We start from the raw sequence: 286932 nt of genomic DNA, 5'->3' as shown, positions 1-286932 counted from the left end.
CACAAAGTGCAGCATCCACATCCTCCAGTCCAGTGTTCCGTCCCTGGAAACAGCTAGTCAGCTGTCACTGGGAAGCTCTAGAGCAGATGGGAAGATATAGGCCTTCCCCTGCTCTTTAGCCCCCCTTCCCATGTATATTGCCTCTGAATATGGAGGTTCCATATAGTTTTCACACATAATAAGCATTCTTGTCTTCCAAGAACCCATCAAATCCTTTTTATGAAGTTCTCTAAGAACTCACCTTAACATTACAATTGTCATAAGCTTGGTAACACATGAGTGTCCCAGCGTCCATACTGTCTAGAGGAACCAGAGCAGACAGCTTGCACATTTGATCTGTTAAGTTTCCACTCGTTTCATCTTTAAAAACAACAGAGTTTATTTCTTCCTTACTCCTCTCCTCAGAACTAAAGTGATCTGTGGAGTATAAAAAGCAATTGGACCACAATACTGTAGAAGTAGAAGAAGAGTTCATTTTTATATCCCGCTTTTCACTACCCAAAGGAGTCTCAAAGTGCCTCTCCTTCCTCTCCCCACAGCAGACACCCTATGAGGTAGGTGGGGCTGAGAGAGCTCTGTGAAAACAGCACTAGTAGGACTGTGACTTGCCCAAGGTTACCCAGCTGGCTGCATGTGGAGGAATCAAACCAAGCTTGCCAGATAAGACGCCACTGCTATTAACCACTACACTAAGCTAAACCAACATAAGAATTTTAGGTCTGTGTTTTAGGTGTGGGTGTTTTCTAGATTGGTATACAATCAAGGGAGAAATCATACCTGCAAGTCAGGAGCTGACAATATTGGCAGAGTTTGAGGAAACAGTCCTAATTTGGTACACGAAGGGGAGCAACTCTCTGTTTCCCTCCATTTTGTTATTTGTAATAATTTAAGCTTGTCAACCTCTAGTTGGGGCATGAGACCTCTGAGAATCACAACAGGTCTGCAGAATATTGAGGGCATTTCCGCACATAAAAAAATAGCATTACACCAGTGTAATAGCTAAATATTATTGTGCCTCTGGCCATTCCTCATCTTCTTGCTGTCTCGCTTTCGTCTTCTGCCTTTTCACACTTCTTGCACTCCACATTGCTTGGTGGAAATGGTGGAAGAGAGCAATGAACTTTACACGCAACTCTCCTCTGTCCGTCAATCAATCCTGGCAACCAATCCCCTTTATCAATGTTTTAAAGGGCCTGTGATGCCCAGTAATTTTTTAAATTCAATACTTCTCAATTGAAACGCCTATGCATCTATGCCTAATCATAGGTGCATAGTGCTTTTTGAATGCCACCCCTTATGGAATCATGAGTCTTGATATTTTTTAAAAAATGAACTCGTTCATGGTTTTTTTTTTGGGGGGGGGAGAGAACTTTAGAGAGGCATGCTTTGTGTGACAACTTTGGGGAAAATTTTTTGTTTTGTTTTACCTGCACCTATTAGTTGCTCCAGGCAGTTTATTTTTAAAAAAGAATCCCATCCCCTGGAGAAGGGAGAGGGAGGCAGGTGTGAGGGCAGGACATTGGAGGTGGAGATAGCGCTTCTTCACCTCCATACATTTCTTTTGCTGATGGCCTGCTGGTTGCTCTCATGTAGCTTGCACTTTTTAGGTTGGGGAATCCACAGAATGCGATACCCCAAGTAGCATAAAATGGAGGATGTAGCGAGCAGTTTGCTGCCTGGACGCTGAATGTTGGTGACATCATGTGGAGCAGCCAGAATATAAAGGTAAACACTTCACTACATTTAATGGGTGTGGAATTGCCCCCATATTTGTCCTTTTGGAGAAAATGGTTGCATGATATCTCCCTGAGTTCCCTCCCCTCTCCATGCCCCACCCTCCCCAATTCCACTCCCAAATCTCCAGGAATTTTCCCAACCAGGAGTTGGCAACTCTAGTTAATATAAATTGTTTTTGGTTCAGCTGTGTTCGATAGTGGTGTGATTTCCTCATAGAAAAATCTCTATACAATGATTTTCTCTCTATATATATTTCTCTCTCTCTCTGTGTGTACATACATACAGTAGAAATTCCTACACAACACCACCTGCTTCTGAATGTGTAACTCAAGGCCTTGATCAGTAACTATAAGGTAAATGCCACTAACAAAGACCTTCATCTCGAAAGCTCAAGATGCAATTACATTTGAAGTGTCTGTCTGCACAATCATGTAACAAAAGACTCCATTCACTACAGTGGGTGAGATGTGATGTTAAAGGGAGTGTTGGAGGATATTGTCATGCAATTCCACAAGAACATGTATGAGATTGTTGCTAAGGAAACTGTGCAACAGCTTCAGCATAAAGTCTGTTTCATAATACAATATATAAAACACACCAAATATTAAGGCTCCCTGCTCCTACAAAAGAGATTATACAATAACACTACAAAGTGTAGATTTATGACTTGGGCAAGTGATCCGGCTGGCATGCCCTCCTTAAAAAGGGCGGTGACCTTGAACAGATACATCTTTATCCTGCACAGACTGCAGATTGGCAAGCATATCAGCAGTTGTCTCAGGTTTCCATCTCTTGCGGTAGGTCTGGTTTCAAGAGGCAGGACAGCTCCACAACTGCCAGAAAAGCAGCACCATACACAAGTGTACTTTGAGCATCCGTCCCTTGTGAGATTTAAATTTTTTATTATATATCAGTTTTGTTTTTCGTTTTTGGTCTAGCCAAGTTGCAATTAGGAGTCAACACCTTCAGTTCCCTCCTGCTGCCCTCAGCCTCTTTAGGTCTCTGCCAAGGAGTGGTGTGCCAACATGAGCTGATTATGTCCTGGGCCAAAGCCAAATTAGAGAGCTGCATTGTTAAGGCATGTCGTTTTTCTGTTTACATACCTGCAACAATTTTATTTAATATAGAATCATGATGATGTATCCTCTCTTTGGAGGAAGGAGTACATGCATTCCAAAAATTCAAAAGGATTGGATGAAACATGGTTCAGGTATAGAGGAGGAAGAGTGCTGTATATTCAAGTCCATGGTATCAAAGACAGCTAGTGCATAGCATATGCAGGAGAAATTCTGCCTATGCTGGAGTTAGGGATTAAACTCATAGGTTTTTCCAAATAGGAGATTAATCCTATAAAGGATGCAGAGTGATTGCTATGGAATTTTCTGCTGTATTGTCATTCAAAAACTTCTTTTGAAGAGAATGTGCATTTCCTTAGGAAAAACTACTGGTATCCATGTCGACTATGGCTACCATCTCTGGGAGATTGCTCTGAGGTTTGAAAATGAGTTTAAATTGAGATTGTGGAAACTAGCTGAGAGACTCCCCCCCCCCCACTTTCCAGTTTGATTCTGGAAATCCGTCAATCTGGCGAGACTGGCCCACTTTCAGCAGTAGTGCTAACACAGCATGGCGGGGGTTTGGCTGTGAGGCATCTTCAAGCTGATTTGTGGTTAAGGTCTCACGGAACGGCCACAACCTCCCTCCATTAATACAGTAAAAGAACTTGAGGTCCCTTGGACTCCTTCAGAAGGGGTCACTTCAGGCCCCTTACCCAGACCAAGGTGGACAGGTTGCTAATTTCAATGAGGCCCACCACCTGTCTAGACCATTGCCCCTGGTGGCTCCTTAAAAAGAGTGATGAAAAGTTAGGAGGACCACTTTGGGAAATTATAAATCTGTCCCTGATGACAGGGGTGTTCCTGGAGGGTCTGAAGAAGGTGGTGGTTCAACCTCTATTGAAGAAACCATTGCTAGACCTCTGTGGCCATGCCAGCTACTGCCATGTGTTGCATCTAGCATTCCTGGGGAAAGTGTTTGAGTGAGCGGCTCTGGACCAGCTGCTAGCATACTTGGAAGAAACCTTGGTCCTTGACTCAGTCCGGTTGGACTTCTACCCAGGCCACATAGGGGAGATGGCACTGGCTGCCTTGACAGATGATCTCCAGAGACAGCTGGATCAAGGCGGGTCAGTGCTGCTTGTATTATTAGATTTTATGGCGGAATTCAATGTAGTAGGGAATTGTAGTCCATGAACATCTGGAGGGCCGCAGTTTGACTACCTCTGTAGTAAACTATGAACTTCTTGATTGATACCTCGTCACTGCAGGGGTATGGGAGAAAGCCCATCAGTGGGTTACCTCCTTTCTCTGGAGTTGAGGGCAAAGTCAGGGAAAACCAATCATGTCTCTGCCAACTCTAGTGTGGAGTCCCACAGGGGGCAGTTCTCTCCCCAACATTATTTAACAATTTAATGCTCTCGCTCACCAGACTGATCCAATTTGTGGATGAAACCCAGCAGTATCTCCTGATGGATGGTTGACCAGGTGCCCCTCCAAATTCGTTGGTCGGGTGTTTTGAGGTACTGGTGGTATGCTGCCCTATCTGGTCACGCTCAGTGGCAGCTTTGCAGGAGGTGCCTGGGCTGCACAGCCTAGCCAAAGTCCACACCAGAGCAAGGTCAAAGTCCAGTTCGAGTCGTTAGGTATCAAAGCAAGCAGAGTTAAGGGTGAGGCAAAGAGTAGTCCAGGGAAAGCCAAGGTCAGATTCCAGATAAGCATATAGTCAACAAAGCCAGTCCAATTACAAGGGGCGTAGTCAAAAGCCATTTGCCAGAGGTCAGGGAAGCTGATAGGAGTCAGGAGTTCACAGTGCCAAGGAATCTGAGCTGGACAGGAGGGTTTCTTCATAGATTGCACCCATGCCGAAGAGCTGCTGCTGTCTTGCCTAAAAGCAGCCCAGCTAATTGGCTGCACTTGGGGGAGGACTCACTCATCCTCTCCAGCAGCTATCCCAGCTGGGCCTCATCTACTCTGACAGCGTGCCTGCAGTCTTTGGCTCCTTTGGCATTCAGCAAATACCACTCCTGTGCCCTCTGCATCTTTCAGGCGAGCTGTCAGGGCTGGAGTGCATTTGCGGCTGCTCTAAAGATGCCTCTTGGGAAAAGCCTGGCTGACTTGTGCTGTTTTCCCCTGCTGCACATTTAGAGGCCCCTCTCTCTTCTGCCAGAGCTGGCTCAGCAGCAGGCCCTAGTTGCTGTGGCAACTCCTCGGAGACGGGAGGTGGCAGCGGGGGCATGACAGATGGAGTGGCTCAAGGGTAGACACTTGAAGATTAACCCATTGAAAATGGAGGTCCTGGGACTAGGCAGGGAGCAGTCAGATCCAGAAGCATGCTTGCCTTGCTTGGACGGAGTACAACTGTCAACTGCACATACAGCCACGAATTTGGCCATGATTTTTGATGCCTCCTTGTCAATGGAGATTCAAGTCACAAAAGTAGCAAAGCAGGCTTTTCCCCATCTTCACCAGGCCAAGCTCCTAGTGCTTTATCTGGCCCCTGAACACCTGGCCACAGTGATGCATGCGATGGTCAATATTAGATTCCTGTAATCTACCCTTTTTCCTAACCCAGAAATTACAGATGGTCCAAAATGCCACCACATCTGTCCTCACTAGGACATTAGATCGGTATTGCAACAGCTGCATTGGCTCCCAGTAGAGTTCTAGGTTCACTTCTAGGTTCACGCGGGTGCCACGGACTAAATAAAAGAGTAAGGGCTGTGTGGGAGGAGTTAGGGCGGGCTCAGTCCGGGATAAAAACTCGGAGGAGCGAATCAGGAGCCGCGAAGCGGCTCCTGATTTGCTCCTCCGAGTGCCACTCCAGGGCCAAGTTTCCAATTGAACACTTGGCAGGTCTCCTGGATGCCGCGCCTCCAACTCGCAGTCCTCCTGAACAGCCATCCTCGCCGGATGGCTGCCAAGGAGGACGCTCGCCACACGCCGCTCCGGTCTGGGGAACCTGCTTCCCCGCCGAGCGACTACCCTTTGCCTATGACCTACGTGCGAATGCCTCCGACGCTGACTACCGCGGCCATCCCCCCTTCCCACCCCCACCCCAGACGTCCGTCGCCCGCCAGCGCCACCCGTTGCGACCTCCCCCCCCATTCCCACTCCCCGCTTCGCTGCGCACCCCGGACACCCCTCCCTGCCCTCCACCCCCCATTCCCGATGTCCTCGGACGCCTGCCGCGGCCCGCACACTTCCCCCACCCAAACCCAACCCCAGCCCACTTGCGCCTCGCCACTTCCCCCAACATCCTGGAACATCCCCGCCGCAGCCACCATGAGCCCCGAACTCCTCGCCCCCCTTACCCGCTTGCCCCGCTGGGGCCCGCGCAGACGGCGCGCCTGGAAACGGGCCGCCGCCCACGCTCCAAGATGGCGGCCGAGGCCTGGACGGCGACGATGAGCCCATGCTCACGAAGACGCAGGGCACAGGCCGCAGGGCACAGGCCGCAGGGCACAGGCCACCTCCCACGCAGCCAGATCACTGAGCCGCAACAGCAAGCCACGGCCGAGCCGCAGCCCGCGCCGCTACAGACCTGCTCACTCAGGTACGAGTCGCCCTGCCCTGTACTCTCTCCTTCCTTCCTACACCTCACCTCCCCTCTTCCTCCCTCTGCCCCCGGGACCCCTCGCTTCCTCTGGCCTGCTCCTCCACGGACACTTCCATAGACCCCTGCCAGCACAGACCCCTGCCTGGGGAGCTTCTTGCCAGAACGGGGGGGGGGAGGAAAAAAGCTCCCCAGGCCCCAGGGAACGCGATCCGCGGCTTGTTCCCCCGGGACTGGGGAGATCTTTGCTCCTGGGGAGCTTTTTGCAAGAACAGGGGGGGAGGAAAAAAGCTCCCCAGGCCCCAGGGAAGGCGAGCCGCGCCTCGCAGAGCCGTGGATCGCCTTCACCGGGGCCTGGGGAGCTTTTTGCAAGAACGGGGGGAAGGAAAAAAGCTCCCCAGGCCCCAGGGAAGGCGAGCCGCAGATCGCCTTCCTCGGGGCCTGGGGAGCTTTTTTCCAGATTGGGGGGGGGAAGCTCCCCAGCCCCCTAGCGCCCGCTGAATTTTGGTTTCAGCAGGCTCTACTACTAGTACAGTATAAAACAGATAAAACAAAACAGATGGCTATCACATAATCCCATATTAGGCCCCTAGTCTCCACTCATCTGTTCCCTGATGTGGCAACTAGATGTAAAGTGGGGGTGATGGTAAGCCCCCTTCCAGATCATACTGGGACCATGGGATAGGCTTTCTTGAGGAAGGCCTACTAGCACCTGATGGACCGCACTTATCGAAGTTGGGGAAGAATGTGTTTGGCAGGAACCTGGAGAGATTTATCAGGAGAGCTTTAAACTGAAGCCATAAGGGGAAGGAGACGTTCAGCATAGGGAGGGTAAGGAAGGAGACCGATTGGGGGCAGCCCAACCAGGAAGGCCAGCTCATAGGGAACCAAAAGTAAAAGGATTCAGATGCCTTTATACTAATGCCCGAAGCTGGGCAATAAGAAGGAAAAGCTGGAACTTCTCATGCTGATGGAAAGGCATGATCTAGTGGGCATCACAGAAACTTGGTGGAATGATTCTCATGACTGGAATGTAATAGTGGATGGATAAGAATTATTCAGAAAAAACAGAATAGATCGAAGAGGTGGAGGAGTGGCACTGTATGTGAGGAAATGGCTTAGCTGTCAGGAAATTGTAGTGAAGGAGAGTATATCTACAGTGGAAAGCATCTGGGTGAAAATAAGCAAGGGGAAAACAAACAGTGTGGTGGTTGGTGTCTGCTACCGACCGCCTGACCAACGAGAGGATGTGGATGCTGCACTTTGTGAGCAGCTTGAGAAAATATCCAAGCGGCAGGACTTTGTCATCATGGGATACTTCAATTTACAAACTCATGCAAGTTTCTGACCTGCCTGGCTGACAATTTCATTTATCAAATGGTAGATGAACCCACAAGAGGTTCAGCCATACTGGACTTAATACTGACCAACAGGCAAGAGTTGGTGGATGAGGTGAAGGAGGTGGGGACCCTAGGGGGAAGTGACCATGTCCTCATAAAATTCCGTTTTCAATGGTTGTCAATGGTGTTTCATCAGACTGGAGGGAGGTGAGTAGTGGGGTACCTCAGGGCTCGGTGCTCGGTCTGGTACTTTTTAACATATTTATTAATGATCTAGATGAGGGGGTGGAAGGACTACTCATCAAGTTTGCAGACGACACCAAATTGGGAGGACTGGCAAATACTCCAGAAGATAGAGACAGAGTTCAATGAGATCTGAACACAATGGAAAAATGGGCAAATGAGAACAAGATGCAATTTAATAAAGATAAGTGTAAAGTTCTGCATCTGGGTCAGAAAAATGAAAAGCATGCCTACTGGATGGGGGATACGCTTCTAGGTAACACTGTGTGTGAGCGAGACCTTGGGGTACTTGTGGATTGTAAACTAAACATGAGCAGGCCGTGTGATGCAGCGGTAAAAAAGGCAAATGCCATTTTGGGCTGTATCAACAGGGGCATCACATCAAAATCACAAGATGTCATAGTCCCATTGTATACGGCACTGGTCAGACCACACCTGGAGTACTGTGTGCAGTTCTGGAGGCCTCACTTCAAGAAGGACGTAGATAAAATTGAAAGGGTACAGAGGAGAGCGACGAGGATGATCTGGGGCCAAGGGACCAAGCCCTATGAAGATAGGTTGAGGGACTTGGGAATGTTCAGCCTGGAGAAAAGGAGGTTGAGAGGGGACATGATAGCCCTCTTTAAGTATTTGAAAGGTTGTCATTTGGAGGAGGGCAGGATGCTGTTTCTGTTGGCTGCAGAGGAAAGGATGCGCAGTAATGGTTTTAAACTACAAGTACAACGATATAGGCTAGATATCAGGAAAAAAAATTTCAGTCAGAGTAGTTCAGCAGTGAAACAGGCTGCCTAAGGAGGTGGTGAGCTCCCCCTCACTGGCAGTCTTCAAGCAAAGGTTGGATACACACTTTTCTTGGATGCTTTAGGATGCTTTGGGCTGATCCTGCGCTGAGCAGGGGGTTGGACTAGATGGCCTGTATGAATTCTAATTGCCGCTGTGGAGTGGTAGGTGAATTTCCTCCAGGCCAGGCTGGATTCTGGAGATTTTTGGTGGAGGGATCTCTTGGGCATGAAATTGGGGTCACTGTGGGTGGGCAGGTAGTTGTGAGTTCCTGCATTGTGCAGGGAGTTGGACTAGATGACCCTGGTGATCCCTTCCACCTCTATGATTCTAATAAAGGGCCTCCCCCATTGCAGTTCAGTGGCTCTTATTGCCTGCCCCAGCTAGAAGAATTAATAGGGATATCACCAACCGTTGGGTAGATTTAACTGCTTAATTTATTTTAATTGTTATTGTATTTTAACATTGTTGTAAATCACTCTGAGATGGCAGTGCCAGTAAGGGGAGTCTAGAAATTTCATAGGAGCCTCTTGTGGCGCAGAGTGGTAAGGCAGCAGACATGCAGTCTGAAAGCTCTGCCCATGAGGCTGGGAGTTCGATCCCAGCAGCCAGCTGAAGGTTGACTCAGCCTTCCATCCTTCCGAGGTCGGTAAAATGAGTACCCAGCTTGCGGGGGGGGGGGGGTAAACGGTAATGACTGGGGAAGGCACTGGCAAACCACCCCGTATTGAGTCTGCCATGAAAACGCTGGAGGGCGTCACCCCAAGGGTCAGACATGACTCGGTGCTTGTACAGGGGATACCTTTACCTTTACCTTAGAAATTTCATAATAAATACATAAATAAAATGACTGGTGGACTGCTGAGCACTACTGCCACTATGCCTCTGCATCCTACCATTCTACACAGTTCCTTATTGCCATGAGCATTCTCTGGTCATTCCCTGGTCATTCTACCCATTCGGTTCTCCTTCCCTTTCCCCTTCTCCCCAGTTCAGTGATGCAGCTCCACCAGATTCTTTCACAACCATGTAATATGGGCATGTATGTAGCAACAGGATTCGTGGCCAGGGTCCATTGGTGCAGCATTGTTTTCAGTGCGTGGGCTCCATGCCATTAATATCAAGATGCTTGCGGCTGAGAGGCCAAAGAGTGTAAGCAAGCTTAATATGTGAGGCTGTACATTGTTCTTAGTGTGCAAGGCAAGGAGAGGATTTTTGGCTTACAGTTGCCACATGTTTGAAAGGGCGAGTAAGTGAATTAAGAGAAGAATTAAGGTTCTCTTGAATAGAAAAGGTTTGAAAATATCTTATGTCACATTATCTCACTTAACTACTTTGTCCTTAAAGAACAAGCACTCTGGCCTTTTTCTTGATCTCTTCTCTACACACATATATTTATGCCATCACCTCTACATCAATACGGTTGGGGTCTGTTATTACCTTCGCTGAATATTGAATTAGAAATAGAGTTGCCAGGTCCCCCCGGCCACCAGTGTAGGGTGGGGGTGTGGGTGGTTGCCAGATCCAGGTTGGGAAACTCTTGGAGATTTGGGGGGTAGAGCCTGGGGAGGACAGGGACCTGAGTGGGGTACAAAACATCCATTCACTCCAGGGGAATTGTAGTCTGGAGATGAGCAGTAATTCCAGGGGATCCCCAGGTCCCACCTGGAGGATGGCATCCCTAATTAGGAATACCAGGAATACCCAGGACCTGGCTTTTGTTGTGTCTCAGATCCATGCCTCCCCCCATCCTGTTAAGCTACTTAGTGCAAAACATTCCAGTGTTCTATGAACTCATTTTTTTTTGGGGGGGGGGTGCAAGGTAATATGCATATTATTTAAAACAGGCAGATTCTGTGAAAGTATATTATGCAAAGAGCTATCTAAATTAATCTGTCCTCATTTCTGAGTTTTAGGTTGCACAGAAGTGCTTTCATTTCAGGCTGCCTAAGGACAGGGCCTGCCCTTCTTTCTCAGCCTTACAGGATCTGGGCTATATCTATGTAGGTGACAGAATGTAGTTTTGTGGCAGGCTGCAAAATTCACAAAGGCTGCTCCAGCTTGCAGCTGTTTCCATGGAAACATAGGAAGAGAGAAACTCCAGCCCCACCTTCCTTTTAGTGAAGAGATTCCGTATAAAGAAGACAAAAATGCAGATAGATATATTAGTTATGGTATAGCTTTCTTGGGGCCAAAAAATTACATTGAAGTAGAATTAGCTTTTGAGTTTTATAGCTCTCTTTCTAAGGCTTCCTGTTTTAAAAAAGAGAGAGAGAAAGATGGGGAAGAAAAAATGCGGAAGAGATAACAGTTTAAACCTGTAGTCATTAAAGATGCAAGACTCACCTTTAACTCTGAAGCAGAAGCTTGAAACCCATTATCCCCCAAATGTGCCGTCACAGTTATATGGCCGAAAGATGGGGAACCCGAGCTATGACATCACCAGTGTCACAGCCCCAATAGTGAAGAGCCGACCAAGGATCAGGAAACACAGGTTAAGCATCATTGCGTTAAGCATCAGGAGGTTAAGCATCAGGAGGTTAAGCATCAGGAGGAACAATCCTAGTTTAAGGACCACGAAGAACATAACCAGTGAATGTTCTACAACAGTGGTCCCCAACCTTTTTATCACCAGGGACCGGTCAACGCTTCACAATTTTACTGAGGCCTGGGGAGGGTAGTCTTTTGCCGAGGGATGTCGCTGCCGCTACCTGAGCCCCTGCTCCACTTGCTTTCCTGCCGGTGCCCCTGACTCCCCCCCTGCACACTGTGGGGCACTGCCAGCAGCAGCTGTGCAGTGCCATGCCGAGGGGGAGCCCCAGCTATGGCAGCGGCTGGAGAGAACCAAAGCAGAATGGCAGGGCAGCCCCTGAGGCAGCAGCTGGGGAGGAGGAAGAGGAGGCGCCGCAGCCCAATACTGATTGATCATGGACCGGTACCGGTCTCCAGACCATGGGTTAGGGACCAACCACTGTTCTACAAGATGAATACAGTGTGATCTTATGCTCCCATAGGGCTCTTTGCTCTGTGGGTAGGAATCTGCTGATTGTCCCAGGCCACCACGATGTCTGCCTGGCCTCTACTCAGGCCAGGGCCAGGGCCTTTTCGGTCTTGGCCCCGGCCTGGCAGAATGAGCTTCTGGAAGAGCTAAGGGCCCTGACAGAACTATCTAGGTTCCGCAGGGCCTGCAAGACATTGCTCTTCCACCAGGCATTTGGTTGAGGCCAGGGGAAGATTGACCGGAGTTACGACCTGGGGGTTCCAGCCTATTCTGAGCATGCCATATTGAACATGGAAGATCAGGACCTGTAGCTATTCTATTAAGATCTTGACTTTGGTCCTTGGTTTGGGACCAGCTGAGTTGGATTGGGGGAAACTGTTTGCACCGCCATCTCTATGACTGTTTTTATGATTAATGTATTATGTTTTAATGGGATTTTATGGATTATGCTGTTTTATTGTTTTATTTTGTTAGTTGCCTCGAGGCAACATTGTTAAAAAAGCAAATGGGAGTTTGGGCTGTATTAAAGAAGTATAGTGTCCAGATCACATGAGATGATGTTATTGCCTTTCTCCATTCTGGTTAGACCTCACTGGGAGTACTGTATTCAGTTTTGGGCACCACAGCTGAAGAAAGATGTAGAGACACTGGAGCATGTCCAGAGGAGGCCTACAAAGATGGTGAGGGATTTGGAGACCAAGTCATATGAGGAAAGGTTGAGGGAGTTTGGTCTGTTTAACCTGGAGAGTAGACAACTAAGAGGTGATATGATAACCATCTTCAAATACTTGAAGAACTGCCATAGAGAATATGGAGTAGTTTGCTGTTGCCCCAGAGGGTCAGATCAGAACCAATGGGTTGAAATTAATTCAAAAGAATTTTTGGCTAAACATCCAGAAGAAGTTCCTGACATTTAGAGCAGTTCCTCAGTGGAACAGGCTTCCTCGGGAGGTGGTAAATTCTCCTTTGAAGTTTTAAATCAGAGGCTAGCTAGTCATCTGACAGAAATGCTGATTTTATGAACCTAGGCTGATTATGAGCGGGTGGAAAGGGATGTGTCAGTGTTTGTCTCTTGTGGCCCTTCCTTGCATACCCAGGGAATTGCTGATCACCACTGTGGGATGGTAGGTGAATTCCTTCCAGGTCAGACTGAATTCTGGAGATTTTTGGTGGGGGAGGAGGATCACTTGGGCATGAAATTGAGGTCACTGTGGGTGGGCAAGTAGTTGTGAGTTCCTGCATTGTGCAGGGGGTTGGCCTCAATGACCCTGGAGGTACGTTCCAACTCTAAGGTTCTATGATTCTACTTTTGCTCTTAGTTTGCACACAAAGAAAGGCAGGGAGCATGGTGTCTTTACTCTCACTATAATGAGTCCTTGTACAAAGCATCAGAATGAAAACTAACTCCATAGGGCAGTTGTTCTCAACCTTCCTAATGCCATGACCCTTGAATACAGTTCCTCATATTGTGGTGATCCCAAATCATAAAATTATGCAAGTGTTCTTTCACAGAAATGGAACTGAAACTGACCAATGGCGTGAAGACCCATTATTCATGATTGTATATAAACTGGTCCCCCCCCGGGGAAACAGTGCAAGGGCAGAGGGCAAGAGGTGATATAGTTCCTGCATGGCGGTACCACCATAGTCCAAAGCCTCCTTGCCATTGGCAGAGCTCCTGTTGGCCATCTGCCCTATTCAGTGCCCTCCCTCCCTGCTCTTTGAGAACAGGGCCACAAGGCCAAATGATGTTGGGGCTCCTGTGTGATCCAGTTTGGTGCAGTGGTTAGGAATGCAGACTTCTAATCTGGCATGCCGGGTTCAATTCTGCACTCCTCCACATGCAGCCAGCTGAGTGACCTTGGGCTCGCCACGGCACTGATAAAGCTGTTCTGACTGAGCAGTGATATCAGGGCTGTCTCAGCCTCACCCACCTCACAGGATGTCTGTTGTGGGGAGAGGAAAGGGAAGGTGACTGTAAGCCGCTTTGAGACTCTTTTGGGTAGAGAAAAACAGTATATAAGAACCAACTCCTCCTCCCTCCTCCCTCCTCCTCCTCCTTCTTCTCAATTCAGTTCTGCCTCTTGTCCCACCATGCTGCTTGCTCTTTTCCACTGCTCCAAACAGATAAATGCTCTCGATCTACCCCCAAGGCTGTTGTGTGGATGAAATGGAAGAAAAGCTATGTCGGCCACTTTTGGACCCCCTTGGAGAGAAGGACTGCTTGCCTTGCCATGATCCCTGTGAAAGGGTCATTTGACTCCCAAAGGGGTCCCGACCCCCAGGCTGAGAACCACTGCCACAGGGGCTCATAAGCCAGCAGGCTGGACTACACAACTCACTTGAGGGCCTCATCCCTGGGCTGAAGACCATTGGTTCTAGCGTCTTTAAAATTCCATACATCACCAGATATTGAGCTTTAGTTGCAATTATCTGTAACTGCATTTTCCTAGTTGGACAAGACAATCAGTGATCACTCATGAAAGTCTGCTATAATAGTAAGGCAAGACAATATCCAAACATTGTGTGACTGCAGCCTAAGAATCAAATTAGGCTTCCCAGCCTTGCCCACTCTTGCCTGCTCTCACCTGCTAAGTGGTGGGAGAAAATGGAGGGAGGTGACAGTGTGAATGCAGCGACATCACTTCTGATTGCCACATGTGCAACACTTTAAGGGTTTCTCCAATCTCTTTGGCCTTTGCCATACACATCTGGGGGAATTCCTAGTGCATCAGCAATACTACCCCTCTCCAAGCTCCATCTCCCCCAAAGTTCATGGGGGTTACCTGCATAGGGCTAGTAATCATAGATGTGATGCTGAACAATTTGTTACTGAGGGTTTGGTCCATGCTCAGTGGATCAGTTTGTTCTACAGTACAAAAGTAAGGGTAATAAGTCTTAACAAATGTGGGTATCCCTTCAATTAGCCTTGGATATAAGGGAATGGTTTTTCAATTCCTACAAGGATTTGGAAGAGGCAATATTTGCTTGGGTTTGGGGAAGGAACAGATGGGTGTGACAAGGAGTCAGTGGGAGGAATTTGGGACGAGGAGGGATCTCAGTGGCATATAACACTCAGTTATTAGTGACCACTGCCACCTAGGGCCCCTCTTTGAAACTTTAATGCCTCATGCTCTCACCCAACAGGATTTAGTTACAATTGATTTTGTATTTTAATTCTCTATGATGATGTTGTTGCGTTATTTATGCATTGTTTTAATATTATTGATTTTATGGTATTTTAAAAATTATGTGAGCTGCCACAAGCTGGTGATCCCAGGAACAGCAGCATAGAAGTCTAAAGTAATAAAATAAGTAAGTAGTCCAGTCTCCAAAGCAGCCATATTCTTCAGGAGAACTGATCTCTTTAGCCTAGAGATATAACTCCAGGGGATCCCCAGGAGAGCAAAGTCCACACTCTGTGGCAGAACCCTAACAGGTGTCTCACCTTTGGAAAGTCCTTGTGAGTTGAACTAACAAGGATCAAGATTAAGAATAGGTATGACAACAAAGCTGTACAATAAAGTCTGTTTAATTTTTTAAAATTCAAATCTCTATTTTGTATGAATCTTAGAGCTAACCAGAAAGAGGTTTGGAGTTCAAGCTTGTTTTCATAAGACTAAACTTTCATAAGTGACTTGCTCTTACATACATAAATTATTAATATTACAATATATTCATTATACCAAGATATTAGTCAACGTCTTTCTAAATAATAAAAATTCCACTCTTAGAAAAATTCATATAACATAAAAATATCCATTATGTACAAGCCATACATTAATGTATTCATAACATTATAAATCCATTGCAAATATAAATGCCTCAAAATGACCTTTTATGCACTGGAGATTTTATGCTGGGCTGCAGGCTGGAGTTTTAGTCATGGTAGGTTGGCCCACCTCTTCCTGCACGCACATGGGGGAGCATTTGGCCCGGTGCACCTCATCTGCCCCCAATTTATGTTCCTGCATGGGAGCTGGGTTAGTGAAGTTCCAATCTGGCCACTGGCTCAAAAGTAAGTGGAGAATCCCATCCATAGAGCAGGATATCAAAGGAAATAGCAAAATGTGCCAATATAAAAAGTCCCGCTCTGAATAACAGGTGCATCCCACATGCAAGCAATAAAACAGCGCTTAAAGGGACACCTTTCCTACTACAAGAAACATGACAAGTCCCATGTAGCGTAGTGTCTCTCTGTTATCATAATCAAAATGAGACAAAATGTGACAACCAGCCACAAATTAAACAACAAATCCAAAAGCACAGGCTGCAGTACTTTGGCCATGTCTGCAGAATGGACGCCAGCAGACTGCCTCATAAACTCCTCTGGTGAGAATGACCAACTGAATGGAAGATCCAACGACTGGTGCCAAAGAAAACATGGCTTAAAGAGATCGAGGAAGACCTTAGAGACCAGAAATTGACTATCCACAGGGCCAAAACTACTGCCACCAATCACCAAGAGTGGAAACAAATTATAAACAAGGCAAACAATCCAGCAGCACCTACAACAGTGTACTGGTTGAGAGGACAACCTGCTCCACCAATCGCCAGCTAAAGGATAAAAGAAGAAGCAAGATGTAGTGTTCAATCCCTTCCGTACAATACAGTCCAAGGGAAAAAATGTAGGAGTCTCTGGGTTATATCAGTCCTTCAATGTGGTCAAGATGTAATTTGTTCAATGTTAGGTGGTGGCAGAAGCCACAGTTGCACAGCACCACATGGCCCCTAATATGCCAGGAAAGTTTCTCAGAAGATCTTGGGGGAGGGGGGGAGAATGTGCTGTCATTTGCACCACCAAGCACAGCGGGGTTGAGGTCATGTGGGGAGGAGGGAGTTAGAAAGAAGAGGGTGTTTCAGGCAGTTTTTTAGGAGGACCTTTCTCTGTGCTCTCCTCAAGTCCTTTACATGTCTCATCTCTGCCAATTAGGCTGGGGGAGAATCTGGCTCATTTAAAAATCCTTCCATTAGGGGTCTGACCAAGAAGGAGCTGCTTTCTCCCACCCCCAACTTCTCTCTTGGGCAAATTTCCTGCAGGGAGCAAAAAGGGCTGAACCACCAAGCTGAGCTCCTCACTTTCTCACAAAATCCACCTTGGCGGTTTATTTATCATTAGTGGTCAAACACCATTGCAACTGTATATTTAGATATATGCTACAGTCTTTGTTTTCATTCTTCAGCATAATTGTCAGTAAACTTGCAAGGAAATGTATTTAAAAGAAAAGCTGACATTCTCTAATAAGAGACAATAAATATAGAAAAAAACTTTGGTGGTTAACTGTGACTCACAAGATACTTTAAATCATAATGCACAGGACTGTAGTGGGTAGTTTAAACTGATTGCTTCTAGCATTTTGGTAGTCCTGGGCTAAAAGAAACCCTGCCCTTACATTCTGATCAATTGCCACAAATATTTAGATCACTGAGAAAAGCACAGAAAAATACTAGTTATGAAATTTTGGTTTCTTTGAACATTTTCAAAGCAATTCCAAAGTTCAGGAACCAGACTGGAACAGCTCAGGATAGGTGTATCAAAGTTCCTAGGAAATGCATCTTTGCCTCGTGTGTCTGCGTCTGCATCTGGACAGCCTGGCTATTCATCCTGGCCCTTAATGGAGCCTTTGAGACTCATCCTCTCCTCTCTCTGACAGCAACGTTAATTCTTTGCAGCAAATCACATACGCTCATCGACTGAGAACAGGAACTAATTCTATGGGGTTGGTTATATGAATAGGCAGCCCTTGAAATTAAGTTTAGGAGCCTCCCAAAGGTCTGGATTTTTGGCAGGTGCAGAGAACTGATTAGCTCCAAAAATAATACCCAAATATTGGAGTTATTTTATATTTCATGGAGCTGAGAAGAAAGAGAGCAAGAGCGAGAGAGAAGCAGGCTTGTCCTAAGGGGGAACAAATGCTCAGGTGCTTCCCCGCGCCACTGCTCGTATGGAGATCATTTTTGGAGCTTGGAAGGGAGCTCCTCCAGGGATTTAATGCAGGGCGGAGGAGGAGGAGATGTGAGTGAGGGTGCGTGGTAGGAGGAGGGCGCGAGCGAGTGGCGGCGGCGGCGGCTGCTTGCCTACCACCCGGAGCCGGGCAGACAAAGGGGCGAGCGAGGGAGGCTGAGGGAGCGCGGCCGCCTCAAGGTCACCGCCGCCCCGCCAGAGAGGAGCGCGGCGAGGAGAAGGCCGGCCTCCCCCCGGGCTTTCCCGCCTAGCACCTGCGAGCGGCTCCTCCGCTTCCCGCCCCCTCTCTCGCCTTGCCCGTGTGCGCGCCCGGTGGGTTGCGCGAGGTTGGCTCCGTCTCGGTGAGGAGTGCCTCAGGCGCGAAGCCACCAGCTGTGCAGCGGCAATCAAGGGAAGCGCCCGACGGGGAGAGTCGCCTGCCTTGGGCTTTCCCGCTCGTGGCCGCCCGCCCGCCCGCTCGGGCTTTGGGGGAAGCTATGCCGGAGGCGCCGGAGGCCGCCGAGCTCTGGCCGCCCGGCCACGGACCGTGGCATTGGCTCGCCGTGGCGGGATAATGGGCCGCCGCTGCCGCTGCCGCTGCCGCCGCGTCTGCTGGTCGCCCATCCGAGAGGCCCCGAGCCGCCGCCATGTCCCCCCCGGCCTCGGCGGCCGCGGCCAGCAGCAGCGAGAGAGGCAGCAGCACTTCGGTGCCTCAGGAGGAGGCGGAGGCGGCCCGAGAGGAGGTGAGGACCGAGCGGAGCTACCTGCCAGTGGCTGTGGCTGTGGCTGCCCTCTCCGGGCGGCCCTTAGCAAAACACGTTGTACCCATCTGCATGTGACCGGCTTTGCATGGCACGCTCATTGCATCGCGATGAGGCTCCGCTCCGGCTCGGCTCGGGGCTTGGCTTGCCCCCCGGCTCTAACCGGGCTGGGGCGCTTTGCATTCACAGGTACGCAATCTTCCGCTCGCACCCCCACCCCCACCCCGCCGCAGTCGGGCAGTCGCCGGCCCCGAGTCCAGATCCTTCTCGGCAGACTGGCATTGCAGCTCTCCTTCTTAATCGCCCGGGAAAGAGGGGGGGGGGGGAGGTTGATGATGGTCTTGTCTTTCCACTCTGAACTAATTGAACACTGAGGCCTTTTATGGCCACAACTGCATGCATATTTGACCCAAATAAACTTAGCGGGGGGGGGGGAGGGATCCAGCATCCCTGAGAATCACTTGACACAGTGTTGTTACCTCTTGACCCCTAAAAGAACGGTTCTTCCCCCTCCCCCTTCAGGGCATGAATATGCAGGAGTCTGGGATTTTCATCCATGATTGTGAGGCCTGAAGGAAGGGGTAACAGTTATGGTTTGGGTAAATAGGTCCTTCAAGGCAAATTCCAGAGGGGTATCCTTGTTAGTCTGTTGCAGTCCATATGACAGAAATGTCTTATGGCATTTTTAAAAGACTGATACATTTTTGTGTGCGTGGCAAAAGCTTTTGCGAGCCAGAGCCCAGCGTCATTAAATTGCCATTTGTCATTTCTTAAGGGCAATTACTGTGTTTCCTTTTTATGACAAGCGGAGAACCAGAAAGAGCCAAGGCTCTGTAGCAGTACAAGAGTCAGAGAACCAGCTGCCCCAGAGCTGAGCTTGCTTGTGCAAAGGCTTCAGTTAGTGATGACACACTGCTGGGTATGTTATGTGTGGTCTCACTTTCTTATTTCATGTCACAAAAATCAGTGATTTTCATTGCCCATGGCAATGACTAACCCTCAGAAACCTCTAAGCTTGCCAAAACAATCTTTAAAAAAATTGCAACAAGTTAAGGTGAATGCTAAACAGGAACCGTGAAGGTTTTTCTCAGGGTAAACAAACCTTTCCCCATGTAAACAAACCTTAAGAGTGAGAGGCCAACAGTCAGAGTGAACATGAAGAACACACACTGCTGAGGAAGATAGGATGTCAGAAGGGGCACTGAAAGGTTTTCCTGGCAGGTAGCAGGCAAAGGAAACATTGATATTCTTATGGTTTAGCATGAACTGTGTCCTGAATTGCTATTCACATATGTGGAGGTTTCTTATGGCAAGGCAGTAGTAGATACCAGTCAGTTGTCTACCACCACAGCAAGTGTCAGTGGGTGTTTTCCTGCCACTGACCGTATGCATGAGAACTGGTATCAGTGATATCAGTATGCCTGTTGGCATTCCCAGTTTCATTGGAGTGAGGGAGGGAAGCCATGTCCCTCTCTTTTGGCCTTCAATATCTTCTCCTTTCTATGCAGCATGTATACTTTTGGTAGCACTTGCATGTATAGCTAGTTAGCATGATGACACTACTGTTTTATGCCAGAATTTGTGTAAATGGGTTTGGAAGATAACTGTATAGCAGCTCACTGCCATCCAGAATTTCAGAAGCATTTTAATAAGCAGTTCACGGGTGTAATTGTCAAGCTCTAGCTGTTTTTCCCCACACATTCAGTAATAATAATAACAACCATAATTAACATTCTTATAAACTCTGAAGTGTTCAAAGTTCTTCACTTGTATTAAAATCCTTTCAACACCCCTGTAAGGTAGGTCAATACTATTATCCCAGAAAGAGACAGAGAGAGAGAGAGAGAGAGGAAGAAATGTAAGTTTGAGACAGTTGTTTTAATCTGACTTGAAAATGTCTGGTTAATTAGTCTAGAATAATATTAGTAACAAAGAAGACCGAGGGAACTTTTCCCTGGGAAGCATCTCTCCAAGGGTGAGGGAGTGGCAGAAACTGAAGATCTACTACAGTCTTAAGCAGACCATTGTGGCTGGAATGGCAATGCAAGTGATGTGAGACCACATCATAAGAATTCTGTAGTCCGGGGGAGAGCGGTGTTGCTCATGGCTCCACTACTGTATCTATTGTTGATTCTAAAGTTAGGCAAGGCTTTGAGAATATGGGCATCAGTTCCCCTCTACTTGCACCATTACTTGACCATTCAATCTAATACTCTCATCTCCATTGAAATACTGAGTGTTAATACAAATCCATTTCTCCCTCTCCTTGTCCTTTCTGCCCTGTCAGTTTACTTATTATTTACACTACTATTTTGCTTTCACAGTTTATTTCATAAGAATTTTATTCCAGCAGACACACCCATGCTTGTTCTTTTATAGCTAGGACTATGAATTCTCCTTCTTTCCTAACTCCTCTAGCCCTCCATTGCAAAGATTCAAAGCTGGCCAGCATCTCTCCTGTGGTATTTTGTAACTACAGAGATCCTGTGCTCTTAATTACGATTCAGGGCAACCCTGGTCAAGGTCACCCTTCCTATTATTGTTATGATTACCAGAGCTGCTTTTGCTAACTTTATGCACTTTGTACAGTTACACGTGCAGAAGTTATAGGTCTCTGACCCATGGAGTTTACAATTTAAATGTTGACGATAAGGAGTGGGAACAAAGGAAAGAAGGGGAACAAGGAATGAATGTTGGACATGTCCTTGAATGTTATACATTTCAGTTGTCTAAAGCAGTGGTCCCCAGCCTTTTTATCGGTCAACGGTCAATCGGGACCGGTCAACGCTTGATAATTTTAATGAGGCCCGGGGGGGGGGGGAGGTAATCTTTTGCCGAGGGACGTTTCTGCCGCCTGAGTCCCTGCTCCACTTGCTTTCCCGTAGGCGTCCCTGACTTCCCTCACAGCTGTGCAGTGCCACACCGAGGGGGATCCCCAGCCACGGCGGCCGCTGGAGAGCACCAAAGATGAGCTGGCAGCAGAGTGGCAGGGCAGCCCCAGAGGCAGCAGCCAGGGAGGAGGATGAGGAGGAGCTGTGGCTCTTTACTGACTGATCCACCGGTACCGTGGTTGGGGACCACTGGTCTAAAGGCACATTCAGATGCATTCACAAGGGAAGATTTGTATGGGTGATTTTTTTTGTGGGCAGAGAGAACCCAACTTCATTCCTCAAATGACAAGCATCCTTGCTCCAAATCCAGTTGTACTTTCCTCCCCATATTTCAGGTTTGAGGTTTCTCCCCCCCCACACACTACCTTGTGGGTTTATCCAATTTTTAAAAAACATTTTAAAAACCCTCATTTTTTTGAAGTTGAGAAACCATTTGAAGAGAGATGAGAGACAGTGGCTTTGTGATTGCCAGGCCATGAGCACTATGCACAGTTCTTTTGTTTGCAGACACAATGAACAGAGCTTGATTTGGGGGACATTTGTACATTTGATAAGAAAATGGCAAGTGTGTTTCCATAGTGGGGCCACTCAAAGTATGTTTGTGGAGATGTACCCCAAAGGGTTAAAACTAAAGTGTTTTATACAAAGTGTAGGTTTTGAGGAGGAGGTTAATTTAAGAGAGAGAGAAAATAGTATCTTGTAGGTGTACTGGAAGGGGAGTTCAAGGCATCAGAGACAGGGAGAGAGAATGGAAGGAATTTGGGAGATTATTGTATGTCTGAGGGTGAAAGAGCTGCAGGTGTCAAAGTCACTGACAAAGATTTGATGGGGATTAAGGGCATATAGACATGAGTGGTGTAATCCATGGTGAGCTCTAAATGTAAGTAAAATGTTGATAAAGTATGGTAGGGATTGAGAAGGAACATTACACGGATTTGGCTATGAGGTAGGTACATTACTTTGGCTATGGCATTTGAATAGAGGAGAGGGGCCGAGACAGACAAGACAATTGTGATAGGCAGTGTGGGAGAGGTCTCATAGGGCTTTGTGTGCATTACTTATATTAGCTGTAACAGCTCTGACCTCTGGAGTTATTTCTGCAGCTGAAGCCTATAGTTTCTACTGGGCTTTGGTGCACTTAGCTTTCGTGGCCTGTAAGTTTGTTGAAAAGAACCACAGTCCCCACCCCACCCTTAGAGCTGGACCTGCTGGACAGTATTAGGGCTCCTTCCAGCATTTACTTCTTAAAGATATATGATGCCCTCAAATGACTCTGCCACATCACATTTCACAAAAAGTGTTTGTAAGTCTAAACAGCATTATTTCTATATGAAAATTTAAGTCAGGGAGAGGACTTGCCTTAAGCCTCACAACTGCAAATAACTTTCATTAGTTTCTGGACTATCACTTTTTGGAAGTTGCATAACAGTGAGAAGTTGCACCACATAATAGAGGCAAGATACTGATGCATTAACATACCTTGTCAGACAGGACATTGAAAGGACTGCTGGTTATGAAGGAAAATAAACTGGATAACAAGCAGGTACAAAATGTACACAATCATGTGGTCAAGATACAAAATACTTGAGCTTTGCTTCTCTCCATCAGCAGAAATTTTAGCTTTCAGTCATTTTGCAGAGAATGGATCTGTTGTATCAGGTTCTGTCTAAGTAAACTGAGGCAATTTATGCACAGAGGGGTAAAACACGAGTGGCTTCCTGCTTGCAAATGCAGGATGGTAAACCTCATGTTTGCAGCCCTCCTCAAGCTATCCCTCTGCCCCATTGTGGCTTTTTGCCTCCTGACAAGGCTGCAAGGGAAAGCAACACGAACTTCTCCCACTGCACCTTGGCTTGTCAATCACAGCAAGCCACCAATCACAACACGGGAGTTCTCCCACGGACTGAAACTTTCTCCCTAGCTCTGAATTTTTTTTTTAAGGCACTTCTGTGTTGCTATGCAGATGTATTTTTAATAGAAATGAACACTGCCCTGTTGCTTTGGAATCCCCCCCCCCTTTGGAATTAATGTTCTTTTCCACTTTATTTTTGTCTAGGTGGATTTCTGAGATCCTGAACATGATAACTGGAGCCCAAGAAAATATTTTGTGCTAATGGTTGGCTTTAAAACAAGGTGCTCAGACCCCTGTATGATCAGGAGAAGACAACCAGTTCACCTGCCACCCCACCCCCTTTCCCAGCTCATTTCCCACTCCAGAAAATGCAAATGGGGCTGTTTTTGCCTCCCCCAGTTGTTAAAAGGTTGGCTTTAAAACAAGGTGCTCAGACCCCTATATGATCAGAAGGCAGCCCAATCACTGCCCCCCTTTCCCAGCTCATTCCCCACCTCCAGAAAACAGAAAAAGGGCTATGTTTTGCCTGCCTGATCCCAAAAAGACCATGGATACTTTAAAGAAGATTTTATTTCACCTTTGACAATGTAGGTTTGCAGTCGTGCTGCAATACAGACTGTGCCATTAAAAAAAATTACTCAGAGCAGGAAATGGAGAGAGGAGCGTGGATGCAAGGGCAGGACAAAGCTGTCTAGAGTGGTCCCCAACCTCCGGTCCGGGGACCGGTACTGGTCTGTGGATCGGTCAGTACCGAGCCATGGCTCCTTCTTATCCTCCTCCCTAGCTGCTGTCTCGGGGGCTGCCCTGCCACTCTGCCACCAGCTCACCTCTGGTGCTCTCCAGTGGCCGCCATGGCTGGTGCTCCCCCTCAACGTGGCACTGTGCAGCTGCTTCTGGCAGCGCCTCCCAGTGGGAGGCAGGAAGTGAGGGGCGCCGGCAGGAAAGCAAGTGGAGCAGGGGCTCAGGTGGCGATGTTCCTCGGCAAAAGACTACCCCCCCCCGCTCCCCCCCTGGGCCTCAGTAAAATTTTCAAGCATTGACCGGTCCTCAGTGATAAAAAGGTTGGGGACCTCTAGACTATTGCACGTTTACCCTTCCATTTGGTCTTATCCCTGGTTGCTCACTGGTGGTTCGCATGATTTAGGGTGGTAAATCCAGTTTTGGCGATTTCCAAAATTGTAAGTTAAAATAGGCGAAATCACAACCCGGGTACTGGACAGCCTTGGGATGTTGGCGACATCATGTGGAGGGGACTGTATATGCTGCCAACATGCACAGGCTGTCCAGGAATATTTTCCTCGTGTGGAAATGGCCTGAATTACATAATCCTAGGTCTTTACAGGATTCCTTGAAGGTAGCATCTACTTCTTTGCAAACTGAGCAGTGCTTCTAACTCAGAAGGAAAGAAATAACAGGGAGACAGGAAAATGGTCTGTTGGGAATGGTGAGGGTCTGCCACTGACTCAAGAGTTCAGAGACTGTCTATTTCACCTATGTCCCACGTGAAAAGCTAGACTCTGTAAATCCAAGTTCTAATTTAATGTATATGGTCTCAGCTGTCATTAGCAAAGACAAGCAAAGCATTCTGAACAATAGCATTATAAATTTACTTTAAATTATATAAAGATTTTAATACCTATAGTTAATCTCCTAGTTTCTAGTCCTGATTGTTACCATGAAAAGGCTGAATGAGTTTCAGAAATTGTTAATCTGAACTTCACCCAATTAATGGGAGGAATCATAGAGCTGGAAGGGAGCATCCAAGACATCTAGTCCAACCCCCTACTCAATGCAGGATCAGCCTAAATCATCCATGATAAGTATCTGTCCAGCTGCTACTTAAAGGCTGCCAGTGAGGGGGATCTGACCACCTGTTTAGGCAGTCAATCCCACTGCTGTACTCCTCTGCCTTTGAATTCCCCCAATCTCTTGTTGATACCAGTCTACACATAGTTTAAATCCATTTCCCAGCTTCCTGTTTTTACTTTTCAGTTCCTCCCTGCAGGTTTTGACCACAAGGGGTCCAACTCCTGGCTACTATTTACAACTAGCCTGAAAGCCCATTGCATCCAGGAATGCAATGGCTGCTACCAGTGGGCACCCCAATGGGGCTGCCGCCGCCTGACTGACTGTTGTGGCTTGTAGCGAGGCAGGCAGGTGGCAGGGTGAGTGGCGGTTGATTGGGGCATTGCACTGCCAGCTCAGGCGACAGCCCCGCAGCCGATCGGGCTGGTGCACGGTGGCTGAGCTGGTAGTTCCGCTGCCGGCTGGGGTAACAGCTGCACTGTCGGTGGGCCCTCTGTGGCCAGGTTGATTGGTGGCAAAGGCACGGCTCTGCAGGAGCACCCTCCTTGTTGGCCAGGCAGCGTTTGGCTATGAGGCTGGCGGAGTGCCTTACTGGAGGCAGGCATTCCAGGGGCTTCTGGAGGAAGATGTTCCAGGGGCCAGGCCAATCTCGGCATGTCCAGCAGGCAGAAGTGCAGGACATGTCCCGGACAGCGCTCTGCTCATAGTGGCTTTTCAGAAATATTAGAGCCCCCAATGGTAAGGAGGAGTGAAGAAGCTCTTCCTGTACTGACCATTGGGGATGAAAATAATGAGTAACAATTGTCTGTGGCACTAGCAATACAACCTCACAGCTCAGAGAATTTCTTTAAATCCTGCGCCAAATTACTCATGCATATTCGACTAAAGTCAATGGGATTAAGATGTTGCATAACTAATTTTAAAACTTCATATTTATTGAACTCCATCGAAGTGGTCTCTGTCTGCACGATTCTCAGGTTGTGAGGAACATCTCATGAAGTGGAATCAAACAATTGTTCTGAAAACTGTAGCGTTCACTCTCTTAATTTTTCTCTCTCTTTGACCCATTATGCACAGGGGGAATAACGCACATTCGGGGTGGAATGGCGGCGACTAAAATCACCGATAACGCACGGAGCCGGCTGCAACCGGCCACAGCTTCGGTGCATGCCGCCGAAAACGGCGCGTTAGCGAAACGCAGAAGAAAGTGCAGCTTCCGGGTGACCGGGGCGCAAGCAGAAGTGGTGGCGGGATTGCCGCGTGCATAATCGGTTACTCTGGGTTTTGCCACCATTGTGCCCCGTCCCGTGCATAACCGGTGTGCTTCGCGTCTCCCCCCTCCGCGTTTTCGATGTGACCCAAAATTGCCGTTTCGGCAGCCGTGCATAATGGGCCCGTGCATAATGGGCATTTCATATTCATTTCCATCTCCCTTCACCTGATTTCCCTTCTTTATCTTCACTTCTTCACTTTATCTTCACTTCTTGGTCTCAAGACCTTCTCATCCCTATCCTGCTTGATGCCAGAACATATTTAAGAGTATAAACATATACAAATGTACAAGTCATAGCTGACATATACAGGTTTCTGCCGAATTATGGTGACCCCGTAGGTTTTTCAAGGCAAGAGACATTTGGAGGTGGTTGGCCATTGCCTGCGTCCACCTCATCCCCACGTAGTTTCTGAGATCTGATGAAATGAGACTATCCTGGGTTTCTCAGGTCCCAGTCTGACACTATACCATGCAGGCTTTTGTGATGGAATAACAAGTTGGAATCTGAATCTTTTTAAAATTCACATAATTATATATACAAAGTTAAATAAAAATAATTTTTCACTGTCTGGATTTCTTGGGGTCCAGTGGCAGCTTTAAGACCAAACTTTGTTCTGCTGTTTCTGACCAACACTGCTACCCACCTGAATCTATTTTCTGATCATCATCATTTGTTTTATTATTTAATTATTATTCCTGAAAATATTTTGTTGTATAGAGGAGGAACCCTGGCCTAGATAGCCCCACTTTAGCCAGGCCTCTTTAGATCTCAGAAGCTAGGCAGGGCTGACATGGAGGCAGGCAATGGTCAACCACCTCCTAATGTCTCTTGCCTTGAAAACCCTAAACGTGTCCACTAGGTGAGGAGAAGGGAAAGGGGTGCCCCAGGCCCACCTCTGGAGGGGGAGCGGGAAGCTATTTGATGACCCCCTCAGGAAAGGAGGGGATGCTCATGGGTCCCCTTCCTCCATGAAGGGGCAGGGTCAGCCACTCCTGTGTGGAAATGGTGAGTGGAGAATTTTCTCTCCAGGAAAGATTGGGGGAGGGGTTTCTGAAGGGAGGAGGAGACTTGTGGGGTCAGGATGAGGAATGAGTGGCCTTTTTTTGGGCGGGGGTGCTCTGAGAAGAGTCTGCTATTCTTAGGTGAGGCAACTGGGATGGGTGTGATGATGGGGTAATCCCCATTCTCCTCTCCCCACCCCAAAAAAAGTGGTCATGAAAGCCTATTCCTAACGAAGAAGCTGTGGCAAAAAATAGGGCAGTGGACAAATGGTATCACTAACCACTTCTAGCAGGGGAGGAGGAGTCTCCTTAGAAAGGGAATTGGGAGGTGGGGTTCTAAGAGGCGGTGCTGTCAGTCAATGTAAAGGGATGGGAGAGAAGATTAAAAGGGTGTGTGTGTGAAAAGATGAAGTCCTCTCTCAGAAGAGGTGAGGGACACTAACATGGATCTCATAAGGACAGGGGATTCTCCAGAGGTAGCATTAATAACTATAAGTAGGAGAGGAGGAATGTGTGTGTGTGTGGGGGGGGGGCAGGAAGATTGGGATGGATTTGCTGCATACACTCAGCTATACACTGAGAAATAAAGGCTGAACCCCAAATTCCTTAAAACATCCTATTGGCACTTGACTCCTCCCCCTCACTCCAAGGAAAGTTTAAGCTCCAAGTAAATAGAAATTGCACCAGAAACAGACTTTTAAAACTGTAATAATAATTGTAATAACTGGAACAAGCTGCTTTTATGATTGTGATTGTGATTTTATTTATGTACTAGGGGCCAAGTCCATTGCATTCAGGAATACAATGGGTGCTAGATTAGGGGGGTGGAGTAGAAAAACTCTGTGGATGTCCTCCCCCTCCCGCCAGGACCTGGAAAGGCTGCAGGCAGCTGTTATGGAACTCACTGGCAAGGGCAGATCTCTCATGGGAGGGATCTGCAGCCTCTGAGCCTCAGAGGGAAATGGAAGGAGGAGGGGGTGCTCAGGGGTGGGAGACGGAAGGCGATTGGCTGGCTGCTGGGTAGACAGGCAAGCCGGTTGGAGGAGGAGGCACTCAGGGGTGGGACAGCTGCCCTGAGTGGGTGTTAAGCGCCGAGTGGCACTTAAGCCATGAGACATGTTCCTCCTTCAAGCCCTTACCAGAAATATTAAGTGGAACAGATGTTGTAAATCGCCCTGAGCCCACGAAGGAAGGGCACTATAAAAATGTAACAAATAAATGTCAGCTGTGATTTGATGGCCTAAATAAATAAATAAAAGATATGGGCGTTAAAAAAATTATCTACTCAAGTCACTAAATAGGCTAAGTACACTCCTGAGCTGCTTCATAGCAGAGGGAAGGAGAACAGCAGGATGTGTTAACTTAAATGGTGACACGTTTTTCATCATTTCTCAACATTCTGTAAGCGATCGCAGAGGACAGAGAAAAGGTATATTAAAGCAGAAAAAGATTATCACTTCATTTCATATCATTGGACAGCAAGGCAGACTGAAATTTCTTATTCTGTTAAATCTCTGCCACTTATCCAGTGAGGCAGTTCTCAGAACACAATTCCCTCTTGATTGGGTATCAGCACTTTTCCAGCTTAGCTTTGCATGTTGCACAATCCGTACTGCCTTTTGTTTCTTCCATAGCATATCTTGTTGTAGGAAGCCTCCCTTGTTGTTACCTTCCTGAGGCAGCTGAATTAGAAATCCCTCTTGACTTGCAACGATAGCTGTCATGTTGTTTTCTTTGGCAGGGAGTAATTTGCACCTCTGGGAAAGAAGGCAAAACACTACGGTCGCTAGTGGGATTAAAATTTGCCCTTTACCAGCATTTTTTTCAGTGATGATGAAAAATTGTGCATCAGTAAATGTCAGTAACAGTAAATTCAAGTCCAATAGTACCTTAGAGTCTAAGAAGATTTTAAGGGTAGGAGCATTTGAGAATTATCTGAACCACTGGGTAGGGCAGTATATAAATTTAATAAATAAATACATGACGAAGAGAATTTTGATTCTTGAAAGCTCATACCCTGAAAATATTGTCAGTCTCTAAGGTGCTACTGGACTCCAATCTATCTACACTGAAGTTCTGAAAACATGCTGGCAGGGTTCGTAAGACCCTATAAATGTGCAGTGTATAAATGCACAACAGTGGGAGATGATTGACCTAATGATTGATTAATCAGTTTAAACAGCCATTAGTGATCTTACTTGTGTCACGCTTCTGACTAGAGTAATTTGTTGCATTGTTCTGTAACTGCTGTTTGCATATTTGTAAAATACAGGATTGTTTAGAATTTTGGATACTTAACTTAGCAGAAGACTGGACTGGCTGGAAGACTGAAGACAAAGGGAATAAACTGGAAAAGATGGAGCTGGAGAATAATAGGGAATTTAAGATTAGAGCTAAAGACCAAGGCACTGTGAATTGCAAGATGCCCCATGGGGAATATTCTGTGCATGTGAGCAGACCTCAAGGCTGCAGTGAAAAGATTAACAATTCATGAATAAATGCTGTTGAATGCTCAGAAACCAAAGACAGGCTTAATAAAGACTTTCGTGTTTGGGAGCTTGAAATGTTGTGCCTTCCACATTTTCTTGTAATTCAGAACAGTCAAAAGTCCCGGTTTTGCAACAGGGATATTCTTGTATGGACAACTAATAGCAGTATATGATAGAAGGCTGGCCTGTACCTTGGAGTTGCTGTGCTAGGATAAAAGATGTGAAGTAAACAAAAAAAACTCCTGCAGTTTGCTGGGCTGAGAGTTGCCAGACAAAGATACTTGGGAGCTAGTACTGGTGAGCAGACAGGGTTAGCTCTGCAGATGCCCAGAACATGCAGCATCCTATAATATGCAGGCAGCTGCACTGTCCCTGTTATGTTTCTTTGCTACTCATGAAATCCAAGTTAGATATTAGACTGGTATGTTGTTCCACAGGAATCACAGGAAAGCTAAAAGAAGACCTTTCATCATGATAGATCAAACATAGCTATGTTTATCTTTCAAAGAGACTAGAACTGGTACTAAGGATGGCCTAAGCCATCTTATTGTTGTCAGCAAAGAACTCCCAGAACTTGCACTCTTCAGGAACAAATATATCACTGTGTACATTTAGAGAACGATCTTAAGCAGGATTCTACCAAGACATATCCAGTGGGGCTTACTCCCAGGACAGTGTTCTAAGAACTGCACTGTTAGGGAAGGATTTGCCTTGGTCTTCATACCTTGAAAGATATTAAAGACTATGGAGTTTGGCCGGTTTTCTGTGTCTGGATTGGGAAAAGAACTTGGCACCAAGTTCTTGATTTCCTTATTCAGTTTATAGCCCTATCCTTCATTAAGGTACAGAACCTCATACACAAATATTTAGAAATATCCATTTAAGTCCCCTGTTAATTTTTCTCAAATTGTCCATAATGCCCCCATAATAAGTAGTGCCCTATGATAGTGAATCTTGCAAGCACAAGTGCAGTCTTGGGAGTCACAGGTATCTCTTTGACCTGTGGATGTTTCAAGCATTGTTCTTTACAGCACTTGCTCCATGTCCGAGGAAAGCATGGAATCTATTTAGAAATCTGGATAATTTTACTGCTACTGTGGGCCCGATGCACAGTTTGACTATGGTGATTGTAGCAAGGTAGGGAGCCATAGGGGTTTTGTGTATGAAACTGGGTCAACATTGTGGAATGGGCACTATCACTGTTGAATACTAACCCATAATACAAAACTCCTTGCAAATAGAAAACAGCGCAGAGAGAGGTTTTAACTAGCCCTACTCCTGCAGAACTAGAGTAAACCTTGAAGGGAACTAACATTGTCATTGTCATCAATCATTAATATATATAATTCTTAAAGTGGCCAAATCTATGGATACTTATATGAGACATGAGCAGCCAAGACAGTTTTTCTTCAAATTTGAAAAATGCCCTAACTTTGTAGAAAAATCTGAAATTTCAAAACATACAAAAATATATTTGTGGGGGTCACATACATAAATGCTGTAAAATTTCAGCCAACATGGCAACCCCATTAAGGGGTTGTCCAGGCAAGCAGTTTGCCCATTGCCTTCCTCTGCTGGGTCTTCCTTGGTAGTCTCCCATCCAAGAACCAACCGTACATAGTATCTCAGATCTGATGAGATAAGGCTGTACCATCTCACCTTCCCTCTTATTGGGAAGGGGATTAACCCCCCTCCAATATAATAATATCGCATATAGATTTAAAAATGTATGTGCTCAGTGGCTGTTATAAGGCAACCAAACCAATATTGTCACCTCAATAACTTGTTTATTTCAATTAAAGAGAATGGGAGGGGCAGGACCCTTTCCAGGGCTGTTTTGGCTTCTGAGGGAGGATTAATCAGGTCCAGACCTGGCAGCAACCACCTGGTGACTTGTTATAGCCTGACTTCTGACTAATAAAGGCCCAGTTGCTTGGTGCTTTTCACACTTAACAAAGGCTGCTGTGGTTTGGCGGGTAGAGTTCCAGACCAGAATTTGGGAAACCTAAGGTTGAGGGGTTGTCTTGCTGGACCAAAATGATCCACTGGGTGCAAGCACTGGGCACCTTTGGATTTTTGAGGCAAGGGTCTGCACAATATGGCACTCATAGGAGGCGTAGCTAAGCACACAACATACAAACAGAAGGGGTAAATGAGAAATATAAACATATATACATACTGAAGTCTAAGAGGGGATAAAATACACAGAAAATGACTAGTGAGGACAACAAGAGGAAACTAAGCATTTCTCCTCAAATATCTCTCACATAAACACCGGGAAGACTATAGAGGGGAGGATAAAACCCACAGAGAAGATCACCCATGAAGATAACACAAATGCACACACATGCACACACCCACAAGAATACTAGGTTAGGGGAGGTAAAACACACACTGAAAACTAAGAGGGAGGGAGGATAATGCAGAACAAACACACATACAAAGAAGACTACCAAAGAAGCAATAAATTGCACAAACAAGCAGCTCCAGGGGTGGGGTGAGTATTAAATCACAGTGTTTTACTATCACCAGTGTCTCTCTCTCTCTCTCTCTCATCCTCAGCAGGTGGATAAGCATAGGAGGAGGAATTCTAGATCTTCTCCACAAAAGTGGAGCAAAGAGTAAAATAGAAAAGTTCTTGACTTGCTTTTGCTGTGCCCAGTTGGCTGCTGGTGACAAGAAGAAGGACAGAAGTACCAAGGCAGGGAGTAAAACATTTTTGCACAATGCTCTATATTGGCATCCCTCTCTCTCCCTTGGTAGCCGCTTGGGAGTTAGAAATTTGAGGAGAGATATTTGGTTTCCTCCTGCACTAAAGGTGCTGCCACTGCTGTCCCTTTGCTCCCTCCTCTCCCCTGCCAGGCAACTGACTGGGCTACTACTGCTCCCTGCTCCCCTCCCGTGAGAGAGCTCCCTCCTCCTCTCCACAGGATAGTTGATTGGGCCATCACCAAAGGGCCTGTGCCGCCACATAATTGAGGCACACTGTTCTAGTCTTTGTATATTATCCTAATTCCTTAGCTTTATATTTAGAAGGTTCATAAAAAAATAAATAGACCAGTTTGATAATAAGGTGGATGCTCTCACCATATTGTTCTTTCTCAAACTGTTTTCAGAAGTTCAGGACTTCAAGCTAAGCAAAACCATCATCATATTATGCAGATGTTCTCCTTTAGAGCAGGGTTAGTCAACCTGTGGTCCTCCAGATGTTCATGAACTACAATTCCCACGAGCTCACTAACCCTGCTTTAGAGGACACCTGCTCAGGTTTCTTTGTAAGAAGACTTTTGATGCGGCTGCAAGGCTGAGCAGCTGCAGTTTCTTGTAATGTGTCTTTATCCTTCACTCTCTTTCAATAGGCTTTGAACATCATGAAAATAATGACGCCTTACAGTAGAGCAGCCTTTGTCAACTTTTTTACTGTTGGGAAACCCCTGAAACATTCTTCAGGCTTTGAGAAACCTGGATAGTGTTTGGCCATGGGGGTGAGGGGGGGGGGGAGGAGCAGCTCAACATGACCATATATGGTCATATTACCCAATACATTTTTTAAAATTAACTCCTACCCATTCAGGAAACCCTTCCAGGGCCATTAAGAAACCTCAGGGTTTCACAAAACCCTGGTTGAGAAAGCCTGGAGTAAAGACTTAGCCACACAGTCTTTACAATCTGCCCAGTGACATGAACTAGAACTATGCAATTTAAAAGGCTGCAGTGAGAGAAATCTGCAGAACTGTCTTTCAACATTTCTCCTCCATACAAATAGGATACCAGACATAAATTACATTTTATGAAAAAATCATTCAAGAATCTGGGGAGAAGACTTCGAGGACAACAACTGTGCCAGTAGAAAGGATGCCTCTTGCATCCTAGTAGTGTGGAGGATTTTAAAAAGCAAGGCTGGTTAGTCTGGAGTCTCTCTGAAAATATGTGAGGTGTACAAAAATAGAACTAGCAGCATTCAGGCAGAAGAGAAACTGTGATTTGTAATGTATTTCTGTTTTAGCCACCTGCAGTTCTGTAAGCAATATATCGGTAGTGATTAACGCCAATTAGTTATATTTCTTTTTAGCTACATCTTACTGTTTTACATTCCTATCAAGCTTTGAGGACCAGATAAGCAAGTGCAAGAATGTCACCTCTAGCAACAGGGATCACTTCTAGATCATCAGTTTAAAGATCACCTTTTAGTTTGTAGACTATGCAGAACCTCTGGTTCCCTTGTTGAGTATGCAGTAGGTAACCTCAGCAGGAGGAAGCAGGAGGTTTTACTGGACAAAGTAAGGAGTAAAAAGTATCCTTAATCATCACATACTTGCCAGCATCAGGCATCTGCCATGTAAATCCTATTCCCTGCATATCCGTAGCGTTTACAGTTCACTCTGGCATCTCCACAAAATTTATTACAAGAAAAGAAAATGCCTTCTTCCCTCTTTAATATGATGGGAGTAGAAATATCAAGTGCTGAAGAATGGTGGAGGCTTCCCAACTGCTTCCATTCCCTACAGTTAAACTCTGTACATCCCTTGCTATTTTTCATAACTAAAATATGTGGTTGAAGAATGAAATGACTTTGAATGGATTTACTGGTGTATGTATGAGCCCAGCGGACTTGGTTGATTCCGCTTGTTATTTTACTTTTTTTGTTATTGCTTTCCACTGATAGGAGGGAGCTATATCTAAATAGCTTGGATTCCATAAATACGAATAATTTGTCTTGAGAGGAAAGTTTCAAATTAAGTGCAGAAATCTTTAGGAAGGGAAGATAAGTCTTAGTAGCAAATGGTGACTGAAGATATAGGCACAGTTGCCATTTCCTGGGAGTTACATACATCAGATGGGCTTCAAGTGACAGAGGAAGTTTGTGTGGGTAGGAAGAGGAGGCAATCTTGCTTTATGACATGAGCTGATCAATGAAGCAGCAAAGTATGATAATATATTCATAAGTTCTAGGCCAAGTCAGCATGCCATGGGTCTCATGAGTATATGAGAGAGGAATATGGTAGCTCCTAATGGCAGGAACTCACCTTCAAAGAGTTCAGTTGCTCAGTTCATCTCAGGAGCACTGTAAACCAGGAGGGGAGGCTTTGAACTTCTCTCTGGAGCCCCCCCCCCCAGGCCCTTCTGGCAATCATGGTCCCTCTTCCTCCCCTGCTGTGCTCCTCCAGAGCCGGCCAGAAAAACAGAATGAAGTTGAGCTCCCTTGATTGAACACGCGACTACAAGTGGAATTGGGTGCTTGTGATCTGACTCATGTCTCATGGATTACGCATTTTGATCCTAACTGAAGGATATATAATATGGATCCTGGAAAGTGATCATGTGAAACACATGAGGCATGAATGAATTTGGGCACATTTCTTCTCTTGCCTGCCGGCTGAGAGGAGGCTACTGAGTAGCCTCAGAATGAGATTTGTTGCCACAGGGGATGTTTGTATGCGATTTACTCTCTAGCCAGTTAGTTGCTAGTGTTTAACCCAAGCAACAGCATAATTATGTGTCTTTCCCCTTCCATCTACTGTCTAGTAATTCTTCCTTTTGTTCTCTTTCCCCCATCTCCTTGGCTTTCTTGTGGAATGTGGAACAGCAACGGCCAGTGAAGCAATCCTTCAGCAAGTCACTCTGTAGGGAATCACATTGGAAATGCCTGGTGCTGTCGCTTCTTATGTATGGCTGCATGGGAGCCATGACCTGGTGCCATGTTACGAAGGTGACCCGGCTGACATTTGATAGCGCCTATAAGGGAAAGTCAATGATGTACCATGACAGTCCCTGTTCCAATGGTTATGTCTACATTCCTCTGGCCTTCCTGGTGATGCTCTATGTAGTCTATCTGGTGGAATGCTGGCACTGCTACACCCGCAATGAACTCCAATACAAAGTGGATGTGGAGAGTGTACATGAACGCGTCCAAAGGATGCAGCAAGCCACGCCATGTATCTGGTGGAAAGCTATCAGCTACCACTATGTTAGGAGGACTCGCCAAGTCACTCGTTATCGCAACGGGGATGCTTATACTACCACCCAAGTGTACCACGAGAGGGTCAATACCCATGTGGCTGAAGCAGAGTTTGACTACTCCAACTGTGGGGTAAAAGATATCTCTAAGGACCTGATTGACCTGGAGAACTTCCCAGCCACTCGACTTCGCTTCACCAAGTGCTTCAGCTTTGCCAATGTGGAGTCTGAGAACTCCTATCTGACCCAGAGGGCTCGTTTCTTCACAGAGAATGAGGGACTGGATGATTATATGGAGGCAAGAGAAGGCATGCATCTGAAGAATGTTGACTTCAAAGAGTATATGGTGGCCTTCTCAGACCCGGACAACTTACCGTGGTACGTCTCCCACTATGTCTTCTGGGTGGCTGCTCTCTTGACTTTGTCTTGGCCGTTGCGGGTCTTGAATGAGTACCGTACTTCCTATGTTCATTACCATGTGGAAAAACTCTTTGGGTTTGATTATGTGGCAGTAACACCTGCTGAGGAGCGCCCTTTCTGCCAAAGAATGCCCCGAGTCAATACAGTGGACAGTACAGAGCTGGAGTGGCACATCCGGTCCAACCAGCAGCTGGTTCCCAGTTACTCAGAGGCTGTCCTCATGGACTTAGTGGGGCTCTCTGGCTGCACTACCTACTCCTCGTGCCGCTATGGGAGCTACAGACAGAACTGTGAGCAGTGTCACAGGACTATAAGCAGCTCTTCCATCTTCTCCCGCAGTGCCCTCAGTATCTGCAATGGCAGCCCCAGGATCCCCTTTAGCAGCAGCCGCTTTTCACTAGGCCGTCTCTATGGCTCAAGACGCAGCTGCCTTTGGCAGAGCCGGAGTGGGAGCCTGAATGAGCAAAGCTGCCCAACAGAGCAAACCCGCCTGTCCAGCCAAGTCACTGTGGAGGAGGAAGATCCCCCTCCTTACCAGGATGCCCTATACTTCCCCATCCTCATTGTGCATCGAAATGAGGGCTGCCTCAACCATGATCACCGCCACCTCCATCGGAATGGGTCCTGTGTGGAGACCTCACTATGAGGGTGTGAATAATATCCTTCAGAAAACACTCTATATTCAGACATGGTGCTTGGGAGCAGATAGGCAAACACATGAGTAGAGGTTCCTACAAATGTATGTGAGTCAGAGGGGATTACTCCCTTTCATCGTCTTGCAGGGGACTCAAAAGCTACCAAGGCCTCTTCTAGTTTTGGAGAGCTGTGATGGCTTTGATTTGAGGCAGGCAGTTAACACCACCATTGGAACTACAACACACAACTGCAGACCGACAGCCACATGTGGAAGGAAGGGAGGGAGGGAGGAAGGAAGGAACAGTGACAGCACCAAGAATCTGGGCTGTTTCTCCTCAGCTCTGTCTCCAACAATTAGGCCACCTTGACAATATCTAACAAGAACTGTCTGTGTCTGATACCATGCATCCTGTGGAGGACTATTATCCCAGCCTTGTAAAGTCATACTCTAGCAGATGAATCCATGGCAGTGTAGCCTGTTCCCTTCAGCAGCAAGGCAAATAACTGCACAGATTACAAGGAGCTGAAAACAGCTACAAGTCAGGCCTTCTTCCTTTTTCTAGACCACTCTCCGACTGTTATCCTGTTCTCAGATGCTGGGAACAAAAGATCTTTGGATGTCTCCTTGGAAAGAATTGGTGTTTCATATCTGGGAATCAGCATCCCATAGGTAAAGCTTGAATTGTATTCTAAGTACTTTTTGTGAAGGTAAATTACAGAGTGGTGACTATGATAGTCTGCTTAAGTCAAAATGTGGCATCTTAAATATTTTTAAAAGTGTTGTTGCTACAGTAAATGTATTAGTCCTTAAGGTGACAAAAGACTCTAGATTATTTATTTTTTTGTAGCAGTGGAAAGCAAGAATGATTAGGACACCTATAAAGGACATCTATAAAGGAAACCCGAGATTCTGGTACAATGCAGTACAATCTGGTACAATCTCAGAAGGTTTAATCACAAAATAAGATTTAGAATTTGGCTTGTATCTGTTGGCATAGAGAAGATGGATGAAATGGCGAGGAGGGGAGATTTAGGAAGGTGAGCGGTCTGTATTGAGCAGATCATGTCCTAATGAATTCAATCAAACCTGGGATTTGGTATTTAGGGAAGTTCCATTGCAGTTTATCTACAGTAATAATTATACAGGAACAGGTGGGTGCAAACCAAGGATGTGTATGAATTTTACTTCTGATAAGGTCTGGAATATTAAAAGAGGCAAGAGTTAATTGATGGAAGTTGAGAAAGAGAAATTTTGTTGGGCATAAAGACGTGTGTGTGTGTGTGATGAGCTTGTTTGTGTGACAGAGATTTCTTAAGCCTTTTGGTTATGTCCTGTTGGAAAAATGGGACATAGCAATATGAAATAACACTCCATCATTCATGTCACTTTTGACAGGGAACTCTAAGCTTTGTGCTCCTGTCTGATGCAAACACACTGAGTCACCATCACCTCTATAATACCTCCTGCATTCATTCCTCGCTCATTTCATATTTTAATTTCTTGCATACCTTGGAGAACAGATCAGCCTTGTCAAGATGGAGGTAGCTTTTTAGGGAGGGAAGGGGAGAGGAAAAGCATTTAGAGACATATAGTGTTACAATTGCATCTTGTTCTCATTTTTTTCACCTTTTCCAAACTGTTCTGATCTCACTTAACTCAATCTTCTGGGGTGTTTGCTCCTCCTCCTCATGGAACATGTGTGTATACATTTTGGTTTCTAGAAATGAATTGTTGGATAGCAGAAAGAATCTTCATACTATCAATGTCAATAGGTGCCAGGTATTAATTTCCAAGAGGGTGAGGGAGAGAGAGGTTGAGTTTTTTCAGACAAAGGATGAAAATAAAAGATTCTGCACAGCTAGACCTAGAAGCCAAGCAGAGGCACAGGGTCAGTTGGTGTCTGTAGTCAATGAAATAGAAATAATGAGATTAAGACATGGTTGAGAAAATTCAGGTTAGATATAGAGGAATAGACTGCCACTGTAGGAGCAGATCAGGCTATTGAGCCTGTTGTTAATGAACCACCGTCTTTGGTGAATAATGTGGCAATCAGAAAATACTCTGTAAGGGATGAAAGAGAGGCCACTCACAGATGCTTTACTGAAGGCCTAGGTGTATCCATCACAGACTGTTAATCAGACGTCAGTTGTCAGTTCCCTCTTGGTAACTGTTCTCATGTATGCAGGGCCAAAATTTGAATTGAGAACATGGTACGTGAAGAGATGGTCCTCCTGTTGGGCATATGTGGTTAAACCCTGAGAGGACCCTAGCTTCACACACACATCTGAGGGAAGCAAAAAGTCCAGTAGCAAAGATTACCTTGATAAGTATCTTTATTTTTTTAGCAGTCAGTATATTTGGAATGCTTCTGCACTAATATTTTATCACTCTTTCAGTGGTGTAATTACCACTTGAATGATTACTCAGAAAAGTAGCATTCACATATAACTCCATGTAAATACATTTCTGTGTGGTTAATGTACAAGTATTGTTTGATCATACAGTAGGTTGGATCCAACTATCCTGCACAGAGCCTTTTCCCGATGTTAGGAGATCTTCCTCTAGAGGAAAAGACACTAAACTAAGGTTTCTTAGGCTGGAGGGAGGATGCACATTCTGCTCAGTGGAGGGGTAAGATGGGGGTAGGATCTACTCCAGTGCTTTTTACTTGCCTGATACTGTGGACATGCCCTCAAATTTTGTTTTTTTATCATGGGCCCAAATCATTGTGTAATTTCTGTGTAAAACACAAAGTTAAACAGAAAACTGCAGTTGCTAACCATTGTATTGTTTCATGTATTGTTTATAAGTTTAATGTAAACCGCCCTGAGCCTCCGGGGAGGGCGGTATATAAATATATAATAAATAAATAAATAAATAAATAAATTGTGACACAGTAGTTAGAACAACAGTTTTGAACCTTTAATCTACTACCAAATAAGAACCAAATATGCAACATTATCATTGAATACCCCTCAAGTCACAGGCAAAATTAGGACAAGAAGAGTACAAGGTAATATTGGATATGCAAATTGCTGATCAATGCATACAGTAAGATGTGAGCCTGTTGCTGGAAGTAGATATAGGTTCACAGGTTAAAGGATCACAGGTAGAAAGACCTTTCTGTCTTTGAGGCTCAAGAAAGCTATTGCCTCTCAGCATAGACAACATTGATGTAGAGTCAGCATGAAACAATTTCACATGTTATCAGTTTAAGATTAATTATAGGCATACTTTTTTTTTGGTGATCTCTCTGCCAATATGATCAATTGAAACTTGATCCATTTGATCCAGTAAAGCCCTCACCCCCACAACTGAATTATGTGTTTATAAAAACACAGATTGTAATTAAGGTAATTAACCCAGAGGAAAGAGCCAGGCAGCATAATCATATTTCTCATACTGGAAGTTTTAGTGCCCTATACTCAAATTTCATGAAATACATGTCTGAGGAAAAATATTATATTTGAATTTTACAATAGTGAATTTAGGGGGGGGAAATACCAGATTTTAGTTTGGGGGTTATTCTGAAGGTGCTTTTGAGATTCCACATTAGGAATGAGAAAAGTTAAGCTGATCAGCATTGTGTATGGTTTCTTGAGTACAGTCAAATTAGATGGGATCCTAAGGTAAAATACAGCCTGACTATATCACTGGGAGAACTAATGACATAAGATCTCTTCTGAGTATAATGCTCATGTTGTCTCCAATTTCCTTTGTAGTTTAACTGAAATAGCAGCAATTATCTTCATTCTTTCATATGATTCCAAGAGTCATATTTCCAAAACAATATCTTTAAGAGCAATGATACAGAAAACCTTTTAGGCTTTCGGAAGTTAGAAGAGCTCATTCCTACTTAGATTATTTTTTCATGATCGTGTCATTTCAGACATAACCACAAGATATTTGCTTTAGAGGAAGCTGAAATGAGCACTAACATCAGGATATTACCATTGCTCATTAGTAAGTGCCACTCAATATAATGGGACTTCCTAGTAAATGAATCTAGGATTGTAGACTTAATAACATAGTTAAACCAGGTTATAGGGCAGATTTAAGCATTGTGCCCCCCCCCCATACTGAAGAATCCTTTTAGAGCTAAAGGAGAGACTGTTGCTAAAAAAAGCATCAGACAACTGAATAAAAAGTTTGAGAGTGGAACAAAATTGGGGCAGCACCATTGTTTGGTTTCTTTGGTAGCTTTCCAGTATCCTTCAGCGGGGAATGGAGAAGGTACCTTAGACTATTCCGTGGTGCAGCATTTTAAGTGTTGTCAAGGTTAAGATTCAGGTAGATTTACACTCAGTTTTTGGCCAGGTGCCACTACCCAGGCCACCTCTAACCTACTAAGTGATGGTATGGATGGTGACAGATTTGTTGGCTGCCAGTTTACCATAACTAGTCAAACTGAGCATTTTTCCATTCATTTTGTGGCTGATTATACATGAAAGTAGTCATTGTATTTAGTTCTGTTGCCCATATCTAGATACATTTGTCCTCTAAGACTTAAGGCAAATCTATGTATTATTATGGATTCAGGTAGGTAGCCATGTTGGTCTGAAGCAACAGAACACACATTTGTTTTCACATGAAAACTCATACATTGAATAAAACTTTGTTCATCTTAAAGGTGCCACTGGACTCAAAACTTTATTATATCATATTATTATATATATATATTTTTTAAAGTCCACATGAGGGTGGGGAAAACTGACTTTTTGATTTGCATCAGTAAGCCACATAGCACACATACACAAAAAGACACAGGTGGAGCAAAGTCCCCACAGAGTCTGTTCCTGCTGGGGGATAGGAGGCTGGCAAAACTTGCTCCCCTTCTGCTGAGTTTCCATTGTTGGAAAACTGTGATTAGACATTTTGCCTATCTTGTTCCTTTGATGTATAGCACTGTTATAGAAACCTTGAAGCCCAGGAGAAGGATTACTAAATCTTTCCTAACATTGTACAGCCTTTGGGAGGGTATTGCTTTGCTCTACTCTGATTTGGCACTTTAGTGTGAAGAAGGGACTTATGCCTGTGCACTGTGAATATTCTGTGAGGGCAAAGGCTCTCATGCTGCTACAGTATGGCACAGATTGACTTGTGATACAGCTTAACACTAAAGTGCCAGAAGAATTAGTCACATGGAGCTTCCTATATTGCAATCCTCCTTTTTATAGATCCTATCCACTAACCTACCATGCTTGACATTGTCGATGCATAAACGCATTGTTAGTTTTGTTTTTCTTTTGGAGAATTGTGTGTATGAGAGAATAGGATGAACCTTTTATTACTGGGCTTTAAGGAACTGATGTTAGAATCCTGAATTATTATACAACTTGTCAGATAATGACAATATTATATGAAAAACTTACAAGAGTAAACAAAACCCATGTTACTGAAACCGCAGAGCTCTAATTGCGGCAACTGTTAATGTTAACACACTCCAAATATTCACATTTTGTATGCACCACTGCAATAAAGTATAGAAAACTGCCTTTTATTACAGGCATTTTAAGGATTTTCTGTGGAATTATCATGGATCTATTTTTGCAGCAAGTCTTTTTTCAAAGAAAAATCAATTTGATGGAAATTAAATTTGATGAATATTTATTAATCAGAATATTCTGCTGAAGCTACCAGAAGCTCACAGAAATTATGAATATTTTGATGTCTAACTCCAAGTTAACCAGTATTTGTGATATGAGTTTAGCAATACTAGAACACTGCCATACAGCGAGAAAAGCAAATTACCAGAATACTGAATAACGATACCGATAATGGTGACAATTTAGTGAAGAAAAAGTTGTCCGCATCTTCTGAGAAGTAGTAACACCAGGCTTCCAGTGCATTCAGAGGCTACAGTTTCAGATTCCATTAGTTAAACCAGGCTTTCTCAACCAGGGGTTTTGTGACACCCTGGGGTTTCTTGATGGTCCTGGAAGGGTTTCCCAAATGGGTGGGAGCTAATACATTTTTATATAGTTTTAAAATTATATAGTTTGAAACATTAAAATTATGTAGTTTGAAACATTAAAATTTTGTAGTTTGAAACATTAAAATTATGTAGTTTTAAACATTTTTCAGGTGAGAGGACCTTACATGGTCATGAAAACCCCACCTCCCAAAATGGCCAATTATGGGTCTGGAGGGGATTGGAAGGGGAGGGGCCCCAGGTACACTGCTATGCTTCCTAGCCATATTCTGCATGGTCATGGTATAACTGTTCAGGATTGCACAGTAAGTAGCTACCTTTTGTTTCATAATGGTTTATTTCCACCATAAGTAGCATTTTGTCATTCTTGGTGTACAATCATTCAATTGACCAACCTCTTCTGTTTCTCTTCCTTCATAATGGGTTCTTTTGTCATACTATGAAGAAGAGGTGTGCCCAGAAGCTTAATCTTGCCAGTATCACCAGAAAGAAAACCATTTTGATATCTGCAGCAGGTTCAAAACATCTTTTAATATCAAATCTTCCTAGCCGTTATGTGGTTTCTCCAAGATCAGAAACATAGAAGAATTACTGTTTCTCTTAACTTGCTGTTCTCACCTTTTCTCTCTTGTTTTAAGCTGCATCATTATAGGATCCCATGGAGAAAATCTTTCTGCAATCAGTAACAGTTTCTTCTGGCAAAACAACATTTTACCCACCTGTACAACATTTCCCGGAACTGCTGAGGATCCATGACTACAGATTGCTCTTCAGTGGGTGCCATTTTAACAAGCACACTTCAGTTATAAGCACATCCTCTTGCATTTTAGTTTTACTTATTTGTTAATGTTCAAGTTTGAAAACAGCCTTTCCTAAATCATCATGCATTCTTGAAACTTCAGGAGCTCTGTAGATCACCTTCTATAGTTTTATTGTTGTAAACAAAGGTGAGGAAAAATACATATGTCCACTTAGAAAATAACTTTTTCCCCCACTGTGAGCTGCTTTGACTTCAGTCTTAGCTACTCAGTTATTTGGAGGGAAATATAGCTAGAATGAGTCCAGATGATTTAGGCTGTATATCAATCACATGGTCCAAGTGTTCCCTAGCAGTACCGTCAGCTGATACCTAATGAATAGTGATGTTGGATAGCATCCTATTAATCAATCAAGATGAAAAATGCTTATTTAAATCACATACACCAGGGCCTAGAAGAAGCCTCCAGAGTAAGAGAAGCAGATGCTGAGAACCAGGTGATAAAAGTAATGAGAAATGATTTTTGTGGTTTGTTCCCCCCTCCCACAAGCAACTCTCATATTGTAGCAAAATGCATAAGGAAGTGGGTGTGACTTGGCATAAAACCTTTCTCTGCATCTATTTTTATGTTTCTAGAAAGCTGTGGTCACAAAATTTGGATGGAAAACCAGAGTAAAATTGTTCAGAATCTTAAAATATATCTAACATATACAATTAAACTTGCTGTAGAAGCTGGCAGAAATTCTTCACAAAAGATTAATTCTTCATTTAAAATAAGATGAATAGGAAATGGCATGTGGAATGTTCAGGCCAGCTCTGTTAAATTTCAAGGTCTCAACAAGAAAAGAATAGAACACAGTAATTTAAGGTTGTTGACTTCAAGGCATTTCATTTGGGTATTACAAGGCAGAGTAGACATGTATGGCTGACATTTATCCTGAGAATTTGGAGAAAATGAAATAACCAGACACATTAAATTAAAAAAGAGTCTCAGTATGAGGTTTTGAAGCACTGACTTGAGATATTTGCAAGTTAGGGACCTCTTGGTATTTTCTCCCTGATGGAAATCATACCGTTCAAAATACTATAACACTGAGGAGAGGGGTAGTCTCCTTTCCCTCATCAGTTTGCCTTCTTCTACTCCTTTAACTGAGGCTGCATTTCCCTCAGTGTTCCATGGCTTCTAGGATAGTCTTCATCAAGGTATTTTAAGGTTTTACCCTTAATGCTAGATACTTGTTTGTGAAATCTGGTACGAGAAGGAACAAGTTGGGCCTGTGAGGAATTGCAGGGGGATAAATATTGGAGCCCAAATCTCTTATGAGCTTTTATACTCTCTCAAGATCTCAAACCAGCCAATTTCCCTCTTGACTCAGCAACACTCAACATCCCATACCTCTTGGAGGATGCTCATTCCTCAACTGGCCATTTTAGAGTGCAGTTTATTTCTTCTTTTAGCTATTTTATGAAGTCCTTTCCCCCCTGTATGTATAGAAGCTCCTAGCTTGCTTTGGTCTTGCCTGGTTTTCATATTTGTTGATTGGCATGAGCCACCCACTTTACTACTGGATATAGTGAATAAATAATGAAGATACTAGCTAGCTATTTTTTTTCATTTCTCATATTCATGCCAATGAATGAAGATGCTTCTCATTTTTTTGATATGTAGTGAACATCAAAGTTTCAACCAAAAAGGTACAGTTCTGCATTTTAATTTATTGACAACAGGGTTGTTGCTGTAAGAGTAAAGTTAAAAGTTGTCATATGTGTTCGATAATTGATATATCTGCATTTACAGTTTTAAAATAATAGTTTAACTTTGACAGCTTCCAATATCAAAATTTTCTAAGCCATTAAGAGAATATTTCAGATTTAAAAGTTCAGTTTCAGAATCATAGTCCTAGTGATTAATGCACCAATAATGCATAATAATGTTCTGTCTAGCGGATGTTTCATTGCACAGGTGTGGCGTTGCAGTAATCTGATTCTTCAACTTTGACAAAACAAGGCTCTGTCCATCATAGCTATTGCAATGAAAAGCTTGTCAACACATGCATAGAATCTGATGAATGCTCAGATACAAGAAAGATTTAGTTTGGAATTATGTTGACTAGAATGTGGAATTTCTGTGCCATGCACTGCTCTCCTGTTCTAGATCCCAAGACATTTTTAAAAATGTAGTCAAAGATGCTCAAACATAATCAATATTTTGTGTCTGGAGAGAAATAGGTGCCAAACTAAGTTAATCAGTGATTTTAAGAAAATGATTTAGCAGCAGCAAGTTTGAGTCTTTTTAAGTAATAACTCTTATGCGTTAGGGAGGACAGAGAAGCTGATTGATAACAACATGGCATGTTTTTATCTCTCCTCCTTGATATACATAAGGCTTTTGTTTTTTGAAAACACTGTCTGGAAGCATTTTTATAAAGTATTATATGCAACTAGGAATAGCTATCAAGTTGTTTGGCAGTGGCTTTCTTATGGCAGAAGCTCTTTCTTTCATTGTGGCCAAAGTAGAGCTCATGCCATGTAATACACCTAGAGATAGTACATGCGAGAAGCCAAAGGAGCAATGAATAAGATCAAGAAGTTATCCATTTGAAAATACTATCTTGGTATACCAAGAGATGAGGAGATATCAAAGCACATGTTGTAGAAAGAGCTGTTTTCTAGGCTGTCTTAGAATGAATCACTAAACCACATTAACTAATATGTCCAGGACAGGACACAGCTGTGTAACCTATGCATACCAGTGAATCCTGCCCCCTGCATGTGGATGTACTGGGAGCCCAACAAGTTGGAGGGGAAAATAGTCAATATGCAATGGTAGCTGGTGAAACTGCTGGGAAGTTGGAATTGCTGGCTACCAACATGGGGCAATCAAGAGGAGGGGAATTTCTGCCTCAGTCTTCAAGTACTTGAAGGCAGAATGTGTCTTATTTATCACCAAGCAAGTGTCCAAATAGCTGCCAGAGGTGTGGGCTGTTGACAGCAGTGGCAGTTAGCCAGTCAGCAACCACATGCTTGTTCAGTGCTGTGTAACGTGCCCCTGCTTTTAAAGCTATCCCCAGATATATTAATGTTATGCATCCCTTCACTCTACTGATTGCTCTGCAGTTGCAGCCAGTGCTTCCCACTAATGAACCACTTTACCAACTGCTGAAGAAAACAGTAAGGAGGGCTGAATTATATATCCCCACCAAAATACCCCCACCCGAATCAGGAGTCATGGGTGGTGCATGCATGCATTGCATACTTTTTTCTGCCAACAGGGAATATCTGCAGCACGATGGGTACTAGTTCTGTGTAGGAATTGTGCTGATTGAAGTAAATGAGCAACATCTGCAAATTCATCACTTCAGTTGTTTCCCTTAAGAGTGAATAGAAGCTAAGCATATCTTCTCTGAAGCAGCAGTAGAAGGATTGGACTTAGAGATTGGGTATCTTTTGAGTTACTGTCCCTGAACTTTGCCCAAATGTCACCTTCAGGCCAAAGGGAGAATAAAGCTATCCATCTATTGCATTTTTGCTCTGTCATTTCTGTAAGATGTTCAGGGCAGTGTAAATAGTCCTCCCTGCCTCCAGTTCACCCACACAGCAACCCTGCAGTTAGGCTGAGAAGTGACTGATCCAAGGTAATCTAAGGACTTTCATGGCCAAATGGGAATCTGAATACGTTTCTCCCAGATCCAAATGCAACAGTCAAACCACTGTGTGACTTGCTCTACAGCAGATGGAGGAGGAGAGTGAAACCGGTCTCAAAGACCAGGTGAAGGCATTTCCCCTCACAGTTCACACACATACACACATATCACATACACGCATATCTCATGAGATCCCGAGCCACTAACGATTATATTGCCCAAACACTTGTAAAGAAGGTAATCTATCAAGAACTGGAAAGATGGCATTGGCAGACCTCTGACAGCTGGGAGTGCTCAGTTGCCAAGCAAGTAGTCTGATTTAAGCATTTACAGAATGGTGCTTTCCATGGAACTTTGGCTTGGGACCCTTATCATAGAATCATAGAGTTGGAAGGGACCTCCAGGGTCACCTAGTCCAACCCCCTGCACTATGCAGGAAGTCATACCTACCTGCCCATCCATGGTGACCCCAAATTCATATCAAGTAGCATAATACAGTTATCCCTTAATTTAATACCCATTGAATTGTGATGGTGGTGTCCAAAGAGCTGTTTCTACAAAGTTGATAACTAGCTGTGGATTATAAAACACACTGAGAAGTTAAAGAGCTGTTGAAGTTATTGATAATACGGTATATCACACAGCAAATTGGAGAGCTATATCCCTGTGCCAGGATCACAGGGCCCTCTCACCCTAAGTAAATGTCAGATTTGACCTGAAGTACATTGGCTTAGCAAACTTGCAGAGAGGCCTCATTCACATATATAGAAGAATGAGATGGCAAAGTCCTGAGCTGGTAAGATGCACTGCAAGTTGGATTGTTCTTAATAGCAGGACCTCCTTGCAAGCAGAAAATTAGCACAGAAGGGGGAAAGGTTTTAGCCTTCTATTTAATTGCTCATTGGTTTTTCTATTTGCAGGAACTAGTTTTCTTAAAGAGGAACATTCCAAAATGTCCTCCATTGCAGGCTGACATGGTGAAAGCCATTCTACTACCCTGGGACACTGTCTCTTCATTTCCATCACATTCCCATTATGCACAGGGGGGATAGCGCACATTCGGGGTGGAATGGCGGTGACTAAAATAACTGATAACACATGGAGCCGGCTGCGACCAGCCGCAGATTCGGTGCATGCCGCCGAAAAAGCCGCGTTAGCGAAACACGGAAGAAAGCGCAGCTTCCGGGTGACCGGGGCACAACCAGAGGCGGCACGGGGGTCGCCATGTGCATAATCAGTTACTCTGGGTTTTGCCACTGTTGCGTCCCGTCCCGTGCATAAGCGGTTTACTTCGCTTCTTCCCCTTCTGCGTTTTCCATGTGACCCGAAATTGCTGTTTTGGCGGCCTTGCATAATGGGCTGTGAACCACGGCTAAAAAAGACAACAGGTAGTACTGATAGAAAGGAAAAGGAGATTAAGTATATATTTTAAAAGGGAGCAGGAGGAATACTGGATCTGAGTGGTGGCAGGAGCCAGTTTCATAGCAAGAATAATCAGTTTTGTCTCTACAACAATAACTATATCAATCCTTCATTTTATGAGTATTACATTTATTCATCAACTCATTTAAATGCAGGTACAGCTTTTAACCAGTCTTTCCATTTTGTTTTTGTTGTTACCATGGAAATGGCTGGCAGGTCTTTGCTACCTGTAGGTGAGCAGACAAACATAACAGGACACTTGTCTTCCTCACCTTCCTGTGAATGCTACTCAATCTCCTTCTCTACCAGCCTGTGCGCACAGAAAGGTGGGTCCGTGCACTTGTCTTGCAGCAGCAAAACATCTTAGAATCGTAGAATGCAGGCCATCTTGTCCTCTGTCCAATGTAGGATCAGCTATAGCATCCAGGATAAGTACCTGTCCAGCCACTGCTTAAAGACTGCCAGTGAGGGGGAGCTCACAACCTCCTTAGGCAGCCTATTCCACTGCTGAACTACCCTGTGAAGTTTTTTTTAATGATATCTAGCTGATCTCATTCTCCGTGTAGTTTAAACCAACAGGAACTTTCCCCTGACCTCCTCTAAGTGACAACTCTTCAAATATTTAAAGAAGGCAATCATGCCTCCTCTCAACCTCCTCTTCTCCAGGCTGAACATTCCCAGGTCCCTCAGCCTTTCTTTATAGGGCTTGGTCCCCAGGCCCCGGGTCATTCTTGCCACTCTCCTCTGCACCCTCTCAATTTTGTCCACATCCTTTTTGAAGCGAGCCTTCTAGAACTGCACACAGTACTCCAGGTGGGGTCTGACCAATGCAGTATATAGTGGGACTATGACATCTTGTGATATTGATGTGATGCCTCGGTTAATACAGGCCAATACTGCATTTGTCTTCTTTACCACATCACATTGCTCATATTTAGCTTATAGATCATGTTCACACACATTGCTACCCGGAAGTGTATCTCCCATCCAGTCTGCATGCTTCTCATTTTTGTGGCCCAAATGTAGAACTCTGCACTTATCTTTATTGAATTGCATCTTGTTCTCATTTGCCAACTTTTCCAGTGTGTTCAGATCTTCTTCAACTTTCTATCTTCTGGGGTGCTTGCTACTCCTCATCTTCATACTCTTTGTTAAAGTTGAATCATGATTGAGGCAGAGCTGGACTGGCCTGTCCACACTAGGCTGAAGAGCTAGGGTGTTGGCAGCACATCCCGGGGGAAGCCTACTCTTTCACAACCTAATAGCACTGTCTTAAAACTTTATCAAGCTTTGTGCTTATATCCTGATGTCTCCCTTGGTAGCTATATTTTCAGTCAACTGTGGTTTAGGTTAGATTCAAGTGGGTAGCCCTGTTGGTCTGAAGTAGCAGAGCAAAATTTAAGTCCAGTAGCACCTTTAAGGCCAGATCAGTTTTATTCAAGGTATAAGCTTCTGTGTGCTCTGTATCCGAAGAAGTGTGCATGCACACGAAAGCTTATACCTTGAATAAAACTTGAGTTGGTCTTAAAGGTGATAGTGGACTTAATAGCATATATATCAGAGGCTATCTCCAGCATCATAAGAGGACTTTAATCCAAATGTACCATTAGGAGAAAATAGGAAGTGCCATAAAAACTATGCATACAGACACCCTCAGTTTCTTCCTGCTGCCTACTTGAGCTCTTAGGATAAAGCCGAGCTATAAATATAAATAACTACTTATAGGAACCGTAATAATATTCCCACACAATCCGGATGGATGGTGATTTTTTCAATGTTTTCAATTTGAAACTAATCTCAAAGCCACATGCCAGTCAGGAAAAAAGTTTGATAGATAACAAGGGAAAGGTTAGCTATGTAAACAATACTCTATAGTTCTGTGACCTGCAACAAAGTTGTATTTTCAAAGCAAGCGTTCCCATAACTACTGCCTGCCTGCAATCTTTGCATGTAGGTTCTTTGTGCTGAGTAAATATACATGACATAACACCAGCCCCAGGAGATCTTGGTGTTGGGCACTCTAGGGGATGATTTGGGCCTTTTCTTCCAGTAAACACTGTCTGAAGTACATGTTCTAAAAGGGACAGTCACACAAAGCCTTTGTGTTCTATAACTTTAGTCATCTCAAACTTCCACTGCATTTTCTTATAGTGATTTGTTCCACATTCTCAAGTCCCAGTGTCACAAATATATATTATATATATATTTGTCTGCACTCTCCACTCTGAGGAAGCTCTGAGGGTATCAGATTCATTTTCAGATTAAATCCAATCCTAAAGCAACAGGTCTCATCTACATTGGGAGGAGATGCACTCACCTGGTTTGATTGTAGGATGTGGGTCTTTTCCTGAGAACTATAAGATCTTTAATTCAGGTGTATAATTTAAGTAATAAATTATTTTGTTATTACAATAAGACAGTCTGCCTCAGCTTCAAGAACTATGTGGTTGATGGTGAATACCTGATGTTCTAGATATGTCTCAGGGGGATATTTTGTAGCTGCTGCCGTTGGCATATTTTTCATGATGGTGCATCTCCCGTTAGTTAAAACCACCGGAGCACCTGAGCATGAGAGCAAACATGCAGATCTGTAAGGACTATGAGGTGGTGCTGCCAAGACCTCTTATTCAGATGCTGCTGCTGCTGTCTGAGATAACCTCACACAAGTATCCTTTCTGATCTATTACGGCCAAGACATCAAGCAGCTGAAAGCCCCATTGGCCAAGGGGCATGCAGACAGTGGTGCCATGGATGGACAATGGTATCCATCACACACAGTGAAATTGTTGTGAGGATGTATTTGGTTCTGATAGACCTTTTCCGTAGGCAATGAGAACAGTTTTTACTTTTCGGTATGTCAGTATGATCTAGCTCTGTCTGTCTTCTCTATGTGTATAAAAGGTATATCACAATGTTGCCTTTTTTGTTGGAAATATCAAAGTACAAAGATTGTAAACCCAATCAGTGTAATAAAAGTTCCAGATGATTCACGATGTCTGTATTTGTCAGAATTTTTGCATAGATTGTCTACAGATATAGTAAACATTAGCAGCACATTCATTGCATCTCTTGTAACTGATCCCTTGAAAGGTCATGTGTGGGTAAAACCGGTTTTGCTAGTTTGCAGAAGCAGTCTGCTGTATACAGCACTGATGGATGGTCCTTCTGACATCATAATATCTCAACTACAGTAGTTTTGAAATGTTTAAAAACTGATTCACTTGCTTTAAAAATAAGCCTGTTTTGAATTTTGAGTTGTGTAATTATACAAATAGACTTTTGGAAAAGAAGATACATGGGAATTTAGCAGTGAAACTCTTGCTAGGGAAAGAGTATATTGCTGCAGTTACCTCCCAAGTTATAGATTTGTTGTATCCTTAAAGTAGATATTTCTTTCAGATGATGTTCCAGAAAATTAGATGTAACTTCAAGGTGCAAAACTCCAGAATTATAGAGATGACATTCTTCCTTATTTTCTTGGTGTTTTTGGAGATCATAAACAAGTGCAGAAGGAACATACCAAGTCATGTGGATGTGAACTTCCACAATTTCAAGAACTGGGCATCTTGGGGAAAGTGCATCCCTGTTTTATGACATTAACATAACAAAAGCTCCTTCAAAACTATTTTTTGTTTGCCAAAAGATTTAAAATGTAGAATATTTGGCATGCAATGGGTAAATTTTCAAGGGATTATCAATGTGCCTATGTAATTAATTACCGTAGATCAAACACTAGGTCTTCTTCTAAGCTAGTCCTTTATATGCTGAAAAACTATTCTTTAAAAATAATCTTGCTGAGATGCCTGAAGCTCATGATTGTGGCACTATAAAAATGTGTACCTCCAGTATTTGGTATCTGTTGTGGACACCAAGGAGAACTACTAAAAAGTGCAAATCTCTCTTGGTCCGTTTATTAGATTTAAGTTTGAGGAGCAGTCTGATGGAAGAAGACCACATTTTGATTGCAAAGTTTGCTCTATTAGGGTTTTTCAATTGTTCACCTATTAAGGATATCTATCCAGTGAGGGAAGTAAATCTGCAAATCTCTGGCTTGAGCTATAAAAACAAAAAAGGCGTGCTTATAAAATGACCTGACCATACTAATATCCTCTTTGTTTTCTAATGATGATAGCCACTAGGTAGTGGGTTTGTTTCAGATATGAGAGACAAATTATGTATTGTGTAGAGGCAGTCTTAGGGTTTATTGGCATTTCACCATCCCCATAGAATGAACCTGATAATTTCCCCAGACCAGCGGTCCGCAAGCTTTCGCTTGCTGCGGACCGCTGTGGCGTAGTGGGTGGAGAGGGCGGCCCGGGGGCCCGCACACGCGCGGCAGCCCCAGTGCAAACACGCATGCGCGGACTGTCCTCGCATGCGCGTTTGCGCCGCCGCCAAGCCGGCGGCCACGGCTCCCCCTCCCGGCCCCTCCGGTCCACGAGCAAATCGGCCGCTAAAGCAGCTGATTAGCTTGCGGCTCGGCAAGCTTCTCTTCCCTCCCCTCCTGAAGTGAGAAGCTTGCCGGGCCGCGAGCTAATTGGCCGCTTTGGCGGCCGATTTGCTTGCGGACCGGCGAGCTTCTCGCTTCGGGGGGGAGGGAAGAAGGAGCCACGGCCCGGCGCCGAGGCCTTCGCAGCCCGGGAACCGGGCCGCGGCCCACGGATTGGGGACCACTGCCCCAGACTAATATAAGATGGGAAAATGAAGATAAAGAAGAGGTAATTGAATCATTAATATATACAGCTTCTTAAAATATACATTTTTATCTCTTCTGTAAAATACTTATAATGTACACAATTGAAAGGGAACACATTTACATAACGTAATGCTTTGTCTGATCATAATGAGACATGCTTATAGTAATAAGCTTTTGTGTCTCCCTAGTAGGGGTTCCATTGAAACAGGCCTGAAATATAAGAAAATACTTCAGCATTTTCTCATGCATACTAAACTAAGATACTGCTCACAGTATAATACATCACTGAAAGCAGTGATAAATGATGACAACTGTTCCCTGCACAGAGAATGCCATGATTTAAAACAGTGATACCCAAATAACCATTAGTAAACATCTAAGTTAATTGCTATATCAGGAAAGTTTTTTAAAGAATGCCTTTCAATATCAGGTTATAATTATCCAAACTACAGCATTTTAAAATCTGCTACAGGACACACTTTATTATGATAATTCTACATGAAGACCCAAGCTTCTATTCAAAGACTTTATCACATCTGATGAAGTAAGCCTTGATTCTCAAAGCTTCCACTCTGAAAGTCTAATTGGTTTCTAAGGTGCTCCTGGACTTGAATCTAGCCGTAAAGACTGAGTAAGTTTTAAATTAATGAGGTAAAACAAGGGTGATCAGCCGTCATATTAAAAACCTCGGATTATATATATAATTAAATGCCTGCTAGAATTTTAAAAGATCACACTATGCTGACTAAACTGGAGTAGGATCCAGATAAGGCAGTGAACCTTCATAATGCCACAACGCTATAATACCCTCATGTTGTGGTGACCTCCAACCATAAAATTATGTGTTCTTTTGCATAAGCCGAAACTGACCAGTGGCATGAAGATCCATTGTTCATGACTGTATATAAATTCGTTTTTCCCCGGAGTTTCTCAGTTCAGTTCTGCCTCTTGTCCCGCCGAGCTATGCCGCCACCTGGAGTGGCTGGCGGGAGGCTGTGCTGTGCTGGAGGCACTGCTGGAGCGGCTGGCGGCCAAGCACGAGAAGCGGCAACAATGGCAGTGCCTCCCCCTAGCCAAGCTGCTCACCATGCTGCGACCTGTATGAAATGGTCCCGACCCCCAGGTTGAGAACCTCTGAAATAAGGGGTTTCTCATCCTCTCCTTTCCTCTATTTAATTTAACATGCTTCTTCCTGTTGTCACCATTTCAAAACAGCTGTAAAAGCAGGATCCTTTGGAGGTCAGGTCTGAGAGATATTCTTTGATGCTATAAAAGAAAGTCTTTCCAGAGCAGATGAGAACTCTCACTTTCAAGCATACTGAATGCACACCCTCTAATGATCTCTGCATGCCCATGTTAAGAAAGCTTTCCTCAGGGGTGGGGTGTGTGTGAGATAACACAGTAGAAGACATAAGTAGGTCTTAGAATGCTTTGATGTTTAAATTCAAAAGCAAATTGCATTTGGGAAATTATTTAAATCATAGCAGATCCATTCACTGCCCTCAGAGTAACTCACATTTCAGAAACACTGCCTGATAGCAAAAGCAAGGGCATCTTTCCAGTCACGAGGCAGGCATCTTTCCAGTCACAAGCTTTAGAGAAGTTGCTTATTTGCTTAGGATGAAGTGTTAACCAAGGCCTTGTCAAAATTGCTTATACTCCTACAGCATTCTGCAGATGGAGGGGAAAAAATTCTGCTCCTTCCTTCCATAGATATGGAATGTGACCCCAGACAAACAATTATATGCAAGCATCAACAATTTTGTGACATGTTTGTAATACTTCCCCCCCAAAAAAAAACAAACAAAAAAAAAACAACCCTCTGGAAGCTGAGATGTCTAACTGACTATCATGTATATAAGACAGGGTTAAAGAAATTAATACTGCGGGCCAGAATAGGTGGCCTGCTAGAGAAAATAATGGAGAAGAGAATCCTGTATTAGAGAGCAAGCCAGATGTCTCGTTCTGTGAGGAGTGCCTGCTTTAATTACCTCAGGACTGCTAGCATGATTCAGCACCATCAATTGCAGGGTCAAATGGACAGCTCCTTGAGGATGACAAATGAAGAAGGGGAGAACTCCCATTCATGTTTTCTCTCCCAAATTACTTTGAAAAACCATTTTCTCTCAACAGGGGTTATTTATAATCTCAGAGATGCATCAGGAGAAGGGACAGCACAGATGGGGAAAAGTTCAGCTTCCCTTTTTGTCTCCCATACAGTTCTGTTTGTGAATATGCTGAAGCAGTTGTCCACTGTCATTGTGAAAACACACCTAATCCCCTGTGCTTCCTGCTTAATTACTAATTAGCAAGACCCTTATTTATCTCTTCACTGGCCCCGTATATCACTACAGACAAAGATATCTCCTTAGTTATATGACTCGTTTGACGTGTGCACACAATACTTTCCCCTTTCCCCTGGATTGAGCCAGCCCCTGGTTGGATACACACTTTTCTTGGATGCTTTAGGATGCTTAGGGTTAATCCTGCGTTGAGCAGGGGGTTGGACTAGATGGCCTGTATGGTCCCTTCCAACTCTATGATTCTATGATTCTTTATATAGTGATTTGCTGTATTTGGTCAGCAACAACTGAATTTTATGATGAGAAATAGCCTCAAATGTGACTTTCATTTGGCTTTTGCTCATCTCTCTGTTCCATCTATGTACTCTGAATCAAGATAATTAATTGTGTCTATCATGTCTCTTCCCAGGCTGAAGCTGATGCTACTAAATTACCTCACCCCCATATTATGAGGTTGCCAATTATGACATTGCTAAACTAGAAGAAAAGATTTTTGTATCTGATAGAGTACATCACAGTCCTTTCTTAAAATCTAGCATGTGCCTTACTACTACTATAGTATCCTTGTATTAATCTCACAGTGGCAAACTGACTACTGGCCTATCCAAAATGAAGCCTATGGAAACAGTCCTATGAGGAGAATGAATAAAAATTTCTGACCAGGATGCTCAGTCAAAAATAAATTTTTAATCTAAAACTGCAGCAGGGAAGGCAGAAACAATGAACATTTTAGTCTAGCTCTGAATATTTTTCTTCAAGATTGGTTGGGCCAGGTGTGGGTGTTTGGCGCTGAAGGCTTTTCAGACGTGCTAGTTCCTGGTTGGTCTTTATGGCTTGGTTAATGAGGTACTCACTCTCTTGACCCACCTCTGCCAACCTCAGATCGAATTCCACCACAGTCTTGTTATCAGTCATGCCTTCCAGTAGCTGTTTTCCTCCATCCTGTAATCAATAAGAGATGAGGCTGAAGGCTATCAATAGGGGAATGGAAATAACTTTTTAAAAAATATATATTTGTCTCCAGTTCTGTAGTTGCTTTCAACTGATACTGATGGAAGACTGAGGAAAGGTGTTTCCTGCCATTTCTTAGACAAAAAGAAAAAAAATGTAATTGGCACATTACAAGTACAGGGGTAATCCCATGGTCCTGATTTTATGGACCATTTCTGGAGATGATATGAAGTGGATAAATAATAGGTAGCAGGATAATGGGCACAACCCTTACTCAAGACTGCTCCCTTAATTTCAAATGCATGTTGAAATTATATTAATTTCCTGTGGTAGTTCCCCACAGGCACTCTTCACAGATGGATTTTCCCATTTCATGGGGCATCATACTGGAAAAATATAAATCTAGTGTTTTTTGTTTATTGGGTCTTTATCACCCCCCCCTAAAACAAACAAACAAACAAACAAGATATGAATCCCTAAATAAAAATATTACTTCAAAGGAGAATGGGAATTGTAACTGTAGGAAGAGGAAAGGTGAGGTGAGCTCTCATCCCTGTTGCTCTGAGCTTCATATACATGGCAGAAAAGAGAACAGTGCTTACTTTGGTAAGCAAAGTCATGGACCCTTACTTTCACTTCTTCACCAACCTGTCACTGCCTAGTGAAAATGCTCATACAATACATGATGCTTCATATGCTCAGCTATGAAGATGTCATTATGATATTGCCACCTTTGTATCTCATTACAATGTTACAAGATGATGAAGTATTTACTTAGAAAATACTCAACAGATGTGGCATGCAATTCTGCAAGATTTTGGTATCCAGAGGAGAGAAATGAAAAAGCTCTTAGAAAGCTTTCATTACATCCCTCAACCTCTGTGCCGCAATAGAGATGTGTGAAAGGCCTAGTGGCAACAATATGGGCAGGGCAAGAACTGAAAGCAGGTGACATCATGGCCAGGCAGTTTTAGAATTATGCTACAAAAAGGAGTTGTAATTCGTAAAGACAGGACTGAGGCAAAAGCAGACTGTTAATTCTTTGAAACTGATATGGGGTAAGAGGTTCTTCATAAACCTCCTGTCTTGGATGTTACCATTTCTTCCCAGAGTTTGGGAATTTTAAAATAATTAATCACACAGGTAGGCTAATAATGCTGTATGTCGTAGGCATACAGAACATCTCCCCAGACAGTCTTTGGTAAAACCAACAAGCACAGCTTTGAAGCAAGTTACGTTGCCTCCTGAAAGTCCTCTTTGCATTCCATCCTGCTGAATCTTCTAATCAATGTTTACCCGATATAATCAACAGATGTTTCTATCATCCCCCCTTTCTGTCCTTCTCAATCTGTCCCCCATTACTAAGATTCTGTCTCCATATTGTCTAATGAAGCAAGGTTGGTCCAAGCAAAACATCAACCACCACCATATATGAGCATGTAAAATATATACTAAGGAAACCTCCAGTGGTCTCTTCCACATTCCTTGAAGGAACATTTGTGTTCCTCCTTGAAGCATGGCTTGTTCCAGACACTGAAAAAGATCGTGAATATGGTGACATCCAGTGATGAATGTACAAAAACAGTGGGGCTTTTACAGAGTTTTTCTTCAGGCAGATAACGGTTCTGTGGATGTTAAAGACTTTCAGGATTGTGCCCTCATTCTGGTCCAGCATAAAATATGGTTAGATCACACAATTGTTTGTGATGGAGAATCTTCCCCACCAGCCTTTTTTTGCTGCAGCCCATCCGCAAGACCAAAAAGTCATCGATTTGGTCAGAGAACACCCGGCTCCGGGGCAAAAAGTCATCAGGCACAGGGAATCAGATTAAATAGCCTCCACTCTGTTTATGTTTAAAGAGTGGCACCCCCCAGAATTATACTATGTCATTCTTCTGCAAGCACAACCTGGTCCGGGTATCACTCTGCCCAAAAGCCACTGTGTCTCAGATTCAATCTCCCCTCATGCCATCTGACCTACCTTTTAAACGTTGTTGTAAGAACTACTGGAACAATGTATACAAAGATAAAACTGAAGCACTATGTAAACTTTATCTATAGATATATAAGTACTGCACATTATTATTCCTCTCCCGTTTTAAGAAAGAATGTTGCTCACTAAGCCAATGTGGTTACAGGAGAGGTTGATGTGAGCGAGAGCTGTGTTCTGAGCCAGGACTTGAGAGAAAAGGGTGGCTGTGGGCTCCGACAGCTCGTTGCTGCCCAAGTGAAGAGTTGTCAAGGTGTCGTTAACCAGCAAGGCATGGCAAATGGCTTGGCCTCCCTCATCCTCTATGCAGTTCAGGCGCAAGTTCAGGGAGGTCAAAACAGCATTCTTAGACAGGGCATGTGCAATAGCCTGGCCTCCTTGAGCCCGGATCCTGTTATCACACAAGTTAAGGGATACCAGCTTGCTGCAGCTGATCAGCTTGCCAACGGCTCGGGCAGCCCGGTCTGCAAGCAGGTTGTGGGATAAGTTCAGTTCTATCAGTGAAGGGTGATCTAACAAATGTTTTATCAATATCCGGGCTTTTTCATCATCCAGTTTGCTTCGAGTTAGCTTGAAGACCTGTAGGAGAAGCAGAAAAAATGTATTTCAAACAAGATGCCTTTTTTAACCTCAACCTCCTAGAGAGGCATTCAGTTCTCATTTAAAGTCAGATGAATCAGGTAATTCATTTTCCTCAGTTGTTACGCATGGCAGGATCCCTGCCTTATGCCTTGGCACACTGTCTTCTATAACCAATGGCACCCCACAATAGTCTAGGCTTAAGCTAAAGCCATGACACTGCTAGGGTCAGCCAAGCCAGGCCAGACTCCATCTTAGAAATCTTGCTCTCTGCCTTAGGTTTGGAATGACAGCCTTTGCCTGACCCAGAGGTGCCTCTGGACTCAAGCTTGCATCAGCTCACCCCCCCCCCATTGTATTTCTAAGTGAGTGGACTGGCTTCTTCTTGTTTGCCTAAGGGCTCCTAGGAAAATCCTTTGTCTTGCAACATTTTTCACACTTGGCCCCTCTGCCAGGGGAAATCTCCTCCCCACATCCTGCCAGCTAGACCTGATGGCTCTCTTCCTCAGAGCCATTAATACTTTTATCCAAATCCATTTACGGCCATCACCCCCCACTTGGCCAGGTATTGTCCTAATCTCCGGGGACCCTGGAAACTTCCAGCACATGCTTACCTGAGCCTTGTCACGTAGCCCCCTTCCCAAAATCCTATAAAAACTGTGGCTTCACACAGCAACTGAGTGTCTTCCAACCCGGGACCTCCCACGCTGGTTCATGCTCCTTCCTCTGACCCACCACTCCTCGGACAGGTAACTATCAAGCCTTCCACTCTTCCTCCCCCTTCTCTATATGACTGCTTGTATGTGTGTTAGCTATTTGTGTGTCTTTTTGTTATTTTCCTTTCAATAAAAGCTTATATTAATATTTTACCTTTAAATCTGTGTTTGCCTTGAGTTCCCACGGGCGTAATAAACCCTCGTATACAAAGGTAACGATCCGATAACGCTAAGTTACCCCCCTCTCGCAGCATTTGAGCTAATATTCCCCACAAGCTCAAAGATACGTGTTTTTAGGACACGTGTCCAAGCAATTTGGGTAACACAGTGTTTTTTTTAATTTACATATTAAGAAGAGTTGGTTTTTATACCCCACTTTTCACTACTCAAAAGAAGTCTCAATGTTGCTTATAATCACTCTCCCTTACTCTCCCTTGTGAAGTAGGTGGGGCTAAGAGAGCTCTGAGAGAGCTGATGAGAGAATAGCTTTAACAGGACTTTAACAGGACTGTGACTAGCCTATGATCATCAAGCTGGCTGCATGTGAACAAGTGGAGAATCAAATCCAGCTTTCCAGATCAGAGGTCACTTCTCTTAACCGCTACACCAAGCTTGCTTTCTGTGCATACCCTTCAAACAGTCTGTACCTTCAAACTGTCATTTGTAACCCCTTGCACGTAGACAAGAAATTCCATAGTTACTATTATGTGGGTTTCTCACAGTTCTTAGAATTTAAAATAAAATATCTTTCTTGCCTCTAGAGAAGCCGAGGATTAAGAATTACTTTGCAATATACTGAGTTAAATATATAATATTTGGACAGGGAGCTGAGGGCAATCAGGAGAGTGGTGACCAATACATCTCGCCAAGACCACTGTGCAATCAGAGCAGATGAACAAACAAGAGTGGAATATAACATACTTCTCCTATAATCCATGGGCCCATTGATTGGTCTTGGGCATTTTTAAAGTGGTTTTTCATTTACAAAACATAATCTTACTTTATATTGAGCATGCTTCACAGTACAACTGACCTTTCTCTGCTATGCTTCTTACTTTGTTAGCACCTCAGGTTACTATGTTAAAGTATGCCATATGGTGTAATACTACTAAATCCTATTGCAGGCCCATGGCTGTTGAGGAGAGAGCATGTGGAAGAAAACACTACACACACAGCTCTGAAATGGAACCAAGCTCAAATTGGTTGTGTTTTAATTCCTTCTTATTAAAGTGATCATCCTGAGGCACATGCTTCAGGGGATGGGTGCACTGCTGGCTTAAATTCTATATAATGTCTAGAGGCATGGCTGTTGGGAAAATCTTTGATTAGATGAGAGGGTTCTGGAACCTTGTCCAGCATTGCTTGTTGGATATATTTGTGAATATTTTCCTTTGGATTATTTTCATTAAACATCAAGATTTAAATGGGAAATAATAAAGACTCCATTTATGCTTCATTGTATACATAGATATTGGCCACTCACAAATTGTTGGTTCTTATTCTGTCACATATTCTGTGCTGCCCTTATTGTTCTTGGGCAGGTCAGGCATGAACCGCAAATGAGGTCCAACAGTTATAAGCCAGATTTTATCACTAAGGAGGCCCCATTTGGAGGCCCATGTGAAAGGCCTCATCATAGTTAATTGCTCTGGAGTCTCCAGCTAAGGTCTGAGACCTTTGTACATTAGAATATGTGGTTTGTTAAATGCCAGCCCTGCTGTGGGTGGGCTGATAATTCCACTTCCATAAAAACCACATAGCTGGACATCCAATTCCAAAAAGTGCGGTCAGCTGAGCCCCTGGAGCATCCCTTCTTATCAGGGTGAGGCCCCAATTAATGAAGATTCGCCAGCTGCTACAGTACTGCTTGCATGTTATAAAATGTTACTTTGTTTAACTTTCTTCTTAATTAATATTATTACTTTTTAGTATTTATTTATTTTGTAATCAATATTTATTTTGTACTTCAAATAAAATCTGTGTTTAGCTATAAACTACACATCATAAAAATACAAATGGTGAAAAATCACCATTAAACCTACTTCTGCTCCATTGAGAAAAAAGGGGAAACTAGTTCGCTGTAATAGATAAGAGACCATTCAGGGAAGGCTAAGTAAAATTAAATTGCCAGTAATGCTGCCAACCATATGGTCACGAGTAACACAGAGTGCTGCAAAATGTCAAAAACAGGAATGAGTGACAAACAAGATTGCAACTTTCCCCAGCTGTATGACCCTTGTAGCAGTGAGGTAGCTAAGTAATCATATCCAGCATTAAAAGATAGGTGCCCCAAGGCAGTCCTTAAAGCTGATACACGAGCACTAAATAAAGCCCCAAGAAGAATAGAGAGAGGAAGGCTGCCAGCAACCGAGGAATCTGGTAGCTTTGTGTGGGGAGCTGCTCACAGCTGCACAAGCCTGGACCCAACACTGCCTGGAATCAAGTCCCCACCTCCCGCCAGCCACAATAACCAGTTCAAAAATAGCTCAAGTAAAAAGAGGCTCTTTGATGCTGATCCGCCAGCCCCTTGCCACCGCAGTCTCCTCTGACAGAAGAAAAAAGGCAAAGAACAGAAAGTGCTGAGCAGTCCACATGTTAAGCGCCAATGCCTCTCATCCCCCACAGTTTTTTGATTTGCTTTCAGAGCTGGAAAAGCCTCAAAACAGGGCACAGCAGCTTGTCATGGTGGTTTAAGTAACTGTAGGGAGTGGCTGATGCAGCGCCCATGTCATGGCTGCTTTCAGAGTTGCCCCTACCTCAGAGGCCATATCAGATGATGCAGCTGACTGTCCGGAATCACTGTCAGGGACCAACCACACCATCCCAGCTGGACTGACCATGTGGCAGCCGGCAGCTGGCTCATCTCCTTGTCTCATCTCTCATCTCCTTGTCTCATCACAAAACCTGGCACTCGGTAAGTCATGTTCAATGCTTATCAAAGTGGAGTTACTAAATTATAAACAAGGATGCTCAATCAAATGTTGGTTCATTTTCCTTTCTACTAACGGGGTACAATCAGGGAGCTAGTCTCAGCTTTTCTAGATGTGTCCTACATGAATTTCAATGAGTCTGCATTGCTTTTAACAGCTGCCATCTCTCTCACCACCTGTTTGCTGCCACTGCCTTCAATTTTTAAAAGAGACATAATTAAAAGGTTAAAAAAGGCCAATTCTATTACAGATTTTTAATTTGAGACTTACTACTTATAAATATCTGTGTGCCTTTGGTGTCTGCTTGTTGACTCACCGAATTTTGTGATCATTTGTTGTGACTGATCAATCACTTCACAAACAGATGTTGACTATTGTAAAGTTGCATAAAGAAGGCAATGTCAGTCATTTAAAGGATGGGCTCAACTCACAGGCACAAAGAAGGGGGTGAAATACAAGTGATTCCATGGTTGACAAGTAGGTCAGTTTAATTATCTAACCATGACTTAAGGAAAGATGTGCCTCTTCTTCAGTAAATGAAAAGATTTAGTTTGCAGAATATGCAACTCTGGCCTCTAGCTACAACTTTCTTGTAATTTATTACCAAGGCCATACCTGGCCTTGTATGGGCATGATGCTCAAGATGAATTTCAATTAAAGACATCAAGGGCTTGCCTTGCATGTAAATGAGGATGTTCAATCAAGGTAAGTTCTTTGGCAATCATGTTCAAATCAAAGACGATTTCAGCAAAACTGATAATTTTGCTTTGAAAATGTAGAACTGGTGGGCTATAACCAAAGGGATAGGACCTAATTTTGGGACAGGTACCAGCCACCTTATATAAAGAGTTTCCCCCTAATAATTTTCTTTCAAAGCTAATTGCCAGTCTACTCAAGAATTTCATTATAAAACTTGTTCCCATCTGATTTTTATATATCCACTACTGTGTGACACCAAAGATACTCTAAATATTTCCTAATAATTTAGAAATATTAATGCAGTGAAAGTATGATTAAATTGGTCTCTAACCCCCCTTGCTGGGGGGTAAATGGTAATGACTGGGGAAGGCACTGGCAAACCACCCCTTATTGAGTCTGCCAAGAAAACGCTAGAGGGCATCACCCCAAGGGACAGACATGACCCGGTGCTTGCACAGGGGATACCTTTACCTTTAACCTTCATAAATTATCATTCCACTATGCTTCATATCACAACACAAAATTTCACCTGGTGAATTACCTTTAGAGTTGGACACTTCTTGAGAGCCCTGGCCAATGACCAGCAATCCCGAAAGGTGAACTCAAATAAATTCCACTCAAAATTCATGCCACAGTCTTTAACACCATAAGACAGATGCAACTCCTCTAGGTGGCAGAGTGCTGGGACAAGCATGCTTAGATCAAAATGATCCATGGAAGGCTCATCCATTCCAGCCTCACTTTCAGTATCAGAGACTTCTTCTTCTTCTTCCTTCTTCTGATCTAGTTTCACTGGTGGGAGGAACTGGTCAATCTCTAGCTTCCTTACATACTCGTTGCAGAGTGGGATAATATCCAGGACTTGGCTGGGGCTGGTTGTGTCGGGAATATAAAACTTCAGGATGTTCTCCAGGTGCCGTTCAAAGAACATCCGCTTCCAGCTCCCTCCATAACGGGACACATCACAGACAGTCCATCTCTCCGTGCAGCACCGTTTCCAGTAGCCTTCGTCACTAACCAAGTTGGCTGTCACTGTGAGGGGCAGACCTGTGGAAAGCTTCTCCAGCACCTTCTTTTGATGCTCAGGAATGAGGCTGTTTAAAAGAGGATTTTCTGATGGGAAAGAAAATACATCACCACTCTAGGGAATAGTGGAGCCTGTTGCAATTCCAGTATGTTTGGCAGGATTCAGTGACGCATTCACCCCCCCCCCCCCCGCCCTACCTTCCAACTGGTCATATGGAATGACAGTTATAACCTACTGAATTTTCTTAAAGGGATTGAACATGCTGCTTTTCCTAACTGTATGTTGAACAGTTCACTATGTCTACACAACTGACTTCTGTTGGTTTTATATCAGGTTAAATGTAATGCTCCCCATCCCCCTTCCCAAAGTCATGGGAATTTTAGTTTGGTGAGGAACTGAAAGCTATGTAAGCTACTGTTAAATAAAGATTTGATCACTCACAATACTAGATAGAGAACAAAGCTGGAGTCTAGTGGCACCTTTAAGACCAACAAGGTTTTATTCAAAGTGTAAGCTTTCGCGTGTAAGCACACTTCTTCAGACATCTCTTCACAATTATAGAACCTTCAGATACCTGAAGAAGAGTGTATGCCCATGAAAGCTTATACCTTGAATAAAACTCCATTGGTCTTAAAGGTGCCTGACTGGACGCAAACTTTGTTCTGCTGTTTCAGGCAAACATGGCCACCCACTTGAATTTTAGGTATAGATTCAGGTGTGGTCTGAAGCAGCAGTGTCAGCAGAAGAGTTGGTTTTTATACCCCGCTTTTTACTATCCAAAGGAGTTTCAATTGCCTTCTCTTCCTCTCCCCACAACAGACACCCTGTGAGGTAGGTGGAGCTGAGAGAGCTCTAAGAGAACTGTGGATGACCCAAAGTCACCCAACTGGCTTCATGTGGAGTAGAGGAGAATCAATCTCCAGATTAGAGTCTGCTGCTCTTAACCACTATACTACGTTCAGACAAAGTTTGAGTGTGGGGCACCTTTAAGACCAACAAAATTTTATTCTGGCTATTTGCATAGAAAGCCTATACCCCAAATAAAATCCAGCTGGTCTTAAATGTGACACTGCACTCAATACTAGATATAACTCCAGTTTATAATCTACCAATATTTCCTCAGCAGGTTTCTCAGAGGGAAAGAGATCTGACTTACTTTCAAAGTTGTTGATTATATGCTGGATGCAGAGTTCTGTGAGCTGTGGGACTATGGCCAGACTCCACTCAGGATCTTCTGCAATAATCCGTCGCATTCGCCTGCTGTTGGCTGCAGGGTTTATGATGACAGTGTGGCTTGGGGGAGGGAGTGCACTTGGTTCTGCAGCAACTGGGTCCTGCATGCTGGAATGCCAGAGTTTCTTTCTCCCTTAAGTGGAATGGAAGGAAAGTTCTGTGTCCGATGGATGACCAACACTCCTATAGTTACTGTTCCTAGGAGAAGAGTTTACAAATAAATGAAAAGTCAGAATCTTTTACTGATATTAAAAAAGCTTTAGGTTAAGGGATTCTTTGGCTGAAAGGTGTGGAAGTGTGCATTGTTTGAACCATGATTTGGGATTGCCAATAAATAGTTCCACCAAGGCATATAATGCAAAATAGTTTTTCCCTTGAGCATAACATTCTTTTCAGACTAGAAATAGTTTACATCCAAATTTGTGGGGGAAGGGGGAGATTACATTTTCCATTTAATTTCTCAGCTCCTAAATGTTCACTAACTGTACTTCACCCCCTTAATAAAATGAAGCCAAAGATATGAGAGGACTTCTACCCAAGTCATGCCAGTAAGCCCAATGAAGGTTCTGCCTCAAAGACCAGTGTGTTGGTGGAAAGAGTTCACACAATGCATTATATGAAAGGCAAACCCCTGAAACAAACAACACCAAGAACAGAACTCAAGAATACCTTTCTCCCTTCACCCTTCCTCTCCTGCCTCTCAGCAACCATAACTCTTAGGATTCACCGTGGAGACCAGTTAACATATCTCCCAAATGGCATTTCATGCTTTGCACAGTGTTCCTCCTCTCTCCAAATGCCAACACAAAGGTACTGTGTACATAGGCTACAGCGGAGGATAAACTTGATGCAGAGGAATAAAATCAGAGTCCAGTAGCACCTTTAAGACCAAGAAAGATTTATTCAAGGCGTGAGCTTTCGAGTGCAAGCATTCTTCTTCAGATGCAGAGGGTTAATCATACTGCTGCTTGCCCATTTAGGGGGGGGCAGCCAAACCAGCTCAATGTGCACAGTAGCACAGGATACTGAACAGGGAAAGAGCTCAGAGTGCTACATTAACATGCTAAGTAGGCCTTTGAGTAGGAGAAACCCAATTTCAAATCCCTGCTCTGTGATGAAGCTTTCCTGAGGACATTATGCCTCTCTCTCAACTTCCCTCCTAGGCTTGTTGTGTGGATAAAACAGAATTATCTATCCTCCTTTTAGCGCCTTGTAGAAAGGATGGCATGAAAATGTAATAGATTAATTATATGTTAAAAAGGAAGCAGTGACCATTGCAATATGAGAATTGAACAGCCTTGTGGTTCCTTATCAAGATGTTTTAAATCTATATAAACCCTTTTGCAGTACAGTGATGTAAGAGCAGAATACCCAGGGGATTTCCGCACATCAGTAAAAAGCTGAATGGCAAAACGCTAAATGTTATCTCGCTTCCCAGTCATTCCTCACCTTTTCTGCTGTCTCACCTTGACCGTTTATGCACTGGGAACTTCACTGCCTTGTGCCCCCATGCAGGAGCACAAATAGGGGGCAGATGAGGTGCACCAGGCCAAATGCTCACCCGTGTGGGTGCAGGAAAAGGTGGGGCAACCTGCCACGACTAAAACTCCACCTGCAGCCCAGCATGAAACCTCCAGTGCATAAACGGTCCTTGTTACGCTTCTTACACTCCAGATGTTCTGCTGGAAATGGCGGAAGAGAGCAACGTGCCTTATACACAACTCTCTTCTGCCTGTCAAACAATCCAGGCAGCCAATCCCCTTCCTCCATATTCTATAATGGGAATTTTGGCATTCCTGTTTTTCCTGGGGCCAGGTGTGTGTGTGTGTTGGGGTTTGAGGTAGAGCCTTCAAACTTTCATGGTAGCTCTGGGAGGCTCTTCCCTGACTCACCTCCAAATTTCAGAATGAATTATTGGTCCTATGGAATGGACTCTCCATAGATTATAATGGAGGGATGGGGGTACCCTCTTCAGGAGTCCCTAGAAGTGGACCCCTTGGACCAATCATTATCTATCATGGGGAACAACACAGTTGTTGCTATTTTAAAGGTCCCCTGCTCCTTCTTAGTCACCAACTAAGAAAATGGTTGGCAGTCGTCAAACTGGATACACTGATTCATAAGAATGTTATTCAATAATTACAAAGCATACTAAATGTGTCATCATGTACTTCGTCAGTGATGGAACCTTCTTCTTCTTCTTCTTTGCATAAAAAAGGCAACACACCAGGAACTACAGGGGAAGAGAAGAGAGGGGCAAGTGAAGAAACAATACAAGCACACATCAAAATCTACCCACCACACAAAAAATGAAAGGAACTTCATAGACAGGTAATCACACAGAGAACACTACATAAATTCTTACTGCCTCTTTTGTCGCAATGTTATAATGTTGCTATACTATAGTGAAACTAGGACTAAAGCCCATTTTAAATTAAAATAAAATGGGCGCTAGGCCCCCGGCCCCGGGGAAGCCTTCGCAGGGCAAAGGCTTCCCGAGGGGGGACGGGCGGAGATCGGCCTTCCGAGGGCGGAGAGTCGCCGGGGCTTCTCCCAGCTGCGGGAGCGGCCTCGCCGCGTCCTGGATGCGGCGAGGCTGCTCCTGTGGCGGGGAGAAGGCTGACAGCCACGCATCCGAGACTGGACGGTGAATGAGGCTTCTCCCAGTCGCAGGAGCAGCCTCGGTGCGTCCAAGACGCGGCTGCGGATGGGAGAAGCCAGGAAGGCCCCCACCCGAGGCCAGACCATGTGCGGCGGTTCTCCCGGCCGCAGGAGCAGCCTCGCCGCATCTACAATGTGGCGAGGCTGATCCTGCAGGCAGGAGAAGGCGGAGTGGGCCCCAACTCACGGGGGTCAATGGCTGTGGCATCTCCCGGACGCTTCAGCGGCCGGGAGAAGCAGGAGGAGGAGCAGGCTGGCTGGAGGACTGTCGGTGCAGTCTGCCAGACTGCACTGAGTCGCCGGCCAGGCAAAGCAGCAAATGGGGAGGCGCGCAAAGCGCGCCTCCCCATTGGCTGCTGGCCCTAGAAGGACACTCAGAGGGGCCAATTAGGAGCCACTTCGCGGCTCCAGATTGCCCTCCCCCGAGTTTTTATCCCGGACAGGGCCCGCCCTAACTCCTCCCTGACAGCCCTTACTGCTTTATTTAATCCGCTCCGCAGGAGCGGATTAAAGATAAAGATGAAAATTGTGCTGTAATGTAAACAACATTAGGCTAAAAAACTCCAATGGATTGCTCAGGGGAAAACCTGAGGGCTAGGTGGGGATCAGGTAGGGGTGAACACATGACACTGACAACACAAAAAGATTAGTGGAAAACAAAATCTAACATTGGGAATTCCTAATTGGAAAACTTCAAGTTCATATCTGAAGGGGAAAAATAGCAGAAAAAAGTGGATTCAGAAAATGTGGGATAATGGGACACTAAAGAACCAGTTTGGTGTAGTGGTTATAAGTGTGGACTTCTCATCTGGCATGCCAGGTTCGATTCTGCACTCCCCCACATGCAGCCAGCTCGGTGACCTTGGGCTCGCCACAGCACTGATATAGCTGTTCTGACCTAGCAGTGATATCAGGGCTCTCTCAGCCTCACCCACCCCACAGGGTGTCTGTTGTGGGGAGAGGAAAGGGAAGGTGATTGTAAGCCACTTTGAGACTCCTTCGGGTAGAGAAAAGTGGCATATAAGAATCAACTCTTCGTCTTCTTAAAAAGGAAAAGACTTTATTGCTACATATTATGCTAGAGCACAAGTTACGGAAAACAGTCTTATCAAACCTACTGGTTACAGATCTAAGAAAAATAATACCCCCCCCCAAGCTAAACTTAACAATACAAAAAAGTTAACCCCCCCTGCACACGCAGACACGGGTGCCCACAGAACAAATGCACATTTTGACCCCCTACCTGCTCTATTCAGGGGGAATCCAATATCTAGCATCTGAATAACGATTAATCGATGTTACCAAATAATCCTTCCTGCCTTTGTTGGTGAGAAGCCTCAATCCAATCCAAACTTAGGGAACTCACTTCTACAGTGGATAGTGAACGTCCATCTCCCAATCAACCTAGGTGTACCTCTCACACATCTCAATACTCAATGGATATTGTATCTGAGGAAGACGACTAAGAGGTGATATGATAACCATCTTCAAATACTTGAAAGGCTATCATATAGAAGATGGAGCAGAGTTGTTTTCTGTTGCTCCAAAGGGTCAGACAAGAACAAATGGGTTGAAATCAATTCAAAAGAATTTTTGGCTGAACATCTGGAAAAGAATTTGTTTCATGTGTTGTTCATATGTTATATGTAAACTGCCCTGAGCCTCCGGGGAGGGCAGTATATAAATGAATGAATGAATGAATGAATGAATGGTTCCTGACAGAGCTCTTTCTCAGTGGAACAGGCTTCCTCAGGAGGTGGTAGGTTCTCCTTCTTTGGAAATTTTTAAGCAGAGGCTAGCTAGTCATCTGACTGAAATGCTAATTTTATGAACCTAGGTAGATTGTGAGCGGGTGGGAAGGGATATGCCAGTTTTTGTCTCTTGTGGTCCTTCCTTGCATACCTGAGGAATTGCTAATCACCACTGTGGGATGGTAGGTGAATTCCCTCCAGGTCAGGCTGAATTCTGGAGATTTTTGGTGTGTGGGGGGATCATTTGGGCATGAAATTGGGATCACTGTGGGTAGGTAGGTAGTTGTGAATTCCTGCATTGTGCAGGGAGTTGGACTAGATAACCCTGGGGAGCCCTTCCAACTCTATGATCCTATGAACCGTGGAACTGCAAAATAGTTTATCATAGCCAAGGGTGGAGTTAGTCACTATAAGATAAGGTAGAGTTATTTATATGATGAAGAACACAAGATCAAAGACAAGTGCCATTATTTCCCATGGACAGAAAGTAGAGTTTGAGTCCTAATGTGGCAGGCATAACAGGAGATCAGAGGGACACAACTACACATTTGGGGGTTTAACAAGTTGGCTCTGCATTCCCTGCAGTCATACAACAGCTGTGGGACATGGCTTTTTTTTTTTTTAAGGAGAGTATATATGGCTCTCAGGGGAAGAAAAGACTCTCTTCCTGCAGGGGAACAGAGGGCTCCTACACGCCACCCCCACAAGCCATTTTTGGATTATGGAACAGCACTGGTGGATTATTTTCCCAATTTTGATGCTTCATATACACAAACTACTCCACATGGAGAAGACAAAAATGAGGAAATAACCCTCCCCAGTGTTGTTTTGGCTAAGCATAATGGCTTTGGGGGGGGGGGGGGTAGAAGCCCTTCCTCCCCACCAGCAGCATTCCAAGGCCCTACTTTATTTTTAAAAAGCCGTATTTGTTTTAAGCATTCTTCACAGCTGCTGTGTGGCTGCAGGGAATCCATTAAAAATCTGAACATGTTGTTTGGCTCTCAATAGCTGCCATTTATTTATGAACAGTGTGCCAGCAGGATGTTGTTTTCTATTGGTGAGGCAGAATGGAGGCTCTCAATCTTCTGCGTGAGTCTTGCTAAAAAATTCTTGAGAATTTCTGTTGTAAAGAGACAAACTGATTCACATGCCTTATGTCCAATGTAACAGGATATTAATATATGTATATTAATATTATTAATATGTGCATTATACATATCTTGAGGGTCTGCTGTAGCAAGAATAACTGTGAAAAGTAAAATAAATACAAAATAAGCCTTAGTAATTGCCATTTATTGCCAAAGTTCTTCCATTACAAGGAGTTTTCTTTGGTACTCACATCAGAGTATACAATGGAAATAGGAATAGCAGCTTTGCAGGAGCCTGGACATTTGTATGTTTATTACAAAGCACATATTTTCTATTTATCTCCTGCTCCGACCAAGCATTCAGTGTGACTGCAAGTTTGCAACTATATCAGATGCATAGTTTCTGTGGTGTGATAACTATTCTACACAGTTTTTGAATTAACTCCATGATCAAGAACTTGAGGAAGTCTGAGGTGCCAAGTCTTACAGTGAGTCACTTGTCACACTGAATCAATTGCCACCACCATCTGATGTGATAATCATATACACCAGTTCCATTCAGTTCCTTCATTTTCTTATTCTGCCAATATAGACTTAAATCGTGTACTATTTTGAGTTCACATTCATTTATACTAGGTGAAGGGAGGGCAGTATTAAAATGTAATAAATAAATAAATACATAAATACATATCAGCTGATAAAATGGTATATATTTAACCTTTCAGAAAAATGTACTGTCCTGCCAACATAAGGAAAAAAATTATATTCTGCTATTTCCTCTCTGGTTAGGCATGAAAGTATGATAAAATTTATCTCATCTCTTTGTAATACAAGGCCAGTTAATAAAAAAACCAACATGAACATTTTTATAGCCAACCCTTCCTTTCACACACACATAGAATGACATGTGGTTATCTGCCAAATAGCCATTTATATTCAGTTAACATTTTGGGCTCAATAACCTTGGCTGGAAACATAAATTGTACTTGAACATGTCATTACTGAACTTTTAGCAGTAAACAGCAACTTGAGATACTCTTAAGTGGAGGAGAGTCAATAAAAGTAAGATATACAACTTTCTGTCCATTCTGCACCAAAATTACCTTCACTTTTATATATGTAATATTCAGAATAAAGGTAAGGGAACTACTGAACTTAAAAATTAAAGCAAATGCATTACACATTTCATCTACATATCTTCATTGTGACCTGAGTGTGTGTTTACTATGTCAAGCCTTTTAAATTCATCTCATCTTGAATTTTGGAAACAAGATCTTCTAATCTACTTCTGGCTGCAGTTCACTACAATGAATAAACTGTAAACCATGCCTACTAATAATTCAGTAAGGTAATTTATCAAAGAGCAGCAAGATTAATCCATGTGTATTTTCAAATTATAATTGTAAGAGTAGTCAAAACATAGAGCAGTGGTTAGAGTGTCCAGCTAGGATCTGCAAGGCCCAGGATTGACCCCCCCCCCCTTTGGAAATCTGCTGGGTGATTTTGGATCAGTTAGTCTCTCTCAATCTAACCTAATTCACAGGCTTGTTGCTGTGAGGGTAAAATGGAGGCGAGGAGGAGAGAACAATGTCAGCTGAGGAACTGTGACACTAGACAAATACTGTACACACACTGTGAAAGAAAGAAGGATCAAACCTAAAAAAAAGATGGTAGAATCATTAACTATTTTAATAGTAGATAACTGGGTCCAGAGGAACATGGGTGTTCACTTTTGCTTAGTGAAACCAATACATCCACTTACTATGATTTACTAGGCCAGCTTGGTGTAGTGGTTAGGAAAGCAGACTTCTAAACTGGCGAGGCGGGTTTGATTTCCCGCTCCTCCACATGCAGCCAGCTGGGTGACCCTGAGCTCGCCACAGCCCTGATAGAGCTGTTCTGACCGAGCAGGCCTGCCAGAGCTCTCTCAGCCTCACCCACCTCATTGGGTGTCTGTTGTGTGGAAGGGGAAAGGGAAGGCAAATGTAAGCCGCTTTGAGACTTCCCTCGGGTAGAGAAAAGAGGCATATAAGAACCAACTCTTCTTCTTCTTCTTCTAGGCTGAAGATTATAAAGGTAAAGGTATCCCCTGTGCAAGCACCGAGTCATGTCTGACCCTTGGGGTGACGCCCTCTAGCGTTTTCATGGCAGACTCAATACAGGGTGGTTTGCCAGTGCCTTCCCCAGTCATTACCGTTTACCCCCCAGCAAGCTGGGTACTCATTTTACCGACCTCGGAAGGATGGAAGGCTGAGTCGACCTTGATTGAACTCCCAGCCTCATGGGCAAAGCTTTCAGACGGCTGCCTTTCCACTCTGCGCCACAAGAGGCTCTTATTATAGAAGATTATACCCAGCTACAATCAACCTGTTTTACCACTGCCTGTGTCCATATGCATATCTGGCTGTTTTAGTACCTATCTAAAACAATTAGTTATTTACAACTTTTGCAAATCTACTGCAGAACCAAGGGAGACAGACTTCAAGCCTGAAATCCCCCCACCCCCAATAGGGATCAACTATCTGGAGCCAAATGCAAAAACAAAACAAACAAACCCACCCCAAAACAAAACTGTTCTCAAGGGGTGGCACCAAATACAACATGGGCCGGCACAGCGGATGCAGTCAGTTGTTACTGCATCGTTACTGCCTACTGTCCTCGCGAACCGGGAAGCTAAACGGGGACATATTCCTAGTCGTTCCGCGCTTGCTCGCGGATTAAAGGCGAGTTCCCAGCACCGACCAGCGGGCGAGGCGTGGCGGGTTATCTGAGAGTCATCCAGACGGGCTACAGCAGTATTGCGCCTGTGGCAGCGCAGCTCCCCCGGGGAGTCTACCGCCATCCGCGAGACCTTCTATCCGCCCGCAACGCTCTCGACAAAAGGGCAGAAAGCGGCATGTGCTGCTGCTGCTGCTGCTGCTGCCTCCAAGCACACCCTCACCTTCAAGGCGCCTCCCCTCAACTCCTCGGGCTCCCGCGCGCTCCCTCACCGAGCAGCCCCAGGCGACCCCATCCCGCCGTGCCGGCCGCGCCTCGGGGAGCGTTGCTAAGGAAGCGAGGCGTCGTCAGGGGCCGGGAAGCGAGGCGCGAGGGGCGCGGGAAAGCCGCCTCCTGGGCGGGAGCTCCGCGCAGCCTCCAACCAGAAGAAGGGGCGAAAAGAAACGCCCACGGCTGGGGCTTGTGGCCGCCGGGCAGCGGACGAATTGGGGCGGGGGGCGGGGGGCGTGTCTTTGCTGCCGGATTCTCCCTCCTCCTCCTCCGTGGCGCAGGCGGGACCGTCTTCTCCCCGGCAAATGTCAGAAGCAAACGGCGTCTTCCTAGGCAGCGCCAGGCGCACCAAGGCCGCCCAAGCGGCACACCTGGCCTCAGTTAGGAGCCCTCCGGCGCTTGGGTGTTCCCATAGTTACGGCGCCAGGGGAGGGGATTAATGCCGGTGCTTCGGAGGAAACTTGCACAGCGCTGTACCATGCTAGGAGAAATGGTTTTGTGGAAATCGCAAGAATTTTTAATGTTTATTTTTAAACAGGATTGTTTGGGATTTGGCCCTACCTGCGGATTCCCTAGAATTACAGGTCATCTCCAAACTAAAGAGATCAGTTCCCCTGGACAAAATGGCTGCTTTGGCAAGTGCACAACCTTGCTTCCCCCCCCCCCCCAGGCTCCAGGTATTTCACAACCCAGCTGGCCATTCCTGTTTGGGATTTGGGTTGCTAACCAGCTGGAGGGGTGGGAGGTGGTGGCCTGCCTTCAGGATGTAGGTTTGTTTGTTTATTTATTTTCAGACTTATATACCACCACTCTCCATTTGAACTTGTGGTGGTTTACAATAAAACCAGCAGAACTTCTAAAAACCCAATACAAAACATTAACATTAACATTAAGACCTTAAAAGATGGCAGTACAAAAGGTCTAGTTCCCACCCATCTCCTGTCCAACTTGTGGTCATAAGCTGTCTCTCGTAGGGAGTGAGGGTCCTGATCTAACCAGCATATATAACATTACCAGGGGGTGTTATATACTTGGTGATGTTATTATCTCTATGCCATGAAAAGCATCACTTGCCTATTTCTATACATTAAGCCTCTGCAAAATCAGCAAGACATTTGTTCTTCAGGTTGCTCTCTGGGATAGAATAATATTTGCCACTTTCAGTACACAACCCCCTGCATATATGTTGCCACTGTAAAGAAGACCACTGTAAAGACGACCAATTGGTCGGGGGGGGGGGAGTTGTGGTTCATTTAAGATTATCTGGCAAGTTCACGGTGTAGGGTTGTTAGTTCCTGACAGGGATTGCTGGAGATTTGGAGATGGAATGAGGAAGGAAGCTCAGCAGGGATGTATATCAGAGTCCACCCTTCAAAGTTGTCAGTTTCTTCAGGGAAGCTGATCTCTGCAGACTAGTTGTGATTAACACCTGTACCAACAGCCAGGAATTTGGGCGTGATCTTTGATGCCTCCCTGTCCATGGAGGCTCAGATCACAAAAGTAGCCCAGACAGCATTTTTCCATCTACACCAAGCACGGCTACTAGCACCCTACCTGTCCTCAGATCACTTGGCCACAGTGATCCATGCAACAGTTGCTTCCAGACTAGAATTCTGCAACTCGCTCTATGCGGGCCTACCCTTGTCCCTGACCTGGATATTGCAACTGGTACAAAATGCAGCTGCAAGGGTCCTCACAAGGTCATCATAGAGGACCCACATCCAGCTGGTACTGCAGTAGTTTCACTGGTTGCTGGATCAAGTTCAAGGTTTTGGTTTTGACATTTAAGGGTATAAGTGGCCTGAGTACTACCTATCTGAGGGACCACTTATTTGTTTTATGCCCCCTGCAGGGCTCTTCACTCTGGGTATGAATCTGCTGGTTGTCCCAGGCCCCCGGGAGGTTTGCCTGGAATTAACCAAGGCCAGGACCTATTTGGCCCTGGCCCCTACCTGGTGGAATGAGCTCCCAGAAGAACTAAGGGCTCTGACGGAGCTCTCTGGGTTCTGCAGGGCCTGCAAGATGGAGTTCTTCCACCAGGCATTTGGTTGAGGCCAGAGCAGAGACTGCAGTCATCAGTCTGTGCATCCCTCCCTGCCTTTTACAGTCTGGGCTTCCCCACCTAGGACCATATATGGAGAACCAACAAATAGGAGGAACATATCAATGGGTCCACAGGGGAGTTACGACTTAGATTATGTCACCATCAACTGTAATGGAGTTTTATGTGTTTTTATGTTTCTGTAAATTTTTACTGATATTTATATTTGTGAACCACCACAAGACGACTGGGCCATGAGTGGCAGTCTATAAATAAAAACAAACAAACAAATAGGGGAGAATTCCAATCCACACTTGGAAGTCTGCAACCCTCTGAGATTTGAATCTGTGATTGTAGCTTAACCACTCCCTTCATATTCATACAACAGTTACTGGTGCAGCTTTTTTTGTCAATAGAGTTTGAGGACTGTTTTCATACCTCACACGTTAGGTTGTCACATTTAAGGCCTCCTTTATGTTCAGGGAGTTTTGTAATAGCTCTTGTGCTAAGGGCAGATAGCCTAGTTGGAGGAGAATCCAAGCAGTATATATACATAGGATTGAGGGATATCCATTTTGAATAACTTCTTCCCGTGTAGGTTTTCCTCCTTTAGGGATGGGCATGAACCGAACCACAAAGCAAAATTTATTTGTCACTGGCAGTAGCAAAGCTGGGTGCAGCAGGAAGCTCACTGGCCATGGGGTGTGGGGGCACTCAACCCAAACCCCAGGCTGGAACAGCCTCCTCCTCGGCCCGTTCTGCACACATAGGATAATGCCATTTCAATGTGCTTTGGCCGCTGGATTATCCTGTGCAGAACAGGAAAATGTACTTCTAAAGTGCATTGAAAGTGCATTATCTATTGTGTGCAGAATAGGCCCTCCTCTGCTGGTACCACATTCCCCAACTAGACTGTGGCCCTGCTACTGCTCTGTGGTTCACTGCAGCAGTCTCCTCTGCTGTCCACTTCAGCTGACCACCTGTTCTCCAACAGTCTCCTGCCTGAGTTCCTGATTGGAGGTCGAGCGGAATCTTCAGGCAGCAAGGAAGGGGGGGGGAGAAGGTGGGTAAGCACCCAGGCTCTCCTGGATCTCTAGGTGATAGATAGGAGCTTCTCTTGTTGAAGCAATGCCCAAAACCAGACAGGCTGCTCTTTATTTCCCTGCTTTCTTGTGTGGTCCCTTCAAACTTTTGCACAGGAAAATCCAGCTCCAAAAGCATATTGAAAATGCATTGTCCAACATGTGCAGAATGAGCAAAGTCAAAAAGTTTCAGGACTTTTTTCGAGGCAGCTTTTCACAATGTCAGCTCCCTTATAAGGACAGTTGGAGAGTTACCCTATTTTGTCAGTTCATGTCTTTATGCCAGGAGTCCCCAACAGTGTGCCCAGGAGAGCCATAGTGTTTGCCATTACATTCCTGGTGCCTGCCAAGTAACTTGCTTTAAGTAGGTGGGGCTAGCTGGGGCTTTTGCCCAGCAAGTCTTCTGATTGGCTATTGGAGATTTAGTTGGCTGTGTAGAGTTTTAAAAATGTTGCTTCAGCAACAGCTGCCCCCACAGCACACAGATCTTCACTGTGTGGTGGAAGATAAACTAGGTAAAGGTAAAGGTATCCCCTGTGCAAGCACCACGTTATGTCTGACCCTTGGGGTGACGCCCTCTAGCATTTTCATGGCAGACTCAATACGGGGTGGTTTGCCAGTGCCTTCCCCAGTCATTACCGTTTACCCCCCAGCAAGCAAGCTGGGTACTCATTTTACCAACCTCGGAAGGATGGAAGGCTGAGTTGACCTTGAGCTGGCTGCTGGGATTGAACTCCCAGCCTAATGGACAGACAGCTTCAGACGCAATTTCTGCTGCCTTACCACTCTGCGCCACAAGAGGCTCTGGAAGGTAAACTACAAGAGTTGTTTTATTTGTGGCTTCACCTTCTGTGGCAGTCACTTTATGGCTGCACCCACCATAGTGTATCAGGTGTTTGAGGCTCAAAAAGATTCTGGAATCCCAGCTTTTAACAAATTTGCAGGACATGGGGAACAATAGAAAACTGAGAGAGTGAGCAAATCTTTAAAGTCACATCAGTTCTCCTCAAAAGTAAATAGCATACATTAGCATCCCCTTGAAAGGCTGCTTCCCCCAGGCTGTTTTTGCTTTCATTTGGCTCCATTCAATGTTTCGGCTCCCAGCTGAGTAAGAGATGTGTGCCATCATGATCATGAATGTTTATTAAACAAATGTCTTCTGCTAGCAAATCATAAAAGGAAAAATGCTTCACAAAGTTTAAACCTGAGATTCTACTGGGTCTAGTCACATTTTGAGTAATTGACCTGGGATATTGATGTGTTTGCTGTACTCTGTCTCTGAACTGCTAGATACTGTGTTTCTGTGGGCATGAAAACATCATAAAATGAGTGGGGTTTTAGTTCTTAGACAAATCAGGATTTTTCTCATAACGTAGAAACAATCTTATTATCAAAGGCTGATTCTGTGAAAGGGAACAGCTCGGCACTCTAATTACTTAGTTGGACAGCAGAAAAAAAACTTTTTAAAAAGTGACCTGCAAATGTAAGATATTCCAGAACAGAGCAATTGAAGAGGCAGACAGCTATATTTGGTGTAATCACTTTGATAACCTCTTCATTAAGCTCCAAAGCAGCACAAGTAATCAGAAATGCAACTTGAAGAAGGAGGCTGTATAATGTGATTTAATGGCCTATAATCTGATGTCATTTCTACCACCTACTGCTTCTGTGCCAGAGAAAAGACATGGAGAAAGAAGGGTGTGCGGCAGGGGGACTGCAGCAGCATCATGTATAATGTCAACCTTTGCCATGCTTTTTGAACAGTCATACAGAATTCAAATTTAAAACTGGGACCTTTGAATTTAGAAGAACTTGTTTTTTCTTATAAGCAAAACTGAAAGAGTTCCACCAGATCACAGGCAACAACAAACATCCAGGAAATTGGTATCACAGTAGTAGTTTAATCATTTTCAACCTGTTTCAAGAACTCTTCGTCAGAAGATATTATTACTGTTTGTCATAGCCAGTGCTCAAGTACAGTGGTGTTGTATGCTTGTTTCTTCAAGAGTATTATATACAAGCACTTGTTTGACATTCACAGGGAATTGATACCTGGATGTCCCACAGAGATTGCAAAATCAATGTAGAAGAGCCTCAGGAAAATAGTGTTGGGTGATGTTCTTGTGTGTAAAGTGCCATTAAGTCACAGCCAGAGTGTGGCCCCTAGCATAACTTCAACCTATTTCTTTTGCTAAGGAGGCATATAAAAGTAATTAACTTTGAAAATCTAAACTTTCTATGTGATGTCACTTCCTAAGACATCTAGATTGCTTTTCACTTCACTTGATTCTACCTTCTCTGGAACATCTTTATTGTGCTTTCCTGCATTGGAGGTTCTACTCCTCTGCCTGCTGTGTCTATTTCTCCATGCCAGTGTTTTAAAAATGATGAAATACGATCTGTCATTTGCAGACTCTGGGTCCAGTCCCTGACGTAGGCTTGAGCAACTCTCTCTGCTTAAGCCTTGGCTTTGAAAGCAGATTCTCTTGGCTCCAATAAGGCTTGGGGCCTTGGAGCAGTGCAGTGCCATCTGGAAGGAAAAAGTAGGACTAGACAGAGCTGTGGGTAAGTCTGGCAGGTGAGTTCCAGACAAAATTAGGTTCACGTGGCTGTGTTCCTGTTAGTACAGAAGGGCTTCAGGAGGCAAGAGGGGTGGGTGGCAGGGGAATTTCAGGGCAATTCTGCACATTAAAAAAATAGTGTTAGGCCAGCGAAATGGTGTAGCGCTAAACATTATTGGGCCTCCGGCTATTCCTTACCTTATGGCTCTTTCGCTTTTGTCTGTCGCCTTCTCGCACTCCTTACACTTCGCTGGGGAATCTACTTTATGCGATTCCCCAGCTATGGAAGCTGTAGCTACTGGTTTGCTGCTGGGACGCTGGATGTTGGTGACATCATGCAAAACACCAAAAATATGGTGTCTTCATAAGGTAAGCATTTCACTATATTTATTGGGTGTGGAATGGCCCTAAAGCATGGGTCAGCTCATAAAGAAGGTGGTAAGTAGGATGCAGTGGTGACTGGAGGATGCAGTTATGCAGTTTTACTGAAAACATTTCTGTGACATCTTTTCACCCCAATGTGGTCACCAAGGCAGCATAACTACTGGTTGGCTATTGAAGTTATAAAAATATCTATGCATATTCATGGCTCAATCCATTTACTTGGACTACTTATTTTGCTTTCTTCCCAGTGGGGGACCCAAAGTGTTTTCTCTCTCTTTTTGCCATTTTATCCTCCTAACAATAACCATGAAGTAAGTTAGGCTGAGGGGGTGACTGGTCTCTGGTCACCTAGCAAATTTCCATAACAAATTTTGAACATGTGTCTCCCAGACCCAAATCTAACACTGTAATCATTATAGCATGCTGCCCATTAAGTAACTATACTCCATTAATCTAATGGAACAATTTCAAGTAAACATGTATCTGAGGAAGGGCACCTTAGCTTACAATAAGAACATAAGAAGAGCCCTGTTGGATCAGACCAGTGATCCATCAAGTTCGGCATCCTGTTTCACACAGTGGCCAACCAGTTCCTCTGAACAACCAATGACAGAGCATGAAGCTAATGAAAGCTGATGTTGGAGGAAAATGTGTTAAATTGTTCATGTATTATTTATACATTTTTATTGAGCCTCCAGGGAGGGCGGTATATAAATATAATAAATAAATAATCTTTAACCGCTCGGTGAGCGGTATCATATTTCGCTAAGGGACTGGGGGGCGGAGTTTGGGCCTTTCAAAGCCTGTTCTGATGAATGGGCTTTGAACCTAGTAAATAAATGAAATAAATAAATGTGCTACAAGACTAATATATACTTAGGACTGTAACCCAGATACTAACTACTTTATAATATAATACAGCAATAGTTATATACTGTCCTGAGGTCTGAATGATGATGATAATGATGATGTTGATGAAGGAGGAGGAGAAGAAGAAGAAGAGTTGGTTCTTATATGCTGCTTTTCTCTACCCGAAAGCAACTTACAGTCGCCTTCCCTTTCCTCTCCCCACAACAGACACCCTGTGAGGCGGGTGAGGCTGAGAGAGCCCTGATATCACTGCTCGGTCAGAACAGCTTTATCAGAGCCCTGGCGAGCCCAAGATCACCCAGCTGGCTGCATGTGGGGGAGCGCAGAATCGAACTAGGCTAGCCAGATTAGAAGTCGGCACTCCTAACCACTACACCAAACTGGACGTGAAATTAAGATAAAATAAAAAAACATATCTAAAAACGTTTGCATGTGTTAGGGAGGCGTTCAAATTTGAAGTGGGTTGAAATTGGAAAAAAGCAGCACGTAGGCTTAACTTCAAGAAAAAAGTCCCTAATGAATCCCTAATGAATGTAATGAATGTAAAAGTTTGTTCCTAGAGAAGTGGGTGATCCCCATCTGTTGATTTCTTGGATTTCTCTTGAACAATTGACTGCAGGAAAAGCTGCATGTATAATGAGGTAATGCACCTGCATAAATTGTCACAGAGTGGTCTTTCTTTTTGAATTTGCTGCATAACTGTACTGTGGAAACTGTGCTTTCTTGGTAAAGCACATTGTCTTTTTGAATTGCAAAATAACCTTCCAAATGTGATGCTGATAGAAAATGATGCCATCTTATCTGTACAAGTCAAACTGGTAACCTGAAGCAATCTCAGCTTGGACAAAGGGTCAGACTAACTGGCTGTCAACTTAGTGGAAGCTTATTTCTGAAATGGAATCTTCACATTTCATATTATAGTAATTGCTAATTTTAAACTGAAAAAGTAAGGAATGAAAAATCCAGCAAACTTATTTTTCTTAGAAATATAATTTTTTTAAAAAAAGAAGAAAAAGGCACACATAAAATAGAGACAAAATTAGAACAGTGCTGTAAGATCAACACACAAAATCCAGTAGACTTGTTCTTTACCATCCTTCTGATGTGAGCTTTAACCTCCTTGAGTTGGAAGGTTACCTTCTAATTCCAGCTACAGACTCAATAATTGCAGAAGAGTGGAGAGGAATGGAGCCATGTAGGTATACTTCCTAAGCCATTGTGCATCAGCAATTCTGCACAAAAGGAAAACAAAGATCCATGACTGGGAAATGGAGGAAAAAAACTTTGCAGGGATGCAACTGTGTGGTCCTGTGTCTGATGAGGTCCAGTCTCCCAATGTTAGGTAGCAGATGTCTGGAGAAGAAAGGGCAATGGGAAGACAGCCCAGAGAGCTGTTGCTTAGTCACATTTCTCAGTCAGCATTTGGACAAATTGAGGGAGTATATTAGAGCTGATTACCATAGCACAACCCTAAGCAGCATTTGGGGATGCCAGTCCCAAGGTGGGACCTGGGGATCCCCTGGAATTATGGCTCATATGACCTCCAATTAACAGAGATCAGTTTCGCTGGAGAAAACAGATGCTTTGGAGAGTGGACACTTTTCCATTGTACCCCATTGAAGTCCCTGTCCTCCCCCATCTGTTAGTTTGGTGTAGTGGTTAGGAGTGCGGACTTCTAATCTGGCATGCCAGGTTTGATTCTGCATTCCTCCACATGCAACCAGCTGGGTGACCTTGGGCTCGCCATGGCACTGATAAAGCTGTTCTGACCGAGCAGTGATATGAGGACTCTCTCAGCCTCACCTACCTCACAGGGTGTCGGTGTCGTCGTCTCCTTCTTCCTCCTTCCTCTTTCCTCCTTCTTCAAGATTTAGCCATTGTGGTGCATCCCCTGGTTATATTGAGCTTAGACTGCCGCAATGTGCTCCATGTGGCTGCCCTTGAAAAGCTGATTGGTATAGAACCCTGCAGCCAGGATTGTTGACTAGAGTGGGTTGTAGGGAATTTATCACTTCAGTATTGGCATATGTATATTGGGTTCTAATTTGTTTCCAACCATAATTCAAGGTGTTAGTCTTGACTTGACCAAAATTGGTTTGAAGGCAGTGTACATCAATAAAATACAAAAATACAATAAATATGGAAATCTATACAAAATTTTTAATTTGACTAAAACTAATTTCATTAACTCCTGCTATTTCACCTTAGACAAAAACATACCAACGAGCCAGGCAAACAAGCTAGCATGAGCTTTCATATGCATGTACCCTTCCTCAGCTACAGTGTCATGGAATGGAAGTAATCAGTTCATACTTATAGGCAAAGTGTGAGAGTAAATTAACTTACAGCATAATGAGAATGTTAACAGATTCTAGAGAAAAAAACAGGAAAAACTAACCATTTGGATTTGATTGTATTCACTTGCATGGGGAACATCTTGCCTTCAATAAAATTTGCGTTCAACATACCCGATGGGGCACCTAATCCCTTAGGAACCCTCCTGACTCATTACAGTCACCTTCTGAGGCCCTGTTTTGGGTACCCCTGCCTTTTGAGATCAGGGCAGTGGCAAGCTGGGAGAGGGCCTTCTCAGTCATGGCACCAAAGCCCTGGAACTCTCTCCCTAGGGACATTTGTCTTTCCCCTTTGGTTGCCATCTTCTGCCAACAGGTAAAGTTTTTGTTTTCTTTGGCACCCCTTCTACAATTCCTCCTTCCTAACCAGAGTTTTATGATTTGTATGTATTTTAATTGTTTTGTATGTATTGTAATACTGCTTTTAACACTTTTAAAACTTGTTTTAATGATGTATGTTTGGAGGAGGGTTTAGAGTTTTTATAATGTAATCTTATCTTGCATGTTTTGGCTGCCTTGGCAGAAAGAAATACAATTAAAGCCTATTTCAACCTAGGACTCCAAAATCTGAAGGACTGTCTCCTGTCATATGTCCTGCAAATCACCTGCAGTCATCAGGCAGCTATCTGTTGGCTATTCCACTACTCGGGGAGAGCCTGGGTCTTTTCCTTCATGGCTGCTCCTGCTTAGTGGAACAGCCTCTCTCTCCTTGGACATCTTCAGGAGGTGCTTGGTTGTTTGCCAGGGCCGTAGATGGGGTTAAAATAGCAGGCATCTTTAAGGTAGAGAAGGAGAGAACTGAGGGATTGTTAATGTTCTTTTGGTTTTAACTGGAAAACTCATTGTAAGCCAATTTGAACCACAAGGAAAGGCTGCGTGGTTTTAATAAATAAATAAATAGCCCCTGCCTTCCAGATAATCATCCTGTGTGAGCAGCTTTACTTCCATCTTGTCTAGATTCAACTTTAGTTTGTTCAGCCACAGCAGTTTAACCACAGCCTCAAGGCATTGACCATCACAGCAGCTTCCAGGGGATTAGATAGCAAGATGCAGCGTTGGGTGTCACCAGTGTATTGATGAGACCCAGACCTCCAGACGATTGCACTCAACTACCAGACATAAACATTTAAGAGTCCTGGTGACAAAATCCATCTTTGCAGTACTCAACAATACAAGCAGTAATTTGGACTCTTCCAGTGGAAACTCCACGAGTCGGTCTGGACACAACAAACTGAAAGCAACATAGGGACAGTTCCCTTTATTCCCTCTACATATTCCAAATGATGCATTAAAACATAATGGTCCTCCATGTCAAAGTTTATCCCAAGGTCTAGCAAAATTAGCCCTTATCAAGCTGCAAACAGACATTGTCCACAGAGCAATTTAGGCTGGCTCAATTCCCAAAACTAATTTCCCTTAAACCAAATTGAAACAGGTCAAGATCATGCATATTTCCCAAATCCATGAGGATGTGCAATATCCTCCTCTACAAAAAACAAATAGGAGACCAGCCTATGATTAACCACTTCACTTTTAGCCAGGGAAAGCTTTTAAAACAGACTTTAATAACTGCTTCCTTCAGCAGTTTGGAAAGATCTCTTTCTTTCAACAAATAGTTAACAAATTCTCAAAGATGTCTCAAGGCCTTTTCTCCACAAGTTTTTACAAGGCAGAAGGGTCCAGTCATTATCCATCAAAGAAATCAATTGGAATCTACTGCCAAAATCTGATGAGCATTTACTTCCGACATCTCAGGTACTACAACCAGCTTCAGCTGGACATTCAGACTTGAGCAGATGAGAGAAGTTTTAATCAGCAAATAAACTCATGAAAAAATCATAGCCTGGGGCCAAATTATTTGCTTTAACAGGGGTGAATCTAGGCGCTATCAAGTCACAAACCACCTTGGATGATTGATTTAGGCATTCAGCTGAGGCAATAATGACAGAACAGAAAAATCTTCCACAGCACCAATTTTTGCTTTCCAATATCTGTAACTCAATTATAAGCCTTATATTGGCTAGAGTGTACATGTGACTTTAAATAGCTTTAAGTTATGTTCTGTCTTTTAAGATCAGCATTTGCACTTCTCTGACTGCAGGTTAATCTACTTTTGACACTGGTACTTCTTTGTTTAGATCCCTTAAGCAATTTCCCCCCTGTTCAAATAACTTACCAAATTTATAACTTAATATTTACTGAGGCAAACAGCCATTACCAGAAGGTGATTTCATGTTGGGAAAATGGTATTGCAGGCAAAGGGTTACAGTCCTCTTCTCTCATGTTGCAGCCCTTATCTCAATTAGGGCCAATGAATCTGTTATTATTTAAACAGGAAAAAATATTGTTAGTTCCAGACTTGGAACCAAGAATCTCACACAGCTTTTCCTAACATGCCTTCTGAATAGCACTGGTAAAAGCATAATTCTGAATATCTTTATTCAGAAGTAAATCCTAATGATTTTAGCAGTGTTTGCTTACTTGGAAGTACGCTTAGCATACAATCAACTGTTGCATCCCTAAGATCCATCCAGGGTGTCACCTGCCCACCAGTTCTTCCTGTGACTGACCTGACATTTAGTATCAGGATTTTATAACATGGTAAGTTCTTATAGCCAAGTAGATACATGTGGCTCTTTTGAGCATGGTTCCCTGATGTGGCAACCCAGCTCATGTTCAAGGAAGAGGGCATGGCCTGATGGGACTTAAATGGTTGGCAGCTTGTTCCCACCTTGAAACAGCTGCCATTAGAGCACCTGAAGCTATAAGTCTTCCTGAACTGCATGTCAGAACACAACCCCCCCCCCCCCTCTTCTCTAACAATTCCCCACCATTCTCCACAACCTTTGTGCTTTTATCCCAAAAGCCAGATGACTGCTAGGAGAAGAGCAAGCTGGTCACGGAGGAAAGTAATGCTGCCACCATGACAAGGTGGCCCGTCTCAATAATCAGCTTGTTATCCTATGGCAGCTGAGCAGTCTTTCTCATGGGGTGGCTTTGTCTCTTTCTAAGGAGAGAAAAAGAAGAAAGGGAAGGCTTTCTTCTAACTCCAGACACATAAGAATTTCCTAAGGTACAACACTTATGGGGAGAGACAACCCTGCATGTTCAGAGGTATTTTGATCATTTGAAAAGCTATATTCACAGTGATATGTTTAATATTAGTTATATAGTTATGCCTGTGTGTGAACAGAACAGTCGATTATTGTGTGGATGTTTTGGTTGATGGATTTTACAAACGTGGCTCTACATGAACCATGGTGTTAATACCACTAATTGAAAAGAAGGCAAGTGTCTCTAAAATGCATCCCTGAAGGAGAAAAATAACACATCTGATGGATCTTCTGCTTGCCAGGTGTAAGCTGCAAGCACATCAGACACTGGCATGCCTTGTGCTTTTCACATCGCCAGGGCTTTCTACTGTGCCTAGATCCCAGCAGGATGTGTGTGACTGCTGATGACTATTAATAGATGGGAGAGAAAGTAGGCTCAGTCTCCTACAGTTCTCTGGGCTGAATGGTAATTACCCTTAATTAGATTGGATTTGGTTCCACCTCCTTCCTCCCTGCTCTTCATCAAGGGAAAGAGATGATAGCTCAGAAATCATCCCATCTGCTGCTTGTAATTGTTCTGCATGGGGTAGTGCGTAACAGCTCGGGAAGGGGTTAGTCTCACTGGGACCCCTTCCCGGCACTTACCTGTGCCTTCTCTTTGTACCAGGAGAGGTGGGGAGTCCCAGCGGGCAAGATGGCCTTTAAATGTACAGCAGCAACAGGAGGTGCAGCACAAACGTGCCAGCAATAAGCACTGTGGAAGCCACAAGACCAGTCCCTGCAACTATCAGGGGTGGTGTAAGTCTTTCAAAGCTATCAAAGATGCCTTGTCAATCACAAGCACATTCTGGGATACGGGGGCCAAAACAGAAAATAGTGCTGCTGCGATACACTTGCCTGCTCCTGGTCTCACTCCCTTTCCCTCCAAAAGTCTCACCCGTCCCAAATGAGTGTGTGGCTACTTGGTGTTGAGAGATATGGACATACAAGACATGGATAGTAAATTGTAGAAGAGTAAGAGGTCATTTTAAACAGAATTTTTCACAGAAGCAATGGACAAGTGAGTAACTTTCCCCCCGGATTATTTCTGTCTGTATTTGCCTCAGATCTCATTTGTGGCTGAATGGTGGGCTTATGATCTTCCCTGCCTCTTTTTTACTTTTTGTATTGTCAATAAGAAAGAGGGTTAATGTCATGGACACTTGTCTGCTGCATCTGTTTCGGCTGAAGAATACTCGTGTATCAGGCAGGAGGGGGCCCTGGGGCGATGAGATCAGGTACCTCCATCCATTCAGCTTGGCGAGGACAACGCTAGTTAGGCTGGGTGTGTGTGTGTGATGGGCTAGATGCTGAGTGGATATGACAGCCTGAGAGGTTGTGTTAAGAGGGCTGCTGAGTTGTCACTGTCCTGTGGTGCCCTTTTCCCTGCATTCTCAGCCTTCCAATGGTAGCTGAAAGTAATGATGACAGACCCAGTGGGGCCTGCAAGCAAGGCATCACGGCCCCAACAAAGTGAATCTATGTGACAGAGCCATTTCCCACTGTTGCTTTAAGCAGCTTCCTGTTCCTGACTCCCTATACAGCTAGCAGGCAGTGCACAGTGTTGCTGCAAGGGACTAAGGACTGGCAGGGAGCCCTTACTCCTTCCTGAGGACAGAGAGACTAGAAGGGAAAAGCCCAAAGGCAGAAGTAATAGTGCTGTCAACTGACTACTCCTTGGAAAGGGTTGAATGGAAAACTATATGTCAGGCATCGTTTGGGGATTCCCAATGCGCAAGGAGCCGCCCCGGCTGCTGTAAGCTACAGGATCCACAGTCAAGCTGCAGGCTGTGGGACAAAACTCTTAAGGGGCAGAGCTTTGATGTATGTTTATTTTTTGCTGCAGAGGTGTGGCCTGACCTTTTGAACTGATGGATGGAAGAATTCCAGAAGTCCTGTATCTATTTTCTATTCCCCCAAATGTATTGTACAAATGAAGAAATGTATGCAAAGGTCTGGTTTTTGAAGTGTTTTCAAATAGGATTTGAAGTGTTTAGGCAGGTGTAGAAAACATGCTTTGCCATGAACCTGCATGATGGTGAGTGCAGAAACGGTGCTGCCTATAATTTTGATAGCCCTTGTTTACAACTACCCATCTCATCCATAATGAAAATGGGACTTGTCCTTATATAGCTTCATCACAATGTGCTCTTGTGGTTTCGGAAGCTGCTTTTATCTCCTTCCCTTGTCACATTCATTGAATTGGTTTTTCCCTGCCCAGGAATGAAATTATCACATGACTTGCTGTTTGCTTCAGCCTGCCCATGTTTTTGTACCCACCGCTCTTCTGCCTTCTTTGTTGTTTCTGATGATATGATAGGAATTGTGGTGATCAAGGGCAAAGCAATGTATTAACCAGGAGACAAGCCTGGCTTGTGAGAGTGTTGTATGGAGGTGGCCACTGTAGATATGTATTTTGTGTAAAATGTCACCTAAACCCCACTCCTGCCTGTCACAATTGCAATAATGATTTGCTAGCCCTGTTAGTATAAATGAGGCGCTCATTTATTGTTGTTGTTGTTGTTGTTGTTGTTGTTGTTGTTGTTATTATTATTATTATTATTCAATTTATTTCCCACCACTCCCTACAGGCTCGTGGCGGGTAACAGTAGTCTTAAAATCCCCCATTAAAACCCCCGCTAAAAGACTATGAAAATACCCCAACATGGCGGTAAATACCACTCTCCCCTACCCGAACAAGGGCATTGGGGGATGGAGGGTAATGATGAGTACTTCAAACCCCCAGGGGGCAATGTTCTTCCTCGCCAATCCAATTTCAGGTAGAAAGAACAGTAACTTCTTCAAAACTGCATAGAGTATGTTTATAAAACCCAGGAATTATTCTGAAAACTAGCTTTATGGTACAGATTTTGAAAGAGACTGTTTCATGTGAACAGCTTTAAAATTACTGGTGCTACACCTGTCATTTGGGTTTTTTAAGCCCCTAGTGCTTCCTTGTTGTAGACTGTAGAACCTATCAAGATGGATGAGAAGCACTTCTATACACACACGCTCTGAAGGGGAAGCCACTCATTGTTTGATTGCCGATCGTAATTATTTTACTTTCTTATTTTCTTTATTTATAGCCTGCCTTTTCTCCACAACGGAGGCCCAAAGCAGCATACATCATTCTCTCTTCCTCCATTTAATCCTCACAACATCTCCATAAAGTAGGTTAACCTGAGAATGTGTGACTGGCCCAAAGTCACCCAGTGAACTTTCACAACAGAGTAGGGATTTGAACCTACGGATTTCATATCCTCATCTGAAACTCTCACCAATAAAGAACATGGGCTTTCATGGAGTGACTGATGTTGAATGCCTGAATCACAAGCCTGACCAGGATAAGCACCCAGACCTAAATACATTGCATGGTAGTAACTAGTGTGTGAGTTTGACCCCAGAGACTCCCCCCTCAGAAGCCAAAATGTTCCTGTCCTTCCTTCTGCCTTATACTGGCAAAAACCAAGACTTGAAGGACAGCCTTAAAATTACCAGTGCTACACCTGTCATTTGGGTTTTATAAGCCCCTAGTGCTTCCTTTTTTAAAAAGATTTCATTTTTTCCCTACTATCCTGGAGTGTGTCTCAGATTTGTAAGTCGTACCCAATTTGTAAAAAGATCAGTCTTGTCTGTTTATGGTTTCAGTCTCTGGATGGGGCCATGTTGAAACTTCAATATGATTTATGCTGTTATTGTAGGGCAGTTCTTAAACTTTAGGTTAGGTCTCAAAAGTGTACTATGACTCTTTCACTGATGGGTTGTGAGGGCAGGAAGGATGAGGGGGAACGGGTGAGCCAGGAATTGAAGCTAGATGGCAAATTTAGGTTTGTGTATGCAATATCTGTGAAATGCTGTCTATTATTCAGTAATGCTATACTTCCTAAAAAAGAAAAAAAAAACTTGACATAGTGTTTATCTTGCTTTGTAATTTCGGTGTTATATTTTGGGGAGGGGAAAACTAGTGTGCAATTACTTTCTGAAAGCTGAGGTAAGGTAAGAAACAGATACTGAGAAGTACAGTAGTTTACAGTTGGGTCTCACATTTATTGTGAACCGCCGTGAGACCTTTTGGCGAACGGCTGTATATAAATCCAATTATAAATAAATAAATAAATACAAATTCTAAGAATCATCAGGGTTGTTATTTGTTTTCACCACATTGACTTCTGGATGCCTGGCATTCTACATTTGTGGATTTCTACTGCGCTATCAAGGAGTCCATTCACGGCTTGCATTTTACACTTCTGTCAGAAGAGTCCACATTCCTGGCTCCTATCTTGCCTCCCTTCCCTTTTATCAAAAAACATGAATCACAATAATGCCATCCTCATCAGCATCCTCCCCCCTTCTTCCCCCTCCTGTGGGAAAGGTGGCCAAGCTGTGTGGCTTATCCCCCCCCCCCCCGCCTTCTCGGGAGCAATGCAAATTCAAAGACAGGTTGGGAAAAATGGTGCCTGCTTGCAGCTTTGTTTTATGTGTGCCACCTCAGTCAAACATTCTGTGACACCAATTGCCTACTCCCCCCCAATATAGTGCATGTTATTACTGTTATTTTTAAAACTTAGTTATTAAGTTCGGATGCTTCTGTATTGTAATACAAAGACAGCTCTTTTGAAAACTTGCTTCTGAGTGAAATTAACAATGTTCCTAGTCTCCTTGCCTGAAACTTACAAAGAGAGTTCTGTTGAATGTTCAGTCTTGCTGGAGGGGGAAAGGGGGAGGCAGGGTGTGTGTAGCGCTTGTGCTACACTGCGTTGTAGGTTCATGTTCATGTTCAATTTGTAAAAAATACAATGGGGAGGGGAGAAGGGTGGGCAGAGACACATCATTTTGAGGAGGGAAACAGTGTAGGAAGCCAAAGCGTAGGAGCTTCCACTTTAGGTTACTGTGAATCTCCCCCCGGGGGGGGGGGGAGAGGGGAGAAATTGCATTTTTTCAGGAGACACAAAATGTGTAGCAATTAAGGAGCCCATTCTATGCTGTGTCTGCATCATGAGATTTTAATGTGAACGTAATGAAATTCCACAGAGGTTTATGAGTGCTGCCAAAAAGTTTTTAGGGACCACAAAAATGGTGCATGAGAGGCACTGAGATTTTACCCATTCAGTCCTAGATTAGACAAAGGTAGGTCAGTGAGCCAGGAGGCTGCTTTCCAATAAGGTGAAAGGTAAACTTTGGGTTTACTCCAGGCTAGTGATTCAGGCACAGCAAGAAGATGAAAAGCTTAAATAACTAGAACAGGCAGCTTGAAACAGGGAAATGTCAGGGGCAAAGTCTAGAGGTGCACATGTAGGCAGGCAGCCTCTCAATTATTGATAGGGCTTATAAATAAATGCAGGGGCAGAGAAGAGAAGGTTAAGAGCGAGAGGGGGGAGAGAAGGGGGAGATGCAGGGAAGTGCAGGCCTTCCAGCTAGGGAAAGGAAACAGAGTGCTTGGTTGTTCTAAAGGTCAGTCAGTCAGTTTTGCATCTCTTTTCCTCCTCATCTCTGTAAAACTCAGTGATATTTGAGTTGATGGATTCGCTTCCTTGTGTACCTGCCAGGATCCCAAGGGAGGAGACAGAGAGAAGGGAAAAGGGACAGCATGCCTTCTGAAATGTGGGACAATGAGCAACTGAGAAGACAACAAAATTACTGGAGCAGTTAATTCCAAACCAAGTGGAAATAATTCCTGTACATGTGAAAATAAGATACACATAGCTTTGAATGTGTCCCATTCACTCAATGCTGTTTAGTGCTTGCAGAGAAGAATGGCGCAAAGGCAGCTAAGAGCTGGAGCACATTGGGAGGTATTTCTCAGCAGGGCAGTCAACGTAACTCATTGTAGGACCCAAACTAGATTCCTAAGAAGACACCTTTTCCATACCACCCTAGATTTCACAAAAGGCTTAAAGTACCTCCCTAGCTTTTCCAGCAGTTTATTTACATGCTTTAGAGATGTGAAGGCCCTGGAGGGGGAGACCATGAACCATTTGGAAGACATTTTCCCCACATATATTTTTTTGAATTTGTTTAAACATTGGGAAGCAAGCACATGCACACACAAAACATCCTATGAAGTTGTTAACATGGTTTTGAATGAGTGAAATGCTTTTTAAGATGTTTTACTTACTCAAAGGCTTAGGCTACAATATAAAGTCATTCTAGGGAGAGGCAGCTTCCTCCCACACTCACTGGAGTCCCCTTTGCCCTCCCCATCATGCTTCTTCAGGTGAGATTAGGCAGCCTCTGTGTGTGACTGTCTGTGTGAGAGAGATTGCTGCTCCAACTGAAGATCCAAGCCATAATGCAGAACATAGAATCATAGAGTTGGAAGGGAACTCCAGAGTCATCTAGTCCAGGCCCCTGCATAATACAGGAAATGGCCACAAGAGCCAAGCACCAACACAATCTCTTCTGCCCACCCACTTACAATCTGCCTAAATTCACAGGATTAACATTTACGTCAGATGGCTATCTAGCACCTGCTTTAAAACTTCCAAGGAAGGAGAACCCACCACCTCCCGAGGAAGCTTGTTCCCCTAAGGAATCACTCTGTCAGGAACTTCTTCCAGAAGTTTAGCTGAAAATTCTTTTGAATTACTTTCATCTCACTGGTTCTGGTCTTACCTTCCTGGGCAACAGAAAACAGCTCTGCTCCATTCTCTATGTGACAACCTTTCAAGTACTTGAAGATGGATATCGTATCACCTCTTAGTCATCTTCTGTCCAGGCTAAACATACCAAGCTCCCTCTACCTTTCCTCATATGTCTTGATTTTCAAACCCTTCACCATTTTTGTTGCCCTCCTCTGGACATGCTCCAGTTTGTCATTTGTGATGCCCAAAACTTAACACAGTACTCCAAGTGAGGCCAAACCAGAGCAGAATAAAGCGATAACATCACCACACATGATCTGGACACTATACTCCTTTTGATACAGCCCAAAATCCCATTTGTCTTTTTAGCCACCGAATCACACTGCTGATTCACGTTCAGTGTCTCGTCTTCTAAGAACCCTAGACCCTTTTCACACATATTACTGCCAAAATAGGTCTCCCCTGTCCTATAATATTGCATTTGTTTTTTCCTTCCTAACGTTACATTTATCACTATTGAAATTCATTTTAGCCCAGTTTTCCAGCCTGTCAAGATCATCCTGTATCCTGATTCTGTTGTCTGCTGTGTTTGCAACCCCTTACATTTTTGTATCATCTGCATGAAAAAGATTAGGTAAGACTATCTACAGTGTTGGATAAGGATCATTCCTATGCAGGGACATATAACACATTTTTTAAATGGAATAATTATGGCAAAAAATGTAAGAGACATTGCTAAAAGCACAAACGGTGCGGGAGTTTGCAGCTGTCCCAGGTATCGGCATATCTGCAATTTTATTTGTAGAAGACTGAGGCAATTATATTTTAAAATCCATACCCATACCAAATAGTGCAATTCACACATAAATTATTGTTATCAATGTTGCTTTTGAAAGCTTTGTTAAAACAACAAAATAAATTTAGGATAGACAGAAAAGTAAGGACTGCATATATTTCAATTTTCCAGGTTTCCATTTGCTTAACAGAGCAAGTTGTTTTGTCCCCTCATGACATCAGAATTCCCTGAAATCTTATAGCTCTGCCTAAGCTAGGTAGCCTTTGTTTGCTTTGGAAAAAATTAAATAAGACTACTTTGATTTTGTGTTAAAATGAAGGTTGTGTATAAAAACATGCACATTATTAAAACAATGGAAGAAGATTAGACTGGCGATATTGGTGGGATCCCCCAGAATTACAGTTCATCTCCAGACCACAGAGATACGTTCCCCTGAAGAAAATGGATGCTTGAGAGGATGTACTCTATGGCATTGTACCTCATTGAGGTCCCTGTTCTCCACAAGCTCCATCCCCAAGTTTCCAGAAATTTTCCACCTGGATCTGGTAACCCTGCCACCTTGGTCCCCCCACCAGTGACCAAGGGAATCGGGTATCCCTAATTTTTGGGCAGTTCATCCGTGCATGCTGTTTCTGGTTGTTCAAAATTATGGTTTTGTTGTGAATAATAGAACTGATGATGATCTGCCTAACCCAAGCAGTTTACAGGAATTGGCAAATGAATTTGCTTGGAGCAGATTTTCATTTTACCTCCCACTATGTTATTCCAGGCCTTCTTAACAGAAAACGCTCTACACTGACTTGCTGTGATGCCACAGTCTCCAAAAACAAAGTGAGAAGAAGAAAAGTCCCCACTGACCATTTTGGCTTGAACTCTCCACTCGCAAGTCCTGGAATTTCTGCAATGCAGTCTGGGTGGGTCAGCTGCACTCTTGCACTGATAAAATAACTGTGGGGATTACGATGGTGATGTTCAGTTTTACAAGTGCTTTATTTTTGTGAAAGTGCTCTTTCTGCGGGGAAGGATGGAGTATAAATTTCTTAAAGGAATAGTGGAGTTTCTACTTTGGCATCTGATGCTACCATGTCGATGTCTCCTTTTAAGCTCTGCTCAGCTGTCTCTTCCTCCCAGCCTTGCATAGATCCAATTCATAACTATAAAATTATTCAGGATTGTTAGTTAGCAAGTGGCAGCTTGGAGTTACATTTCAGCAATATTTCTTACAGTCATCCATGCTGCTGCACTGTGCTCCTCAACAGTACATATCTATTTATTTATTAACAAGATTTTCACCCTGCCTTTTTGCATTAATAGGGCCACCAAGGCAGCTAAATAATTAGCTGTTTTTTTATATGCTGATTTTCATCACCTGAAGAAGTCCCAAAGCAGCTTACAACCTTTCTGTTTCTCTCCCCACAACAGACACTCTGTGAGGTAGGTGGAGCTTAGAAGGCTCTATGAGAAATGATCTGCAAGAACAGCTGTAAAAGAACTGTGACTAGCCCAAGGTCACCCAACTGGCTGCAAGTGAAGGAATAGGGAATAAAAAATTACAGTCTGCCACTCTTAACCACTACTTAATAAAATCATAGAATCATAAAATCATAGAGTTGGAAGGGGCCATACAGGCCATCTAGTCCAACCCCCTGCTCAACGCAGGATTAGCCCTAAGCATCCTAAAGCATCCAAAAAAAGTGTGTATCCAACCTTTGCTTGAAGACTGCCAGTGAGGGGGAGCTCACCACCTCCTTAGGCAGCCTATTCCACTGCTGAACTACTCTGACTGTGAAAAATGTTTTCCTGATATTTAGCCTATATCATTGTACTTGAAGTTTAAACCCATTACTGCGTGTCCTCTCCTCTGCAGCGTGTCCTCTCCTCTCCTGCCCTCCTCCAAGTGACAACCTTTCAAATAGTTAAAGAGGGCTATCATGTCCCCTCTCAACCTCCTTTTCTCCAGGCTGAACATTCCTAAGTCCCTCAACCTATCTTCATAGGGCTTGGTCCCTTGGCCCCAGATCATCTTCGTCGCTCTCCTCTGTACCCTTTCAATTTTATCTACGTCCTTCTTGAAGTGAGGCCTCCAGAACTGCACACAGTACTCCAGGTGTGGTCTGACCAGTGCCGTATACAATGGGACTATGACATCTTGTGATTTTGATGTGATGCCTCTGTTGATACAGCCCAAAATGGCATTTGCCTTTTTTACTGCTGCATCACACTGCCTGCTCATGTTTAGTTTACAATCCACAAGTACCCCAAGGTCTCGTTCACACACAGTGTTACCTGGAAGCGTATCCCCTATCCAGTAGGCATGCTTTTCATTTTTCTGACTTCATGCTGGCTCTTAAAAATCTTGTCTTTAAATCCATTAAAATGAGTTAAACCAGAGTTTAAGATAAGAGCTTTTCTGCATGCCATAAATTTAGCATCATGCTTACCATCTGAAGACGCTATATTCTGGCCGTTCCACATGACATCGCCAGCCTCCCGCATCTGGCCAGCAAACTGCTTGCTACACCCACCATTTTAAAGTGCGAGTTGGTGAATCCCAAAAAGTGGATTCACCAACCTAAAAAGCACTATCATCTGACGGACAACCAGCAGGCCAGCAGCACAAGAAATGTATGGAGGAGAAGAAGTGCTACATCCGCCTCCAATGTCCCGCCCCTGCACCTGCCTCCCTCTCCCTGGGATGGGAGTGCTTTTTAAAAATGGAGAACTCCCTGGAGCAACAAATAGGAGGACATGCACCTCAGCTGTGATTGTCTGGGCCTCTATGAATATGTGGATAGGTGTTTAAACAAATAAGTACATTAAAAAACACCCTGCGATTTTGGGAAGTTTATATGTCAATTAGCCATGCTGGGAGGTGATTGGTTGGCCCGAGTGATTGACAGGGGTGGGCAGGACAAAGTGCAACAAGCTTATCTTGTACTATAATAGCAAGAAACTTGTCATTCTATAAAGCTGTTCAAAACAAAGGAATGTCCTCTTATCTCGAGTTAGTGTTGCATCTGCATGAACATGAGGGATTTCTTGGATTTCCCTAAACAATCTTGTTTTGGAAAACTGGCCTCCTTGATCTTCTAAGTAAACAGCATTTCCTAGAATTAATGACTGGATATCTTATGCTTAAGATACTGAATGAGCCCTCTGTGAGTGAAGCCACTGTACTCAGCTGCTGCTGGGTCTGTAGTGTCAGCCAGCAATGAACAGCTTGTTGGAAAGTGAGCCAGAAGTCTGTGCTAGAAAGGTGATTGGGACAGGAACCCATCTGCTTCACTTGGCAACATGACCAAACAGGCCCACTGGGACCCACAGCCTGAGAGGACTTGGCCTCCTGGGGGATGGGAAGAGCACCACAGAAAACCTATGAGGTAGGTAATGGACCAGAGGAGTAAAGCCATGCCGTCTCCTCAGACAGGTAGAGAGACTGCTGTACACCATAACACCTGTTTGCTTCCTGCTCAGAAATATACACTGGACATGAAAACAAGGAAGGAAGTTACAGCCCTGGCTCACTTTGCCTCCCCCCCCCCCCTCTGCATAATTGTTATTTTTAGGAGGATCCTGGCTTAAAAGTGAACATGCAGTGGGGGTCGAATAAATCTTCAGAATGGAGGTAAGAGCTGCTGAATCAAGGCCCTCAAATTGTGAATTATGCCACTAGACTAAATCAGTCATTCACACAGTGGGGGAGGCTCAAACTGGTGACATCCTCCAGCCCTGTATATATCTACTTTGACTGAACCAAGAATCCTATCTGGAAATCATCTGAAATTACAGGTCATCTCCAAAGGTCAGTTCCCCTGGAGAAAATGGCTGCTATGGAGGGTGGCTGGCACAGTATAATACAACACAGAGGTCTCTCCCCACTCCAAATCCCACCCACTCCTGGCTCCACCCCCAAAATCTCCAGGCATTTCCCAACCCAGAGCTGGCAACCCTAGTCTGCCTGAACACTGCTCTAGGCTGAATCTCTGCTTATATGAACAGGGTCCGTTCTATACACTCCTGAACCTGAATCTGTAGCTGTCAAGCCTATCATTTGACAGGTACAGGTTCAGGAGTGGATGAATGGATCCTGTGCAAGCTAGAGACATCAAACTCACAGGAGATCTCCAGTGACTGTTCTCTACTTGCTCTCCAACTTTGGTGAGGATTGGATTTATGGGCTCCAAGTTATAGCCCCCCCCCCCCCCGAAGGTTTCCCCAGTAAAGTATTTTCTGGGGAAATGGTAGGATTGTCAGCATATGGTGACAACCTCTGTAGGGCTCTCATGGTAAAAGATGTTTGGATATGGTTTTACATTGCTGGCATCTGCATAGTGACCCTGGGCTTTGTTGGTGCTCTCCCATCCAAATACCAACGAGGCCCAACCTTGCTTAGTTGCTGAGATCTGAGGAGATCGGTTAGCCTGAGCCATCTAGGTCAGGGCCTTTTTCAGGGAGCGTCTGATTAACTAGACTTTTCAAAAATATTCAACAGTTGCCCATGCTCGTATGGTTCTAAATTTTGTCAGCTTTTAACTCTTCTATGCTGTCTTTCACTGCTATTTTTATCTGCTGCCACTGTATTACTACTATGAAATATGGGTAATCTGTTTTTATGCTCTTTGTTTTTTAATCAGTTCTGTTTTAATTTCCTACTTAGTCTTTCTATCTGATGTTGAATTTTAATTTTTAAATTGAATTATTGATGCCTTGGACTTTATTTTGGGAAAGGCAATGTCTTAAAGACCTCTGATCGGTCACCTTATGAGCATTCTCCGGTTGACCACGAGGGGGCAATAGAAGAAGCAGTAAAAACTTGCATTGGGAGGAGTCCCACAGAAGATGCTGAGTAACCTTGTTGAATAGGGTTTAAAAAATATCTTTATTCTTTAAAAAAATATCTGCTAATTGTTCTAAGCAGCAGGGAAAGGGACCTTTGTTCTAAAGGAAAACAGGCAGTATGTAGCATGTATGTCCCAGCTCAGGGAAATTTCTGTCTTAAGGGAACAGCTGTGGATGTCAGTGTCTTGTCCCTCCCTGTTTTGGTGGTGGACTGTTGAAATAGCTCTGAGACTTAAGAATTTAAAAAAGGATTAAGCTTCTGTTGTGTGTTTGAAAGAATTCTGGAAAAGTAAAGTACTCAGAAAAAAGTGTGATCTGGCCAGTGACTAGTATTATCCCAGTATCACACTGATATATTCCACTGAAAGTTAAGCAGACTGAAGGTGGAAACGTTGAGGCTGTCACCCACTGTTTGTCTTCAGGATGGATTAGGCTGAAAAAGAATAAGGTGATTTTTCTTCCAGAAGAGCTAATGGCCTTTATTCATAGGCAGAGCAACGCATATCTGCATTTCTTTTTACGTTCTTCCATGGGTGAATGGAATCTTTGAAAGAGACTCTCAAATTGTGTTGCCTGCCTGCACTGAAAGCACAGAAATTAGGTGTTTTTTTATTCTGGAACTGGACCAGCTTGTAAATGAGCAAATTTCCTCTTGGCTAAAAAAAAAAGGTGTATGGAAATACACACACGTCACTAGCATTGCCTTCTGCAGCATTTTCGGCCCTCAAGCTTCTCTGTCTCATCTACTTTCCCTGGTAACAGTAGTAAAATCTCTTTAGCCTGGCAACTTCTGTTTGATGGGGGGAGGTGCCCGAAACTCCAGCACAATGCTCATCACGTCACCGACAAACCAGCTGCACGAACAAGGACTGCTGGGGACAAGGTGGGCAGAGCAGATCCTTCGTAGGCTTGAGAAACCAACCTGGCCCCACCCAGTGACTGAGTTGCCACCAACTGTAAATACCTGTCCAGTAAACACAGCTCCTGTTGTGCATAACCAAACAAGAGAGAGGGAGGGGACACAGAGAGAGACAGGGAGACAAAAGAAAAAGAGAGAGAAAGTGAGCAGCTAGGAGTCTTTTCCTTGAACAGCGTCCCCTGAGATGCATGTCGCAGAGGAAAGGGCCAGCTCCAGCCCCCCAGGAGCAGGTTAGTATGACATCTTCCAGATAAATGTGTGATTGAGAAAGGAACAGATTGGCTGGAGAGAAGAGTTCACACTGGTGTCTAGGGATGGAATGGTTCTTGGCCCTCGCAGCACACTCCTCCCACTTGTGTTATTGGCCCCTGATTTTCCCTCAGTGGATGTCCTCATAGCAGGTTCAGAGGCAAGCAGCTCGCATTCCTGATGGCTGCTTCTTCCAAAAGACTTTTTGTTTTCAGGGGATTATTTTCTTTGCAATCAGTCTTTTAAATTTTAATGTTATTTTAATGCACTGTAAAAGAGATTTTAGAGGATATGCAATGGTGATGGCACCTGCTTTCAATAAACAGATGCTGACTAATTTGCTTGCTAGGAAAATTATCTCCAAGGTGTTGCCTAAATCAAGAGAAATACATTGACCGTTATGTCTGCATCATTGAGCATCTTTTCATATGGGAGAGCTGTGATTACATTTTCCTCGGTGACTATTAGATTAATTGATCTCCCGTTTTAATCATAGCGTTAAGCCTTATTACCCTGGCCTGGGTGCTCCCTCCAATGGAATGTTTGATGGATGATGTTATAAAGCTGGTAGTTCTGAATTGATGAGGGAGGCATTAGTTGATTGGGAGGGATCCATAAGTGAATATTTTCTTGAGCATCTGTTCAAGATTAGTTGTCCCTCGTGGTTCAGCTGTACTTTTTCCACCTTCTAATAAAGGCCTTTTTAAGCAGTCAGAAATTAATAGTGCCTTTCATAGCCTCCTTGGGATACTAACTATGACATCGCTTACCTAGCTCAGCAAAAAGAGCTCATAATTAACCAGGGGTGATTTTGCACTTACTTTGTTTATTCTGTTGAACTTGAATTGGAGACAGCAGAGGAGGGGGAATAAATTCAAGAGGAAAATCTCTGCCGAAAGAAGTTAGGGCTTCCCTTTTAAGGAAAACCATGCAACCTGGGAACGAGGAAGCCTTTGAACTGACACCCTGGAAAATCAGGGCTTTTCTACAGCATTGGAGGCTCAGCAGCAAGTTATTTCGGGGAAAGTAGACAGCTGCATGCTTACTCATGCCGATTTTTCAAATACTGATGGTTATATCCACTCCAGGATATTGCAGGGGAAAGGTAGGGTCATGCCAGATCAATCATACTTGTTGCAGAGGGAAAATTTAAATCACCCAAAATCAAAATGGAAATTGCATTCAGTGTAGATAACAGGGATTGAATCGGCCTGGGATTGGAAGAAAAGCTCCATGCAGATTTAGTCCAGGAGTCCCCTTTCCTTGCTTTTAGATTTTTCTGCTTAAATTAATACTGTGTGTGAAAACAAATGTATTTAAGGGGCTCTAATAAAAAGTTTTCATATAAACAAGTCTTTGGATGATGGATGTTTCCTTCTACATAGGAAGCAAGCAACATTTTATAATGTTTGGATTTCCTGTATAGCTTAATTATAAAGAGGATTGTTTTTTTTTAAAGGCCTTCCACTATGATGGCAAAACCAACACCTTTCATGATGCAATCAAATTATCTCTATTTTATGTGTCAATAATATTTTAGGGTCTTTTGTTCCAGGCGTGTGAAGGGAGGGTATACTATTCTACACAGATAAGTGATCCTTTCTGCATCTCTCATCCAATACGTAGAATGCTCCACAACCTATTTGTAAAATATTCTCTTGGGACAGAAGACAAAAAAGCATCAATGGTTAGCATATGCCTCTTTTCTGATGGCCTGCCAGCACTTGTCTCCTGACAATCCTGGCTTAGAAGAGGTGATTACATATTGTTGCTTGGACACACCTTAGGTATTTTTGAGAAGCTTTAGTCTTGATGTGAGAGCAAGCAGGAAGAAGTAATCGGATCATGTTAAGAAGGCCACTGGACCTCCCCTCTTGAACAGCCAGGAATGAACTGCTTCAAACATTTTCAATAGGAAGTCCACAGCTAATTTATTGGCTTCACTCTTGCCTACTAAATGCCAGCCCCCAAGGGAGACTGCAGCCAAGAAACCAGAGGGAAACTGAGATGGGGAAGGACAACCATAAAGGAGACAGAAAAAATCCTGAAGTATAAGGACATCTAGCTGGTGACCAAGACCAGATAATTCACATTGTAGTATTTCCCATTATTATGTATGTGTGTGAAAGTTGTAAAATTAAGTAAATTGACAGGAAGAAAAATGATGTATTTGAAATGTGGTGTGGGAGGAGAATTTTCTGGGTACTGTGGACCAGCAAAAAGACAAATAGATGGAGTCTAGATTAAATCAAACCTGAACTCTCCCTAAAAGCTAAAGTGACCAAATTGAGGCTATCATATCTCTGTGGTGATAGGGTAATTGTCAGGGCCTCTGAATCTGGATTCTCTCCAGCTGGATTCTGCAGGGCCTTTAAAGCTTACTCATCTACTGTTTTCTTCATTGTTCTTGTTTTAGGCCATGAACCGCTAGAGGAGCTGCTGACTTACGATGACCTTTTCCTGGAGTGTTTCAATGCCTTTCTGGCTCTACCTGTGAGAAGAACTCACCCCTATGCCTTTTATTTAACCTTAGCTGGGCCTAAAGTGTAACTGCCATGTAGTGGGCACTGTTTTCTCAGAGGAAGAAACATGCTCACTATTTATTTGTACATGTGGCTTCGTTTGAATGACTACATGCTTCGGTTTGTTCTTTGAGTAGTGCATTAGTTGTGGAGGCGGATGGCTAGGAGAAAATAAAGCCACACCAGATGGCCACAAGCTTGAGGAACAGAAGAGGTGTGGAGTAAAAGAGAGAGAGAATCAAAGCTCAGATGGGGATCCCAGCCTACAATGGAAGGCAAAAGGTTCTGTGAAAAGGAGGTCACAGGAACTTGGGTCAACTGGAAGAAAACTCTCCATAAATGGATGGAAATCCTATCTTTGTCCAGGGTGGTGTATTGTAAGAGCCTTGGGTAAACTGGAGGTGTCCCTGGCATAAGAAAAGCTTTTCAGAGAACAAACACAGAAGTGGGGGGCATAGACAAATTCTTTTGTATGTGTGTGTGTGTCTTTCTCTGTGGTCCATCTAGCTCACCATTTTCTACTCTGACTGAGAGAAGCTGACCAGGTGTGTCAGGCAAGCATTATTTTTCTTTCTTAGAATTAAAAGGTGACATCTGCATGCTGCCATTTGTGTAATGCATGGGTCACTTTCCTGCCTAAAAGATACTTTTTATCTTTCAAGTAGGTGTTTCCTCTTCGACTGCATTATGATCGACTCACAGGATGGCTGCAGGAGTTGGATGGCTTCCTATTGAACTCTTCAAGTCACCTGGAAACTGGATCAAGGTCTCTTTGCTATGGAGCAACCGATGCAGAGAGAGAAAGAGCCCTGGACTGGCTATCCCGAGAACGCTTCATTCAATTTAAAAGGTTGAATACCAAGATGTGTGTGCTTTTGTCCTTTTTGTCTGCCTTCTGTAGGGCTGTCTGGGCTGTGTCTTGTCTCTCCATGATGGACTTCTAAGATGCAGATAATCTATGTGACTTGGCTTCTGTCTTTGCAGAGTGGGAATTGAGATACGCCCCTGCCTATCAGTTGGTTACATTCTTTTGGGTTGCTGGACTAGGAGCTTTCACAGTTAACAAAGAGAGAAGCAGACAGGAAACCTAGAGTCCACTGAATGTTCATTAAAGCTGCCATTGATTTGTTTGCCCAAGTCACTTTCCTAGCTAGAACAACAGAACAATCTTCAGGACCTAAAGTGATCAACTAAATTAAATTAAAAAGGTGAAAGCAAACAATGAACAAACAAAAACCCTAACCCCCCATATTAATATCGCCAGATAAGAACATCATATTATAATACAGATACCAGTAAATGACAAATATGCCAACAAAATCCTGTGTAATAATAAAAAAAAGTTTAATTTGAGCTGTTGGCCCCTGGATACATATAACTATATTTAACCATCTGTTTTGATCACATTTATGACATTCTTTCTAACAGAACATTGGGTTGCATGGATAATCTGTCATTTTAAAAAGAGTCTATTGCAGGCTCTCTCAACCAGGGTTTCGTGAAATCCTGGATCTCTTGACAGCCTTAGAAGGGTTTCCTGAATGGGTGGGAGTTGGTTAATTTTTTACATATTTTTTAAATTTGTTAAACATTTATTGGGTGATATGACCATTCATGGCCATGTGAACCTGCCCCCCTCCCAAAATGGCCAATGATGGGCCTGGAGGGGGTGGGAAGGGGAAGGGCCCTGGGTAGGCATGTACACAGCTATGCTTCCCAACTGTATTCTGCATGATTGCAGCACTTCTGTGGTTTCTTGAAAACTGAAGAATGTTTCAGAGGTTTCTCAATGGTAAAAAGGTTGAGAAAGGCTGGTCTAGTGAATACACACTGTAGGGTTGAGCGCTTCAGCTCTGTTCAGCCACCTCGGTGATCTCCAAAGCCCAAGGCGGCCAGTGCTGCCTTCAGTGATTGCCCAGGTGACTGAACTGAGCCGAAGCACTCAACCCTAAGAGGTTCCTTTCCCTCCATAGTGAGCAACAGCCAGGCTTCAAGCATCGGAGATAGAAGGACTAGAATCCCAGTTCAAAAGTAGGCAGCAAAGGTGTTCTCAACCCATAGAGAATCTTGTAAAGACTTCACTTATTTGAAAGTAAGACCTACTGAACGTATCAGACTTCCCTGCAAGCATATATAGGATTATTTTGCATATCAAGAAATAATCTATTGGCACATTCTCAAGTGCACAAAATCCACTAACCTTCAGATGGACCAGTGCAGATATGTTTTAGTGTTAATGCTGGCATTAAAGCAACATTAAACTTGTGTGGGAAAAGTGCAATTTCCAGTGTCTGTGTAGGTATGAAAGATTTGCTGAAGGACGGTAGTTTTGCTGAAGGAAGGAATTGATCCTTTTAAAAAAGGCAACAGTGTTCATGCACTAGATATGGAGAATACCCAGCTCAAATAAGTTTTTTTTTTAAGGGAGACAAATCTAACCCAAACTCATTTGTGTCACACTATTCCTTCAGAGAACTGTGCACATAGGTTTATCAGGCAACCCACCTTAGCCATATCGTGGCTGGTGGTTCATTAGATTATAAGTAGCATTTAAATTGGGCCTTTCTCTTTGAGAACCGTGGGCTTCAGGTACCTGCCAGTGGCTCATGGTTCTGAATCGCCATCTGTCACAGATTCTGCATACTTTCTGGAGCTTTTGTTTGCTGTGTGTCTCCTGCTAGGACAGTCTTTTACTTGGAATACAAACTGGCAAAGCTGCTGATATGTCCGCTGGATGAGAACTACCCAGAGAGCCGCTATGAACTTGGTGGCTACAGTCGCCAGTCTGACAGTGTGGCAGTCTCCAGTCTCCCCAGTCATCCATCAACAGCGAGACAGCCCACTGGCATCCCAAGTCACGTGCTACTAAGATTGCCTAGTCAAACTCGGAGCAGCCCAGCTTGCTTAGGTAAGCCTCTTGCAACCACTCTGTGCTAGGGTTGCCAGCTTTGGGTTGGGAAATAGCTGGAGATTTGGAGATGGAACCAGAAGTGGATGGAATTTGGGGTGGGGAGAGACCTCTGTGTTGTATTATACTATGGAGTCCACCCTCCAAGGCAGCCATTTTCTCCAAGGGAACTGATTTCTTGAGTCTGGATATGATCTGTAATTCTGTGGGAACCTCAGCTCTCACCATTTGGGGACTGGCATCCAGTCTATGCTCACCTTCCCAATAGGGGCCTGTCAGTATGTTTCTATTTCTCCTGTTGGGAAGTGGCCTATAACTCTTATAGTGTAATGCCAGGGTTTCTATTTGGCTGAATGTAAAGCAGCCTATGAAATACATCCTTTCTTTCTCTGACATTCTTGGCCTGGATTGTTCCATGAACTTCAACAGCATTTCTATTGGAATATATCCTTTCTTGCAATCTTTCAGGTCATTTAATGCAGGGGTCCTCAACCCCTGGTCCTCGGCCCGGTACCGGGCCACCAGCGGCCGCACCTGCCTCCCCCCCTCCCGCAGTGAGAGGGGGGGAAAGAGCCAGGCGCGGCCGCCAGCACTCCAGCAACGCAAACGCGCACGTGCGGATCTGCCGTGCATGCATTTTTGCGCCCCTTGCTGGCGAAAACGTGCATGCGCGACGGCTCTGCGCATGAGTGTTAGCGCCACCTAGTGGCAAAAACACGTATACACGGCAACTGCGTGTGCGCATTTACGTGCAGCTGCGGAGGCCGGGCCGCCAGATCTCTCCCACCCTTGGAGGCGGTCCCTGACTACAAGAAGGTTGGGGACCGCTAATTTAATGCATCCAAGAAAGGCTGGAGCCTCTTTAAGTTCATGACACAATTCCTTTATTAGTTTGTAGTGGTTGTGTTGTGTGGTATTTCTGAAATATAGATGATGATGGAAGGGTGCCCCTCAATGAACTGTGAAGTAATATAGCTATTATGTTCCTGCATAAGAGGGCCTGTTAATTCCGTTGCACATGGCATGGCAAATAAAAGACTCAGGGCTGAAAGTGGCATGCATTCATAAGCACCTTAGAAGAATCATGATCAGACAGATGTTTGCAGGACCTTCAAGAAGCCATGGAAAGCAACACATTTCCTGTGTAGTTTCTGTTCCCTGAATTCAAAATGAAACTGCTGACCTGGAGTTGCTGTTTACCAATTATGGCTCACAGTTGTAGCTTACATGAATTAGTCTAATCCTTACAACAACAAAAACAAAAACAAAACCCTCCATCTAAATGAGATTCATAAGAAATGTTCATGATGTGATAGGGAAGGAAAGTCGGAAGGTGCCTTTCTTTAACAACAGAAGACTGACACAGTAAAATAATCTCTGATGACCTGACTTTGTGGAAAGGGAATTTGGAAAACAACCTGGAAGTTGCTTTGGAGACAGATTGTAAACTCAAGATCCTGCTGTGTCTTTTCCCCTGTCCACACTCAAGTGGGAAATTTAGGGCTCACTCTCCAGCCAGTTATCCTTAGGAAATTGTATTTCTGATCCCACTAACCTTCGATATATTCTCTTTTTGCAGGCCGCTTCACAAGATTTTCTGGCCAAATTCCCATTCAGATCTCCATGGAGTTCCCCGGCATCTTGAGCTTGGGCCAGTTTCCAGTTACAGAACATTTGAGTGGGTTGCGGTTCAAGAGTCTGCTGTCTGACTCCAGTGTCGAAAGGGCAAACGGTGAGAATCCTGCAGCTAGATGTAAGAAAACAGAGGCCAGGCAGCAGCAGAAAGGATTTGTTTCTGGGCATGCAAAGAAAGGTTCCCTGGATAGATACTTTTTTATTAATGGTGAAGGCAGTGGCCTAATTTAGAAAGATAGTGGAAACTATTTCTTCTTGAAACGTTTAGAGACTTCGTGTGGTAAATTGCTGCCCAGAGATGATATCCTGCTGCTTAGTTATGATAGGCCACATGATCTTTTACTATTGTGAAGAAGTTCCATTCAACTGAGATAAGGATGTCTAATAATAAAGATCTTATTATTTATATTGAAAGCAGATACACAGATTTGCAGATCCCCCCCCATTTCCTCATAGTTTCAGGGAATGTTTTTAAACTACTATTATAAACTTAAGGACTGTACTTGGAGCTGTCCTGTACCTTATTATTATCTGGTAAATAACCACTTACGCAAAGAGTCTGCTGCTCTCTCACAATCAGTGTTTGTATGGAAGAAAGGTGCCCATAGCTATGCACAGTCAGCTTGTTAATGGAAATCCTTATGAATCTCAGGTCCCATGAATGTTTCAACAATAAGTGCTCCAAGGCACTGAGGCAAAGTGATATGAAATGGAGGTTTTGCCGTATCTACAATATGATCTATATCTGCAATTGTTAGTAGTCAAGGGATTTTGGAGGGCAAGTACCTATCATAACACCATCTATCAGGAGGGCAACAAATTGGGGCCACCCATTGTAAATAGAGGTGTCTGCATACTTGAGGGAGAGGAGCGGGCCTGCCAGGGCACCTGATGTGTTATAACATTCTGGAACAATACCTTGGGGTCAGGAGTTGGGTGACCCTCATTCAGCAGTGCTACACTATGTTTTATGGGGGTGGAGAACAACCTTGCCCCATCTGAAGGCATGATAAGGGCTGAATATGTTCACTCCTCTGTGGATACTGAGTCAGATAGAGGGTAAGAGGAAATTGGGCTACTCAAGGCTCTAAGAGTCTAAAGTATTTTGGAAGGGAACATTTGGGTCTGGAAGACTTCCTAATTGTTTCTCTTTCCCTGATATTCCATTTGGACCCCAGCTTTTTCGGTAACCATTTTGCCAGTGTGCGAAAGTCAGCACTGGTGACCAGGAATAGTGTCCCCCCCCCCCTCCTTTTGGCACATACTATTTTAGACATCTTGTCTTTAATGAGCTTTTATGTTAAGGCTCAATTCATGTGTCACCTCTGTGGACACCGTTCATATATCACACTAAGATCCAATTCATATGCTACCTTGTGGCAGCAATCATACCTCACAGGTGATCCATGAATGAGACCCAAGATGTTCTCTGATAGTCACTAAGAGACACAAGGTGTTTTGCAGTTTGTTGACAGGGTTGCCCCTGGGGAACTAGTGCTTCATTTTCAAAAGTGTCCTTAAAGTTTCAATCAGATAGTCTTCAGCAACGGTTAGAGGGCAGAAGGAGGGCTCCTCAAGCAGTCAAATGTACCCATTAATTGCATGAATAGCAGCTAGTTGGGGAAAGTTCGTCTTGGCCTCTGGAAGGAAATTCCTTCAAGGCTCAGACATTAGATCTTTGTTCCACTATATGTTCTCATTTCAGGAAGGCTCATGAGTGGCTTTACTACTGCCGATGAACCAGTGATCTCTCCAGTTCCGCTGAGCAGAGCTACTCATAACTCCTTACCTGATCAAGAGGTCACTGAGCTTCAAGTGGATTGGTAAGTATAATGCAGTCACCTCTGCTGCTATACTTTCAGTTGTCCTGAAATTCTGCAACTGTGTGCAAATGGGACATAAACTCCTAACAATTTGGTACAAGCTATGACTCTGAAAAGGATGCCAGTAGTATTCATTTGCAAGGCACTGATTATCCCATATGTCAAGGCTGATTCTCCTTCTGTATGGCTGCTGCAGACACAAGGGAGAACAGATGTTCTTGTGTTTATTGGTATGATAGCTGGGATTCAGGAGCTGATGGGCAAGTGGCCATGCTTCACCCTCTATTCTGTTCATGGGCACCCTTACAGGAAGGAAAGGAAACAACTCATCATCTCAAGCAGGGATTGCCAGCATGGCAGTGGCTCATGGCAACTGTAGTCCATGAACATCTGGAGAGCCACAGTTTGGCCACCCCTGATCTAGAGTAACTGTATATTGGTTTTTTCCACTTCCTTTGGGAAACTCATCTTCATCTACATATGCACACTCTTTGCAGCTTTGCTCTTTGCAGCTGGGAGAGACCTGATACTGAGGAGAGGCTTATACTGTTCCTTTAAATTGGTGATTCTTGGTACTTTGATTGCATAGACTTAATGAAACTGAAGATTTATGACGGGCCCTAAAGGGACCAAATCAAATTGCCAGGAACAGCTATGTAGAAATACACGAGACAGTATTTGGTTGCAAATGGAACTTACGTTAGGCCAGGGATTGGAATCAGGTTGCTAGGAGAAAAAGAGGGTATCTGATGACTTCGCTATGTGGTAGCCATAACTCAACCTTGCTTTGATTTCCTGGTGGACATAGGAGTGTGGTGGTGCACTCTTGTCCTGTGTGGGCAGTGGAAATGATTGCCTCTTTAAATGCGGCTAGCGGTTTTCTGATTCCATCCAGCATATTCTCACAGTCATGCATAAACTGGTGACATAGATTTCACTGGTAGGAATTGGGGGGAGGCTTTTTCAGCTGTTGTCTCCTAGCCATGGGGCTTGGTGCCTGCAGGGGTTGAGGATGGCTGCTTCCCTAGAGGCCTTTGGAGTGGCTTTGAAGCCCTCCCTTTTCAAGAGAACCTTGGAGCTATATTAGAGAAAAATTTAGCATATCTTACTGACTTTTTATTGATTTATTTTTGTGTTATAAACCACTTTATAGACTTTTTGTTGAAAGGCAGACTATAAATCAATGGCATTTCTGCAAAAATGATTTCCCTCAGGGTTAACAACATGGATTCAATGCTGTGAAATCTTTTCTAGAGGTTAATTTTTATAAAGTCCTCATATTAAAGACCTTTCAGCTGAATACAGCATACTTACTAAAAAGTTCTCATTGTAGTTGCAGTACAGAAACCGGAGTGACTCAAACTGACCCACAAGGAGGACATGTATCCCTTTGTATTGTCTAATTTTAACACACTGATCTGTTCCATCTTTTTCTTAAGGAGCTGTGAGAAGAAATTCTCGGAACCCAGAAAGGTTTTACAGTTTGACCTGAATAATGCAAATAACCTTGAGGAAGGGCAATTGTCTTATGGCCTTAGAAGTGCTAATCTGCAGCAGCTGAAAGAAACCATCTTTGGCACTGTGAGCAATGTTGCATTTCACTAGAAACTTTGGAGATATTCACTCTGGGCAGCTTCTGATCTTTCTTTCTAGCTCCTAGTTCCTATCTTTAAGCTCCTATTGCATGGTAACTGTCATAATCACCGTATGATTAGGAAAGGGGGAAATGGTTGTCTCAGATTGTCCAGAGAGGAGCCATTAGAAAGTCATAGTCCATGCTTACAAAACCAGGTGGTCCTTTCTAGGAGGTAGAGCCACTTCTTGGGGGGAAAACCAGAATTATTCAGTTTAGGAGGAACAATGGCAAATTGTTTCTGTCCAAGCACACATCTGATGAGTGAGTCCCCTTGCAGCCCTGCACAAAGATATTAGATTTCTGGAAATTTTGAAGCCATGGGGGTGTGGGAAAAACTTTTCCTCCTTTTTTTTCTGGAAAAAATGAAATTGGGGGCAGGGGATTGAAATATATGCAACTTGTACTGTCCTATCAAACCTAAACTAATCTTACTGCTTTAACAACACGAAATGTATTAGTTATAGCTTGACATATGAAGCCATAATGTTTGACATATTTATGGAATTTAAAAGTTATAAATGCCTTCATGTTTATAAGCAAACCTGTAAATATGCCTAGTATTTAAGAGAAAACTGCAAGCTAATACACACATGTTACCGTAGTACATGTCCCTTAATTTTTGCTATCTATAGGCAAAAACAGGTGTTAAACAGAAAACCAAAGCTTTCCAGTAAATAACATAAAATATATAATCAACTTACAGTGATTAAATCACAAGTACAGTTTATACTGATTCAACACAAATTGAAATTCTTAGCTTTCACTAATAATATATGCATAGCTAGATGTAATTCCCTCTAGATGCTGCCTTCTTCTTTCTATGGCTACCTTTTTACTGTTGAGAAATCCCTGACACATGCTTTAGCTTTGAGAAACCCCAGAAGTGATGTCAATAGGCCACACCTCTCTGCCACTGCTGAGAGTAGCTAGTACTCTTGTCCTCTTCCAAGTAGCTAGAGTGATATGGTGCTGTTCTATTCTTCCTCCTTGTACTGCAGAAAGCTGGCATGAACAGTTTCAGGGAGTTCCTCTGTGGCACACTTGGGATCTACTTGCTAGACTTCTGGATTGACTGTGAGGACTTCCTGGAGCATACCAGGCACCTGGAGGCCAGAGCTACACCACAGGAGACCCAGCTGTTCTATTTCAGCGCTCTCCGGTGAAGATGCAAATAAATTCGTTGAACTAAGTATAGGAGGGAGGGTCACTTATTTTACATACCCTATTTCCCAGGCAATGAGGAATGATGGAGCGCCTGTCAAATCACTGCATCACAGACTGCTAATTGCCTCAGGCTTGTATGCTGTGCTTTTAAAAAGCAATATGCTGCTTGTCAGGAAAAGCAGGGGAAGATATGCTAATTAAACTTGCTTGCTTATTTGTATAATTTCCTCTTTTGTGGCGAGTCTAGAGGAAGGTAGGGTTGCCAACCTCCAGGTAGCTGGGGAGCAACTAGGATTACAACTGATCTACAGGTGACAGAGATGAGTTTATCAGGAGAAAGCAACTGGATTTGAAGGTGAATTCTGTCATTATAACCCATTGAGGTCCCTCTCCTCCCTCAACCCTGCTCTCCTCAGGCTTCAAACCCCACATCTAGAGGCATTTCCCAGCTTGGATCTGGCAACCCTAGAATGGCATAAAGTTGTTCAGAACATTAGAAGCTTAATCAAGCCTTACTTACCTGTTTTCATGTCCATCTTCACTTTCTTAAGAGTTAAGAATTTGCTTTTTGACTGAATGCTGACTTCCACAGGTTACTGAACTTTCTGCCCACTTTCTGCAGAACTGTGCTTTGAAGTCTTTTTGTTCTCTGAGAAGGCACTTTCACTGAAGTCTTTAGGGGAGGTAGGGGTGGTGATTTGATGAATTTTCTCTGCATATCTGAACCTCATAGGACATTTGACCAGATAAGCCTGTGCTGGTCAGTCACCTGCTTTCCTGCAAGGCAGAAGGGTTCCCTAAGGGTTCCATACCCAGCGCTAGGGAAGCACGCTTGGCCTTAACCAGGGCCAGGGCCTTTTCGGATCTGACCCCTACCTGGTGGAATGAATTCCCGGAAGAGCTACGGGCCCTGCGGGAGCTTCTGCCATTTCACAGGGCCTGTAAAACAGAGCTCTTCTGCCAGGTCTATGGTTGAGGCTGGCGCACTAAGGTAGATCTGCCCCCCCCCCCCTTTGGACTATTCTGTTGGTGGCTTACAATTGTTGCCCCATGTTCTCCCCCTAGAAGTGGGATAATAGGGATTTTTATGATTTTCTCATCGCAATATGTCTTGAATTTTGGCTAATGGGGTTTTAGTTCTTAGTTTTAAGGGTGATTTTATTGGGGGATTTAATGTATTGTACTGTGCATTGTACATTGTATTTGTGACTGCCACGAGCCTCTGGGGAGTAGCAGGATAAGAAAGAAAGAAAGAAAGAAAGAAAGAAAGAAAGAAAGAAAGAAAGAAAGAAAGAAAGAAAGAAAGAAAGAAAGAAAGAAAGAAAGAAAGAAAGAAAGAAAGAAAGAAAGAAGGCACCTTTAAATGCTGTGTGCCTGCACAGTCCAAGATAACATGTTCATGTACAGTTCTGTTGTACAATATGTTCCTCCTTTTCCTGACATAGAGCCAGTTTGGTGTAGTGGTTAGGAGTGTGGACTTCTAATCTGGCCTGCCAGGTTCGATTCTGCGCTCCCCCACATGCAGCCAGCTGGGTGACCTTGGGCTCGCTACAGCACTGATAAAACTGTTCTGACTGAGCAGTAATATCAGGGCTCTCTCAGCCTCACCCACCCCACAGGGTGTCTGTTGTGGGGAGAGGAATGGGAAGGCGACTGTAAGCTGCTTTGAGCCTCCTTCGGGTAGGGAAAAGCGGCATATAAGAACCAACTCTTCTTCTTCTTCTTCAAAAATGTCTCCTATTAATCAGGTGAAGCATCAAAGGTTGACATCACATTGATCCTGAGAATTATGTCCTTAGGGATGCCAGTCCCCTGGTGGGGTATGGAGATCCCCTGGAATTATAGCTCATTTCCTGACTAAAATGAAAGATAATAACTGCTTTGGAGGATGGACTCCGTAACATTATACTCCACTGAGGTCTCTGCTGCCACAAATCCTGCCCGCTCCCAACTCCACCTAGAGCTGGAAACCCTCTTTGCCCCTGGAACCCTCTATGGCCCAGTCTTTGGTGTTTTAACAACAAAAACATCCATTATGAGCACCAACATTTTGGTTGCAGTTGTTGATAACCAGTGTGGGCATGTAAAGGCAATAGCTGCAATGGGAAAGACTGAGCGTGCTCTATTCTTCCTTGTAGCGTGGCACACTTTTCGTAATACAATCGCACTTGTCCCTAACTATACTTTTTTGGCATCCTTTTGGGATAAAATGAACTCTCCATTTATTTTCCCTAATTTAGCCTGACTACATCTTCTTATGGGGTGGTTAAATGGGATACTGGTTGTGGGCCAAGGGGTGGTCAGATGTCTTCCGTTTCTGCTACTAAGTGTGCTTTGTTATAGAGTGAGCATGTCAGGAGCATTTAGCTGCAAAATCTGATAAGCTTGAGCCTAGACCTTTGGGTGTTCCATTTCTTCCTGCAGTTGATGATATTGTTTTCTTCATTGGCAGAAGCATTCAGGCCAAGTACAAGCTGACAGTGCCTCCTGCCTCTCACGTGAGTAATGATGGTTGAATGCCCCTTCCTTTACCCAGGTCAAAGCTTTCGCACACTGAAACCTTGTTCTCTCTGGGGAAAGTAACAGCCCTGTAGATTATGCAGATCAGAATGCTGGGATGCTCAAGATCCGTAGCATGCATGACTCAAAAACATATGAAGAACATCCAGCAGAGGAGATGTATATTGAGCATAGTTTGATTAGGACCTTCCTAATATATTTTTTTCAAATAATCTCCTCCATGCTGATTGGCTCTTTGGAGACTTCCTTCTTCTTTGAGCAGATTCTTCCCTGCTTGCCTCCATAGCGGACTGAGTGACTGAACAGAACAGTTAGACTGTTAAGACTAATTTTCTCTCTCCTATTTCTGTACTACGTTGTTTCTCTTCATAACAAAATTATTTTATTCTTTTAAGCCAGTGGTTCCTAATGCCATGACCCTTCAATACAGTTCCTCACGTTGTGGTGACCACCAACCAGAAAATTCTGCAAGTGTTCTTTCACAGAAATTAAACCGAAACTGGCCAATGGCGTGAAGATCCATTGTTCATGATTGTTTTTTGCGGGGTTTTCTCAGTTCAGTTCTGCCTCTTGTCCTGCTGAGCTGTGCCGCCATCTGGAGCGCTTGGCGGGAGACTGTGCTGCGCTGGAGGCGTTGCAGGAGTGGCTGGCGGATGAGGTCAGGCACCTGCAGGAGGAGCGGCAACAGTAGCGCCCCCCCCCGGCCAAGCTTCTCACCCCCAGGTTGAGAACCAATGTTTAAAAAGTTTGGTGCTGGACTCCTCTTTGCCAACACAGAAAACAGAGCATTGGGGACTAATCTTTTCCTCCTGCTATTTTTGTCCCTGCTGGATTCATCATAGGCAGAATCAAAGGCTGGGTTGCTTCTGGCATCACAGCAATCAATGGGTTCTCCCACTGCCTCATTCTGACTTTCCCCAAGCTTCTAATGATTCTGCCTACCTTGCGACTGAAGTTTTGATCCCAAAATAGCCCATATTATCGCTAGGGAAATATTTGCAATACAGAATTCTGGGATTGGGGTGCTAAAAGCATTCAATTGTTCAAGATTTGCAATAGAATCTACAATATATAAGGTGAAGAAAAAAAAACACCTGCCTTTTTTGTTTTGAGATGTAATTTAGGGGGATGTAATTTAGGACTGGGCTTGTTTAAAAAGCTAGGATCAGGAAGAGACCATGGAAAATTGATTTTACTATTTTTGAGTCCTCACTGTCAAATAACAGCTGAAATAAATATTGATTTTCTACCAATTTTGTCTTGATGGCCTCAAGCAGGGGTGCCACAGGGGGCCATACTCCCTCTCACGCTTCTCAACATCTACATGCACCCTCTGGCACAGCTGATCTGGGGTTATGGACTGGGTTGTCATCAGTACACTGATGACACCCAGCTCTATCTCTTGAGGGGCAGCCAGCCAGACTCTCCCCTGAAAATCTTTGCCAGATGTTTGGAAGCCATGTGTGGGTGGCTCAGGAAGTCACCTGAAACTCAACCTCTCCAAGACGGAGGTCCTGTGGCTGGGTGGAAGGGGACAGGATCAGGAAGTGTGCTTCCCTTGCCTGGATGGGCTGCAGCTTATGGCTGTGCCTGCAGCCAGGAATATGGGGGTGATCTTTGATGCCTCCTTATCTAGGGAGGCTCAGGTCATGAAAGCAGCCCAAGCAGCATTTTTCCATCTGTGCCAGGCTAGGCTACTAGCACCCTATCTGTCCTCGTACCACCCGATCATGGTGATCCATGCAATGGTTACTTTCAGATTAGACTTCTGTAACTCGCTCTACATGAGCCTTCCCTTGTCTCTGACCCAGAAATTACAGCTAGTGCAAAATGCAGCTGCTAGGGTCCTCATGGGGTTATCTTGGAAGTCCCATGTCCAGCCTATGCTGAGGGAGCTGTATTGGCTGCCAATCAGCTTCTGGATCAGGTTCAAGGTCTTGGTTAAGGCCATTCGTGGCTGGGGCCCCACTTATCTGATGGACCACTTATCTCTTTATGCCCCTCGCAGGGCTCTTGGCTCTGCGATAGGAATTTGCTTGTTGTCCCCGCTCCCCTGGGAAGTATGCCTGGCCTTGACCATGGCCTTTTTGGTCCTGGCCCCAACCTGGTGGAATGAGCCCCCAGAAGAGCTGACGGCTCTGTCGTAGCTGTCAATGGGGCGATCAACAAGTATAAATATAAATAAACAAATAAGAATCTCAGTTCACACTTAAATGTGCTTTTCTATTTGGAGGCGACATAGTCCTATCAGTTCCGACAAAGTAGCTCTGTAGATTGAAAATGTTTTCAGATCTGAGACTCTTAAAGCAGGGGTAGTCAACCTGTGGTCCTCCAGATGTTCATGGACTACAATTCCCATGAGAACATGCCAGCAAATGCTGGCAGGGGCTCATGGGAATTGTAGTCCATGAACATCTGGAGGATCACCCAAGGCTGCTGCTTCAATCAAACTTGTAATGTGAATATAAAAGCCACACTGGCAAGAGCATTCCCTTCTAATTGCAAGGGCTTTCAGTCTCACTTAGAGGTGTAAATGTTCTGAGGCTCTAGTTATATGTATCCCCCTCAAAGGCATGACTACTTCTGCTTTCTTCCTGAAGGCTTTCAGCTGCCTGGTTCCTCTGTATTCAGCAGGCCCATGAGCAAGACTGAGCATGATCAGCTGCAGGGTTATGCTCTGTGCTGAACATCCTGAAGAAGAACTGTCTTGGTGGAAGAAGAGGGGATGGCCACTGGTGTGTGTAAAGCTGATCAAAGGGTCTGTCTCTGGAATGTTACAGCCTTGCTGTCCCTCTGCTTGTAGGAGCCATTTGGAGAAGCTGCAGGCATCCAGGAGACAGCTTTTGCTGCCATGAGCAGGAAACAGTATGCTGCTTTGAGACGCCTGCGCTCCTACTGGGTCCCTCGGTTTCTCATCCATCATCAGAGGACAAGGCAGTTCAGGTGTGTGCCCTGAGGGAGGCCAAACATACCACAAGGGGGTTCTCCTTTCTCTAAGATTATCTTCCAGCCATTGGAGGGGCCTTTAAGCAGAGGACAGGTGGAGCTCTAGCACTTTGAGTGGATAATCAGGAGCTGGGATTATGATCTGCATTCTCTGCTTCTGGCAGAGGGGAATTGTGCAGCAGGGCCACTAAAAAGAACAAAGGTAGGGCCAGGTCACGGCAGAGGGATAGCCAATGTTAGTCTGTTTTTGCAGAATAACCTACTGACATGTAGTGGTTTACTCTGAACACTGGAGCATTTCCAGCATACTGCTGTGAACTTTTGCAGCCATGGGAAAATTGCCCTATGTGGTGACCGCCCTGCACATAGACAGATCGCTCCCTTGTGATCCTCTCATAGGGATCATTTGAAATTCATGTCTATAATTTGCAAACTAGCCCTTCAGATGCCTGTGCAGGTTGTCAAGTGCAAACTGAATAGGAGCTTGGGGAAGGCTTGCCTTTTCTCTCCGTCTCAGTTTTCTTCGGTTCCAATGGGAAGGCTAAAATGCAAAATGATGCTCTCTGTTTATTTTGACTCTGCTGTAGGATGGGAGAAGATTCAGGTTCCCACATTGAGGAGGAGCCTAGCCCAAGTCCTAGCTTCCTGTCCTCTCCTAACATAGCAGCACCGTTTTCTGTTGTGGGTAGCCAAAAGGGCATGTTGAATTATATTAAAAGAAGCAAAGACTGGAGATGTGATCAGGTGAGTCCTAATTCTTAAGAGCACTGAGAATTCCATTGCTTTGTCTTAATGTCTGTGTCTGCTTCAAGGATTTCAGAGGCTAATATTATTTTATTCAACATAGATTTGAATTTTATGGTCACTTTGGACTTTGTGATGAGTTTGCATACTCACCTGATGTTCACGATGATGGAAGTAGCTTCATAACTACGTTTCAAGGTGTGTGCATCTAGTGCATACATGACAGGTGATCCCACCAGTCTCATCTCCTAGTTGTGCATGCAGTGGCACAGTTATCTGAAGAGCAGCCTTTTTCAACCTTTTGACCATGCAGGTTCCGCTGAAATATTTTTCAGACCTTGAGGTACCAGGAAGTGATGTCTGCTGGCCACACCTCCCTGCTATACCTCCCTGAGGTAAGAGGTGCCTTGAGCTGCAAAGGTTTAAATGACCGGGGCTCCTCCCTTTCCCACTCCCTCCAGGCCCATCATGGGCCACTTTGGGAAGAAGCAGGCTGACCTACACATATAAGGGTAGATTTTTAAAAAAAATTAAAATCCTTGTTCATTCACAGGGTGGAAGGATTCTCTCCAGCCACATTTTTAAAAACCCTTATGCCACGGAACCATATGGGACCTCAGTACTGTGGTTGGGAAAACTTACTCTAGAGAAGTGGTTCTCAACCACCACAGCCCCACAACCCCTACAGCAGGGGCGGGGCAGTGGCAGTGTGTCCATGCGCGTGTGCGCTCATGCGGTGGCACACATGTGCACACATGGCAGCACACATGCACAGACGCCGATGTTGCTCTCGCTGCAGGGGGCGTAGACTGGCAGTGGAGGCGGACAGAGTGGTGGCAGAATGGCGTTGGCCTCCTCCGTGCTGCCTTGGAGCTTGCCGAGGCGGCGCTGAGGAGGCCATCGTCACAGGAGAGGTGGCAGCACGGTGCAGAGGAGGTCAGCACCATGCTGCCACTGCCGTGACCCCCCCTGGAAAGGCCAAATGACCCCTTGGGCGGTCGCGACCCTTGGGTTGAGAACTGCTGCTCTAGAGGCTTCAAATAGGACAATATGCAGTTTTCATCCCCAGCATGTAAAATGATCTTTCAACCTGTTGACAGAATTTGAAACAATTTCTTTTAAAAATGACTATGAGCAATTACTGAACGAGCGAGCAATTACTCCTTTATGCTTTAGTCAGATCAAAGCATCTGTAATTTTGGGATGAGGGGACTAAATATTTTTTCAAGGTTGAGGATGCCCATGTGAATTAGTTAAACCATTAGAAAAGATCTGCAGAAGAAAAACTGGTCCTGTCTGCTGATCAGAGATTTGTCAGCTGTATTGTATTCCCAGTGGAATGGATGCTTCATCCGCTCAGTGAATCAGTATAAAATCGAAAAATATGTTTTCAGTTACTGATCATGTTACATAGTGTCAAAATGCTAGGCCTTGTGTTGATGAGCAACAGTAAAAATATATTTTGCCATCTTAGCAGGAAGAAGGAGGGAAAACCCATTCTGATTGAACATGGATTCCTATTAACTTGTTGGACTCCATCAGCCAGGGTTAAAATCACATTTATACTAGCAGTGATTCATCAGTTTTATGGGCTGCCTAAAAAAATTACAGAACGATGGCTCAGTTAGCCTGTTAATTGACATAGGTGCCCTAAGCTCTTGGAGGAAGGAGGGATAAAGAATATGAATCATCTTTGTATGTGTGTGTGTGTGTGTGTGTGTGTGAAGTGCCATCAAGTTACACAGGACTGATGGTGACTCCATAGGTTTTTCAAGACAAGAGATTAGTAGAGGTGGTTTGCCATTGCCTTTCTCTGCACTGTGATCCTGGAACTGCTTGGTGGTCTCCCATCCAGATACTAACCAGGGTCAATCCTGATTTGCTTCTGTGATCTGATGAGATTGGTCTATCCTGGAGCATCCAGGTCAGGGAATACCTTTCTTACAACTCTGAAAATATTTGCCCCTGGAGTAAATGATTTTCTAATTGTTCTCTCCTCCCGAGTGAGATGATAGTTGTAAAGGAGGATGAAAATGACAGTCCTGCCTGCCTGTCCTCCCTTTTTTGAAGGGTGGTAGAATGCTTTTGATGCACGTCAGGAAAGACAGAATGACAAGACCAGAATGAGGGTTCAAAGAAGGAAATGGATAGGTACCATTATCTATGAATCTTTACGGCTGCGGATGGGGTGTCATTCTATCCATGCATCTCTGGGGTGAATGAAAGTTCTAATAATCCTTCTATAACCCCAATACACACAAACACACACACACACAGTGAGAGAGTGCGCACCATATTCCCTTTAGCTGCCATTTTGCAAGATTTTTCACATTCTTGTAGGATGAACAAGTATAAAACCAAATATACTATTCTTTTTTCTGTAAAAAAGTCTGTAAAGTCTGTAATATTTGGGGGAAAGGTAAATCAAAACAAGCTGGGTTTTTTTTAAGTTTGTAATACTGGGACAAATTGTAGCAGGAGAATTGTTAAGGTGACATTTCCCAAAAATGCAGAAAATTATTTATTCTGCTGCATTAAATAACAGGAAACAAAATATTAGAGTACTTGTTCAATATGCTTAGTGTATCTGGCTTTATCGACCTCAGAAACATATACTTTGACACCAAGACAAACATCTTACATGAATTTTAAATATTTCAATAAGCATATCCAGTATCTTGGAAAATGGGGACAGAAAAACTGTCCCCAAATTGGAATGCCTGCCCAAGAAAATATTAAAGCATCAGTTCCCTAAAACACAGATAAGCAATAAGAATTCTCTGTACACCCTTTGGGTAGGGACATATGGTGGATCAAGGGTGTAAGGTAGATCAATACCAGAGACCAATATGGAATGGTTGGAGAGTACCTGTTAAGAGAGGCTACCAGTTTAAAGTAGTCTCTTCCCTTCCTCAGTCTATCTGTTCTCTCTCTGATGCCAGCATGTTATGTTTTATTAAATGGAGTGTGTCAGGGAGCAATACTCTCCCCTGCGCTTTTCAACATCTATATGTGACCTCTACTCCAGCTGGTTTGGGGCTTTGGGCTGGGTTGCCACCAATATGCGGATGACACCCAGCTCTACCTCCTGATGGACAGCTGGCTGGACTCCCCCCCCCCTCCAGATACATTTGCCAGTTGTTTGGAAGCAGTGGCTGGATGGCTCAGGCAGAGTCACCTGAAACTCAGCCCCTCCAAAATGGAGGTCCTGTGGCTGGGTAGAAGGGGGCAGGATCAGGAAGCGTGCTTCCCCTGACTGGATGGGGTGCAATTAACAGCTGCACTGGCTGCCAGGAATTTTGGGGTGATCTTAGATGCCTCCCTTCCAATGGGGGCTCAGATCACTAAAGTAATCCAAACGGCATTTTTCCATCTTCGCCAAGCATAGCTACTAGCGCCCTACCTACTTTTGTAACATTTGGCCACAATGATCCATGCAATGGTCACTTCCATACTAGACTTCTGTAACTTGCTCTACACGGGCCTACCCTTGTCTTTGCCCCAGAAATTGCAGCTGGTACAAAATGCAGCTGTGAGGATCCTTACTAAAACATCTTGGAGGGCCCTCATCCAGCTGGTGCTGTGGCAGCTGCACTAGTTACTAGTTTGTTTCTGGACCAAGTTCAAGGTTTTGGTTTTAACCTTGAATATGGGTATATGCGGCCTGGGTCCCACCTACCTGAGGGACTGCTTACCTGCTTAAGCTCCACTGTGGAGCTCTCTGCTCTGTGGGTTTGAATCTGCTGGCTGACCCAGGCCCCCAGGACATTCGCCTGACCTCAACCTGGTGTAATGAGCTTCCAGAATAACTAAGGGCCCTGAGACAGCTCACTGGGATCCGCAGGGCCTGTAAGACGGAGCTCTTCCACCAGGCATTTGGTTGAGGCCAGGGCGGTGACTGGAATTGTCAGTTTGTGGATCCCACCCTATTTTTATTTTGTAACGATCCAGCCCCCTGGATTAATAGGGTCATCTACTCAGGCCCTAGGCTGGAAACGTTATTGGCTCCTAAGAGGTTTAAGGAATTATGATGCCACTATGTATTTATATTTGTATTGTTTAAGGGGGTTTTATGGCCTTTTATATTGTAATTTTTATTGGGTTTATATTGTAAACCACCAGGAGACAGTATGTTGTGAGTGGCAGTATAAGAGTCTAAATACAAATAAAATAAATAAGGCTTGAAATAGGCCAAATTATTTTTCACACTAATGAGGTGAACCTTAGAACGGCCTTAGAGAATTTGCACCCAGAGCTGATCCCAGAGCTCTACTATATTTAGCCAACAAAGTGGAATACATGGTAAATCACAACAGAAATCGAGTCCAATGGCACCTTTAAGATCAACAAAGATTTATTCGAGGTGTGAGCTTTTGAGTACATGCACACTTCCTCATGCCTTGAATAAATCTTTGTTGGTCTTAAAGGTGCTTTTGGACTCGAATTTTGTTGTGCTACTTCAGTCCAACATGGCTACCCACTTGAATCCATGGTAAATCACAGTCAAATTTAGGTGAAGTCTCAACGAGCTCGTGTAGGCAGCCAGAAACATAAATTTTTTAAACAGATGAGTGAACATGAAGTAGCTTTAATTGCCAGAACTTGCACCGGTTACTGGCTAAGTTTTATAAATCCCTCCTCAGTGACAATTAACTACAGTAAAACAAAACAAAGAAAACAATCCATAATGTGTCTGTTTTTTAAAACAATGATACAGTCATCATACACAGAGGTTATAACTCACCAGCCAGGCTTGCAAGAGTTCAAACAGCCTAACAAATGGTCCCAACACTCTGAGCCTTTAATTGATGTTTTCAAAGCTCATTCTTATAATACCACGGATGTTGAAAGAATAATTTCTGCAAAAGGAAACCTTCTTTATTCATAAATTGGAAACCCTCTTTCCGGGGGGGGGGGGGGGGGCTTGATTCTACATAGGATCTGGTTAGTTATTTATAAGTTCGTTTGAACTGAAATCCCTGCATAATACATCTATGACTATGTCCCTTTATGTGACTCTTTTGACTCTTTCAGTGTTTTAGTTCTGTACTATGCAATTTCTCTTTGTCAGAGTGTTTCAGCAGTATAATTAAAGGATACAGCTCTAGGTTTCTGAACATCAAGTGGGTTTCCCTAAGTACATTCCTGAAAAGCTCAGAGTGTTAGGACCCTTTGGCTGTTTGAACTGCCTGACCGGTGACCTCTGTATAGATGATTGTTGCCTCATTACTTTGGAAAAACAGACACATTATGGCTTGTTTACTTTGTTTTGTTTTATTGTTGTTAATTGTCATTGAGGAAGGATTTACGAAACTTTAGCCTATAAACTGGTATAAGTTCTGACTGCTAAAGCTATTTCATGTCCATACATCTGTTTTAAAGATTTATGCTCCTGGCTGCCTACATGGGTTCCTTATAACTGTGACTAAAATTTGCCTGTACTATATATAGCAGCAAGACCCAGAATGATTACGTAGCTATTGACCACCTGTGATATCTGTCTACCATGGGTCTAGGTATCTAAGAAGAAAGGAAAAAGCAAATCTAGATCTACGAAACAGCATGACCTCCCACAGGATCCCTATGAAATGCTGACAATCAACCGGTTTCTCCAGGTATTGATGTGTGATCTGGGGGATGGCGACTGCTTTCTTCATTACTTGACTCGGTGAGTTGTGTGCTCTTTAGTGTTCTTTGTCATGCTGGGGATGGTTGAGCTTTGCTTCTATCTATGAGAGAGAGAGAGAGAGAGAGAGAGAGATTAGCCTGTGAAACTATTGCAGCCCTGTTCTGATCAGATGGCCACCCACATTCTTGATTTTATTGGCTAAATTTTTCCAACTCACCATTTAATTTCATCTTCCTCCAAGATGACTTAGGCTCTTTTCCTTTTTTCCTGTCAGATTTGAAGATCCTGATAAGGTCCATAATCTGTTGTTGTGGAGGAACTTGAAGTTATATGAGGCTGCATGTGAGCAACAGGCAAGCCAGTCTGAACTCCACCATATCGCCTGGCAGATATTTCATATCTTCCTGGCACCTCATGCTGGATGCAGTACAGGTGAGTGCTGTCAGAATGCTGCGCATGGGGAACTGGAATCTGTCTTCCACCTTACAGTGAGAGAAATCAGAACACTTCCTGTACAATGAGTACAAAGGGAATCTGTAGGGTTTGGGGTAATTTTGGAAGCATCGATTCCAAAGAAAATATCTTGTTTTTGCTTTCATTGTTGTACAGACAGTTCTGAATCTCTGCTACTAAATCCTCAATATAGTTTCCAATGACTTTAGGTGTATGATTTTGGTATTTTGTACAACAACCCATCTTCCTTCACTTGCACATCTGGTGTACATTGTGCTCCCCCCCCCCAGTTATATCCCCATTCCTCACATTATATCAATCTGTGTCAAGTAAGTAAATGTTTCACAAAAACCATTGCAACACCATTACCACTCCGTTTTAATACATGATGTGCACATTTTGTCTCCTTTTATTATTTGAATCACTTTGGTGCAGAATTTGAGATTCAGCACTCTTGTGGATTGTTGACTCCAGATCTAGCCTCACAGAGATGCTGAAATAAAACACTGCAGTAAGGGGAAAAGAGCACAAAAATCCCTGGTACCTCAAGAATGGGAGCAAGGTGGGTGGACAGTGCTGAACTGAGCCTGCAATTTCTTGGGTGAATATTAATTGAGAAACATTAAGCATCCCATTGCCAACCTCGTGAAGTTGCAAGAGAAGGAACCCATCTTCTAGAAGGGGGACCTTTTCCATTGTTCTCACAGTGGTTCTAGAGACAGATAATAGTTTTTAGGAGAGTAGAAACAAGATATGACCAAGCCATCATTATTCAAAATATGTATATTTGTCACATATTCATGACTTTAATCATATATATGCATGTTAATCCATGTATTTTTGTGTAGCTTCATAATATTTGTAAGGTTCCACCGCTGATCAGGAAAAATACAATATCACCTCTCAGCCTGACAGTTCATAAGTGTAACTGAAGATATAACAGTTTTATTACATTCTTTATAATTGCAAACAAGTGCTAATTTTAGCCTTATAACCTTGCTTTGAGAATTTTTAACAAGAATTAATAAAGATGTATTCCAGTCTACTTATCTTCCTTTTTAGGGACCAAATATTTTATTCAGAGGATGATTATACGCTAAAGTTAAAAATACGCATTTTGGTTCCTGTTGTGTTCTCCATAAAATGTGTAATGTAAGGGGCTAATCAGGCCATCTGCTGGTGGCTTCTAATCAGAGAAAATTTTATATTGGGTGAGCAGCTTGCATGTGCAGGGCTTCCAAATTTTACTTAGTGCTTTGTCAAGTACTTTAAAATCTTATTTGCTTTGATCGTACATATTTCTTTGGGTTTGAGATATCGTAGGAAATCTGATTTATTGCTTGTGGGTTTTTTTTCTTCTTCTGTATTTGTGGGATTAATTAGCACATGTTTATATTCTTGCCTGATAATTCTGTTTTAGTTTAAATACAATAATTAACTAAAAATAAGTTCTCTATTTGCTCTGCTGGCCAAAGACCTGATAGAACCATAATATTCATAAGTCTCTCTCAGAGAGTTTGCTTGATACAGACCTAAGAAGTGGTTTTGCAGTTGTGTTCAGCTAATGAGGCAAGCTTTCCTAGAGCTGAGTAAAGGAGTAGATTGGGTGTGAATTATATAATTTGTCACATACTCATCATGTCTGCCCTACATTGTCTCTGGTCAAACTGGTGTTGCTGGTTTGTGGAAATACTATAAAAGTCTGCAAAGCCTGCCTGATAAAACAGTGGAACAGGAATAATAGCTTAACCTATTGTTTTCAACTCTGCTCATGGCTTGGCTACCTTTGTTTTGGGGGCAAGGAGTGAGGAAAGCGTCACTTGCTGTCATTCTGAAATGGATTTACCAGTCCTTTCTCCAGCTCCTTATCTAAATGTTCCACTGGATAAATTTACCTAGGCACTTAGGCACATTTAGAGAGGTCAGTTGATCAGGTTGAGCATCAGGTGCTTCAATGAAGTTCTTTGGGAGAATTCCAGCAGCCTAGCAAACTTGCCTGGCCCATATTTTGCTTGTTTCTCTTTTCCCTTAAGGGCTTAACTCCTGTATGTCAGAATACATCCAGAATCTTGAGAGGCTGCTTTGCTTTGGCTGTGGAGACCTGACAGCTTCCACTTTTGAACTACTCTCTCACTATGCACTTGCTGTTTTGGGTGGAGTGTGGCTCCAGTACCTTCGTCACGAAGTAGCAACTTTCCTAGAGTAAGTGTTAAGTTGTCTTAGGGGTTCTGTTCTGAACAGTAAGCTAATTAAGTTCTACATGTTTTCTGCATAAAGGACCTTCTGGGGTCATACTGTCCAATACTCAGCACTAAAGCAAAACCCACCAGGAGCCTTAATGGTTAAGAGGGCAGCTTCTATTCTGGTAAGCTGGATTTGATTCCCCACTTCTTCCTCCACTGCAGCCAGCTGGGTGACCTTGGGCTTATCACAGTCCTTTCAGAATCTCTTGCAGCTTCACTTGCTGCACAGGGTGTCTATTGTGGGGAGAGGAAAGGAAAGGCTATTGTAAGCCACTTTGAGATTCCTTCGGGTAGTGAAAAGCAGAGTATAAACAACCAATTCTCTGTCTCATTCCCTAAACACCTATGATGTTGTCAGGCAATAGTATAAGGAAGTGAAATTTGAGAGGATGGATACAAACAGATTGTTATTTTTATATACCTGAGTCCTTAAGAGAATTTCAGATATTATCCTTTTCTGAAAGAGCAGAACATTCTGAAATTTTCCAAAAAATGTTTACATTCTCAACTTGTAAGAAAAATGTTTTTTCATTTGATTAATTCTCTTCCTTGCAGGGATTGTGTACCAGCATCTTACTTTGATACCCAAAATAGTGGGAGCAAAAATGGTAGAGTAAAACTGGAGACAAATGACAGGTACTGAAAAGGAAGGGCTTTGGAAATAAGGCACCAAATTGTATGATTGGAGATCTTGGTTCACACATGGTACTGTTCTAATGGACTCTGTGCTTGTTTCATAAACTGGTACAATTACCTGGCATGTGGCTCAGATGGCAGTGAGAGCCCATTTTTCTTAAGTAACAGCCCTGGCCCGGATAGCAAAGGCAAGCCTCATCCTGTCAGATCTTGGAAACAAAGCATTTGGGTGGTAGTTCTTCCAAGGAACACTAGGGGTCATGATGTGAAGGAAGGCAATGGCAAAACACTTTTGAACATCCCTTGCCTGGCTGCCAGACAGTCCTCAGATCTTCGGGCTGCATGCCACATGATAAATAAATAATCTTAAAGGTAAAGGTATCCCCTGTGCAAGCACTGGGTCATGTCTGACCCTTGGAGTGACGCCCTCCAGCATTTTCATGGCAGACTCAATACGGGGTGGTTTGCCAGTGCCTTCCCCAAATGATCTACATTACAACATTGATTTCAATGGCATGTGTCATGTTATAAAGAGGAAGCCAGGGCATATAAACCTGCAAGGAGGTAGATGTGGATTACTGCCAAGCACTCTTGATTGAATGGGGCTCCCAGGTACCTCTGATTCCTGCATCTACTTGATTCCTCCATTTCTACTAACATCTTGGTTGCATGCCCGGGATAAATGTTTTCCCTGATCAGGTTTAGAATCTTTCCAGCTGGTACTGGGGACAAGTTCACACGTGCCACAACTGCAAAGACTGTAAAACCGATGTTGCAGATTAGACACCCCAGATAAAATTTCATTTTGCCTAATATTACTTCCAGCATGGTACTACCATTAAATTTCCTGCTGTGAATGATGTGGTATTTTTTTTTTTACCTATATGCATGTGTAAATTAATCCAGAGGTAGATTGTTACTTGGTATGTATACTATTTAGATAAAGAATTGTATTAAAAGGAGTGGAAAATGAGGCTGCTGGGGAGGAGAGAGTAAAGCAGCTAGACAGGATGAAAGAGGTGAGGTTTTTACTCTTTGCCCTCTTCAAAAGAAAATATAAAATTTTGTCCATGGCACTGAAAGTATTACTGAAGTCATCACCAAGAAGAAATGGGTATTGGAGAATCCCCCCCCCCCGAAAGCTTCTAGGTATTTTGGCTGTGGAGGAAAAGATTTAAATATGTGGACAGAATCTGCTGAAGTATCTGCAGGCAAAGAGAGCCTGGGCAGGGCCCGAGGATGTGTGTGTGTGGGGGGGGTCAGGGTTTCTATTCCCTGCTCAAAGGGTTTTCATGTTTCTCCTCCTCTTCTTGTACCCTTTGTCATCATAGTCCTTGACAGAATATTCTGTGAATTTCAGAGTGTTATCCTCAGCAGAACTGCAACCTTCTAAGTCCTGTAAGTGCCATGGACTTAGAAATACATAACTGCACTTAGGATGGCCCGCCGGCACCTCTGACTTCCCGCCACCCACTGGGGGGTGCTGCCAGCAGCAGCTGCGCAGTGCCACGCCAAAGGGGAGCCCCAGCCATGGAGGCCGCTGGAGAGCACCAAAGGTTAGCCAGTGGCAGAGTGGCAGGGCAGCCCCCGAGACAGCAGCCGGAGAGGAGGACGCGGAGGAGCCATGGCCCGGTACCGAGTGATCCACGGACCAGTCCCGGTCCCCGGACTGGGGGTTGGGGATCACTGGTTTACATAACATAGAGATAAATATAGTATAATTCAGTAACTCAGATAAATACAAGCAACAGTGGTTTTCAATAACAATTCATTACCTTTTTCACATAACAATTCCAACCCTATAACAAAGCCAATGTGTTAACTAGGGTCCGTAGGTTGGTCAGTTCGGGTTCTGTTGATGGGGAGGGGCTTCTGAGGGCCCCAGTAGATGTTGTGAGTTCAGTCAACCTCAACCAAATGTCTGGCAGAAGAGCTCCGTTTATTAATTAAACCTAACTGAATCATGTGTGGCTATGACTCCCAGGCCAAATTTCAATGTAGCACTTACCACTTATGATTTCTTTGTGATTTCAGCACAAAGAAGAGGCCTAGTCGGGATGCTTGGGTTCATGATGTGGAAGGCAGAGGGATGCACAGGAAAAGGCACAGGAAGAAGGCAGCCCTCAAGCCTCAGCACACAGGTGGTACCGGCCAAGAGACCGAAGAAAAGTCCCCAACCCCCAGATCACAACAAGCAGGCAGTGCTGCTGACCATGAAACCAGAGAAAGGTCACCGACCCCTGAAAATGCACCAGATCTCCTTGGCAACATGGTTGTGTTAAAGGTTTATAAGAAGGCAGCTCAAAAAATGCAGGATTTGGAGCTGCAAAAGATCCTGAGGCTGTTGCAAGAAATAGAGGCTTGTTGGAGTGAACCACAGAGCAAGAAGGACCTGTCCTGTGTGCTGAAACTTCTAAATACTTGGGACCAGCTTGGGGGCACTGGATCAAGAGCTTGTTTCCCAGAAGACCTGAAGATGAGGCTCAAGGAAGAGCTGGCCCAGGGAGAAATAAGTGTCTGCAGCTGGAATGAAATCAGAAAGGCCATGCGTTCGTTTATTGCACCTGCTTTTGAGAAGTTTTGGGAAGAGGTGAGTGAGGGGCTGAAGAAGCATGGGGTACAACCCTGTCAACTTACAGAGGAACGCTGGTGTAAGCTGGAGCCATTTCTAAACATGATCGCTGCCAAAGTAGCTCTTAGGAGTTTAAAGAAGCAGAAAGCTAAGGATGGATCAGCAGCCACTGCTAAGCCTACTAAGGAAGACAAAGCCTCTTTTTGGCAGGCCCTGAGGTGCGCTGCAGAAGGTTGGCCCACCCTGGAGGTGCTCCACTTCCTCAAACATCTCCAGGTACATGGTCCTCCCGTGCTGGAGAATGGCCTGCATTTTCTTTTGGAGGTGGAGAAATTCAAGAACGCCCATCACGCCTGGCCTGACTTGGATCTACTGAAAAAAAAGGTCATGGTGATTCATGACTGCTTCCTTGCTTCTCAGATTGAACCCCGGCTGCAGGTATGGTTCATGTTCCTTGCCTGGTGAGTAAAGCATTGCGGCAAAGATGAGCCAGCATGGCATAGTGGTTAAGAGCAGTTGCTTCTAATCTTGAGAACTGGGCTTGATTTTCCAATCCTCCTCCACATGTAGACAGTTTTATATATACATTCATTGGAGTAAATTGGAGGGTTTATAATTCTGCCTAACTCTCAGAAATAAGGTTCTCCATGATCTAGTTATGGATTTACTAGTGGCATTTAATCCATTTTGTAAACAGGATGCCAAACTCTGTAGACCTTTGGCCTGACCTGGAAGAACTGCTCTTATACTCATCTGGTTATTTGTCTAACACAGTATCATCGTGGTAAGGGAAGTTATATAATAGTGGACACATTTCTTGTTTTAAACATCTACGTTCTGTGCAAAGGAACTCCAATTCTGACTTGACTAAAATAACACACAGTTGCTTGCACAGATTTTCCCATCCTGCTACCTAGGAGTTTCTCAGGCCTTGTCCACACGTTCAAGCTCATCTTTGGAGCTATGAAGACTGGCCCTCCTCTACCACATACCTTCTGTCACAACTGGATTGCACTGTGAGAATTCACCAACAAATCATGCATGCTTAGCCTTGTGCAAGAAGTCAGTGGCTGACTGCAATTATTGCTTGTCTGAAACCAGATGGGACAGAGAGGGAGGGAGGAGTGGAGGAGGGAGGTTCTGTACCAGCATTGTTTCAGGCCAAGCAGAACACAAATGTTGGTTGAAATAAAGTACAAAGTTATCTATACTCTCAGAATTATAGCATTTAGGGTTCCCCGTTTCCCCCCCGGCCACCGGCTGGGAATGGGTGAGAAGGATCCAGGTTGAGAAGCTCTTGGCGATTTGGTGAGGGAGCCTTGGGAGGACCTCAGTGGGGTTCGAAGCCACAGATCCTACCCTCCAAAACATCCATGTTCACCAGGAGAACTGAGCTCTGTTGTCTGGAGATAAAATGTGATCCCTGGGGATCCCACCTGGAGAATGGCATCCCTAAAAGCCATTCCAAACTAATGAAATGCAGTTATCCGTTCCCTCCTAGTAGAATTCATTTTGGCTCCTGCTTTGTTTCATCTGGTGAATGCCCTGCCTGAGCACAGCTGCTGTTTCTCAGCACTTGGGCTGGAAAACCAGATTACACCCAACTCGAGGCCAAAGGAGCATGAAAATACTGTGAGTCAGAGCACACGCTTGACCTCCAATTATTGCCTGCTTTATTATGCTGCCGGAGAGGAGGGGAAGAGAGCAGCGGTTCTTGTGGGTAGCCTGACACACTCTTGGAACCAGGATGCTGACTCCGTGTAGCTTGCCCTCTAGGTTGCATTAGATGCTCAGAGGCTGAGGAGAGCCATCCAGGCAGCTGAGAAGGCCCGCCAGAAGGAGATTCCAGTGGCCCCGCCAAGCTTGTTTGACGAGCTGAAGAGTTCAGTCTGCAACATCTTGTTGCCCTATTGGGCTGCCTTCCAAAAGAACTGGGTCCAGCGCTCCCCCGCAAGTGCACAGAAAGCACCAGGTGGGTTTATTGGCTCTCCCAAACTCAAGGAAGAAAACAGCAAAGGAATATGCAGAGGACATGTCTGGGCATATTATCATAATGGCATTCCTTGTAGTGAAGTAGCAATGCTTGCAGTTCTATTGTGGGCTAGCCCTCCCTGATGGCTGCTGTTTGCTCTCGTTTATATTTTGGAAACTCTGACCTTGGAGCAGGAGTTCATCAGTAAGACTAGTTCATCAGTGGAATAGGCTGTGTAAGGAGGGGGTGGGCTCCTCCTCACAGGTGGTCTTCAAGAAGCAGCTGGACAAACCCTTGTCAGGGATGCTTTAGGCTGATCCCGCATTGAGTGGGTGGCTGGACTAGATGACCTCTATGGCTGTTTCCAGCACTGTGATTCTACATGACATTGTGCAAGCTTGTGAATATATCAGACCTTTTCATCAGGCTAAATGCTACAAAAATTACAAATGGGAGAGGGAAAAGCAGTTTTCCCAGTGCCAAGGTTTTGTCTTGCCTACCTTTGGCATTACTTTGAGCCCGTTTTGTTTCCTGTCTTTTCAAGCTGCTTCTTGATGGAGGAAAGTGTAGTGGGGGCTCCGCTGTGCCTGTGCTCTGTAATGTTTTGGAGGCACACCATGCAGTCCTAGGGGCAGAGGAAGCGGCTGGCACTTTTTGTAAATGAGGCCCTTCCACACCACGCTCACGAATCCCAAGAGGTCAGAAGGAGCCTGGATCAGTCGATGCTTCTCTCTTGTCTCTGCAGTGCTGAGAAATCAGCTGCTCCTTCAAAAGAGACGGGCCAAGTTCAACACCCCATGGAGGCCACCACAGTCTCTCCTGCTACCCCCATGCCAGCCTCCGGCGGGTGTCCAGAGGGCTCAGGACGGTTTTACCTACAGCTTCTCCATTAGCAGAGGCCTCATGCTGAAGGTCTGTATGGAGCATATCACATCCTTCACAATCACTCAGAATCTACTCGTTCAGCCTGCCCTGAGGGGGACCAGTTGAGGCATAAACCCATCCTGTCCAGAGCCGTGCATTTCCCCCAGTAGGTGATGCTAGGCCAGAGTTCCTGGGGGCAGCTCCCTTACTGCTGCTTCTCTTGGGAAGGCATCTCCCTCAGCAAACACTTAATCATTACACGAGGAAACTGTCAAAGAATTGATATAGACAAGAATTAGGAGGGGAGTTCTTGAAGTGCAGACAGGCACTACGTGTCTAGCAGAACTTATGACATGATCTAGATTTTTCTTTAATATTTGAGTGATTCTGGAGACACAATGCAATTACACAGCCTCTGCTTTGTTTCGGTGCTCAAGGGGTAAATTAGGAAGTCACTATAATCAATCAATGTAATTTGCTGTCCTTCAAGATTAAAGAGGATTTACTGAATGAGTATGCATCATTCTTGGGAATAAGCCATTAATTGTAGATAAAGAGAAGCCTGGGAAGAATTTACAGGGCAAAATACAAAATTATGAATAGAACCAATAATGATTTTGTAGCTTCTTGAAAGATACATGTAGTAATAAAATGTGACACTGGCCACAAGAAAAATCCACCTGTGCTAGCAGTCCTTGTGGCCGTTGTCTTTTAAAACAGATTTTCTTAATGTGTGTGCTACCTGAACATGGCAGAGACCGGTGGCTTGAGTTGTCATTGTGCTGACTTGCAAAGTGCATTGGAGACAAGACGGTAGCCAAGCCAGACACCAAAATGGCATTTTGCTTATGGCCAGTATCATGTTTTAAGTCAAACACTAGATGCAGGTATCGTTGATAAACCAAAACCAATGCTGGCTTTCTACAGAGCAATTGAAGACTTGATGTGATTTTACTGCAATAGTTACTATTTTCTTATGGATTAAAGCCAGTAAAAAGTTATTGCAGGTTATATGTGGGTGGGCGGAAGGGATTGTGCCTGAGCTTGGCTGTTGTGGCCCTTTCTTGCATGCCCAGGGAAATGCCGATAGCCACTTTGGGGGCAGGAGACAAATTCCCTCCAGACCAGACAGGAATTCTTGGTATTTTTTTTTGGGGGGGGGGGGAGCATCATCTGGGAATAGAACTGGGGTCACTGTGGGTGGGCAGGTTGTTGTGAGTTCCTGCATTGTACAGGGGGTTGGACTAGATGATCCTGGAAATCCCTTCCAACTCAATGATTCTATAGAAAGAAGTAATCCTATCTGGTGGGTGTTTGTAGATCTTCAGATTACTCTGACCAAGATATGATCCAAGATACTCAGTAGGAAGGTGTAACAAATACTACAAGCTTCCTGGTAATGAAATAACAACTTCTTCAGATACATTTAGAACCCGGTGGCACAAGCAAAGTTTTATTCAAGGTATGAGTTTTCATGTGCACACACACATCCTCAGATACAATGTCATGGAATTACCTCCATTCCATGACATTGTATCTGCGGAAGTGTGCATGTACACAAAAGCCAACATGGCTTCTCGATTGAATGTACCTCTTGGGATAGTCACAGTTATCTTAGATCTGTTTTCACAGAGCCCTCTCAGCTCTGCCTATCTCACAGGGTGTCTGTGGTGGGGAAAGGTGCTTGTAAGCTGCTTTGGGACTACTCAAAGTAGTCAAAAGCAGGCTATAAAAAACAGCTCTTCTTCAGACTTAGAGGATTGTACACAAGATTGCCTGGAGCTCTTCCTGGAACCTTGTTACATCCAAGTATAAGCATACTGGCAGAAGAGATCATGCTAATACAGAAACCTTTCTTCTTTTTTAGGATATCAACAAAGAAGGCATGAGCCAGAGTAAAACTAGTTCTTTGTTTGGAAACAGGAAGAGATCAACTGAATATCCATTCCCATCGCTTTCCAGTGTGCCAGCACTGATCTGAGGCAGGAAGGAGGAAGAGATCATTGCGAAGGGCTGTGACACTGAAGAGCCTCCTATAGTACAATTTATATGCTCAGGGAATCACGAGGCATTTCTGAGACCCCAGAGACTGGAGCTGTCTTGTGGCCTCCAGAGCTACTAGTGTCACAGGGGTGGTTCTGGGAAGCAGGAAGCTGCAAATGAACAGCTTGCTCTCCCTTCAGCCAAGGGTCACCGGCCCCCTCCTGAGGGCTTCCTGCCCTAACGTATTAAAGTCACTTAACAGCTGCCAGCCCTTTTGCCCTGAGGAAAGTCATTTGTTGAACAGCTAGAAGCTGTCATCAGACCACAGCAGAAAAACCATGTGAGAGGTTAATGCCGCAGATGTGCTTTCTGAGTCAACGGGGTATTTCCAGCCTGAGCAGACAGGCAGCCACACATGTACTAATTACAGTCACCCGTCATCCCATAAAGTCCTCCGCCTGGTCGGTCCTGGGTGGTCTCTGCAGGTCAGGATGGGGCCGCCAGGCATTCAGCTGCTTTTCCTTGTGAGCCAGCAGAACCAGGCAGGCAGTTAATCAGGTAGCCCTTGCCTCAGAAGGTAGCCCTTGCCCCTGGCAACACATTTACTGGCTTGTGGTCAGGAACTGTCCGTGGGGCAAATGGACCTGAAGCAGTGAGGGGAATGCCGTCTGTTCATGCAGCCGGGCTACCAGCAGCTTGTCAGGTACTCATGAGCAGGTGCATAGCTAGTTCTTATTACCACATATATTCTTATCTCATTAAAAACATTCCCTCTTACTTTCTGAAAATCTTTGTTTTATCCACTTCGCGTTTCTCCCCTAAAGGGAAATGTATACACTCATTTGGGTCTTTGATTATATTTATGCTTGTAGTACTGAGCACAGTAAGCAAGCGTTTGTTTTTAAAGAGTACATTATAAGCTCTCTTGAAGTGCACTTATGCATCAAGAGCCATCGGTGTAGTGGTTAAGAGCAGCAGACTCTAATCTGGAGAACCGGGTTTGATTTCCCACTCCTCCTCCACATGGAGCCAGTGGAGGCTTGTCACGGTTCTCTTAGAGCTCTCTCAGCCCCACCTAGCTGTTGTGGGGAGAGGAAAGGGAAGGTGTTTGTAAGATGCTTTGGGGCTTTTTCAGATAGTGAAAAACTGGTATAAAAACAAGTTCTTATACTATGTGCAAATGAAAAGGTGAGCAACAGGCTTCATTTGAGCCATGCACAGGTGCGGCATTGCTCAGCACAGTCTGATGGTTGTGGGTACAAGAGCTGCAGGTCCATCGTGAGTCCAGAGGCACCAGATCCCTCTTTCTGTCACATAAAATAACGCACTCTGGTAGTGACAGGTGGCCGGTTTGTGAATGCAGCAGCCACGGACATTCAGAGGGAAAAACCTGATCACTGCAGAGCAAAGGATCACTCAAGATACTAGGGGAGTGTTGACAGAATTCAAGGTTCGGAAGCTACCCTGCACTAGCGAACAAGCACATCTGCATCCTGCGGAAAGAGTGTGTTGTGGGGACCGGCTGTTTAACTCCTATTCCCAAAAATGGAATGTTGTGAACTGCCCTGAGCAGGCCTGCCGGGAGGACAGTATAGAAATCAAATAAATGTGATCTGTCCTGTCACTGAGGGGATGAAGGACTGGTTAAAATATTTCACATGAAATACAGCATAAGTACAGAAACCCTACACAACCAACTCAGAGTAAAGTCCATAGGACTAATTAGGATTTCTTTCTCAATAAACAAACTGAGGCTCATGTTCCGGATTCCGGCCTACCACAAGGAGAACCTCTTTTGATGGTTCTTTATTTTCGGCATGGCAGCACTCCACAGTCCTTCATCTCTCTCCAGGGTGTTGTCAGCCATCCATATAGAGTGAGAAAGTCGGGTCAACATCCACAACCTGCCTTCATGTTTGTAGGACACTTTCTCTGCCCTCAACGTACTCTCCACATGTGCAAATCATCTGCAATCTCTGTGCAGACACATGGAGCACTCGTGTAGACCATGCTGACACCTACACATTCTCACAGAAAACCGCTGTCCAGAATAAATCAATGGTGCCAATCCCAACCAGCAACAGGAGCAGCTGAGCAATTGTGTGCTTCTCTCCAATGGCTTCAAGGACTGTCCTGTCTCAGTGTCCTTGGCATTCCTCTGGTCACCCAGGCAGGCTTCAGAGCTTGTTCTGTGCATACTCCAGAGCTGCATTTAGGACTAGCTGCAAGTTATGGGTGCTCCCAGAGCCCTTGGCTACAATTCCAGAACCACCCGCCTTGCCTCCCATGAGAGCACAGACAGCCAGGGCCCAGTCTGCAGCAGAGAGCACTGGCAATGAACTCTGGGGAGAGAGAGAGAGAGAGGGAAATATAGAAGTTAAGTGAACTTCAGGCTGCAAAGAGGAGTTCAGCAGAGCAATTGATGGCACCCTGGCCACCACAGATGAAAACACATGTTCTCAAATGGGCTGAATGCATTTTCCACTTGTGCTCCAGCTGCCTACATTCTGTCATTCACAGGAACAAAAGTGGTGGCTGTGTTTTTTTGGGGCTATGTGGTCATGGCCTGGTAGTTTTAGCCCCTGACATTTCGCCAGTAACTGTAGCTAAAACCACACAGCCTGGAAAACCCACAGCAATCAGGTGGCTCTGGCCATGAAAGCCATTGACAACTCATTGAGCTATGAAACCTTTGGAGATGAAGAGCAGGCAGAATTCACTTTACCTTGGGTACCTGGCAAGCACAGAAAACCTGGCCAGACGCTTGTGGGCTGAGCAACATGACGGAGGTGCCTGGTACTCTGTCACACAGTTGGTTGACCACTTTCATCAGGATCTAGGAAGAGTATGGAGAAGACAAAGCTAACCTTAAGTTCTTATGGTTACAGCACTCTCACAGTCCTCAACATCTTGCAAAACAATCTGGATTATGACAGTTAAGCATCTGGATAACTTGGCTGACCCTTTAAAATGCATCTTGGTGTTTCTGAGCCTTTTCTGAGGCTCTAAGGGGAGAATGAATACCAGTTACACTCAGAGGCAGGCAAAGAAAGGCACTGCTGAGTACCAGGATGCTGAGCACCAGGGCAAGCAGCTTGACTGGAAAGGGAAGCTCCCTTCTGCAGAGGGGTCGGAGCCATCCAGCCCACCTCTAGAGCATGCTCCTCTTGCTCAGATTTGTTTTTGCAGCTTCCAACATTCGCGAGAGAGCTCAGATGCACCCACTGTCTGCCCCCAAATGATGGTCAACCTTCTCATCACAGTCTACTAATCCAGTGTAGTTCTACTTAAACAGGGAAGTGCACCTTGCAAAACTTACCGAGGGCGACTCAACAGGGATGATATCAATTATGACTGGCTGGTTGGAATGCTTTGCCAGCAAATCAGGCACCTTCTCTGCAGCCTGCAGGATCAGAAGATGGTTTTAGTTATAGTCTTTATTACATTATATTACATATTTATAGTCCGCTCTTCCCTGGAGGCTCAGAGTGGATTGCATCATTAAAAAACACACAATATAAATTTACAAAATCAAAATTTAAAAACATCTTAAATTTTAAAAACAAAAGACTAGTTTGGCCAAAGCTGCATCCATTGTTGGGAAGAAAAAAAGAAACGAGAGAGAGGGAGAAGAAACATTATATAGATATAAACCCATATACAGAATTTGTGTAGGCGGATTTACACAAAGAGGCCAGCAGTTCCAGGGCTTCCACCATAGGCCTGGCGAAACAACTCTGTTTAACAAGTCCTGAGGAACTGTCCAAGGTCCTGCTGGGCCTTGATCTCACTGGGCAGAGCATTCCAGTGGGCTAGCTCTTGGGTGCCCTGAAAGCAGCACTTTGGCTCCTGGCTGTATAAAAAAGATTCCTGCAATAAGAAGTAAAAATAAATAACCAAAACAGAGTGGCTAGACCATTTGATCTAGCAGCAACTCAGCCCAACACAGAATAAAGAATAAAAGACAGCAGCAACAGGCTGGTTGGAGACCCAGACTTCCATTTCTGCTTCTCTCACTGATATTCCATGTAGCTTTGTGCTTTGTCTGCATAGTTATTTCATGAATGTGAGAGTTTTGCATAATATCACAGTAGACTATGGCTCAATTGTAGGGAAGTACATTAGAATCTCCTGATTGCCCATTTGGTGAAGATCTGACATTACTACCAAAATTAACATCTTTTTGACTAAGCTAGAGGATTTTTTAAGAGCCTCTTGTGGCGCAGAGTGGTAAGGCAGCCGTCTGAAAGCTTTGCCCATAAGGCTGGGAGTTCAATCCCAGCAGCCGGCTCAAGGTTGACTCAGCCTTCCATCCTTCCGAGGTCGGTAAAATGAGTACCCAGCTTGCTGGGGGGTAAACGGTCATGACTGGGGAAGGCACTGGCAAACCACCCCGTATTGAGTCTGCCATGAAAACGCTAGAGGGCGTCACCCCAAGGGTCAGACATGACTCGGTGCTTGCACAGGGGATACCTTTACCTTTACCTTTAGAGGATTTTTGCTGCTTTTGAAACATTAACAGAAATTCCAATTGAGAACTCATTGATCGTAGGGTGCACAAACCTCCAGAGTATTAGCTCATGTAATGGATTATCACTGCTCTTCTGTACAGAAAAGTCATGCTCCAGAATAAATCCATGCTTTCTATGAATGGGTCTGCTGCTGGATCCTTACCAATTTGACTTCCCATTTTCTGATGGCAGAATTGGCTGTTCGCTGCAGAGCTCTGAGAGTGGTGTGCAGTTCCCTTTTCAGCCCCTGTGGCATTGCAGTATTCTCCACCATCTAGAAAACAAAACCAAGTGCCTCAGTACATTCTCCCAGGGTACTTTATAGCATTTTAATACTCTACTGGATTGCTGCATAGGTGAGGGAATGGAAACAAAAGACTACAGGGTGCTTCCAGTGAGGGGCTAGTCTAATTGCTCTGATCAGAGGACTGGAGCCTCTCTCTCATATCATGAATATAATTTTCCCTGAGCAGGGCCACTTTGGACAGGGTGGTGGGTTGTGGTGCTAAATATCTGCAACTGTGTTGATTCAAAAGTAAAAGCCAAAAAGCCAAGAAGTGTCTTTATTAGAGCTAACTCCGTGACACCTAATGGTGACTATCAGCTCTCCAGCCAGCCTGCAATGGAGGCCATGCTGTCATCTTCCCTGCCAGACCCACTCCTGTTGCTTGGCTTCACCAAGGGAGAAGGCGGCAGGAAAAGTGGGTGGGAGCTAGAGGGCAGAGGAGAAAAGGCTCCGCAGATGCCCATAATCTGACCAGCGAGCCAATCCGGATGGGTGCATTCCGCCAGCCAACCTGAACTCAGGCTTCATTATGGATCCAATGATCAGAGCACCCAGTCGCCAAGCAGGCATCCTGCCCTCCGATGAGAGGTAGCAGTGATCGCTTCAGGCAGGCTGAAATGGCTGAGCTTACCACCTTACTTAAAGGCAGTCTTTTTAGTTAGTTGGAAACCTTTTATGGACTTTTCGTGTGGCATAAACAAAAACAAAACAATGGTTTGTGGTTTTGAGGACTGATGGAAAAATATGAAAATACAGAAAAAGGAGTGATTTTAGACTGATGTATTAGCATAGCACAGCCTTTTTTCAACCTTTTGACTGTGGAGGAGCCCCTGAAATAAGTTTTCAGGCTTCAAGTGATGTCAGCTGGCCATGCCTCCCTGCCACGCCCCCTGGAAATGGCATGCCACCAGAAGTGATATCACCACCAGCACCCATCGCCCTCCTCCCCCTGCCTTTTCTATTACTATGCTGGCTCCACCTCATGGCATACTGTAATAGATAACAACTGAACTGTAATCATCATGAATAAGATTGGAAGCCTCTTTACTCTTTTTTTCAATTTATAATATCTTTTTTAGTCTATGTTATAGTTTAAGAAACCTTTGAATAAAAGTTTTATTTCAAAAAAGACAAAGAAAGTTTCAGATGTTGCCCAATAGTAGCTTCCCTAACAATGCAATACTCTGTGGAATTACTCCACTCTTAAATCCTTTAAAAATCAGAGTTACACCAGTCTAACTCTGCATAGGATTTCATTTTAAATGTCTCTGTGGGGGTGGGGGTGTCACCATTCCATGCAATGACAGTAAAAGGATAGAAGACTTCTGGGGCAGCTAGGCTGGGGTAGAGAACATGCAACATATGCAAACAGTTTCTGGGGCCCCTCTGGAGAGCAGCATGGGCAGTACTCACGTCAATCAGAAGGCCCACCTCCCTGGAGAGTCTCTGGGCATCCACTAGAGAGGTGCCTCCCCGTTTCACTCGCACAGAAAGGGAGTCCATGTCCTTTGCCAGAGACTGGCCAGCTTCCTGAGCCTAGGAGAGCAATAAAAAGCCAAAGCCTTTCAGCCAGGAGAAAAGATTTATAAAGGAGAAGAGATACAAAGGGGGCAAGAGGGTTTTATTCATGACTCAGGGAGTTAAACCTTTAAGAACTGAATAGTTCTCAGATGCAAGATACGGAAGTGTGGTTGTTTTAGGGGGCAGAGTCTCATGCCATACAGTTCCTGGAATTTAACTAAGGTGTTCTCTGCAGATAAAACATCCAAAGTAAGAGGCCAAGGAAACAGGAGCTAGTCAGAAAATGCTCTCCATCACACTGATATCACAGTTGGTTCAATAGGCCAAGTGGACCACCTAGTTAAAAAATAAATGCCACACATTTTCAGTGTAATTTTCTTTACAGTGCTAGAGCTTGGTGCGCCTAGAGCACTCTGTGGATTATGTGGTGAAGCAAAGAACCCTGGAGGGAAAGAGCTTTTCATTCCTCGCACTCCTCTTTACAAGCTCATCCAGGCTACAGCCAGGCTGCCTGAGGGATGTTCCCTAAGACACCCTAAGGGCTACCATATTTTATAAGGAAAAGGACTCCAGCAATATGCATAGGAGGGAGAATTTGGCTATTTATATACAGAATACAGGGTGATCTTGATAGGCTTGAGGAGTGGGCTAAACTTAATAAAGTGAAATTCAATAGGGACAAATGTAAAGTTCTGCATTTAGGCAGGAAAAACCATCTATACCAACAATATAGGATGGGGGAGACTTGTCTTGGCGGTAGTATGTGCGAAAAGGATCTAGAAATCTTAGTACATTGAACATGATTCAGCAGTGTGACTTGGTGGCTAAAAAGGTAAATGGGATTTTGGGCTGTATCAAATGGAGTATCATGTCCAGATCACAAGAGGTGATGGTACCGCTTTACTCTGCTCTGGTTTGGCCTCACTTGGAGTATTGGGTTCAGTTTGGGCACCCCAGTTGAAAAGGGATGTAGAGAAACTGGAGTGTGTCCAGAGGAGGTCAACAAAAGAGGGTGAGGGGTTTGGAGACCAAGATGTATGAGGAAAGGTTGGGGGAGCTTGGTCTGTTTAGTCTGGAGAGGAGATGACTAAGAGGGGTTCTGATAACCATCTCCAAGTATTTGAAAGGCTGCCATATAGAGGATGGAGTAGAGTAGTTCTCGCCCTGGAGGGACAGACCAGAACCAATGGAATGAAATTAATGCAAAAGAAATTCCATCTAAACATCCCAAAAAAGTTCCTGTCAGAGCGGTTTCTCAGTGGAACAGACTTCCTTGGAAGGTGGTGGGTTCTCCATCTTGGGAGATTTTTAAACAGAGGCTGGATAGCCATCTGACAGAGAGGCTGATTCTGTGCTCAAGGGGGTGGCAGGTTATAGTGGATGAGCGAGAGGGTTGTGAGTGTCCTGCATAGTGCAGGGGGCTGGACTAGATGACCCATGAGGTCCCTTCCAACTCTATGATTTTATGACTCTACATAGCAGAAAAAGAACTGTCTCTGCTTTTCATTACCCAAAGGAGCCTCAAAGCGACTTACAAACACCTCCCTCTCCCTACAACAGAAACCCTGTGAGGTAGGTGGGGCTGAGAGCTCTAATAGGAACTGCTCTGCAAGAACAGCCCTAAGAGACTTATCCTAGGTCACTCAGCTGGCTTCATGTGGATCTTAATGGTACACAAGAAATTCAGTTTTGCCTTGCATTTGACTGATCCAGCCTTGTGGCATTAGGAGGGATATGGAAATAGCAAGCAGATGAAGCAAATGGTAGGGAAGCTGGTCAGGCCCTGGAGATGGCCATTAGAAAGCTCATAAGCCTCAGCTGAGATAGCTGAACCTGATCAGAGAATCAGTAAAACTCAACTCCTAAGGAACTGTTCTGTTGATGCAGCAGCAAGAGCAGCAGAGGCTTCTTGGTTTATGGAGGAAGGGAGGGTGGGGTTTTTTTTGCCAATTTCCCTATGCTTTTCCTGAGGGACCACTGACCTGTAGCAGCACCATTTCAAGGTGGGGGGGGGGACTGCCTTTTCTAGGTGTGACTTCTCTGACTGCTTCAGCTCCAAGCCTGGGGTTAACATCCTAAAACTTTCAACCCAGAAGCAGCCAAGGCTCAGAGTATCTGCTTGGCACACAGAAGGACTCAGGCTCAATCCTCAGCATCTCCATTTAAAGGCATCAAGTAGCAGATTATAAAACAGACCTTGACCTGACACTTGAGAGCTGCAGCAAGTCAGAAGACACAATGACCAGAAGACCAATGATCTATTTCTGTGTAAGGTAGTTTCATGCGTGTCATTTCTGATCCCAGTTTGACAGACAGCTATCAGAAGCTTGTGCTGAAGGAGATAACAGTTTGCTCTAACATGTCTTGAGATTGTGGGGATGCCTACTATATCCTCGGGGGCAGCTTTAATTAGATGTAACAGGACAGCAGAGAGCAACTTGCAGCAATCTGCCCCCAAATAGTCTTTCTCAGAGTAGCATCTTCCCATAAATGGCCATTTGGGGCAAAAAAACAGTATGATCACAGCCCCCAATTTATTTTGTAGTGAGCCCTGCAATCTGTTTATTGAACAATCCTGAGGACAGTGCAAAACTCATCTCTACCTTGTCCTGAGCTGTTAGGCTAAAAGTTACCCTGCACTGGCAGACAGCCAACCCACCTTCCCCATTCCTGCAGCATGCAAATATCTCCAAATCTGTGGGCCTGCAGAAACAATGCCACTGAACTAGAAATTCAGAGGACAGGGAAAGTCAATATGGTTTCCATCTGTTTCACATGCAGAAGAGAGCAATGGCTCAGCTGGAAGCCCTCTGCTTCAGTTCCTCCCAAAAAGAAACAAACAAAACCAAACCAAAAGTAATAGGTCCATTGCAAGCATTTGCTATGTTTTCAGGATCCTATGTATCCTCACACACAATCTTCCAGTATTTGCCGCAATTTCTTTTGTAGCTACAATGGTTTGATGCGAGGTGGTGTTGAAAAGTACTAAAAAGGACTAAAAAGGACATTCTGCTTTTTACTTCAGAATTCAGGAAACGGTTTACACAATACAAATCCAAGTGCTAAGGTACCAAAACCTGTTCACACATGCAGTTGCAACTGCATTACACAAAACAAACTGGTTCAAAGTACACCCCTTGCTGCAGATTTAGGGTCATACCTAAGTCAGGACATCTGTCTACAGACCTCTCAAATCCATCTGGCAGCATCTACAGCCCTGTCACTGTTTATACCAGACTCACCTTTGAACAAACCCTGAGAGACAAGGGAACCTGTTCAGTTTTTTAATTGCCTAAGTTCATCTGCCTGATTCAACTCAAGGGGAAGCAGATGAAAGGAAACACAAAGCTCTGTAAATTTAACAGATGCATGTTAGAGGGAGCTGTGACAGACACAGCCTATCATGTGAAAGTGAGAGAAGCCATAGGTGCTAAACTCTCTAAAAAGGTAAAGGTATCCCCTGTGCAAGCACCGAGTCATGTCTGACCCTTGGGGTGACGCCCTCCAGCGTTTTCATGGCAGACTCAATACGGGGTGGTTTGCCATTGCCTTCCCCAGTCATTACCGTTTACCCCCCAGCAAGCTGGGTACTCATTTTACTGACCTCGGAAGGATGTAAGGCTGAGTCAAACTCTCTATAACCTCATAAAAGGAGAAGCCCATCCTCCATGCTTTAAGAGCCAGTGTAAAGACTGGTTGCTTCGAAACTGGAGAGTCAGGTTTAATTCCCCACTCCTCCTCCACATGCAGCCAACTGGCTGACCTTGGGCCAATCACAGTCTTGTTAGAGCCCTTCTCACAGAGCAGTTCTGTCAGAGCTCTCTCAGCCCCACCTACCTCACAGGGTGTCTACTGTGGGGAGAGAAAGGGAGAGCGATTGTAAGCCACTATGAGGCTCCTTTGGCTAGTGAAAAGTGGGATACAAAAAACCTGCTCTTCCTCTTTCATCCCTCTTGTTTAGAAATGCTGCACATTTGCTTAGCAAACATGGCTCCAAACGGGAAACGCTCCCTTCAGAACTGAAAATAAAACGAAACTGCAGGTGAACATGAAGCACTGACAGGAGGGTGCCTCGGGTCAATGCTCACAGTTGACCAGACAAGGCTGCCCCGAAGTCTTTGCTTCTGTCGCAGGCTGAGTCCTGTCAGGAATGTAACTGTGCAGAAGAAGACTAGACAAGCAACAGAAGTGGCAGGGCAGAATACATTTGGTGAACCGGATCTCCCTCTCCATTTCTGCCAAAGAGAAGGTAGCAGATAATTCAGATGTCTTGCTAGAACAACGACCTGAGTTCAACAATTCTTAAGGTTAAATTCCCATTCACAAAGGCATATGGGGAATAAAAAGTTGAGATTAGTGATTAATGGCAAACACTTTACCAGTGGTGAACAAAAGGAATTAAAAGACACCTGCCCATCCATTTCCATCCAAACATGGAAGCATGGGGGTAATGTTTCCATGCCTGAACTCAGTTGGTTATTCTAGCAGGGCATTTGAATTGTGCCAAATATCTTGATTATGTTAAATTGTTTAATATTTTCATGATGCTCCTTACTAAACCTGCTAATTTAGTTTTTCTTTATATATGTGCCCTGATGATTTCTATTTCATTGGCTGAGGAAGTGTGCTCACACCTTGAATAAATCTTTGTTAGTCTTAAAGATTTCCCTTGACTCAAACATTGTCCTGCTACTACAGACCAACATGGCTGCCCACCTGAATCTATCTTTTAAACTTAGTTTGTTTTTCCTATATGGCCTAGTAAACATCTTTGTTATGCTGTGTACTAATCCACAAACAACTTTCTCCTTATATATAGGTAAAGGTAAAGGTATCCCCTGTGCAAGCACCAGGTCATGTCTGACCCTTGGGGTGACGCCCTCTAGTGTTTTCTTGGCAGACTCAATACGGGGTGGTTTGCCAGTGCCTTCCCCAGTCATTACTGTTTACCCCCCAGCAAGCTGGGTACTCATTTTACCGACCTCGGAAGGATGGAAGGCTGAGTCAACCTTGAGCCGGCTGCTGGGATTGAACTCCCAGACGCATGGGCAGAGCTTTCAGACTGCATGTCTGCTGCCTTATCACTCTGCGCCACAAGAGGCTCTACTCCTTATATATATGATCTGGTAATTTCCATTTTACTGCATCTGATGAAGTGTGCTGTGCACACAATCCGTGTTCCATTGTCTGAGGAAGTGTGCAAGCTCACGAAAGCTCACGCCTCGAATAAAAGTTTGTTGGTCTTAAAGGTGCCACTGGACTCAAGGTAAGTTTGCAACATTGATACTTTGAGTGCAGAATTTTAAAACCGCAGGGCAATAAGAGGCACAGTGTTCTGGCATTTGAAATGCTAGATCAGGATTGAAGGACAACCAGGATCAAGATAATGTTAGACAACAGGTGAAGAAGACCAAGGAGCGTTAGGGAAAGACGAAGAGATCAGGTAGCTGAAGCATTCAGAGTTACCTGTAGGCTAAGGAAGGCTTTTGAATTTTAAAAAGTATCAGCAGGTTCACATGAGTAGCATCAGACCAAGGCAAGCAAGCGGTGTGTGCATCTTACCTGCCTGGCTCGCTCTCCAGTCACAGCAATGATACGGCTGATCCCTTTGACCAGCTGCCGCTCAGAGATGATCGTGAGGTCCTCGATGGCTCCTGTATGCTGAAGGTGACTGGAAAGGAGAAGGGAAAATGCTTGCATGTTTCAGTATCTCCATTACTGTTTTGGTTTGAAGAAGAGCCATAGCTTTAGGGCATAAGTTCCTGCATTTATCTCAAGTTCAAAACCTTGTTGTTTTACAAGTGACATAGTTGGGAGAGTCCATGAAGGTGGCACCCAGAGGAGCCACTGCTAGTCAAAGAAGAATGGAAGAGGGAAAAGGCAGCAGCCCTGCAGCATCCCATCAGGCGAACAGATGCCCCAAGGGTGCCAACTGGGTTTTGACAGACTGCATACGAAGCTTGGACTATCTGGAATTCCAGAGGTGTCCTGCAATCCACAAATGGAGCACAGGCTATGACGAGCAGCCAAGGTGGAAACAGAACAAAAACCTACACTTCCAACAATAACTTATTGTTTAAAGAGCATTTTGAAATCCAACCTCCTCCCAGCCCAGCAGGGTGCACTTTGTAACATTCATGAGGCCACAGGGCCAACCCACAATGAATCATGTGGTTGATGCAAGGCAAGGCTCTTCAATAATACCCCTTTTGGCTTACAACAAGGTACACCATGGAAAGGTATGGCATGGCCCTGTAAAGGCCAGTCCCTGAGAAAGCAGTAGTCGTTTTGCAAAATCTATCTGCAAAATTTCTGACTTGGAAGGAACCAGAAGGGGGACCACACTCACGTTCCACAACAGAGCTCCACAGAGGCATGCATGGCTGCCTGAGACTCTGGACCCAATGTTCTCTCAACTGGGACTCCCACAGACACCACCCGTGCCAGATCAGGGTACACCTGAGGAAAACAAAAAACAAAGTCTGGGTCAGCGGAAAGTTCTCAGACCTCTCTGCACACAGCTGCTCGGCCCAGAGAGCTGGACCAAATGGAATGGGAGGGGGACAGGACAGCTTTATGGTCATGGTTGGAGGGCTGGCAGTTTATGCTTTGCGGCATGAGGTACTCCCTCTGATTCCCCTCCCCCTCCAGATCTTCAAATCAGTCAGTTTCCCTGGAGCCCACTTTCACCAACACGCTGCAGAAGCAGTTGGCAAACACATGCTGCTGCCACGGGTGGACAAGGGCGACAGACAGAATGTTAATTTAAACCCACTGGATCTGGTTCAACCCTCTGGGGAAACAGAAAACAATTCTCTCCATCTTCTATATGATAGCCCTTCATGTATTTGAAGATGGCTATCATAGCACCTCTAAGTTGTCTCCTCTCCAGGCTAAACAGACCAAGCTCCTGCAATCTTTCCTCATACATCTTGGTCTCCAAACCCCTCACCATCTTTGTTGCCCTCCTCTAGACATGCTCCATTTTCTCTACATCTTTCTTCAGTTGTGGTGCCCAAAACTGAACACAGAACTCCAAGTGAAGTCTTACCATAGTGGAATAAAGCAGTAACATCACTTCACATTATCTGGACACTATACAGATTTTAATACAGCCCAAAATCCCATTTGCCTTTTTAGCTACCAAGTCACACTGCTGACTCATGTTCAGTGTATGGTCTACTAAGTCCCCCAGATCCTTTTCACACATACTACTGCCAAGACAAGTCTCACCCATCCTATAGTGATGCATTTGATTTTTCCTACCTAAATGGAGAACTTTACATTTTTCACTATTAAAATTCATTTTATTCACTTCCGTTTATAACGTCCATGGTTTGGAATCTCTTCCTATTTTAAGCTTAGTATACCTAGTGCATTTGTGTTGTAGTTTGCATTCTGGCCTAGTACTGTATTAATAATAAGCTGACTCTCACTGGATATGGTTTCAAACTAATGGGATGGCATATTGAACTTTAACTACTTCCATTATTAGCAGGTTTGTCACCAGATTTGTCTCTGAAAGGACTAGAAGTTTACATTAAAAAAGGCATGTTTCAGGAATAAAAAAAGACTGGTCTGAAGACAGCACAGGAATCTTTCAGGTGTTACACTGCCCACACCCAGCAGCCAAGACCCCTGCTTCAGTCCTTAGCCCCCCCCCCCCCCGCCCTGGCCGGGTCTTACGTCATCCAGCCTCCGGAGGCCCTGCACACCATTCGTCAGCTGGATAGGGACTTCTGCTGTGTAGACCAGCTCATTCCTTTTGATTATTTCTTGGATCACATCTTCAGTTTCTTGCAACTGTTCGGTCTTGACAGGACCCTGTTAAAGGAGATACGTCAGAAGGATATGCCATTAAATGACACGGGGGAGGGGAAGCATTTGGAGAGGGTTAGGTCTTCAGAGAATGGACGGCAGGCCTCTGGGGCTCATTCTGGGCTTTTAGTCCTGCTTTCATGCCTTAGTTTCCACATCTATAAAACAGATGTTTTTAACCATTCCTTCCAAGATCCATTCCTCAACACAATGATCTTAGGCCAGGCTTTTTCACCGGCTTTACCAAAAGGAGCAGGATAGCCACTAAAGCAGGCACACAAAGCCTGTTTCTCTTTGGATTACCTCTGGCTGTACTGCAAGATGAGACCCCACAGGTCCATATTCTAGAACTCTATCCTTCTGTTTCACAACTAGGTCTTAAAGCCAACAGGCCGTTCAGCCAGGAAAAGGCAGCAATGTTACAAGTTATTGCTGTTTAATATTCATTAAAAATAAGCAATGTTTAACTGCAGCAGCTATATCTATATATTTGCATACATGCAATGTTATATCTTTCTCACTCCTTTACACATAGAGGGAGGAAAACCACCCACACCCAGAGGCAGGCAAGCACTTCCTCCCAACCCATAAGTGAATTCTTCTAGAACGGAATATGGTGAAGCTTATAGGTTTAACCACAACTGAAAAGTGGTGAGCTTTCGGGGATCCTGCTGTAGGGAGCAAGCGGGGCCTTCACTTCCAAGAGCGCTTCTCAGACCACTTCCTCACTTGCAAGGGCTCCAGTGAGGCAAGGACTCACAGCACGCTCAGAGCCCCATCCCAAGGGACCAGTTGCCAGGGAAGAGAGGAAATGCTGGGCTTCCTCCTGCAATCTGATTTCATCCACCTGCCTTGCCACAGTAAGGGCTGGTCAAGAATCCCAGTTACCTTGGTGCTGACGTCAAACCGTAGCTGCTCGGCAGTCACTTGGGACCCCCGCTGTTCTACACCATCTCCCAAGACCTGGCGCAGTGCAAAGTTCAGCAGGTGGGTGGCAGTATGGTTCACCATGCAAGCCAGACGCTGGGCCTGAAAGCAAAAGCAATGATCTGGGTAGGAAGGGAAGGTCAGAGGACATGGCTACACGTGCTTGTCAAAAGGGAAGAGAAACCTGAGTGTGTGTTTGTGTGTGGGAGGGAATCACAGTACTGTTTGAACACACCAACTGGCATCTGAAAAAGGACTATAGTTATGTCACACCACTGAGCATCTTCTTCTCTTCTTATGCTCTTAAATGCAATCTGTCTTCCCAGTTAGCAAATTAGGACTGCGAAGTAAGGAGACAAGACATCCACACTCAGAAATCTATAGCATTGGGATGGGAACAAACAAGGGAAGTGGGGTTCACTTTGGGAGACCATGTCTAAACTCTGAGGATGTCTGCCTTTTTGTCCTTCAGAACTGGCCTTTGGAGACATGCCAGGGGTGAGAGCATGGGGGGAATGCTTGCCTTGCTTCCAATGTCTGGCTTGGGGGGGGGGGTGTCCTGCTTAAATGAAGTTTCCCTGTAATTGTGGTGTCACTGGTTTGTTCCAGCATCATTCCATAGATTCCTGTAACTGCAGTTGTCTTTTCCAGAGAGAGCACTGAATAGACACCCCCCCCCCAAAAAAAAAAAAGTAAACTGCTCCCAACTTGGAGAGACCGAAGAGACTTTATTCCCTTTCCACCCAACTTGGTCTGTTTGCATGGCATATGCAAAATCACAAGTATAGCAAAGACCCAGGAGTTCTGTGGCAGTAAGGATGGTTACCTCATCTACAAAGAGCTGCACTTGGTCTCCAGCCTTCAAGGTCTCAGAAACGATCACTTCATGGATCACATAACCACCCAAAACTTGTACAGACGCCACTGGAAAAAGAACATCCTCAAAACAGAAACAAAGAAAAGGGAGGCTTTAATACAGGTGAGTGCTTGTCTTCTTGGACTAGGTCTTGAGACAGTGCAGAAAATTCAAATCACTTTTAAGACCTTTTAAACATTATCGGTCTGTTAGACCTAGAGACTCCTAAATTAGCTGTAGGACATGTACAAGATGGGATGGGAAAGAAAACTCAATAACAACTGATTTCCTGTGCTCAGCACTGTACCAGTCAGTTTGTTTCATGCTCATGACCAGCAAATACTAATCTCTCAGTCAGCACTGGTGCAATTATCTCAGATATGGTGTACTTAAAGAGCAATCTGCTTTGCTCAGTTAGGGATGACACGCATGAATCTATTGACAGAATTCACCTTTGCAGGGAGATGCCTGCAACACAAGAAGTCCTCCAATAAGACAATACAAGAAAAGTTGCTTAGTGACTGGAATCAGGATGGATATTCCCACTCAAGAAGGCCCTGTCTAGCCTAGGAACACATGCTGGAAAGAAACGGTTGTCAGTTCCACCCCTGATCCATAAAAAACAAACTTACCTGCTGTTCAAGATGCACCATGTAGCCTTGATCAGATGCCTGGCCACCCTTCTCAGCATAGAAGCAGGTCCTGTCCAGGATGACACCACAGTGCTGTCCACCACCAACTTCCTTCTGGAGAGATCCATCCTTATACAGCACCAGAACGGTGGCTTGACATGGATTGAAAACTGTAGACAGCAAGAAGAGTAACACATTTGCCATGTCCACTGGTTGACCAATTCAATGGGACCTTCTGAAGACCTTTGACCTCAAGACAAGCAATTATGCTGCACTACCTTTCCAATGCTAAGATGCACTCTGTGGCAAGAACAGCAGCAAAAGGGACAATTCTTCTGTCGTCCCAACCAATATTGTACTCAAGTAAATGTGTAAGATCCATTTTCTAGGCAGGACAGCTGGGACCCCTGGCTCCAATAAGCACAGGGGAGGGCAGTATACAAATGTAATAAATAAATGTCTAGTGTGCTTTTTCTTTAATTGATTGATAGGGAACCTTTACAGGCTAAGCTCTGCTCATGCTTGCTGTTTATAAACTACAATGGTCTTGCTTCGATGTCTGCTAGTCCCTGTGACAACTGGCCTTGTGTCAATGATTGCAATCCTACACATTGCTAAGCGAATTCAAATGCCTCTAATTTTAATGGGAATCTGACAGAAGGCCTTAGAATAAATGAAGCCATGCACACAACCAAGTGTTCTGGGAGACTACAAGAACAAGGGTCCACATATTTCGTCACCACACTGTCTGTGGAAAGTGGGTAAGCCCCATATCCCCCAGCTCCATGGTCAGGAGGGCTGGAGCTCACCTATGTGCTTCCAATGTACGATACTACAGGAGAGATTATTCCCCTGCCATACATCTCTCCAAGGTCACAAAAGCCATGCATTCTGGAGGTGCTCCAAGGTGTGAAGTTTGATATATCAAGATAAAAGATCCTGGAGGAAGGAGCATGCTGCCAGTCCCTCACACTGGCTGTCTAACAATGCTAATTACAATTTGTGGATCTCCTAGCCGTAAAGCTGCTGAAGTATGTTAAAAAAAGAATGTCAATTACTACTTTGGATTATCAAGAAAGACCATGTCATTTATAAAGTATTTGCAGGTTAAATAATAATATAAATTAGAATGCAATCCATCAAGTCTTGAGTTCCCAGAGCCTAATAGCCAACTGCAAAAATTTAGAAGAAGAGGTTGGTTCTTATATGCCGCTTTTCTCTATCCAAAGAAGTCTCAAAGCGGCTTACATTCACCTTCCCTTTCCTCTCCCCACAAGAGATACCCTGTGACATGGGTGAGGCTGAGAGAACCCTGATATCACTGCTCGGTCAGAACAGCTTTATCAGGGCTGTGGTGAGCCCAAGGTCACCTAGCTGGTTGCATGTGGGGGAGTGTGGAATTGAACACAGCACGCCAGTTTAGAAGTTCACACTCTTAACCATTACACCAAGCTGGCTCTCTTTAGCTACCCTATCAATTATTTCACAGTCCTGATTAGAAAGAAAAAACAGTATTTTGTGGTTATCAGGGTAGCACTTCAATTTAATCGGGAGTACATTGAGGACTTTGGCCTGAATAGCGTCATATATCGGGCAGTATAGGAAAACATATTATATAGTTTCTAGACAGCCTTGTTTGCATGGGCAGTGTCTGCATGCATGTGGAATTTTCTAGAATCTCCAACCATCACAGCTGATGATAGAATATGAAACCTAGTGAGCATAAAGGCTCTGTGTTGCTGTGGATTAACCAGATGGTAAAAATAAGGAGCTATCTAAATCAGAGGGTGGTGAAATTCCTAAAAAGAGGGGAGAGTAGGTTTTCCTAACTGCTTCGTTTAAGACTTTGGCTTATTTAAGATATTTATATGCTGCTTTCCTCTCTGAAAATACCCGAGATGGTTCACACTACCAATAAACATGCTTAAAAAGTTCAGAACAAAAATCCTAGTTAGACAGCAGCAAATAATATGTTCCTACAGCTTACTAAGCTTCATTTCAGGCAAACCACCCGTAAGAAGTAAGTCTAGGGTTGAGGTATTGTGCCAAACAACAGAGAAGGATTTTTCTCTGGTCGTCACCCGACTTAACTCAGAGGTACACTAGGCAGGGCACAAGGTATTTATGTCTCTCTGTGTTAAGCGCCCTCAAACTATTTGTGGTTACCCTATGAATTAATGCCCTCCCAAACATCCTATTGAAGACATTCCTTGACTGTGTGTGAAAAGGCCGTCATAGATTGGCTATTATGGGTCAGTCTCACTGATCAGCAAGTGTATCATTTGCTCATGTCAGCCGGATATTTAACTAGGACAGGCAAGCTGGAAACACCTAGGGGAGATGTAAACCGAGGTGAACTCATTCAAGCTAATCTCAAGGGACACATCGAATTCCACTTTATGCTATGAATGAACAGTGACACCTTGAGGCTTGGGGAGCTAATGACAAGTGTACAATAACCAAGAGATTTCCTTCCTATTTTTCTTTACCTTTTTTCATAGCTTGCTTTTCTCACTGAGACTGAAGGCGGGAAGCACAGAAGTTTAAAAGCATACCAGGCAGACAGCAAGGGCCTCTAACAATCAATACAGTGGACCAGGAAGCACTCTGCTAGATCACCTGCAGCCTCTCTAGACTCTACTCTGTGTTGTCTGTTGCTCTGCTCTGTGTCTAGCTGACATTCACAGGGATTAACAACTGGATGCAACTATATTTCTAGTTCCAGAGGGCAGGAGAACAGCTAGATTCATGTCCAGTAGCGCCTTAAAGGTTAGCAAAATTTTTGTCCCTGATGAAGGGTGCTTTGGATTTTGAAATTTGATCCCCCCCCCCCCCCAATCTGTTGGTCTCTACAGTGTGACTGGGCTCGAATCTAACCAAGAATCTGATTTACAGCTTAAAGGGAAAATAATATAAAATGCAATGCCCTAAATCTTTGCATTTTAAACTCCATTTTTAAAAAGGCACACATTTCATAAAGCTTTCTCACATGTATGTAAATTTCCCTCCTTGATGGACAAGACAGTGAGAGAACTGATCACACCACCTGTGGGTTCTAGTTCAGGGATCTAGAGAAAGAGATGCTGTTTTTCTTTGAGTCTGGACTGAGGTAGGCACTAGCAGTTTACTAGGTGGAGAGAGAATGCCGGGTACAACAGATTCATCCATTTGCCAGACTTCTGCTGGACAAGAAGGAGCGAGTGCGTCCTGAGTGTGAATCTTAAAGCCTTCTTGCCACTTTGGGGTACTTCTTCCAGCATGGCTGCATCCTTACCATATTTCCCGTCGAGCCCAAGTTCATAGGCATACACAGGGGAATCATCAGTGAAAGGCACGCCATCCTGCTGCAACTTGGCCAGTGAATGCACATCCAGCTGCACCCCTGAGCTCGCCTCCTCCTGTCTTGGAGCTTTGAGCTACACATGCAGGAAAATGGGAAAGACAGCTTAAGCACATTCACTTTGTCAACTCTGTCCACAGAGTTGCATTGCCTTGGCCTGTTTTACAAGGAATCGAGCACTGAGATGCCTGAGAATCTCATTCTCAGCTCTTCCTCCCATCTTCCCCTTTTATTCAAACTTGTAGCGATGTTGCTCCTCCTCATTGCTCTCACAGATTGGTCTCACTGCCACTGACAGGCCCATGGTGAAACTGCCCTCATGCAGCATTCAAGACTAGAACAAAGGAAAGTGACTAAGAATTTTGCAGTATGGATTGTATGAGAAATCTAGTTCATTATTAAATGCTGCGTAAGGGCCCAATACCCTCCCATAGTTTGGGTTACTGAGCAGGAGACAAACTGATTACATTCTAAATGAGTTTTCTATATTTTATGTCTCTGTTTTTCCCCTCACCCTTGCCCAAGACCTGTTAACTCATCCCTCTGATCTGTAGGCATCCCTCTGATCTGTAGGCAACCATTTCATGGTCACGGTGTGGCAACTCTCTTATCGCTTTTCCAAGCCTTTATGTCCTTCCAAGGAATTCAAAGGGTTCTGTAAATGGGCTGGAGTGAATCCTACCCAAGACTGGGATTCAGACTGTCCTTTGAGTTACTGGAGCCTGTCTTCCTAGTATCGTCTTTTCCTGTAAAGGATGAACTTGGTATCTGCTCAGGATCCCAGCATGCTGGCTGAACTCTACTATTCATTCTTAAATGAAATGGGCCTATTTCGCTAGCACAAAAGCCCTGAAGTGAGTTTTCTTCTCTCTCAGACTGACCTCAGTAAAACGGGGATTTTCATTAGGTTTAAAGAGGAAAATCCCCTAACATGGGTCATGTTTATTTTGAATGCTAGATTTGATGGACTTTAGGACAGAATTTAGATTTTGGATTTTAAAGCGAACGTTTGAACTCACTTATAGATTTGGGACCATTAGAGCAGAAGAGGGCCTTCTTTGGGGAAGATATTATAAGTGGTCACTCCAAAGGCAGCAGTCAGAGGCAATGGTGTGTGAGAAACACTGAGGAACCTCAGAAAACTGGAATGGTTTTTTCCCTTACTTCAGCGTCCTCCTGAGCCAGCTGGTTCAAAGCAGCAATGTCCAACAGGACCCCGTTTTCTTCAAGCATCAATCCAATAAGGTCCAGCGGGAACCCCAAGTTTCTGTAAAGGCTCCAAGCGACTTCCACTGTGGACAGGAATAATAATAATAATAATAATAATAATAATAATAATAATAATAATAATAATAATAATATGAGCTGGATTTTTGTACTGGTTTACAATTGCCTATCCTTCTCTTCTCACAACAAGCACCCTGTGAGGCTGAGAGAGCTCTGAGAACTGTGACTTGTTCAAGGTCACCCAGCTGGCTGCACATGGAATCAAACCCGGTTCTCCAGATGAGGGGCTGCTGCTCTTAACCACTAGCTAGACCAAGCTGGCCAGGGAGGAAAAATACAGAATACTCTATGATTATGTAGCAGGATCCTTATTATACCTTCCCCAGTGGTGGCAGCTGAAGAAAAATACTCAACTAGTCGATTAAAATGCTAAACACATGACAGTGAGGTCTTATTAACCTGGGAGATGATAGCTTATGGAGCCAAAAGTAATTTTATAGCAGGGGCAAACTCTTTGGCAAGGGTACTGTAGATCCAAAGAGGGCTGTTCTAGTACCCCTGGAATACAGACATGCAGACTAGCAGTCCTAAACAGAGCCACATCCTTTTAAGTCTATTGACTTAGGAGTCCATGTGTTTATTCCCATGGTTTCCTATGTTCTTTCTGGCCTCAAGGTCAGAGCAACTCACAGAAAGAGATCCTAAAACCAGAAATAAACTGCTGATGTCTCCATCTTATTATATTCCAAGGCTCTCCTCTGGCCATCAATGGGGAAAAAACTTGCCTGGAAAGACTTTGGCATGATCCATCCGCTGGAGCGTTCTGTTTATAATGCGACGCCCTTGCAAGAGACAGGACAGAAATGCATGCTCATTCTCATTGATGACATTCATAACCTGTAGGGAGAAGAGAGCCAAGTTCACGAATCTTCCCTGCTGTAGGAAGGGAAGGGCAACAGATCTGAAAGGAGGCAATACTTTGCACCGACAGATTTCACAAGAAACTGCGCAGGCTTTGCAGGAAGGGGAGACAAGGGGGAAAACAAAGAATAAGCTTTAAAGCAAAATGAAGACTCATTGGAGGGGATATATATATATATATATATGAGATAGGGGGTAAAGTGAACAATGCACATTTCTTGCCCCTCTTCTTTTAGATTCCATTATTAGTAAGATAGGAGAGTTGGGAACAGCTGCAAGAAAATCATTGAAAATTCACTGAATAAACTGAATTTGAGGAAAAAAACTCATCATGGGAGCAGCAGAGAGCAATGGATCGGAAATTAAGCATAGAAAGCTTCATGCTTTAGCAGAACTGGACAGGGAAGAAGGCTGCTGTGTTCATTGTCTCTGGCCCTAGCCTGAGTTTAGTCGCTTAACAAGGATATTAGAATTCCCCCAACAAGCTTGAACTGTAGAAAGTAGCTCTAACCAGTCTACGCTCAAGAATTCTTTGCTTGGAGTTGCCACATTGGCTCTTGCGGGGAGAGATCGTGCTTCAGCTAAGAGGGCCTTAGATGGCAATGGACTGTGAGAATCAGGATTTGGAACTGTATCCAGAAACAAATGGGCAGCTGATGTGATTTCCTCTAGACAGATGTGGTGAGGTTGATCCAACCTTCCTTCAATGTCAGCACCTCTTCCTCCAAGGGAAAAGTTTGCTCAGTGGTAGAGGAGGAATGGCAGGATCCATCCCAGGTACTGAGTGACTAGTCCCAGTTTATCAACCATGAGGAACAGTTTTCATGCCACCTGCTCCAGCTGCTTACCGTGTCCATTTCCCTCTTCAGGTCTGGGTAGGCATCTCCCTGCAAAGGTGAAGTCATAGGTCAGAGAATTTACTGGGAAGATCTGCTCCCACAACACAAACAGAGATCTCATTTCTACTACAGAACAGCTTTGCTCCTTCACACATTTTTAAAAACTGGGATCATGTCACATATGGATGAACAGTATGCTTAGATACACACAACACAGCTTTTCTCCCCAGGTTTTATAATCAGAATCTCCTTCCAACATACATCTCTTGTAAGCACTACTCTGCAGATTTCACAGTCTCTTTCGCAACCAGGATTTTGTGACAACCTGGGGTTTCCTGATGGAAGTGGGTGGGAGTTAATTTCTTATATATTTCTACACTTGTTAAAATGATGGGGCTGGAGTGGGTGGGGAGGGGTCCTGGGTGGGCACATAGACAGATATGCTTCCCGATCATATTCTGCATGATTGCACCACTTCTGGGAGTTCTCCAAGCCTGAAGAATGTTTGCAACATTTGATGGGTAGAATAGGAGAACTATCACAGCAATCAATGTTTCTCCTCTTAAGGGGGGTGCCATCTATTCAATTGCCTTCTCAAGGATGATCTAGTTTTCAATCCACCTTCTTTTAGCTGCACTCATAGCACCTTCAGCAAGTGCTAGAAGGATAACACTAGGGAAATACTGCTTCTGTGTGCTGAAAGGACTTTTTCCTACCTAGAAGCAGTAATGACTCCCCCCTCCCCCTGCCCTAGAACTGTTTTATTCACCAATACGTCTGCAGCATCGGTCAGGACCGACTCCTTAGGAAGGTTTCTCCCCTGTTTGAAGCAAGGGAACAGAACAGAGAGGCAACCACATGCCACATTCATCATATCTGGCACAGAGATGTTCATTTTGTTACACAAAGTAGCTATTTAGATTATCCAAAATGCTATTGTTTAAACATTAATGAGTTCACAATCTACCTAGCCTGTGTACATATTCCTGTTCTGCGACTGGATTTGTTAAGCAAACTGAATACGTAAATGCTTCCTGGAGCCAGCTTGGTGTCGTGGTTAACAGTGGCAGACTCTAATCTGGAGATTAGCGGCAGGTAGCTGGGTGACCTTGAGCTAGTCACAGTTTTCTTAGGGCTGTTCTTACAGAGCAGTTCTGTCAGAGCTCTCTCAGCCCCACCTATCTCACAGGGTGTCTGGGATGGGGAGAGGAAGGGAAAGGTGTTTGTAAGCCGCTTTGGGACTCCTCCTTCAGGGAGTGAAAAGTAAGGTATAAAAACCAGCTCTCCTTGTCCTCCTATACATGAGAAAATAATTTGTACATTACCAGAACCGCTATCACCACAGGAACCAAACTGGCCAGGAAACCAGGTGGAGCCTGGAGAACTTCAGAGCAAAAGCGCACAGCCCTGCGCAAGATATGGCGCAGAACGAGCCTGCAAGCAAGAAGAGCCATTCTCAGCCAGCTGCACTGCACCCCTTGGTGCGATCTTCAGCCACTCCCAACCATGTTCACAAATCCCATTAATGCACGTGCCCTATATCCCCTCCCGACTCCTGGGATTGAGATTCCCTGTCCCTGCCAGCATCCAGCTTCCTGCATGCCCTTGTCACATCTCTCCCATGTCTAGCCCCAGTTGCCTAACCATAGTCCCTATTATGCCTACACTAAGCCCCTGCTTCTTCCCTTCAGCATGAATGTCTTTAAATCCCGTCACCCTCAAAAGATCCCCATCTGCGGCTGCTCAGACTCTTTCAGATCAGTCACCCCTCTCCGTTCCCACCGCCAATTGTTACCGTGCAGCTTCCTTACTCGGCACCAGACATGCCTGGATAAACACCATCCGCAATGCACACGGACAGAGTGCGCACGTGATCGGCCACCACCCTGTAGGCCGTATCCACACCTCCAGCATCTGCCTCCCCAACCAAGCCCTGGTATTGGGGCTTGCCACAACCCTGGAAGAGAAATTCAGAAATATTTTATGAGGCCCTGAAAGGCACAGCCATGTTGAAAAGGCTGTTCCATGTATTGTTTATATGTTTAATGTAAACCGCCCTGAGCCTCCGGGGAGGGCAGCATAGAAATATAATAAATAAATAAATAAATAAAAGTTAGCAGACAAAGTTGCAGAGTTTCTTCAAATGCTCCCCACCACCAAGAAACAGCATCACTTTTCCTTAACTTTTTCTGCCCAAAGTTATGCAAACATTGTTTTCAAAGACAGACTATCCCATTGTTTCTCAAACAAAAGCATAGGTCATGATATAGATCCTCTTTGATAACGAATCAGTTCAAGCCTGTCTGGCTGTCCTTTTATCCTTCCTTCCGTGGCATACACACCTCTGCCCGAAATTAACAGTCAGGGAGCCCTTCAATTCCCTCAGCAGGTCTCCTTTCAGTTTTAAAGGGCCAGCTGCAATAGGTGAAAAGGAGCATTGGCAGGCTGCTGTAGCTGCTTCTCATGGCCCATGCGGTGTTTGTGCCACAGAACTCTCCCCCTCTCTGCTGAAGGAGTAACTCTCCTACCTTTAGAGAGATAGAGGAACTCTATCGAGCCAAGGCCTCTCCACCTCCTCCTTTATCTGCTGAAGCCCAGATGAACATCTACTGCTTCTCTGACACCTGGAGGTTTTGGCCTGACTATGCAGAAATGGCAAGAGGAAGCCAGCCAGGTCAGGTGTCTCCCTAGAGCCTTGATGGCACCTTCACACAAGGCCAGGCCGATAAGAACCAATGTGTTTCCCTCTTAGACAAACAGTAACAAGCTAAGCTACTAACATCCTACCTGGCCACAGAGCATTTCGCCATGGTGATCTAGATTGGATTACTGTAACTTGCTCTTCACAGGCCTGCCATTGACTCTGATCCAGAAGTGCAAAATGCAGCTGCACGGGTCATGATCCAGATGCCATGGCGGATTCACATAAGACCAACATTGCAGCAGCTAGTTGAGTTTTGGGGACGATTCAAGATTCCGGTGTCATACATGGTCTGGAAACTGTGTATCTGTAGGACCGCCTGTCTGAATACTCCCCCTGGAGAACACGTCAGTCAGCTACGGCTAACCGGCTGGTAGTCCCCAGCCCCAAAGACTAGGGCCAGGCCAGGACTTTTTCAGCCCTGGCCCCTATGTGGTGGAACGAGCTCCTGGAGAACATCAGTACCCTGGCAGAACTGGCACAGTTCCGCTGAGCCTGCAAGACAGAACTCTTCCGCCAGACGTATGGTTGAGGCCAGTACAGACAGAACATTTGAAACATCACTTGGGCCTCCCCTGCTAGTTTGGTTTTCCCCCTCCCATATCCCCTCCCTCTCTTGAGAAAAGGCCTTATCAGGTAACAACTCCGCATATCAACATTGTGTTGTTGATTTAAATTCGTTTGAATGTATTTCAATGTATTCATCTGTTTTATGGTTTTATTGCTTGCTCTGTTGTGAGCCACCCTGAGAAGACTGGTTCAGGAGGGGCGGCCCATAAATATATAAACATACTTACATAAATAAGCAAAAATATGGTGATGAAAACACTGCTATTTGTCTGGAGCAAAAGCTTCTCTTCTCTGGTGAGTAGCTGGTAACGCTTTCCATCTCCCTCTCCGAGAACATATCAACCCAAGGCACCACTTGCCAAGTACAACCTAGAAACCACTGAGTGAGCTTTACCTGTCAGCCTACTAAAGTCTCACCTTATGGATGGCCTCCAGGAGAGGGGTGAAGAGGTCTGTGTCATAATTGGAGCGCTTGTTCTGCAGAACCGTCAATAACCTTTCCAAGCCCATTCCTGTGTCCACGTGACGCTGGGGAAGTGGACACAGACTCCCATCCGCTTCTCTGGCGACACACCAGTCGTCAGCCAAGGAACAGACACCCACACACAGACAAAAAGAATACCAAACAGGCAGATAAGGGCCAGAAGCCAAAGGCTCACCTCCCTAAGCTCAATGTCTGGATGGAAAGCAAACGGGGACAGGGGAAAGAACAGGAGAAGAAAACAGGAGACGAGCAAAGAAAACACGAGAATAGTAGCAGATGCCAGAGGGGAGAGTGAGGAGCAAAGGAGAGAGCAAGGAGAAGTGGCATCTAAAGCTTGCCCTGCAGATGACAAGTTTCTGGAAAAACCAGTAAAGATAAATCAATGAACTGCAGCATGGGAACCTCCTTTAAGTGAGGGCTGAGCCCAATGCCAGGACCAAGCCATCCCTCCATCCCATACCTGTTGAACTGCATGAAAACCAGGTTCCAGATCTCCACCACGTCTGGGTTGCCCTGATTCACCAGTGCTGCCACATTCCTGCCACCACCCACGTGATCATAATGGATCTCTGTGCAGGGCCCACAGGGACCAGTATTCCCCATCTCCCAGAAGTTGTCTTTCAGTTGAAAAGGAAGCACATGGTGACGAGGGATGCTGAAAGGAAAAGAGGGTAGTGTTGGGACTAGGCTTGTGTGCTTTGGCTAATTTGGCAGCCGTTCAAGCCCGAAGCAGTCAGCACTGCGCTGCGGGGGGGGGGGAGGGGTGGTGCTGGTGGGGGCGCGCGACCCCGCACACAGGTGAAGAGATCTGGTTGCAAATAACTTTAAAAAAAATTTCAGTCACCATCAGGGTAGGGATAACCCTGCCAAAAATTTCAAGGTCTGTGTTCAGAACACACATTCTTTGCATAAATTATTTAAATTGCAGTATTTAAATTTTTTGAATGCATCTGATAGACCTTGGTAAAGGACTGGAGAGATTGGACGCATGTAGGGCACAGATCCCCAGAATGGCTGTTCACCAGAAACAGCACATAAGGACCAGATTCCAATAGTGCAATCCTACCCAGAATTATAACCACTGATAATAATGGACTTAAAAGCCTGCAGCTCTGCTTTGGACTGCACAGCAAGTCTTTAATGAATTAATTAGCTTAATTTATACCCCACCTTTCTCCCCAGAGCAACTGACATTGTCCTCCATTTTATCAAACAAACATTACTTGCACATTTTCAAGTTCTTCTCCTGCAATAGCTCTTAAATCAAAGATGGCCTTCCCAAAAGGAGATTTTAAAATACAAGCAACGTGGAAGATAAATCCAAACTATTCTGTGCCGTCAGTGTCTCTCTATTTTTTTTCTTGCCTGCTTTTCTCATTTACTTACCCCAGACTTAGCCATATTTCCCTGCACTCTTCATCCGCAGCTAGTTCCAGTTTTGCATCGCCTTCAAAATAGGTAACATAGAGACGGTCCTTTGGGATCTCATAGACCTGTGTGAGGAGCTCCCATGCCATGCTGCAAGCTTCCTCCTGGACAGGAAATGGGGGGTGGGGGCGGGGAAGGCATTGGATAACTTCATTTCATCATTAAACGGCAAGGTGGGAGAGAGAGTGTAGGACTCGGGAGTCCTGGATTTATGCCCCTATGTCACCATCTTGCTCCATTGGTGGCCTCGGCCTTTCAGCCTAACCAACCTCACAGAGCTACCATGGAGATAAAATCACTTGTACCCTTTGGAGAAAGAACCGGGTAATTGCCCCCAAATAAATAACACAACTAAGAGAAGAGAGCACCATCAAGCCGAGGGGGTTTATCCTAGCAGCAGTTCCAGGGGCCCCACGGTGCTGTATAGCTAGGAGGCCTTCACACTGTGATTGTTAGGGGGATCTTCATACTTTTGTGATTAGCGGACTGCGAGAGCAACAAGAAAAAAGAAGCTGTCAGTTGCTCCCAAAGTTTCATCTGTCCTTGGGAAGGGTGCCCTGCTGCTTTAGCACAAGTAACAGCACCAGTTGTGCTCTGCTAAGGCTCTGCAAACCCTTTAACTGGCTATGGGGCTATGGGCCCTGGGAATCTTTAAGCCGACCCTGCCATCAAGTCCCAATTGTCTCACGGAAATCCCATCCAGTGGGCATTCCAGCAGAGGTGGTTTTGGTTTGCCATTGCCTTCCTCCATGAGGCAGCCTCCATCTTACTTGGTTGTCTTCCATTCAAATACTGACAGAGGCGAACCTGCTTAGCTCTCAAGCTCTGACAGGCCTCAGCCAAGCCAGGCTACCTGGGCTACTGTTAGCAACAGAGGAAGAACTGTAATGGCAAGTCTCTCATTCTTAAATATCTCAGTTAAACCTTTAAAAAGAGGAAAGCCTCATTAAACCAACTTCCACAAACACAATTAGAACCTTACAAATGGAGACCTGTGATACATGCAGGGAGGGGGGCATTTTTACCCCCATTGCTGCCACTGTCAGGCCAGTACCAGTGCATCTCTTGGGCCTCCCCCACAGCAGCTGTAGCCATCTGGGTCTCTCAGTACCAGCTGAAGGGGAGCAAGGAGTGCCACCCCTCTGCACCCAAGTTCCTAGTTGTGGTGGTAGTGAGAACTTACCTCTACTACCCCATCCCCATGTTGCCTGTTCAGTGAGCAGGCAGAGGCACTTGCTGGCTTGGGGGAGAGGAGAGAGAGCAAGAACTCTTCCATTTCCCATCCTGTCTTACAGCTTTGTTGGCTGGTGGGCTTGACGGAGGTGGGAAAGTTAGGACTCCTGCACCCTCACAAACCTAATTCCCACTTTATTGCTCTATGGACAAGTGGGCTCAGTACTCCTGCATCATCCCTCCCTCCCCCCCCCATCTGATTTCCACCTTGCTGGCTTAGTGGGTCTTGCAGAAGGGAATCCCATCCCCCCCTGTTGCCTAGCTAGGTGTGGCTCTGGGATCCACCACCCACCATTAAGTTCAGTGGTGGTGCCTAGAAGCCTCTGCCTTGGTGCCTGGGCTTGGCACCTCACCCAGTGTCTTCTGGACCCAGCTTCTCCCAGTCAACATTATCAGTAAGTATATTGTCTGTGCATGCGCAGATGTCTTTTTACATTAGAGAGCCAATTTTAACCCCCCAATTTATTTTTGTTTGAATTTCCATATTTTTCTGCAAATCTAAGAGGTCCCCTGAGTTTCCAGGAACATTTATTTAGCCTCCATGTGGCTCTGATCTGTAGATTTAGTTATCCACAGATGGGGGCCACAGATAGCTAATGATATATAGATTAGTACATGTCCTGTGCCTCATGTTACAAGACGGTCCCCTAACTCAGTGGTCCCCAACCTGCGGGCCACGGCCCGATGCCGGGCCGCGAAGGCCATGGCGCCGGGCTGCATTTCCCTCTCCCCCCCCCCCCCTGCAGTAAAAAACTTCCCAGGCCGCAAGCTTGCGGCCTGGGAAGCTTCTTACTGCGGGAGGGGGGAGGAGAGGGAATCAGGGCCGCGCCCGCGCATCGCGCATGCGGGGCAGTTGCCCTGCCGGTACCCAGCCTAAAAAAGGTTGGGGACCACTGCCCTAACTTACATTCCCACAGCAGGGATAACAGTGACAATACACTTGTTATGAAACATAAGCAAAGTTCATGTTCAGTGGTTCAGCCATCACAGTTATGAATACTCATTCCTTAGATCCAGTAATCAGCGCTGTAGAAATGATTTCTACAGCACATAGTCTACAAGCAGTCTTCTAAGTTTCAACCTTTGTTACCAAAAACAGATGCTCATTTCGAAGGACCAGTTCCAATATTCAGAAACAGTCTATGATATTATCTTCTTGTATCTGGACCATTTCAGACAGGAATCTATCATATTTGATTGCAAATATGTGGATGGCTAACCCATCAGGGAGAAACAACTAGGATAAAATTATTTGCTAGTTTCCCACTTGAAGGAAATCCTTTACATGGGGTGTATTCAAATATGCAGTTACCTACCTCAGTCCTTAGTAGTTGAGTCTAAGAAGGGCTTGGCCACATCACACTTCTGCACATTTGAAGTGGCTTTAAGGATTCAGTGGTTTAGAACAAAGGTTAGCAAAAAGAAACCCCAGGGAATTAAATATAAGCCTGTCCCTACGGGAGCACAAACAGAATGGCCCAGTGTCATCTTTGAGAAAGCATATTTTGATATCATATCATACTTTGAAATAATCTCCAAAGGACCAGTTCCCCAGCATTTCAAAGAACGTATGATGATAAACATCTCGGCCCACATCTTCTAGATCATTGTGCTTTCCGCCGGCACGCACACACTTCTGGCTGTTCACTACTCGCTGATAACGTGTCAGTTCACTCCGGGGATCTGCTGTGCCCAGGAAAATGGGTTTGAACTGTAAAATTTAAGAGAACACTCAATAAATGTCACATTCAACAGAGGTCTGGTGAGGGCTGTACTGTTCACCAGTATATAACAGGTTTGTTTGTTTCTTTAATTTCCAGCCCACCACTCCTGCAAACAGGTTGTAACAACATTATCTCCCAATTTAAACCCCACTAAAACCCCAATACAGTTAAATTCAACATGTCCCAGTGGCTATAAAAATCCCCCCTCCACACACTCCAGACAGACCTCTCCTTGGGGGTTATGAGGAATAGCCTGATGTCCTGACTTAGCCTGTGGAGGAGCCCGTGATCTTACCTGCCCTGGCCTCAACCTTATAACAATGATCCTGATCTGGGCAGGCGATGAATAAGGATTGGTTGTTGTGTGAGACTAAATCAGTAAACAAAAACATGTGGCTTATTTTTCCTTGCTTTGTTTAATTTTTTTTAAGCATCTTGGTTCACTGGATAGTGCTTTGAACATTAAAACTGGTGCTGGCAAAAGTTCAAAACCTTTCCATCACACAGCATTTGGTTACGCTCTATTACCATCAGTGGGTCAAAGTATTATGTTGTATGGTGGCATTTTCAAAGGATGCCTCTATACTTCTGACCAGTTAACAAGATTGGTAGTGTTGATGGTGGAAAGTGTTGCCTAGTTACAGCTGACTTACAGCAACCCATGGGGTGTTTCAGGCAAGAGATTAACAGAAGTGGTTTGCCATTGCCTGTCTCTGGATAGCAATGCTGGACGTCCTTGGTGGTGTCCCATCCAAGTATGAACCAGGGCTGGAGCCCTGATTCTAAGATTTTATTTATTTATTTTATTTATTTTATTTATTCACATTTATATACCACCCTCCCTGAAGGCTCAGGACGGTCTACATAGAACTGAAAAACTATACAGGAAACATTACATATAACTAACTATAACAGTAATATAACATTAATATTATTAACTGATAGTAACAGAGTAACTGTATAACATTAAACAATAATAATACAACAGGTCCAGGAGTCTTGGTGGATTTCTGGGGGGAAGGGGGAAAGGGAAAGGGGGGGCAGGGGCCCTGCTTATGTTGTTGACCGATTGTGCCTGGTCTCAGCCAAATGCCTGGTGGAGGAGCTCCCTTTTCCAGGTCCCACGGAACTTTTTAGCTCTGTCAGGGCCCTGATCTCTTCTGGAAGCTCATTCCACCAGGTGGGGGCCAGGACAGAGAAGGCTCTGGCCCTGGTCAAGGCCAGGAGGACTGCTTTAGGGCCAGGGAGCTGGGCTGTCCAGCACAGGGCAGTGTTTATAGGCCTTCTATGATAAGGTTAATCTATGCAGAGAATGGACAATGTGTGAAATCTTCTTTGTAAATAAAAAAAAGACCTACTCCTGACTAGAGCCATAACATTACCATTCTAGCCAATCATGAGCACTGCTGCTGTGATCCGACATTTCTGGCTGCAAGGCAGGATTTGCATCTGCAGGGGCTGGCTTCTGGTTCTTTCCAGGTTACACTGAGGTGGGTCTTTGCTCAGTGGTGCTGTATGTGCTTTGCCTGCCCAAGGTCCCAGGTACAGTCTCCATTCTCTCCATCTATGATTCTAGGCAGTAAGGCCAGGAAAAGCCCTTAACATCCAATGTCTGTTGCAAGTCCTGTTTGACTATTGCCTACACAAGCTGCTATACACTGGAAAACAGAACTCTGCATGAACAATACAGCCCCATCTCACCTGGGGAGGTTTCACTGCCACAAAGCCTCAAATTAATAAAGTGGAAATTAGACTAATGAATCCAGGGGCTACTCCAGATTACATCAATAAATTGTCCTGTGACAAAATTAGAACTGTCTCCAGAATTTTCAGGAAGACACCTTTCCATATTTGTATTGTGCTTGTTTGTAAATTTAACGAGTCACCTGATCAATTAAACATTTGAAAGAAACACAATGAATTGATTAAAGGTGCATAAGAATGCAGGTTTACTTGGAAGTAATCAATATAAAACTCACTGAAACTTCAGAATATATATATATATATATATATATATATATATATATATATATATATATATATATATATATATATATATATATATGTTGTAATCAATCATTAACCAATTACTAAGTATTAATATTTAAATAATCCAATTTCTTACATAAGCAAATTATATAGGCCACTGATTGAACCAGAGTTTTGAATAAGTTACACTCAAGACAGCCTTTAGAGCTAATTTGATGCTCTTGACAAAGAAATAGCCATTTCACAGAAATCACTTCTATACAGGAATTAAATGTGTTTTCCATCCGTATTTGATCATAGATGACAGTCCACTCTTAGGTTGTGCACTCAATTTCATTTTCTTGGCTTGCTCACATGTTGCAAAGCATGCCCAGGACATGTGATGCTCCACAACGTGTATGGTAATTTTTACACAAAAGAGGTACACCTCAAGGTGCCAATGAACATTTATTACAGAATATGCATCAAATGCATCGTGTGTTTCAATTCAAAACCTTTCAGGTTAGGCTGGAATTCAAGTTTTTGACAGAAGCTTGCTAGAGAAAGATCTCTCGTCAGGAGAAAGCACATGGAAGCGCATAGCCTCGGGCTCCATAAAGCGACATATCCTATCTGTGGCTGCGAGGGAGCCCTTCTGGGGCGTCTCTCCACCCCGGCCGCCAACTCCTCCTTCGAGGTCGTACCTGGTTCATGCCAGCGTTGACGAAAAGCAGACTAGGGTCTCCCCGCGGCCGCACAGGGGCGGAGGGCACCACTTGATGTCCATGCCGCTCCTGGAAGAACTGGAGGAAAGTCTGTCGCACTCGCGCAGCAGAGGAGGAGGAGGAGGAGGTCGAGCGAGCCCCGCACGATCCCCAGCGCCGACCGGGAGGCTCCCAGAGGACACGCCGCACGGAACCCCTGACGGCCGCCGCCATCTTAGCTGTGGGCGGAATTCGGGGGGGGGGGGGAGGCGGGCTCAAGATTGCCGGAGAAGTCGCCCTGGCCGCAGAGGATGGCGGGATGGGGAAAGAGTGGCTTTAGCATCCCACCCCGCCTACCACTTTTTTGTTGTTGTTGAGCATGGCGAGGAGGCATAATATTTTCCCCGGGCCGCTTCCAACTTTTGAAGTCCTTCCACAGGATAAAAATTAAACAATAACATATTAATAAAATGGGGCGTAAAAAGGGGAGACCAAATTACATGCCAGTCCCCAGGTGGGATCTGGGGATCCCCCAATTTTGCAGTTCACCTCCAGACTAAAGAGATCAGATCCCCTGGAGAAAATTGTTGCTTGGAGAGTGGACTGTAGCATCTTGCCCACTCCCGGTTCCACCTCCAAAGGCTCCAGGTACTTCCTAACCCAGAATTGACTGCCCTGCAGGGGTCATGCGTTAAACTGGCTCCTACTTTCAACCTGGGGATCATTGAAACGTACTGGAAGTTAAGGTGATTTTGCTATCCTGGGTCTTGCAGCTTTAGAGAAGAATAAATGGAGGACATGGGAATATTTCTGTCTATAGCATGTGTGTTGGGAGGCAGGGGAGAGGCCTATGGCTTAAATGCTGGAAGTTAAGGTGATTTTGGCATCTCAGCTTTAGAGAAAGAAATGTTTTTGTCTCTGGATATGTACATAGGGTGGGGGCAAGAGATAAAGAGGGTTCACAAATACAGAAAGTGAGGTAATTCTGCTGTTTTGGATCCTACTTCAGCTAAACAAATGCTGCCATAATTTCAGGGCATGATATCTGAGAAGCCAGTATTTACTGCAGATTCTAAGGTGCATTTTACAGTTACTTTTGAGTATCCAGTATGCAAGATGTATACTTGTTAAGGAGTGTTGGTCTAAGATTGGGGAAATGAGTGTTCTAATCCTCACCAAACCATTAAGCACACTATGGGGCTCTGAGCCAGTTATAACTCTGCCTAGGTTGTGAGGAAAAGAGAGGGGAAGTACCATATGTCCTTTCATGAATGAAATATTAACTCAAATTGTCTCAGTGAAGAAATTTATGACATCTTTCAATAACAACTTTTCAATGGGGCTTTTCTGTACAGGTAATAGGCTTTCACTGTACAAACTGATACACAAACCTACCTGGATAAATTATTGGGACTGTGGTCTATATTGCTGTGTATAACTTATTGTAGTAGGATCCTATTATATAATCTCTGTACTGCTTGAGTCACGTTAATACTTATGCTGTGCTTCAGTTCTTTATGGTAAAATCCTCATGTGTTGGTGATTGGATGTCTTATTTTGTTGATTATATTGACTGTGTATCCCTGAGAGTATAAAAAACATGAACTCCTCCAGAACCTGAGGCTAAATTGCCCCCTGTCCTACATTTTCTTGTAAGAGGGTATAGGGAAATCTCAGTATGAGCAAAGTAGTTATTTCTTCTGGGCACCCCAGTCTACAAGATGAAATCCTGATCTGCTTTGTGAATTGTGATAGTGGCAATTCAGTATCTTTTCACGTGTGTTAGAGGAAATAGTAAAAGTAGACAAATATGAGGATTCTATGGGGTCCAGGTATCTGCCCCCCTAATGCATAAAATATTTGGTATATACATTTCCTTTAGCAGGAGGGGGTAGAAGAAGAAGAGTTGGTTCTTATATGCTGTTTTTATCCACTTGAAGGAGTCTCAAAGCGGCTTACATTTGCCTTCCCTTTCCTCTCCCCACAACAGATACCCTGTGGGGTAGGCGAGGCTGAGAGAGCCCTGATATTATTGCTCGGTCAGAACAGCTTTATCAGTGCTGTGGTGAGCCCAAGGTCGCCCAGCTGTTTGCATGTGGAAGAGCGCAGAATCAAATCCGGCTCGCCAGATTTGAAGTCTGCGCTCCTAACCATTACACCAAGCTGGAGACAATTGCAGAGAGTTGAATTGGCAGGGGGACAAATACCAAATTATCAACGTGCACACACCATTGGTTGATCTTGGAGGACCCACATCCAGCCTGTGCTGAGAGAGCTGTATTGGTTAGAAGAAGAAGAAGAAGAGTTGGTTCTTATATGCTGCTTTTCCCTACCCGAAGGAGGCTCAAAGCGGCTTACAGTCGCCTTCCCATTCCTCTCCCCACAACAGACACCCTGTGGGGTGGGTGAGGCTGAGAGAGCCCTGATATCACTGCCCGGTCAGAACAGTTTTATCAGTGCTGTGGCGAGCCCAAGGTCACCCAGCTGGCTGCATGTGGGGGAGTGCAGAATCGAACCTGGCATGCCAGATTAGAAGTCCGCACTCCTAACCACTACACCAAACTGGCTCTCACTACACCAAACCACTACACTAAACTGGCACTACACCAAACTTGTTAACACCTAGATAAAGTGCGAAGTTTTGGTTTTGACCTTTAAGGCCATTTGCAGCTTGGGTCCTGCAAATCTGAGGGACCGCTTGTGTGCGTATGCTCCTTGCATAGCTCTTTGCTCTTTGGGTACTAATCTGTTAGTGGTGCCTGACCCAAGAGAGATATGCCTGGCCTTGACCTGAGCCTTCTTGGTTCTGGCACCAACCTGGGGGAATGAGTTCCCGGGAGAGCTGAGGGCCCTAACGGAGCTGTCAAAGTCTCACAGGGCCTGTAAAATGGAGCTCTTTGCCAGGTCTTCAGTTGAGGTCAGGTCTGTTAAGATCAATGGGCTCCCTCTGGCTATGCCATTCCATCTGATGAACCCCTTCATGCACAGCTGTATGGAGGCTGGATGATTTTTTCTTCTACCATCTTGCGTTTGTGAGTGTTATAGTTTTAGGGTTTTAATGGAGTTTTATAGGGCATTATCATGTGATCTGCCTTGAGTCCAAGGAGGAAGGTGGACTATATTTGAATTAATACATAATAAATATGATTCCCAATAACTCTGCATTGGGTATACAAGAGATGGGCAAACCTACAGCAAGAAGATTGAGGAAAATTACTCTACCCACAGGCTATAAGATCAACACTCCTTTAACAGTGCTGCTTGTTCAGGGGGAAAATCCAGAGCAGAATAACAGTAAAGGAATGAATAACAACGACAGCAGCAGCAATGACAGGCAATATTTGGCATACGATTCTTCCTATCCATTCTAGGGCATTTTTATTCCACTATTTCTCCCGGAAGTTCAAAGCAGCATAGAGGAGTCTCTCTTGCTCATGTAATCCACACAAAAGTCCTGTGAGGTAGGTTAGGCTAAGAGAGAATTACTGGTCTGGTCATCCAGTGCGCTCCATGTGTCAGAGGGATATGAACTTGATCTCTTAGAGGGACGATAGTCCCCAGTTAGTGTGACCTGAGGATCATCTGGAGTTACAGTTTATTTTCAGACTACAGAGATCAATTTCTCTGGAGAAAATGGCTGCTTTGGAAGGTGGACTCCATAGCATTATACTCCAATAATAAGGTCCCTTTCTTCCCCCAAATTCTGGTCACTTCCAGCTCCACCTCCAAAGTCTTCAGGTATCTGCCAACCCAGAGTTGGCCACCTAAGTCCGGGGCTAGTGTGCTATACGTTCCTTCCTGCCAATGAACCAGCTAGCTGTTTCCCCATATTTCAAAGGCAAGCCGGCGCAGTGCGATCCTCTAGGATCGATTGATGTAGTCTGGCACCCTTATGTTTGTGGGCGGCCGACTAAGGCGCCATCTTTGTGACGGGCGGCTGAAGCGCTTAAGTGTTGGTACTTGCCCCTCCTTCCCTCTGTGGGGCGGTGCTTACTCCAAGCGAGCGATTGCTTCTGCCTGCGGGTCGCTGGGGTCGTTGAAGATGGCGGAGAGTTTTGGCAGCGAAGGCAGAGCGGCTCGTCCCTCAGGAGACCCGGGTCGGGTTTGGTGCCTCAGGAGGGCGGGCATGAACGAAGAGTGGCTGCTGCTGGAGGATGGCCGTGCGGTGAGACGAGGGGCGGGGCGGGCGAGGCAACTCTCAAGACGTCTTCCCGCGGGGGGTGCCGCGGCACCCGCTGCCCTGCTCGGAGGGCTTTTGGGTGGGCTCCTTCCTCCTGTAGCTGTACTGCTGCTGCTTTATGGGTTTCTTCTCATTCTAATACCTTGTGCTGCTGTTCCCAATTATGGCTTCTGTTCTGCAGTTTAGCGGAGCTGGAGTTTGCTCTTACCGGTTACTGCCTTGGTTTATTTAATTTCACTCGCATCCTGCCTTGCTCTGCAATGGGGACCTAAAGCAGCGGGCGTCGTTTTCCTCCTCTTCTGTTACCCTGTGAGGTAGGTTAGGCTGAGAACAGGGCAGTGACCTTAAGTGCCTATGGAATGGCAGAGTGGGGATCTCTCTGATCTTAGACTGATACTAATTACTATGCCACACTGGTGCTTGAGTCCCCACTGGTTTTGGCAGACTAAGGCTGTGTGAAATGTTTCCAGAAGAGCAGAAGTTGGCTATGTACATTTTGGCCAGTCACCTGTCAGTTTTACAAGTCAACTCTGGTCTGATGCATTGGTAGAGTAGACTGTCTCAGTTGTGTTTTTCATGTAAAGGTAAAGGTATCCCCTGTGCAAGCACCGAGTCATGTCTGACCCTTGGGGTGACGCCCTCCAGCATTTTCATGGCAGAATCAATACGGGGTGGTTTGCCAGTGCCTTCCCCAGTCATTACCGTTTACCCCCCAGCAAACAAGCTGGGTACTCATTTTACCAACCTCGGAAGGTTGGAAGGCTGAGTCGACCTTGAGCCGGCTGCTGGGATCGAACTCCCAGCCTCATGGGCAAAGCTTTCAGACGGCTGCCTTACCACAAGAGGCTCTAAGAGGTTTTTCATGTAAATATATACAAATGTGTGCATATAAGAGAGTGCAAAATAGCTAAGCAGAAGTGAATTGGGATTGGACTAGCAACTAGTCCTGTGCTAGTAGAGGTATTTGAAAATAAACTGGGCAGGATTAGATGCTGCAGTATACTTGATTTTGCTGAGACCCTTTTTGGTGTAGTGGTTAAGAGTGGCAGCCTCTAATCTGGTGAGCCAGGTTTGATTCCCCACTCCTCCACATGCAGACAGGTGGGTGACTTTGGGCAAGTCACAGAGCAGACATATCAGAGCTCTCTCAGCCCCATCTATCTCACAGGGTGTATGTTGTGGGGAGAGGAAGGGAAGGCAACTGTAAGCTGCTTTGAGATTCCTTCAGGCAGTGAAAAGTGGGCTATAAAAACCAACTATTCTCTGCTTGAAATGGCAATAGCAAGAGGATTATCAAACATATGACATATCAAAATATATGACTGCGATGAACATGGTGAATCACAGTTAAATGCAGGCTAGATTATGTGTTATCATATTTTTGGAAACAAAAACATACAAGTCACCATTACCAACAAATGTGTCAAAGGTTCTTTTCAGAGGCTCATAATAGCTTTGGGGAGAGCAGTGTGAAGAACATTGAATTCACAGGGTGTCTGGGGAAAGTTTATGAATTGGAATAGAATCTTAGAGTTGGAAGGTACCTCCAGTCCAATCCTCCTGAATTGTTCCTTGGCACTCTGCTGCATACATGAAGTGTGGCGACCTCAAAAGCCACATAGTTGTGCAGGTGAGCCTTATTGTGAGGAATGCCAGGGCAGTTTCTCCAAGAAACCTTTCGCATTAATGAGGATGATACAACTTCAGAGGACCCTGAGGATCCTGGTCTTATTTTAGATTTCATAAGCATTTAGAAAGCTGTGACAACTGCAGTATTTGGGAAGTTTGAGATAGAAGCAGAAATGGAACATGCCATGGGACCTGAAGGGAGCACAATGAAAAGATTTGGCCGGTGCAGTTTAGGTATTAACATCCCATGTCGCTGCAGATGAATTGTTATAGAAAACAAGAATGAATGTCAAAATAGCTTATAAACTTCCAGCCAAAGTAATTTGCATTCTGGAGAATGTTTTAATAACTATTGCTTTCTCTTATACTCATTTACTTGTATCAGTACACTTAGGGCCATTCTGTACATCTTAAATGTAGCCAAAGTCTTACCTTTCGTAAACGCTATTCATTTAACGTTCCGCATGACATCATAATCAAACCGCAAAACTCCCGCCGAACTCCTGCAACAATTGGAATTTTATAACGCTTAGGGGGAAATCCAGAAAAGTGGATTCCCCCTGAAAAAACCGCTACACTTCTGAGCACAAGCTGTAACACATCAGTGAAAGACATGTGCGTTCTCAAAATAGCGGTAGAAAGAATGTCCCTCCCTCGCTCTCGCCCCCGAGCTTCCGGAGACGCAATCGCCATTTTTTTCCTTAGACCGGTGAAAGCAACGAACAAGCGAGGCTTCTCCGGCTAAAGTCCCTCCACAGAAGTGCTTAACTGTAAAACAGAGTTACCTACTGCAAGTGTCTTTAAAGTTTCCAAGCACAATACAGCCCCCTGTTCGGCACTGCCTGTAATTTCAGCCACAAATCACGCCCATCGTGGGGGGGGGGTTATTTTTACTTGAAGAGCATGGAAACAATTAAGCGCCAGTTCCTACAGCAGCAAAAAAGATCTTTCTGAGACAATGATTGAACACATATTCGTTGCAACTGGTGTGTTTGGGGTTTTTAAAAAGTTTTTAAAGGGAAAGGTGCTTTTCGGGAGCATGAACATTGGCTGTTCTGTTTGATTGACAGCCAGGGGCGGGAAGAAGCGCGGAAAAATATAGCTTCCTTTGTTGCTATTCCAGTGAGACCGGAAACCTGTGGGGAATGAATAGACCGCTACTGGGACTTCAATATTCCACTAGAATTAAAGGTATGTGGAATGATGAAATTCCACTATTAAATATAGCATTTCTGCATACTGAAAACATTTAACTGCATTGGTCCTTGTGCGGAAAGGCCCCTAGGATTTGTCTGTTATTCATCATAGTCCTCTTTTCAAACACATGTGTTTTTCCTGATTTGCAAAGTCTGCATTTGTTCAAAAGTTTTCTATTATCTTTTGACTATCAGATTAAAAATGTGCACTTCAAGTGAAATACTCTTCTTAAAGGAATATTTTTATGTTGTATTACTGTATTTCCTTGAATTTTGGCAAGAAAGTAATTAATTCATACTGGGTGTCCTATCCATAGCAGATAATTTTAAGTTAATTTATTAAGAGCTGGTTTTTCATACCCCACTTTTCATTACCCGAAAGAGTCTCAAATTGGCATACAATTGCCCACCTTTTCTCTCCCTCCCCAGACACCCTGTGAAGTAGGTGGGACTGAGAGCTCTGAAAGAACTGTGACTGGTTCAAGGTCACCCAGCTGGTTGCATCTGGAGGAGTGGAGAATCAAACAATAGCACACTCTCATCCCATATCTATGCAGACTGGCATAAAATATTAAATGGTATAAACTATTAAGAATTTTTATTTTTATGTTCAGGTTACTATAGGTCGAGGAGCTGGTGTCACCTACCAATTGATGTCAAAATCCTGTCCGTTGATGATCTCACGGAGCCATTGTGTGTTCAAGCAGAATACTGATGGTCAGTGGACAGTGACAGATAATAAGGTACAGAAACTGATTATGAATTGAAAGATACTGAATGTGGAATCCAGTTAAAAAGCATGGGGTTGGAACCAGACTAAACTGAAGTGTACACAGATTTCCCCTTCTACTTCAGATCCCCTTTCCCAGTAGTTTCTCAGGATCCCCCATGTCCCGGAGTGGTGTTTGTGAAGATCAGTGGTTATTTGATATGTGGGTATCTGAAGAACACCGACTAATAAAAAATCTTGCTCAAAAATTTTGTTGGTTTTAAAGGAGCTACTAGACTTCGGCTCTTTTCTGCTGCTACAGACAAACAAACATGGCTACCCGCCCTGATCTATCTCTTCTGTAGTGTTTACTGTTGCTGTATAATGATAATATTACTATGTACCCTTGAATAGCAAGTAATGTGTATATTTAAGTCTTCCTCTACTTGATTTTGACTGCTATATGTCTATGTAATTCCACTGATATCATGACACTCAGAACGCCTGAGTACAGAATTGTATTCTTTGATTTGACAGGCATTTGCTGTGTCTTCTCCATCTGTCTGTTTCTCTCTCTTTTAAAGCTTTTATTGTCATTTTCTCAAGTAGCCAGTAATACTATTATTTATTTCTGAACAAAATAGTTCAACAGCATGGAGTGGATATGATAGCGGGATTTAAAGTCTTCTCTAATGGCTTCAAAAGCTACTTTGTATTCTGCTTGTAAAGCAGAGAATAACCAACTCATCTTCTTATCTTATCACCAGGTACATTAAGCCTACTGATGATGTTCCAGGAGTGTTAGAGCTATAAGTCATTTGCTGCATTTACAGTTTTGGTGTTATTTAAGGGATTCCAGTTTCTTTAAAACAAAACAAACCTCTTTTTATTTTCTCTTCCTTCCCCAGAGTCTAAATGGTGTCTGGCTGAATTTTGAACGCATTGATCCATCAAAAGCCTATCTTTTGCAAGAAGGTGACTTCATTCAGTTAGGAGTGCCTTTAAAATCCAGAGAAACAGCCGAATATGAATATACTTTAATAAAGGATGAATGGAAGAAAGTTAGTCCCTTTTTAGCATTGAAAAATGACCAGTTAACTGAAAAAATGAAGGACATAAGGGCTAAGCGTAAAATTAGCTTGGAAGAATTAGACCCCTCTAGTGTGGAAGGACCTTCCAATTCCAGGACTAAGAGAGACAGACTGTCTTCAGATGGTGATTCTTTAGGGAAATCTGAGGCAGTCAGTACAGAACTGTCCAAACAACCCACTGAAAATCTGGATGTAGTGCTACTTCCTCCAAGACCAAGCAAGAAAGAGAAGAAGAAAAATCACTGTAGTATTGTCCAAGTTGGGAATGCTTTAGCTCCCATCTCAAGGGACCAGAAAGGTCCCACTTTGGCACAGTCTTGGAGTGGTTTGGAAGAAATAATGAAAACACTGGCGGAAATGACAAAGTTAAAAGCCAAGATGCAGGAGAAGCAGACCGCTGTCTTGCATGTGAGACAAAAGAATAAGAAGTGCACTCCAAAAGACATCCAAGTTTTAGAGCAGGAGTTGCAAGACTTGCAGGAACAGCTTTGCACTGAGCAGGAGCAGCAGCAGCAGAGGGTGGAACAGCTGGAAAAGACTTTCTGTGAAGAGCTAGAGGTAAGCACTGCCATGCAAAAACTCCCAGTTGGAACCGTACTGTTTGTTTGTTTATTACATTTTTATACCGCCCTCCCTCGCACCTCAGAATGGTTCAGAGACTGTGAATCCAATATGACAGATCCAACACAAATTCAGTAACTGCATCAACATCAATGACACTGAACATTTAATCATTCACTAATTAATCCATTTTAAACATTTTGACCATAACCCAGCAGATTGGTCAGATTGAAATTTCCCCAGTTCACTTGCCCCAACCAAAAGCTTGGAGGAAGAGTTCCATTTTGCGGGCCCTGCGGAACTGTACTAGCTCCAGCAGGGCCCGGACCTGGGAGCTCAGATGAGCTTTAAAGACAAACATAAGCCAAATGAATGACTGGGAAAGAGGTTGGCTTCTGTTTCATGGACACTTCAAGGCCAACAAGATTTTGAGTATAAACATTTGAGTGTCAAAGCTCCCTTGGTCAGATAAAAGTAGAAATGGAGATCCCTGAGTTCTTATATTCCAGTCAGAAGGTGAGTGGGGTGTTGCAAGAAAGAGAGGATACAAAGCTACAACTCAATATGTAATCAGATTGATTGGAGCATGGAGTAATGTTTAGGAGCAGAAAATTAGCGTGTGTAGTGAAATAAGAATTCTACGTCCCTATTTATCCCTGGGTGGGGTCCATTGTTTTGAATTTGTAAATAAACTCAAATTCAACAATCTCATGTTGTAATGTCTCCTTGAAGCCTTGAGGATTGCCATTCGTACCTCAGCCATGTAATGGCCTACATTTAATACCTCTAAATAAGATCATTCCTAGACTCACTGGACTTTACACAAACTGTGTCAATAAAAAAACCAATTTTTTAAAATTAAGCTTGCTATCCTCTGTGCTTTGATACCTACAATATAATTAAATTAATGTATGTGTTACACTGTGGTTAATTTAATAATTATGACTGGTTTGCTCTTTCAATTTATTTGCAAGCAACTACATAATTGTACAGAGCCTCTTGTGGCGCAGAGTGGTAAGCAGAATAAATGCTGTCTGAAGCTGTCTGTCCATGAGGTTGGGAGTTCGATCCCAGCAGCCGGCTTAAGGTTGACTCACCCTTCCGAGATTGGTAAAATGAGTACCCAGCTTGCTGGGGGGTAAACGGTAATGACTGGGGAAGGCACTGGCAAACCACCCCGTATTGAGTCGGCCATGAAAACGCTGGAGGGCGTCACCCCAAGGGTCAGACATGACTCGGTGCTTGCACAGGGAATACCTTTACCTTTACATAATTGTACATATGCTCAAATACCATACAATATATAGTTCTTTTTAAAGGAAACTTATTTCATAAGTAGTGAAGAAATTTGGGCTGGTCTGTTTATACCTCCAAAATATATGTCTCAAGGGCAGGGAATGATCTCTGGAGAAGACTGTTAGGTTCAGTACTGTTCAGAGTAGGCAGTGCTGGGCTGATTGGACCAGTGATCTGTCATAGACAGTTTTATATGTTCAAGGGTGCATTCCTGTGCATGGATATTTCGGAATAAGCTCCATTAAATCAAGTAATGCTTACAGCTGAGTAAATTTGCACATCATCAGAATGAATATCCCTGAACCCCCCTTTAAAGTAAAATGTATAGCAGAAATCAGTGCCAAATCTGATTTCCATTTTTCAAAGAATCCTCTCTTTTTAGCTGCTAGATAACAAAGACAAATGTAAAAAATGGTTCTTTCTGTGGTAGTTCTGGGCTTATTAGCAACAATGCCTTTAAAATCTTAGTTTAGCAAATTCCTTTGCTTTAAAAGGCAGTACCACTGATGACCTGGTGTATGCTTTATGGAACACTGATTATTCCCTCATTGATTTTGGCGATAAAATACATTTTCAGTTCCTTAGTGTCTCCACAGCCATTTCATGGGGATTATAAAGCTGCTATTCATTTTTCTTTGCTCTCATGTCCCAATCACTTATCCTTGACATCTCAGGATGTGGCTTCCATATTCTTTGGCTAGTATAATGTGAGCCTGTATCTGCGGTACTCTAGGATTCATCAGATACACATAGGTAGAAATCTGAAGATGTAGAAAAATTCAGAAACTCCTTTTGTTTACACTCGTCTCCCTCAGGCCTTACCCCCTCCAATGAAAGAATTGTAAGTTTTGGAGAATACTGAAAAACACTCCTATGAAATATTTTCTCTTTTAGAATGAAACACTTTTAAAGACAAGGTAGGCAGGGCATAGTGTAGGCATATACAGCTCTTAAAACCAAGATGTATTTCTGCACTGAGAAAAGTTGAATTTTTATGAGGGGAGCAGGCAGGACTTTTAGAAGAAACAACACCAAAGCCTTTGAGGAAATCTCTGATTTCTCTAATTGATAACTGAGCTTTCTCTAACCAGGCAGGAAAAATTAAAGTACATGTATAAGGCCGTCTTTCTCAACTTTTTTACCATTGAGAATCCCCTGAAACATTCTTCAGGCTTCGGGAAACCTCAGAAGTGGCATGATTGTACAGAATATGGCTGGGGAGCATAGCTGTGGACATGCCCACTCCAGGCCCCTCCCCTTCCCATCCACTCCAGGCCCATCATTGGCCATGGGGGGGGGTCAGCATGACCATATGTGGTCATATCACCCAATAAATGTTTAATACATTAAAAAAATATATACAAAATTAACTCCCACCCATTCAGAAAACCCTTTGAGGGCTGTCAACCCCAGGGTTTCCCAAAACCTTGGCTAAGAAAACCTGGTATAAGGATGCAGCAGCTTACAGTTTTCCCTCAAGTACTGGCCATAATTGTAAGTTTGCTTGTTTAAAACTAAGCTTTTAATAACTTTTATATGTTAAGTAATACATGATGCATTTTATATTGTCAAAGTCGTAAAATTAGTTTAGGTTTAGTTTAGTAAGTATTGCATACATTTCAGTTTTTCCTAAAATTCCCCTCCCCCCAAATATTCCCCCCCAAAGCTTCAGAATTTCTAAACAATTTACATGTCTATGCTTTGATGCAGAAAATGATAATATTGCCTCATTCATGGCAGAAGGGCTCAAATATTCTTCTCACCGACTAGCTTCCAGCGCTGGTCTGCCTGTCATCTTAGTTCACCTTCAGCAGTTTATTTTTGCAGCAGGCTTCTGCTCTCTGCTGCTGTGCCTCAGCCTCAGCCCTCTCAATCTTGACAGGCTCCTAAACTGACCTAGCTGCAATTCAAGTCCAGCAGCTGCTTATATATCTTTCAGATTGTCCCAGCTGTCTCTGACTGGGTTTTGTGAAGTTGGTTCCTGGGTCAGTTTTAACCCCTGCTAGCTGCTGAAGCTTTTCCTTCTTTGTGTGCTGCCTTCACAGCTGACTAAAGTGTTTTCTCCGTTATTCTGTTATGTCACCAGTGTAATATACCTCCCTAACAGGTGAGAAGTTCAGGTTCTCATTCCAGGATTTAGTTCCTAAGTTTGAGAGAGAGAATTAGAGGCTTTGCAATATTGGTTTTGTTTGCAATATGTAAACCAAATATATTGGAAGCAAATGAAAAACCTCTGCAGCAGGCATTAAATCCATAATCTTGCATCAGAGTCCAGAAAAGAGCTTGTACTGCCCTGGGCGCTGCTTCTTCATCTAACTCACAGCTCTCAGTTTCCTTCTGCCTCTTATTTCATATTTCCTCTAAACTATTTCCTTGCCATTCACAGACAATAATGAATGCAACATTTCAAAGTAAAGTATTTGTTGCTGCAAGGCCAGGGATTTCCAACAAGGAGTCCATGGACCCCCAGGGGGTTCCATCCCCTTTCCCCTCCTGCCTTAGTGGACTTGGCCACAAGCTAGGGTTGGCCACAAACTGGCTGCCTCTGCCTGGTGGGCTTGGTAGGTAGGCCATGGGTGGGAATTGGTTGTGACATAGTATTGGGGGGGGGGGGTCTAAGCTGTCTTCTCAGCTCCTGTCCTCCTTTCTGACCTATGTGAGGCAGAGCCACTGTAGTAGTAGTAGAGGCGGAAAGGGAGCAAAAGGAGGGCAAAGGGTGTGAGTGGTTTTTTCACTTCCAGGGGGTCTGGCAGGGAGGCATAGCCAGCTTCCGAGGGTCCTCAAAGCCCAAACATTTATTTCATGTTCTCCTCCACAGCCAAAAGGTTGAAGAAGGCTGCTTTAGGCAAAACAATAGTTGATAGGCCCTAATAATAGTAGTTTTAAATTGAAATAAAAAAACAAATACTTAGCTGCTTTGGCTTTTCATCCTACATGTTCTTAGTTCTTTTTGTATTTGACTGACAGCCTTCTTTTTGTCATTTAGGGAGCAAAGGAGGAACCAGGGGAAGATAAACTAAAAGAACAGCTGGCCCAGGTCCTGATTCAGGTAACATAGTACAGTTCTAGGCAATTTCCATATTTCTGATTGGTTCAAGAATGCTGTTCAAAATGTTCACATAATGGGGCTATGTATGGAAAGGTGAGATACTTTCACAAATCTGGAGAAACTACCAGGATTGCAGAAAAATCTCATGGTTTTCATCATTTTGAAGCTGTTCTCTTTCCAGTTATGACTGTTATTGGCACATGTTTAAAATATTTAGCTTATCTACCACCTTATTCTTCATTTGAAAAAACATGTTCAAACTGGTCTATTGCTGTGTGTCATCAGAAACATCTCTGCCAAACAATTGTCAACCATGCTAGGCTAGATGGACCTGTGCTGTGACTTGGCAAAGGCAGCTTCATATGTATGATGGCTCCCATATTGGATTCATAAGTGATGCATTATACCAAGAGCAGACACAAAACAAAAGAGGATAAGAATGAAGATAGAGCTGCTGAGGATTCCTGAATAGGAAAATTAGCAATAGCAGACAAGCATCACTGAAAGTATGCTTGCCACCTGGAACCAACATTTTGCTGTGTTTCTTGGGTGTTCTAGTGTATGTTCTCCACTCACATGGGCCTAATTATAGAAAAGAGGGTTGCCATGTTAGTCTGAAGTAGAACACCTAGATTCAAGTGCTGTTGCACCTTAGAGACCAACAAAATTTTGGGGATATCAAGCTCTTGAGAGTCAGAGCTCCCTTAATCAGATATGAGTTGGAATGGAGATTTGGGTCATCACAGTTAGAAGTTAGGGGGGTCCTATGTTCCTGTTCAGCCCTTGGGGCAGGCATTGTTCTGAATTTGTGAATGAACTCAGGTTCTGTAATTGCCCCTTGAAACTTCGCTTGAGGACTGCCACTCTTAGGTCAGCATTGAAATGATCTGAAAGATTATTCTCCCACTTTTTTTTTAATGTTGTGGTTTTTAATATCAGACTTATGTCCATTATTTTGCATAAGGACTCACCTGTTTGTCCACTGTAGAAAGGGGAAGGGCATTGGGACATTTGATGGCATGTATGACACTGGACTAATGAATGAACCTGAGATGGTATAGGTAGTGTTGTTAGGGCCAGTAATGGATATGGGGACAGAGCTAGCATCATGGTTTTTTGCAATCCTTGGTCCCTGAGTCTCTGTTGAGCAGGTCATAGTAGTAGGTGAGAAGTTGTTTAAGGTCATGAGGCTGTCTGTCAAGAAAAAGTCCCCCCCCCCAATGCCTATGAGTGAGAATATCATTGCCCAATATAGGTTTTAGGTTATAATGATGTGTTGAACTGGTTTGAGTTGAGAGTTGGGCCTGTGACCACCAGAGTTGCTTTGTTATTGGGCCTGACTTGTAGCAGGCTATTTCTTGCTGATCTGGCTTTGCTTTGTTTACTTACTACATTTGGTAGACATTATAATTCCAAAACTGTCTGTTATAGATCCTGCAGATAAGAGTCAGTCAGAAGGGTCAGAACAGATCAGAACATTCAGGAATCCTCAGCAGCTCTATCTTCATTCTTATCCTCTTTTGTTTTGTGTCTGCTCTTGGTACAATGCATCACTTATGAATCCAATATGGGAGCCATCATACATATGAAGCTGCCTTTGCCAAGTCACAGCACTGGTCCATCTAGCCTAGCATGGTTGACAATTGTTTGGCAGAGATGGCCCCCACCTGGTGGAATGAGCTCCCGGGAGAGCTGCGGGCCCTGCGGGATCTTTCATCGTTCCGCAGGGCCTGCAAAACGGAGCTCTTCCGCCAGGTTTATGGTTGAGGCCAAGGCTGACAATATAGACCTATGCCCCCCCTGGGATTTGGGATTAGGACCAAAGTAAACACCATCAGGGTCTGAAATAATCACCATCAGGATCCCCTCTCCACCCGCCAGTAGTGGGAGGGGGGGGGAAGTTGACTTGCCGATCTTGCCATGTTAGTAATGCTGGGAATGTAATTATTGTTTTAATGGAGTTTTAATGGGGATTTTAGGGTGTTGTAACCCGCCACAAGCCGCAAGGGAGTGGCGGGAAATAAATCTAACAACAATAACAACAATAACAACAACAACAACAACAAGAACAACAGATTTTCTGGATCAGAACAGGGTCAGAACAGATTTTCTGGATTTTCAGATAGTTAGGTGGATAGGGAATTGGTTAGAGAACCGCACTCAAAGAGTTGTTGTCAATGGTGTTTCATCAGACTGGAGGGAGGTGAGTAGCAGGGTATCTCAGGGCTTGGTGCTCGGTCCAGTACTTTTTAACATATTTATTAATTGTCTAGATGAGGGGGTGGAGGGACTACTCCTCAAGTTTGCAGATGACACCAAATTGGGAGGACTGGCAAATACTCAGGAAGATAGAGACAGAGTTCAACGAGATCTGAACACAATGGAAAAATGGGCAAATGAGAACCAGATGCAATTTAATAAAGATAAGTGTAGAGTTCTGCATCTGGGTCAGAAAAATGAAAAGCATGCCTACTGGATGGGTAACTTCTAGGTAACAATGTGTGTGAACGAGACCTTGGGGTACTTGTGGATTGTAAACTAAACATGAGCAGGCAGTGTGATGCAGCGGTAAAAAAGGGAAATGCCATTTTGGGCTGTATCAACGGGCATCACATCAAAATCACAAGATGTCATAGTCCCATTGTATACGGCACTGGTCAGACCACACCTGGAGTACTGTGTGCAGTTCTGGAGGCCTCACTTCAAGAAGGACGTAGATAAAATTGAAAGGGTACAGAGGAGAGCGACGAAGATGATCTGGGGCCAAGGGACCAAGCCCTATGAAGATAGGTTGAGGGACTTGGGAATGTTCAGCCTGGAGAAAAGGAGGTTGAGAAGGGGACATGATAGCCCTCTTTAAGTATTTGAAAGGTTGTCACTTGGAGGAGGGCAGGATGCTGTTTCCATTGGCTGCATAGGAAAGGACACGCAGTAATGGGTTTAAACTACAAGTACAACGATATACGCTAGATATCAGGAAAAAATTTTTCAGTCAGAGTAGTTCAGCAGTGGAATAGGCTGCCTAAGGAGGTGGTGAGCTCCCCCTCACTGGCAGTCTTCAAGCAAAGGTTGGATACACACTTTTCTTGGATGCTTTAGGATGCTTAGGGCTGATCCTGCATTAAGCAGGGGGTTGGACTAGATGGCCTGTATGACCCCTTCCAACTCTATGATTCTATAAGGATGTAGCATAGAGATTGGCTGTAGACAGTGGTTCATTTGTTGTGTTCAGGATGATGACTGGAGTAGAATGTCCTCGTTTGGAATTGTTAATTCAGATTTTATCTTTTGATTTTTCAGCATCGTGCTCTGATGGAAGAACTGAGCCGTAGCAAAAAAGACTTTGAAGAAATCATTAAAGCCAAGGATAGGGAGCTGAAAGAGACCAAGGTATTGAACAGACATAGGAGGTGATATAATGAGACAAATTGGTTCAGGCTTTGCTACAAGGTTCCCACTTTTAAAAACATCTGTTTTGCACTTAAGGCAGTTGCTTGCTTCATTTCCAAAGATAGGCAAGTCACCTTGTGGGTTTGCTTTTCAAGGGTGGGACTGTGTTTGGGATGTATGTCACTTTGGAGGTGTCTTCATATTGTTCACACCTACAGGTCACTTCGGTCTGTGGGTATGAATTTGCTGGTCATCCTGGGGCCCCGGGAAGTGCACCTGGCCTCGAGCAGGGCCAGGGCTTTTTCAGTCCTGGCCCCTACCTGGTACAATGAGCTCCCAGAATAGTTGCGGGCCCTAACGGAACCCTCTGGGTTTCATAGGGTCTGCAAGATGGAGCTCTTCCGCCAGGCATTTGGTTGAGGTCAGGCGATGGTCCCAGGGTGATAAGATCTGGTCACCCCCCCCCCCCCAGGTTCCCAGACTGGTTACTAGACCATGTTCAGAAGTATTGGCAATTTACCTTCCCTTGGTTACATCATCAGGATTACATACTGTGTACTATACTGATGCCAGAGCATTGAGACATTGGGGGTGGAGCTATATGTTTTAACAGCCATCGTTTCTCTATGACTTTGTAATTTTGTACATTTTAGGATTATTAGTATAATGCTATGATGTTTTATCGATGTATTATGTCTGGTTTTATTGAGTGTAAATGACCATGAGCCAGCTGTGCAGGGAGTGGCGGTATAAAAATGGAATACATAAATAAAATATAGAGATCAGTTCCCCAGGGAAAAATGGCTGTTTTGTAGTGTTTAGTGCATTTCCAGGCAACTGATCAGTCCCCCTGGAGAAAAGGGCTACTTGGGAGGGGGGACTCTCTGAATCCCATGGAGGTGCAGGAATGCCACGCTCTGGGGGGGGGGGGGAACAAATAGAAACACAGTGTGACAGTAATTGCTAATAGCAATAATAAACATACAATAATTCATAAACTTGTCACAGTTTTTTCCTTCAATGAAAATATTTGATAACAAAACTTGTTTGAAGAATTGAGAGCCTTTCAGTTAGTACATTCTTCAGTTCAGTTCTATATCAAAGTAAATAAAATACAGTTGTATGTTACAGTCAAACATGAAAACATTGGCAAAGAATTTACAGAGTGTTTCTCAATTACTGACTTTGTCAACTTTTCTCAACTTTCTTTACCACTGAGAAATGGATGCTTTAGGATGCTTTGGGCTGATCCTGCATTGAGCAGGAGGTTGGACTAGATGGCCTGTATGGCCCCTTCCAACTCTATGATTCTATGATTCTAAATATTCTTCAGGCTTCAAGAAACCTTCAGGCTTCCAGAAGTGGGATCTCTATGTCCCAGCTGGAGGCTGGCATTCCTGCCACTGTTCAAGGATACCAGTCTCCAGGTGGGACTTGAAAAACCTACAGAATGAAAGCTCCTCTCCAGAGGAGAGTTTCCCTGGACGAAAGGGCTGGGGAGGTCTTTGTGGTACTGTGCCCCAGGGAAGATCAGGGATGCCAGCCTGCAAGTGGGGGGTGACAGCTCCTCTCCAGACTGCAAAGACCACTTTCCCTGGAGGAAAAAGCTGCTTTGGATGGGGATGGGGGACTGTGTAGTACTCCCCTCTACAGAGAGAGGGGGAGAAGGGAGAGAAAGCAAGCACAGAAGACAAAAGCATTCCTTCTCATATTGCAAACCTTATTAACCACAAAATCACCTCTCCATGTAGGAAATACCCACATGTAGGAAATACCCAAACTTCTTGGATTGTTCTGAGAAGCCATTGGCCAGAAGGTCCAAAATTAAAGGAAAAGAATCCCTTAACAGCCAATGAGCAAGTAAAAAAAGACTTGTACATCCTCCTGCAGCAGCTTCTTCTGCCTGTGCTCTAGTTACATCTCTTTCAGGCAATGGCAATTTGTACAGCTTGGTGTCGTGGTTAAGAGCAGCTGATTCTAATGTGGCAAGCTGGATTTGATTCTCTGTTCCTCCACATGCTGGGTGACCCTGGGCTAGTCACAGTCCTATTAGAAACTGTTCTCACAGTGCAGTTTCTCAGCTGTCTCAGCCTCACCTATCTCACAGGTTGTCTGTTGTGGGGAGAAGAAGGGAAGGCTATTAAAAGCCACTTTGAAACTCCTTTGGGCAGGGAAAAGCAGGATATAAAACCAACTCTTCTACTGGGAAACAATGTTTCCTCCCTGCACATGTCTCCATGGCCTCATGGTGCTTCTGCACAGTTCCCACATCTTCCATGGCATTGGTCTCACGTTTGCTTTGTTGTGATGGTTTTGGAAAGATTGCAGGAAGACCAAGGTGGGATCCATATGGAAAGGGAAAGTCCATATTATCCTAGTCCCACCCGCATCAGCAGTATTTTCCCTACTGCAATTGCCTATGATGGCTATCCCCAAAGCATTCCTCCCTTCTCAGATAGCAAACTGCAAACCTCACATGACTTACTCATAAGTAAATATTTCCAGGACGGAGGCTTTTCCTGGCTGGCCTCGGTCACAGAGGGCTGTCAGAGGGCCGTTCTGGGCTTCCCACAGCACTCCTTCAGAAGGCATGCAAAGGAGGTGGCTCCCCTGGTACACCAGCAGGTTTACAGTCAAACACACATCTATCTCCCTTTATCTCAAGCTGTACTTTTAGCCCCTGTTGGTTGTCTTCCACATGGGGCCTCACCCAATCATGAATGGTTGCACCAACTTTCCATAGATCATTATGTCCAGCAATTAACTGTAACTGTAACCAGGTAGCCTAGGGCCTTCTTTATGGTCTAGAAAGGATGCTGGCCTGCCAAAATAACACCAGTGACACACAGCTGTCAGCACATTCTTTGCACCTCCCCAATTCCAAGAACTGCTTAATGGAAGGAGTAAGTGGCGGAGAGAAAGGGAATAACAGAATAACAGTTAAACAACCAGAGGCACGGTGATTAATTGGGGCACTCTTAGTGCAGGATCTTCACAGTAAAGTTATCGGGTCCAATACATTCTCTCTTCTATCCAATGCATTCTCAGCCGTTGTTGATCTTGTATGTTTTTGGTTACAGGAGGAGAAAGAGAAGGCGAGAGCACAAAAGGAGGAGGCTCTGAACCAGATGAATGATGTGCTGGAGAATGAGCTGCAGTGTACAATCTGCTCTGAACACTTTATTGAGGTAAAATATAATTAAAACCAATGAGACTGGGTGGAAAAACTTCCAAGAAGCATTTTCTTCCTCACTGAATCCATTCTGAAGATCCCCAATCCAATTTAGGCCTCTTCTCTAGACTTGTATGTGTACAGTATATGGATTCCTCTCTGTAGCTCTCTGCAGGGCTTGTTCCCTGTTCTTTCTCCCTACGTTCTACAGAACAACCCTGGGCTCTGTCTCTTTGAAAGCTGTGAGCCAGCTGGGATTGTATTCTCTTTCATTCCCCCCCTCCTCTGAAAGTTATGAGATTAAAAGTATGGTCTTCAGAACCAGGATTTGTTTTTATTATTTTAAAGTACAAAATAGAATGGCAGTATATATGTCACAAAATGTCATCAAATAATATTCAAACCAAAAAGTGACATATACAGAGAAGAGGCATGCCATAAGAGATTAGAAAAATCCATCACATTGCATGAAAGAAATAACCATACAAAATGTTAACATTTGTCTATGCTAATCGTTTTCTCCCAATAGTACTTTGTTCTCACGAGCAAGGAAGTAAACTACTTGATTCTTGTTTTAACAGGCGGTTACTCTAAACTGTGCACACAGCTTCTGCTCCCATTGCATCAGAGAATGGATGAAGCGCAAGGTGGAATGTCCAATCTGTAGAAGGACAATATTGTCCAAAACACGATCGCTGGTTCTAGACAACTGTATTGATAGAATGGTGGAAAACCTGGATGCTGAAACAAAGCAACGTCGCCTGTCGCTCATCAAAGAACGAAAAGGTGAGAGGTGGGTCTTCCGTTCTTAGGCATTTGAATTTTGCTCAATGCTTATTTTCTGTCATGACTGTCAGTTAGAAATGTATCAGTAGCAAAGTAAAGTTAGGCTTCTGTCCACTTGGGAAGTTTATTTTGTAAAAATAGCATACCCAGTACAGTTCTAAAGTCTACTTTGGGTTAGGCATTTCAAAAATGTTCATACAACAGGATCTCTGATCGACACTTGTTCATAGATGTTGCTAACTATCGGAATGTTGGTTGGCCAGCTAAATCAGCTGTCTCCTTTGTCACATTAAAATTAACTAATGTGATGCAAAACAGGAGGCTGTTTTCTGCAAGAGTCAAGATTCAGATATGCACTGTTGGAGAGACTATGTCGCCTCAGTGACCACTTGCTATTAGTGAACTTGGTCAGGGAAATTGCCAGGGTTCATGGGACATTTTTATAGACCTCCTGTTGTCCACTGAATCTGCAGGAACTTAGCAGTATGATTTATTAGCCAGAATATAGATAGAGATTTAAATATTAATAGCCTTAGTTTGCCATGATTTTCTAAAGTGAGTCAGGCTTTCTTGATTTAACAGGAAATGAATGAGGGAGGCTTTTCCTGTTTTATTTGGAAGAAGTTTATATATTTGTTTAGAAAATGTCTAGGCCATCTCTCTAGTGTACCTGCTAGAGGTGGCTTACAAAGTAAAGCATAAAAACCTGCTAACGTTGAGAAAATTGTCAGCAGCACAATACATTTAGGAGCTTAAAAATGAATGTCATAAAAGAGTTGTCAGGCTGGAAATCCTACTCTCCAATATGGCTTGAGAAGATCTTTCTTAGAAAAATAAGAGAGAAGTGATGGTTACTTATGAAAAACACTCAATCATGCCCTTGAGGGTACCATATTTTCAAATTTTTGCACTCCAAATACATTGGCCAGGTTGTTCTCACTGAAGATGCTCATCAAGTGATTCATATGCAGGGGCTACTCAAAGCATTCTGCTGCCCCAAGCAGCCTCCTGTCATGCCACCCCATTGACTACAAGGCAGCTGCTTCTGCAGCCATCTTGAACCCAAGCTTGGTAACAGGGTTCCATGAGCAGGTGGCTGCACCTCCTCATGCCCCATCCCCCCTGTGCACACAGCAGGCTAAAAAAGCAGCCTGACGTCCTCAGCTAGGTGCCCAAGGCATGCCTGATGAAGCCAAGAACATTTTGTCACACTATACAAACACTATTGTTCACTATCTACCAGTGGAGCACTGCCTATAAAGCAAGTAGTGGGTGAGCATTTGGCTGCAATCTGGAACAAGCCCCCCTATTTTAGAAGTCCCTGCACCTGTCCATCCCTGAACAATTTTGAAGATTGCTTCTTCCTAGGTAAATCCCACCAGAAGTCGGATGCTGCTCCTTTCTGTCTTACTGCTTTGTTTCCTGGAGCCCAACAGTTTGTGCAAGTCATCTTTGTTTGACATGGAAAGGGGTATGAGTTGGTTTATACTTTGGAAAAAGTACCTGAATTTAAAAGGGCAAAATAGGACCTTGGCATTACAAGTTGTGAATGGAGTGCACACATCTTGGGCAGCTTGGATTCTTCATAGCATGAAGTAGCTTAGACCAGTTCTTAGGAGTTTGAACTTTTAAGTTTTTAGTGTGAAGTGTCTCCAGGTGGGATTGTCAAAGAAAATTCTCATTGGTAAGCTGATAGTCTCAATAAAATATTGGCCTCATTTTTAGTTAATCACTGTTTGTGTGTGTTTAATTGCAGGGAAGCAAGTTGCTCCGGAGAGCCCAGCGTCCGAAAGTGAGAGCAGTAGCCTTACTTCTTTCTCAGACAGTGAGAGCAGTAGCATTACCTCAACATTAGACAGTGAGACTAGCAGCCTTACTTCTGTTCGCTCCATCATGTCAGTCAGCAGCTACGAAAGCGATGAGTACGAGGGGGACTCCGACAGCCAGCACGTCATCTGAAGAATGTCGGCTGCACTTTTGCAGCTGAGTGGAGTCTGCTCGGAGAAAGGACTGGATGTTGGGAACAATGAAAAGACTGGAGTTTAAATTGTGGATTTAAAGTTTGTTTTTTCTTAAACAGATGTACAAAGTCTCCAAAGCATATCATCAAACACTGTAGGACTCAAAACCCACTTTTCATCCTAGATCAATGGCGACTATCAGCTTCTGTTTCTGTTATTTCTTTAATTCAGGGAGATAGCATGCTACTTCGCCTGAAGGTACCTCAACCAAATAACTCTTTTGAGTCATCTGTTTGTCTGGGCTGTAGACCTTAAACATTTGATTTTGAAGGCAGCCTATACTTTGTAGTAGTGGGTGGCTAATATAGACAGGGTAAGGCACAACATTACTTCCTTTGCTCACTTCTGCAAACATAGTCATAGCTGGACAAGGTCGAAAGCCTGAGGCCAGCATCCTCTTTTTCCTTAGGCAAGAGGAATAGTGTGGCCACAGCAGCTTGTATGTTTCTGACCAGTTCCCTGACTATAAGTAGCTTGGCTCCATTTAGCTTTTTGGCAAGTTTAAACGAGGTGGAAGACCAGGTATCCTGGACTTATTTGACCAGTGGGCCGCCAGTTTCTGCCACCATTTTAAAGTTGCAAGATTCAGGAAGATTCCTATAAGATGCTTCTGTGTTCAAAAACAGAGATACAAATATTTGATGAGACCAGCAGAGACTTTGGAAGTCTTGTCTGGCAGCCAGTTATACCTATTGATATTCTGGAGCTGCAGTAAGAATGTTTCCCGAAATTTTTGTTCAAAACAGAACAACGCAATTCAAAATGCATGTAGTGGCTGCCCAAAAGGGCAGCTCAGTATTGAGTCCCTATCTATTTCAGCCCAGTCCTGATGGTGTTATGATGTGTGTTCCCACCTTTTCTCCATGTCCTTGGTTGCTGCTTGCAGGAGAAAAACAGTACATTATAACGGGGCATGTGGCCTGTATTAAAGTAGAAATTGCAGGATTTGATGCCTGACAGCCCATGTTCTCTGTAAGAGTCATTCCTGTGTAATATTACTCTGTTCTTTATCTTCTTGCAATATAAGCTTGCTTTGATAATAGTGAGCTCATTTGATAATTTTCCTTATGGCCCCATAAATATGGTGAGTCTACCAGGTTGCTATTGCTTTAAAAAAAAAACTGTTCCCTAAGCTCCAAAGAATCTTACACCTAAATTCCAAGTCAAGCATCTTAACTGCTTCAAGGTTGAACGGCAGAAAGTCTAAAACGATAACAGGTACTTAGTGTAGATGGACTGATTTGGCTTCTGCAGAAATGTTGTTCAGTAGATGGGATGGCAGAGTGAAAAAGTTGGATCTCCAAACAAATGTGACAATTACATATTTATCAGTGTTCAAAAAATGTTGCTGGAATAAGTTTGTAGCAACCCAGAATTCATTTCAAGGGTTTCAGTTTCAGACTAGCAAGTCAATAACTAGGTAGGCAACTTTTCTATATTTGCTTGTTATATATAACTAGAGGTTGATTGTTATTTATTTAAGACATAGGTTTTGTAAAAGGAAGAAAATTCTTACTTCTGTTTTGTACAGTCTCACAAGCTAATATCCATTATTAAGGAACAAATGGACAAATATTCCCCTGTTGTCTGTGCAGTCCTGCCTGACTACCCCTCTTCTCTTCTTTGCTTTCATACAAAGAAGCTCCAGACTCTAATGTAAACATTCTTGTGGGAGTATACTATTGTCAATAAATTATTGCAACATATTCATAAATTCCAGAATTTAGTTCAGGCCAACATGTCCTGGAAGCAGAACTATGTGACAATTAGAACTACCCATCTCACTGGGCCCTGGGTTGTTGGAAGCGACTGGTACTTACATGCACCCTTCATGTGATATACAGTATAATAGTCATGTGTAAGAGATAATAAGTTTTGTACAGTTAACTGACGTTTTTGAGGAAAACACTACAGTTAACTGATGTTTTTGAGGAAAATTGCAACATGGGAAGCAAGCTATAATAACAAAAAAGGGAACAGACATCTGCTGTAGGAACCAATGCAGACTATTCAGTGATCAGCTGGTATATTGTGTTCTTCCATGGTTTTAGGTTCCAATTCAGGACATGATGTAGGAGATTAGTAAGCAGGATTTTCTGTGGTTCTTCTGTATAATTACTTTAGGGCTGTAATGTAGAACTGCTAATTTGATTGGGGGAAGCAGTGCTGGGGAAAAGGACTGTTTAAAGAGGAGAGGGCAGGCAACAAGTATAGCATCTAGGTTGACCTGTAGAGTGATCAGTCTTGATCCTTAAACGTTCACTTGGTGGATGCCTTCAGTTAAATTAACAGGCTTACACTTACCACTTTGCTTTTAGTGTGTGTGTGGTGCTTATAGCTCCAGCACTAACCACACAGATACCAGTTGGGTATTTTCTGTAGAAAAAATGAAAATCAATCACTTCTACCTTGGTGAAACCTATATAGAACGGAAAGGTTTCTCTGTGCTTGTGTATTCATGTTGTACTTTTTTTGTCTGTTCTATTTTATCAAATATATATACACTATTTTTCTTCTAATTTGTAACTCAATTGATTGCTATTTTTGAAGGAAAGAGAAACCTTTTGTTATCTTTGGATAGTTCTTTTTGATTACTACCAGTATAAGGCAGGTTCAGCAAATCTGACTTCCAGTCAGAACCAAAGGTGATAGTCAAAGTAGAAACAGAGTTCAATAGCAGAATGCAACAGCTATTGTCGACAGGCTCGGCCTAGACTAGATAATGATGTGTGGAACTAAGATGTGAACAAAAATTGTAAGAACATTTTCAGCTCTTGGCTGTAGAAGAAATTAACAATCAATTAGCATGACCAGAAGTTTTTAAAAAATAGTCCTTGATAACAGCAGTTACAAGCTTTGGAAATTATGTTTCTAAAAATAAAACTTTTCAGAGTTTTAAAAATACAACACAGATAAGAAACAAGAGAAATACAAGTTACCAGATAGGAAGAGAAAAATAAAAAAGGTGTGAAGAAGCTTCTGATTTTATCTATGACAATTAAAAATCAAATTGTTAACACTATGATAGTATATACAGAAATTTAAAACCATTCATTTTTCTGTACTTTCGTGTTTCCCCCCATAGTCCTCAAAGCCATAAACCATAATTTCGTTTTTGTTCATATAATGGAGGAAATCATAATGCAGGAAAGTTTTCCAATTAGCTAGAAATACCGTAGCTGCCTTCAATTAAAGCAGTAGGTTTGGCCGTTTTTATCACCCACAATTCAGTCACAGGTAATAATGAGTGTTTCCATTTCTGAGCATTTAACTTTCTCACTGCTGTAATAATATAGAGAAGCAGAGTACCATATTTTTTTCAAATACTTTTTTCATTAATCCCCAAAGGAATGTCTCTGGTTTCATTTGTATCTCAGTCTTTAGAATACATGTATTTGCATCATTTTCTTTCTTGTCCACCAAAGATTAAACAATGTCCTTTCATGTTCACATTCTCAACAAGAGTTAGACATATTTTTGTACATTTTTGATAACCTTTCAGGTGACAGATGCCAATGATAAATCATTTTATTGAAGGTCTCCTTAAAGCTTAAGGTAAATGTAAGACCCTTTGTCCACATATTTTCCTATTGTTCCATTTGTATATTATAACTAATGTTTTTTGCCCAGTTTACCATTTTCTTTCAAGATTCCCCTGTCTCAGATTGTAACAAAGATTTTATACATCTTGGCAATAACATGCTCATCATTTGTACAAAATTGTATTTCAAGAATAGACTTAACATGGTCAAAACCATGTGCTTTTAGAAATCTGCCTTAAATCTTTCTAATAGTTGTGCATAAAAGTACCATTGACAGGAATAACCTCCAGCTATTAGTCTTCACTTTACAATCACTCTGTGAAAAATCCAGCATATCATAGTAGGTCAGTCATTTATCTTTAAATATCTCATTCCTGTAAACAGCTTCTTGTATAGAAATCCCATAAGCGTGTTTTTGTACAAAATCTGGATTTATATTTATCTCCTATTCATAAAATGGCACATCTAGCAAAATGATTTTTAAATTCTATATTAACCTTACCTCTGTCAAACCGTAAACAATTCTGGGGGGCTTGCAAGATAGAGCTGTTTCACCAGGCTTACAGTTGAGGCTAGGAAATTAACACGGAGAAAACAGATGGCCTCCCTACCCACAAAACAGCAAATATACCACCCACAAAAATACCAATCTGTCCAATAAAACGGGGCTTCTGCTTTAAGGTTAACAAAGTAGTTTCAGAATATAATATAATTTAAATTAATTTAAATGTTCAAAAAACTCTTTATTGGTGTAAATTTAACTGTATAAATCCTGTTATCCACCCTGAGCAAACCGGGAAGGACGGGCTATAAAAATACAATAATTAGTATCCAAATCTCAAATCACGTCCTTCAGGATCCAATAATCTTCTGTTCTTCAATATAATCCAATCTTTCATTTACACTGAAAAACAATTTTTACTCCTGCAATCATTTCATTCTCTCTTATTGCTTTTCAGAATTTCCAATAACAGTGTCTTGTTTCTTTATAATTCTCACATGATTTAGATTTCCATTCACAATTATTTTTGCAGTCTGTGATTTTACCAATTAAAAAAAAATCTCCAAAGTTCAAATCTTCCAGACTTCTAAAAAGAAAAGTCCAGTTTAGGTTGTCAAAAGTTTCTCTGCATCTGTGCCGTATGCCTTTTATTATGCCTTTCTCAATATTCAAGATCATTCAACACATTTCTAACATATTTTAATCTTTTTCAGTCTTTCTGCTAAAATTGTAGTGAACAACTCATTTGTTACTGAACAATGAAATGGGTCCTATACTTTTTTACCTGTTCTAAGTTTAGACCTTTAGGCATTAGGGTTATATTTGCTTCTTTCCAAGACTGACAGTTTCCTTCTTTGTAAAATAGAATTCTTTATAATTTGCAAAATTTCATCTTCAAAGAACTTCTAATATAAACCAGATAACCCATATGGACCAGGCACCTTTTCCAATTTTATTTTTATGGCCTTTAACACCTCACTTACTAAAATATGGTCATTCATAATCACTTTGCTTTTCTGTAAACTGTGTTAAGCTTTGTTTGCTCAAACATTCATTGATTTTTACCAATGGGATGTCATGACCTTTACAGAATTTGGAATAATATATGTAAAAGTTTTTTTAGGCCTTTGACTTCTCCAAGTTCATGTCTTAGTCATCTGATTCCTTTGTCTCTTGCAGCTGTTGTTGTAGGTCTCTCAGATCGTGTTCCTTACTCTTCTCCATTTCTTCTTCAAGACATAGTAGAAATTCTCTTGACTTCTGAACCGAGTTCAGTGTAATTCTCTGCCTTTTAAACATAAATGGAACATCTTCCAATTTGTCCCAGTGAAATGAAATCTTCTGCTTTAATTTATATGTTAGAAAAAGAGAGTGCTTTCTTTTATGCAAAATTCTTTTTTGAATTTCCTTTAGTACAATTATGCCAGTATTGTCTATTTGCAACCACAAGTCAAAATGCTGCATCAAAACTCTTCTCTCTTGTACACTTCCTAAGAAAATGTACCATCTCATCCCTTGGTAGGTTCTTTGTTTTTAGGAAACTTTGAGTTTATAAACTTTATCAATTTCCCAGCCCATATTTTCCTGTTCCATATAATTTTTTTGCAAGGATCACAGTAATCCTTCCTTTAATAGCCTTATTGATATCCTCTGATACAGATTTGAGTCTTAGATAATATTTATTCCCTTAGTTCCATTAAGGCATGTTTGTCAAGTTCTCTTTCCAAATCTTTAGTTATGCCACCTGTCTTATTTTCCAAGGTTTGCATTTTGTCATTATTTTGATTGACCTCAGTTTTTAAAAAAATTCCTGAGTTCTTTCATTTCCCTTGTAATTTGACCTTTCAAGCCTTTCATTTTTAATTTTTATAACGTTCCCCTCTATAGTTTCTGTCATCTAACTTTTTCTGTAACTAGTCAACTGTAATTAGTTTTGATCGGCTGAAGTTTTTCTAGTCGTCACTGGAAATTTTCTTGTATTTTCCCCCTTCAGTTGTAAATTATAGTCCCAATAGCAATACTGTAATAAAATTGTTATCCCAATATCAAAGTGCTAAAATAAAAGAGAAAATACAAAATCACAGTTTGGGCCAGTCTTTCAGTCTTTCTCTGTTTACCCTTGTGTTGCTAATCAAGTTGTTATAGCAATAGATCTTCTACCTGCTGGTCTTTGCTGGAAACAGCAAAGTAGTCCCTCATCTTTAAATAGGACAGGGTCCTATTAAATAAAAGAGTAAGGCCACCTGGGGAGGAGTTAGGGCGGGCCTTGTCCAGGATAAAAACTCAGAGGGCCCAATCAGGAGCCGCAAAGCGGCTCCTGATTGGGCCCTCCGAGTGTCCATCCAGGGCCAAGCAGCCAATGGGGAGGTGCGCAAAGTGCCTTCCTATTGGCCCCTCACCAGGACAGACCAAAATTCCATTCACCCAGCCCAGTCTGGCTGCCAGTCTGCTCTTGACCACCAAAGGGAGAGGAGGTCAGCAGGGCTGTCAATGGGGATGAGAACAGAGGCTTGGACAGGATGTGCCAGCCCTTTTCGCCCCAAGGCTGTCCTAACTGTCATGTCCAACTGTAAATTGCCTCAGAACCCTGACAGAGCTGGCAGGAGGCTGCAGAGTGCTCCCCCTCCCCCCCTTCAGGCCTGCTGCAAAGGAGCCTCTGACAGCCCCTGACTGAGGGGAGGGAGGCCTTTCCAAGAGAAACGCAGGGGAGCCTGAGGGCCTTCCTTTTGAGGGGGGGGACTTTCCCCTTCTGCCAAACAGTTGACTGACAGGAAAGCCCCTTCTCACTTAAAATACTGCTCTGGCCGGGGGTTAGACACAGCCAAGCCATGTGTCTTTCTTCTTTGCAACTCTCTGCAGATTTGAGGCCACTGCACAGCGTTATTCTGCAGAGGAAGCTGGCTCTTTTGTCTCCTGTTTCATCTGCACAACAACCCTGTGCAGTAGGCGTCAAGTCTTTCAATTCAACAACGACCTGTGTGGGAAGCCTTAAATGTTTCTTCTCTACCACAGCCCTGTCCAAAGTAGCCCTTTCTGCCTGGGGAGCTGATCTTTATACTCTGCAGCTGAGCTGTAATTTCAGGAGCTCTCCAGGCCCCACCTGGAGGTTGGCTACCCCTGGGTTGGAAATATTCCTGGAGGTTTGGAGATGGGACTTCAAAATCGTACAATGCCTCAGAGTCCAGCCTTCAAATGAGCCATTTTTGCCTGCAGTTGGTAGGGAGTGGTGCAGGAGTGTTCCTCCTGGCCTATGGGTTATGGCCATCCCTTACCAGCAACTGTTTGTATTCTGGGGCGCAGACAGGCAGACCAGCATCAGTCCTGTGAGTCTGGAAAGTGCAGGAAGATCTAAATAAATATTTACAGCCTGAAACTAAATAGAGAACAAGTAAATGTCTGGAGACACATCGTAACTGAAATAGTAACTGGCAAACAACCTTGGCCTGGCAAATAAAAAAACAGTATTAAAAACCTTACTAAGATCAAGACTGCTGTGCACAGACAGTCTTCCTCTTAGGGTTGCCAGCTTCCCTGTGAGGGTCGCTACCCCACCTCCCTCATGGGGAGTCTGCTATGGGGAGAGAAGGGGAAGACGATTGGAAAATGCTTTGAGACACCTGAGGCCTGCTGGGTCACTGCGGCCCATTCCCAGTTCTCTCAGATCTCTCACAACCCTACATACCTCACAGGTTGACTATTGTGGAGAGACAAATGGAAAAGGTGTTTGTAAACCTCTTTGAGACTCCTTTGGGTAGTAAGCAATAGGGTACAAAAATCCGTTCTTCTAAGGGGCAACCATGAAAGAAGCATGTGGGCACATAACATTTTACCAACAGTGAAAATTTGGGAGACAGAAGGAACAGGGTGGACACCTGTGTACTGTGACTACCCTATGTGTATTAGAGCAGAGGGGCATTTCGGTGAATGTGGCCTAATTCACACAAGAAGGGAAATGACGCAGAACTGGGGGGAATTGGTTGCCATGTAATCTTCCCCTAAGAAGAGTCTCCAGTCTGATTTTCCCTTCACATATCTGAGGACATGGCTCTGGAAAGCTCATCTGTAACCACTATGCCACAATTCCCAAAGGTCAGTTCCTTCCCACACTCAATGAACATTCCACACCACAGGTTCTTGACACCCATATCTCCACACCCATGGCCTCATTTGTCACCATGCCACTACAACCTCCCACACAACACACATGACAACCCCATGCCCTTACAGACTGGACAACTCCTCCCCTTCTTCTTCCCACTGCTAAGCTCTAGCGCCCGTTGTTTTCTTGGAGACAACGGGCTTTGCCCCTAGTTAAGGAATAAGATTTCTCAGTAGTCTCAAATAAGCTTGGGTAATAAAGATTGATTGAGTAGTCTCAAAAGCCTTGTCTTCTGTGAACTTCTCTATGCTTTCCAGGAGTTAAATCGTTTATCTTAAAGCATAACAAATGTTTTAATTTATAGCTTCCTTGGTGCAACTAAAGGAACTATACTCAAGTTGGAAAGAAAGAACTGCTGGTAACAGTGTTGTGGTGAATAAAATTCCACCATCTGAACAATGATTGTTGAAAGCAACAAAGCAACTGAAATCTTGCACTTTCAAGAATCCAGAGATTCCCTAATGCTAAACAAAGATAAATTAGCTACACAAGGTACACAGTACAAGCAAGGAATTAATGTGTTTCCAGGGGTATATAGAATAATTATTTTCTGAAGTTGTTCCAAACTTCATGACACCTAATTTGTCAAACCAGAAGACTCTTGCAAATGAGAGAATCTGTCAAACCTTATTTTTAAAAACAAAAAACTTTTGCAGCAGTGGCAAAATGGAACATTAGAGGATATATGTGCTTTGGCACATGAGCTGCCTTAACACTGGATAATTTAGTTTGCTTGGGAAAATGGTGTACTGAAGGAAGAAGGCTGAACCAGTGTATGAGGAATTAAATCCCATTCTATTTAACGTTGCAATCCTAAAAGGCTTACTCCACTGAGCTTAGTGGAACTTTCCTCTGAGTAGACATATACCTTCTTGTCTGCTCTTAAGTCTTCTGTATTCAGGTTACCTTGGAATTACGATATGAAAAGAGCATGTTGTGATGGGTTAGCATTGAACTAGGATCTGCGAGTCTTGGGTGCAAATTACAACTCTGCTGGAAAGTTTGCCTCGGTGACCAGGAACCAGTGACTACAGTGAGGATAAAATGGAAGGGAGAGAGCAATTTAAGTTACTTTGGGTCCTCCCTTGGGAGAAATTAAATTGGAGACCCTAAAGCCTCCGATTGGCCAGGCATCAGTCTGTTCAAACGGAAACCTCGACATACCTCTACAGAGGCGCTCCTCCCGCTTCAGGGAAGAGGATGCTGGAGGGGGAGGGGGAGTGGATGGAGCGCAGCGCTAAGTCCTCTGAGCGTCCCACAATGGGGAAGGCATCTGTGCATGAGTCTCCTGTCTTGGCACACGTGTTTCCTTCGCTACGTTTCTCACCCATAGAGGAACCAAAAAATTATAGCCTCCTAGACTTAGGTTGTTATTCCTGCATCGTCTGCTCAGCCTCGGCATGACGCCGTGCAGTAATGCATTGCTCGCCCTCTGCCCATATGGTGTCCCCTTCATTGCCACTCCCTGGGGGCTGAGCGGGAGGGCGGGCACAGGAAGAGCGCCTGAGCGGCCTCGCAGCGACGCCGACGCGCCCTTTCTCCGCTCTGCCAGCTGAGCCGGGAGACGGACAGGCGACTTGGCCCGGAGCCTCCCGCCTCCGCCGCACGCGCTCCCCGCCCCTTTCGGCGTCACCGGAGCGCGCCGGGCGCGCGGGCAGGCCGGGCTCCGCCCCGCAGTGGAGCTGCCGGGAAACGAAAGTGGCGTGTGGCGGAGCGGAGTCGGGAGGGCTCGGGCAGCCTTCGGCTCTCCGGTCCGGACCCGCTTCTGGCCGCCGCGAAGCCCTTCCGAGGCACAGCCCCCTCTCCCCTGGCCTCGTGAGTGCAGCCGGGCCCGCGGAGGTGGGAGAGCGGCCACGGGGGAGGGGGGTTCCCTCGCCTCGGCCCCTGTCTGCGCCCCGCACAAGCATGCTGCTCCACGCCCGCCTTCCTCACCCCCCTTCCCCCCAGGCGCCTTGCCTTTCCGCCTCCCTGCCCCGCTGGTGGCCTTCGGCCCTCCTGCTTTGTTCTAAGGGCATGGCTGCTTTGCTTGCAGCACGACTGCGCCTCAGTGCTCCACGTCCCCAGTGAAAGAGTTCTGGGGGCCTGGAGGTCTGTGGCCTGGCCATTCTGCACACATGGGATAGTGCGCTTTTGCTGCTGGATTTCCCTCTGACCGTTTATGCACTGAGAACTTCACTGCCCCAGCTCTTGTGCAGGAGCACAAATAGGGGGTGGATGAGGCACACTGGGCCAAATGCTTCCCCATGTGGGTGCAGGAAGAGGTGGGGCAATCTGCCACGACTAAAACTCCAGCCTGCAACCTGGCATTAAACCTCCAGTGCATAAACGGTCTCTGAGACAGGATAGGCCACTTCTCAAGTACATTATCCATCTTGTGCAGAAATGCTCACTTGACAGATGATATGACTCCATATACAGTTGCTTCATGTGAGCTCTGCTTAAACTTCCAGGGTAAGCTTCCAGGGTCTGAGTTCTAAGCAGGCAACAAGTTCTGCTGAACTCCCTGATGCTTAAGCCTGAGCATACCTGCTAGAGTCACGCTATCACTCCCCAGGCATGCTCTTCTTTGTCTTCTGAGGTGCACTCTTGTTACCTGCCAACCATGTTTGCTTTTTCAGCATATATAGATGTGCCGAAGAAATTCTCTGTATCACCTTGTTGCTCTATCTGGTATTTCCCATTGGTTGTTTTATGTTTCTAGCCCCCCCCCCCCTCCATATATCTTTTCCTGTCAAGTTAATCCAGTTGATTGTGTAGCTTTTAGCAGTAATCCTTCCTGCTGTGATAAACCTGAAAGCAGTTATGGACCTGTCTTTTGTGAAGTGATTGTTCTATTCTCCAGCAATGACTCTATTTACACCAATCCACTGAAAGAAACTGAGGAAGGCTGCAATTCTAGGGACACTTTACTGGGAGTAAGCACCATTGAATCACATGGAACTGACTTCCAAGTAGATATGCTTAGATTGTTCTCTTTATTACAGTAGCTTTCTTTCCTTTTGGGAGGTTAAACATTTCACTGGGATATGTTCAGAATAAAGTTTGAGACCTTGCAAGTTTATGTATAAATTGCATTGGTCTTTATATAATTGAATAGAACTTCTTGAGCGAATAAAGCCTTGGGCTCAATGCCACCTTTGAGGGGAAATTGCACTGACTTTATTAGCTAAAAGAGTACCACAGAAAAAGTTGCCTTGGAATATTCCAGTCTTGAGTTGGTTGGTCTCCTTAGCATTAGTTGGCACTGGAATGCATGCTTTTTTAACCTGGAGACGGATATTCCTGTTTTGAGTCTTGAGATGTATAGCAGAAAGGGGTGCATAGAAATATTTAAAACAAATACATAAACATTTATCTTAATGTTCTTGGTTTTACTACTGCTGCAAATAAACACATTTGGATTAACTTTCGTCAATAAGCACATACCTGTGGTTATTTGAATGGAAGACAACTCTGAATGTATGGACACCCCACCTCCTAATGCTCTACACAAAAAACTTTTTAGTATTGGATGCAACTGCAAAATTGGATGCAATTTTAAGATGATTGTCTCTGTTTTTTCAATGATATATTTGGGGAAGAAATTAGTTTGCTTTCAAACCCCCTAAATAATGCACATTCAATCTACTTTCAGTGCATTTTGCAACTGGATTTTACTGTGTGAAACGGTTAGGTCAACTTGTAAATGATTGCAGAGGTGCATTGTGAAAGCACTAATAAGCACTAATAAGAGCTTTCTTACCTCATTCTGAGGACACCCATGCAGCATAGGAACTGTTATATTTTCCTAATTCTCTAGAAGTGTTATATATTACACAGCCTTTGAGTAGTTTTGATTTTTTTAACCATAGCCTCTAACTGCACCCATGCCAAAGTGATGGTTAGAGGTTGTATTATCCAATTATATAGGAAATATAGGAGAAGACTCTTGCGAGTCCCTTGGACTGCAAGGCGAACAAACCGGTCAGTCCTAGAGGAGATCAACCCTGACTGCTCTTTAGAAGGCCAGATCCTGAAGATGAAACTCAAATACTTTGGCCACCTCATGAGAAGGAAGGACTCCCTGGAGAAGAGCCTAATGCTGGGAGCGATCGAGGGCAAAAGAAGAAGGGGACGACAGAGAATGAGGTGGCTGGATGGAGACACTGAAGCAGTAGGTGCAAACTTAAATGGACTCCGGGGAATGGTAGAGGACAGGAAGGCCTGGAGGATCATTGTCCATGGGGTCGCGATGGGTCGGACACGACTTCGCACATAACAACAAATAGGAAATATAGCCAGTTTTCTTTGTATAATCAGGTTTGATTTATATAATAAGAACCAATCAGACATTCATTCTTCCTTTGCAGGTTTTTCAACAACAAAGGTGCCTTCTAAACTGGTTTTGTGTTTATGGTTCATAAGTCCCTCCTCCTTTTTACTTTTCTGTGATCCTAAGCACTCTCACAGCCCAATCCAGACTTCTGTGTACAATAGAAGCCAGTCCTACTGATCTCATTGAGTCTTGTTCCCTTGTAAATATGCATAGGATTGTGGCCTGAGTGCATTGCTTTAAATTGTAAGGCTTAAAGTGATACATATGAGTTGGAAACTAATTACTTCTTATTTCCCTGCTTGCAGTGAAAATGAAGCGAAGACAAGAACCTGACTACTGCAGCCCACAGAAGAGGCAGAAGAAAAGGGTAGAGGAGCTTGGTCTGACTCTCAGCTCCACATCAGATGATGAAACTCAGCTTAATAATCATGCAGCTCAAGGTAAGGTTAGAAATGGTACTGATATTCAGAAGAAGTCTCATTGGGACTCTTTGTGACAGATATCTGGAACTGTGTACTTCCAAAAAGGAGATAAGAGGGTTCCTTTAAAAATGTTTTTGGTTGCTGTCTTTGACTCTGTTTCCACTGTTTGGTTAGTGCAGATTTCAGTTAGCTCCATTTGCCATTTCTATACCTAGAAAATTGGTATACCAGTAAGAAGGCTAAACTAGAATTCTTTTGCCTGCCATGTGTTGGAAGGGAGCTTTTTGGTACAGAGGAGCATTCAGTGATGTGAGTTTCCACCTGCATAAGTGGTGCCACCCATTTAGCGAGAACTAAGCCAGCAGATGTAGATGGAGTACAGCAATCCTCTTGCTAGATCACTGATGTTTTCTAGCTTTAATGGTGACCACCATAAAATATAGGACAAAAAATTAAGATTGTATAAACTCCTATGCATCTTTACTTGGGAGTAAGTACCACTGAACACGGGTGGATTAACCAGATTTTTCTTTCTTGCTTATCCAAGAGCTGCATTTCCAGAATCATCTTGGCTGCAACACAAGGTTGCGGGAACATAGTCATGCTCCCTAGTCAGAAAAGCCTACATATACACTCCTGCTGATCCAAGCTGGAGTAGTTCATTTCCAAGCAAATATGTATAGGACTTGGGTATTAGTTATTATTGGATTTGTTACCCACTGCTATTGGCAAACTGCCTCACGGTGGGTTACAGAATAAAACCCCACATAAAACTATTATATAACCCATTAAAACATAACAAATCCTGGTGGCAATAAAATCCCCTACCTTCCCACCACACAACTAATTCCCTCCCGGTGCATCATGGGGGGGGGGGAGATCAACGAATGGCGATGTTTCATTTCGGTGATGATCTGGTCTAATGTGGACTCACCTGGGGTCTCCTGGAGGGACCCATGATCTTCCATGCCATGGCCTCAATCATAAACCTGGCAGAAGAGCTTCATTTTACAGGCCCTGCAGAATGCTCTTCTGGGAGCTCATTCCACCAGGCTGGGGCCAGGACTGAAAGGGTTGAGGTCAGGTGGGGTTCCCTTGGTTGAGGCCAGGTGGGGTTCCCTGGGGGCCATGAATCACCAACAAGTTGGAACCTGCAGAGTGTAAAGCCCTGTGGGGGGGGCATAAGGTGAAAGGCGGTCTCCCAGATATGTGGGTCCCAGGCCGTGAAGGGCCTTAAAGGTCAGAACCAAGACTTTGAACTTGATCCGGATTACAACTGGTAACCAATGCAGCTGCCTCAGCATAGGCTGGATATGGATCCTCCAAGATGTTCCTGTGAGGACCCTAGTTGCTGCATTTTGCAGTGAATCCATTGACTGTGAAAAAGTGACTCCACTTTTCCTGATTCCCTGGAAATTGCTACAACAAAGCGATTTTGGCGCTAGTGTTGCAGGAGTGTTGCAGATTGCTCACGGCGTCATGCGGAACGTAGTTTTAGTGGCGAAAACAAAATGCAAGACTAGTGCTATATTAAAGTTGTGCGGAATGGCCCCTTGTGTTTGCGGATATATTGTGTGGATATATTCCCAGCCAACATGATTTTAGACTGAGGAAGACTCAAGAGGGTCAGTTCTCCAGGAGAGAATGTTCTCTGGTTATTTCACCCACACTTTCATTAAGGTAACAATCTACTTCTTAATTAGCTAGCGTTATCTTCTCTGTTCAAAGTAGGTTACCCTGGGCAAAATGTCTGCTCCACCCTGGAGTGATCACAGGCAGAATTGTTCCTAATTGGGATGCTTCCTTCTAGGGCACCTTGCCCTGTCAGGCATCTTGCCTCTTGTGAGCTCGGAGAAATGGGCTGTACATATCAGACTGAGCCTCCAGCTTTCTCTCACAAGCTCTGTTCCCTGTCCTTCGCCCTTTCCAAGCAACTTTGGAAAGTGGCGTGCCTGAACCCAGTGCCAGGATACCAGCTTTCCTTCAATTCTGGCAATGTTCATTTCTGGTTGTGCTGGACTTGGTACAGACCTACCGCTGAATCAATCAACATGTGGGTGGGTGCTATTCTTGGCATTTTGTGTGGCTGTGTAGTTCTGGAGGGCCACCTCACACAACTCAACTAAAACAGTGGGATACTCAATTGAATGGAAAAGGGAAAGTCCCAAGAAAACATTATGATATCTTCTCTGAATGTTCAGGTCACAACTTTACCAAGTGGTCACCAATGCTCACTGTAAGTTAAGCCAGGCATGTAGAAGAAGAGTTGGTTGTTATATGCTGCTTTTCTCTACCCAAAGGAGTCTCAAAGCGGTTTACACAACAGACACCCTATGAGGTGGTTGAGGCTGAGAGAGCCCTGATATCACTGCTTGGTCAGAACAGCTTTATCAGTGCTGTGGTGAACCCAAGGTCACCCAGCTGGCTTTATATGGGGGAGCGCAGAATCAAACCCAGCATGCCAGATTAGAAGTCCACACTCCTAACTACTACACCAAACTGGCTCCCTTGTAGATGATTTTGGTAGGCTGATTTTGACCTGTCTCCTAAACACTAAGTAGTTAATTTGTAGAGTCCTGTCGGTTATTGCCCCCAGGCTGGACTGCTATGCTATCATGGTATTCTGTCCTGCCTTCTTCAAGGTACTTCAAAACAAACATTTGATTCTCATTATATTGTGGAGCAGATTATCCTTGATGTTGAAAACATGAGTTTCTCAGGCTTTTGTGGTTATATCTAGACTAGGCTTTGCCAATTTTTCTTTGACTCTAGGAGTCAGCTGAAAAATTCAGAGAGGTATGCAGTTTATATATACATTCTGTAGGTTATGCAACTATGCAGATCTTGCAATTTATGATTGGATGAGAAGGATCACAGTTTTTCCTTAATGAAGAATTCTTCACCAGCTCAGGTTCAGCCTATTCATCTTTTGGTGCAGTAGCCCTTTTATATCAGGGAACAGAATATTATGTTGCTTTAAAAAGACCAGGAATAAAGTCTTATTTCTTGGAGGGATTAAAGACCTGTTGTATCATCTGAGCAAGTCTTTACACAGGTCTTGCCAAGGGCAAGTGCTGTGGGAAGAACTCATCCCTTGTAGACCGAGGAGGTTTGAACTCATTCCATTTGTTCTTTGTATTACTGAGGTTATGTTTACACAGCTATGCTTTGTGTGCTGTTTACATTGATGCCAATTTATATCTGAACATTGTCACCTTGGGTCTTCAACCAGCTTTCATGGAACATAAAATGGGGTCAGAGATCAGCTGGTGGCACTGAAATTCTCTGCTGCTAATTTCTATTGAAGAGAACTCATGAATTCTGTGTAAGAGATGTAAGATTTCCAGAAATGTTGAAGCTGTGGGGGTGGGGTGGGGTGGGGTGGGGTGGGGTGGGGGTGGAATTAGTAGAGGTGGGAAATGTAACATATACAATATCTATTTATCAAGTATAAACTTATTGTTTTAACAACATAAAATGTACAATTTATAATTTAGCATTTAAACTGTACTCTGTTTGCATATTTATAGAATTTAGTTTTAGAAGTGCCTTTGTGTTTGATGAGCAAACTGAGTATACCCATTACTAGAGAGAGAGAGAGAGAGAGAGAGAGACAGACATACAGACAGACAGACTAGGGGTGTGCATTTGACTCTATCAGAGCTGGAAAAATATTTTTTTTAAACCTTAACACTTTTTAAAATGATTTTTTCAGCTGTTCTCTAGCTTTTTCTCTGACAGTCCTGCAGGAATTTGAAGAGTTCTGTGACTTTCAAACTGCAGCGTTGTTGGAACTTAAACTGAGCTGGGATCTAAACAGGGTAAAAAAAGGGAGAGGTTATACACGTTTGAAATAATGAAGTAGAAAACTGTAAAACCAGGTGGAAAACAGATATGAGCACTTGAAATTGTTATTCTGGTGTTTAATACTTTTTTAAAAAGGATACAATTCATGTCATTTTGAGGAGGGTTAAAGAGGAAAGAGACTTGGCCTTCAACTTGCTTCTATCCTTATTGTTAATTTGTGGGTTTTGGTAAATTGGTTGTGGAGCTATTACATTTTGAATGGTACCTGTGGTGACTTTCATTGCAACCAAATCTATCATATGGGTTATCAGATGTGTAGAAGATTAATATTGAACTGGCCTCATCATAAAAGCTTTTATAGTGGATGCCGTTGGTCATGGCTAATATGGAATGGAATGCTTGTGAGGGGCACCATTTTGTTCACTGATAACATTCATGTCTGCCAGACATTTTCTCCTGGTCACCCAATGACCTTCTTGTGAATTTGAATGATGTAAGTAAGTTGTTCTGGAGGGCTTGTGAAACAGACCTGTTCTGCTAGGCCTGTGGTTAAGGCCTAAAGATAACATCAAAATACTGCTGGCCTCCCTGACCAAGAAGAAGAGGATGAGTTGGTTCGGATATGCCGCTTTTTCTCTACCCGAAGGAGTCTCAAAGCGGCTTACAGTCTTCTATTTCCCCTCCTCACAAAGGACACCCTGTGGGGTGGGTGAGGCTGAGAGAGCCCTGATATTATTGCTCGGTCAGAACAGCTTTATCAGTGCCGTGGTGAGCCCAAGGTCACCCAGCTGGTTGCGAGTGGGAGAGCGCAGAATCAAACTCAGCATGTCAGATTAGAAATCCGCACTCCTAACTACTACACCAAACCCATCCAAGCAAATTGCACTAAGATCACACTTATGGCCTCCTTTCTCCATTCCCTGGAACAGGAGACAGATTAAGCATACTGGAATTGTTTATTGCTTTAAATAGTGATAACTTTTATTTTAAATTGAAGGATTTGACATTTTATTATATTGTATTTTTAACTTGTGTGAGCTGCCTTGTGCTCGCAGGGAAGGATGGCATGCAAATACAAAAAATAAATTAAAATTAATTTCCAGCCATCTATTGAGCTGTGAGGCTATTATTGCGGCACACTGACTGAGAAATCCTCGTTCTTCTCCCTGTCCATGATCAGAGTCTTCCACCACAAGCAGCAGTGAGTCAGACAGCGAGAGCAATGAGAGGCGACCCGGCATTGGCTCTTTTGGCAATGACTTTGGAGCAGAATCTCTCGTGGAGGGCACAAGCTCCCGCTTCGCGATGTATAGCAACGTCTCCCAGAAGATCATGGTAGGTCAAAGTTTCTGCAGAAGCCCAGCCCAGCATTCGGTGCTGTCTGTGGTGTCTGATTCCCTTGACTGTACCTGCTAGTATCCCCAAGACTGTTTCAGTGTCCCCCCCCCCCAAAAAAAAAAAAATGCGGGAACTGCATGATCACGATCATGTTGCAAACTAGAGAATGTGGTTGAATTCTAGCTTTGTTTTTAAGAGCTGGATTCTGTCTTTGGCAGCTATGGAAAGAAAGCTTTAAAAGACAAAATAGTGGTTAATTGTTTTGGATAGACATTCAGTGGCCAGAAGATAAAAAGTATTCACTGTGCATACCACCCAGTACTACTTGTGGGCACCAGTCTCTCCCTTGTCACACATGCTGCCCCATCAAACGTCACCTTACTTTTCCCTAGTCATTCACAAGTGTCGGGTATGAAGGAACAGGAAGAAGGAGGAGGACGGAGGAGGAGCTGGTTCTTATATGCTGCTTTTCTTACAATTGCCTTCGCTTTCCTCTCCCTCCAACAGACACCCTGTGAGGTAGAAGAAGAAGAGTTGGTTCTTTTATGCCGCTTTTCTCTTCCAGAAGGAGTCTCAAAGAGGTTTACATTCACCTTCCCTTTCCTCTTCCCACAACAGACACCCTGTGAGGTGGGTGAGGCTGAGAGAGCCCTGATATTCCTGCTCGGTCAGAACAGCTTTATCAGGGTTGTGGTGAGCCCAAGGTCACTCAGCTGGCTGCATGTGGGGGAGCGCAGAATCAAACCCGGCTGGCCAGATTAGAATTCTGCACTCCTAACCACAACACCAAGCTGGCTACACCTAATAGGGATGCTACAGGTGGAAAAGCTAGGTGCCGGTATCACCTCCATAGGCACCCACAGTTCTAGTGCTCCTGGGTTCTCTGGGCGTTTGGCGTTTCAGCCTTGACTATTGTGTTTTTTATTGCCATCACAGAAAATGGGTCCCTCAGTATGCTAACTGTTTTAGAGAGAGGATTTCCTGTCTCCTTCCCAGCTTTGACGTTGGTATTACAAGTAGGAGTATAGGGATCTTGGGCTAAACAAATCTGCATTATAGTTCTGTTACCCAAATAGGGACTTGCTTTCCTTTGAAGCAAAGTGGAGGATCCCATACAGCTGTTTATGTTCTCATTCTGTGTCCTTCTTATTCTCTTGAATGCCTCTTACATGATTTAGGCTATCAAAATTTCAAATGAGTACCTTGTTCAATGGCTCTTTGAAATACATTTAAATATAAATGAACTCCTAGTTTCGGGTGTTGAAGTCATATTGCTGTTTGGTACCATGTGAGTATTGTAAAACAAATAAACATATGAATGAAGTGACCTTTTAGAAATACAGAATATTTTGTTGCAAGAGAGTGTGGGAAATTTCAGTGAAGCATGATACAGGCTTTATTTTGTCAGAACCTCTGAGTTGACTATTACAAAATATTACAAAAATAAATCTTGCATTTATTATAACATGTCCCAAGCTTCCTGTGATTTAAAAGACTCATTTTACAGCTGTGTTATATGCAGATTACATCAGTTGTACAAAATGCAAGCTGGGAAGGTGCAAAGATAGTGGAGGCCGTTGAGAACGTGATTGCAACGCTTCTGCCCCCCCTCCCCCTCCTGACCCTGCTAGGTTTTCATCTTGGGTTACAATCTTTTCATTGTTAATACCTGGGTAGCAGGCAGGAAAAGATGAAATGCTCAATAATCACTCATTGAATTTCCGCATATCACAGTGATGCAGGATCCTTGTAAGAAAAAAAGGAGGGGGGGGCAACCTGTTCTTATGGCTAACACAAGTACTTGTATTTGGATGAATATTCCAGTTGTCTCTAATGTAGTTCCTCTGAGTGAAGAACTTATATGTAAGAGTAACTTCTAGCACTATTTTTTTTCTTTTTAACTTGCTTCTGTTGCACTTCCAGCACAGTTCTGAACACGTGAGGTAGGGTTTCCTAAAGAGGCCTGGGCAATTGCTAGGAGACAGGCAAGTCCCTCCAAACTGCTTTTGTGTTTGCATGCATTTGGGTTGATTAGCTGAGGACCCAGGGTAGCAACCACCAACAGTTGAGTTACTGAGTCAGTTGTGTTCTTCCCACTGTATTGATTAATTTGTTCTATTAGTCAGCTAGGGCACCTTTGCAGTATATTGAAGTAGCTTTTTGTTCTTTGAAACACAAAGCACAATCCTGGTTGACGAATCTGTTATTCCTCTATTCTAATTTCTCTCCGCGGCCCTCTCTTAGGGTTCAACATGAATGCTGCCAAGGAAAATCGTTGATATACTTAAATGCTGAAATAATCAGCCATCTTTCCTGTGTTGCCTAGGGTGACATGCAACAAATAAGTAAGAACATTAGAACCCAATGCACAATAAAAGCACAACTGTAAATTGCAGGTTACAAACATGAGGAACTTTCAGTTCTTATACCAAACTGTGGTCTTAATAAAATACCACTTCCTAAAAACCTTGTAGAGGAGAACTCTTGCATGCATCTGTAGGGAGGCTGTTGCAGAGAATGGGAATAAAAGAGGCCCAACTCTTGATCAGTGAAGTGTGAAAAGAGACATGATGCAAGTTAGGCTTTCCCTTCAGTCTTCAGCTGTTTTTGATTCTTCTGAGTTGCTGCTGAGGAATAGAGGTTTTTTTTCCAGCTCCACAAAGGCAGACTGTGATAACAAGATCCCTGTTACAATTCTTTTGTTTTGTGCAAAATGCAGCATGTTAGATCTTAACATGGGGTATAACATGGTGGTTTCTAAATGTCTGCTGTCCAGAACCCTTTTCATGTCAGTTTGTTTGCTGAGGAACCCCTGCGATCTCCAGGGAATTACCGATGTGCCTACAGTTTGCATGGCCACCATGATAATGTACCATAGAATATATCCCCAACTCTTCTGTAACTACACACAGTGATTGAGAGTCATTGGCAAACTGTCTTGCAAAGAAGTTTGTCATTCTTGATCTGTTACTTAATACCACAGTTAAACTTCCAAGAATCCCATGGGATGCATTTACTAAAAAGTACTAAAAACTACTGGCAGACATAATTCCCTCTATTTCCTGCCTTGCCAATGCATCTAAACTGCCCTGTGAGAGAGAAGAGAGAGAGAGAAGAAAAAAGAGGGTGTCTGAACATCCTCTCTTGTTACAAGCTTCTGATGCCAACAGTCAGAAGCCCTTATACACCAACATCTGGTGGTGGGAGTAACTAATGACTCCTTGGCTCACCACAGTTTGCTCTGTTGCAGTATTACCTGCAAAGGATTTAGTTTCTATGGTTCTGGTTTTGTGATAAGAGGAATGAGCTTGACAGGGAGCAAAGAAATTCTCCTGTGAGCTGCATTAAGTCACTCAGTACTTTGTAATCCTTAGTCCAAAGCTATGTAATTTCCTCTCGGCCTAAGCATAGACAAAAGTGTGTGAATTTGCAGCCAGGTGTCATCAGAATGTTTCTTGTGCATTGCCCCACAGGCTAAGATGGGATTTCGAGAAGGTGTCGGTCTTGGAAAGTACAACCAAGGGAGGCAAGAGATCGTTGAGGCCTCGCAGCAGAAAGGAAGAAGAGGTTTGGGGCTGACTCTGAAAGGCTTCGATAGAAAGTTGACCATCAATTGGAAAGAAGATCCAAAGGTAGGAATAGAGGGATCTGGTATGGACCTCTCCCGCTCCTTGCTCATGTGATGTAGTTTCAGAGTGAATGGCTGGGAAATCCATGTGGCAGCTGACTTCCAATTCCCAGGATGCTGGCTATAACAACAACAACAACAAAAAGTTACTTAATTAAAATACACACTAACATTCTTTGATATCATTATTTTGAATCCCCAAGACATAGACTGTTTGGCTAGGCTTCCATATATCATTGGATATCCATTTTCTTGGATGCTTTAGGATGCTTTGGGCTGATCCTGCATTGAGCAGGGGGTTGGACTAGATGGCCTGTATGGCCCCTTCCAACTCTATGATTCTATGATTCCATCTGGTTGGAATGAATGGCCCTCGATTCACATTCTTCTCGTCATGTATTTGCAGGTGACTGCTTATGAGCAAGTGGACTGGTTCCCAGAATGCACTACTGAGATCCCAGATGCTGAGGAAATGAAAGACTGGATGATAATAGGAAAGGTAATTAGACTATGAAACCAGAGAAAGAAATGTAAAGACAAGAGCACTTGAACTCTAAAGAGTGGGGATAGAATCCCTGAGGTGCTAGGTATGGATTTCTGCAGACAACCCTTGGCTTGGCTGCCTTTCTACTCACAATCTTGCAGGAGAGAAGGAGAGCAACTTTCACCCACCTCTCACAGCAGTTCTCCCTTCATCCCTCATGATATCCCTGAAGGTCTGGCGATCTTTAGGCAGGGGTCACAGTTGGAGGAGGGGGCTAGGCAAGTGTTCTGGGAAAGTTCACGTTTATGCACTGTAGTTCTGCTCATGCTGCAGAAGATCCCAGTACAATTTGCATACATTACCTTAGGTAGAACTACAAAATAAGGTCAACTTTGCTCAAAATAATGTTAATATGTTTGAGTAAACTTGATTAAAATGAGATCCATGTACTGAATGACATGTTAAATCACCATGTTCTTTTCAAAACTAAAAACATTTATCCCCTGCTTTTCCTCTTGGTCTGAGGCCATGCCAGGCCTTTGTTGCCTGGGGGGATGGCAGGTGGGGGAGCAGCCTGGAGTGGCCTGCTGAAGCCTTAGTGGGCCGCTAAAACGGCCACCGAGGCTTCAGCAGCCAGTGCCAGGCCTTTGCGTTTGGGGGGGAGGGGCGGGGGGCTGCTTGGTGCAGCCTGCCGAGTCTTTGACAGGTCATGCCAAACCTGTGTGTTTGAGGGGGGTGGGTGGGTGGCTGTCTGGCACGGCTTCAGCAGGCCACACCAGGCCTTTGCGTTTGTGGGGGGAGGGCTGAGAAAGCTGCCTTCCATGGTAGATTTGGGCTCTATTAGGAACAAATGACAGGTTTTTCCTCTCTAATTACATGTTTGGACCTGGTTCAGGTTGTTCTAATTCCATTCATTTTTGGTCTGGCAACTTCCATGGTCATTTTTGAGTTTGTGACCTGTTTTCAAACATTTAGCACTATTTTCTGATGAGTTATGCCTGCCATTGCGGGTAGTACAGGAGTTTGTCTCAAGATAATCTGGGCCAGGGTATTGCCCTGCCTTTTATTTTGAGCTCTGGAATTCCCAAAATCATGCCCAAACTGCATTTATGAGTCTCTCATCTTTATTATCTATTGAATTACATGTGCCAAAAATGGACAGTCAGGCCAATTCTTTTATAATTATAGAACATTAAAGGTAACAGCAAGTCAAACAATGCCAAGAGTCCAAGGGTGGGCAGGAGCTTCTGCCTCAAACACCAACAGTTCCAAACAGGAAACTCCCCCCTCCCCCCATGCCAGCGCCTGTTGTATTTACAGCTGCAACGGGCTTTGATTATAGTTTTGTATAACATTCTGTCGGTATGTTTTACAACGGTTACACTTTGAAAAGCAGCAGCGTAGTCAGAATTGTAAACAGCAACAGAAAGCAAAAAATATTCTTGGATGCCAGCAGTTTTTTCTTAATTATCTGCTGGCAATTGCTGATGTTCTGTTGTGATACTTTATACGGAGCTTACCTTCCCACTTTTGCTTGAGATGCAAATATGCCAACTTTTGCCTCTGCTTGGGGTGTGAAGATCTCCAGCTGTTCTTGGATAATCTACTGAAAATCAGGAGAATTTGCCTTAGAGAAAGAGTATTCTTTGAATGCTTTTTAAAAGCCCAGCCCCCATATATGGGGAAGCTTCAGGTTGAAGAGGATGTATGGCACACCCCTTTGGTAAAGTGGATAAGATTGTGTTGAACTATGAATTGGGAGGCACAGGTTCATATTCCCACTTGCCATGAAACTCATTGGTTAACCTTCTCAACTTTCCTGACACATTTGGAGATAAAATGGGGAGTGGAGAATCATGTCTTGTCCTGAGCTCTTTGAAGGAAGGGCAAGATAAAAATGTAACAGTTCTCTTCACTGTGACTTTCTACTCTGACAGGCGGGGGCCTGGATCTGCATGCTAGTATCTGCTGCCAGCATTTGCTACAAGTGGGAGAAGACCACTATGCATGCAGAACCCTTGGTCACAAGCAGTTTTCTCTTTACAGTTTAGTCCCAGTCCTGTTATGGCGTTCAGCAGCACTTCAACACAGAGCCACCTTACAAATGATTCTGCATCTTTTAATAGTAATAAAATAGGCTGCTGCTTAAATTGGAGAAAATCTTCTTTTGTTGTGTCAGTTGTGGCAGGCATTGGTGGGGTTACTGAAACTAGCCTTTTCTGTACTGGACAAAGTAAATTGTGCCAGCATTGTTAGCGAACAGAGTGCATGTTGTAAAAGATTGGAATGAAATCTGGGAGACACGTATTCAAATTCCCATTCTGCCATGGGAGCTTGAAGGGTGATCTTGGGCCAGTCACACACTCTCAGTCTAACCTACCTCTCAGGGGTTTTGTGAGGGAATATGGAGAACAAATTGGGACTCTTTAGGAGGAAGCTGGGGCATAGCTGAAGTAAATAAACAAGGAGGACAGAGCTTCAGTCTGAGCAGGTGCTATTTGCTCTGTTGTGTTGGCATCAGCCTTTATTAGAATCCAAGGATTGGAGAAGTAGATGCTCTCTTTTTATTTGCTGTGTTTTGCTTTCCAGGCACAGAAAGAAGCAGCAATGATACTTCCTTGTTTTGCTGCTCCATGTGCCATTGAGAAAGAATTTGTGAGGTTGATTCTAGATCCTGGATTCTTTTGTCTGCAGCGTTCACCTGTGTGTGCTGGGAGATGTCTTGGCTGTGAACAGGGCAGCAGGTTCAGTTCATTGATTCATGTTTTCTCCTTTTTGTTATGTAGAAGAAGCTGGTAATTGAAGATGAAACAGAATTTTGTGGAGAAGAACTCCTGCACAATATGCTGCAGTGCAAGGTGAATGTCCTCTGTAAGAGGGTGGTGATATAACCAAAGAGAGAGATCCTGCTCAAAGACAAGCCTTTGTATTCTTTCTTCCTAAAATAATGATCTGGGCTAGAAGAAATAATTTTGGCTTCCTTTGTGGTTGCCCCCTCAAGTCTTCTGTAGCATGAATACATTTTCTACTGACAGTTTAATTATAATTGTTGTTGATCTTGGGCTGTGGAATGATTAGACCATCTCTGCTTCTCATAACTAAGTGGCTGTACTGGCTGTACTTCACTAAGGCCAAAACAAGATATTTGGAGCTTGAAAGTATCCTGCCTGGTTGCGTCTTCCTTGTCAGAACAGGCCCGTTCCTTCTTTTTATAGACCATGTTCGATGAGCTGGATGGAGAGGAGATGCGCCGAGCACGTACAAGATCCAACCCCTATGAGATGATCCGGGGAGCCTTCTTCCTAAACAGGTCAATGGAAGTTCCTTGCTTTGCAGCTCTTAGACCCACGTAGACCAGGCTCCTAACAGGTGTCCATCTTACTTTCACAGAGCTGCGATGAAGATGGCAAACATAGACTATGTTTTCGACTACATGTTTACAAATCCCAAGGATTCTCATGGGGTGAGGGTTTCTCTATATTTCAAAATCACTAGTGCCTTTGAATGAAGAAGTGGGTGGGAAAATCCTCATTTCTCATTTTCAAACCTTTGGTCCAGGAAGTAGCTGGTGGGTGTAATTATTGACTTGGATGGCTGGAGGCTTCTGTAAGGGTGCTTGAATCTCTTCTCCTTTTGCAGAGGCCTCTGATCAGGGAACACGGTGCAGAACTCTTGTATTTTGCTGACGTCTGTGCTGGTCCTGGTGGCTTCTCAGAGTATGTCCTCTGGAGGAAGAAGTGGCACGCAAAGGGCTTTGGGATGACCTTAAAGGGACCAAACGACTTCAAAGTGGAGGATTTCTATGCTGCCTCCAGTGAACTCTTTGAACCCTATTATGGTATGTGGTACGAGCATAAACATGAAGCATGTTCAAGCCTAAGCATGGATTTCATGTTCAGTATGAGCAGAAAGACTTCTGTGTGTTGGGTAGTAGCCTTATTGCATCCGTAATGGTTTTGGGGACAAGCCTGGAGGTATTTTACATGTTGTCTTGTATGTCAGGTGAGATTTCGCTGCCGTTTTTGGTACTGTTGCGTGAACCGCTTCAAGCCCAAAGGGGGAGGGCCGTATAGAAATTAAATATTCTGTTCTATATTCTAGTCAGGCAGGAACCAGACTTGTGGCCACTTTATACCATTTCTGTACTATAATTTGGGGGGGGGGGGCTGTGGCTCTCCAGATGTCCATGGACTACTATTACCATGAATCCCTGCTGCCACGGCACTCCCTGGCACAGTTTGGACACTCCGTGGCATAATGGATGCTGTCCACCTAAAAACTGTCAAGAGGATAAAATATGAAGAAGCAGCAACATTTTACAGTTCCAGAATCACAATGGGCAGCATCTAACCTTTGGCCGGAGGAAGCTGTTCCCTCCTGAGGAGCCTTCTATTAAATTGGGGCTCTTCCATTGGCTGGGGAGCCTTTTAAGTTTGGAAGAGGCTGTTTCGGCAGGAGACGGGCTTCAAACCGCTAAGTAGAGTAGAAGGTGCAGACCAACCTCTTAGAATGCTTTCTCTGAATTAAAGGCTTCATAAAATCAAAGTGGTAGGAAAGCTTTAGAAATTATTCTGTGGCCAGTGACTGCAGGGACATATTATACCCACAGGTGAAGGAGGAGTTGAGGGAGACGGGGACATCACCCGTCCTGAAAACATCACCGCCTTCCAGAATTTTGTGCTGGACAACACAGATCGCAAGGGGGTGCACTTCTTGATGGCTGATGGGGTAGGCTTCTCCTGTTTTTACCTTTTGCATGCTGAGTCACTAAGACTAACAGCAATCCTGCTTTGTGCATGTGGTGATACTTCATTCACTGTAAATGTGGTGGTGCCCTGAGCTCATTGGAAAAAGAGTTTCTGGAGATGATACAGAGTTTAGGATGCTGGATGAGCCAAGTGCTAGAGCATCTGCTTGGCATGCAGGAAGACCCAGTTCAATCCCTGGCATCTCCAGTTTAAAAGGACCATGCAGGAGGTGCTGTCAAAGGCCTCTTCATGAGGGCCTGGGGAGCTGCTGCTAATCTGAGTAGACAACACTGACTTTGAATGGACTGATGGTGTGATTCAGTCTAAGGCATGTGTGCATTCATGTGAGACTATGGCTTGGGAGACCCAGATCTGAATCCTTACTTGGCCGTGGAAGCTGGTTGAGTGATCTTGTCTCATTCACTCCTTTTCTTAACCCTACCTCACAGAGTTGTTGTGAGGATAAAGTGATGGAGAGGAGAATGAGGTTGTGTCCCTATTAAGGAGGAAAGCGGAGTATAAATATCAGCAATTTTCATGATCTCTAATTGTTATACCTGTTACACCGTGAATTCTTTTGCAGTTATTTATTTTAGGTACAGACTGTATACTAATAATGAGCAAAAGGCTCCACTTAGTTTTTACAGCAACAAAACTGTAAACTTCAGAGTTCCCCTTCCTGTGGTGGTGGTAGTGATTTGGGAATGAGGATTTAATGATAAGGTGAAATGAATTATTTATTATACAGAATGGGTAAATTTGTTCTAAGGATTATTGTTCATTTGATCTGCATTTCAGGGCTTCTCTGTTGAGGGGCAAGAAAACATCCAAGAAATTCTAAGCAAACAGCTGACACTTTGCCAGTTCCTCACAGGACTCTCTGTTATACGGACAGGTGACTATAGCGCTTTCTTTTCCTCTGTCTTCCTCTCTTGAAGATGTTTTGTAAGAGATAAGGTCCTCTTGTTCCCATATTCTGGTCTTTATCCATTATAGCTGGCATTCCTTCTTAAATAGGAGCCGGATTATCTACCTCAGTTGAATGAGTTTTTGAAAATATTTGGATGCTGGGGTGGAGGGACATTTGACAAGGACTGTGGCTCAGTGGTAGACTATCTATCTTGAATTCAGGTTGTTCCAATTCCATTCCCCAGCTAAAAAGATTGGGCAGTAGAATATATGAAAAACCTCCACTGTAGACTCTGGAGAGCAGCTGCCAGTCAAAGGCAATAGTGACTTTCAGAGGCTGATAGTCTGACTGTTTATAAACATGTATTCATGTTTACTCTGCTTAAATGTCTGAAGTCTGGCACTTCCAAGGTTGGAGCTTTGGTAATATTAAACATATTGCCCAGGTAACAAGTTCTGCTTTGAATAAACTATTTAGAGTCAAGCTGTCATTCTCCAGTCTTGCTCCTCTGAAATGTGTTCTTGTTACCTTCCATCCATGCTTGGTTTGCCAGCATTTTATTTGTGTGCGAAAGAAATTCTCTGTGTTGTTCCTCTCCTGCTCTTTATTGCTCACTGCACTGTTTTCATCAGGTTTCTTTGTGTCTCCAACTCCGTGCCCACTCCCTTTCTCTTCCCATGCCCAGTTAGCTAGTTGGGTGTGTTGCTTTTACCAGTTACCCTCCCTGATGTGATAAACCTGAGAACCTGGGCAATTGTTGATCTTCATAGATGCAGCATGACTCAGTACAAGGCCACAGAATCTCTGCTGGAACTCCTCAGTCACAAAGCTTGTTGCGTACATAGCCTCGACAGGAGCCCATGCTCTCAGCCTAACCTGTTTCACATGTAGTTATGGGAATGGGAGGTGGTCAACTCCAGTCCTCCCTACATGTACTTCAGAGGAAGGGTGGGATATAGATCTGCTAAATAATAAACACTGTACCTCTTGCCTCAGCGAGAGCCAGCATGGTGTAGTGGTTAAGCGCAGCAACCTCTAAACTGAAGAACTGGGCTTGATTCCCCACTCCTTCACATGCAGCCAGCTGTGTGACCTTGGAACAGTCACTGTTCTTTTAGGGCTGTTCTCACACAGCAATTCTATTACAGCTCTCTCAGCCCTACCTACCTCACAGGGTGCCTGTTGTTGGGAGAGGAAGGCAAAGGTGTTTGTAAGCTGCTTTGAGACTCCTTCAAGTAGTGAAAAAAGTTTTAAAAAGTTTTTAAAAAGTTTCTTTTTTCTTCTCTCTTATTCTTTGTGAGCTGCTAACTTCTGTTTGTGTTTTTTTTAGGAGGTCACTTTGTCTGCAAAACCTTTGACTTGTTCACACCATTCAGTGTTGGCCTGATATACTTGCTCTACTGCTGCTTTGAGCGTGTGTCGATCTTCAAGCCTGTGACGAGCCGTCCTGCCAATTCGGAGAGGTGAGCCTGAGATGGGTCGAGATTGAAGTAGTTATTTCATTAAATGCTAGGAATTCTGTATCTGCAGATCTTATGCAAAGTCTACGGCAAGGAACCTCTCCTGGAAGGCTGGGGAGAACTGTTTGAAGGGCTAGAGGAGTGAAAAGTATTTTAGAGGGCAGCAAAGACTACTGACTACTAACCACTTTCTATTTGTTTTTTGGGTTGTTTAATGTCATAACCCTTTCTTTTGTGAATCATTAGCAAACGGGCTTTAATGCAATTCAAGATTTTAAATTTGTTGGTGGATCAGATTGTAATTGGTCAACAATTGCTGTCGCATCAAGTAGAGACAATTATTTTGTGTAGAGAAAAGCAGCCAGGTAATTTATTGATTTCCATCCCACTTCTGTCCCAACTGGGGACTTAAAACAGCTCACAAAGAAACACAAACTTGCAATTTAGACAGACAGCAAAACAAGGCAGAGTACAACTCTAGTTCTTATTAAATAATGGAAATTCTGGCAGTTTCTTCTTTTTACATCCTTTTGAATATCTTGAAGAATAACAATATAAGAAGGACGCCCAACAACATGCCTACCACCTTTGCTGTAGTCATTGCCAAATCAGGCCCACTCCACAATAAATCAAAGGGTTTTCATCTTATGTGGGTAACTAGTTTCTCTCTTGCCCTGAAGGTATGTGGTATGCAGAGGACTGAAGTCGGGCATTGAGGAGGTGAGGGACTATCTTTTCACAGTGAACATAAAACTCAACCAACTGCGCAACTCCGACCAGGATGTCAATCTTGTTGTCCCCCAGGAAGTAATCAAGGGTGACAATGAGTTCTACGATTACATGGTCCAGTCAAATGGAAGGTGAGTTCAAGGGCAATGAGGAGAAGAAGCTGGGATCTGTGCCAGGTGGTGGTGGTGGGTGGGGCTACGGGCATGTGGTTTCAGCAGCCTTCTTGTGAGTGGTTTTCTCCATGCTGCCCTCTCACAAGAGTCTTCTCTCTCAGGGGCCTACTTGCATTGTAGGTCTGTGTGCAAGGTGGCCTAGTTTCTTCTCCGTGTTCAGATTTGGAATACCCAAATGAGCCCACAGCTCATATTCCTTGCTTTCTGGGTTTTGCTATACTGTGTGAATTAGTAGTAGGACGATCAGGGTATTGTAGAATTAACAAGCTCATATTCTGTACATGCAGCAGTACTAATGCTATATCTTTTTTCTGGTGAGAGCTTAACTCCCCAAAATAGGCGGCTGCTTTTGAAACTGCTACTCTGAAAAGCAAATATAAATGACATCTTTCTTATTTCTCTGACAATGCTGTGGTGGTGTAATTGGTTATAATGTGCCAGACATTGTGCCCTTGGTTATTTTTGATGTTGCTGAGGTTTACAAGGCCTTCAAATAGCATGTCGAGTCTTGATGGTAAATAACCCATTCTAAAACAAGACCTGTTTTATTTTCCAGTTACTGTAATGCTCAGATCAAAGCATTGGCCAAAATCCATTCCTTTGTTCAAGACACGTGAGTATCTCAGTTTTCGTTTTTGAAGTATGTTCCTTTGGGCAAGGCCTGATTTCAGGTGTGCTATTTTTTTTTTCCTCACCAAGCTCTCAGCCCCTAGCTGCATACTTCTACCATCTAATCATCCCACAACAGCGTAGAGCATTCATGTTAGCTAGAACAAATGCTCTACCTTCTGCTGTTCTATATGGGAGATTTCAACATATCCTGTATTCAGCTAGGTTGTGCCCATGTGGACAATGCTGTATAGAATCAATTACACACGTTTTCTTCCATTGTCCATTTTATTCTTCGATCCGAGCCAAATTTCTTAACTTACTGCTGTGTAAAAGAGAACTGCATTCGGATGAACAAAAGACTCAGTTTCTTTTGACGTCCCAGAACCCTGATATAATTGAACCAGTAGCAAAGTTTTTACACCTTGCCATGAGAAATCGTGAACGTATTATGTCTAAAGCATGATCTTTGCCTTTGTTCTCACTAGCAGTGGATCCTTTTTCACTTTCCCTTCTTATATTGTACTTTTATATGCTAGTAAAGGCTTGTTGTTGTTGTTTGCTATTTTTCAAGGCGTTATGAAGTCACGCTCACTGATTAGAGCTTTCCTTTTGAAGGTGTAGGTGCTGTGGCTTAGTGGTAGATAATCTGCTTTTGCCCGTAGAGGGTACAAACTCCAGCCCCAGCATCCCCAGTTGAAAAGATCAGGGAATAGGTGATGTGCAAGATCCTGAACTGAGATCTTGGAGATCTACTGCCAGTCAGAATAGACAGTCCTGAGCCTGGTCTGGTTCAGGGTTAGGCAGCTATATGAGTTCATTTGATTTGCATCTTGCACATGTTCCCCAGTATTAAGCATGGGAGGGACTTGCAACACCATGGCGCCATTCAGCAGAAAGTGAGATGAGCTTATTTGTTGAAATCAGTGGGTAGTCAGTCATGACTAGTATGTCACATTGATTTTGTTTTTCTTTTGATTATGGCCATATATATTTTTGTGTGTTCAAATCTGTTTGTTCTACAACATTTAAAATGTACATATTTATATATTTTTAAATTCTCCTAGGACTTTGAGTGAACCACGACAAGCTGACATCCGAAAAGAATGTCTCCGTCTCTGGGGGGTGAGTTGGAAGGGGCCATACGGACCATTTAGTCCAACCCTCTGCTCATTGCAGGATCAGCCTAAAGCATCCAGGATAAGTATCTGTCCTACTGCTGCTTTAAAGCTGCCAGTGAGGGAGAGCGCGCCCCCCCCTCTTTAGGCAGTTGATTCTACTGCTGATCTACTCTAATTTTGAAATTTCTTTCCCTGAAATCTAGCCGGTACCGTTACACGTTGTTTAAACCCATTATGGGCAGATTATGGCTGTGAACAAGAACCACTCCCTGTCCTCTTCCACGTGACAACCTTTTAAATACTTAAAGGGAACCATCATCTCCCCTCTCAGCCTCCACTGGGCTGAACATTCCCTCAGCCTTTCCTGCACAGAACAGAACTTCACAGTGCCTCTCTTGTATCTCCCTTTCACTTCTATTTTGCCCCTGCTCCAGGTAAGGGGGTCTTGCATCCCAAGCAGGGACAAAATAAACTCCTTCTCAGAGTGGGTTGCCTTACCTGCAGCGAGGCATGGTTGGGGCTCTGTGTTTGGAGATCCTAGTCAGACTGTTGGTTTCCTAGATGAGAACTGTGGCGGAGGATCGAGCCACTAGCCCTATGGGTCCAGTAGCCAGCTGCTAACTGTAACAAGTCAGGTGCCCCCCAGCGAGCCTCCAAGCCCTCCTCCCTTGGTTTGTCCCCTGGGACTGAGATTCCGTGGTTGTTAGCCACCAACAGACTCTGAATCTGACTGACTGAACTGGGGGCCATCAGGATGTTCTGGAAATGAGTTGTATGTTGTATGTAGAACTTCCTGCTGTCTGTTTGGAATTTGCTGCCCTTCTGTTGCTTTAGCTGATTCTGACTTCTAATGTTATATGAGAAGAGCAAAATCTCTCCCATTTGCCTTCTGCTTTTTGAAGTTCAGGATTATACCTGAAACAAAAATGTTAATTGTAGCGATTTCAAGGATGGAAATCTTAATTAGCACTAAGCTAAAAGGATAGCTCACATAATACATATTATCATTCATATTTGATACATCCGTCCCAGAAGCATATCAGGCATAATAGAAATCTAGGAAAAGAAGGGTTCATTGGGTTCATCCAATTATTCATCTCTGGAACAAGGAAGTGTTCCCATCTCAGTATGACTTACCCATTAACTGGTAAAACTACTGTGTGCCATATTTCTTGCCAGTTTTCCTTTCCTTAAAGTATTGCATCTGTATTCAAACTGGAGTCTTTCTGTCCATCTTTGACCCTCCCTCCTCTTCAATAAAATAAACCCTTTAGGGGAGTTAATTAAGGAAGTCTGAGTCTCCCCCCCTTTATTGTATGTACCGTATTTGCCGGCGTATAAGACGGCTTTTTTCCTCTAAAAAACATGCCTCCAAATGGGGGGGCCGTCTTATACGCCGGGTGCACTTCAGTCTGGGCGAGTGGCGGCGGCGAGCAACAGCGGCGGTAGCTCCCCCCCCCCCACTGGGCGAGCGGCGGTGAGCGGCGGCGGTGGTAGCTCCCTCCCCACTGGGCGAGCGGCGGCGGCAAGCAGCGACGGCGGTAGCTCCCCTCCCACTGGGCGAGCGGCGGCGGCGGTAGCTCCCTCCCCACTGGGCGAGCGGCGGCGGCAAGCAGCAGCGGCGGTAGCTCCCCCCCCACTGGGCGAGCGGCGGGCGAGCGGCGAGCGGCGAGCGGCGAGCGGCGAGCGGCGGCTCCCCCCCACTGGGCTCACGGCTTTGAGAAGAAATGTTGGGGGGTCGCCTTATACGCCCAGTCGCCTTATACGCCGACAAATACGGTAGTTACCTTCAGATTGATATTCTTACATTGTGTGCATTTATATAATAGTCAGCCATAATTTGCACACCGAATGTTAGATTTCAGCATACCAGATGCTCTGCATACCATCAAAACAATGTACTGGTGGTGTGTGTGTGTGTATGTGTGTGTCCCTCCAATTTGAAGCCTGCCCTGTTTTAGTCCAATGGCCTGTTCACTGCTACCACCACCTGTTTCAGCTGGAGGGAGGTGGGAAAAATCCGTTCCCTTGTGTATGCACTTGAACCTAGGAGAGAATTTAAGGATATGAAACTCATATTGAAGGTGAGTAAAATTAAATTAGAAGAATAGATGGGAGTGAATAGAATGTTTTCATAATTATACAGTCTCCAAACGGTGATTATTTTCACTCTTCAGAGAACATTGTGGAGTCCTTCAGACTCCATTGTAGGCCTAAGACAAACTTTTAATAACTGTTTGGTGAAACTACCTTGCAGATGGTGCCAGATGCTACAGTGGGCTTCACCACTGAGAGCTGAGAGGAAGAAAAATCTCAACTTGTTTTCCCTGCTTGATCCTTCTTGGAATGTGGGGATTTTATAGGCTAATTATGTACCGCATGAGAAAAGTATTTTATTTCTGAGAAAAGGAACGGATGTTTCCATTATTTACATTTAAGTGAACTGCCAAAGCTGGCTGGATATTTTACAGACATGTTCAAAAGCTGCACAGGTAGCTTGTAATAATGCTTGAACCCCCCCCCCCCATTACTTTTTCTTGAGTTGCTTGTGGGATCCCGTCATTCATGAGGAAGGAAGAGTGGGAGGACAAAAATACTGGGAAACCCCACGATCCTAGGAAATTTCGATTAGACAATAGCCTCAGGACAAAGTCAGACTCATGAGCTTTGTTCTTTCTAATATTCTTTTAACTTGAGTTTGCCTTTTCTGTTTCCCATATGTGCCATTTACCCATGCATGGGGTAACAGCAAAAGATGAGATATGGTAGAAAGTGAGAGCCAGATCCATCTGGATTAATCAGCTTTTTGGTTGCTTTAGATTCCAAACCAGGCCCGAGTTGCTCCATCTTCTTCTGATCTCAAGTCCAAGTTCTTCGAATTGATTCAGGTGAGGCCTTTTACTTAGACAAAATGCATTCCCCCCACCACTTGCCCGTGATCCATAAAATCAAAGATGCAAGCATATCTCCCCAGCTTTATGTCAGCTGCTGTTAAATTCAACAACATGAATATGTCCTTTATAAAAGGGTTACACTCTAATATTTTGATGAAGTATGCAAATGTGTGTGTGAGAAAGAGACTCCCTAAATTCCCCCAACATGAATCTTTTCTTTTGCCTCCTGTTTGAAAGCTATGTTGTGCTAGCATTGCTTCTTAAGTAGTTAAAAAGCCAGCTACCACTGAGTATTGAAAATGGTTCTTCCTCAGTGCCTAGAGTTCTGAGACCCATTGTAGTGGTTAGGGCGTTGGACCAGGAGGAGAGGCATTGTATGGTTAGGGTGTTGGACTAGGATCTAGAATGGCCCTGCTTTGAGTCAGTCAGTCAGTCTTTATTATGGCCCACAATCCTTACAAAAACAGAACAAACATTGTTAATTAGTGACAAAATCATACTGTTTATCATTCCTCCTAGTACATGGGACAATATAAAGGTTTAGAGGTTATCAACACAAACGATACACAGGACATGATCTCAACTCATCTTTTTATAGCAGAGGACAAAAACTTAGTTACTTAGTAGAGCAATTCTTTGGTCAACCCTAGCCAATAACAATTTAAGACTCTTCAGCTTGGAAAACAGTTCCTTATCTGCCAAAATTGGTTCCAGTAAATCCAGGCATGCTTGACTGTAAAACCTACTACTCTGAAACAATACATGAGCCAGTGATTCAGTGAAATTATCAGAGCAGGGACAAAAGCTATAAGTTGCTTGGGTATCTTTATATCTTCCTGTCATCGCTTCAGATAGCAAAACATTCAGGTCCATTCCGCACAAGTTTAATGTAGCAGGAGTGTGTTTGGAGCACTTCTAGGGAAATCCCAAAAAGTAGATTCACCCTCTGGAAAGCGCTACACTCTTGCAAACAATCTGCAACAGTTTCGAAAATGTTCTGTGCGTTACCATTGTTGCGGTTTCAGCAAAGTCCCTCCCCCTGGCTCTCTCCTCTGAACTTCCGGCGAAGCGATCGCCATTTTTTTTTCTCGGAACGAGCGGAGAGCAATGAATCGGCGAGCCTTCATTCACCCAGCGAGGCTTCTCCGGCTGCAGTCCCTCCACAGAGCTGCTTTAAAGCTCCCCTCAAGTCACCAAGCACAACACAGCTCCGTTTGCAAGTTCCCTTTATTTTCAGCCAAAAATCGTGCCCGTACATGGGGGGGGGGGATTTTTTTTTTCACTCGGGGGAGCGTGGCAACGATGAATCGGCAGCTCACACGCCAGCTGCCAGCTAGATGAGTGTCTACATTAGGGGGAAGCAAGGAATCAAGGCATATTCGTTGCAACGTGTGTTTTTTTTTTTTAAACTGTTCTTAAAGGCAAAAGAGCTTTTCCGGAGCATGGTAACAACCGCCTACTGGCTGCTCGTTTGATTTGACGGCCAGGGGCGGGACAAAGCACGGAAAAAATCGCTTCCTTTCTAGTGATTTTTGCTGAGACCAGAAACCTGTGGGAAAAGATTGAAACGTAACTAGATTCCACTACAAAGGCAGGTATGCGTTACGCCGAATTCCACTATTTAAAATTCCGTTTTTTCTTCCCGAAAGCAATTTGCAACATTGAACCTTGTGCGGAATGGGCCTCAGTCTGTCCAGCAGAAAAGTATGGCAATATCTTGGAATGGTTAATACTGATAAATAGCATGCATATTCATAACAGAATTGTTGGGGCTAAGTGGAATAAGAGAGTCAGTCACCCTCTCTCAGCCTGGTCTGCCTCACAGGGAGGAGGGCAGGATGGAGAAAAGTGGAGCATAATGAAGTCAATAAATACAACGAATGTCAGTTGACGTAGTGGACCTGTAGAGCATCATTTTTCTCGCTCCTCCTTATTTGTTTCAGGGTGCTGACATAGGGGTCTTCAGCTACAAGCCAACCCCTCTCAATCCAAAAACCTTGGAGAAGCTCCGGTCAGTGTTTGACTACAGATGTATGGTATCTGGAAGTGAACAGAAGTTTCTTCTAGGGCTAGGGGTAAGCGGTGATAACCATCTATTTATTACATAAGTAAATAAAATACAGGTTTAGGAATTGAACTGTTAATAGAATTAAAACATCAAGACCAAAAATCAAACACTGAATTGCCTGTTTCTCTTTATCCTTTGGGAGAAGACTGCAAGTGTGGTATCAGTTGCGCTGGCTGCTTATTTGGTTCTGAGTCTACCTCAAAGCATTGGTTATTACTTTTAAAGCCTTCATGGCCTAGGCCCTCATGCTTATTCAACTGCATGTTCCAGTGTGCTTCCATATACTGGTTGCGTTTCTCAAGCAGCCTTCTCTTTGTGGTGCCTGCATACAGCAACACTTTCCTCTGTGGTAGGTCTAGTCCTCTGAAATGGCCTTCTAGAGTAGATACAGAAGGCGTCCTCACCAGGTAAATTTCTGAGCGATGGTATCATGGTGGTTAGTTGATCTGCAGACCTCTTTAGACAGCCTTTTGATAATGTTTCAAGCTAAGTACAACCTGCTCAATTTTGTCATTCTGTATTTGTTTCCCTTTGGGGAGCTTCAGAGTATGCCATAAGGATGGGAGAAAAGCTTGTTAAACAAGCTGAAATAATCAGTGTTTCTTTCTCAGACTGCAGGTGTGGTTCTTTTTTGATGCTTCGTAATAAATTAGAGCCCACCGTGAAAATCTCTCTGTGTGGAGTCCTAGAACTTAGTGGTACTCAAGAGCATGTGGCTTCCTCTGTGTGAACTCCTTTGATTATTAACCTGTCTGCCTTCCTGTTCACTTCCATGCAGAAGTCTCAGATATATACTTGGGATGGTCGCCCGTCAGATCGCTGGACAAAATTGGATTTAAAAACTGAATTGCCAAGGGACACCCTTTTGTCTGTGGAGATCGTTCATGAGCTGAAAGGAGAGGTCAGAGATTGTTTTTCCTCCAGAAGGGAGGGAATGTCTTCCATGGGCTCCTTCGTTCGTTTTAACGTGTGGGAGGAGGGACCTCCCAAGCTGAAGCTTCTGTTAAGTGGTGTTTAAGTTCCTTTCATGATTTGGACTTCCCCAAATCATTGTTAAGGGAGTTGGACTAGATGACTCTGCCAGTCTCTTCCAACTCTGTGATTCTATAATTCCGAGTTGCAAATATCAGATGTCAGTTTGTTTTGCATTGATGTTCTCTGCCTCCTCTATAGTTGCCTGATAAACAGAATGGTTTTTGTTCTTCAAAGATACTTGCTTGTGCTGCTGTCATTACTCTCCTTTGAGGAAATGGTTGAATTTAGGTGAAGGTTGAGTCATTCTTTGCTTACTGCATTTCAAAGCTTGTGTAACAAAAGCTGCTTTAAGATTATCGGCCACATGGTCACTTAGGAGCAAATGTGTTTTCTTTATATAAGCTGTTACATTACGATAGAATTGTGTGGTTCCTCTATAGCTTTTGGAACTCTGCATTGAAAGACACAGGTAGAGCTTCGTGGACTATTTGCCCAATCCAGAATGCTTTGAGGAAACATTTTCAGACTAGGATAGAGGAACATAAAAAGTAGTAAAATAATGAACAGCCTAAGGAATCTATAAATATTAAAGTCCAAGTAATGTTGTGGAATTGATTCACAGGAGGTTTGAGATCAGTGATATGCAATGCTTACATTTTTTAAAACATTGCTGCTACAGGATGCAGTAATGACTGCTAGCAAAAATCACTTTCCAAAGGACTAAACAAGTCTTTCATTGACTGTCAAGTAGGAATGGAATTTCCTGGTTGTGAAGCAATAGGCCTCTGGATACCAGCTCCCAAGGCTCTTTCCATCACAACCTGTTCAGGAGCTTCACTGGGGCATCTTACTGGTCACTGTTAGAGGCTGAAAGGTGAACCTCTCCTCTAGTCCCCCCACCAGCACTTCTTGAGTTTAATTCACAAGTTTCCAGTCTTCTTCTGAGGACATACTGATTGGATTTTGCCTGTCTTCATATGAACCATGGGTGGCCTGCAGTGCTGCTTGGTTAATCCTCCTAGAAGATACCATGTGCCGGTGGTTTACTCCATGGTTTGGAAATGACTGAAACCATCACAGAAGTTAACATTCATGCTGAAGACAGCACTTGTATATGCACTTGTAGTGTTGTTCATAGAAGGAAGTGTATGCAGGGTGGTGGAAGGCATATGCTGAAAAAGAAAACTATTTTTTAAAATTTAAAATCCAGCCATTTCCTATGTTAAGGCAAACTGCCAATGGACAGGCCAAAGTGTGCAGAGATGGATGTGATGTGTAGCTCTTGCAAAATTCAGCCACACTTTCTTACATGCCTCTTTCTCTCTCCCTAGGGGAAAGCACAGCGGAAAATCAGTGCCATCCACATCTTGGATGCCCTCGTGCTGAACGGCACTGATGTCCGACAACAACATTTCAATCAGCGGCAAGTAGAGTTTGGAGGTGTCCTTGTCTGGGTATTGATAAAAACAGTTGGGAACCTTTTTAGTTTGGAGCTCACACTGTTTGGCCACCCCAATTAGGCTTTGGAAGACTTTATTATTTATTCGAAACACTTGTGAATCACCTTTCCACCCAAATGAGGTCCCCTGAGGCAGCAAACATCAAAACATTAAATGAAAACAAAGTGTATATTAAATGAAAAGTTCAGTTAAAAATGGTAAACAGATATGCATAGCACAACAAGGAAAGGTGGTCAGTAACACAGTTATTGAGGAATGTCAAACAAAACAAAGAAGTCTTTGCCTGCTGGGGAAGACGATGATAGGGGAGTCTGGTGGCTATTTAGGGAGGGAGGTCCAAAGATTTTCACACCACACCTGAGGATGCTGTTCTGTTGTCAACCACCTCAAGCCCACTTGCGGGGAGGGGTGGCATGGAAATCAGATTAATAATAACAACAATAATAGGGTTTTCCCCTGTCTAACCTCTGACTGTAGGGGCACCCAGAGGAGGGACTCCAAAGATGACTAGTTGGGACAAGTGGGTTTATGTGTGAGAATGTGGTCCTCAAGAGCTTTAAAGGTCAACACCAGTACCTTGAATTGTGCCCAGACGCAAACTGGGAGCCGGTGTAGGTGGAACAAGCTGGATGTGATATGGTCCCTAAGACTCACTTCTGGCTGCAGCTTTCTGTACTAACTAGGGGCCAAGTCCCTAGTTAGGAATACAACAGTAATACAACAGGTGCTAGATTGGGGGTTGGGGTAGAAGAACTCTGCGGACGGCCTCCTCCTCCTCCTCCCAGGACCTGGAAAGGCTGCAGGCAGCTGTTATGGAACTCATTGGCAGGGGCTGTTCTCATGTGGCAGGGATCTGCAGCCTCTGAGGGAAGTGGAAGGAGGAGGGGGTGGTCAGAGGTGGGGGATGGAAGGTGATTGGCTGGTTGCTGAACAGACAGGCAAGCCAGTTAGAGGAGGAGGCACTTAGGAGCAGGACAGCTGCCCTCAGTGGGTGTGCTGAGTGGCACTTAAGCCATGAGACACATTCCTCCTCCAAGCCCTTACCAGAAATATTAAGTGGAATGGAATGTAGTTGCTCAATTTTCTTCCAGGGCAGCCCTACGTAGATCACACTGCAGTAATTTAATCTGTATATTACTAGGGCATGTGCCAGCAGGATAATCCCTGCCCCGAAATGGCTGCAACTGGCTCACCTGTCAAACCTTGCCACCACAGCCATCTTCCATCATAGGTCATCTGTCAGGGTGAACCCAGCTTTCTGAGTCCCACGACTAGGCCTGAAACCAGTTTGGAATGGACCAAAACAGTTTGTTTCATTCAGGAATCCCTGAAGGGGGGGTCATTCACTTGAGGCTACACAGTAATCATTCAGCTCTTTTGGTTCTAGAGTAGGCTTCTCTAGGAATAGATGAAGCACTTCTCTGTTCATGGTATGGGGGGCCATTCTGTCACTTGGGGAGGCATTTACAGTCTACTGGACCTAGTCTGCCACTAACACCCCGCCCCCTGGATTTGAAAAAGGAAGAGTAGTAATCCAACATCTCCATTTGGTGCCCTTCAGAGAAGCGTATGGCAGAGAAAACTATCCCATTAATTTGGAGTCATTCAAACCTAAAATGGGCCTAGAGTAGACACAAAGCACCAGAAAGGATCTGATTAACTGAGAAAATGCAAACAGGTGCACATCTCCCTGTGTTTTCCCTCACTTTATGCCTCATTGGTCTGTGCATGCTTCCGTAGATGTTCTGTTCCCAGAATCCTGACTGGATGGCTACAAATTGAGAAGTTTCAGAGAGGATTTAGATTGAGCTGTCGTCTTTGTGTAGTGGTTAGTAGCATGGACTTTCAATCTGGTGAGCCAGGTTCGATTCTGCACTCCCCCACATGCAGCCAGCTGGGTGACCTTGGGCTCACCACGGCACTGATAAAGCTGTTCTGACCAAGCAGTGATATCAGGGCTCTCTCAGCCTCGCCCACCTCACAGGGTGTCTGTTGTGGGGAGAGGAAAGGGAAGGCGACTGTAAGCCACTTTGATTCTCCTTTAGGTAGATAAAAATGGCATATAAGAACCAACTCTTCTTTTCTTGGGTTTTGTGCTTCTCTTTTTGTGAACTATGTCTGGTTGGCTGCCTGCTGAAGTTGTACTGAAACTGCACAACTCTTTTCCTTGGGTTCTAGAATACAGTTAGCAGAGAAGTTTGTAAAAGCGGTGTCTAAACCTAGCCGGCCAGATATGAACCCCATCAGGTGAGTGAGGCTTCTTGGATTTTTGCTGCTGTCTGGGATTGTGATGCATAAATATGCGGTGGTGGGCAGTGGAGCTATGATCAACTAGCACCTTAATGCAAGAGTCATCTGTGGGGAGGTAGAGCCTTTTCCCCGAAAGAGTCTTTTCTGATCAATCCACAGGCGAGGGCATTAGGTTCAAAATGACCTGGAGAGAAAACTGTGGATCAAAGATATTCTGTTTCTGTGGGTCTCCATTTTTTCCTGTGGGCTCAGTGGAGGGAAAGCAGAGCCAGAATAGGAAAAAGCAATTTGTTGACCATTAAGAGTTACCCTGGAAGCATACTACTTATATGCCATGTGGTAGAGCAGTTTCCATCTGTTTTTTTCCCCTCGTTGCGAATAAATTTAATTTGAATGAATGTGCTGCTCAGCAGCACATTTTTATTTATTTATTTATTACATTTATATGCTACCTCTTGTTGTCAGGTGGTCTCAAGGCAGCTAACAACAGTTAAAACATTTAGAAATCTCAGTTTTTTAAAAACATAATCCAGATAAAACCAAAAAGCAGCCCATATACATTCAACCGAACTAATCAAAAGTCAACCAGAAGAGCTCTGTTTTGCAGGTCCTGCAGGACTTGGATAAGTCCCACAGGACCTGTGTATGATATGCCAGCTGACGGGGCCACCACAGAGAAGGGCCTTCTTGTAGACGTCAGGCAAATGTCCAAGGGGGCCAGGCACCACAAGCGGAATGTGAAATGAAGCATGCAAGTTTGGGGGGGGGGGGGGAGGAACATGTTTGAAGAGGCAGTCTCTCAGATATGAAGATCACAGACCATGAAGGGTTTTAAAGGTAATCACCAGTACCTTGAATTTGATCAAGAACCCAGTCAGCAGCCAGTACAGCTGTTTCAAGACAGGACAGATAGGATCTCTCCAAGAACCTGTCAGCAATCTTTTCAGTGTGTTCTGTACTGCCCGTAGTTTCTGGAGTTCCTTCAAGGGCACTCCTTTGTAGAGTGCAGCTAGATCAGACTGAGACAGATACGGAGATGGTGAGCTTGGCACCAATAGAAAAACACCATCCTTGCCACTGCTGACACCTCATGATCCAAGGACAAGGAGGACTCAAGCCAGACCCCCAAGCTCTTAACAGAATCCACTAATGAAAGTTGGAACCTATCAAGACGCAGGAGATGAAAGTCCCTTGGGAATCAGTCCATACACTTCCAGCCAGATGAATCCCATCTTAGATGGATTTAATGTCAACCAGCTCTGCTTCAACCATTGAACCAGTTTGGCCTGCAAGTCTAGGCACGTATCACTTGTGTTGTTTTAAATAGTAATTCAGAAATAGTTCATGGTAGGGCAACATCTGTTTTTATTTACCTGAGTCTTCAGTTCAGACAATGGGAATGATCCAAGGGCTCTAGTGGTATTGCTAACTTGTACTTTTCAGATTAGTAGAAGCAATGGACTTTGAAATCATTATATTTATGAACACAACCAGTGTTGGTTTTTTGGTGTTCACTTGGATATTTTTCCCTAAGCTTTTGATACTCTTGAGCACTCCAGTGCATGCTTAGGATATAGTCCTGAATAGTGAAACAATTAATAAGGTTTGTAAAAATAGAGTCAACAACGTCATTTCATCATTCATCTTCCCTTTGAGAACCATTGATTTACATTACTCTAGGTGAGTTTGGGCCTGCATATAATTCAACTTCCTGGTTTGTTTTCTCACAGAGTGAAAGAAGTGTACAGGTTAGAGGACATGGAAAAGATTTTCCTAAGGTAAGTCCTGTTAGGGTTTATTCAGTCGAATGAAAAAGGAAGATTCTGTTTTTATTAGAAAAGACTGTTCAGAGACTATTCTGTTAAATTCTGAATTGGTGGGGAGGGAGAGATGGTGGCTTGCCCAAAATATGCATATTGGCTGGAGTAAGGAAATGTGGTGGCTTAGCCAAGTCTGAAGCCTCCAGCATCGTTATTGCCAAGCCTGCAGAGTTTTGTGTCTCCTTTTTCTTCTTTGTGACATAGATAAGTATTGCACGAGTGGTTGCACACTGAGAAAATGCTTGGCTATTCTTTTAAAGCTTATCACAATGATGTTTTGCATAATGGAGTCAATAGATTGTGGTGAAACAGGCAACCATCATAATATCCTGTTCTTTCTGTTGTCTTGGCGTGCATAAAAGTTCTGGCTACTTTCCCTTAACTCTGGAAAGCCTCCACTGGGTCTGTCTATTCTGCATGTCTCATTGAAATAAATTGTTTCTGTACCACTTTTGGGAGTGCAAAGTCCCTTTAAAGGCCTGCTTTTATTCATCTTCCCAACTCTTCCTTTGAACGAAATGTTGCTGGCCATTTTGGATGGGGAACATAAGTTGAAATTGCACTGGAGAAAAGCAATGGCTTTATGTACAGCATTATGTAGAAGACTCTGGTTTCAGTCCCTGGTATTTTCAGTTAAAAAGATCAAATAGTAGGTGCCCTCTATCTTAATTCATTGCAGAGTGCTGGCCTTAATAGGCCAGTGGTCTGACTTGTTATGTGTCATATGACAATAATTTGGCTGAACCAGGACTTGAAATTCCTTGCTCCAGCTACTAAGCTGTAATGGATTTCTCAAAATCCATTGCTGATTTAAGATTTACACCTATTACATTGCATTGTGTGTAAACATCCCTACTCCCTTTTTTTGCGGTGTGTGTGTGTCCTTAGGTTAGAGATGAAAATCATCAAGAGTTCAGGTGGAATACCACGGCTGTCGTACACTGGCCGAGACGATAGGCACTTTGTACCCACAGGATTGTACATTGTCCGGACTGTCAGTGGTATGTCCTCCTCTATGAATGTCAAATACAAGGTCGGGGCACTTTGCTTGGATTGGTGGTGGTCTCCTGCTTGCAAATAGTTATCCTGACCATCTTTGGTTCTTTTTTGCTTCACTCTTTTAAAACAAAACTACAATGAGTGGTATTTTTCTTTGGGCTTTCTTAGTTTTGGATGTGTCTATGCGTTGTCTCTGCCTGAGCATCCTAATTGAGGTAACCTGGAGCTTGCTGTGTAGGAGAAATAGAGGAGGGCTGAGAATTGGCTAGCTTCTCCCTCCTTGTGAAAGAGCAGTTCAAGGTGCTTGCTGAAGACTTCTTGGAACCTATTGCAGTGGCAGGTCTGCATCTCTCCCAGTCGCCCCATAGCTTTTCTTTTCCCCAGAGCTATCTTATCTAGCGCAGTGCCAAATTTGTGTTCTAGTGCCCTTTCTTTCCTAATGCCATTCTAACTCGGTTGAAATGGGTTGAATAAGAACACTGGGCAGGCCAGTTACCAGTTTCATTCAGTATCCTGTGTCCACCATCTGGAGCTTCGGGTTGACTTGTATGCTGATTTTTAGCTAATAGCCATTGCTATTTGCAGTTGATGTATTTGTCTAATCATTATTTTAATCCATCACTACGTACTGGGGACATACTGGGGAGTTTCAGCGCTCTGCTTTGTTGGAAGAACAAAACTTCTTTGCATTGTGTGAATTTCACTGCTGTTCCATATAACATATTACCAAGCCAAAATGAAGTCATTTATCTCTTAAACCGTCCCAGTGATGGGTTCTTGGGAGAAAGCAGTGCCCTGGAAACTGTCCTTAGAAGAAGGTGTGTACCATCATTTAGAGATGTTTCCTTTGTGAAAGAGTATTTGTTGAATGGAACAACACACAGTGCACAGTCAGCAGGGGTTTAGCAGGAAAGATTAATAAGCAGGAGGCCGATCACTTTACTGTTCCTGTTTCTAGATTGTTTCAGGAAAAGACTTGTGGGTTTTGGACTTAGATATCACAGGATTGGTCCTATACAGCTGCCACGGGAGGTGGTGAGGGAGTTGCATGTTTCTTGTCTTGTCTTGCCCTCAGCAGTCAACTTTGGGCTTGGGAGACACATGCAGATTAAAAGCCACTGTCAAGAGAGAAGTGGGCAAAAAATGCCCAGCATTCTCTTTGAGTCTAAGGATGTTTACTGCATGTGAAAAAAGGAAGTATAGGACCTAGCCAACAGTTTTCTCTTCTTTCACACTTATTCTTCCATGGGCATATGTGATGCCAGCTTAGCCATGGGTAGGGTTTTTTGAAAGAAATGATAGGAGGGAGTAACAAAACTTAGATAGCTTGATTTAGAATTCTAGATCATGAATTTAAACACATAACTTTTATTATGCCTCTGATCTTGATATGATCTCTGACTTTCTTCAAAGATCCCTGGACCATGGCAATCAGCAAAAATTCTAACAGGAAATTTTTCTTCAACAAATCAACACTGAAATCAACATATGAGCTTCCTCCTGAATCTGTCTCACCATTTCAGTGAGTACCATTCAAGCATCTACTTGCAGTTTATACAGGAGGAGGAAAACTAGAGGACTCTGAAGTTTGCAAGGGATCTCTAGCCTCTTCACTAAACTACAGTTCCCCAAATTCCCATTAAATAGGTTTAAAACTCGTTAAAACATAGAAATGCATGTCACTGTAAGGTCCAGCGATTAGTTTAGTGGCATTGGAAGAAAGTGGTTAGGAATCCAAGAAAAAGGCAGCATACTATGGGAAAAGGAGGGGTAAAAGAAGATATACGCTGGGTATTTGCAGCAGTTTTGGACAACTAGCAGAGTATTCTTTGTACAGAAAAGTGAGGAGTACAGTGTAACAATGCCAGTTTAATCTAAACAGTCTATTGTGAGTGGATGAAGGAACTTCCAGGTTTTGGATTCTGCTACTAGAAGGAACTCTTACTATTTAAACCTGTCTTGCATTGACTGCAATAATTCTCATCCCTTTTGTCTTCAGCCATGAATTATAAATTCTGCCACCTGTTGAATTTTTTTTTGTTTGCAGCTTCAACCTCTACTCTTCAGTTCATTTTACATCCTTCTGAGTCCAATGAAGCAATTTAAGAGTATAGCTCTGTTTAGAATTGTGCTTTTAGTCTCTAGTTCTTCCTAGTCCCTCATTCTGTCTTTAGACCCTTCCCTAGTCTTCCACATGGGACCCCCAGATTTGTTCTTGGCTTTCTGTGGTTTGCTGTGAGAGCATTAGCCACCCCTGGGGATTCGTGCCACCTCTGTGGAGGAGCTGTCCCTGCTGCTCAGATGATTTCCATTTGCCCTGTACTTTGCCTATGGCATGATCCTAGAAATAGGCAGACAAGTGCTAAAATAGTAACTCTGGGATGAAGTACTAGGGGATCTATAGATGCCATTTGTCTTGCAAAGGTGTCTGAGGGCACACAGGCATTCTGGTTTGGGCACAGAACAGGCTTTGTGTGGTCATTATAAAACTTGCTCTTACCCAGGTCCTATGGTCCATGCAGAGACTGAAGATGGGAAGAACAGTTGGTTTTATATCCCACTTTTTACTACCAAAGGAATCTCAGTGTGGCTTATAATTGCCTTCCCTTCCTCCCCCAACAACAGACACCCTTGAGGCAAATGAAGCTGAGAGAGCTCTGAGAGAACTGTGACTGGCCCAAGGTCACCCAGCTAGCTACACATGGCGTGGGGAATTAAACCTGGTTCTCCAGATTAGAGGTCGTTGCTCTTAACCACAGTACTACACTGGCTTCTGCCACGCAGAAGGCACAAGCAGCCTCCTGTCACTGCTGTCTGTTTCAAAACTCAGGAGGAAGAGAGTAAAACAACTCTTCCATTTGCTTCTGCATTTGGTAAAGAAAAACAGGTGGTTCTTCTCCCTTCCTCCAGAACACAGCACAGGAGAACTCCTTTCCTCCCAAAAGTTCTCTCTGGGGAGGAGGGCTGGATTCTTGCCCATGAGCTGGATTCATCACAAGAAGGGGCCTGACTGACATTTGTCTCGAAACTTCCCATGTGACCTCTTCTCTCTTATGCATTAATCATTTTCTTACTGTTCTGTATCTTCAGTATTCTCTTCCCTGCCAATACCCACACTGCTCCATCTTTCTGTATTTTTAAAGACCATAGAAGACTCTTCCTGCAGTGTTCAAGGAAATAATTTGTTTCACCTTTTCTGACTAGAAAACAGTAGAGAGACTTGCATCTTTTTCATTCTTCCCTTTCACTGGAACGTTTTAAACCACCAAGGCAAGCAAGCCTGCTTCTTAGCTCTGAATGTCCTGGAAATGGCTTCTAGAAACTTCCCTGTCCCTCTTGGGTAGTGAGACTCTGTGGGAACCTTTTGAACTTTCTTTTATCAGCTTGCTATGAGGGCACCAAGAAACACATTTCTTCATAAAGTCAGGAATTTTCTCCCCTGCCCATCCTCATGTGCATATTTCCTGTAACAGCATTTTGGCAGAAAACCTAAGAACAGCTCTAAAAACAACGGGAAGGCAAGAAGCTTATGTGTGACTTTGATAATTGATGCGTTGTGTTATCATTTGTGAGCTCTAATGTGACTGTAATTAGACGCTGATACATTTTCTTGTCACAATGCTAATATCACTCTGTTCGAACTGTGCAGCTAAGTAGACTGTGAATATTAAACGCCAGTAATTGTTGGACTCGATGGCTGCTATGTCTGTGGCAATTAGCCAGTGTGTTCCCCTCTCCCCAACACCCCCTCCCCAACATCCCCCCCACATAACAGCAGCCTTCAACAAGAGGAAGAATCTGAGCTTAGGAATGGATTCTTGACTAAATAAGTTAAGCCAGGAAGGGCTTTGGTTTTTTGTTTTTTTTTGTACCACTCTGATTTTTTTAAAATGCTTTTGTTTAAAATGTCAATTTCGAACAGTTCAACTTGCTGCAGTTCCTGCTGTGTTTATTTTATTTGCTGGACCTTTCAGAAGTCTCCTTTAAGACTTTGTATGGACTGTGGCAAGGTTACTTCATTTCCCTTACCCTCTTGGAAGCCTAAAACATTTCACTGTGATTGGGTTTTTTTTGTTTTTTTTCTTTCTTTCTCACACAATAGTCATTGATTTCCTCTTTCTACTCAGTGCTTTGACTTGAGGCAAAAATACATCTGTTTGTGTTAAAACAGCTTCTTTTATAGACCTAACCAGGGTGTTTGCACTAGGAACGCTGCAGGTTTTGGATCCTGCAGAAATGATCAATGATCTTTCAAAGTTCAGCTGTCTCTTAAGGCACTAGCATAGGTATCAAACTTTTTATTGTATAAAGGGCATACAGTGACTTCTGGCATAGACATGTCTATCTGGCTAAGTCTGCCATAATGCTAACCATATCAGCATAGCATAGCTGTGGTCTAAAAAGGACATACCTTATCAGCAGTTTATAGTCACTGGAGGCAGCAGAAGGTAAGCTTGTGTGGGTTGCCTGAATATTAACTCTGAAGGCAGCTGTGAAGACTGCATAATTTACAAAAATGCACCCAACAAGTTAGCTGCAGCCTTGTAGGCTCAGATTCTTGCAGCCAAGTTGAGCCTTAACTGTGCTACATCATGATGTAGGATCTGTTGAAAATCCAGCACAGAATTACATTCCAAGTACTTTGGCTTCCCTCAAGACAAAAACCCAAAAACATCTTGCTGAGGACACAATGCAAGGCTTTAAGCAGGACTTCCAGCAGAGTGATAATTTTTCTGTCCCTTGCATAAATCTCTGCCCAAACCCAGGGCTTCTAGCCTCCACCTGCCAATTCTTTCAGTGATTTGCTTCCTTCCATCCTTCCCTTGCAACAAGCTGGGTAGTCAGCTCTTGAGTAAGTCCCTGCAGAGAAAGTGGGATTTTCACCAATTTCCCACATTGTTTCCTGTCTTTGAAGATGACCACTTAAGTATTTAAGTATTTGAAAGGTTGTCATTTGGAGGAGGACAGGATGCTGTTCCCATTGGCTGCAGAGGAAAGGACACGCAGTAATGGGTTTAAACTACAAGTACAACGATATAGGCTAGATATCAGGAAAACATTTTCACAGTCAGAGTAGTTCAGCAGTGGAATAGGCTGCCTAAGGAGGTGGTGAGCTCCCCCTCACTGGCAGTCTTCAAGCAAAGGTTGGATACACACTTTTCTTGGATGCTTTAGGATGCTTTGGGCTGATCCTGCATTGAGCAGGGGGTTGGACTAGATGGCCTGTATGGCCCCTTCCAACTCTATGATTCTATAAGACTGTGCTGGACTCTGCTTGTGCTGGGCTATTGGGAGTGGGGGAATAGAGAAAAACCAGCTGACCCGTGTCAGTCGAGTGCCCTGTTCACTTTTCCATATCCTCAAAATGGGAGAATGGACTAATTGCTTGGGGAGCTAAGCTGTCTTTTGCAAAATATCTAATTGTTACAATTGGAGGGTGGGGAGTGCTAAATTCGCATAATGCCATATGCAGTGTTTAAGTCCCTTTGAGAATGTATTATAGATTTTCTTTTGGCATCCAGCTTGGTTTTAAAAAAACAAGAGATTAAAATGTAAGGTAAGCTTCTTGAAGATCCTTCTGCATTTTATGTGAGGGTGGTTGTGCATGCACACTGCAGTGCTTTTGAAAAGTGCATCTGGGTAGTTTGTGAAGGGAGATTGCAACAGCTGCCTTGTTCTGCGTCAAGAATATCTAATGTGCTATGATATGTGCTGTTTTCCAGGGACTGGAATTGAGCTAGGGACCTTACTATCAACATTGGTTCCTTTCTCATTGCCTGGGTCGGCTTTCTGTGCTGATTTCTGTCTTCTCTGCCCACAGCATTTGCTACTTCAACCGCGTTTTCTGGGAATGGGGGGATGGCGTCAAGGTGCACGACTCTCAAAAAAGGGAAGATCCAGAGAAGTTATCCAAAGAGGCTGTCTTGTCCTTCATCAGACTCCATTCTGCCTCCGACCAGTCTCTCATCAAGTCCTAGGGGGCAGGGACAAAGCCTGGTGTGGAAGCTTCAGACAAGGAGTCGAAAAGTTTTCTTCAACCAGATGCAGAGAGTCACTGGAAGAAACTGCTGTCGAGGACGGACAGTTGGGCGGTACAAAATAAACAGGACAAGGCTTTGGACCGCAAAACAACACTGGACATAAGTGTTTGTTCCTGGCAGCATCTGCTTCAAGGGATCACGAGGCGAGACTCCTGCAGCAGAGGACATTCTTCTGGATTGATCCTCCATCATCCTTGCTTAGGCTTCTCCAACCCCTGCTTTGAACATAGCCTGGCTTGTGGCCCTTGTGTAACTGGTAACACACCAAACAAGAGGACATGTACTGTTCTCCACTGAAAGGGTGGAGGACTCTGTCACTGCAGCCAGAATTGTTCAATGGGGTGTGACGAGAAGGCAGAGTATATTTTGAACAGTTTCACATGGACTCATGATGCCTTTCTGTGTGACAAGCCTCTAATGCAAGTGATACATTGGGAAGTTGTCTTTTGCACTGCCTCCTTGGCTCATGGCCCCAGCCTAGGGCATTCTGGGTGGTGTCTTAGTAAGCAGAAGTCGGGCAAACATTGATAGTAACAGCTTAGGGAGCAGTGATCTTGGGGCTGCCTCAAGCTGAATGTCATGGTTCTGGGCAAATAGACAAGGCCGCCACCCTCCAGTGTGGCCTCGTTGGATATCCTTTGGCTCTTAGAAAGATGTTTTGCCTTTTCTGTGTGCTTGAGGCATATCCTATGGCTTTCCCTAATACAGGAAGATGGGGAGATCTGAAGTTGGGAGGACTGGTGGTCGTAGAGAGATTTGACAAGCACGTGGATTGGCTGAAAGATTGAAAAGACCTTGATGTGATCCTTCCAGTATGACGCAACTGCCCTCAAGAACTTTTTCTCAAGTCATTTGAATTCTTAAAATAGGTATGAAAACGTATCTGTGGATCAAAAATCTTGTCTGGCGAGAAGGCTCAGAACTGTGACTAGGGGATCTTTCATGTTTTCTCTGGTAACACTGAAAAATAGCCTATCTTTTGTGAACGCTCTTTTGTTCAGGATGGGCTGTCAGGTGCTGGGAACAAAAGGCTATTTGAAGGTGCACGGCTGTGCTTTCCCCTTGTTGGAACTTCATGTAGGATCTATGGAAGGTGTTTGCGTTCTGTTCTCTAATGGGAGCCAGCTGTTAATATTGCAAGCCAAGGGCTCTAGCTTAGGCAGTGAAGTCCATTAAGCATTTGCAAGTTGGCAATAAAGGATAGTATTGATTGGATAGGACGGGTATTGGTTGTAGAGGTTGTGCCTTAAAGAAGTTTCTCAGGCCCTCCTAAAGTGGTAGGCACCAAACAAGCCTCAGCCCTTCTCACACCAAAGCAGTCAGGGAAGGAATTATGCAAAGGGACATGGTTTGTCTGTGAAGGAAGGGCTGGATCCTGGGTAAGACTCGCCTTTACTTAGCCTGGGCAGCATATTTGCCTGTAAACTTTATAAACTCTTAGAAGCTTCCTTAAGGAGTTGTGCACACATTTTGTGCTCAGGTGTGGCATGTGTGACAAAATCTCAGGCAAAGTGAATAGGTCCAGTCTTTCAAACCTGGTATTCTCCCTGTGACTGGAAGATTCCACATATGTCACTTGAGTTACAGAAGTTGCCTAGTTTAACCAGTGTTGCAAAGCATAAATTAAAGTTCTTTGGTTCTTACTGGAAACTGGTACAAAAGGGAGTTATAGTTTGAGTGAAAGCTGCTATGTACAAAGGTGATTTTAGGTGTGAGGAGGGTCACTTTGTAATGCAGCATCGTTGTTGAGGTCCAGTATGTATCCACAAAACCACTATGTGCAGTGTATTTGTGGCTCAGAAATGTGCAGGCTTCAAGTTGGATTTCCTTCCCTGTCAAAAAAGGCTCTCTGTTTCAAAGGCCAGGCAGAATACGATATAGTTCGATCACACTAATCGATTTCATATGGGACAAATGTGGAAAAGTAACATCTGATACCTGCAATTTGAACTTCATGGTGTTCATTTTTTAAAGTATTTTATTTATAAAAAAAGTTGAGCATGACTTGAGCTGCTTTTCCTTGTGAGTTCATTAGAAGGCAACTTCTAAGACGAATGAACATTCTTTTGGTCACTTTTTTGTGATTGACAGTGGACATCCTTTTTGAGGTCAGAAAGGATGATAGTATGGGAGAACTAGAATTTCACATATCAATCCATTATTTTGGAGAGATTTGTGGGAGAGGGAGGGCATTAGTGAACAAAATAGATTCTGAAACATTTGTTCCGCCATTTACCTACATTGTAACTATTGTTCTCTTGTGACAGGGAAGGTAATCACTATTGCTAAAAGCTCTGATGTCATCTTGGGGTCAAGATCCTTCCATCTGAAAGTATACTAGGATCTTTAGCTTTGTAAAGACAATTTTAAGAACCTAGCAATTGAAAGGCCACATGCCTGAAGAAGACAAAGACTTTAATGAAAATTAGAACAGCTTAATCCAAGTGCAGACATGACCTTATCATTAAAGGGTATTATAAAGATTAGTCTGACTCTGTGGATAATTCAAGCGTCCTCTCCTGTTCTCACAGCCTGGGCAGGGGGGAAGACAATATGTCTTGCAACAAAAAATGTTTATACAATCCATTCTGTGAAATTGTGTTTCAATTTTTGTTTGTCCTTCCCTTTCTTTGTCTCCATATTACCAATACAGTCCTGGTAATTCAAAACTGTGCTGTGTTCTTGGCTTAAATGAATTTCTTAGCACTGTGCTCTGATCTCAAGAAGAAAAATTGCGTCCTGGCCTGAACATCATATAGAGAAACGGGGAAACTGGAATCTACTTGAAATCGTCTGCTTGATCGGTGAGATTAATGTGGTGCTTCGTTGACTGTTTCACATGGGCATCTTCTTGGGTTGCTGTATTCAATATAAAAGCAATTAGCCCTCTGGGGAAAATGCATGGACCAAAAGAGTAACACAAAGTGCATCTTCCATGGCATATATTCAAAAGACCATTGTTTTAAAAAATGTTTAAATCTTGCCTCATCTCTGTAAGTGTATGCACACCCTGATGGAAGGAGGGCTTTAAAAAAAGCTATGGAAGCCTGATTGCAGTGTATGTGTGTATGCATTCACACACGATTTACTAGCCAACTGTTTTGATTCCATTAAACAGGCCAGAAAACATTACAGCCCCCATGCAGTGGTAAGTGCAGTCACATCACAGCTGATGCATGGCAGCCCCATGGGGTTTTCAAGGCAAGAGACATTCAGAAATGGTTTTTCAATGCCTGTCTCTGCAGTCTCCCATCCAAGTCCTGAACAGGGCCCACTCTGCTTAGCTTCCAGAATGATCAGGCTAGCCAGGGCAGGGCTACTACTGCTAGTTAGGTAATCACAAAAAAGGAGGACAATGATTGTTTAAATTGTGACATTGGCCAACTCACATCACTGTTGTCCCATGCTATTACAGTGTGTTTGGCCTGCCCACACACATTTGTGGCAGCCTACGGTGGGCATGACTGTGGCTTGTGGGCTATGCTGCCCAGTGCCAGTTGCCTGATAAGCCCAAATTTGGTGTGCACTTTAGGGTTGGCCATGGTCAGAACATGGATGAGAGACTGTCAAGGAAGGCAATGGCAAACCACCTCTGTTCATCTCATGCCTGAAACACCCTGTGGTAGGGGTGGCTGTGAGTAACGTGTGACTTGGTGGCCTGTTCTTCTGCCTAGTACTAAAATTTAGTAGGAAAAAACATCATCTAAACTGGGAAAAGGATTTAATCTCCCAAAATGCCTCAGGTCCTGGGACAGTTTGAGAAGGTGATTGTGCACAGGTGGACATTTAAAATCTGGGGACATGCAAATATCTCTTATTTATTTTAATTAATTTATCCAACCATTTATACTCCATTCCCTAGAGACTCATTCAAATTACTCTCTGGACTGAAGAGCTTCCATCAAACACGAGCCCTGTCTCCAAACCTGCTGTTGCTTTGCTAAGGTGCTGCCAGGGTGAGACTGGCCTAGGCCAGGAAAGGCCAGAGTGCTGACAGACCAGTGAGTCCTTGGAGAGAAGCGGAGGAAAAACACAGGCGGCTCTGGCAGTCAGTCCTTAGGGAGGTGTCCGTAAAATCTGTTACATTGTCCAGCAGGTGTAAATCACCAGCACCAAAACCACAAGGGCTATCGAGAGTGCTGCGTTCTTGCGATTTGCCTGACGAAGCATTTTCAGTTCTTTCTCTGAAAGAAAGATTGGGGGGGGGGGAAATACAATAGATATCTATTTAACCTCAAAAGTAAAAGCAATCTCCCGCTTAAAGCTTCTTACTGGTTATTAGCTTATCTCTCAGAATTGGGATCTTAGACAAATCTCTCAACCAGTCCCTGGCAGCTGTTGGAAGTGCTCTCCATTTATTTTCCTCAGTGCTGCCTCTATCAACTCCTATTAAGGAGATGGCAACATTTCCCTTTTACAAGCCGCCTGCTTTCCCCTTTTCTGCCCCCTGCTTTACAGGTGGATAACTTCTTCAGGCAAAGGTTAGGTTGTAGAGCCTAGGCCTAGTCAGCAGAGTGAATGAAGGTCAAGTCAGAGCCCAGAGGCCTTGTTACAACCACCGTGTGAGGTTTCATTTTCCACTTGGCTGAACTTTTCATACGGCTTTTACAAAGTGAGAACAAGCTTCATTTTGTGGAGAGGGAACTCAATCTCCAGCGACAGTTAGTCTTGCCTCACTGGTGTGATTTTCATAGACATTCCATGGCTCCTGTTTTCCTGCTCAATTCTTAGGAGGGGAACAGAAGAAAGTCAGGCACTTTTAGAAACCCACCCAAAGATGTGCTGTCCTTTAACCTGTGATGACTACGACAGGATTATGATGGTAGGATTGCTTTGATGTGTGATGGGACGCTCATTCACACTGGGTCACGAAGGGTCTTGCTCTGGGTGTGTGTGAGAATGTGTTACAAGCTTTTCAGAAGTTGCTCGTGAAATTCCTTTTACCCCTACAGTTGGAATTGGCCTGCTTGTTGAAACACAGTGCCCTTTTGGCAGCTGGCTTCTTTATTTTGGCAACAATGAACTGAATGACTCACTGACCTTCACACCTCTTTGGTTCAAAATGCATTGTTAGCTGTGGCGTGTGCCTTGCTGACTGAGCTTATTGACCACAATGCCGCCTAGAGTGTGGCCTGCTAATCTTTGATGCTGGATTGCGTAGATACTTCAGGCAAAGGAGTATGCTCTTGCTAGGCACTCAGAAGCAACGGTCATGTTTTCTGCTAGTCTGTGCCTCAGCCTGTGTCATAAATTAATGGATTACATTGTGTGTGTGTGTGTATGTGTGTTCCTAAGAGTGATGTTCCTAACTGTGTTGTGAGCGTTAAATGACATCTCCATATGTATTCTACCTTAAATCCCTTGCAGGCAGAGTGGGATTGAAAGGTAAACAAACCCCCGTCCCACTTCAGTCAACGTCATAGCAACAGTTGCATTGCGGCTGCCTTGATGCACTTATCTTGTTGCTGCTTCCGCTGCACAGCAATTTAGGCTAATTCTGAAACAATTTCACTGCTTTCATACCACTTGGTAGAGGTTAGGTTGGGAGGACTGCAGATTTGACAATAGGATCATTGTTGTCAATTGCAGAGGCTGCAGAGGTCAGAGCACAACTCAGCTTGCAGCTGCCAGAGGAGCAAGCTGAAGGGGAAGCTGGTGGTGGTGGTGACACCAAGAAGGCTCAGACAGCTGTCCCTGTGCATTTGCTGGCTCCCTGAGGAAGGCTGCTTTGCTGAGATGAGCCAGTTGTTCTAAAGCATGGGCTGGATGGTAATTCATCCTAGCCATGACACTTTGGTGACAAGGTGGAGCATAAGAACTTGCTCAAGGGCCAACAACAGAGCATAGAAGCCAAGGCTTCCTGACACTGGAATTCAGTTGCTTCCTGACACTGGAATTCAGAGGTTGACTGCCTCTTAACGTGGAGGTTTCCTTTAGTCTCCATGGATAGACCTGTCCTTCAGTCTCAAACCCTATGCACCTGAAACCACAGACTACTTGAGATAATGCAATCTGTTGACAGTTTTCCCAGTAACACTATTTTGGCCACTGTGGATGTCAAGTCTCCATATAACAAAGTCTACCACAAAGATGGACTACAAGCCATTAGGAACATTATCTGTGATAACATGACTGCTGACCTCGCTTTCAAGCTCTGCATTTTGTCAGATTTGGTGATAATTTATTCCGTCTGATCAATGACACCACAATATGCCAGCATTTTCATAGCTGACCTAGAACACTCCTTCCTCAGCGTCCATCCACAACACCCTCTTCCCTCTGTTCTTGGGACTTAGTTATGACATTTTTATCATCTGAACTCAAGGGAAAGAAGTGCTGGAGAAATTACGGCAGGCCTTCAGCAACTTCCATATTACCATCAACCTGATGATGGATCAATCCAGACAAGAAACGTGTTTTCTAGACACCACTGTACAAAGACACAAAGGAAGCATTCAAAAACCTCGTATCGGAAACATACTGACCACCAAACATATCTACACATCTCCAGTCACCATCCTAAAGGCCCTAAACAATCCAGCACTGACAGCCACATCTAAGACCCCTCTTGACAGATTCTCATCTGCAAGATCTACAAGAGACATTTTTGGAAACGGATCAACAAACTCAGCATGATAACAAGGGATAACTTGCTACAAGGTAGGCCAGAAAACAATGACAGAAAACCACCGGCAGTCATGTACATCTGAAATGGGACAATGATATCCCTTTTCTGCCCACATACAGCAGCCTAACTAAACAACGTCTCATCCTCAATAATGCACTTAACACAGTCGCGGACCCCGTAACCTGCAACAAACCAGGATGCCTATTTTAGCCCTGTATTCACCAACTGCTTCAGTGACTCCATCCAGCCACCTCATTCTTTGTCGTCCCCTTCTTTTGCCCTCAATCGATCCCAGCATTAGGCTCTTCTCCAGGGAGTCCTTCCTTTTCATGAGGTAGCTAAAGCAGTGATCCCCAAACTTTTTATCACCGGAGACCGGTCAAAGCTTGACAATTTTACTGAGGCCCAGGAGGGTGGGGGTAGCCTTTTGCTGAGGGACATCACTGCTGCCGCCTGAGCCCCTGCTCCACTTGCTTTCCCGCTGGCGCCCCTGACTTCCTGCCACCCACTGGGGGGCGCTGCCAGCAGCAGCTGCGCAGTGCCTTGCCGAGGGGGAGCCCCAGCCATGGCGGCCGCCAGAGAGCACCAAAGGTGAGCCGGCGGCAGAGTGGCAGGGCAGCCCCCGAGGCAGCAGCCAGGGAGGAGGACAAGGAGGAGCCGCGGCCCGGTACTGACTGATCCACGGACTGGGACCGGTCTCCAGACTGGGGTTGGGGACCACTGAGCTAAAGTATTTGAGTTTCATCTTCAGGATCTGGCCTTCTAAGGAGCAGTCAGGGCTGATCTCCTCTAGGACTGACTGGTTTGTTCGCCTTGCAGTCCAAGGGACTCGCAAGAGTCTTCTCCAGCACCAGAGTTCAAAAGCCTCAATTCTTTGACACTCGGCCTTCTTATGGTCCAACTTTCGCAGCCATACATTGCAACTGGGAAGACCATAGCATTGACTAGATGCACTTTTGTTGGCAGGGTGATGTTTCTGCTTTTTAGGATGCTGTCTAGATTTGCCATAGCTTTCCTCCCCAGGAGCAAGCGTCTTTTGATTTCTATTCTGCAGTCCCCATCTGCAGTGATCTTGGAGCCCAGGAAAATAAAATCTGTCACTACCTCCATTTCTTCCCCATCTATTTTCCAGGAATTGAGAGGGCCGGATGCCATGATCTTTGTTTTCTTGATGTTGAGTTTCAAGCCAGCTTTTGCACTCTCCTCCTTCACCCGCATCAACAGGCTCTTTAATTCCTCTTCACTTTCTGCCAACATTCTACAAGCCATCTAATGTCAGCAATGCCCTTCGACTCTGTACAGCAGATCAGTCTCAAGGCAAAATAATACACTGGCATAAATCCAACATTGAAAAACACAACATTCAAAATGCAGTGGGAGAATGTTTTAATCTTCCCGGAAATTCCATTTCTGACCTAAGAGTGGGAGGCCTCAAGCACAGAAACGTCAAGGGGAGATTACAATATGAGACTGCTTAACATGAGTTCATTCAGAAATTCAGAACTGAACCCCCACCACCCCTGGCCTGAATAGGGATATATGATTCTTGCTACAAATGCTGTTTTCCTACCTCTAAATCTTTCTCCCGTGTTCTAATTAAATTGAATACATTTTGCATTGTATCTTTGCAACTTGACCTCTTTCTTCGCAACACAAGGACCCGGTGATCTCTGTTCCTACTTGTATCTGAAGAAGGGAGCTTTGGTTCTTGAAAACCTATACTCTGAAAATATTGTTGATTTCTAAGGTGCTACTGATTTGAATCTACATGTTCCACTGCAGACCAAAATGACTACCCTCAGGAACTATGAAGAAAAAGAGTTGATTTCTATACCCTGCTTTTCACTACTTGAACAAGTCTCTAAGCAGCTTACAATCACGTTGCCTTCCTCTCCCCTCAACAGACATCCTGTGAGGTAGGTGGGTGTCACAAATCAAGGCAAGTCTCTCATGAGATGTAAGACAACTGAGGCATTCTTTAGAAAAAAGAGTTCAAGTTATTTTATTAGATCGAAGAAGATACATCTGGAAGAATCATGATATAAGTCTATAGCTAAGAACTGGCCAGTCCTAGAGTACATATAGACAGATGCCCTTCCTCACCAATATACCATTTTCCCACCATTAGCTAGACCCATGGCAGAAGGGCTTTTATCTTCAAAGGACAGCTAGAAAAAAGTGAAATCTACCTAGTGGCCAAAAGGCAGTCTGAACTACTGGTTGGAGCCATAACATGTAGAGCAAGAGATAGTATCATGAAGGACGTCTTCAACTTCCTGGAAACAGACGACAGTGTGTATGTGAGCACTGAGAGCCAGACACAGAGGAGGAGGAGGGGGGGAAATCAGGATTAGAGCCTAAGAGCTTCGAGGACTCTGGTTCGCTTATCACCTGAATTCATGGCATGTAGTATGGGCTACATGACAATGGGGCTGAGAGAGCTCTGATAGAACTGCTCTGTGACTAGTCCAAGGTCACCCAGATTAGAGGCTGCCGCTCTTAACCACTACACTAAATTAGCTTTTTCATGAATGTGTCTAATCCTCTTTTAAAGCTTCCTGGGCATTGCATCCTAAGGGAACAAAGTTCACATTGTAATTACTCATTATGTAAAGAAGTATTTCCTTTGTCGGTCCTGCATCAACTGCCCATTAGCTCCATTGGATGCTCTTGAGCTCCATTCGTTTGGGAATTGGAGAAAAAGTGTACTGTGTCCATTTTCTCTTCCCATATGATTTCATAAGCCTTTATTATGTCTCCCTCCTCCGTTCATTGTCTCTTTTATAAACTGAAAGGGTCCTGGCCCTTCCTCATAAGAAAAATACTACTGTCCCTAATCACAGAATCATAGAGTTGGAAGGGGCCATACAGTCCATCTAGTCCAACCCCCTGCTCAACACAGGATCAGCCCTAAGCATCCTAAAGCATCCAAGAAAAGTGTGAATCCAACCTTTGCTTGAAGACTGCCAGTGAGGGGGAGCTCACCACCTCCTTAGGCAGCCTATTCCACTGTGACTGAGAAATTTTTTTTCCTGATATCTAGCCTATATCGTACTTGTAGTTTAAACCCATTACTGCGCATCCTTTCCTCTGCAGCCAATGGGAACAGCATCCTGCCCTCCTCCAAATGACAACCTTTCAAATACTTAAAGAGGGCTATCATGTCCCCTCTCAACCTCCTTTCCTCCAGGCTGAACATTCCCAAGTCCCTCAACCTGTCTTCATAGGGCTTGGTTGGCCCCAGATCATCCTCGTCGCTCTCCTCTGTACCCTTTCAATTTTATCTACGTCCTTCTTGAAGTGAGGCCTCCAGAACTGCACACAGTACTCCAGGTGTGGTCTGACCAGTGCTGTATACAATGGGACTATGACACCTTGTGATTTTGATGTGATGCCCCTGTTGATACAGCTGTTCATCTTGCCTTCCCTCTTCTGTACTTCCCTCCAGTTCTGCAGTGTCCTTTTTGAAAGACAATGATCGGAACGGCAGACAGTATTCCAAGTGAGGCCTCACCTTGGATCTATACAGGGGCATTAGGGTGTACTGGTAGTGTTCAATCCCATCCCTAATCATCACCAGCACAGAGTTTGCCTTTTTCACAGCTTGAAACACACCAGGTTGGCACTGTTACTGTGCTGTCCCCCCACTGTGACTCCAAGCAGAGAGCCTGACCCTAAATTAACAGTACCAAAATCAGGTGAGCAGGGAATCGTTTTTGGTTAAGCACCTGGAAGAATTCCCCCAATGTTGACATCTTTCATGCTTTGAATATATTTTGATAAAAGCAGTCTGAAACCTCAGTCACTAAAATAAGCTGGCTGTGGTAGGAGGCTGAGCAGTTGCAACCCTGGTTTTTGCCACCAGAGCAGCTCTGGGGTCTTCTAGTCAACTCTTCTCCCCTTGGTTCTTATCTATCTGGCTTCCTGTCTAGCTATGGGCCACAGAGAGCCTTGGTGGCTCTGGGGACTGATCTCAGTTTGCAGTCTGACCATAAGAAAGGCTCCCTAGAAATATGCAGTATCTGTCAGGGTGTTCTGACACAGCTGATCACCCAGTTTTACTGGGACATAACAGTACAGGGATGAAGGGAGCGCTTTAACGGTTTGAATCTTTATTGGGGGAGCTGTTTATGAGATTTTGGCTAGTTATGTCATGGTACTGTTTTTAGCTGTCACCGTTAGCCACCTGGAGTCATTCAGAGGAGAGGGATGGGCTGAACCACAGATCCCCTGCCAAGCATACCTCATAAAATATACTTTACAATCCAGCCAGTATTTGTAATTCAGAGAAAGGAATGGGATGGTGAAGATTTGCCAGCAGGTGGCAGCACAGCTTAAATAGCCAAGAGTAGGTAGGCTGCTGATCCAGTTAACGTTCAGGGCTTTTTAAGACAACAGGTAAGAAGTGAACATAAAGTAGCAGTTGCTCAATTGAGACCAGTGGCACATTATTATGTCCATAGGAGAGGGGAGTAATGAGGGGAAAAGTTTCGCTCCTTTTATTTAGTAAGAAGATTTGTACACTGCAAAGAATTAAGCAAAAACAAGTGGGAACCCACAGGAAACTTGCAGAGCGGATGCATCTCTTCCTCTCCCTTTGCTTCCTCCCTCCTCCTCCATCAACCTACCCCCTATTTCCTTCCTTCATTTTCATTATCCATCTCCTTATTTTGCCCTCAGTTCCTTCTCTATCAATGTATCCCACCCTTGCTGCTCTCCCCACCTACCTTCCAGCAGATAGGTGGTGGGTACTAGCAGGGGAGGGGTGTGTGTGGTGAGGACTTCCTTCCTGGCGCAGTGTGTGTGTGTGTGGGGGGGGGGAGTAAGATTTGTAGGAGATTTGGGATTCTGTCTCAGACAATCGGCCTGCGTTAACTTTGTCATGGTGTTTGCTGCAGTCTTTAGTTACTCACTGCAGTTTTACCTGTCAAGTCCCCCCAAAAAAGCCATGCAATACCTTTCCTTAAGATCAGCCAAAATGGCACAAAACTGTGCTAACTTTCGAGTATCCTACACTTCATAAGACTGGTTGTGTTTTCCTTTTTTTACTACAGGTAGGAGCACAAAGAGGAAAGATACTTTAGACCATGATCTTCAGATCTGCCAGGTGTATCTCAGACCTAAAAATGATAGACCAGGCATGTACTTGACATTCACAAATAGCCTCTCTTGCTTACTAGAGCAATGGGTATAGCTGCCTCCATCAAAAAGTCTATCCGTTACTTCCCTGACACACATCCACCACTCTTTCTGCAAAACAACAAACAAACCAATATCACAAGGGGAATGTCCTTATCTAGAAGCTGTTTTATATCAGGCTTCAGTGTTTGTCTTGACATACAGCCACTTAAGTGTAAGCACCTCATTTCTCTCACCAGGGGGCACCCAAAACTTGCAAGACTAGCATTTGTAAAATTGCTTCCTCTTTAGAATTTTGAATAAATGCTATCCAGATGAAGGCCTGCAGAAATGAATCCCATGCAACCCTCTAATTATTGAACAGTCAGCCCCTTTGATGGACAAGCGATATGTGGAGATTTGACAGATTGCTCTGCATTTCTGTTTAGTACAAGGGCAATAAAAGATGGCCTTTCCTTGGATATTAAAGGGTTTGGCCTCTCTGTCTGAAGGTACAGACCCACAGGCAGTCTTATCAAAGAGGGTTAATGGCTTTGATTAAGAACACAAGAAGAGCCCTGCTGGATCTTCAAAAAGGGGACCCGTCAGCTTGACACTTATAGCTGGCAAAATTTTAGTACAAATCAAGCAGTAGGACCTTGAGCAGCTAGAGCAGATGTCTGTAATTACTAATTCTTTTTCAAGAACAAATCATGTCTAACCTTATCTCTAGATCAGGAGAATACTGTGGACATAGTTTCCCTTGATTTCAGACTGATAAGGTTCCACATGATATTCTTATTGACAAGTTGGTAAAATGTGGTATGGATCTTATTACTGTCAGGTGGATCGAGAACCAGTTGATAGATTGCACCCAAAGGGTGCATGTAAATGGTTCATCATCTTCTTGGAGAGGAGAGACAAGTGGAGAACCTCAGGGATCTGTCCTGGGCTCTGTGTTGTTCAACATATTGATAAATGATTTGGATGAAGGAATAGAGGGGGTACTTATTACATTATCAGATTACACTAAACTGGGAGGGATAGCACACACCAGAAGACAATCAGAACACAAGATGATTTTGACAGGCTAGAAAACTGGGCTAAAATCAATAAAATGAATTTCAATAGTGATAACTGCAAAGTTCTTAGGTAGGCAAAATAATATGCATCGCTATAGGATGGGTGACACTTGTCTTGGCAATAGTACATGTGAAAAGGATCTGGGGGTCTTAGTAGACCAGACACTGAATATAAGTCAGCAGTGTGACTCGGTAGCTAAAAAGGCAAATGGAATTTTTGGCTGTATTAAAGGAAGTATAATGTCCAGATCACGTGAGGTAATGTAACCACTTTACTCTACTCTGGTAAGACCTCACATGGAGTACTGTGCTCAGTTTTGGGCACCACAACTGAAGAAAGATGTAGAGAAACAAGTGTGTCCAGAGGAGGGCTACTAAGATGGTGAGGGGTTTGGAGACTAAGTCTTATGAGGAAAGGTTGAAGGAGCTTGGTCTGTTTAGCCTGGAGAGAAGATGACTAAGAGGTGATATGATAGCCATCTTCAAATACTTGAAGGACTGCCATAGAGAAGGTGGAGCAGAGTTTTTTGTTGCCTCAGAGGGTCGGAGCAGAACCAATGCGTTGAAATTAATTCAAAAGATTTTTTGGCTAACCATCTGGAAGAAGTTCCTGACAGTTAGAGCAGTTCCTCAGTGGAACAGGCTTCCTTGGGAGGTGGTGGGTTCTCCTTTGGAAGTTTTAAACCAGAGGCTAGATAATCATCTGACAGAAATGCTGATTTTATGAGCTTAGACAGATTGTGTGTAGGTGGGCAGGAAGGGAAGTGCCAGTGTTTGTCTCTTATGGCCCTTCCTTGCATACCCAGGGAATTGCTGATCGCCAATGTGGGATGGTAGGTGAATTTCCTCCAGGCTAGGCTGGATTCGGGAGATTCTTTTTGGTGGTAGGGCTCACTTGGGCATGAAATTGGGGTCATGGTGGGTAGGCAGGTAGTTGTGGGTTCCTGCATTGTGCACCTGTACTGTGACCCTGGAGGTACGTTTCAACTGTATGATTCTATCAGACCAGTGGTGTCATCTAGACCAGCAGCCTGTCTTGCACAATGGCCAACCAGTTCCTTTGTAGGGCCAACAATAGGACATGGAGGACAAGGCCTCCGCCTAATGTGGCTTCTTGGTTCTGGGAATCAGAGATTAATAGCTCTAAACATGGAGGTTCTCAGTCCCCTTGCTTAGATGCCACTGATAGATCTATGTTATCTATCTAATCACTTTTTAAAGCTGTTTATTTCTCTAGCAGAGAATTCCACATTTTAAACACTCTCTGTGTAGATATGCTCAGAGACTGTACTTCTGCACTTTCATCAAGTCTTGGGATTAAAAACATCTTGTGGCATTCTATATCACTAAAAGGAGAGGAAGTGTTGTATTATGCAAATAGGTTTCATTACCACAGATTTTTATAGCCCCTCATCCTCTGGATAGTGAAACAGCTGGGTCAACAGAATGGCCTGGACAAAGAAATGGACTTGCTTCAAAACTCCTATCAGCCCCTGACCTTAAAGTAGCATCATTTAACCTCAGCAGCAAGTCATAGCACTGGGATGTTAATAATAACCTATTGTATTTGTATTGTTTATGCCAATAAAAGGTTACTGACTGACTGTATTTGTATTGAAAACTGTTAGAGAATGCATGCTGCTTTTTCTAAACAGTCAAAGCCAACAAACACTAAAATGTCTGATGGAGGGAGCTTTAATGGAAATCGTGTGACTCTCTCAGGTGCTGCTATATTAGATTCTAACAGGTCTACTGCAGAACAACACGGCTGCCTTCTGAAACAAACACAGCAGTATCACCTCTGCCCCTTTCTATGATTGTCACACTCTAGTTACCCATTACTCTTTACTCCCGCTTTACTTCTCTGATTTAAAATATTGAATGATCTTTTTCTGAGTAGCTTCCAGCAAAATTACATGCTCTAAATGGAAGTAATACAGTCTGAATGTTATTGCAAAAGGTATGTGTGCTTCTTGTGAAAGAGTGTCACATCCTACAGCCCAAACCATCCAGGTGTGCTCCAAAACTATTCAGGGCCTATTAAAAACCACTGTCCCCAAACACAAGAACAGAGCAATTAAATGTTTCAGGTTCATCCCCCCCTTGCTTCCCTGTGTCTGATTTCACCCTGAGGCACAACAATATCTCCATGCACTTACCATAGTTCTCTGCTTGGGCTGCTAGCAGGCTTTTCTCCTTCTCCAGTGACTTTCTGCAAGGATGCAAAGGAGGGGAAAAAGACACTTCAAAAAGAGCCTTTTCCTTTCTCTAACCCTGCCTTTGTGGTCTCCTCTGGTACAGACACCTGCAGTCCAAAATGGTACCATTCAGAGAGAGCTTTATCACTCTGTCTGCTAATAGAAAGAACTCGCTTTAAGTGTGCTCCCTTCCAGAGGCTTTCACAACAAATGTAGGGGTGGCAATGAGCTCAGTTAATGCATGAGCTCATTAACATATGAATTGGTCTTTGGAGGAGCTCTCTTGAGGAAACATTCTTACCCTTTGCTCTTGTGTCTATGAATCTGTGTCTCGGACTCGGAGCTGCTTCACACAATATGAAATTTCAAGTATAAAAGTTACTTCTGTGTAGGAAAGGCCTGAATCTAGTGTGAGATTTATCACAAGCAATAAACAGAAATGCTCCCCTATTTCACCAATGCTGTATCTGGTGCGAAGCAGGCCTCATTTCAGTAGAAGATCTAGGGAAGCAGCTGCAGTATTTTGCTCCCTTTTGCTTTCCAAGGAGAAGAATCCCAAAGCTTGTGTTGTTAGCTGTGTAAGATGATTAATTAATCCATAGTTTAAAAGCATAAGAACAAAACAAACCACCCCAAAGCTGCACCTGCAGCAACGGTTCCATTATAGCACAGAGGACACGGCAGCTTCCGTGTGGCTGGAAATAAACATGCACCGGCAAATTATCTGCCAGTTCCGAGCAGGCTCTGTGGGATAGCGAGGAAAGGCAGTGAGCGTAATAGGGTTTGCTGTTTCCCCGGAGAGCAAAGCAGCAGCCAGGGTGGAAACGGAGCCAAACCAGACTGCAGAGTGAGTTAAGGGAAGAATGCAAGATATGCTGGCATTGGGCAAAGCAAACGGAGAAGGAGTCTTAGAAGTGCTTCAGAGGAAGAGGAAACAGAGACATCAAGGTGTTAGAAAAAGCCACATTCAGCATATCTTAAAGCACTACTGAACTGCTGCAGCGTGGGAGAGGGATTCTTGGAACCATCATACGAGGGAAAGCCTTGGGGATTAGAAAGAAACCGAGCCCACTGACTGTGCTGGAAGCCAAAGCTTCTGGCCCTCTCCCATGCAGACTATGTGTGTTCCCTGAAGGTGGACGGGATGTTACCAGCTGCTGCTGTGCCAAGTGTCTATCCCCACCTACTCCTTGCAACACTGAGTTTAATACCAAGAGTGAGACATGGCGACACCCAACACCTCTCTGCCTCTGCTGCCAACAGGCAATAAGGCAAGGACCATGACTGCATGCTGAACAGTCTCTGTTAATATTCTGAACAAAAGAGGGCACTGGCTATTGAACTGTGGTGATCGCATGTATCCTTCCATCCAAAGACAGGAACTGCGCCACAGGCAGTAAGCCATGGTTCAGACTCTTAGTATGTCCTAAGAGGTAGTGGGACAATGAAGGAGAAAGACAGAAATCTCTAGGCCCATCTAAAAGTGTGCCTAAACAGCCTGAGTCTTAATCACCGCATCTGCTGGGAATCCAATATTAATTACTAAACATTTGTTTTAAATAATTGAGATCCAATAATTTCATCAATGCTGAAGCAACAGCTATTTTTCTTCATATGCTTCCAGAACAGTGACACTGGGAACCAGTGTCTGCACCTGAACAATGAGAGGGCTAGAAAAAGGCTGCCTCTTCTTTGGGAAGCGCCTCCCTGAGAATCTGGCCTCCTCCCCTTTCTAGTTTATAAGAAGCAAAGAGAGACTGGTGAGATTTTGGAAGCCAGTCGGCTAGTTGTAAGTTGCCAAGGCTACAAATGAGGTGCCAAAGGCCATAGAGCAATGGAAAGCAATGGTCATTTGTAGCTGCTTTCTCACAGCCAGGACTCAGGAGGTGTGAATGCTGCACTGGGGGTGGGGGCTTCATAGAAGAAAGGCAGCAGGTGTGGAGAAGGGATAAGCACTCTCCTTTGCAATTTTCTGCAGCAAATTGCCATCCACTGGGCATTTGCCCAGCAGAGGGCCAGGCTTAAGATCTCTGGTATTCCGAAGGAGGGCTTAAGAGTGCTTGCACAGCTCCTTGCCCCTTCCCTGCAACGAGGAGGCCAAGAATAAATGATGCAAGGATCAACAGAGAATATCATTTCCCCAGATCCACTCCTCCTCTGAAAACTGACTAGGCGCTGTGTTGTCCTGCACAGCAATTAGCATGCTGTTGGTGCTGGATACATACTCCAACAGACTAATGGTAATATATGATGGCAACAAAGCCTGCGGGATGCCGCAAAATTTGGCATTTCTAGGCACCCGGAGATCAGTAGATAAAAGGGTATTCGCTAGGTTACAAGGGAGAGGAAAATTACTTTTGTGCAGAGTGAACAAAGCACTTAAATGTAACTAATCAGCAGTCTCCAAATGTTAATGGGAACAAAATAACTAAAGTAGTAGAAGGATAGTCCAAAAAGCACTGGTACAAAATGCACATGAGGGTTCTCAGTATGTGTTAGTGGTGCAGTGAAGGGCAAGACTCAAGTTTAGTTCTTCTTCCACTTCCCATATTCACAGCCAGCTCCTTTGAAAAGAAATTTCAGCCAGGAAAAACTCACCAACTCTATCCAGGGCCATTTCTAGACAAAAAACTTTGCCCACCCATGGTTTGCATGAGCAACAAATGTCTGCAGCTCCATAAAACAATGAATGCACTCTTGAAATTCCTTGCAATACCTTCCCTCAGCAGTCAGTTCTTTTCTCCGCAGTTTAAAATCAACTTCTTCCAAGGTCTCTCTGCACTGGGACAGCTTCTCCTCCAGCCTGTCTATCTGAAACACATAAGAAAAACAATCCAAATCTTTTTTTCATCAGATATCTTGGGGAAACAAGGGATTTTGAATACTGACATAACCACCCCCCCCCCCAAAAAAAAAATCCTGGTTGCCATCCAGAACTTTAGATACTACCCGCTACGTGAGACTACTTTCCATTTCACATCTAGCTTCAGATGGAGAGCTATGTTGGTTTGAAGCAGCAGAACAAAGTTAGTGTCCGGTCAGAACATATAAAACTTTGTTTGATTTTTGATTGTGAGCTCCATGTCTGAAATTATTATATGTTGTTGGGGGCTTCACATTTTGTGATTCTTATGCCACCAACCAGGTCTCATTTTACACTACTATTATATTTGTTCATATAGTTTATTAGACCACTGATGAAAACAGAGCCAGCTTGGTGTAGTGGTTAAGAGTGTGGACTACTAAACTGGATTTGATTCCGCGCTCCCCCAGATGCAACCAGCCAGCTGACCTTGGGCTCGCAATAACATCGATAAAGCTGTTCTGACTGAGCAGTAATATCAGGGCTCTCTCAGCCTCACCTACCTCACAGGGTGTCTGTTGTGGGAAGAGGAAAGGGAAGGGGAATGTAAACTGTTTTGAGATTCCTTCGGGTAGAGAAAAGCGATAAAAACCAACTCTTCTTCTGCTCTGGGTTTAAATGCGTTTGGTCTGTGGTAATACCATGTGCAGTCAATGAGACTGTACATACAATATTGCACAGAATGGATCTTGTGTTTTAATGTTGTTTTTAATCTTTTAAATAATGAACTGCTGAACTGCTTAACTCCTATTTCTCCTGTCTTCTCTTGTGAGGGAAATAGTGATCAATGTGGCAAAAATGTAACACAACATGGGGGACGGGAATGGATCACTATTGGAACAGTCCACAAGCACCTAGTTTAAATGAAACAAAGTCTTCTGAACTGCATCCAAGGGTACTAAAAGAACTTGCAGATGTCATCTCTGAACCTCTGTCCATTATTTTTGACACTTCTTGGAGAATAGGTGAGGTGCCAGACGATTGGAGGCGGGCAAATGTTGTTCCCATCTTCAAGAAAGGGAAAAAGGAGGATCCGGGTAATTATTGACCCATCAGCTTGACATCTGTAGCTGGCAAAATTTTTGAACAAATAATCAAACACTTAGTCCTTGAGCAGCTGGAACTGAGAGCTGTGATTTCTAAGACTCAGCATGGGTTTCGCAAGAACAAGTCATGTCAGACTAACCTTATCTCTTTTTTCGAGAAAGTGACTATCTTGCTGGATCAGGGGAGTGCCATGGACATAGTTTATCTGGATTTCAGTAAAACTTTTGATAAGGTTCCACATGATATTCTTGTTCACAAGTTGGTAAAATGCGGTATGGATCCTAATTCTGTCAGGTGGATCAATAACTGGTTGACAAAGCGTACCCAGAGGGTACTTGTTAATGGTTCAGCATCTTCTTGGAAAAGAGTGACAAGTGGAGTACCCCAAGGATCTATCCTGGGGCCTGTATTGTTCAACATATTTATAAATGATTTGGATGAGGGATTAGCAGTGGTCCACATGTGTGTGTGTGTGCCTGGGTGCGGGGAAGTGGCGGCAGCGCGATTGGCCGGGGGGGCCAGGGGGGTTCGGCTGTGGAGGCGCGGTGTGTTTGTGTGCCTGGGTGCAGGGAAGCGGCAGCGGCACAGTGGCACAGTGGGCATCGGGAAGGGACCCCGGGCAGGAAAGGAGCACATGGCAAAAAGATTATGAAAATGCATACCAAATTTGATACATTCTGACCCAACAGGTTTTGTACCAAAGAGGTACATGAAAGATAATATATTTTATAGTAGGTACATTCAAATTTGTGAACAGGAGAAAGAAAGCAGTGGTTTCTATGTCTAGATGAAGAGAAAGCATTTAATAACTTACTATGAACTCTCTTATTGAATGTTTTAGAATATATGGGCTGTGGTCTTGCATATTGGAGCTGAATATATTTGAACCAACAAGCAGAGATTTTAATGGGAAATTAACAATCTCAATTCAGATAGGAACACATCAGAGATATCCTTTATTCCCTTTATTCCTATACTAGGAATTAAGCCCATTTTAATCGTAAATAAAATGGGCGCTAGCGAGCAGTCCGTGGGGAAGGCTTCGCAGGGCGAAGGCTTCCTGGGGATCTGGGCCACGACCAGGGCTGTTCTCCCGGTCGCGTGCCGGGCTGGGGCGGCCGGGAGAAGTGGGGGAGGCGGCCCCGGATGCCGGGGCGTCTTCGGTCCTACCGGCGTTCGCTGGAGGGGGCTTGGGGCGTGGAGGAGAAGGTGGAGAGCGATCTGTTGATGGCTGGGCGCGGCTGCGGCTTCCCCTGGCCGCAGGAGTGGACTCGGGGGATGGGCAGGATGGCAAGGCCGGGCCAGCGGCGGGGAGAAGGCAGGGACTCACCTCCGCAAGCTGGAGCGTGGCTGCCTGAGTGAGAGGCGGGCGGCGGCTCGGCGGCGCCCTTGCAGTGGCGTCCGGCAGCAGGAGGAGGACGTGAAAAGGCAGGCCATGGGCCATTGGGGCGGCTCGGCGCCAGCATCCTCCTGTTGGCGGCCATGTTGCAGCGTGGGCGGCGGCTGGTGTTGGTCCTCGTCGTGTCGGCAGCCATGTTTGGGTGCAGGTGGCGGCGGCGGCGGCAGCAGCAAGCATGTGTGAGAGGGCAAGGAGGTAAGCGGGCTTCGAAGGTTGGGCCATGGGCGCAGCGGCGGCGGGGAAGCTCAGGGACAGGCGGTGAGGAGGTAAAGCGAGCGCGGGGGGTCCGGGCATGGGTGCGTCGGTGGCAGGGAAGGTCAGGGACAGGCAGGGAGGCGTTGAGGCGCAAGTTGGGTGGGGTGGGGTTGGGGGGACAGTTAGCGGGCGATGGCGGCAGTTTCAGGACGTCGTAGATCGGGGTGGCGAGCAGGGAGGGGCGGGGTGCGAGTGGGAAGGGTGCGGTCGTTGGCGGGCGGGCAGGCGGAGGAGGAGTGAGTGCCGTAGGTGTGGAAGGGCATTCTCTGGGCAGAGGGGAAGCGATTTCCCCCGAGGCCAGGGAAGTGGGGTGAGGCTCCTCCCTGGCGGCCATCCGTGCAGGATGGCGGCTCGGGCGGAGTGGAGTCTGTGGCGCGGTGTCTGGGAGACGGGCCAAGTGTCCAAGCTTCGCGCGCCTCCCAATTGGACACTTGGTCCTGGAGTGCCACTCCGAGGAGCAAATCAGGAGCCGTTTCGCGGCTCCTGATTCGCTCCTCCGAGTTTTTATCCCGGACACAGCCCGCCCTAACTCCTCCCCACCCCCCCTTACTCTTTTATTCAGTCCGTGGCGCCCGTGGCGCCACGGGCGGTTTAAAGATTATTTATATTAGCAACAGAAGATTTTAGGTATAAAGTTAGACAAGATGACAGAATTAAGGGAATAAAAGTGAATGATGCCAAGTTCAAAATGAACAGATACACATATGATGTGGTTCTAAAAGTCCTGAATCCCCAGAAATCATTGCAATATGTAATTGAATATAATACAGAATTTGGATCTCTATCAGGATATAGCTCATATATAGAATCAGTTAATATTCAGGACATTACATCTGGGACAGATTTTAATTCTATTTCATTACTAGACATTCATACATTATATATACTACTTATCTAGTAAAGGTGTTAATATGTAGATGTGGTAAGAATGTTATGTTGAATATGTATTAATGATGAAACCAGAGTAGTCAAAATAGATTTTTATGAAGTTTAAAACTTAAAATGATTAATATAATTGTACAGAAATAGGTATTGTATTATTATATATAATAATATCTTAAAAACATAATGAGGGAGATGCCAGGGAAACTATTATCCGCCCCATACATTATGTATTGAATTGTCTTTGACAAATCCTTATCCATGGTTCCTCTATATATTTGTGAAACTGCCTGGAGGGTGGAACATGTCCGGCTGTTCAAGTTGGCTGCACCCCGATTACCCCTGCAACCCTCCATCCCTGGACTCTAACCTCTTTGCTGTCAAACGCGCCTCAGTGCTTGGAGCCAGCAGCAGGTAAGTGGAGAGAGCTCTGAGCAAAGGGTTGTGGTGGAGGGCCTGCTAACAAGAGCCTCTCGGCCTGCTAAGCAGGGCCTGCTAACAAGGGCCTCCTGGCCTGCTGACTGCCTGCCTTCCAAGGAGCTCTGTCCCGGCCCTGCTAACGAGCTGGCCAGCCCCCCCCCCCCCCGCCCCACTTGGTCTGGCTGTGAGCTGCGGCCCAAAGCCACCTTAAGCTGCTTGGCCGGGGCCAGGGGAGGGGACCCTTTCAAGGCCCGTTCTTTGAAGCTAGTGTAATGTTATATATCCCATTTTTTCCCTTTTGCTCTTTTCTGTACATCACTGTTTTTCTAAAATTAAAAGCACACACATTATCATGTACTAAAAACATTTTTAGAACGAATACAAACTTCCACATCTTAGACAAAAATGAAGCTGAAGCCAACTTTTGAACTCAGATACATTTACTTTATTTTATTTATTATATTTTTATACCACCCTCCAATGAGGCTCAGGGCGGTTTACATAAAACATGGAGAGTATACATTGAATCATGGTACAATAATAACAATAATTGTTACAGTGGATTCCCAATGAAACAGCAGGTTTACAACAGTTTATAACTAACAAAATAACTTCTATAACTTCCAGCATAAACCCTTAGGGAGGTCAGTTTGGATTCAGATCATTGTGGAGGTAACTGGGGAACCAGCGGATATTGTTTGGTCAGTCTGCCTCAACCAAATACCTGGTGGAAGAGCTCCCTTTTTACAGGCCCTACGGAATTGTGGGAGTTCAGGAAAGGGCCTGATTCCCTCTGTGAGTTTGTTCCACCTGGTGGAAGCCAGGATAGAGAAAGCTCTGGCCCTCAATGAAGTCTGATGTGCTTCTTTGGGGCCAGGGATCCTAAGCCAGTTGGTGGTGGCAGAGCGTAGGGCTCTTCTAGGCAGGGAGATGGTTTCTCAGGTACACTGAGTCCAGACTGCGAATGGCCTTGAAGGTGACTACCAAAACCTTAAGCCTGATCCAGTGTTCAGCCGAGAGCCAGCGGAGTTGTTGGGAGTGCTGGCTTGATGTGTGCCCTCCACAGTATATTTGTGAGGATTCTGGCTGCAGCATTTTGGACCAGTTGCAGTTTCCAGATCAAGGTTAAGGGAAGGCCTGTATAGAGCAAGTTGCAGAAGTCTAGTCTAGAAGTGACCGTCATATGGATCCCTGTGGCTAGATGTTTTGGGGGGCCAAGTAGAGTGCTACTAGCTTGGCTTAGCATAGGTGGTAAAAAGCCTGCTGTGCTATTCTCGTAACCTGTGCCTCCATGGAAAGGGAAGCATCAAGGCTCAAACCCAGATCCTGCACTTTCTCTAAGAAATAAAACACACATCACCTCTTTGGCAGCTTTGTCTTCCAAAAATTGGCTCTGGAAGTAGCCCAGTGACTTGGCCCAGGTGGAACAGGCAAATTAACTTGGGCAATTCTGAGTCCCAAGCGGATGCTTTTAACTGCTGTGATCATCTTGTGTTCAGCTGGAATTGCAGCAGGAAGCAACTGCCGGCTGCTCAAGATAGTCATCTAATTAGTCTGCTAATTTATTTTCCAGTAAAGCAGAGAGAGGGAAAGGAACAGTTGAAACACAGGAGAGCAGATGACTTTGGGGAGAGCTGAGAATATGCAAAGAAAACAGTCACAGGGAAGCCTGTCTGCTTGGGGTCCAGGGGGAAATCCATAAGGCAAATGGACACAAAGATATCAGACAGAAGCAAGTGTCCTGTGCAGAGCATATACAGAGCTACTTTACGCTATCAGACTTCAGACGAGGGCCCATGTAGTCTGGTCAGTGATGTCTATGCTGATAGGCAGCAACTTTCCAAGGTCACGATCTCTCCCAGCCTTGTAGCCCGCCATCCTTATAATTGGAGATGCCAGGCACTGAACCTGGAACTATCTGCATGCAAAGTCAGCTCTTCACTACTAAGCTACGGCCCTTCCCCACACGGGAACTAAAGGGAAGCTTGCACTGACTGACAAGCTGAGGGGAAAAAACCCTTCCAATTTCTCTTTCAGTCGCATGCTGTATTGCACACAAACAGCACAAAGCCAGGCTGAGAACGACTAAAGGCCCTTCTGGATCAGCTCTCCTTTTTGCCTGATGCAATACTGAATCCAGGGAGCTGAGAGATATTTGCTGCTATGTTCTCCACTAATGCATGAATTCCAGTTGGCCAATAGCAGCAGGGGGCGGGGGGATGGAAAGGAAGGACATCCCTTCCAATAATTCTAGAGGAAATTGACTGTACTGATCCCCTGATGAAGCACTTTGTGGCTCAATTCTCAGCTAATTGGTTACTCTCAAACTTGGCTCAAGGAAAACAACTATGATAAACCGGTGTGTGTGTGTGTGTGTGTGGGGGGGTAAATCACAGGTTTTGAGGGGTGCAGGAAAAGAGTTTATGACAGTAGCAGCAGGTTACTGTGCATAAAATAATATTGGTCTACCATGTCTGGTTGTTATAAAGCTTTGTTACAATGTACTCAAAGCTCTTCAAACCTTTGAAAGATGCTATATAAATGCTAAATATTATTACTGTGCTGTTCGCTTTTAAGGTTCCAAAATAAGCTGTTTTTTGTTTTGGGGGGAAGAGAACTTGTTTTTGGTTTGGTTTGCAAAAGGATCAAGAAGAGCCTTGCTTCAGATATAACCCTAGAGGCACTGTAAGTGGAGCACCCTCTGGCATGGGATCTGGCAAACAGAATACTGACGCTAATGTTGAAAACATTGCTCTGTTTCAAATTGATGGGTGACTTTGGTAACTCTGATGCATGAGGTAGCAGTGGGGAGGGACCGAAAATAAAGTTTTGGCAGGTGCAGATTTTCAGCCCATCCAGCGTTCTTTACATGAGGGGATTTTTACAAATGCAGTGTCTTATCTCTATATGTATTAAAGGTACATGGACTGTAATGTTGGAAGATTGGCCATTACTTCACGTTACAACAGTGTGTGCGTGAGTGAGAGAGAGAGAGAGAGAGAGAGATGGAGTGGGTTGGACAAAGAACACTTGTGCACGAGTGAGCACTTGCTCTCAAGACTGCTGAAGAACTTCCCAAGGGCCTAACGTCTGCACATAAAAACCCATACAGAATTTGAGAAACAGAAAGCCTTCTGCAGACTCCCCAGAGGCAGCTCTCCACAGAGTGCTCCTTGAAGCAGCTGTACATTTGAGCTTGCTGTAGCTGGCAAGCATTTACTGTTACTAAGGAAGACTGTTTTAACAAAGACAAGTCAGAGTAGAGCACTGAGAAAGGGTGGAGGAAAGGTAAGGCAAAAGGAATAATCATAATAAAGCTTTCCTACAAGATATCTTCCTGGCAACCTCTAGAAGCTAAAAATGACTACACCGAGGTTATCATACTTTGGTCACATTATGAAAAGACAAGATTCACTGGAAAATTACTGTATGTTGAAAGCAGCAGGGAAAAAAGGAAGACCCAGCATGAGATGGATTGACTTTACAAAGGAAGCCACGGCCTTCAGTTTGCAAGACCTGAACAAGGCTGTTAATGTCAGGACACTTCAGAGGGCATTCATTCAAGCATCGCCTTATGGTGGAAGTGACTTGACAGCACTTAACACACACCCTATCAAGAAGTCCAAGCCTCAACCCTGTGGGTACACCAGTCCTTTGTAAAAATATATGAAGTTTATTAAATAAATACTTTCAGAAATAGTTTCTGTTTCTAGGCAACACAACATTCTAAAACTTTGCAGCAAAAACCCCCCAAGAAAAGCCAACTTTTACTAATGCATTACTTTGGACAAGTTTAAAGTTCCAAAAGTTGGCTTAAGTATTTTGTGTATTGCAACATAAGAACATCATAGTTCATGTCTCAACTCACCCCAAAATCCCTAGTTAGCCTGCTTCACTCAGACTCTTAGCTCAATTATAGTCATGAGCCAACTGGCGTCAGGTGATAATGATCCAATCAGGGCAGATTCTCACTAGACACTAGAAGACTACTCATCAGTCCTGATCCCCCTCTCCCATCCAGGAGGCCACAGGTTCACAAGAAGAGTCGATTATCACATTCCTAACTCTGGCCTTGAAGATTATAAGGGCAACAGAGGCAGAGAGGCCCAATTGCTAACACTTTGGGAAAAATCTGGGGTGTTTTGCCTCACACACAAAGCCACTGAATGGGACATGGTGTGATTCTATACCCACATCTGTTCAGAAGTAAGCTCTGCTGAATTCACTAATTATTATGCCCAGGTCAGTGATTTAAGAATGGCAGCCAAGGTTTCAGCCATCAAACAGGGCACACAGGAGAAGTCAATGGAAAGCCAGCCACTAATGAGTACAAGCCACTAATGAGCACACTAAGGAGACTGTGTCACAACCCAGTTTGGTTCTCCCTGTGTATATACTGAATTCTAGGGGATTGTTTGGTTGTTTTGAAAAAGGATTATCATTGGCTGTCTTTGGTTGTGACACAGTCTACTGATTTAACAGAATTGATTTTGCTATATAGTCCCTGTCGTGTAAGGAGTTCATAGTCTGACGAAGGGTGCTTGCACTTGAAAGCTCACACTTTGAATAAATCGTTGTTGGTCTTAAAGGTGCTACTGGACTCTGATTTTATTGTGCTACTTCAGACCAACACAGCTATCCATTTGAATCTATCCATAGAGATGATCATGTTTGCCATGAGGACCCGTTTTACATCAGTGTTTCCCACAGCAAATATATAAACTGTAAAAGCAAGATACACATCCTTGAATACCCATGCACACACATGAGGGAGGCTCTGGCTCTCCAACAAGCAAAGGCCAGTGTTCAATGACACATGGCTGTCAATCACACTTCAGATATTTGCTGCAGCAACCCTCCCTTGTAACATTAGTATGCCCACAACAGAAGTTACTGTCACAAAGCCAATGCAACTGAGAAGATGTTTCAGCCCCTCACACAGAACATAAGCTTCTTAGGCAGTACTAATACCCAGCTCTGTACTGAAAGAATAAGAGTTGTCCTTGTAATCCTAACTCTACCGATGCCTTCCAACGAGCTTGCAGTTCAGCGCACTTTGAATACAGGGCAGAAATCACTTTCATCCATTATAAAAATGCTGAAGCCAGCAGCATCCCAGACACAACACCCATTTCCACTGAAATTTCCATTCACTTCGGGGCAGTCTGGAGACCTTCCAAAACACAAAGGGCCCCTGTGTGAAAGAGTCTGCAGTACAAAGAGGCATGTATGCTTATTACTGTTCCCATTTATTCCTAGGGTCTCCAGGCGAGGATGCCAAAAGGAAGCCTGAAAAACAGAGAAATGTTGTTTGATGGGGAGCTGGATTTTTGTGGAGGTTTTATATATATATGTAATGAATTAATAAAAACAGCATTTCAGGAAGGCTACAAGCAGTTTTCAAGAAGTGGCATCTGCCCTCTGTTTTTACAAATTCCCTAATTAAGATCTTGGCACTCAGCCACAACACACATGCATGGACATCCAGTGGAGCCAGATAATGAGGTTTTACATCTTCTGACCCCCATAAAATAGATCAGAGCAAAACAGAAGTGGTGGAAACTTGGGAGGAGGAGGACAGATTACATTTCCTCCCTGTTACGCTGGTTTGGGCCCTTGTCATTTGTCAGAAGCATTATATTCCAACCATTGGTTACCAACTGCATCAAAATTCATGCATTCTCTTTTAACAAATCAAGAATTTTATTGAGGGTGGGTGGCTAAACTAAGTCAGGAGGCGATGTCAACAACTGTCACACTCTTCACTGGCCCTTTAGCCAACTAGCCTTTGCTGTCTGTAGACAGTATGTATTTTAGCCTGATAAAAAGGAAGCCACCAGAGCTTACCCCCTCTGTCAGTTCCTTTAATTATCTAGATATTGTACATGTTATTTTCTTTTGGACTGCGCCAATAATAGCAATCACAGCAATGTCCCCAAAGCGAAGCTTTCCCCAGCAGCTTGCTCGCCAGAATGTTTTACTTGCGTCTCCACGCTGGAGGCCCCACTAAATGCACTTCATCCACTCTTTGTTTTTCCCCAGTGAGAAATCCTTTCGTATTCCACCGCACTTGCCCCTTCTGTCTCACGGAAATAGCTTTGCTTCTGCCTTTGTGAGAGGAGCTCTATCAAACTGAAAGCACCACCTGCAAAGTTGCAAGGAGTAGTTGAGAGCCTGGTCACAGTACTGACAGTGTTACTCCACTGTTCTTTTTGCAGCAGCCTAGATTTAAAGCTGCCTAGTACCTTTTGAAAATGGACATAAAGAAATACTCTTCTGAAAGAACAAGCTGTCTTGGGGGTGGGTGTACTATTTCTGTTCCTTGACACTCTGAAAGTAAACATCTGTGAGGAACATGCTGAACTGCCCTGAGCCTCAGGTGAGGGCGGTATACAAATGTGATAAATAAATGATTTAGGAAGAAAGATTTTAGGCCCACTGTACAGCCGCAGGGCAGAATGCCATCTTCCCCAGTCACCACCTTCTTAAGATGACTGACAGCAGCAGAACAAAGGCTGGAGGGATGTGAAAATGTTGGACAATTACTGTGCAAGCATCATATAAAATGTTATGTACTATTCCTCAATATGTCAAACGATAAAACAGGAGATGAGAATCATAGAATATAAGATTTTTAGGATTTCTATCCAGACATTTTCACAACACGGAAGTTGGTCACTTCTAGTCCAGGACAACCTGTAACACCATTGTACTAATTCCCAAATGCCTACAAGAACATCCGTAAATTATGTGTGATTTAGACTGAGCAGACAGAGTTCAGACAGGAGAAGGAAGATGTGTGCTGTACATGCCACCATCAGCAAAAGCCTCCAGTGCAGACATGTCCACGCTGGGGTTTGCTATGACAAAATGCAAGCATTCCTGCTTTGGGTACAAGGCCCTATGGCTTTCAGTCTGTCTCTTCTTATTGGAACTCTCTGCTCAGAAATGAGTGCTTATCTCTAGTGGAACACTAGCCAGCGCTAACTAGAGCAGAAAACTACCACAGGTGCTCATCCTGTTAGTGAATTTTAATATAATAATGCATTTTTGGTCACAGTGCTACATGGCCACTTTCTGCACCCTCAAAATCCTGCTTGGCTATAGACATTAATTTTTAAGTACTTGTTCATGATTCTGTCACTTCCCATTTCTTACTCCGGTTGGAATCATTTTTAGGAGCACAGTAGTAATTTTCAGCCTCTCTCCAAAGCATCTTCATTCTGCCTGGGTCATGGCTTCTGCATGAAATCATCATCATCACCAGTTATAAAAATATAACTCTAAGTATTAGCGCTGGATATATATGTGCAATCACACATTGCCCATTTGAATTAAAGACCATGAGCTGAAGCCTTGTGACAAAATCAGATAATACATACAAGAATACTGTCTGTTGCTGCAAAATGTCATCTTAACTTTTTCTCAATAGCTATTTATTAATACAGTAATAGAAAATGCTGTATTATTCAGTCAGCCTTCCCAGTGGTTGCTACAACACTGCAGTTCTCTCCCCTGAGATTTGGCTGCTTCCTCTTCCTTTCAGGGGCATGTAGAGCTTCCTGCCAAGCACTTGATGCCAGGTAGTCAGATCCTTGTACAAGGGCCTTTCAATGCAAATGAGAAGCAGTCATGGTTTGCCTTCCTCTGAAGAGTCTTCCTTGGTGGTCTCACATCCAGGCACTGACAGTGCTTTGCTTCCAAAATCTGACAAGATTGGGCTATGCCATGCTGCCATTCCTTCCGTAGTCAGATCCTTAACTCGGGTCAAATGAGAGGAATAAGAATGCTAGGCTGCTTATTTCTGTTATTGCTTCTGATTGTATATTATTTATGAAGATTTTATTGCTGTTTATATTATGTTTTGATGATTGTTGCAGTGACCAGCAATGACATTTTTTGCTATGAAGTTGTAAGAAACTCTGCAAAATAAAAAATTGAACCAACTACTGTTGGTTTGCTTGAATTGGAGAGAATAAAATCTGGAATGGCAGCTCACCTTCAACTACACTGCAATAACCTGATACTTCCTATGGATCAGCATATTACACGTTTGAACTGCAAACCATTTAGTTGGCACCTATCTGCAGTATTTGCATTAACAATTCACCTTGGTCTGTATATGGGCAAAAAAAATGCCATGCCATTATTTTGAAACAAAGACCCTGTTATAGACCTAATAAGTTTCCATGATCTACAGCACACAAAAATAATATGCTGCAATAAAAGTTGTAATCCTCCCTATTTCATCTCTCTTGATCTCTATGGCCACTAGAGTAACGCATTAAAAATTAGACCCATTGCAGATTGACCAAGTAGGATAGAGTTGCAGTGATATCCAAGTTCTGCCTAGGTACTCTATGCACATTTGATTATTACTGTGATAAATCCTGCTAATGGTTTGTTGCCTTATAATTCATAGGGATTTGGTTATTCGAGAGTTTACTGCCTTTTGGAGTAGACACTTCACCTTAAGAGCCCTCCATTAAAATAGATTCCACTTGTAACATCTAAGATGTTTTAAATAAAATTGCTTGTTTATATGAACTATTCCACTCTCTCAGGTTAGCTAATCTAGAATTTTCAGTGAAGGCTTGGGTAAGATACTGTAGGAAAGGAATGAAACAATTCTGTTCACAGCATTACCGCAGGCAGGTCTCCAGGCAAGGACAGAGAGTGTTTGCTACCCAGTGCTAAAGCTGCTGCTGAAAAGGCTGCGGCTCTTATGATTAGTGGAGCTTGAGATCTTCTATCCCAGGATTTCCTACTTGTGAACATTTTGTTGCACTGTTCAGACTAGCCGATATTTTTGATTAAATCAACACATCATTGCCTCCGAGCCTGAGGAATTTTAATAAGATCAAAATAACTGCAGATGCCAGAAGACTCTGCAACACAAGGGGAAAAATTGTGAATGAATCTTGGGTAGGTAAATGGAGGAAGGAACAGAAATGTGGTATAAGCAAAACCAACACACTCCAAAAAGCTCTATTTCATGCAGCCTCTATATCCTGGAGAGGGAAGCAGAAGTACTAAATAAGCCAAGCAACATGGGAAAACAATAGTAGTGCATATGGATACTAGAAAGGTCCTGGTAGTTTGTCACCCAAGTATTGATTTTCATATTAACTTTGGCTCCTAAGAACAAATGCTGGCCCCCTAGGAAACTGCAGGGATTTTTTCCATCAGTGACACAGACATATGCAGCATTTTTATCTCATTACCCAGAGAACAAAGGTGAAATCAAGCCAAGGGGCCAAAATGCACAGTAGGAATACATTCCAAGCTTAGTCTCATAAAACTTCTGGAACCACGTGGATTATAAATATGGAATGGTTACATTTATCTGGTAAGGAAAGGGTCCCCCCTCCCATCATGGGACAACTCCAATCAGATAGCTAAGAAATCATTATACTAGATATCCCTGCCAATGTGTAATACCACTGTTCCCCAAGTAAGGAATGGACTTTCCTCAGAGGCACTAATGGTGCCAAGGAAAGAGACAAGTGTCTTCCTAAACATGACTCTTCTCCTACTGGCCATCACACAAGGCTGACAGAAAGAACTGCACCTCACCGCTGCACAAATAATCCAGCAAGCTAGTTCCAGGCTGTGGGAAGTAGAGCAAGTGTTCCATGATGAGACAACAGAAATAAATAACCTGTCACAGTATCAGAGGCCCTACAATTAATAAAACCATTGCCACGGAGTCCCTTCTTCTATCTATAAAATATATTTGCCATAATTTCTCTTTAGTGCCCATAGCCAAAGATACACCGGAGACAGCCTGCATGGGAAAGCCATAAACTGACAGAACAAGGATGGCTAAGCCATTCAGACGAGTTCTAGGAACGTTCAAGAAGAAGTAAGTGCCACTGAGTTTGATATGGCACACAACCATCTGTGCACAGGAACACAGCCCTAATGTTGTTGGTGACAAGTCCAGAAGAGACAAAGGGAGACTGTTTTTAACACACAACATATAATACACCGTTCCTTGCCACAAGTTAAAGGAAACTTCCATATTCAGGGGCAACACACCTCCAGAGTAAGAAATATCCATGAAGTCCAAGATAATTCAAACTAGGATATTTCCCATATGTAAGCTGGACACTGGGGGGAAAAAACCTACTAGGAAGAAAATTGATTTATTGGAAATGTGATGTTAGAGGAACGTTTTACCAATACTGCGGACTACCAAAAAGGCAAATCAGTGTGTTCTAGATAAAATCAAGCATGAACCCTCTCTAGAAGCTAAAATGACTAAACTGAGACTATCATACTTCAGTCACAACATGAAAAGACAAAACTCATTAGAAAAGACAATAATTCTAGGAAAGTCAAAGGCAGTAAGACAAGAGGAAGTCCTAACATGAGATGGATTGACTCAACAAAGGAAGCCACATCTTTTCACTGCACAAGACTTGAGCTAGACTGTCAGTGATATTTTGGACTTCATCTTTCATAGGGTCATCACAGGTCAGAAGCAACAAAAGTACCTCCACTTACCAGAGGCTGGAGACAAATAGAAGAAATTGACAATTCCCTTTGTGCTCTGCTAGTGAGCTTCTACACAGCATCAAATAAGTCAAGCATCCTTAGCAAGTAGCATTTTGCTTTTCATTATTACTTTCTCGATTGGACAAGAAAGGCCCTTCAGCCTTTCTTAACCTAAAATTACGGCACCCATCCTCTTTCATACTATTTCTGAAGACAGCCAGTCCTCCATCATGTAAGTAAAACCTTGCCTTTTAAATGAAGAATTGCTAACTCCCCCAGTTCTGTATTTGTAAGCTGCCTTGAACTATGAGGAAAGGCAAGATCTAAGTTTCAATACACAAATAAATAATAAAGGACTAATACAATAAGCCCTAAAATCACAGAATCATAGAGTTGGAATGGACCTAAAGGGTCTAACCCCTTGCACAAGGCAGAAACTCACAACTACCTGCCCACCCACAGTGACCCCAATTTCATGGCCCAGAGAGCCCTCCCCCCCATCAAAATTCCCCTACCATCTCACAGTGGTGATCAGCAATTCCCTGGGAATGCAAGGAAGAGCTACAAGAGACAAACACTGGCACATCCCTTCCTGCCCACCCACTCACAATCTGCCTAAGTTCATAAAATCAGCATTTCTGTCAGATGACTTTCAAGCCTCTGCTTAAAAACTCCCAAAGAAGGAGAACCCACCACCTCCCGAGGAAGCCTGCTCCACTGAAGAATCACTCTGTCAGGAATTTCTTCCAGATGTTTAGCTGAAAATTCTTTTGAATTCATTTAAACTCACTGGTTCTGCTCCGACCCTCTGGGGCAACAGAATACAACTCTGTCCCATCTTCTGTAGGATTTGAAGATGGTTATCATATCACTTATTTGTTTGTTTTTTGTTTATTTATTTATTGTCTTCTCTTCAGGCTAAAAAGACCAAGCTCCTTCAACCTTTCCTCATATGACTTGGTCTCCAAATGCCTCACTATCTTCACAGCCCTCCTCTGGATATACTCCAATTTCTCTACATGTTTCTTCAGTTGTGGTGCCCAGAATGGAACACAGTACTCCAACTGAGGTCTTAGCATAGCAGAATAAAGTAGTAACATCACCTCGCGTGATCCGAGCACTGTACTTATTTTAATACAGCCCCAAATCCCATTTGCCTTTTTAGCCACCGTGTTACACTGCTGACTCATGTTCAGTGTATGGTCTAATATGCTTCTCAAGCATTTTCTGTGCAATCCTAAAAAGGGTCATGCCATTCTAAGTCCAAAGGTATAAATCTGCTTACGACTACACTGTTTATCTCCTGCCAAACTTCATTTTTTATTTTAAAAAATGGCTCCCACAGTAACTTACAATAACCACAAACAAAAAATAGTTTTAGCGAGATCCTGGTCCAGACATGATGGAAGAGTGGCTGGCTCTTGCCAGTTGGGGTCTGGGAGTGTTGATTGGAAGTTGTGGGAGTTCTCTGAAAGGCCACAGATCCTGCTCTAACCACTACACCACATTGACTCAGTGTCTCTTTCAATGCCCAATCAAATCAGGGGCGCCGGCGGGAAAGCAAGCGGAGCAGGGGCTCATGCAGCAGTGGTGATGTCCCTCGGCAAAAGACTACCCCCTCCCGGGGCCTCAGTAAAATTGTGAAGTGTTGACCGGTCCCCGATGATAAAAAGGTTGGGGACCACTGCTCTAGGGTACCCAGGCAAACTCATCTCTTGTTTGAGCTGCTGTTGTGCCTCATGGACCCATTATGCATGGGCCAGAATGCCCGCGCTGGCAGCGGCAGGGCATCGGGGAAATCCCTGATTATAAACACTGCTGCTGCCAGCACAAGCATGGCCTGGCCCAAGGCCAGGCAAGGCCTGCATTAAGGGGATGCTGGCAGGGGCTGGGGCGGGCCAGCACCATATGTAATTGACAGCTCCAGGCCTTTCGGCCAGCCTGGCCCTAACTTATGGCGTCCCTGCAGGGATACTGCACGCCCCTGCCCCCGCCATGGCGGGAGGGCAACATGCCATTCTTTGTCAGCATGCGGTGGGGCCCCGCCCCCGCCCCCTCCCCACTCCCCCCAAGCCACTGCCACTGATGGGCAGCATCCCGGGCTTCTCAACCCCAGCGCACAGCACGTGTGCGCACGTTACACTGGGGCATCCACATACGCTGGGGGAGCCCCACCCCATGCATACATGGGGAACGGCGTAGCGGCCGCCATGCATAATGGGTCATGCTGAGGAGAAATTAAACAGGCAGAGAGGGAAGTAAAGGATGCACAGGTTCAACATTGGTGCAAACAACCCTACATGCTCAGGGACACATTGGTATTTAAACAGCCTATTCAGTTATTAGTTATAGCTTATATTCTTGTTTCTGTGTGTTGGGGAAATGGTGGCACACAGGAGCTATGTGACACTTTTGGTAGACGGTAACTGCAGAGGGCTCCAAATGAGCCATGAATTTAGTATTACCAGGGTAAGCCAGCATGGTATAGTGTTTAGTGTTGGACTAGAACCATGTTTGAATCCCTGCTCCCCTATGAAAGATTTCTGAGTGGCCTTGGGCCAACCACACACACGGCCTAATCTACTTCTAGGGAGGCAGTGTTGTGCCAAGGGCGAGGCTGTGGCCCACCCTGCTGCAGGAAATGAGGGGTTGCATTGTCATACCCCGCCAGAACAGTACATGTCCGTACAGCAGGTGGGGGCAGGGAAAGTAGTGGGGAGGGGGTTCAGGCAGGTAGATGGAAATGGCTGCAGTTGGCAATGCTAGCTTTCCCAGGCTACTGGGCAAAGGAAACTGTGCAAGCAGTGAAGAAGTGCCAAGTGACTGCAGCAGTTCCGCGTGCCACTTTGGGTCTGCAATGGAGAAAATGAAGTATCTTTTTAAAAAACGTAAAATCAACCGCTCCATACATTGCATCTTCCTCTGACGAAGTTTGCTTTCCCTGGGGGGAAATGTTGGCCATTAACGCGCCACTGGAATGGACTGTTAATCCAGACAACACCCTTCCATTGCTGTACTCCATCCTACCTACATTTGCTTCCCTCTCTATCCCATTGCTGAACTTCCCCACAGCCGCGCGCCCCTAACTCACTGACTCTTCACTGCATCCGCCTCTCTACTCTGCGACCTTCTCCTTCGCTGCCCCCCAGCTGTGGTTGCTTAGCAACATCTCACCTCCTGAGCCACGCTGAAAGACTCTTGCCGCTGCTTAGGCATTTTCTCCTTCCACGTTGCGCGCGAGTTCTCCACCCCCTTCTGGCGCCGAATGACTACGCGTATTTGGGAAGGAGTTGATCGCGGCCATCTTTGTCAAGGGCGCTCCCGCCGTTTGACCACGGATTTCTCCCCCAACGCCGTGTTTGAGGGGGAGGGGCCGATCGGTCGAGTTCGGAAGAGGCGAAGTTTTTTGGATGTCGCGGGCGAAAGATGGGGGTGGGCGGGGTTTGCGATCCACGAGTATAATCTTTTGTCTAAAAATCTTGATAAATGGTATTGCTAAAATTAAATCCCCCGATGCAGATTGAGGTGTCTTGTATTAGCCTTTTTGCAGGCAGTTTTTATCTCTATACTATTTGTTCCCATGCCAGAATGTTTTAAAAGCACAGTCAACTAAGGAAGAAGCGAGGTGCTAGAATGCATTGACAAGCATGGGCATCCATAATTTTTATATTTTGATCTCTGGAGGGGCTGGATTTGTGACGTACTCAAGGCGCTTCGGGGATGGGCGTGAGGGAGTCTGCAGATTTTATACCATGGTAGCACCGTGATTCATTATTTTTATAACGTATGGGGGGTTCGGAGCAGCGTGAAACATACGGAGACGGTACGATTTTTGCGAGGGTTGAGTACGGACTCGAAATATTCTCAAACTGTCAGTTTTTACAAGGCGCAATTCAGTGGGACTTAAAATTTTGATTTTTTAAAAAGTTTTCAATGCTTGCTGTTTCAGTTTGTATCCTTTAGTATGTATTGCTTACCCTTTCCCCAATGCAACAGCAAATTCTAAATATTAAAATATGGCTGATCTCCCCATATCCTGTAACAGATTTTTAAAATAATCTCAGGCACCTAGAAACCCTTACAATTATAATTAAACTAGACAAGCAGGCACCCCTGGGTAAGTCTATGAAATCCATCCAAAACAACACAAGCTGCCACTGAAATACAAGCATCTTGTGTTCTTGGGTGGAACATAATCATCTGATAGAGCAGAGGGAGACAAAGTAACGTGAAATGAAAACAAAGGCCATGCTTAGGGGTACAGTAGACAAAGGGATAGCTGTTAAAGCAAACTAAATGGAAAATGAGCCTGAAATACATCTAGAAGGACTACCAAAATGTAGCTATTTGTTATTGTTGTTATGTGCGAAGTCGTGTCCGACCCATCGCGACCCCATGGACAATGATCCTCCAGGCCTTCCTGTCCTCTACCATTCCCTGGAGTCCTTTTAAGTTTGCATCTACTGCTTCAGTGACTCCATCCATCCACCTCATTCTCTGTCGTCCCCTTCTTCTTTTGCCCTCGATCACTCCCAGCATTAGGCTCTTCTCCAGGGAGTCCTTCCTTCTCGTGAGGTGGCCAAAGTATTTGAGTTTCATCTTCAGGATCTGGCCTTCTAAAGAGCAGTCAGGGCTGATCTCCTCTAGGACTGACCGGTTTGTTCGCCTTGCAGTCCAAGGGACTCGCAAGAGTCTTCTCCAGCACCAGAGTTCAAAAGCCTCAATTCTTTGACGCTCGGCCTTCCTTATGGTCCAACTTTCGCAGCCATACATTGCAACTGGGAAGACCATAGCCTTGACTAAACGCACTTTTGTTGGTAGGGTGATGTCTCTGCTTTTTAGGATGCTGTCTAGATTTGCCATAGCTTTCCTCCCTAGGAGCAAGCGTCTTTTAATTTCTTTGCTGCAGTCCCCATCTGCAGTGATCTTGGAGCCGAGGAAAATAAAATCTGTCACTATCTCCATTTCTTCCCCATCTATTTGCCAGGAATTGAGAGGGCCGGCTGCCATGATCTTTGTTTCCTTGATGTTGAGTTTCAAGCCAACTTTTGCACTCTCCTCCTTCACCCGCATCAACAGGCTCTTTAGTTCCTCTTCACTTTCTGCCATTAGAGTGGTATCATCTGCATATCTGAGGTTGTTGATATTTCTCCCTGCAATCTTGATCCCAATTTGTGACTCCTCTAATCCCGCCTTTCTCATGATGTGCTCCGCATACAAGTTAAATAGGCAAGGCGACAGTATACAGCCTTGCCGAACTCCTTTCTCAATTTTGAACCAATCCGTGATTCCATGTTCAGTTCTCACTGTTGCTTCTTGACCTGCATATAAATTTCTCAAGAGACAAATAAGATGCTCTGGTATTCCCATCTCTTTAAGAACTTGCCACAATTTGTTGTGCTCCACACAATCAAAGGCTTTAGCATAGTCAATGAAGCAGAAGTAGATGTTCTTCTGGAACTCCCTAGCTTTTATTAGCTATTAACTCTTCTTAATATTAGGGGTGCATGATTTCCATCAGTCAGAGAAGCACTGTTCTATTGTATTAATTCACTGCTATACTATCATCAGGAGAACATTTTGCTACATTTTAATTGTTTTCTTTTTGAGTCCACTGTTAGCCACTGTCTGCATTGTCTGCTGTCTGTTGTCTGCTGCTCTAACCCATGCCAGGTGTCTTATATTTATTTAGATATTTATACCCCACTTTCCCCTCAAGGTACACCATCACTCTACCCTCTACCATTTTATCCCTGAAATAACTACAGCCCTGTGATGCAAATTAAGTGAGTGATAGTCCAAGGTCGCCCAGTGACCTTTCATGGCAGAGTTGGGATTCAAACCTAGGTGTCTCAGATCCTACTGCAATACTCTTAAGTTAATACTCTTAATACTCTTAAGGTTGAGAGGGGACATGATAGCCCTCTAAGTATTTGAAAGGGTGTCACTTGGAGGAGGGCAGGATGCTGTTCCCATTGGCTGCAGAGGAAAGGACACGCAGTAATGGGTTTAAACTACAAGTACAACGATATACCCCCTTCAAGAATCGCTGCCTTGTTGTGGCAAGGGGGCTTGTGTAGTTCAGTGAAGCTATGAGCTATGCCATGCAGGGCCACCCATAGCTGAGAGCTCTGAAAAAAGGTGATCCACTGGAGAAGGAAATAGCAAACCACTCCAGTATCTTTGCCATGAAAACTCTATGGACAGTTCCAAAAGGCAAAACGATATGACGCCGGAAGATGAGCCCCTCAAGTTGGAAGGTGTCCAATATGCTACTGGGGATGAGCAGACGGCTAGTACAAGTAGCGCCAGAATGAATGAAGCGACTGGGCCAAAGCCGAAAGGACGCTCAGTTGTGGAAGTAACTGGTGGCGAAAAGACAGTCCGATGCTGTAAAGATTTTTATTCCATAGGAACCTGGAACGTCAGATCCATGAATCAAGGCAAGCTGGACGTGGTTAAACAAGAAATGACAAGACTGAGCATCGACATTTTAGGAATCAGTGAACTAAAATGGACAGGAATGGGTGAATTTAATTCAGATGACCATCAGGTATACCACTGTGGACAAGAATCTCGCAGAAGAAATGGAGTAGCCTTCATAATCAATAAGAGAGTAGGAAAAGCAGTCTTGGGATACAATCCCCAAAATGACATAATGATCTCAGTTCAAATCCAAGGCAAACCATTCAACATCACAGTGATCCAGGTCTATGCCCCAACCACTGCTGCTGAAGAGGATGAAGTTGACCAGTTCTATGAAGCCCTACAACACCTTATAGAAGCAACGCCAAAAAATGATGTGCTTATCATCATGGGGGATTGGAATGCTAAAGTAGGAAGCCAAAAGATAACCAGGATAACAGGCAAGTTTGGCCTTGGAGTACAAAATGAAGCAGGGCACAGGCTGGTAGAATTTTGTCAAGAGAATACAATGGTCATAGCAAACACTCTTTTCCAACAACCCAAGAGACGACTCTACACATGGACATCACCAGACGGTCAACACAGAAATCAGATTGACTATGTGCTCTGCAGCCAAAGATGGAAAAGTTCTATACAGTCAGTAAAAACAAGACCAGGAGCTGATTGTGGTTCAGATAATGAGCTTCTTGTTGCAAAATGTAGGCTTAAATTGAAGAAAGTAGGCCACTCAGGTATGAACTAAATCATATCCCCGACGAATATACAGTAGAGGTGACAAATAGATTTAAGGAATTAGATCTGATAGACAGAGTGCCTGAAGAACTATGGACGGAGGTTCGCGACATTGTACAAGAGATAGCAACTAAAACCATCCCAAAGAAAAAGAAATGCAAGAAATCAAAATGGCTGTCTGAGGAAGCTTTACAAATACCTAAGGAGAGAAGGGAAGTGAAAGGCAAGGGAGAAAGAGAAAGATACACCCAATTGAATGCAGAATTCCAGAGAGAAGCTAGAAGAGATAAGAATGCCTTCTTAAATGAACAGTGCAAACAAATAGAAGAAAACAATAGAATGGGGAGGACCAGAGATCTTTTCAAGAAAATTGGAGATATGAAGAGAACGTTTCATGCAAAGATGGGTATGATAAGGGACCAAAATGGTAGGGACCTCACAGAAGCAAAAGAGATTAAACAAAGGTGGCAAAAATTATACAGAAGAACTATACAAGAGCGAACTTAACATCCCTGATGACCACAATGGGGTAGTTACTGACCTGGAGCCAGACATCCTGGAATGTGAAGTCAAGTCTGAGCAACAATAAAGCTAGTGGTGGTGACAGCATTCCAGTTGAACTATTCAAAATCTTAAAGGATGATGCAGTAAAAGTGCTACACTCAATATGCCATCAAATTTGGAAAACACAACAATGGCCACAGGATTGGAAAAGGTCAGTTTACATTCCAATCCCAAAGAAGGGCAATGCCAAAGAATGTTCAAACTACCGCACCATTGCACTCATTTCTCATGCTAGCAAAGTTATGCTAAAAATTTTACAAGCTAGGCTCCAGCAATATGTGGACCGAGAACTTCCAGAAGTACAGGCAGGATTTCGAAGAGGCAGAGGAACTAGAGATCAAATTGCCAACATACGCTAGATCATGGAGAAAGCTAGGGAGTTCCAGAAGAACATCTACTTCTGCTTCATTGACTATGCTAAAGCCTTTGATTGTGTGGAGCACAACAAATTGTGGCAAGTTCTTAAAGTGATGGGAATACCAGAGCATCTTATTTGTCTCTTGAGAAATTTATATGTAGGTCAAGAAGCAACAGTGAGAACTGAACATGGAATCACTGATTGGTTCAAAATTGAGAAAGGAGTTCGGCAAGGCTGTATACTGCCGCCTTGCCTATTTAACTTGTATGCAGAGCACATAATGAGAAAGGCGGGATTAGAGGAATCACAAAGTGGGATCAAGATTGCAGGGAGAAATATCAACAACCTCAGATATGCAGATAATACCACTCTAATGGCAGAAAGTGAAGAGGAACTAAAGAGCCTGTTGATGCAGGTGAAGGAGGAGAGTGCAAAAGTTGGCTTGAAACTCAACATCAAGAAAACAAAGATCATGGCATTTGGCCCTCTCAATTCCTGGCAAATAGATGGGGAAGAAATGGAGACAGTGACAGATTTTATTTTCCTGGGCTCCAAGATCACTGCAGATGGGGACTGCAGCAAAGAAATTAAAAGACGCTTGCTCCTGGGGAGGAAAGCGATGGCAAATCTAGACAGCATCCTAAAAAGCAGAGACATCACCCTGCCAACAAAAGTGCGTTTAGTCAAGGCTATGGTATTCCCAGTTGCAATGTATGGCTGCGAAAGTTGGACCATAAGGAAGGCTGAGCGTCAAAGAATTGAGGCTTTTGAACTCTGGTGCTGGAGAAGACTCTTGCGAGTCCCTTGGACTGCAAGGCGAACAAACCGGTCAGTCCTAGAGGAGATCAGCCCTGACTGCTCTTTAGAGGGCCAGATCCTCAAGATGAAACTCAAATACTTTGGCCACCTCATGAGAAGGAAGGACTCCCTGGAGAAGAGCCTAATGCTGGGAGCCATCAAGGGCAAAAGAAGAAGGGGACGACAGAGAATGAGGTGGATGGATGGAGTCACTGAAGCAGTAGGTGCAAACTTAAATGGACTCCGGGGAATGGTAGAGGACAGGAAGGCCTGGAGGATCATTGTCCATGGGGTCGCGATGGGCGGACACGACTTCGCACATAACAACAACACAACGATATAGTCTAGATATCAGGAAAAAAATTTTCACAGTCAAAGTAGTTCAGCAGTGGAATAGGCTGCCTAAGGAGGTGGTGAGCTCCCCCTCACTGGCAGTCTTCAAGCAAAGGTTGGATACAAACTTTTCTTGGATGCTTTAGGATGCTTTGGGCTGATCCTGCATTGAGTAGGGGGTTGGACTAGATTGCCTGTATGGCCCCTTCCAACTCTATGATTCTATGATTCTACGTTCTGCACGGTGTTGGCTCACCCATCTTTTCATCTATTTTCTTACCTCACAGGTCTCCAGTTGCCCCCACCCTTTTCAGTTTATTGTTTCCTTTCTGCTCCACAGCATAGCTGACCATTCTTTGTCCTCTTTGTACTGTGACCACAGAGCTCTCCTAACATGTCTCTGTGTCTACATACACCAGAGCATAAACAGAGGATGAAGGAAAGAAAGTGGGACGGCTGCACATTCTCCCCTCACCCTCTTTTTATACTCTTATTAGTTACACTTAACAACAACTTTTAGGATATTTACTCTCTCAGAAGATCATATATGTTATATGGCAGGGAACATTACAGCTCAATGCATTTGTAGCCCAATCCCAACTCTGTAGCCCAATCCCAACTCTGGGACAGTGCAGTCTTAAGCAGGACTACACTCTTTTAAGTCCATTGAAGTCAATGGTCTTAGAATGGTGTAACTGTTTTGGACTGCTTTGTGAAGTGGATGCTTCATTTGTTTCCAAATGTGTGCCTCTTTCACAAATTTTTACAGGTACACTTAATGTCTTAAATGTGCACCTAAAGATGTAAATCTGAATAAGTTCTGAGGGATTTTCAAATGCAGACTAAACAGCATGACTATCTATAATGCTATATATTACTGTACATCTGCTTTTCTTGTACCGAGCATCCTATTTTTGCCCCATAAAGCTTTGAAAAACAATTTTCATAGTATTAAAATAATCCTCTGAATTACAAATCTGTCTGAACAAAGTGTGTAGCATGACTCCATGTATATACACTTGGGAGTAAGTCCCATTAAAATACATGAGACTGACTTATGAGAAAACATGTGCAGCATTGGGCTATAAGAAGACGTATTATGAGCATATTTATGTATGTATGTATGTATGTATGTATGTATGTATGTATTTATTTATTTATTTATTTATTTATTTATTTGATTTCTATACCCCCCCCTAACAACCTAGGTCCAGATCAGAGAAGAGACTTGCCATTTGTAATTTGTTAATAGTTACCACCCCCTTCAAGGATCGCTGCCTTGTTGTGGCAAGGGGGCTTGCGTAGTTCAGTGAAGCTATGAGCTATGCCGTGCAGGGCCACCCAAGACGGACAGGTCATAGCTGAGAGCTCTGACAAAAGGTGATCCACTGGAGAAGGCAATGGCAAACCACTCCAGTATCTTTGCCATGAAAACTCTATGGACAGTTCCAATAGGCATAACGATATGACGCTGGAAGATGAGCCCCTCAGGTCGGAAGGTGTCCAATATGCTACTGGGGATGAGCAGACGGCTAGTACGAGTAGCGCCAGAATGAATGAAGCGGCTGGGCCAAAGCCGAAAGGACGCTCAGTTGTGGAAGTAACTGGTGGCGAAAAGACAGTCCGATGCTGTAAAGATTTTTATTCCATAGGAACCTGGAACGTCAGATCCATGAATCAAGGCAAGCTGGACGTGGTTAAACAAGAAATGAGAAGACTGAACATCGACATTTTAGGAATCAGTGAACTAAAATGGACAGGAATGGGTGAATTTAATTCAGATGACCATCAGGTATACTACTGTGGACAAGAATCTCGCAGAAGAAATGGAGTAGCATTCATAATCAATAAGAGAGTAGGAAAAGCAGTCTTGGGATACAATCCCCAAAATGACAGAATGATCTCAGTTCGAATCCAAGGCAAACCATTCAACATCACAGTGATCCAGGTCTACGCCCCAACCACTGCTGCTGAAGAGGATGAAGTTGATCAGTTCTATGAAGCCCTACAACACCTTCTAGAAGCAACGCCCAAAAATGATGTGCTTATCATCATGGGGGATTGGAATGCTAAAGTAGGAAGCCAAAAGATAACCGGGATAACAGGCAAGTTTGGCCTTGGAGTACAAAATGAAGCAGGGCACAGGCTGGTAGAATTTTGTCAAGAGAATACAATGGTCATAGCAAACACTCTTTTCCAGCAACCCAAGAGACGACTCTACACATGGACATCACCAGACGGTCAACACAGAAATCAGATTGACTATGTGGTCTGCAGCCAAAGATGGAAAAGTTCTATCCAGTCAATAAAAACAAGACCAGGAGCTGATTGTGGTTCAGATCATGAGCTTCTTGTTGCAAAATTTAGGCTTAAATTGAAGAAAGTAGGGAAAAGCACTAGGCCACTCAGGTATGAACTAAATCATATCCCTGACGAATACACAGTGGAGGTGACAAATAGATTTAAGGAATTAGATCTGATAGACAGAGTGCCTGAAGAACTATGGACGGAGGTTCGCAACATTGTACAAGAGGTAGCAACTAAAACCATCCCAAAGAAAAAGAAATGCAAGAAATCAAAATGGCTGTCTGAGGAAGCTTTACAAATAGCTAAGGAGAGAAGGGAAGTGAAAGGCAAGGGAGAAAGAGAAAGATACACCCAATTGAATGCAGAATTCCAGAGAAAAGCTAGAAGAGATAAGAATGCCTTCTTAAATGAACAGTGCAAACAAATAGAAGAAAACAATAGAATGGGGAGGACCAGAGATCTTTTCAAGAAAATTGGAGATATGAAGAGAACGTTTCATGCAAAGATGGGTATGATAAGGGACCAAAATGGTAGGGACCTCACAGAAGCAGAAGAGATCAAACAAAGGTGGCAAAATTATACAGAAGAACTATACAAGAGCGAGCTTAACATCCCTGATGACCACAATGGGGTAGTTACTGACCTGGAGCCAGACATCCTGGAATGTGAAGTCAAATGGGCCTTAGGAAGTCTGAGCAACAATAAAGCTAGTGGTAGTGACAGCATTCCAGTCGAACTATTCAAAATCTTAAAGGACGATGCAGTAAAAGTGCTACACTCAATATGCCAGCAAATTTGGAAAACTCAACAATGGCCACAGGATTGGAAAAGGTCAGTTTACATTCCAATCCCAAAGAAGGGCAATGCCAAAGAATGTTCAAACTACCGCACCATCGCACTAATTTCTCATGCTAGCAAAGTTATGCTCAAAATCCTACAAGCTAGGCTCCAGCAATATGTGGACCGAGAACTTCCAGAAGTACAGGCAGGATTTCGAAGAGGCAGAGGAACTAGAGATCAAATTGCCAACATATGCTGGATCATGGAGAAAGCTAGGGAGTACCAGAAGAACGTCTACTTCTGCTTCATTGACTATGCTAAAGCCTTTGATTGTGTGGAGCACAACAAATTGTGGCAAGTTCTTAAAGAGATGGGAATACCAGAGCATCTTATTTGTCTCTTGAGAAATTTATATGCAGGTCAAGAAGCAACAGTGAGAACTGAACATGGAATCACTGACTGGTTCAAAATTGAGAAAGGAGTTCGGCAAGGCTGTATACTGTCGCCTTGCCTATTTAACTTGTATGCACAGCACATCATGAGAAATGCGGGATTAGAGGAGTCACAAATTGGGATCAAGATTGCAGGGAGAAATATCAACAACCTCAGATATGCAGATGATACCACTCTAATGGCAGAAAGTGAAGAGGAACTAAAGAGCCTGTTGATGCGGGTGAAGGAGGAGAGTGCCAAAGTTGGCTTGAAACTCAACATCAAGAAAACAAAGATCATGGCATCCGGCCCTCTCAATTCCTGGCAAATAGAAGGGGAAGAAATGGAGATAGTGACAGATTTTATTTTCCTGGGCTCCAAGATCACTGCAGATGGGGACTGCAGCAAAGAAATTAAAAGACGCTTGCTCCTGGGGAGGAAAGCTATGGCAAATCT

The 286932-nt window shown here is 44.1% G+C and overlaps 7 protein-coding genes across 19 annotated transcripts; 4 read left to right on the top strand and 3 right to left on the bottom strand.

The window, feature by feature from the left end:
- Positions 1 to 17493: 17493 nt before the first annotated feature.
- Positions 17494 to 51490, top strand: TMEM151B (transmembrane protein 151B). Of its 2 annotated transcripts, none has more exons than XM_077342297.1 (3): positions 17494 to 18399; positions 35318 to 37414; positions 43316 to 51490. In XM_077342297.1, exons 1-2 carry the CDS (start codon positions 18304 to 18306, stop codon positions 36752 to 36754), a joined length of 1533 nt encoding a protein of 510 aa, XP_077198412.1. In that variant the 5' UTR covers positions 17494 to 18303; the 3' UTR covers positions 36755 to 37414; positions 43316 to 51490. The 2 variants fall into 2 exon arrangements, with proteins under 2 accessions (XP_077198412.1, XP_077198421.1); XM_077342306.1 differs by having other exon boundaries at positions 17494 to 18606.
- A 4676-nt stretch (positions 51491 to 56166) lies between these two features.
- Positions 56167 to 74318, bottom strand: DRC5 (dynein regulatory complex subunit 5). 5 transcript variants are annotated; one of them, XM_077342544.1, is made up of 6 exons: positions 74066 to 74318; positions 67768 to 67857; positions 65548 to 65822; positions 63906 to 64477; positions 58570 to 59019; positions 56167 to 56441 (listed from the first exon to the last, which is right to left on the bottom strand). In XM_077342544.1, exons 3-6 carry the CDS (start codon positions 65729 to 65731, stop codon positions 56229 to 56231), a joined length of 1419 nt encoding a protein of 472 aa, XP_077198659.1. In that variant the 5' UTR covers positions 65732 to 65822; positions 67768 to 67857; positions 74066 to 74318; the 3' UTR covers positions 56167 to 56228. The 5 variants fall into 5 exon arrangements, with proteins under 5 accessions (XP_077198659.1, XP_077198668.1, XP_077198651.1 ...); XM_077342553.1 differs by having other exon boundaries at positions 67777 to 67857; XM_077342536.1 differs by having other exon boundaries at positions 67796 to 67857.
- Positions 74319 to 99728: 25410 nt separating this feature from the next.
- Positions 99729 to 134907, top strand: LOC143839761 (uncharacterized). 3 transcript variants are annotated; one of them, XM_077342225.1, is made up of 19 exons: positions 99729 to 99861; positions 102297 to 102373; positions 103068 to 103252; positions 105084 to 105310; positions 106890 to 107042; positions 108651 to 108768; positions 110208 to 110349; positions 111403 to 111563; positions 114024 to 114066; positions 116892 to 117031; positions 117622 to 117778; positions 123295 to 123446; positions 123682 to 123839; positions 125894 to 126062; positions 126659 to 126739; positions 128774 to 129749; positions 131088 to 131283; positions 132029 to 132195; positions 134015 to 134907. In XM_077342225.1, exons 1-19 carry the CDS (start codon positions 99816 to 99818, stop codon positions 134126 to 134128), a joined length of 3462 nt encoding a protein of 1153 aa, XP_077198340.1. In that variant the 5' UTR covers positions 99729 to 99815; the 3' UTR covers positions 134129 to 134907. The 3 variants fall into 3 exon arrangements, with proteins under 3 accessions (XP_077198340.1, XP_077198332.1, XP_077198349.1); XM_077342217.1 differs by having other exon boundaries at positions 114021 to 114066; XM_077342234.1 differs by lacking the exon at positions 132029 to 132195 and having other exon boundaries at positions 114021 to 114066.
- Positions 134891 to 168068, bottom strand: AARS2 (alanyl-tRNA synthetase 2, mitochondrial). Of its 3 annotated transcripts, none has more exons than XM_077342247.1 (22): positions 167821 to 168068; positions 164947 to 165135; positions 162150 to 162295; positions 161224 to 161418; positions 160697 to 160841; positions 158820 to 158965; positions 158334 to 158442; positions 157018 to 157056; positions 156034 to 156145; positions 155186 to 155313; positions 153956 to 154097; positions 150682 to 150851; positions 150020 to 150133; positions 149155 to 149295; positions 148135 to 148272; positions 146798 to 146907; positions 146011 to 146119; positions 140341 to 140463; positions 138805 to 138915; positions 137450 to 137533; positions 136856 to 136966; positions 134891 to 136472 (listed from the first exon to the last, which is right to left on the bottom strand). In XM_077342247.1, exons 1-22 carry the CDS (start codon positions 168052 to 168054, stop codon positions 136308 to 136310), a joined length of 2961 nt encoding a protein of 986 aa, XP_077198362.1. In that variant the 5' UTR covers positions 168055 to 168068; the 3' UTR covers positions 134891 to 136307. The 3 variants fall into 3 exon arrangements, with proteins under 3 accessions (XP_077198362.1, XP_077198382.1, XP_077198371.1); XM_077342267.1 differs by lacking the exon at positions 167821 to 168068 and adding an exon at positions 166531 to 167043; XM_077342256.1 differs by lacking the exon at positions 161224 to 161418.
- Positions 168069 to 171814: 3746 nt separating this feature from the next.
- Positions 171815 to 197025, top strand: RNF8 (ring finger protein 8). 2 transcript variants are annotated; one of them, XM_077342284.1, is made up of 8 exons: positions 171815 to 171985; positions 175440 to 175568; positions 176443 to 177183; positions 181469 to 181531; positions 184832 to 184921; positions 188002 to 188109; positions 188675 to 188886; positions 190636 to 197025. In XM_077342284.1, exons 1-8 carry the CDS (start codon positions 171863 to 171865, stop codon positions 190673 to 190675), a joined length of 1506 nt encoding a protein of 501 aa, XP_077198399.1. In that variant the 5' UTR covers positions 171815 to 171862; the 3' UTR covers positions 190676 to 197025. The 2 variants fall into 2 exon arrangements, with proteins under 2 accessions (XP_077198399.1, XP_077198394.1); XM_077342279.1 differs by having other exon boundaries at positions 171816 to 171985; positions 188675 to 188879.
- A 3692-nt stretch (positions 197026 to 200717) lies between these two features.
- CMTR1 (cap methyltransferase 1) lies at positions 200718 to 244023 on the top strand. Of its 2 annotated transcripts, none has more exons than XM_077342180.1 (24): positions 200718 to 200918; positions 203724 to 203858; positions 208828 to 208982; positions 212459 to 212617; positions 213020 to 213112; positions 215884 to 215955; positions 216313 to 216407; positions 216488 to 216560; positions 216737 to 216935; positions 217707 to 217825; positions 218644 to 218740; positions 220086 to 220218; positions 220896 to 221075; positions 221674 to 221730; positions 222794 to 222851; positions 225667 to 225735; positions 227685 to 227816; positions 228588 to 228710; positions 230116 to 230207; positions 232423 to 232491; positions 234225 to 234272; positions 235203 to 235315; positions 236727 to 236835; positions 241135 to 244023. In XM_077342180.1, exons 2-24 carry the CDS (start codon positions 203729 to 203731, stop codon positions 241289 to 241291), a joined length of 2532 nt encoding a protein of 843 aa, XP_077198295.1. In that variant the 5' UTR covers positions 200718 to 200918; positions 203724 to 203728; the 3' UTR covers positions 241292 to 244023. The 2 variants fall into 2 exon arrangements, with proteins under 2 accessions (XP_077198295.1, XP_077198304.1); XM_077342189.1 differs by having other exon boundaries at positions 200718 to 200942.
- On the bottom strand, positions 243751 to 277087 carry CCDC167 (coiled-coil domain containing 167). 2 transcript variants are annotated; one of them, XR_013231849.1, is made up of 5 exons: positions 276921 to 277087; positions 259097 to 259191; positions 256342 to 256394; positions 245281 to 245538; positions 243751 to 244213 (listed from the first exon to the last, which is right to left on the bottom strand). XR_013231849.1 is itself a non-coding variant. In XM_077342203.1 (4 exons), exons 1-4 carry the CDS (start codon positions 276960 to 276962, stop codon positions 245435 to 245437), a joined length of 294 nt encoding a protein of 97 aa, XP_077198318.1. In that variant the 5' UTR covers positions 276963 to 277087; the 3' UTR covers positions 243751 to 245434. The 2 variants fall into 2 exon arrangements, 1 of the variants encoding a protein (XP_077198318.1); XM_077342203.1 differs by having other exon boundaries at positions 243751 to 245538.
- Between the last annotated feature and the right edge of the window lie 9845 nt (positions 277088 to 286932).

The sequence above is a fragment of the Paroedura picta genome, chromosome 1, assembly GCF_049243985.1.
Source record: "Paroedura picta isolate Pp20150507F chromosome 1, Ppicta_v3.0, whole genome shotgun sequence".
Taxonomy (NCBI): domain Eukaryota; kingdom Metazoa; phylum Chordata; class Lepidosauria; order Squamata; family Gekkonidae; genus Paroedura; species Paroedura picta.
Note: the sequence above shows the minus strand (reverse complement) of the source record. Positions and strands in the feature narration are given on the sequence as shown.

Coding starts and splice junctions, on each gene's coding strand:
- TMEM151B (XM_077342297.1), top strand. CDS start 18,304: ATGTCCCCCCCGGCCTCGGCGGCCGCGGCCAGCAGCAGCGAGAGAGGC. Junction 18,400..35,317: donor CGGAGGCGGCCCGAGAGGAG/GTGAGGACCGAG, acceptor AATGTGGAACAG/CAACGGCCAGTGAAGCAATC.
- DRC5 (XM_077342544.1), bottom strand. CDS start 65,731: ATGCAGGACCCAGTTGCTGCAGAACCAAGTGCACTCCCTCCCCCAAGC. Junction 64,478..65,547: donor TATAATCAACAACTTTGAAA/GTAAGTCAGATC, acceptor CTTTCCCATCAG/AAAATCCTCTTTTAAACAGC. Junction 56,442..58,569: donor CCTGTAACCACATTGGCTTA/GTGAGCAACATT, acceptor TATTGATTACAG/GATGGAGGAAAACAGCTACT.
- LOC143839761 (XM_077342217.1), top strand. CDS start 99,816: ATGCATGTCGCAGAGGAAAGGGCCAGCTCCAGCCCCCCAGGAGCAG. Junction 110,350..111,402: donor AAGAAACCATCTTTGGCACT/GTGAGCAATGTT, acceptor CTTGTACTGCAG/AAAGCTGGCATGAACAGTTT. Junction 132,196..134,014: donor GCAGAGGCCTCATGCTGAAG/GTCTGTATGGAG, acceptor CTTCTTTTTTAG/GATATCAACAAAGAAGGCAT.
- AARS2 (XM_077342247.1), bottom strand. CDS start 168,054: ATGGCGGCGGCCGTCAGGGGTTCCGTGCGGCGTGTCCTCTGGGAGCCT. Junction 160,842..161,223: donor GTTTTCATGCAGTTCAACAG/GTATGGGATGGA, acceptor GTGTGTCGCCAG/AGAAGCGGATGGGAGTCTGT. Junction 149,296..150,019: donor TGCAGCTCTTTGTAGATGAG/GTAACCATCCTT, acceptor TTTTGCTTTCAG/GCCCAGCGTCTGGCTTGCAT.
- RNF8 (XM_077342279.1), top strand. CDS start 171,863: ATGGCGGAGAGTTTTGGCAGCGAAGGCAGAGCGGCTCGTCCCTCAGGA. Junction 181,532..184,831: donor TGGCCCAGGTCCTGATTCAG/GTAACATAGTAC, acceptor TTGATTTTTCAG/CATCGTGCTCTGATGGAAGA. Junction 184,922..188,001: donor GGGAGCTGAAAGAGACCAAG/GTATTGAACAGA, acceptor TTTTGGTTACAG/GAGGAGAAAGAGAAGGCGAG.
- CMTR1 (XM_077342180.1), top strand. CDS start 203,729: ATGAAGCGAAGACAAGAACCTGACTACTGCAGCCCACAGAAGAGGCAG. Junction 213,113..215,883: donor ACTGGATGATAATAGGAAAG/GTAATTAGACTA, acceptor TTTGTTATGTAG/AAGAAGCTGGTAATTGAAGA. Junction 230,208..232,422: donor CAACAACATTTCAATCAGCG/GCAAGTAGAGTT, acceptor CTTGGGTTCTAG/AATACAGTTAGCAGAGAAGT.
- CCDC167 (XM_077342203.1), bottom strand. CDS start 276,962: ATGCCTAAGCAGCGGCAAGAGTCTTTCAGCGTGGCTCAGGAG. Junction 259,192..276,920: donor CTTTCAGCGTGGCTCAGGAG/GTGAGATGTTGC, acceptor TATGTGTTTCAG/ATAGACAGGCTGGAGGAGAA. Junction 256,395..259,096: donor GAACTGACTGCTGAGGGAAG/GTATTGCAAGGA, acceptor GCATCCTTGCAG/AAAGTCACTGGAGAAGGAGA.